This window comes from Sciurus carolinensis, chromosome 11 (genome assembly GCF_902686445.1).
Source record: "Sciurus carolinensis chromosome 11, mSciCar1.2, whole genome shotgun sequence".
NCBI lineage: Eukaryota > Metazoa > Chordata > Mammalia > Rodentia > Sciuridae > Sciurus > Sciurus carolinensis.
Genome location: NC_062223.1, coordinates 45,315,496 through 45,603,853, shown reverse-complemented (window position 1 = coordinate 45,603,853; position 288,358 = coordinate 45,315,496). Strand labels below are relative to the sequence as shown.

Sequence of the window (288,358 nt, the reverse complement as noted above, 5' to 3'; positions counted from 1 at the left end):
GACATGCCTCCCGACCTTCACAAAAAATTAAGAAAAAAATCTAACAGTAATAATTATAACAAGTATATCAGGTTCAATACAAGTATTATTAGTTACTATCTTGAGAAAATCTGTGGGATTGGTGAAGGGAGAGAATCAGTCCTAGCTTTGAAAAGTTTCAATGAAAGAACGGATATTTGAACTAGACCTTAGGTGGGAGTGGAATTTAGGTAACTCGGATGGCTTGAGCAAGAATAGAGCATATTAAGAAGGCATGAGTAATGTTGTTGGCCTGCCTTGTACTAAGGTGTGGTACATGCGTGCATTTGCCCGTGTGAAAGTGTGTCCGTTTTGAATTAGGCGGGGTGGGCGTGAGGTTTGCGAGGCAGATTGGGGTCAGTCACAACAGTTCTTGAATGCCATGCTCAGGACTTTGAACCCTATTCCGGAGGAAATAAGGGAAAGTCACTGAGCACTAGTCAATAGAAAAGTGATATGATCATAGTTGTTCACCAAATAATACATTTTTGGTGGTGTTTTTCCCCCAGGGGTAAAGATTGAAAGTGTGGTTCTGCTGTGAGCTAATCCATTTCCATCAGAAACTTCCTCTTCTCCTGTGCCATTCTGTGTTCACTTGACAATTTTTCATTACATTGATTCTAAGTCAGTTATTCCCAGAGAAAAGACAGAAATTCATCATCTTTCCCTTTATGATTTCCTCCTCTGTCATCAAACACATCAGCAGGCATGAGTTTTATCATAATTCAATTCCCGCCTTCCACCCACCTTAATTACATGCATTTCCACTTGATAATAATTCACTGGAGGATTCAAGAAGATTGGGAAGTTAAACTTCTTTTTGACTTGGCAGATCTTTTGGGAGAGTTCTACAGTGCTGCACAGGACAGGAAGTTGCCTTGCACTGCCTCTCCAGGAGCCTGAGATATGCTTTGTGTCCATAAAGGGTCAGGATTTCTTCACTGGGTGGCATCGTGTAATTCAGCATTGGAGGAGACCTCAGGAACAGCCCTTGGGATACAGTGAAGGTAAGAAGCACCAAGAAGTTTCTTCTCCTTGTCCAAGACAGTAACCTCCATACCAGTCATTGCCAACAAGGAATGAGCAAGTTGGAATTTGCTGGTCATTCAGGATCAGAATCCTATAGTAAACCTTAAGTACCCTCTTTTCCCAGGAATACTCCCCACCACTCTTTAACCAAATGCACCACTGGAACAGCCATCTAATCTGAAGTTACAGATGTTTCCAGGCAAGGTGGGGCACGACTGTTTTCTCAGCTACTTGGGAGGATCACAAGCTCACAGCCAGCGTGGGCAACTTGCAAGCCCATGTCTCAATATAAAAAATCACAAGAGCTAGGCATGTAACTTAGTACTGGGTTCAAGCCTCAGTACCACTAAATAAATAAGTAAATAAATATGAAAGTCAGTGGTCTCTGACTCCTCTAGGCTGAGTTAGAAGCCCACCTCTCTTCTGCGTTCTCATGCTATTTGGGCATTTCCCTATTATCATACAACCCACATACTATTATATCTACCATTTGGGTATTTGATGAACATCATGTTTCATTCAGTCTTCCTAATGACCCTATGAGATAGACAATCTTATTATGCCCATTTTAATGAGCAAGAAGGTGAAGTCAAGGATGGTTAAGTGACTTTTCCAAAGTCACACAGTCAGTAAGCATTGGAAGTAGTTTGATCTCTCCGGGTCTGACTCTCAGCCTTGCTCTTGAGTTCTTTGCCATAATGCTACAGTCACATCTCTGTGTCTACTGCCCTTCTGCTTCTTATCTGACTTCAGCCAGGAATGCACAGGTTCCCCACTGTGTTGGTTTTATCTGTTCTCATATCCCTATTGCCCACATAGCACAGAGTAAACAGCAGGTATTCAACCAGCCAAAGGTAGCTATGTGGATGAACACATGAGAAAATCAAGGAGTAACTTCCTGCCAGGATTTCTTGATTTCTATTAAATCTACATTTTCATCTGGTTAGAGACTTACCACATCTTCAGGGAGGAAAAAAGGGAGTCCTTAGTCCGAATCTCACCTAACTGGGGGTTCAGCCACAGACATCTTTCCTAGAGGTCAGGTGACCAGGTGAAGGGAGAAATTTCAAGAAAATCTTACAAAGAGTAGAAAAAGAAACAATTCTCAAAAATATTTTTCTTTGCATGTTCCTTCAAATAAACACCTGCAGCCAGATATGATGCATGCAGTTTTATTTTTTTTAAGGGACCCATTTCGGAAGCTATGTGGCTTGTCTTTGCACATTCCAGAATAACTCTTTTCTCCTCCACGCTGCACTGCCGCCTGTCCCACCCAACAGGGGTCTCGGACCTGGATCTGGACTGTGGTGGGAACTTCGTTCACATATGCAAATCCCCAGGAAATTCTGGCCAGCACTTCCTTCCTGTTTAGCCTGGACATTCTTTCCAAGTTGCACCCTAATCCAGTGATAGGGATGAGGCATAATTCTCATGTGTATGTCAGGCTGAGGCTCTGGAGACCTCTGGGCTCAGAGGGTGGCTGTCTTCTTGGATCTGAGAAACGTGAAACTGAACAAGTGAATAACCTACCTTCCAAAGAAGACCATAGTAGCTAAGGCCTCTGAGAGTCTCAGAAGTTTAGTCGCCAAAGCAGCTGGCAGTGGTCTCTGCCTCTACGGAATGCCCCCAGAATGCCAAGGGGGTTTCCATGCAGATGAGCATCTCCTTAGTGTACTGATTTGTTGTTTCTTTGCAGTGTCGGGGAATAGATGAGGGTAGTTTCAAAGATGAGAGCAGAATTCCTCTCAGGAAGAAAGTGGTAGTTAGGGCCTGAGGATGAATTCCCCTGGGCACAGCAAGAGTATTTAGGAAGAATGACAAAAAGAGGGCCAAGTCACAAGATCAAGCAATAAACAGGAAGCTGAGACTCAGGAAAAAGATACAAATGGGATAAGGGAAGGAGACTGTGGACCCACAAGAAACAGAACTTCTCAGTAACAGAAACATGAAAAGTGTTTTTAGGAGCAATAACTATTGTTACACTTTTGAGGGTTTGTTGTTGTTGTTGTTGTTGTTTGTTTTGTTTTTTGCTAAGCTATGAAGTTTTTCCCTCTATTTCCTCAGACCTTCAGGGGGCTTTTGCTGCCTTCTGAGTTTGGATCAAAGGACTCTGGGAAAGAAAGAAATAGGGGTGGAGCTCAAGGGGGGTGACGCAGAGCAGCATAGGAGAGGTGGCCATGGAAAGTAGAACAGAGCAGAGATGTAGAATTCAGTGAAGATAGGAATTCGAATGGGAGATGACTGTGGAAAATCTGAGTCACTCTGAGAATCATCCCAAGTATTAGGAAGAATACTGTCTCTTTCCATTAAGTTGGTAAAGGTTCTGGACAAGGAAGTTTCAAAGACCAATCCTAGCAGGCTGTGTAGCTTGGGAATATCCATGTAGTTAATATTTGAATTAAAGATTCATGATATCATTCTTAAAAATCTCCTGGCAGTATTGTTTTAATTTTAAATATAACAGATTATTTGTCTGGAAATATAATAATTTTGGAATTCTTTTAGAATTCCAAAAAATCCAAGGGAGAGAGGATGGAAGTGCATTTGATTCTCTTTCTTCTCCCTAAAACAAGATCCAATATTTTTAAAAGGAGAAATTCTCAACTTAGGAGAATCTTGGTTTGCTTCTGGTTATTTGGAACAGGGGTTGGTGAGCAGTTGAAACACATTCAGTGATTGCCTGCACAGCTCAAATCAAACCTGATTCATTCTACCTCTTCATTTGTGTGCATGTCAGAGGGAACACAGGGCATAACACCAGAACTGAGAAATGGAACAGCCAGTGCTCCTGCCCCAAAGAAGCATGGCCACTGGTCACCACTCTGGGTGGGAGAGGGTCTCTGCATCCTCAGCCCCCTCTGCTGCATGGGCAGGTGCCTGGCTTTGGATGTTTAGTCTGGATGGCTTCATTGCTTCCTCCACAGCCTCGTCTCTCCGCCAGTTTGGGTAGAGATCCACTTTAATGAAGAGAGGCAGGGAAATAAGGAGTTTTAAGATGAAATCAAACACCTGAAAACAAGTCCTAGGGTTCAGATGCTCATGAAACTTGAAGAGCGAAATGAAAAGAGACATGACTTCAGCAGCTGGGTTTTTCTCTTTCCTCCAGGGACACACACACACACACACACACACACACACACACACACAAGTCCCCCACTAGCAGATCTTTGGTGACTGCTATAATTCTGAACTAGTCCTGGTTGAGGCAGTCAGGATACAAGACACAATAAGCATTTCAAAAACCATCTCACATGTGATCATCAATGTGTAATATGAGCGGGGGGTTAGTTAAATAAAATGTGAAAGCCGTATTAATGACCCTTTCGGCTGTCCAACACAACATTTCATTTTCCTTTCCAGGGAGGAAAAGAGTAGGGCCAGAGAATAAATTATAGATGAAACCCCCATCATATGTTTATAAATACACTAACATTAGCATTTTACTTCCTCATAAATCTCCAGCAAACATTCAGGCGCAAGATAGAAAGCCCTGTAAAACAATGATATATTCTCTGCTCGCGGGCATTGACTGTGGCCCATTCACTCCTGGTTCTGTTTTTTAAACATGCTTCCTCTGCTCATGCCCCCTCATTTAAAATCCATTTTAATTTAAAGATGCGCAAGGCAGGGCTCGTGGTACATTTACTCATCCTAGTTATACATCATGGAGCAAGGAAAAGAAAATTGTTTCATCTAGAGATACGGTTCAATGTGGTCACCACTGAACAGTGGAGTAATTACCATATCAGGCCCACTCAAAATGCACTCAGGGTGTTCTGTGACCTATCATTTGCTAATCTGCATAGTGAAGTATAGCTTCATAACTATAAATTGCTGACTTAATTAAAACCAGGACCTTTCTGTCATTTAATTACAGGGAGAAAGGTTATTGCTTAAATGCAATTTTCCAAATGTGATTTCTTAACAGTTATTAACTGCTTCACCATCATTTATTGTTTCAGATTTTTCAATTTGAAAATACTCCCCGTGACAGAAGTAATGACTTCATGAAAAACTCAATCTAGAGGGAGGCCAGCCAACCCATTTGTTTCTCATAAGTGGAGCCGACGGGAAACTGGAAAATGTCACGGGAGGATCCCAGGACGACTCTCACTTTCAGGGACTAATTAAAACCCAGGAGGTTGTATCAGAGATGGTTGTTTGCGGACATTTTAAACGTGATCCCTCCCTTCCAGCCTGGCTGACAGGTGTGTTTGCCTTATAAAATATGGGGGTGAGGCACCCACTAGGCACGAATTTGAATGTATACATGCTCTTTGCAACATAACTCACCTAGAATTTCTTCTCCGATAACATAGAGCCCCTGCAAGTTTGAACATGGAAGAGAGCCACACAATGAAGAGAACAGTCCACGTTTTCTTTAACCTCACATCTTTCTTTAATCCTTGATTGGTTGCATCTTCTCTTCTCTCCATGTTTTAATATGTAACCTGGAGGATACAGAGGTAAATTCAAGTGACCAGTGAAATCGGTCAATATAAGTAACCTAGAAAATTCAGCATTTACCAATGCACTTTTTCAGTGATGGGAGGTTTAGTTATTACCTTAATTCCCCTGGGTGTTCAGTGCAGATGTGTGACACTGATGGACTTGGCCCTTCACTTCTTGTTGTGACTTTATCTCCAGCTAGGGTCAGGAATTTTGCTGATAGAAAAATTTGGTCTTTTACCTGGATCCCAACTGCTTTATGCTAAAAATGAACAAATGTGCTTTTCAGGTCTACAGGGACATGAGTGTCGGCTCCAGACAGGAAGGATCTCTCCTGCTGGCTGAGGCACATACCCTGAAGTTTTACTCTTGCTTTAGGATAGGGTTCAAGTTAAAATTGCCCAGATGAGGAAGTGAAAATTCACCCAACTTGGATATATTTTAGCCATTTCTTTTGATTTTATTCATTGTGGCAGATACATAAAAATGACTAATGGGAACTTCATAAAATCTTAATCAAATTATTAATAAACCCTTTGCTCTCCATCAGTGGTGCGCTTCGCAGTTTTCAAAGTATCTTCACACACTTTACCAATTTCAGTTCAATTAAGCAAATATTTTAGCAATACAAATATTAGAAAGGTAGGGCTCGGTGCTCACAATCAGGAGTGGTCATGCTCCTTAATCCAACTCCACAAGGTAGCAGGGAAGATGTTTTAAATAAGGCTGCCCTGAATCTCCCTCCACTTTATCCTCCCTCCAGTTTCTTCTGTTTTAAAATTTTATTTGCAAGAACCAGAAACACATTCAAACCTGATCAAAGGGAGTAAAAGAGAAGCTTAGTATAAACATTTAGAGCCCTCCTGGAATCCAAGGTCAGAGACCAAACTATAACCAGGCTTTAAATGAACAAGAGATTGGACTAAAGCTGAGATCCAGCGCTGCTTTCTCTCAACAGATCGTATGGTCTCCCTATCTCTCTTCTGTATGGGTTTCTTGCGTTTCTCTTTCTTGGCCATTTCGCCTTTTTTCTCCTTCCATACGTGGTCCAACATGGCAGCCAGCACAACTACTCAGTTGGACACTGCGCCACCAACCACCAACATCCGTGTATCAGCTCACTTCCCAGAAGAGTTAATCTGGTTGTCTGAGTGTTTCCCTGTTTAGGAAGCAGCAAATCATGGGTCGCTGACTAGATGGGCCATTGGACAGGGTAAGCAATAATAGGCACATCTAGGACAGCAAATCAAGAGTTATGATCTTTATGTGAGAAGCAAGAAAACTAATCCTTGCCAGGTTAAACCACCTGCTGAGGTTGGGCATTTATGAGCCAAATCATGCCTACATTCTCCCCCAGCGAGCACCTTTCCCAGGGGCTAGAAATTCTGAACTCTTTTTAAACAAGAGATTATTGTTATTATACATATACATACAATTATATATTTTTATATTTGGTATGTTTCATTTTAGCCATTAACATTAACATTGTCCTCCCCTAAGAATTGACAATATAAGTCTAGTTAAAGGAGAAATTCCACTGGTTTAAAATGAGAGCATAAATTATTTCTCTTTGGTAGTTAATACAATGAAAGCTATTGTTTGTGCCCTATTAGCTCATCTATTGACTATTAATATCACTTAACAGAAATATGGTGCAAGAGAGTAACAATGACCAATACATGTTCAGGATTTTAATTCAGAAGCAGAATGCTACATTTTTTACATATCAATGCACAAAACTAGGATAGCTTTATGTGGCAACCTCATGTTTGGCCTACAGGTCTGGCTCTGTCAGGAACAGGATCCAAGGGATGAGATGGGATAGATGATTGGTTTTGAATCTGGGTGGAGGAAATGATTCAAAATCCCTGCACACTATCCCACATCACCACCAGAAATTAGATGGTCTTGAAAAAACCTAGCCCTTTACTTTATAAAATGGCTGGTTGTCACAACATTGTTCAGGTTTAAATGTGCAATACACAAAGAGACAAAGGAGACAACACCTGGATGTGTGTGCTGCTGGATTTGTTTTTTAAGTAGGTACCCCAGTGTGGTCCACCCTATCATGACTTTATAGCAGCAACCACCACCACAAGACACAAATCCAGCCTTGCACACACAGGTCATTTCTCTTTCTAATCCTGCAATGAAGAAATTGCAAACTTGATGCAGTTGAACAACTGCTCAAACTCATCCTGGACCAGTCCCCTCACTCCCCAACATGCGGTCTGTTTTGGTTCTTTAACATATTTATTATTATTTTTATATACCACAAAATTCATGCATTTAAGGTATACAATTCAATGGCTTTTAGTATATTCAGGATTATGCAACCACAATTTTAGAACATTTTTATGAACCAAAAAGAAAGCCTATAGTTCTTAGCTATATTTAGCCAGCTCCTCTAACCCTACACAAACACCATTCCATTCACTTTTGGTCTCTAAATATTTGCCTATTCTGGATATTTCATATAAATGAAATCATACGTGGACTTTCATAACTGGTTTCTTTCACATGGAACAATGTTCTTAAGGATCATCCATTTTGAAGCAAAAACCAGAACTTTTTTAAGACTGAATAATATGCTACTGTATGAGCATATGACATTCACCAGTTGAGAGATATTTGGCTTGATTTCACTTCTGGTCTATTGCAGATAATGTTGCTATGAATGTTCATACACAAGATTTTATATGAACTTGTGTTTCCAATTGTTTTGAGTATAAACCCAGAAGGGGATTCACAGAATCGTTTATTGGTTTTTCAGATGGAAGAGACGGTTTAGTCCTACATTTTTTTTTAATGCACATGATGAGATTTAAAACATTTGTGTATAAGAATCCATAGATTTGTGGTGAGGCAGAGTTGAAAGATAGGGAACAGCTATCATGCCAAGTTGGCTCTTCTGGCAAAGGGAAGGGAAGGGATTTATTAGGACACTAACTGGAAGTCATGCTCTGTAGTTCTCCCCCTTTGGTGGCCCTTCAAGAACCTTCCTACAATGTGCATCACTGTTTCATGACATTGGTTCAGAGTGGACTGGGACGTTTAGATATATCACAATGTTAGTGATGACCTGAAGCAGCCCGAAGATAACATCTGCAGTCCTCTTTCCTCTTTTGGTCCCCAGTAGTCCCTACCCCATACAACATACCTTCTCTACTCTGGAGCTCCCAACAGCTGATCTTAGAGAAGGAAAGGAAGAGAAGAACAGAAAATGGAGAAGTCAGCAAGGCAGCAAGACTTACATCAGGAAGAATAGGGAGTTTCAGGCTAGAGAGAGGAAAGGGATAGATAAGAAAAGGGGGAAGTTTGAAGGAGAACAAAGAGCCTCTTTGAGCTATGAGTTCCGGGCAGCCCACTCTGAATTGACGACCTCCTCAAGATGACATTGGTGAGCTTCATTTTGGATAAAGATGAATCCTCTTAGCCTCATCTTTTGATTTTCTCCCATCTCCCTTTTTTCACCTTTTTATCTCTTTCACTCAAAAATAATTACAAATCACTAAAACAATATTTCAAAACTGCTATGCTTAGTATAATTGTGATCCAACATTTCCATCTTGTTTTGAAGAACAAACAATTCCCTGCTCACTGACTTTATCATTCGTGTAGGTGGAAACTCTTATATGACCCTGTGTTTTGCTTAAACTGACTTGACCTGGACCTATTCCCCACCCCCAGCCCCGTTTTAGTTTGTTTGGCTTTATTTTCTGATTTCTAAATTGTTTCCATTCAGGAGTGTTCACCAGTTCCTCCTCCTCAACATTTCTGTCCTTGGGATTTAGCTGCAGACTTTGCAAACAAATAAACTTCACAAACTAATAAACTTCATCATAACTAATGTCATCACCACTGTTGTCTCTTGTCACAATCTTAATTCTATGTTCTGATAATAAAACTTCATCAGCATCTGCACCTCCTTTCCCTTCTTTGAAACCCTGTCTTCTGCCGAAGCGGTTAGCAGTGCTCGGTGTGAAAGCCCTTGGCTGTTTAACAGCATCATGAGTGAGCTGAGCTGGGAGGAAAATGAAAATTTTTGTCAATTTTATTACCATCAAAAGGAGATATCTGCTTGCACAAATATTACAGGTTCTTTCAAGATGTAAACCGACTTCATTTCATTAGTGGTTTGCATAGGTAATAATTGAGAACAACTACCCAGCCTCATTAGAATAAATTGCCAATTCATTTCCTGAAAGAAAAATGCCACTTCTCTAGGCTGTGTTTTTAACTCTTTGCCCTGGTAGAAGTTGAAAACAAAAACCTATGAATATTTCAGAACAGGAAATGTTCAAATACTCTTATTGTCTAACATAAATTAGATGACAAGCTTTTGTACCGAGATCCTGATTGAGAGATGCCTTACCACAGGGGAGAGAGAAATGTCCAAGACATCAACGTGGGTCTGAGAAAAGTATTGGAAGCAACTGTGGCTAACTGCACTTGAATTTTAGTTCTAGTTTAGTTTAGTTTACTGTAATTTTAAAAAATCAGAATGTACAAAAATGGGAACAAGGATGTTCATCTTAATGCTATTTATAATGGGTGAAAAAAAGACAATGAAAAAAGTATGTACCCAAACCTAGGGCATTGGACAATGTATCAGAAGGTAGCCATGTGATGGTCTGAAGTAAACATGATTAAAACAACACAGTGTGAAGTAATTTTTAATGTCATGTAACAGTGTTCTTTCCATAAAAAGCAATAAAGGCAAACTATAGAGTGTATACACTATGGTATAATTTATGAAAAGATAAACATCTACACTTGCATTGGAAAAGATAAAAGGAAGTAGATCAAAATGATAACTTGGTAGTGGGGTGATTAGTGATTTCATTCTCATGTTTTCATTTTGAGAAAAATACCAATAATCCAATATTATTCAACCATTAACAACAGTGTTATTGGAAGCATGATGTTCCTACTTAGCTGGATCAGTTCCTCTCTTCTTCTAGTGCAATAGAGAATATCGCTGGGAGATTCGGTGCATTAATGCTTGTCTGTGGGTGTAGGCAAAAGGAGATGCTGAGTGAGTCTGTCTAATGTTATACAAGAAGGTTTTTTTTTTTCTTTCCTGGATTTGGCATCTTACCACCTATGACCTTTGATGTTAAAATGTTCTCAGCAAATTCATTTTTTAAATAAGATCCTCTGAAGACATTTAAAAAAAATAATGACTTAGCAAGGATTAGCTTGGCCTGTGTGTCACAACCCTCCTCTCCCTCCCCAATCTCCACCCTCCCCAGGAATCATAAGATGGTAGTCTTCCTCCTTTTAGGAAGTCCAGTTATGCTAAGGACTAGGGTTTCCAGCAAACTCAATCTTGTTGCTCTTCTGCCCTCAGCACATTGACTACTCCTCAGATTCCCAGTTCCAGGCACTATAGATATTCCAGTCAGTAGGAAGGTGAAAAGAAAGTGGGGCCGAACCCCAAGATCCTGGGCAACACTTCAGCGCCTTGGCCAGAACAGGGTCACTGCAGGAGAGTGTTAAGGCAACCTGGGAAATGTAGTCATTTCGTGGCTCAGCTAAAAGTCAGCGGGTCAACTTTTAAGGAAAAGGAACTAAAGGACACAGGAGGGCAAGCAACAGTCTCTGCCACAAAAATCATCCCAGTGGATATCACAGGGAGACACAAGGCAGAGTTGACAAACCAACTGTAACTATGTCAACACTTTTTGCATCCACTCCATCTAGAAAGCATTGCCTGGTGCTCGCATTTATTTGAAAACAGTCTACAGAATTGTAAGATATGGTCTCTCAGAAAAGAAAAAAAAAATAAATAACACAGCTGCAGCAAATAAAGCAGATGGGAATTAAGAATGCTGGAGAAGCTCCAAAATACACTCCCATTGTCCACTAAGTGCCTACCCTACAAAGAATGTGAGCTCCAAAATAGAAACTTTATGAAACTTTGAAGCATTTGATTAATGTAAACCTTCATGAATAATGCAAGGCTGTGCACCAGCGTTTGATGTGAAGCAGAGAAAGAAAGATTAGTATGTTCATCTTGGCTTTAAAAAAAATTAAGAAAAATTCACAGAGGGAACACGGGCATTTTGGTGCAAGACATGTGACTATTAAAACGTCTGCTACTAATATGCTTTTAGGGGTGGGGGACCTCAGAGTGAGCCCGAAAGGCTTGCCAGGGAGATACCCACTGCAAGGGTGGGTACAGTTTGCCCCAACTTCAGCTTTTTATGCAGTTTAGCCAGACACCAGGAGTTGGGGGGCAGTCATGCCCAGGTGACTGCAAGGAGGTCCCAAAGAGTCCTCTTTCCTCTGTAAATATCTTCCCTGTCTACAAGTTTCTGGAACAAGATCTTCCTCTATCAGATGTTTTTTCTTTGTTTATTAATAAATCATCTTCTATTGAAATGCAAAAGATTGTATAGGCAGATCTTCCAAAATACAACCCCTTGTATTCTGCCTCTAGTGTCTTTTACAAATTCTATTATAAAATACTTCAGATTTAAAATGGCATAAAGAATCTCCATGATAAAATATTTAAAAGCCTAGGTTCCTTAGAACATCTTCCCAAATCAACACCCCTTCCTTTCCCATCTGTGCCCCCAGCAGCAACTACCATCTTGGATAAAATATGTATCATTCCCAAACTTGGGAGGTTGCATGCATTTATGATTTCCCACCTCTCTCCCATGCATCCTGCCCTTCTATAGGTTCAGATCATTGTTTTTCACCAGAGCCACTTGGTCAGCATACATTGAGCACCTACTTGGGGCCAGGCACCACTGTTCTTGCTTCTCCCTCCAACCAACTCATCTCCCACATTACAGTCACAACGTTATATCTGCTCAAGAGCTTCACAAGGCTTCCTGTTGCCTATATGATGATGCCTGAGGTCTTTAGCATGGCATTCAGTGCCATGTGAACACACTGCTAGTGCCCCTCCCAGAACCTTGAAAGTGTTGGGACAAGGATTAAGGTGGCATTAAGGTTACTCCCAGCAAATGGGATTCTGTACATGCATTTGTATAGCTGTGATTCCCCTGATGGGTCTTCTCATTTTAGTAGAAGGAATTTAACAGACTTGAACCTATTCAAATCCCAGCTCTGCCTCTCATCAAACCCTGAGCTAGTTGCTTCACATTTTCAAGTTCCCATATCCTATGGAGATAAGATTATGTATAAAAGAGAATAGCTTATCTAATCACCAAAACCTCTTTTGTTTTTCTTTTATAGTTCTTGAATTATAAATGGAACATTGCTGCCCAGTTAGGGACCTCAGTTCTCAACTTCCTGGCCAGCCTGGGATTTGAGTTTACCCTACTTATAAATTAATATGTTAGCTTGTTACAATTTCCACAGGTGCTGAGAGGAGACATGAGTCTCCTGGGTCAGAGACAAAGAATTTTAGCACTCACGATGCCAGAACAGCATGAGTGTAGGCATATTTGCATCAGTTCCTCTTGGCCCCAGGTTTTGTGAGGAAGGATGTGATGGCCAGAGGGATTGTACATGCAGTGACTTTGCTTTGCAACTGGGGAATACCAGGCTTGGGGAAGTTATCACTTTTATACAAAGCAATACAAGTGTGCTTGCCGTCCATGATGGTGCATGGGTTTGTGGTGGGGGAGAGAAGGAGGGAGATGCTATTTCATTGCCTGGGGTAACTGTCTGCAGAAACACCATATAAAATGGTCTGGGTCAAAGAATGAGGAGGGCCTCCGAATCTCAACATACCCAGCAAGACATATTGGGATGCAGGAGGCCCACAGAATACTCTTATCCCAGCAGCTCTTTGAGAGTAGATGTCACCTTGCTACTTAGACTTCTGTGATAGAAACAAGGGGGAAGAGGGTGCATGCCTTCTGGAGTGATACCTTAGGACCAGGCCCTGCTTCATCCAGTCCCTCCTTCTCCTTCTACTAGTTTGAATAGAAATAAGAGGAGGAATTTGAGGAATGGGATAAAGAAACTGTGGTATATTTATACAATGGAATATTACTCAGCCATAAAGAATAATAAAATTATGGCATCTGCAGGCAAATGGATGAAACTGGAGAATATCATGCTAAGTGAGATAAGCCAATCTCAAAAAACCAATGGACGAATGATCTCGCTGATAAGCGGATGATGACACATAATGGGGGGGGAGGGGGCAAGAATGGAGGAAGGAGGGACTGTATAGAGGGAAAAGAGGGGTGGGAGGGGTGGGGGGGAAGGGAAAACTAACAGAATGAATCAAACAACATTACTCTATGTAAATGTATGATTACACAAATGGTATGCCTTTATTCCATGTACAAAGAGAGAATCAACATGTATCCCGTTTGTTTACAATAAAAATAAATTTAAAAAAAAAGAAGAAGAGGAATTTGAGGAATTTTGGAAGCCAAGTACTGAAGAAGCTGCCATCAGTCTGGGTTCCAGAATGACTGTACAGAAGAAGCTGCCCATTAACTGAGGACGCTCACTTCACATTGTCTTGTGAGAAGGAAACAGACTTTTTATTCTGCAAGCAAGTTAAAGAGTTCATTTCTTACTGTGACCCAGTCCACCCTTTACCGATGCAGTATCTAACTCAGAAGACTATGAGGGTTAGATGAAATTCCAATAGTTAACGTTTATACAGAGCTTGCTACAGGCGAGGTCCTTGCTAAACACCTGTACACACTATTTCATTAAATAAGCCAAATAATCTTCATCACTTCCTTTTATAATTGGATATCAAAGATATGTTTTAAATATACTTAAGGTTCAAGGACTAGAAAGTGGCAGAAACTGACCAAAACCAGGGTTCACTAACTCCAAGTCCATGGTACATGCTTTCCAGGGTTTCGGTTTTAGGTTCTCTCTCTTCTCTCCCACCCCAACTGCCCTTAATCCCTCAACTCTTCTCTCTCTCCCTTCCTTACAATTGAATTCCACTTTCATATAAGAGAGTATACTGTCATGCAAAAAATTACTGCAGTCAGATGATTTGAGCTTTGGTTTCAGCTTCTGCAAGTTGTGGCTGTGTGAGCTTGAGAAATCATTTTCTCTCTCTGAGCTTCAGTTCTCTTGTCGCAATAATAGATATGTCAATAATAATTGTCTTTCTATCTTACATGATGACCATGAGGTTCAATTAAAATAAAGTGCACTAAAGGTCTTTACAAATTGTAAAGCCTTCTAGAAATGGCAGATGTTATTCTCTACCTCCATCCCATATGCCAACAGTTGGTGCAGTCCCTGAACAGCAGCATCAGCATTACTGGGAACTTGTTAGAAATGCAAATTCTTAGGAACAACCAAGGCCTGCTGTATTAGAAAATCTGGGGATAGGGTCCAGAAAGCTGTGTCTCTCAAGCCCTGCAAGTCATTCTGATGCACACGCAAGCTAGAGAACCACTGGCACATATGCTTGCACACATGTGTGCACATGCACACACACACACACGCATGCGTTGAGATTCAGATGAAATTGAGTTAAAAATATTAAATAAAATGAAGACTTGTGCTATGGCTTGGATGTGTACCCCAGGTTTCATGCATTGGAAACTTGGTCCTCAATGCAGCAGTGTTGCAAAGTGGGAGCTTTTAGGATCTCCCAGCAGGACCGATCCCTTTTTTGGGGTGACTCTTCCTCTGGGGGCACCATCTGCCTAATAACTTCTGAGTCCAAATACGAGCCTTCATGAGTATTCTAAACTTCCAGGAATCTAAATACTGACATACCTTAGAAAGTAACCCAAGGCAGAGATTTCAATTTTGCATTTCCATCTCCATTTCCAAGTCACTTCCAGGAAGAAGTCTTTTTTGATCATTTTCAAAAGTTACGGAAAGAGGGAAATGATACTTGGGTGAGAATTCAGTTGAAGAAAACAATCTACTCTGGGAAATGGAACCCACCTAAGTTAAACAGTGCAGGGCTTGCAGAAGATAGACCCATCCCAAGGCTCTGATCCCTAACGTTTTATATCCTTTTTCTGTAGGAGCTGACGATTTCTGCCAGGGGCAGTGCATACCTCTCTCCTCTTGAGAGGGGAATATATGCATGGTGGAGAAGGTACAGCTGGGGATCCTGGGCTGGTCAAACAGGGACACAGCTACTCAACTCCAGTTCATGGTTACTGAGGGGGAATGCAAATCCATGTTTCTAGATCCTCCAATTTAAGAGAGGCTGGAAATATTGCTTTGCTTTATAGACAACCACTGTACACTGAGGTTTGGGACTGTACCAGCTGGTGACCTTGGGAAAGTTTGCTTTTTCGAAGTTTGATGTCCTCAGTGGTCCAGTGAAAGGAAGGAAGGGGAAACACTAGACCTCATGAGGGTTCAGTGATGCTTCCACATGATCATTCAGGAAGGTTCTTCCCCTGGTGAGGTGGAGGCAGTACAGAGCAACTGATCAGTAATCGCCAGCCTTGTTCTTTCCTAGACACTGGAGGGGGCACTAGCATGGGGTCCCATCTTCCTCATTTTTCTCCGTCTGAGTGCAGGAGGCCCTGCCTTCTACCGCAGGGAGAGCAGAGCCTACCTGGAGAGCTCGAGGGCTAAGTGGAGAGTCTCTGGAGCTCCTTCTAGAAGGGGCCACGAGGACAGAGGCTCTGCAAAAAGTTGCCCCCAAACAACTTCTGCTGCAGACCCTTTTCTATAAAAGGGAAATAAGGACATAAGAAAAGAGGAAAAGACGGAAGTAAAACAGGAGGGAAGAAAAGAAGAAAGAAAGGAAGGATAGAGAACAAAAGAAGGGAAAGGAAAGGGAGGGGAAATGAGAATGAAAATTCAAAGCACAGAAACATCATCATCATTCAATATATAGGCAGAGGTCCAAGAATTATGGCGCAGGGATCTAAAAACTGCTAAGCAAAAGTCACGCTACCTATTATAATTAATGACTTGTAGAGATATTTAAGACACGTTGTTAGGTTTTAAAAAGCAATCTTTACAATAATGTGTAGAGCCAACTAGAAAAAAGACTGGAAGGAAAGCCAACAAAATACAAACAATGGTTATCTCTGGGTGACAGGATTGTGGGCAATTTTTATGTTTTGTTTTGCTTACATGAAATTCTTAATGGTCTTCAATAAACCTGCATAATTTTCTTGCAAGACAAAATGAGAATTATTAAAAAGAGTCATTATGATCCTGAAGCTGTGGCAGTAGTCACCGTCCAGAAGAGGCTCAGGTTCCTTTTTCAGTCTTCCAGCAGGTGGCACTAAGGTGATGCTGGCCTCCCTGGCTGTACCTCGCTGGGCAACTAACAGAATCTCAGGATGCTCTCCTGCCCTGGAGCAGCCCTCGCCTTCCCTGGGCGGGAGGGGACAGATGGAAGGAACCACCCAAACTCAGAGGCTGCCCCACTCGTGACTGGCCCCCGGGGTTCAACCCTCCCCACAGCAGGAGAAACAGCAAGGTTTGGAAAATGGAAAAATAGGGGCAAAAGAGAGACCTTTTGTCTACCTCTCTCACTTCCGTCTCTTTCCCTCTCTGGCCCCCACATTCACATTAGCCTCTTTGGTGGGAATTCCTGGATTGGGTTGGATTGAATTTGCAGTTAAGTCATGCTGTACAGGCAAACGAGTTTTTTAGCTCTAGAGGTGAAAAACAAACAAACAAACAAACAAACCAATCTTCTTGTCCACAGTACTCACTGATCAGGGGATTTTTAATGAAGAACAGACCTTGGGCACAAAGACAATGAACATTTTGGTCAACTAACAGCGGTGGAGAGTGGGGCAGGCAGGGAGGAAGTGAGAGAACAGAGCTGCCTGACCTTCACTCCTCCCAGGAACTGGCTGGGCATAGCTGGGTGTGGCCTTGGTCTGGCCAACAAAGGGACAACCCCTCAGAGGAACTGGCACACTGTATCATTTCAACTTGTGTTTTAAGATAACTATTTCAGAGGGAATTCAGGGAGGGAAGAAGGCATCAGAGTCCATTAAATTGGTCCACACTGGGGAGTAGAGAATGTTCTGGGCCCTTGCTGCTATTTCTCATAGTTCTTCAATGTCTTCAATGCCCTTCTCCCTGCTGATGGAGGGGGACAAGGAGAAGGAAGGGTAGAGAGAGAGGGAGAGGGACAAAAAGGAGGAAAAAAGGAAGGAAGGTGAGGAAGACCAGTAGGAAAGAAAAAACCTTCAAAGCTCATCTTGGCAGAGGAAAGCTAGGAGGATATTCCTGCCTGGTGCCAGCAGTTTTTCCTTAGTGATTCTTGTCCCTCTTCACCCTCATTGTGAGCCAAGTACTTTGACAGGACGGGCCTACATGTGGCTCTCAGGTGGCTTCTGGATAAAGTGAATTAAAGCCCTGACATACAGTAGCTTTCAATCCCACACAATCCAGGTGACTAGAAGGAACCACATAAAATGACCAGGAACAGGAACCTGGCAGTAACTGTGTGTGTCTCTCCCTTTACCCAGCAGATGTCCATTCCTACCCCGCCACCCCCCAACACACACACACACACTCCGGGGGCACTACAATATTGGGGAACACAACAATAACAACGACAGCAACCACAACAGCAGCGATGACCACAACTCCATAAGAACGCTCACGGCAACGCCGTACACAGAACAGCTCAGCTTAAAGGCAAAGACCTGTGGAGTCACTGGGCCTGGATTTGAATCCCCACCCTGCCGCCTCCAAGAGTGATAGCTTGACTAAATTGCCCAACCTCTCTGAATCTGTCACGGAACAGTGACAAGGCCCACAAGCCAGTGTTTCAAGGCAGATTCCACAGGATGCTGCACGGAGAGCTCTTAGCACAGCGCCTGGCGCTCCGTCCTCCGTGAGTGCGACAGTTCCTGTTTTCTGCAAGTGTAATGGGGAGGTGCAGTGTGGGAGTGCCAGGCCAGAGCTGGAAGGCTGAAGGGGAATTTCATTGAGAGCAGTCATCTCTCTCCCCGCACCCTCCCTTTCTTTCTTTCTTTCTTTCTTTTTTTTGGGGGGGTACTGGTAATACAACCCTGGGCCTCAAGCATGCTGGGCAAGCACACCACGACTGTGCTACACCCTCAACCCTTATTTTATTTTGCAACAGGGTCTCACTAAGTTGCCCCGCTATCCTCAAACTTGTGACCTTCTTGCTTCAGCCTCCCACGTAGCTGGGATCCCAGGTGTGCACCACCACACCTGGCTCTGTTTTTTGAAGAGGTTCTGTGGGCAACAGCTGTTAGCTGGAAGGGTTGGGTGATCTTCAAACTAGTAAACCACCAGCATGGTGGGAGTTCCAGCCAGTCAGAAAGAAGACTTTCTCTCCTAGTGTAGACAGGCTCCCTGTGACTCCTGGGCTACCAGGCTTCTTTCGTGTTGTCAGGAAATCCAGAGTACCCAAGGAAGGGGCTGGGTAGCAGGGACACAGAGGGCCATTCAGCAGTGGCTATTGACCACTTGCTACAGAAGTGTTTAATAACGTGGTGCACCCCTGCTGGTGGGCCCTGGTTAAATATCTCTAGGTCAAGTCATGGGGTTCAATCCCACCCCCTCAGAGCATCCCTTGGTCTACTGGGCAGACTGGATTGCCATTTCTAAGTATGCCTTCCTTAGCAAAAGAGATCAGTGAGAATGTATGTCTGGGTTCCATAGAAATCCCTCCTAATTCTGGAAAAACTACTCAATGTCAAAAAAGGCACATGGTTGTTCTGGTTTGTGTCGCTGGTAGAGACCAATATTCAGGAGCCCCTCCACTTCTGGCTGCTGACAGTCGGGAGAGAGCTTGTTCCCAGAGAGAAAGAAGAAGAGCACAGCAACACACAGGGGTGTTTGGGGTGGGCATGGTGAGTCTGTTGGGGCAGGGTGCATGTCAGGCTCATTGTGTAGACCCCAGAACAGAGGGTGCCCAATCAGTTCTCAGGGAGGCCCAGGGTGATCATGGAACCCTAGCTTTCAGCAGAAATGAATGACCACGAATCTGGGGACCAGGTTCACAGGGGAGAGGGAGATGAGGGGAAGGAATGAGGACATGGAGACTTTGAAGTCATTCTCCATGGTCTTCAGCATGGGCTTAGAGAGAGGGGAGCCATCAAGAGACCCTGGAAGAATGGTTTGTCCATACATTCTTCAGAGACCCTGGAAGGATAGAGGCAGACATCCTTTGGAACTGATGAGATTGGACAGGGATGTGAAAAAATCACTCTTCCACTGTCAAGGACCTGGCCAGTGTGGCCTCAAAGCCAACAACAGGATGGAGCCCCAACAGCTGGAGGTGCTGTGAGCCACAGCAGTGACAGGGGACACAATAATTAGGCTGAGAGTTCTTATTCAGCAGCGTTTCCAAGACTTTCCCCAGGGTTTGCTAAAATAGACTGTAGGTGCTTGGAGGAGAAAACCAGAGGGCCTGTTCCAGGTGGGGAAGCAAACCAGAGGAACACATGCCACTCAGCGACAATGACACCACCTCCAGAGAGCAACCCGCAGTTCACAAAGCACTTAGTCTTCCCAGCCAAGATTACCATTCTTATTCTGTAAATAAGAAAATTAAGAGCCAGAGAGGTTAAGGGACTTATCCAAGGTCAATCATGGTGGCACCTGAACACACGAGGTCATCATTCCAGGTTTTCCGACTCTCCATTCAATCCCGCTAGTCAGAATGGAGGCAGGTGAGGTGACTGGGGTGCAAAACAGAAGGAGACAGTCACTCCAGTGCAAGTCCCTCCCCCACACGTAGGCCTTGCTGTAAGTGCCAGTCGGGTTCCTCCCCTGCCCTTTTGTGGTCCCCTGAGAAGCACATTGCTTTGCACACTAAGGATCTCTGGCCCTGCTTGCCAATGGAGTCGGCCTGGGGCCTCGCCATGGGCTTCATCCTTCCTGAGAAGCTGCTAGAATCTCAATCTGTTCTAGCAGTTAGGAGAGGGGGAGTGAAGGCGAGTGTTGCCATACGCCGGGCACCACAAACAAACAACAGAAAAGATTCATGTGTTCAATGGAGCTGAATTTTAATTGATACTTTCTCAAACAGTGGTTCTCAACCAACATCCCTCAGCCCCCAAAGATGATGAAGGGGGGTGCGGTTTAACGCCACAATTAGCAGACAACCCCACAACAAATACAGTAAACATTAATCATATTAAATATTGAACGCAGACTTTGGTACGCTTGAAGAGCAATGGGTTTTTAAAATTTTATTTTACAGAAGACAAAGCAACGATTGTGGAGGAATTATTCCGATGTCAGCGCCGAAGGGAAATAATGTAACATTCTGGAATTTATATAAAAATTACAGCTTTGTTGTGTTTCACACTATATATAGTAATTTAATCATTTGCAGCTGATTAATTTCAGTGAAGGAAAATGTAGCATTATGCATCCCTAATGGAGCTCCAAGGTTTGAATTCTAATTGTGAGCTGGGCACAGTTTAAGTCTAAATTAGCAATTAGCTTGGGCAAGGGACATTGAGATTGAACTGGAGTTGTCTGGTGACAAGTACCAAGTCAATAAGAGGGCAGCAATAAAGATCGTCAGAAAAATGCTGGCCCTCTTTGCTAAGTTAATAATTATAATTCCTTACATTAGCAGAATGCTGTTTCACTTTAGAAAACATTTCCTTGTGAATTTTCCTCCTTCGCTTTGGTCTTCATCCACACCTGGACAGTGGGGGCTTGCACTCCATTTAATGGCTAGGAAGCTGAGGGTCAGAGAAATTAAAGGTCACATCAAGGAAGAGCACACTGTGGCAGGATACGAGCCACGTGTTCTGGCTTCCAAATGAGTATTCTTTTTACATCAAGACTGTTTCAGTCAGTTTTTTCACTGCTGTGACTAAATGACCCAACCAGCACAACTGTAGAGGAGGAAAAGTTTATTTAGGGTTCACGGTTTCAGAGGTCTTAGTCCATAGAAGGCTGGGTCCATTCCTCAGGGTTTGAGGTGAGGCAGAACATTACAGTGGAAGAGTGTGGGAGAGGGAAGCAGCTGACATTGGGATCAGGAAGCAGAGAGAGAGAGAGAAAGAGAGAGTTTCCACTCTTCGGATACAAAATATAGACCCCAAGTCACTCCCCCAATTCCAGTCTCCTCCAGTCACACCCTAACACTGCAGTTACCACCAGTTAATCCCTATCAGAGGATTAAATCACTGATTGGGTCAAGACTCTTACAACCCAATCATTTCTTCTCTGAACCTTTCTTGCATTGTTTCACATGTGAGCTTTTGGGGGACACCTCATATCCAAATCACAACAAAGATGCTTTCTGAGGCAAATTGCCCCACCTTGAGATTCTCCAGAGAGAGTACCAAAATAATGGTGATATTAATAAAAGCAAACCTTGACAAAACTCTCAGTACCTATCCATATATGCCAAACACTTAACAGTTATTGGCTCAGTTAAGCCACAAACATAACTACAAGGCAGGTGCCCTCAAATTCCCCTTTGCAGGTGGGCTTCAGTAGGTTAGGTTACTTGTCCAGGAGTACAGTTGGGATTGGAAGCCTCACTTTTCAGTATGACACTTAGTACCTCTCAAAAATGGTCCTCAGATGCCAGGCTCCTTGGTCTTATCCATTTGGAATTTGGTGTGTTGGGTTGCAATGGCTCATTTTGGGTCAGGAACTAAGGGGAGTGTGTGTGCTGGATGTCTGAAGGTCTACCTGCTTCTCCAACCTGCTCTGAACCAGGAAGGAGGAACTGGCCACACCCTGAGGAGTCTGGGGGCAATGGCAAGAGACCGAAGGAGAGAGGCAGGTGGCCAGAGTGTTTATCCTTCTGGTTTCCCCACTGCAGGGCTGGCTGTTCCCTCGCCTGAAGCTCATGGCTCCTGTGAAGTGGCCACACTGCCCACTCAGTCTCCAGCTGAATAACTGTTCCTTTCACTGCCCCTTCAGACCCAGGCTGGGGATGGTGCCCATGGTGGCCAGCCCTGGGGTGTGTGAACAGTCCTTGTTGTTTCCCTCAGTCTGCTCTCCCCTTTGTGGTCAGTCTGTTTGATCAAACTAAAATGAAAACCCTACCATTCAGATCAGAACTAGCAATTTGGAGTGAAATTCCCTAAATCAAGATGCTTTCAGGAAGCAGGGTTTTTTGGATGGTTTATAACAAGGAGTTGTTTGTTTTTAGTAACAGGACTATTTATAGAGGTGTGGATGGGTTAAGAGAACTAACAAGAAATAAAGAGGCACCCAGAGAGTAGAGTGGAAGAAAGGGAAGGCATTACATTCCTAGAGCCAAAGGGACAAGAACAGGAAATCCCATGCTGGCGCAGGGAGCGCCATGCCACTGAGAGCCACTGAGTGGGAACTGAGATGGGGAAGGAAACAGCCACTTCAGGAAATGAGGGCTGACGCAGGGCAGGAGCGGGCACTGACCACTCGCTCCTCCTACCCTGGGAGTGTTGAGGGTGGCGTCCTCCCATGATCCACACCCAACCAGAAACCTGATTGCAAAGGAATGTAGATAGTGCAGGTTTGGGGATCCACCTCCTGGAGCACAAAACAGGGTAGAGAAGACAGAAGGTGGACTTGGTGTGCAAAGGAAGAAGAGTCTACACATTCACCTTGTCTCTTTGCTGAGGCAAGGGGTTAGGACATGTGCACGTACTTAAGTATCTTAGTTTTCCAAGAGAACCTCTTAAGTATACAACTCCAGTGAAACGATTGACACACAAAGATCATCAATAGATGCTAAAATCATTGAGTGGAATAGTCAGTTGGCCAACAGGATATTTAACAGACATCAAAGTATCCTTTCAAAGATTACTTGTTAATTACAAAAGGAAAGGTATCTGTCACACACTTGCTTCACCAAGCAATTAAGTGTGTCATCCCCCCAAATGGCACAAAACTGACACTATGTGTCCCTCATATTCTGTCATCTTCTGACCATAATGTCTTAGCTCAATCTAATCAAGGGGAAATAATCAAAGAAGTCCAGTTCACAGAGCACTCTGCAAGACAGCTGCCCTGGACACTCAAAAAATTTGGTGTCCTCAACAGTAACAACCAAAACCACAGGGCTAAATCGAAAAGAAAGTACTACCTGAATCAACTTGGACAAATCTACAAACACAACTTGAACAAAAGAAGGCAGACTCAGCACAGAGTATATGAAAGTTGATTCTATTTACACAAAGTGTAATTTGGATATTGGAAGTCAGAAGAGTTGTTAACCTCTGAGGGGTGATGTCAAGAATGGTACCCAAGAGAGAATTCTGGGTGTTGATGATGTTCTGTTTCAAACTTGCCCTGAGTTCTGGTTACAAGAGTGTATTTGATTTGTGAAACTTTATTATGGCTAGTGCACTGTGTGTGTGTGTGTGTGTGTGTGTGCATGTGTGTGTGTGTATAAAAATATTAAACAGAGCAAAATGTTAGCAATTGATGAAATGGGATAGATAATGATGAAGCAGGTATTCATTAATCATTATATCATTCTTTTAATTCTTCTCTAGGTTTGAAATTTTCAAAAATAAAAAAAAATGTTTTGAGAAAAAAATGGTTTTAAATTCTTTTTTTTAATGTTCAGTTAAATGGAAATGATCAGTGTACTATTTATCAGCAATGGCCTCCAGAGTGATTTCACATCCTTCAAACACTTATTTAAATATATGCAAACTATTCACACTCAGCTAACATAAAACAAAACTATTTTGCATTCATCATGATCCCTAAGCACAAGCCAAATACCTCATCTGGTGCTCCAACACAAAAATAGCAATCTATTCCCATGTGGAAGGAAAAACTGCTGTGTTGAACATACTAAGCTGTGCCTGGAAGTCACAAGACCATAACTGTGGGACTTTGAATTCTCAAGGGTTATTTTAGCATACGGCAGTCTTGACTGTGCTCACTGACTTCAGAATCCAATCCACGCAAGTTGTGACTCCACCGGCAATGTTGACCAACACTGGAATCTTGATTTTCCTTCAAATATACACTCTTTTTAGACTAGAAACAAGAAAAAATTCAACTCTGTAGCATCTTGTGTTTTCAGAGATAGGCATGTTTAGAAAAATCATGCCCATTGAGGGCAGACAAAAGGGGAAAAAAACTAGGTTTTTTTTTTGTTGTTGTTGTTTTCCTATGTCTGTTAAAAAATGGCACACTAACCAGAGGCTGGCACAGAAAACCTGATGTAAAGATCAAGTACACTCAAAAGCAATAGTTCTTATTCTCAGAGGTGATAGTTGGAAAATCTTTATGCCTCTCCCCTCACCACCCTCATCCCTACTATTGCCAAGACTATAAGATGATATAAGCAGCGTGGCCTCTGGGCAGCACGGATCTGGGAAAGATGTAGAATTGGTCCCCAAGTCTCCAGCCTTCCACTATTGACTCAAGAGATGCCTTTGGTTCAGCTCAACTGCCACAAATCTATGAGCCCCTCTCTAGCACAGTACTAGCACATAGTTGATCCTCAATAAATATTTATTGAAGGTATAAATGAGTGATGGAGAGAGGAATGCAGAAGAACCCGAGTAGAGGATTCTGTGCAACTTGGAGGGATTTTCTACATACTCTTGCTCAGAACCTAGCTCTGGAATCCTCCAGATTCAGTACAGGATCCATCCCAGGACCAGTGTAGGTTTACCCTTGGCACTCTCACCTTCTGTGGCTTTTCAGGCTACTGACATCTGCAGAGGACCATGGTAGGAGAGAAATACCACAGCTCATGGCAATTGCAGAGGATACCATAATTTCTGAGTCTGTGTGGGGCTCCTTGACATGACCAACTCAGCATTTGCAGCGGCTGAGGCTCTGGGGCAGCCAAGAGAGAGAATCAATTGTGATTACCATTACAATGAGAGTGATTTTGTGCTTTAAAAAATCTTGTATTGAGAGCAAATTAAGTGCTAGATGCTGCACTAAGTACTTTAAATATGTTGTTTTATTTAATTCTCGGAACCACTCAAGTAGACATTTCATCCTACAAATGAGATGACTATTATGGTTTGAATCTGAAATGTCTCCCAAAAGCTCATATGTTAAAAGAGTGAGCTACCATGTGCCCAGATATTTTGTTAAATGTTAGTGTGCGTGTTTCTGGAAGGGTATTTCTGGATGAGGTCAACATTTGAGTTGGTGGACTAAGTAAAGGAGATTACTTAGTGGTTGGTCCTCATCCAATTTGTTGAAGTCCTAAATAGAATAAACAGGCAAAAGTAGAAAGAATGTGCTCTCTGTGCCTGTCTTTGAGCTGGGACATTTTTCTTCTCCAGTCTTTGGACTCAGCTTGAATCTAAACTGTCTGCTTTCCTGGGTCTCCAACTTGCTGACTGCAGATCTTGGGACATCTCAGCTTTCAGGACCTCATGATCCAATGATAGATGATAATAGATGATAGATAGATAGATAGATAGATAGATAGATAGATAGATAGATAGATATTCTCTTGGTCCTGTTTCTCTGAGAATCCAGACTAGTAGACTGGATCACACAATCACATGACGGATACTCCTGGTCACCTGTCTGCTGACTATCCTGGGACACCCCACTTTTCCTTACTGGTGGGACTGCCTCCCACTATAGAAGCTTAGAACGCTGAACACTCCCCTTCCCAACTTTCATTATATTCAGGACACAGGGGTTCGACCCAAGCCTTGCCATGTGGACCCCCCTGAGTTTGCTGGGGGTTCCTTGGAGAGTGTTTCTTTCCTAAATCAGCCACCCAGAAGGAAATGCTCCATCACAAAATTATGTGTCCACCTGAAGTCAGAAACCGCAGCAATACCTTGCAACAAGGAGTGAGATGTTGCTTTTGTGTAGAGAAGAGCAGAGTAGAATGAAACCATCTGATTTCATAATATCATAGAGCTCCTGCCATAGAGCTGCTGCCTTAACCAATCCTGAAATCATTTTGCTTCCAGACTCCTTATGTGAGATAAAAGATAACCTTATTGTTTAAGTCTCTTTTTATAGTGGAAATCTGTTCTGTATAACCCAATGCATCCTACTTTATTAGCTGGTTTAATTTTTCCTATAAGAGCTCATCAAAGGGAGGCCTTTATCCATTCAAAGGTGAATTTACAGGTTCATTTCTTCACCTCATTATTTACAAATAGTATAACAAAATGTTTACCTATTTATCTGTAGCTATGTCCACGACTTCTTTCCTCATACGTCCTGGGCATCCATCTGTCTAGTCATCCATCTCTGTATCCATCTATCCATCTGGAGTTCTGTACCAAAGAAAGCCTGAGTTATTGCTGCATACTGTAGTCCCTTATGGAGAATCACAGGGATCATGACCATGTCAAAGCTCCTGAGAAGCTCTATGAAACAAAAGAAACAACATAAAGCAAATTTTTTTTAAAAATTTTCAATGCTTTTCTTAATCACATATTTTACTGGCAACCCATATTTAGAAATGTGCATGTGACTGAGTAGCTATCTCCTAAGATCCCACATGCATTTTAAGAGGGCAGTTTCTTCCTCTGAAGGCAACTCTTGCTCTTCTGAAGCACTGAAGCAAAGCCTCTGGCACACAGGCCACTGGGATTTGCTTAGCAGATCTTTACAGATAGCGTGATGTTAATTTCTACACACAAGATATATTTCTGGGCTTGTCTTATTGTTGATGAAATTCTAGGAACCTTGGGTCTGGCCCATCATCCTGTTTGAGCTAACCATATTTGACACAAACAGCTCCCACTCATGGTGGCCCTGTGCCCTACTTACACCATCCACAGCCCAAGAGGTAATCTCATGCTTGTGTTTTAGCATAAACTTCAAATCACATGCATACTAACACTACTTCATGAGCAAGAAATTACCACGTCTGGTTCATTGACATTTACTTCTAGGAACCATTTCAATCAGATTAATCCGTTTATCTAAATAATCTTCTGCTCACTTCACAGCATCAGAACTCACCAATACATTTTCTATTGATGCTTCCAGCCTTGCTTTTCACAGATCAAAATGCAAGATTCATTATTATCTGGAGTTCTGTAGACTGGGCCTGTAGCAGAGTGTGAGGGAATCTAAATAATAAGGACCTCTATCAAACAGGGTCTGAGAAAGGGAAAAAAGAGTAGGGCAGATGGAGACGCAAATGCCGGTGTTTCATTGACAGGGCTATTGGAGAAAGTCGCTTAGATGTGCAGCCATAATAGGCCTGGTATTAGTCAGGACAGGTAGCTTATGTGGTAGTAACAAACAACTCAGGAGTCTTGGTGGCTGATAACAACCGGAGTTTATTTCTCATTCACATTCCATATCCACTGTGGGTCAGTTGAGGGTCTGCTCCATATCATCTTTGCCAGGAGACCCAGAAGGTGGACAGTCACTATCTGGAACACTGGTCAATATTCATGGCGGAGGTAAAAGTGTAAGAATGGTGAGCCCCCACTGACTCTCAGCTCTTCCACCATGAAGTGACCATGTCACCTTTGCTCACATGTCATTGGCCATGTGTGTGCTCTGCCACCATAGGCTAAGCAGACCTGTTCCCCTAGAATAGGCACCCTTGGAATAGCCATAGGTTCAACCCATGTAGGCAGAGCCTTTACTGCCATGGCGACCCTGCAGTCAAGGGCATGCTCTCTACAGAGAGGCAGATCCCAAAAAGATGGACGATGGGGTGAACCTCAATGTTCTGCCCAGGTGAGAAGGAAGGGAGCAGCCAGACAAACAGCCACATCACAGTAAGACTTGTGTAAAGTAGATCATTCTGCTTAGTCGTCATCTTCTTTAAAGCTCCCTGTTTCACTCTCAGCCCATTTCTCCTCCAACACATTATTCACCTTCTTCATCTTCCTCCTCCAACAAACCTGGAGGCCTGGCCACAGGGGTCAGCAATCCAATGGCTCCACTCCAGTTGGTAAATCTTCACGTTTAGACCCATCTGTGACTCAGCACCATGGTGGAAACACGGAGGAAGTGTATGGATGAAGGGATGATATCCAGTGTCTGGGATCAGCAGGTGTTCATTCCATTTGAGTTTCTCATCTTCAGCACCTTCTCTTATTCTGGTCCCCTCTATATGCTATGATTTGGGTGTGGTTTGCCTCCCAAGGGTTCACAATTTGAACCCTTAAGCAGTGTGGTTAAGAGGTGGTGGGACCTTTATGGGATGGGGCCAAATGGGAGGTCATTAGGTAATGGGGACACTGCCCTCAGAAAGAATTAAGGCAAACATCATGGAACCCTGGTTAGTTCTCATGTTATCGAAGAGCAAGCCTGGCCCCTACCCAGTCTCTCTGACTTCCTGTCTCACTATATGATCTCTCTCTCACACACTCTCCCACCATGATGCCACCCATCATGTGGTGAGGCTAGGGAGGCCCTAACCAGAGCCAGTACCATGCTGTTGGAACTTTAAGCCTTTAAAACTTTGAGCTAAATAAACCTCTTTTTCTTTACAAATTACCCAGCCTTGGGCATTTTGTTACAGAAATGGGAAAATGAACTAATACACATGGCACGCTCTTTCCTTCTTTTTCCTTATCCAAATCTCAACTATTCTTCCAGTGCAACACTCAGATCTCATGTCCTCTAGGACACATTCATACCTCTATAGCCAATGGTAACCTATACCCAAGGCCTGTCTATATCCCTGTTCTATCACATGGAGTCACATTGTTATCTGAGTTCCCAGTATAATGATTCAACTTTTAAATCACCTGTAAGTTTTAGGAGGATGGGGACAGTGCTTCACATGTTCTCTGCTTTCAATGCCAGGCACAGAGCAGGCTCTTGCCAAATAGTTTCTGAAATGACTGGACGCACGGGCTGTGCAGTGTGCGGGGTCTACTTCCATCATAATGGGTGGTGTGTGACCAAGGATCAGACTTTTCTGCATGGACATTTGACCATGCTGAAAACCCAGAAAACTGTCTCCATGCAGTTAATGTTCTACAGGATGAAATGAGACCCCGAGTTCTGGAAAATACGTCACAAATGCTAAGAGAGAGTGTTCCTTAGCTGAAATCAGTGAGAAGGTAAAGGAAAGCAAACCCACTTTACTACAATCATTGTTGTTCAGTTCTTCTGGGTTTCTGGTTTTTTTGCTTGCTTGTATTAACTGGACACTTTTCCACAGGTAAGGATAACTTTCCCTGTTTATTACCTAGCATTTGTGCTCAATTCTGGCATCCTGATGGCAAACTGTCTCCTTTCCCTAAGTTATTGGATGTACCAATAATAATATCACCTATATTTATTATGAGCCAGCTGCTATATCAAGAACTTTACTTGTATGAATCTATTAGAGTTTTCTAAGATCTATATTGAAATAGGTGCTATGAATGTCAACATCTTAGAGATCAGGAAATGAAGTCATATAGTGTTTGGGTAACTTGGCACAGGTTACAGAAACTGGAGGTGGTGGGATCAGGGTTTGAAGCCCAGAAACTCTGCTCTAGTACCCAGATCCTTAACCACTTCACTAAAGAGCACATGAAGCAAGAATGGGAGAACTTCTGAAAGCAATCACACAGGGCATGGCCTTTGGAGCCAGACAGACTTGAGTTCAAGTTCTTGCTTTACTGTCTTCTAGAGGTTTTATCTTAGACAAATCACTCCACCTTTCCAAGTCTTAGATCCTTCATCTATAAAATGAAGAAGGGTTAGAAGAGATTAATGTATAATGTACCTGGCACATAGAAGATGATCAATACGTGTTCAATATAAATTTGTTCTCCCCTTCCCTCCTTTGTAAAAATTGAAATCTCTCCATTGTTCAGGCTGCACTCAATTTGTCTTCTCTTTTCACCCAGTTCTGTGGCTTGCAAACATAGGGCAAGACAAGAAAGCATCAGATGGACAGTTTCCAGGCTGACCAAGCAGTGCATAGACCACCAGCCACCTGAATCCACCATCTGCCTTCATCAGTCCTTGGTTCCTCTAGGAGACACCAGATGCCACTGACTTCAGCCAGAAGGGAAGGTTCATGGCTTGAAGAGAACTAGTTCCTTGTGGGATTATCACTACTCTCCCTTAAGTGCCTTCTTTCCTGTTCCTGTCTCAAGCCCTAAATGAGACATTTCATACATGTTTGCACCATTCCAATTCCACTGACTGAACTGCAAATGGTGAAAGAAACCAGTTTCTTCACCATTATGTCATAAAATGACAGGGACCTGGTCTAACTGTGAAGAGAGGTAATCTGCTTAATAGTTTCGCCTCCAAAAATGTTCAGAGAATTTTAATAGCTTCATGCACATAACCACTTATGAATTTCAAGTCAAGTTGGGTTTTGAGATAACAGGGCTTGGGGCTGCTGGTCCTTCTCCTGGGTGGTTGGTCGATGAGGTGTGGTCTGGTGGTCAAGGTCTGGCCTTGAATCTCACACTTGTGGCCAAGTTTCTTACTGTCTATAGTAGGTCACTCAAATCTATCAGGCCCTCATCCTTGAAATTTGTGAACATTACCTTAGGTAGTCAAGTTCTGCAAATGTGATTCATTTGAGGATTTTAGATGAGGAGATGATCCTGGATTAGCCAGGTGGGCCCACAATGCTACCATAAGTATCTTTATGAAAGAGAAGAGGAGGAGAATTTTATATCCACAGAAGGCAGAAGAAGCAGTGAGGACAGAAGAAGAGAGAGATGTGGGGGTGTAACACTACTGGCTTTGAAGATGGATGAAGGAGTCATGAGCAAAAGCCAGTGACTCCAGAAGTTGGAAGAAGGAAGGAACAGTGTTCTCCTAGAGCTGCTGGAGGTCTACCGCCCTGCTGATGTCTTGATTCCTGCCCAGTGAACGTCTGGTCTCCACAACCATGAGAGAATACATTTCCATTGGCTTAAGCCACCATGCATTAAGCAATTTCTTATAGCAGCTCTAGAAATCTAATACAAATTCCCAGAGTCATGGAGTCCACAGCCACCAGACACAGGATGGGATAGGGATGGGGAACTAACGGGGACAGCTCCAGGGATACTAAAAAATGAGACAAGAATGCTGACCACAAACACCATGCATGGGTCATTTCCTGGGAGTACAGGAAATATTATCTGCATACTCACATATTGTTTCTTGAGTGCAGAACCCCAGGGTGATTCTCCACACAAATCATAGCAATACAGACTTGGCAGTCAAGATCTGACTTGGCCACAGGGTGACCAGGAGCAGGTTATTTAATCCTTCAAAAGATCACCTACCTGGGCCATTAAATGAGTTAAGTGAGATACGAGTAGAAAGCGCTTAGTGCCTTAGTGGGCACAGAGCAGGCACTTAAACAGTGCTGGTTTCCTTATGGTGCTCACAGGTCAGCAGGAGGGGCTTCTCTTGTCATGCTCTCCACTCCCTTCCATGTGGACACCAAAGAGGTGAAAAAATTACAGGAAACATGATTCCCATAGCTGGGCTGCAATTCACTACTATGGTTTCCAGATGTCCACTTGCAGACTAGGAATGACCCGGATGGAATTCCCACCAGGCATCTAACACCTATGGACACATGCATACTAAATGCCAGGCATTGGTCCAAGCACAGCCATGGTGAAATTATTTAAAGTGGGACAATGCTGTGCAAGACTCCAGAAGAGGTTTTTTGGGTGCATATTAGAAAGTCACCTTTTTTGGGCTTCATCACCCAAGGGGACAGAGCCCGTGCAGGAAGCATGGTACAGTAGCGTCAGGCCCCACATGCCCTTCATCTGTGTGTCCTGGTTATGCACAAGTGTCCAGCCAGCATTCCTGAAGTTGCACATTTTTTTAAACATAAATGTGCACAGTTCCAGGACTTTGCTTATATTCTCTATTCTCAGGGATGTGAAAATGGCCTTTCATCATAAAAAGGTCTTTCTTCATCAGAAACACCCTCATACTGGCTCTGGCATCTCCTCATGAACATAAAATGATGGGAATAGTAAGTGGTAGTTGTTTGTTTTTTCTCTTTTGTTAGGAGTTCTCAGCAAAATAAAAAGTTAACAACTTTTTTCTGTTTGGTACATTTTTGTTTGCTTTTTGTTTGTCTATTTGTTTATTTGGTACTGGGGATTTAACCCAGGGGCACATTACCATTGAGTCACAACTCCAGTCCTTTTTATGTTTTATTTTGAGACAGGGTCTTGCTAAGTTGCTAAGGGCCTCACAAAGTTGCTGAGGCTGGCTTTGAACTCATGATCCTACTGGCCTCAGTCTCCCAAATCGCTGGGATTACAGCCATGTGCCACCACATCCCTCTTGTTTTGGATATTTTATGGATCCATAAAATTCAAAACTTGGGAATCATTGACTGACAGGAAGTACTGCATGTTAAGAACAGTTCAAGCAAATGAAAAGTCACCACAACCGACACAAACCTAGGCAAGCAAACATCAGTGTCCCCAGGGCACAGCAATCTGCATGACATTACAACTCGGAACCTGCCAGGTTGCTATGGTATTTCCCCATACCTATATAGTTACCTGGGAAGTTGCTGTCTTTGTGACACATGAGGTCCATGTCACAGGGATGTTCAGAAAAGCAAGTTTTTTGGTGTGTCCTAGAAATGTACATGATAGCTATAAATTGCATGGCTCGAATGAGCTGTGTGCACAGTGAAAATACGCACACAGAAGAACCCTAACGTCTTGCAGGCTTTGGTGATTCAATTTGCTTCATCTGAAGCCCACACAGCTTTGGGGCGGGCAGGGGTTGTCTCCAAAGGAAAATCTGTACTTTCTCTCTTAGTCAGTGTTATGTTTGGATTTTAAATGTCCCTCAGAGGACATGTGCTAAAGGACTGGTCCCCAGTTGATGGTGCTGTTGGGAGGTGACCCAAAAACCCTCTAATACTGGCTCCAGCATCTCTTCATGAAGAGACTCTCACTAAACCCTGTGACACCATGTCCTCCCCCTGTCCCCCCAGCCTCTAAGGGAGTAACAGATTCCTGCAGTTGCCTGTCTCTGGGGAGATTCACCTCCCTGTCTAATCCCTTGACACTAGTGTACCTATATATTTTTTCATTTAGTCTTTCCTTTAAAATCAGAGGTTAGCCTATGTAACTCACAAGCCGAATAGAGGTGCCCCTTGCTGTCCATAGGGAATTGGGACTCCTCTGCCTTGGATACCAAAATCTGTGGATGCTCAAGCCATGCATATCCTCCAGGGTACTTTAAAACAAATCTTAATTATTTACAATACCAATACCATGTAAACACTACATAAATAGTTTGCTATGTTGTCTTGTTTAGGGAATAATGACAAGAAAAAAAAAAAAGTCCACACGTGTTCAGTAGAGCCACAATTTCTTTCCCTGAATATTTTCAATCCATGGTTAGTTGAATCCATGGATGTGAAATCACAGATATGGAAAGAACTGTACCATCTCCAAGTGTCTTTTTGCAAAGAACATTTTACTGGAACATAGTCACACATATGGCTTAGGTACCATCCATGATCACTACTAAGTGACTTGCAAAGCTAAGAATATTTCCTATCTGGACCTTCATAGATACAACTCGTTGACTCCTGGCAAACCATCTGATGGTCCTGCCTGGACCCTGACTGTTATATTCCCTTATAACATCTAAGGGCTGAATGCCAATTTTGTTATAGAATTTGCATATAAATGTTGGGAAGAAACTGAAAACCACACAGAAGATAAACAGGTGTGCCCTGCTTCCTCCTACCCTTGGAGCTGAGGTGTCTTGGGGAAGGAAAAGCACTCCAATTGTGCCGCTCCTGTCTGAGGCTCTTGTAGACATCACACCTGAGTGCGCCCGACTTTATCCCGGCCTGCCAGTGAACGGGAAAATCAATATGTAAAGAACCAAACCGAAATGCCGGGTAAAAAAATGAACATTGCGAGGTTTAGAAAATAAAAATATTTTAAACAGATAAACAGTAAGCAAAGCGTTTTGATTTGTACTGTTTTCCAGTCCATAAAATCCTAATATCCACCAACGTTTCATTAAGAGCTTCCATGCCACTCCGCGAGCCTACTGCGGCTTGAACAGATTGCTGCAGAAATGCTTTCCAAGCTGCAGACCCAATCTTTTGCAATGTTTTACATGGGTGCTAAATGGGGGAGAAGTCTGATCAATCATGAACAGCACGCTAGTTTAGGGGAAAAGTAAATGCTGGAGTTAAATGAACAATATCTATCATTCTGAAATGTGGCTCTTTCAGTCAATCAAAAAAAAAAAAAAGGTAAGCAAAGAACATTTATTGAAGGGAAGAAAAAATAGCAATGAACAAGTGCAACCAGATCCCTCAACTTTCAGAAACAGAGTTTGTTCTGAATAATAACTTTGGTGAAATAAATGTACAAATTATGTCAGAAAAAAATGGTCCATTTGGACTCTAAACCCTTTGCAATCTCCAAAGCAAATAATACTCCAGTTTATGAAATCCCTTACTGATATATCAAAGTCTCTTCATCTATTGTCACATTCATTCCCACAGTGGCCCTGCTGGAAGCTCTCTGAGTGACCAGCCAGAATCAAAGGCACTGTACAGGACTCTTTCCCATGATGACATCCATTCTGTGACTATAAGAAAGAGGAAAAATCCTTGCCCAGGAAATCACAGCCCTGAAGCAGATTCTGGGCTGCAAAGCTGAGAGACCTCAGACAGATTATGAAATCACTGTCTAAGCCTTGATTTCTTTATCTGTAAAATGGGACCAATACCTTCCCCTGCCACCCCAGGTTCTTGTATATTCAATCTTCACATTTGATGACTATCTGCAGGGCACCTTGCACTGTCAGAAGGGGCGCTGGGTGAGGAGGAAGAAACTCAGATGCCCTAAAAAGAAGAGAAGGGCCAGTGACACAGGAGTGACCCATGACCCAGGAAGAGCTTCTTGGAGAAAAGGATCTCTAAACCAAGAATGAGTCAGAGGGGAGAAATGGAATGGAGGATATTCTCAATGGGGATGAGAAGAAAGAACATGAACTTTTAGAGGCACTGAAAGCATTTTCAAACAGCCGAGTCACAAGACTGAAGAAGGGGACAGAGGCGAGAACCCTGGGAAGAAAGGAGAGCCGAACACTGCCCAGTATCCGGTCTCCTGCCTTCACCAAAGAGTTGGACTTCACCTGAAGGATAGTGGGGAGTCCACAAAAGGACTGGGGAGTGGCCTGATTTCATGTTTTATTTTGTTTTTTGTTTTTGTTTTTTTGGTTTCAGGGATTGAACCCAGTGGTGCTTACCACTGAGCCACATCCCCTGTCCTTTTTATTTTTAATTTTAAGACAGGGTCTCACTGAGTTGCCTAGGGTCTCACTAAGTTGCTGAGGCTGACCTCAAACATGCGATCCTCCTGCCTCAGCCTCCTGAGTCACTGGGAACACACTGCCTTCCGTGTGTTTTAGAAAGGCCACCCCATTTCCACCCAAACAGCTGCCAGGTGGAGAAGGACTTAACCAGGATGCTAGAAGCAGGGAGGCCTATACCCAGGGGGGAATGGCAGTGGCTGCATAGGAGAGAGGAGTGGGGGTGACATCAGAGGCATAGCACTAAGAGGACAGATGACAGCTGCAGATTCTGTTCACTGAGGGGGAGCATGCTTGAGGGTGGTGCCTGGGGACACAAGCAAGGGACATGGGCAGATGTTTGGTAAGTGTCTTCTTGGCCAAAGCAGAATCTTTATTCGCCAAGCTTCATTTCCCCCTCCCCCCACATCTCTGTGAACACCCTGCCCCCGCCTCACGTTGCACATCACTACCTGGTAAATCTTCTTAAAACACCAATTTGTCTGTCAGATTTAAATGGCGCATTTAAATGGCTCAGGATTTCCCCAGGCACCACTCAAAGCCCCTGTGCTCAGCCTCCCTAATCCAGCACCCCAGAACAAGCCAGGCTGGCTCTGCTTCATCCACTGTCCAGACAGTGGCCACGTGACCAGCTGGCCTGCAGGCCTTTATCCAGGCTGTGTTCCCTTCCCCAGGCACCCATCTCTCCTTCTTTCTGCCACTGCAAATTTAAATCAGAGAATCACAGTGGAGAGCAAGAAAAAAGAAAACAATTCTCTCTGGGCTCCTATTGCTTTTGCTTATTCAAGACAGGCTTAATTTCTTGAATTTCTTGACATCGGCGCAACTCACAGGGATTGTGACTGAGGAAGTTGCAAGAGAGGAGAAATAGAGTTAAGTTTATCTAGATCACAAATAAATTGGCAAACAAGTGGTGTCTCAACAGACCATTCTAGCACACCCCAGACTCTTAGAGTACTTTTGGTTTCAAAACAGTTTTTTAAAGCATGGGTAGATTGTGACCGTCAGGGAAAAGAAAAAAAAAAAAAGCAGTTTTTTTCCAGACCCTAAGCTATAAAAACTGCTATTCCCATTCTCTCTGCAAACAAGCCCACTTTAGTATATCCTGCTGGGGAATGAAAGCAATTGCTTTTTTTCCTGGGAATTACCAAAGATTTGCTTGAAAGTGCTACCTCACACTCAGTGGGAAATAAGTCTAAATGAGAAGAAAACAATTAGCCCAAATGTGCCAACCTCAACAGTGTTGATTGGTTGGTTGGTTGATTTTGAAAGCCCATTTTTATTTCTAAAATCAACAATTGCAAAAACAAACAAGGAACAACAAGACTCCCAGGAGTTCTAGTTCTTGGATATGAACCCTTAGGTGAGCACAGGCAGCATCATTTGGAGGCTACCATGTTTGTTTTTGAGCCCCACCCAGAGCCCTGGGAAGGGCACCCCACTGGATTAATCTGGTCCCTGAATTGCAATTCATCAAGCCAAGAAAGTTTCAGAGCCACCTGAGACAGTACACAGATCCGTGTCCTGCTGTCTGTCCCATATACTTCCCGCTGGAACATGACAGTCCTCCAGGACCAAGCTGGCTACATGCCCATCCAGCACAGGGCAGCACTTCTCACACATAGTCCAAGAACCCCCGCACCTGTATTAGAATCACCTGGACTCTGCTAAACACACAGATGCCTGGTACCCGCCCCTCACTTCCTGAGTCCAGAGCACTGGAGGTGGGTCCATTCTTCATCACTATCAGGGTGCCCACAGCAACACTTCTTTTCCCTCCCGGTCCCTTGGCATTTTCCTTCCATTGTTCTCAAGGTCTCCACCTTAAGGTCTCTTGTCCTTTGCTTCAATAACACTCTAGCTTATTGATATTCTAACCTTCCTTGCAATCTACTGAGTCCCTCCAGTAAATTCACTTCCCTCTCACCTCAATTACTTTGTCCCATCTCTTTCCATAACTTCCTGCTTTCCAATCCTCCAACCTGCTAACCGTTGACCTAGCTCCTAATTCTCTCAGGATCTGCCAAATGAGAATTGCCTCTACCTCAAGGTATCAACACACACACACACACACACACACACACACACACACACATACACACCCTATCTATACTGGCCCATCTTTCACCTTGACTCTGGATTCCACCCATCCTCCTCCTTAGAACTTTATACTATCAAAAGACCTGTTTCCCTCCAGGCACTTCCTCTCAATTGAATTCTTCCCTGCAGCTCTTTTTTCTTGTAGAAAAATCAGTAGACTAACAAATTCATATGGGAATTTTTCTCCAATACCCCAGAAGAAGACTCACTGCATTAATGAGGACATACTCTATTCTTGGCTTCTGCAGTTGAATATGAACCTAATTTTGCCTATAAATTCTTAATAAAATGAAGACTATGTTTCAATATACTTTTCAACAATTGTCTTAGATATTTTCAAATACACTTGAAAATAGAAAGCAGGGCATGGGGGCACACACCTGTAATTACAGCTCTTTGGGAAGCTAGGGCAGGACAATCTCAAGTTCCAGGCCAGGATCAACATGGTGAGATCCTATCTCAAAATAAAATATTTAAGAAGGAGTTGGGGGTGTAACTCAGTGGTACAGTGCTTGCCTAGCATGGGTGAGGCCCTGGATTCAATCCCCAGTACCACAAAAAGAAAAGAGATAAAATGATTTGATGAACTCCCTATTACTTACTACCCAAACTCAAAAATTATTACCTTTTTATCAATGTATATATTTTAAAGAAAATTCCCTGTATCAGATCATCTTGGTCTCTGACAAAGGCATATTTTTAAAAACTTGAATTCCATGCCATTATTGCTAAATAACTAACCGTGATCCCTCAATAACATCTCATATAACCCCCACATCTTGTTTTCCCAGTGGCCTCTAGGATGTCTTTTTATTGTTGGATTGTTCAAATTGTGATTCAAACAGGCTCTTTATGTGGTAGCTGGTTGTTTTGTCTAGTCATGTCATTTTTATCCTACAACAGTATCCTTACCTTTTTTTTTTTTTTTTTTTTCTTTTTCTTGTCTATTTGTCAAGAAAATATCATTGATTTCTTGGCCATTTGTTGTATAGAGTGTCCCAAATTCTTGATTTGGACAATCACATCTGTCAAGGTTGATAACTTGCATCTCTAGCCCCCAAATTTCTAGTAAATTAGTAATAACAATCAATAAATGGGATAGTATCAAACTAAAAAGTTTCTTCACAGCAAAGGAAACAATAACATGAACAGAGAGCCTACAGAATGGGAGAAAACTTTTGCATAGAGCATTAATCTCTAGGAATTCAAAAAACTTAACACCGAACACAATAACCCAATCAAGAAGAGATACAATTGGTCAAAAAATGTATTTAAAAAAATGCTCAACATCACCAGCAATTAGAGAAATGCAAATTAAAACTACACTGAGATTCCATCTCACTCCAGTCAGAATGACAATTATCAAGAATACAAGTAAAAATAAACATTGGGGAAAAGGTACACTCATACATTGCTGGTGGGACTGCAAAGTGGTGCAACCACTCAGGAAAGCAATATGGAGATCCCTTAGAAAACTTGGAATGGAACCACCATTTGACCCAGCTATCCCACTCCTCAGTTTATACTCAAAGTACTTAAAATCAGCATCCTACAGTGACTCAAGTACATCAATGTTTATAGCAGCTCAATTCACAATAGCTAAGCTATGGAACCAAACTAGGTGCCCTACAACAGATGAATGGATAAAGAAAATGTAGTATATATACACAGTGTAATATTACTCAACCATAAAGAAGAATGAAAGTATGGCATTTGTGGGTAAATGGATGGAACTAGAGACTACTGATACCACCGTTTACCAGTGACAAGTTCTGCTTCCTCTAATGTTGAAGTTTAAACACTAGAGAAGCATGCCAAGGCAAGCATATTAAGCAGGTTTTATTTAAAAGTAGTAACAATGCAGACTTCTCCCAAGGGTGAGAAGGGGACCATGGCTGATGTTCTACAATCCCAAGTAGTGAACTCCAAATAAAGAAAGAAAGACAGTAGAATGAATCAGACATAACTTTCCTATGTTCATATATGAATACATGACCAGTGGAGCTCCACATCATGAACAACCACAAGAACAGGATCTTAATTAAAGTTATACTCCATGCATGCATAATATCTCAAAAACACTCTACCGTCATGTATATCTAAAAAGAACAAGTAAGAAGAAAAAAATGGTTGAACCAGGAATGCTGACCTCCTAGAAGAATCCTGACCTTAACCTTAAAAAAAAAAAAAAAAATGGTGGTAATGTAAGAGATCCCACGGAAACCACACTGACACAGGAAATCACATAAGGGAATTTATTAAGCAAACAGAGTGTCTCCCTGCAGGGTAAGAGAGAAAATGAGAGGAAAAGAGAAAGGAAAGAGAAAGGGTGCGTACTAGAGAGAGTGGAAAACGAGGAGAAAGAAAGCCAGGGGGAGAGAGAGAAGAATGAGAAAAGATGGCGGGGTAGCTACAGTGAAGCAGTGGAATCCCGCAGGGCTAACAGGGGACCAATAACGGACAAGGATACTTGCAAGCTGACTGATGAACCAATAGCTAACTAGGATGTTCACAGATTGACAGTAGTTGGAAGGCGGGGAAAATGGCTGCACCAGAAAGGTCAGGGGAGCAGCTTTATACATTATAGGTAACATCAGAAGCTTGATTTGATTCAAGTTCAGTCTTTTATGAGTATTTCATAGGCTTCAGTTTCAAGCATGTTTAAATGGTAGAGACTACTTTCAGGAAAACTTTCCTGTATCCTCATATTCTTTTCCAGTTACTAACCTTTCTCTTCTCCTTTCAAAGCCCAACTTCTCCATAAAGTGGTTCTTTATTTTCTTAATTATTTCAGCGTCTACCAGTTCTTCAAACCACTCTCATCTAACTTCTGTCCCTGTAACTCCCAGAAATAGCAGTGACCTCCATACCTCTAAATCAAAAAGGCATTTCTTTTTTCAAGTCACATCTTATGCTAGTTATAAAACTTAGTAGCTTAAAACAGGATTTTAAAAATCTTTCCTGATTCTATGGATTGACTGGGATGAGCTGGGAGGTCTCAGTTGAAGTCCCTGGTGGAGCTGGAGCCATCTGAAGGTTTGACTTCCAGGATGCCTGCCTTCTTTCATCTCCTGGCTAGAACCCAGGCAGGAATCATTATAACAAACTGCGGGTGGGCCAAATCTGCCTTCCATCCACCGGGAATTTTTCCATGGCTAGTTTGGGCCTCTTCAGAGCATGTGGTCTATGGGTGAGCAAACTCCTACATGGTCATTGGCGTTCCTCAGAGAAAGTATTTAAGAGACCAGAGTGGATGCTGCAAGGATTCATATGACCTGTAAAGTCAATAGTGTCCTTTCTTCAGTCTATTGATTGAACAGGGCCAGTCCCAACTCCATACGGGAGGGCACTGCATAAGTGTATGAATTACAGGAGGCAGAGTTCATGGGCGCCATCTCGGGAGATTTGCAGTCACATTTCTTCTTTGACTTCCCAACCGTCACCTGTTCCCCTGTGAACTATCTACTTGAAACACTGTTCCTCCCTGTCACAACACCATACTTTTCTGTTTCCTTTCTACCTCTGTCAAAAGCTTCTCAGTGGTCTTTGCAAGAAGCCTGGTCCGGGTCTTTTCTCCCCTAGGTTTCTTCTCTCCCAAAGTTTTTCATTCAGGCCCATAATTTCAATTATTTCCTAAAATGAATGCACCTAAAATAGTATTAACTCTGGCTCAAGCTGCCCTCTGAGCACCCTACCCCACTTTCTCAAAACTTCCCCCTTGAAAATCCCAAGGGAACATCAATTTAGCATGCCTCATTAAACTCAGAATCAGCTTCGGCCCAAACCAGGACCTCTTCCAGAATTGTTCATATCACCTAATGGAACCCTCATTTCTTGCAGTTGCAGAAACAAGTGCAAGAAATGCACTTGTTAACTTCTCTCCCTCCCTTTTTGGATTGATTCATTCTTTCACCAAAATATTACTTTCAAAATATTTCTATCTACTCTTCCCCACCTTCTCTATCCCCACTTTCTATCCAGGCTATCATCTCTCACCTTTCACTCTCTAGGAATCTCCCTAGAAGAAGGTAGGATCTAGATTAACTTAAGTCAGGGAAAAATTCATCCAAAATGCTGGCCCTGAAAAGGAGGCCACTCGGGGTTGGGGAGATAGCTCAGTTGGTAGAGTGCTTGCCTCACATGCACAAGGCCCTGGGTTCAATCCCCAGCACCAAAAAAAAAAAAAAAAAAAAAAAAAAAAAAAAAGGAGGCCACTCTGTACTGGAGTCTTTCATTAACACCTTGAGATATTATTAAAAACAAAAATGTCAACATTGAATTTGAATGATGTTCATTAAAATGGTATTCACTCCACAGGCTCCTATTTTAAGTGTGGGGCCAAGGCAGATATTCCACATTCCCTACCTAAGGGAAACACCTGCTAACTTGTCTCCCTGCATCCACTCTGGCCCTTCTAGAACCTGCTCTCCAGTTAGCAGCAAGAATGATCTTTTGTAAAATGCAACTATAGATCATGTTTTCAGCTTAAAGCTAATAACTTCCCATTGATTTTAGGATTAAGGTTTTCCTTTTTAAACTTTTAACATAGACCTCAACATGAATAGGGGATATGGTGTATCCTTTTCTTTATTGTTACAGCATTTTAATTGTAATAAACAGGAACTTGATCTTGTTTGAACAATAGTGAATTTTTGTATCTCATATAACAGGATATTCTAACGTACCATAGTGCTGTGGTTTAGATAGTATATGTCCCTGAAAAGTTCATGTTTGAGACAATGTAAGAAAGAGATGAAATGATTGAATTAACCTAATCAGTGCATTAATCAAGTTGAATGGATTAATTGGGTAGTAACTATAGGTAGGTAGGGTGTAGCTGGAGGAGGTAGGTCATTGGGGGCATTCCTTTGGGGTATATATTTTGTCCCTGGTAAGCAGAACTTTCTTTCTCTCTCTGCTTCCTAGTGACATATCCTGAGCTACCTCCCTCTGCTGTACCCTTTCACCATGATGTTCTGCTTCACCTAACCCAGAGTAAGGGAGTTAGCCATCTACGGGCTGAGACCTCTGAAATCGTGAGCCCCAAATAAACTTGTCTTGGTCTAAAATTGTTCAGTTCAGGGCTTTGGGTCACAGTAGTGAAAAACTTGACTAAAACACACAGTCTTCAGGGCAGGTTGATTCAGCATGTCAACCTCTATCAAGGAAAAGGTTCTTCCCATATCTCTGCTCTGCCATCCTCAGTGCTGGCCTCGATCTGAGAGGAGAACATAGCTGTAGCAGTTCTAGGTGGCATCGCTCAGAGGAACAAATAGGAGCCATCTTTTCTTGTGACTCATTCTTAGGAATGCAGAAACTTTCCTCCGCGGTTCCCAGGGAAACTAACTTTCACTTTTCATTTGCCAGAATCAGGGCACAGGCTTATAACTAAACAAATTCCTGGGAACAGGATTACTGCCTTAAACTGGGAGTGAAAGCTTTGTTAGGGTGCATATGGATCCCTGAACAAAACAGGCATTCTGTTGGGAAAGAAGAAGGCTGTAAGGGATGCTAGGTAGACATGTCCAGTATCCCTCACCTAGAGCTTCTCTAGTCTGATCTCAGTCCGCGTGGCCCTGGCTCTCTCCATACAACATGAGTCTTCTTTCACGCCCTTGCCTGCACCTGCTTCCTTCCATCACAGTCTTTGCCCTTACCTGCCCAGAGATACTTTCCTCTAGGTAAGTCCAATGCATGCTTCCTGCCCCAGTTGCTGTGTCACTTCTTTCTGGATCCTTCCCTGACCTCCATGACAAGATCAAATCTCCCTATTACAAAAATGTCTTTGTACTGGAGCTCTCCTGGGAGACTTCGCCACTGCTGAGGGTTTGCACTGATCTGTGTGGTTATTTCATGAACATCGTACCCGATTAGACGGAAAGTACTGTGAGGGCAGGGATCACGCCGGTTTTGCTCACCACTGCATCCTCAGTGTTTAGCCTGGTACCTGACACATAATAAACATTCAAAATAAAACTGCAAAAGCCATGAATTGCATGAGTGAAGGAGTCTGGGATTAAAACTAGGTAACCTAACAGGGTGACAGTGGGAAATTTGAGAGCAACAGCCGTCACTAATAATAGTTAAGTCAGGACAACAGGATGAACTAAGATGTTCCCGTGCAAACCAGCACATCCAGCATACATATATAGTCACCCCCTCTTCTTTTGACATTGCCCTGGAGTCTTTCCAATTCTTCTTAGGACTCTCCTGGGATTTACACGATAAACAGATTTCCCCTTGTTTATATCTATAAGGCTTTGGGACATATATCAGTCAACTTTAAGTGCAAACCCCCAGCTTATAGATTGCTACACATCATGAATTTAGATACATCAGCTTTCTTATTTATTGTTAATGAGAACATTAATTGGTATACCTTTCTAGACAGCAATTTGGCAGTCTTACGTTCAGTCTTCAAAAAAGGATATACCTTTGATGGAGCAATTTTAGGTTGAGGAACTATACCATAGAATAGTCAGATAACAACCAAAGATACTTGTGCAAGAATTTACTGATAATAGCTCCCAGTTCTCAACCCCCTCCCCGCCACACCCCATACACACACCCACACCATTTGCCCCATAATTCCACTCTGCTCAATTGGCACATGGCTTGCTTTGGTCAACAGGAAGTGAGCAAATGTGACATAAAGCGGAAGAGATTTGCAAAAATGCTTGTGCATTTCTAAATAGATTAGCCCTTGCTAATCTGAACAGCCATGAGAACAGGTCCAGACGAGTTTCCTTCCTGGAAGATAGCTCATTTTTGAACTGCCCTCTTGCCTATTTGTCCCAGTTGGAGGCATCTTAGAGGGGCTGAGAGACAGCCAGCCCCAGTCATTTAAGAAATGCATTCAGAATGAGGAGTCCTGCCTGGCCAACTGGCAGCTGAGGCAGAAGCACAAACCAGCCCAGCCCAGATCAGTTGAACCCCCAAAATTTCTGAACTAACCAAACGTTTATTTGCATATGCCAGGGAGATTGAGTTTGCTCATTGCAAAGCATTAGTATGCTCATGGATATGTGATACAATTGCAATTTAAATTTCTAGCAATTGAAGAAGGGTGCAATACTATGCAGCCATTAAGCTGATGTAGCTGTATACTGACTTGAAATGTTCACAATAGAGTGATAAATTGCAGGGTGATGGGAAGCTTGTTGCAACACAATGTATGTAATGTGATACCATGTTCATGAAACATACATTTATATATTTGCATATGAATGCATTGGGTCTGACATACAGGATACTGAGAGCAGTTATTTTTAGGGTGGTAGGATTTGGGGTGATTTTCATTTTTTTTGTTTATCTGTGTTTTACAGTTAATCTATAAGAACATGTATCATTTTTCAAGGGGGGAATCTTTCCCATAGAGTCCATTTTGTTTAATTATCCTTTGGCTTATCAGCAACAGCCTTGACCTTGTTTCAAGTACTTTCTGCTGACAGTTATCATCAGGTGTTTCAGCGGCATCCTGTGTGGGAGACTTGGTAGTATCACCTCTTCCAAGATTTATTAAGAATTACTTGTAGTGGAACACATCTGTTTAATCCCACTGAGAGCCTGAGAGGAGAAAGTCTGGGGGCAAAGGTGGTTATATACCATCTGTTGAGTTTAGAAGAACACCATCTTTTCAGTCCACCCTTAAGACCATGGAAGCTTTTAAGCCTAGAGTCTCATCCACAGGGAGACAAGGTTGGGGCATCCCATTGTTCTGGAGGAATAGCAGAGTACTGCTTTATTTTCCTGCCCATAGGCTGTTAGGATCCTTTGGTGAACTAAAGAAAACTCTTCTAATTGCCTACTAACGGGGTGTTAAATTTCATACATTCAGACTAAGAAATTCAATGCCCCAGGGCAGGCAAAGGATATCTAATACCTTAATCCTTCCAAAGGCTAAAAGAATTCTCTCGCTCCCTCCCTCCCTTCCTCTCTTCTTTGTATACTCCCTTCCTTTCTTCCTCCCTCTCTTCCTCCCTCCTGCCCTCCCTGTCTCTTCCCTCTACTCCTCTCTCTCTCTTTGCCTCTCTCTCCCCCTCTTCCTCTCTTTCTCCTTCCCTCTTTATCTGACATTGGCAGCTAGACCTTCATTTAACAGACATCTTAGTTTGAAGCAAATACACCAATGATCCTGCAGTCTCCTTGACAATTCCCAACTTGCACTAAACCCCATATCCATTTTTTCTTCTGCCACGATTGCTGCTGTTGCTAAAACCTCCCTCACAAGCTGATGAAACCACACCTCTGCTGACGGGTTCTACAGCAGTCCTGTGACCCACTCCAGCTGGTGTCGCTAAGAACTGAATTCTTTTACGTATTGCTACGCATCTCCTCATCCTTTTCCCTAATTCAAGTACATCTTAACCTTTTCAACCCTTTTCAAGCCCCAGCACTCCTGCCTTACCCTCCTGCACTCCACGGAGGCGCTGACTCAACTCCTCCTTCACCACAATGGCTCCCTGATGGCCTTGTCTCTGTTCATCACCTGGTGAATCTCCCACCAAAGCTCTTGGTCCCAACACAGCTGATTTTTCCTAGGACAGATGTTCTTCAGGCTAAGGTCCAGGGGATTATGAAGAGTCCAAGGGTGCCTCCAAGTGTTCCATGAATCTTCTAAAATAAACGCAGACTTTTATCTTTATAATTTTTAGTTGAGAATCCTTAGCTTTTGTCTAATTCCAAGGGCTCTGCTGCTCCACCGCTTTGCTTTATCATTGATCCTCTCTTTCTTTCATTTTAAGGCTTCCCCCTTTTTTTATTCATGTACTCTTCCCCATTTACACATAACCTGGCTGTACCAGCATTGAGCACAATCATGAAATATAATTACCAGTTATATTAGTCACTCAAGCTACCATAACAAAATGCCAAAGGTTGGATGACTTAAGCAACAGAAATTTTTTTTTCTCACCATTCTGGAGGCTGGAAGTTTGAGATCAGAGTTGGTTTCTGGTGAGGGCCCTAGTCACAGCTTACAGATGTGTTGACTTCTTGGTATTTCTTCAGGTGCTTGTGTGGCCTTTCCATAGTGCTTGCTTGAGGGGGAACTCTCTCTTCCTTTCTCAAGGATAACAGTCCTATCAGATTAAATCCCCACCTAACCTCATTTAACCATAAAGATTAACCCTAAAGGTTAAATGAGGTATCCTAAGGATCCTATTTCCAAATATGATCACATCAGGAGTTAGAATTTTGACAAACCAGTTGCAGAGGAGGTCCAATTCCACATCACGAGGGATAAAAATTACTTGGTTTAAAATATCAAAGTTTATATCTTTACTACATTGGCAATAATCTCCTGTCTTTTTTTCTCTGGCTGCTTTTAAGATTTTGTTTTTATAACTGAATCTAAGCAGTTTGATTATGGTGTGCCTTAATGGAGTTTTCTTCATGTTTCTTGTGCTTGGAGTTTGATGAGCTTCTTGGATCTGTGGATTATTGTCTTCATCAAGTTTGGACAATGTCTGATCATTGTTTCTTTATATATTTTTTCTGTCTCCCCTTTGTGGACTCTAATTATATATATATTTGTGGTTGCTCCAGAGATCACTGATTCTCTTTCATTTTCTAAATTCATTTTTGTCTGTTTCATTTAGGATGATTTATATTATTTTGCCTTTAAGTTCATTAATAATTTCTTATGCAATATCTAATATTCTACTAAACTTACGTAGAGATAAATTTTAAACTCTTAGACTTTCAATTTGTATCTTTTTTTTTTTGTAACTTCCTTCTTTATCCTGAACTTCCAAAAAACATTGACTATCATTATAATAACCATTTTAATGTTTTTGTCTATCCATTCTAACATCTGTTCTGGGTCAGGTTTTATTGATGATCATTCTCCTCGTTGTGTTTTCTTGCCTTACTGTACCTTTGTATGCTAGAAATTTTTATTTTAATTTTACTTTATAGGGTGCTGCATATTTTTCATATGTCTGAAAGTTTTCTTGAGCTCTCTTATTGGAATGGAGTTAAGTTACTTGATAAGAGCTGGAACTTTCCAGGTCTTTTATGTTTCGTTAGGCATTTCAGGAACAGTGAATTATTCCCCACCACGGAGGCAATACCTCACTGAGTTCTCTACTTGGTGCCCAATTAATTATGATATTTTCTGTCTGACTGGTGGGAATAGTGGTGGTCCCAGTACTAACTATTCCTTCTACCCCTTCAGATGTCTCACTCTTCAGCTTCATATGCATGCACTGATCAATGGTCTACTAAGTACTCAAGGAGGACTCCCTACAGATCTTAGGGGTCTGTCTCTGCAGCTGTCTCCTCTCTGGTCTGCTTGTCTAAGAACTATAACTGACTTGGTCTCTGGATGCTCCCTTCTGACTCTTCAACTCAGGCGGTCTGCTAGGATTTATCTTAGCTCTCCCTCCCTGTACAGTGACCTGGAAACTGTAAAGGCGCTAAATAGGTAATCATTGAACTTGCCTTATTTATTTCCAGTGCCCTTTATTATCTGGAGTCCAGTGTCTTGAAAACTGTTTTCTTTCTTTCTTTTTTTTTTTCATGTATTTTGTCTGGACTTTTTGTTTGTTTGTTTGTTTGTTTACTTCCACTGGGAGGGGAAATCTAATCCCTCCCTTATCCCATCTTGACCAGAAGCAGAACTTGGTAACTATTATAATTTTATTCTTTATTCATGATTTTAGAGGTGGAGGGTTTTGTGACCGGCACGACTGTTTACTCAGTTTCCCAAACCAGGTGGTAAGGGGATTGGAAAAAAGACAGACACAAATAGAGAAAAAGTGGGACCTGGTGGATCAGCCAAACTTCTGATGGAAGAAGACTGACCACAAACAGGCTCAGCACATTTATTATATAGGTTGAAGCATCAAAAGGATTTGTTGTGAGAAAGCTTCTTCAAGACAAACAAAATTAAAGTTGAGGGTAATACAGCTTAATTAGGGCTTATCAGCTTGCAACCATAACTCTCTACTCCCGGGCCACAAGTGTTTGAACCCAACACCATGAACTAATAAATTCCGTGGCTGGCACAGAATCTCCCTTGAGCAGGGCTCTCCATATCAATTGGGTGATCTTCATTTAGCATCTGTGCACTGAGAAATTCCCCAGAGAGGTATCGCCTCTGTCTTTGGGCAGTTCAAAGGAATGATTCATTCTCTGCTCCTGACAGGAGTGAGCACCTACTAGGAGCTAGGCACTGTGCTAGGTATTGCATAAATAGTGGTGAACCAACAGGATATGGTCCCTGGTCTCTGTCTCATGGCAATCAACTTCTGTAAGAAGGCAATGAACGTGCTAGTCCCTGGACTTGTGCACATGGGCATGAGTCAGATGGGATCAGTCGTTTCCAGGAATTCAGAATTAGGAGGGACTGAAGCAAATTTGTTAATACAAATCAGACTCTGAAGTGTTATGTGTGAGACACAAAGGCTTTGGGCAGTTTGAGGAGGAGTAATTGATGCTGATTTGAAGGCATAAGGGAAAATGTCATGGAAAGAGTGACATTTGAATTTGTCCTCAAAGAGTTTATATGATTTTGAATTTGGAAAAGTAGGAGGCAGAGACGCTGAAAGTGCTTTTAAAAATGAAAGCGGTTAACCATGATTCCCTCTGGCAGACATAGCCCTCCAGCTTGTCCTTCTTTGCCAAGAGAACCCTCACCATGTGCTTCAGAAGACGCTGTACATCTTCCAGCCCCAGGGACTGGACCTTCATTGGTCTAAATCAGTCATGGAATTTCCATTTCGATTGCCTGTCTTTGGAACAGGCATAGGCACAAGGCACTGTTCTGACCAATGAGATGTGAAGGGAAGTCTCCTGGGAAAGTTTTCTTCCTGATTCAGGGAGGAAACACTCCCTTCTCTTCCCTCCCCCAACCCCCAGCTGATTAGGGAGAAAGAAAAACAAAACCCCCGAACCAGGCTGGGGTTGTAGCTCAGTGGTACAGTGCATGCCTAGCATGGATGAGGCACTGGGTTGGATCCCCAGCACCACATAAAAAATAAAGAAATTTTTAAAAAACCGGTTAAATTAAAAAAATAAATAAAGGTTAAAAAAAATAAAACCCTGTTTCCTTGATGATGCCCTTGAGCCACTTAAATTAACCAATGTGAAGTTGATCTAACCCAAGACTTCTTGTTACATGAGATGATTACATTTTCTTTTCTTTTCTTTCTTTCTTCCTTTCTTTCTTTCTTTTTTTTTTTTAGTAACTTCTGGTTAGAGTTTTAATGGAGTTACTTGCAGCCTAATGCAGCAGATCAGCCCATTAATTCAGCCCTACTTGGAACTTCCTTTTCCTTTTGGTTTCCTTCCTTTTCCAATTTTGTGTTATATGTCAATCCTCCTGCTTCGAGTTCCTTTGCCTGATCAAGAATGGAGATTAACCTAAGAAATGATTATGTACTTAATTAGTCTCCCCATACAGGCACAAGGGAGAAATGAAAAGCAATTTTTAAAAATGAAAGAAAACAATTGCATAGTGTAATGCCTTGACTATTTTGTATCCTCACCTTTTCTGCTCCTTTGGTTGAGAGGACTTGTTAAACTCTCATGAGAGATGGGAGGGCTGAAAACATGAAGGAAGAGCATAGGTAAACCCAGGGGAAATTACATAAATGCTTCCAGATTCACAGCAGTGCTGGAATTCTCTGCTAATTCCCATGGGAGCCAAGATTACCTCTGGAACAATCTGTTGGAATCCACTAGTATCTGGCAGGAAGCCAACTGTAAAAAGGGCAAAGGATATGCTGTTCTCATTCCTGAGAGTCTGGTTCAATCCCAGCAACACAGACCAGCCTGTGGCAAAAGCTATACATAAGCAAAGTCTGTTACCAGTCTCCATTCACTTCCTAATCCTCTGCTTTTTCTAAACTTGTCTCTTCCTGTGGCTCCTCTGGCTCCTCCCCACTCCCTCAACAATCCAAATCCTGAATGCCAGATAAGCACAGAGGATACTAAGCCACCTACCTCTGACGTTTTCATTTTAGTAGGGAACGCTTGCACACCCAACATAATTCTCCTTTGCTAGAAATCCAAGACTCTAAACTGGCAGTGGGGAACATGGCTGGTCTCAAACAGTACTTTTGATCCCATGCAAAGTCAGCAGAGGTGGGGTAAGGCTCGGAGGCACTGCCAACCAGAAGGGATATACAAGGTCACAAGGGCATTACTTCAAACTCCACTGTTCTCTGCCAGCTCACACAGGATCTTATCATCCTCTTTGTCTAGCTTATCCTACACACTTTCAGTCTCAGTAGAGAAGTCCGTTCCTCAAGAGCCCTTCCCTGATAGATCCCCAAGTCTGGGTCCTATCCCTCTGGAGTAACCTCATGGAACAGAATGTCTTCCTCTCTGAGTACTTGTCATGCTGATTTGCAATCCATGAATGGTCAGGAAACCAATACCTACTTGGCACAATCCTCACATTTAAGCAGGCACTCAATTTTTTTGAATGAATGAATGAATGAATGAATGAATGTATGAACATCTATCTGATCACACACACTGTAGCTATAGCTCTGCAGAGACCATGACTGTCTTGTTCTGCATTGTATCCTCAGCATCCAGTCCAGGCTATAGTGAGGCTACAGTAATTATTGGTTAATTGATAGAAAGAGATCCTCATAAGAAAGGTACTTGCATCTATGCTTCTATTGATAAGTCCTGATATCCTTATTGCAAGACTAGAAGCACTGCCCAGGGACCTTTCTTAGAATAAGAGGAAGGTTGGGAGGTATATGAAACAAGATGGAGGACATTTCAGGGAGTACAGCTCTCCAGGGCTTATTACTCCAACCATGGCTTTAGTTTTTCTAGGGATCCTTAACCTGAGGCTTGTGGATGGGGCTTTGGAAGATTCATTGATTCTCTGACTCTTAAACCACACCCCATGCCAATAACTCTGTGTGTGTGTGTGTGTGTGTGTGTGTGTGTGTTTTGAAAAATGGCCATGAGTTTCAATACGTTTTTAAAAGGCTGATTTAAAAGAATGACTGCTCTAGACCTAACACTGTCCAATGATAGCCAGTAGACATATATAGCTATTTATATTAAAGGTAAATTTTCAATGCCGGGTGCAGTGGCACGGGCCTATAATCCCAGTGGCTACGCAGGCTGAGGCAGGAGGATCACAGGTTCAAAGACAGCCTCCATAACTTAGTGAGACCCTGTCTTAAAGTAAAAAATAAAAAGGGCTGGGGATGTGGCTCAGTGGTTAAGCGCCCCTGAGTTTAATCCCTGGTACCAAAAATAAAAATAAAAATAAATTAATAGTTTAAATTTTGGTGCCTCAGTTACACTAGCTCCATGTCAAGTTCTCAATAGCCACAACCTATAGATCAGCCCAGGCAGAGAATATTCATGGTTGCAGAAAGTTCTATGGAATCAAGTTTCTCAGATTGTTATCTTTGAAGATAGTACAGATAGGAGTTGATTCGTGTAGCCCTTTGTAAAATGAATGGCCACATTTAGAAATGAAAATATAAAACTCTGAAATTCCTATGGCTTTGGGGAGGCGGGATTATCTGCCAGCACCGGGACTCTATTCCCCCAGGCCGCTGGAATGCGCAGGGCTGCTTTCAGATGGGCCCTGGGTCATGTCGAAGTTATCCGGTGACCCTGCTCCAGTCTGCGATCCCCTACTAGGGGGACCACACCCCGGCCTCCCCGCAAACTCTCGTGTAACCAACTCCAAATTTTGCTAAATGTTGTTGAGTTGGGCTTAAGAGCACATCTAGGCGGGGGTGGCGTGGGGGGTGTCTGCGGCTGGGGACGCTCTCAGTTGGAAGTTGGTGGCGGGGCGGGAGCAGCGGGTGCTGCCTTACACTTCCCGGGAACTGGAGGACGAGAGGGAATTTTATCCTGAACATCTGTTGCTTGACAAAGAACTTCCCCGTCTTCCCGCGAGCCCTCCAGTCCCCGGCCCGGTTCGCCTGGGCCCGCCCCTCGCGACGAGAAGGCGGGGAGGGGCCGAGGCGAAACCCGAGCCGGGTGCCCACCACCCCGGCTGGCGACGTGGCTCCGCGGCCCCGGCTTCCCCCCGGCAGCTCAGCGGCCAATGGGCGCGTGAGCCCGGCCGCCCGAAGCCGCCCGCGCGAGGCCGGGGCGCGCCCCTCGGCGGGGCCCGGGGCGGGCTCTGGCTGCGGCGCCGGCCGTCCCTCCCCCCGGCGGCCCCAGCCCCGCCGCCGCGCCGCGAGCCCCTGCTGCCGATCCGCCGCTCGCGTCGCGCGCTCCGTGCCTCCCTCGCGGCCGCCCTCTCCTCGGGACCATGGCGCGCGGTGGCCGCCGCCGCCTCCAGGGGCTCGCCCTGGGGCTGCTGCTGGCGCTAGTGCTGGCGCCGCGGGCGCTGCGGGCCAAGCCCACCGTGCGCAAGGAGCGCGTGGTGCGGCCCGACTCGGAGCTGGGCGAGCGGCCGCCCGAGGACAACCAGAGTTTCCAGTACGACCACGAGGCCTTCCTGGGCAAGGAGGACTCCAAGACCTTCGATCAGCTCACCCCGGACGAGAGCAAGGAGAGGCTGGGGTGAGGCCGCGGCCCGGGCCGCGCTGGGGGCGACACAGGTGCTCACGGCGCCACTGGGCGGGAGCCACGCGGGACCTCAGTGGCAAAGCGAAAGCGAAATAGCGCGCGTGGCTCCGAGCGTCCGGGCCAGCCCGCCTGGCGGCGCGGCGCCGGCAAAGTTGCCTGCAGGCGCCGGGACCCCGCGTGGAGATCGCTGCCACGCCCCGGCCGGGTGGCTTCCCGCGGGGAGTCGAGAACGTGGCAGCTGCCGCGGAGCCAGGACCCAGAGAACCCGCCCCCCTCTTCGGTTGCATCAGAAGGGAGGGGAGAGTGTGTACAAAAGAAGTTTATCTGCAGTGGCCTTTTAATGGCTTGAGTTCTTCCCCACCCTCTCAGGTTCTAACTCTTACACCCCCGCCCCCAGACCGGGAGTGACCGGGGCCTGAGACACTTGCTAAGAAGGTCTCAAGGACGAATCAAATGAATAAACGATGAAGTGGCAGGCTAGATGTGGGGCTTGATTCTTGGCCTGCGACTGTGGCTGGGATGTTATTGCCTGATGCCTAATTGTCCCATAAATCTGGTGTATGGGTGTAAAAATACCGTTGTCAAGAGACGGGGAACTGGGGATAAGAGATGCCGGGGGTGAGGGCATGCACAAGTAGAAACCGGTCCCCTAATTTGTTTCTATCAGATATCCCCAAGGCATCCAGTGCTTTGGCAACTGTTTGTTAGGGACAGAACGCTGGAGAGTGGCCATTGGTGGTGGATCGTGAACTTAGATGTGGAATCAGAAACCAAACATGAGAAACAAAACTTTGATACATCTCAGTGCACCCCTCCCTGGGCCCTGGAGGAGACACTTGGGTATTGTGCAGAATTATCTGGAAATCCTTCCACAGAGGGACAGCAGCCAGCATGGGCCCAGATGGAGGCAGGGTTGGGGAGGGACATAGACTGCCCACTGGGCAGCAGGCTTCCAAAACCCTGCTCCTGGGGGTGGAGGATCTTCATGTTCTGCTGTAATAAAAGGAACACAGCCATCCCTGTGCTCATGGGGCCACCAAAGGCCAATGTGTGTAGTTAGAATATGAGGATAAATGATACCTATTGTGAGGTGCACCATCTGCCTGTTGTGATAAAAAGATCTTTGAACTTCAAAGTCACCTCCAAACAAGTACCTTTTATTTGGCAGAGACGTACTTTCTCTTCTTGTTTAGGACTTAACAATAGGGGCCATTGATTAAATTCAGACTATTGTATTGCTTTGAGGCACTTGGAGACTGATTTATTCTGGGGCCCTGAGTGGCACCCACTCTGCATTGTTGCTGGAGAGGAAGGAGGGGGAGGAATGGGAGTAACTTTGGGTCCTTTGGTCTCATTTATTGCCTTCATTATGTGGTCAGCCTAATGGCTAGAGCAAGTGCTGATGGAGTTGGCAGGGTTTGATCTTTGTGTGAAAACCTTGACTTCTTTCATTTATTCATACCACAAACATTGGAATGGCTATTGTGTACCAGGTGCCACATTTGTTATCTAGCATGAAACCTCATGTTGTAGGCCTCAGTGTGCTTATATTTAAATGTGGAGGACAGGCAGATGCTATACCTAATTGCGATGGTGGCATGTACAAACTCCAGCAGCAAGCCCGTCAAGGAGAAGGCACCCTAAGATTTCAGGTTGGAGAGAGGGACTTGGTGACTTGGAGCTGTCACCTGATCAGAGCCTGTGAGATGACTCAGAAGTTGTCAGGCATTCCTGAAGACAGCTCAGCCCATTTATAAAGGTTTTGAACTCTGCTCCGGCCATGAGGGATGTTAGGTCCCTGAAGGGGCAGAGAAGAAATGAGGTGGGAGTAGGGGAGGGGGACCAAGGGCAGAGCAGGAGGGACTTCAGTGTGATGGAGATAAGTACTATCCTGAATGTGGTTGAGATGTCATAATCACTCAAGCTTGTTAGGAGAAGACTGGCGGTAGGGTGCAGAGCATAACCCAGGCACAGATGGGATGCCAGGGGAAGGGGGAGGCGAGGAAAGCCTGAATCCGGAGTTCCCGTGGCCCAAGAGGATGGATCCTGACACATGTGGCAGCTCTTGCTTTTGACTCAGTGTGGGGGAGAGGAGGGAGAGAAGACCAAGGATGGCATCTGAGTCTCTGACCTGAGCCACCAGATGGGCAGTAGGTGGGATGGGGCTTTTGGAAATTACGGGACCAGTTCCCAGCAAGTCTCGGCTGCTGAGGGTCTACTGGCTGGATCTAGGCAGCTTTGTCCCCACCATCTGACCATCGGTTCTAAAATTCTGACCATTCTATAGCCCCTCGAAACACCTAGGTCAGAGGGTTGCAAAACGGGGACCCATAGACTACATGCAGTTTCAAAATGCCTTATGTAATCCTAGGGGAAAATATAAATCACTTGCTGCTTTAAAAATTTGTATGATTTCCCATACAGACCCCCATTTTCTTTTTTTGAACACCCAATTGGGCAACTTTGTGTGACAGCTGTCAGGGAATCTCCCAGTTGCCATTGGCCCTCCTGGTGGCTTTGCTCATTTCTGTTACTTGCTCAGTGTCTATGGAGTTTCCATCCACCCAGATCTAGATTATTGTCTTTAGTGAGGAAAAGCACACCTCCTCGTCTTTATTCCTCACAACATTCCTTGTGAAGTAAGCGTTCCAGCTTACAGATGGGGAAACTGAGGCTCAGAGCATCAAGTCATTTGCCCAAGGTCTCAAATAATGGCACTGGAGCCAGAATAAGGATCCAGGTGTTCTGCTTAAAGCATTCAGCTTTGTATATATCACATCTGCCTTTCCTAATATCTCATTCTTTTTTAAAATATTTTTTACATATTTATAAAATACCTTTATTTTATTTATTTATTTTTATATGGTGCTGAGGTTCGAACCCAGTGCCTCACATGTGCTAGGCAAGCGCTCTACCACTGAGCCACAACCCCAGCCCAGTATCTCATTCATTTTTAAAAAATTTAAAAATTTTTCAATTTATTTTCATTTTTACAAGTATCTCACTCTTGAGATTTTTTTTTCAAGAGAGAGGTCAAGATCTTATTTAGTCTTCCAACGAACAGTTATTGAGCTCCTACTATGTGTCAGGCTGAGCTATGTCCTGGAGGTTCATTTGCGTAAATTGGATGTACCCATTCCTCAAAGGAAGACTGTATGGTCTAATGTCCTTAGCTCTTTGCTGGCCTGAGATTTTGCTTCTTAGTAGCTTTGAGTAGCCAACGGGCATGTCACCACTGTGTTCCCAGGATTGGAGCAGTGCCTGACACACAATAGCTGGGATTAACACTGCACAGTGTTGAAAAACTTTTGCTGCGTCTGTCTGGAATTTCCTGTGGGGAAGCCTAAAGATGCTTGAGGCTTGAGATCTGTTAAAATTGGGAATGAAGGGGCACCATAAAGGTGCTAATAGCATTCGTACCTTCCCTTTGCTGAGAAAGAGGAGCTTGACCAAGCTCCCTGGGTTCAGGTAGGAGATGTTGACTTTGATTATCACTCCACTGCCCCCCCCCACCCCATTCCTTTACCCTCTCCATAAAGGTATTAGTTATGGGAGATCAAACCATCAAGCTACACTGATGAAGAGCTAAGGAATTCACTTCCCATTTTTAATTAATCTAAGATTAACTGCCAATCAGAACTTCTGTTGGCAAGAAAATTTTACCACTGAAGTTAATAGAATTCTAGCCTCAAAAAAAAAAAAAAGAAAAAGTCATAGTTGGCCAGTATGACCTCATCCCAGGTAAATGAACTGCTAGGGCAAAACTTTTATAGACATTAGAAATAACTTAGGAATGTGTTTGAAGTTCCCTACAGAAATGGTGTTCCTAGCTTGGGACCATCTGGCTTAGAGATGGACACATGGTAAGTTTCCAACCTGAAGTTTGCTTTGGACTAGCCATAAGGATACTTCAATGGAGTCCAGTGGGAATTCACTGGAACCTGGGCCAGCTGTGGAGCTGGAGACCCCATTGGCCTGTGAATCTTCACCCAGAGAGCAGGGGACTTAGGCTTCTGCAGCTGCTCAAGTTTCTGGAATAGGTTCCATGACATGTCTTTCATCTCTGACATTTTATACTTTGTCCAGTAAGATATGATTACCTGTTTTAAATTCCAAGTCTTTGAGTTCAAGGTGGTAGGACATTAAAAAAAAAAAAAAAAAAAAAAAAAAAAAAAAAAAAAAAACAAATTGCTTATCTTATGATTTACATAGAATTTTCAATTTTTTGCCTTGGACCTGGAGCCCCCCCAAAATGAGTCCTTATTCAGATTATACTAAATACTATCTGTGTGATCTTGAAAAAGTCATTGCATTTCTCTGGGCCTCGGTTTTCATTATTCTAAAATGAGGGAGTTGGAATGCTCCAGGAAGGACAGATAGATTTCATCTTCTAGGTCAACTCCAATCAGTTGGCAGTGGTAAGAATAATTCTGAGGTCGTATCTAGGTTTGTCAGGACAGAGGGGCACGATCCATTAGTAATGTCTGTAATGGGCAGCAGTTGAGGTGTGGGAGAAAGGCATATCATTCTTGGAAAGGATACATTTTAAGACTTTTTCCAGCACCACTGGATCACTGATTCTATTTTAGTAATTTATGCACTTTTAGATGGTGCAAGTATTTGATCTTTTGCTGGACCAAGATCACACATGCCTTTATAATAATCTTGTGGTTTTTTTTTTTTTTTTTTCTTTCCTTTTTACTACAGGAAGATTGTTGATCGAATTGATAGTGATGGGGATGGCTTTGTTACCACTGAGGAGCTGAAAATTTGGATCAAACGGGTGCAGAAAAGATACATCTATGATAATGTTGCTAAAGTCTGGAAGGATTATGATAGAGACAAAGATGATAAAATTTCCTGGGAAGAATACAAACAAGCCACCTATGGATACTATCTGGGTAAGGGGAGATAGCACCCAGCTGGGGTCCAGGGAACAACCTTCTTTTGGGAGATTTGCTACTCTGTCATCATGCCCACCCCTTTTGTGAGGTGGCATAGCCTCCCAAACAGAACCTGTTGTGAACAATCCCCTCTGCCTACTGAGAATGGACTGAGTTGCTGACCTTGAAATCCTTCCTGGATTTGTGGGGGAAGGTGTGAGGAACTACTAAATCCACTAGATCGCTGCCCTACTTGAAGTTACATCTCAGAGATGCACACAGAGAAGAAAGCAGAAAGGAAATATATAGTAGAGTTTCAAACCATTGGTAAATTTTAGGTAACAAAAATGGAGTGTTTTGGAGCAGTCAGAGAAGGGGAAATGGTTTTATGGTGGAGGGTGGTTTGGGAACTGGGTCTTGAAGAATGGACTTTTATTTGGAGAGACAGAGACCTGTGGGGAAGGTGGGGGGTAGAGCAGAGATAGTACTGCATTCAGTGACGGGTGGAATTTGGATTTAAGACAAACTAGATTGGGGTAATGAGGCAGGAGTGTGGTGCAGAGGTACAGGGCACAAACCCTCTTGTTGCCTAGTAGAGACGGCAAGGAGACAGGCCTCAAGAGAACCAAAGACACACATGTGCTCAAAATGCAGGAGACAGTGAAAGCCAGGTAGAAGCATTTAGACAAGATAGGGAGTCTGTGTACATTTTAGATCAAAGACTGTACTGATGAAAGCAGAGTTCTGCAAAAAGAAGCACAGTATTGTATAGTCTAAAGCTTATGCTCTTAACCATTTGCACGAATGTCCCTAATAAGCTGTTAGGGCCTTTATGAAGGGATGACTTGAAGGGACAGATACTAGAGGCATTCCGAAATAAAATGTTTTAAAGAACTCAGTAGGTCAGGACCTTTTGTCCAATGTGTAATGTTTGGCATTTCTACATACATCCTACAGGAAACCCTGCAGAGTTCCAAGATAGTTCCGATCACCACACCTTCAAAAAGATGCTGCCACGTGATGAGAGAAGGTTCAAGGCTGCAGACCTCGATGGAGACCTCACAGCCACTCGGGAAGAGTTCACTGCCTTTCTGCACCCTGAGGAGTTTGAGCATATGAAGGAAATTGTGGTCTTGGTGAGATCAATGAAGAGCCTGGGCTAAGAAAAGACCCAGGAAAATGCTGCCCCTCATCTTGTCCCTTCATCCACAGAGAGACATTTGTAGCCTAAAGAGAATTGGAGAAGGAATCTGAAGTTGAATGTGTGGAATGCTTATGTACCCAGGAAGTTAGTGCAAGCTAGCTGCTATAACAAATAGCCGCCAATCAAAATCATTTAACATGATCAAAGCTTTTTTCTTACTTATACCAAGTCCTGTACAGATGGTCCGACTCCTAAGCAGTTCCCCTCTAAATACCATCACGTCAGACTTGTTGCATCTTGGGCTCTGCCCTTGTGACTTCAAGGTCATCCTGATAATGACCAGGTGGCAGACAAAGGAAAGAAAGGGAATAAAGAGAAAGTAAAGTTGGTCTTTACTCTTCTGGCCACATCTCTTCCACTTAGGTTCCAGTGGCCCCTTCTAGATATGAAGAGACTGCGAAATAGAGTGTTGGTTTGTGCCCAGGAAGAGCAGATGGGTTTAGTGAGCAACTAGCTACTCTCCAGCTATTTTTTTTTTAGCTTTGAGGGAATTAGAAAAAAATTCTGAAATGAAATGCACTGGATTGTTAAAACTGTATGGACTTAAGGTAGAATGCTGGCTTAAAATGATGCTATTCTTAAAGATGGGTCTTTGGAGGATGAGTAGACCAGATGCTAGGACTTGAGGGATGAGTATGCTTATAAGGCCTCTCTGAGTCACCACTTTCCACAGTGACTTTTTGGGTCCCAGGTGTCCATTTTCCATAACAATTAAATGAATGTCATCACCTGTTTCCTGGGTAGATGTCCTGAACCAGTCTAGTTGCTTTTTTCAGAAGCAGCTTGGGATTGTTTTAGTTATCCAGGCAGGGAGGGGTCCACTCTTGCCTCATGCTCCAGCTCATGCTCAGGACCTCAGGACTGGGCAATGACTTCAAGAATCATTTCTCTGAACTGTCCAATATCTGTTTAGTGATGACTAATTTGCCACAGGACAGTGAAGATGGAATTATCCACAAGTGTATAGATTGCACGCCTTTAAGATTAGTGCTGTGTGGGGTTGTGGCTCAGTGATTGAGCGCTTGCCTAGCATGTATGAGGCACTGGGTTCGATCCTCAGCACCACATAAAAAACAAATAAAATAAAGGCATTGTATTCATTTACAACTAAAATATATATGTATATGTATATATATATAAAGATTAGTGCTGTGCTCTTGGGTTGGCTATTTTCTTTGACTTTTTTTTTTTTTTTTTTTTTTTTTTTTTTTTTTTTTTTTTTTTTTTTTGGTGGTGCTGGGGATAGAACCCAGGACCTTGTGCTTGCAAGGCAAGCACTCTACCGACTGAGCTATCTCCCCAGCCCTTTCTTTGACTTTTGATATCTTTCGAGTTGCTGTGCCAAAGGATAGTAAACTCATTTAATTACTGACCTGGCAAAATATCTAATTAGGAAGTCAAATATACTCAGTACAGAGTAGAATACATTCAGAAGTCAGATATGCTTTTATTTTTTATTTGTGGGTTCATATTTCTCTGACAACAATTCAGTGTTCCTAGTCCTGGTAGCCCTGGAATCTTTTTGTTATCGGCCAATCCAGTGGTCTCACAGATCCCCCAGGGTTTGATTGGATGGTGGAGATTGCTTGGGCTGGCAGAACTTCCTGATGGGGTGTGGGGAGTAGGGACAGAATCCACTGTCTGTTTTAACAGGTAAACTAATGCCTGGGCAGGTAAGAGAATGAGCCTGAGGTCACCAAGCATTAGGCCATGAAAACTGGGCATTAGAATTCTCAGCTCAGAGCACATGGCCAGCTTACATTCTGTTTTCTCCTTTGCTTCCTAGGAAACTCTGGAGGACATCGACAAGAATGGGGATGGGTTTGTGGACCAGGATGAGTACATTGGTGAGTGCTGGCCTGGAGTTGCTCACTGTCCTCCTAAGGGCACCTTTTCTCCACCCATGGGCCTGGGTATTTTCCCCAGACATCTCTTACAGCAGCAGCTGCAAGTCTGATAGTGTCCTGCTGGGACTTCCCAGTGGGGAGGGCTTTCCACCCCACTTGTCACATCAGCCCCCATGGTGCTATATCAGGGGAGCATTATCGAACCTCATTCAGTGGAGAAGAGATGAAAAGGCTGGTTCTACCATGGGCTGGCTGGTAGTTAGCCCAGTGGCTCTCAGGTACCTTCATCACAATGCCTCATTTTACCATTGGAAGGTGGGATTGGAAAGCCTATAGACTTCCAGTGAGGATGGAGCAGACAGGGTTAGGGGAAGACTCTAGAATCAGACTGTGTCAGCCCAACCTAGAAGCCCTGAGTAGATGCAGCTATGGTCAGTAGAACTGTTTATGAATCTGAGCTCTCTGCAGGAAGGTATCCTTTTCAGAGATCAGATCTTCTACAAAGTGCCCAGCTGTCCAAAGACAGCCATTTTGTGCCTCCCATTTTCCATCCTGTGGTTGTTCCATACCTACCATTGAGATCTAAAGAGGTTCCCTTAAGCAGCGTTGAGAAGTACATTTTCAGGTCACTGTGAGCACTGGCTGGCTAAAGCTCAAGTTTTCACTGGCATCAGAAGCCATCATTGCTGGTTAAGCCCTCCCTGGTAGCTCAATTTCCCCTCCAAGCATAAAGGTCTTGAGCAGGCAGTAAGTAAATGTCCATTTTGCCCCAGAAACTGCTAAGGCACATGGCTCCAACTACATACTGTTGGGAATATCTGTTCCCATCTCAGTCAAGCTCAAAACTGGACAATCAATTGATTTAGGTGTTGACCTATGAAAGAGCAATGGGATAATATAATTTTCATGTGCATATTTAATAGAAGCAGTTAATTATCTTTCTATATAAACCTAGAGCCCAAGTTGCCTTCACTCTCTGGTGGTATGGTTGTATTATTTTGCCACCCCATATAAAAGACGTGTACCTTTGGTAATGATAAGCAAAGTTTCTGCTAATCATTATATGGTTCTGAGAACTGAACACTTGCCTGTCTGTCATTGGTAACAGACAGGTAGCTCTTGCCTCAGTAATTAAAGTGATCTTGGTGGCACTACCCTTGTGGAATAAATGATGCCGACAGCTACCTTGTTGCATAATCAGATGCGCCTTTCACTTGCTGGGTACATGTGAGAGGGAAGTGTTCAGAGCTTTGGAGGTCTCACTGTGACAGCGGTGATAGGATTAGACTGACAGAAAAGGCCGACTGATAAAAAAAGCAAACAATGTAGCGCTTTCGATTAGAAGCGTGTACTCTTCCAGGTCCTCCTGAACTCTGCATTGAAATTGTGCAAGTCAGGGGCAGAACTCTGAGTGGTTTTGCCTGAAAGAAATGTTCCATTCTTTACATCAAGTAGAGAAGGAGATAGGGGCATTGTACATGAAAATTGAATTTCTAGTGACTTGTAGTCAGAAAGACCTGATGTATTAGCTTGTCTAGCAGTTGATTTCTTTTCATTTCTGGGACAGCCTCCTCTTCAGGCAGGGATGAATGGGAAACTAGTGATGGTGTGGTATAATGGAAAGGGCACTGGAATCAAGAGGTGTGGGCTCCTCCACTTAATGGCTCCATGACCCCCAGAGAATCATGTAATCACTCTCAGCCTCAGTTTCCCAGTCTGCAAAATGGGAATCATAGAATCCATCCTTGCAGAATTGATTGAAGTACAAATTAGCTAATATGTGTCACAGCCCTGTAAATATCAAGTGTGGGCTTCCTCTTTTGCCCTCATTCACTCCCTGCTTCTTTTACCACCTGACGGTTTTTCCTATATTGAAATTTTATTACAAAGAGTTTTTCTCTCTGCGTTGAAACTTTATTACAAGGTTTTTCTATATTGAAATTTTATTATAAAGAGTTTTTCCTTATATTGAAACTTTATTACAGAGAACTTTTCTTTACATTGGATTTTCATTACAGAGTTTCTTTTCTGTATTAAAACTTTATTTATCTATTTATTTATTTATTTATTTATGTGTGCTGAGGATTGAACCCAGGGCCTTGTGCTTGTGAGGCAAGCACTCTACCAACTGAGCTATATCCCCAGCCCCTTGTATTGAAACTTTTAAATGACCTGACATTTCTAAACTGTGCTCCCATCAAAGACAAACTGCTCACAGTTCAGACTTTTTTCTAAGAACAAGTGGCAGAACGAGCAAAGTATCAACATTTCATTCTAACTTTTTCTTTTTCCTGCTAGTTTGGAAATGGGGATGATGGTCTGTCTTATGGAATTGTTATAAGGATGGAAATAAAATGATATGTGAAAGCCCTTGGGAAATGACATAAATGACAATAGTCCTAAACACAGAGGCTAGCTAAGTGGGTCGAAAGCAGAGTGCCGGGCTCCTATGTAGCCTCAAGCTCAGACTTGCTGTGGTTTATAGGGAGGCTCTTCCTGTTTTCCTCTGTAAATTGGGAGGATCAACTGCACCTAGTTCATACAGTTGTTAGGGAATCAAATGGGAAAAAAAAAAAAAAAGCGTGGGAACACTTTGTTATCCTGACTGTAGAAAATGCTCCTAAGTGGTCATTATTACTAGTTTTCACCTTTATTGTGCCAATTTGGGTTACAGAGCTTTCACATAAATAGCCCATTTGATCTTCCTAATAACCTTGTGATTTATTAATTAATATCTCCATTTTACAGGCACAGCCACTTCCGATTCTTACAGACAGACAAATTTAAGACCCATTCACTAAACTAAGTAATCTAATTCCATTTACAAAACTAAGTCATGAGTCAAGGTTCACTTCCTGGATCCTAATCTCAGGTCTTCCTATTCCACCATGTGGCCTTAAGAGTGGATAAATCTTGGCATTATTATCACCAAGAAACTGCCCACCAGCTGTTTGAGTTAGGTCTCTTGATGGGGCTGGGGATGCAGCTCAGTGGTGGAGTGCTTGCCTAGTGTGCCTGAGACCCTGGTTCCATCCCCAGCACCACCAAACATAATGACACTAAGAGTTGGGTCTCCTGATTGGTTATCACCCTTCCAGAACCTCAGGGGGTCAAGTGTTTTGACTTCTACCTACCCTCTTGAACAATTTCCCTTCTAGCGGATATGTTTTCTCACGAGGATAATGGCCCTGAGCCAGACTGGGTTTTGTCTGAACGGGAGCAGTTCAATGACTTCCGGGATCTGAACAAGGATGGGAAGCTGGACAAAGATGAGATTCGCCACTGGATCCTCCCTCAAGATTATGACCATGCCCAAGCCGAAGCCAGGCACCTGGTATACGAGTCAGATAAGAACAAGGTAGTTCAAATGTTTGGGGTCATTGATTGATGGGTGACAGTTTACATAAGATTGCTTTGTTTGTGTCTGGTGATAACACTGGCCCTAGTGGCCCTGTTTTGCTGACTTCCTGTTCTTGCCCTACAGTAGAGACCAGGCCATGGTAGCCCACAGTGGGCTCAGTGGGCCCAGACTCTTCTGGATAGCCAGCTGCAAGCACAGACTCATTAAGTCACATCTTTCAGGACTGAAGAAGCAGCAACTCTGTTTGCTATGGGCGGGGCATAGAATTAAAGCAAAACATGCCTGCCCTAAGACAGGCTAATCCATCCATTCATTCAGTCACCAAATGTTTATCAGACTTCTGGAATATGTCAGGCACAAGGAAGCCTGTCCCACCACAGGCCAGACACCTCAGGCAAGCTCCCACTTCTTTTTCTAATTCCAGTACTTTACTATCTATCAATATTAAAATAAATAAATATGATTAATAAAAAGTCCTGCATCATCAAACTCTGCTAGTTGCCCCAAATTTTCAGGTTATTCAGGTTAGTTAGGTTATGCAGCTAGACTATAAAAGGGAAGTGGAATTCTTCAGGGCCTGTTTCCGGCATGTTTGCACTACTTATGGACATAAATGGATTCTAGCTTCTGAAATTACTCAGGGACCTACCTGATGTACTTTCACGCAGCTTTTATAGCAAGAGGATGTTACAGTTTGGAATTTTGAAGTGCAGTAATGGTAGATGAAAGTGGAACCCAGAAGCTTCTGAATTATTCAATGTAGCATTTAAAACATTGCAAATCAATGAAATAACATGGGCCTCATGCTGAACGATCTATTCGCAGTTACAGAGCTCCTCCCTCTCTTCTGTAGGATGAGAAGCTGACTAAAGAGGAAATTCTGGACAACTGGAACATGTTTGTTGGAAGCCAAGCAACCAATTATGGAGAAGATCTCACAAAAAATCATGATGAACTTTGATAGACATATTATAATGTGGCAGATGGTGATAGGTTTTCATTTATTGTCTTGGTTGGTTGCTACAGTGGTCTAATTTACAGTAGTTGTGTCCCCAAAAAAGCAAGTTTATACCTCAGATTGGGGTAAAAATTATTTTTCACTCAGTATTTACTGGAAAATGGTCATCACTATTTTTCAGTAAGATTTCTCTCAAAGCACATTAAAGTCTTGGCAGATAGTTATTATGCATGGGGATACATTGCTGCAACATGAGTTTTACAGTTTTTTCCACTAAATTTAAATGAAAGGGGAATAAAACTTGGAAACCTCTGTTATTCTTACATTGGGAGGGACAGTATATGGAGTGACTGCTACATATTTTAATTATCAATTTTTTAAAATTTGCCACTGGTAAACAGTTGGAGAAGAAAAATTCTAATGCAGTTAAATAGTGGTATTGTCCCAGGTAGCCTTATTCCCGAGCAAGTTTAACGTTTCAGATTCTTTCTTCCTGACTTTTTACTCTGAGCTGTTACTGTAAGTGGTATATAAAACCTCTGTGCATTTTTCTGTACTGACCTGCCAATGTACACAGTAAATCCACTTTTTTTTTTTTAAATTAACTAAGAAGTAATCAAGGAAGATAATGTGAACACGAAAGGAATTTTAGAGGGAGGGAAAAGATGAATGTCAGGCATTTGCAGAACTATAGGAAAATGATAAACACTTTAAATATACTTGAGAAAATTTTCTTGACATTTAAATGAGGTAGGTCTGATCTCTGAAATAGTGAATAGAAATACGATCCATTTCCTCCATGATCCTGAATTGGAATGAGGCCCGTGGGGTCCCAAGGAAGCAAAATGTAGTGGAATTCCTCAGTGAAGGTGAATCTGCCACCCTCGGATCTGCCCCCAGGATTGTTGGCACCCTGGGATTAGGACAGTGACTTTCCCAGCCATTGACTGGATTGGCAGAAATGATGACTACAGGTTGAAATTCCACCTTGTGAGTAGGAAGTGAATGAAATAAAGGATCCCGTGAGGATTTTCTACTGTGTCCTGTGGTGTTTGACTTCATATAGACTATTCATGACATCATTATTCATATAGAATTAAACAGTGCAATGGGAGACCATGAATAAGATTATAAAGTTTCTGGGTTTTTTAAAAATCCAATGACTAGAATGTCCAGAATATATCCATATTTGCTAATTTAATGAATCTATACTTAACATCCTTCTTTCTCTATGCAGTTAGGGTATTTGCAGGTCATATTTCTAAGATGAATTTCAATTGGAAAATCCAGACGTCTTAACAGACCCTAGAGGATCTGGTCCCTACTGTCCTCATCTGCCTTATCTCCTTACCCTCTTCCTTTTATATCCCACCCCATATTCCATATTGCAGCCTCAGACTTTCTGTTTCTCAACACACCAATGTCATTCCCAGGACAGGACCTTTGCACCTGCTGCCCCCTCAGATTCAGATCACCCATTCCCCCACATCCTCAGGTAATGGATGTGACCTCCTCAGTGAGGCCTCCTCAATGACCCCACTACTTAAAGCAGTCCCCACTTGAGTCCCTAGCTCATATCTCTGTCTTATTTTCTTCTGGTTGGCATTAACATTAGTATTTGTTTCCCATGGCCACCATCCAAATCACAGCCACACGAGTGGTTTGCATTGACAAGCTTAACTCTTATGGTTCTGGAGACCAGAGTCTGAAATCCAAGGGTCAGCAGGGCTGCGTTTCTCCAAGGGCCCTGGAGGAGAATCTTTCCATGTTTGTTCCAGTGTCTAGTGACACGAGTTGTTCCTAAACTTGTGGCTCCATCACTCCTATCTCTGCCTCCAACTTCATATGGACTTTCCCTCTTTTCCCCAGATCTCCCCTTGGCATGTCTCTTGCACTTCAATCAGTCTCTTGCACTTCAATCAGATTTAGAGCACATCTGCATAATCCAGATTTAGAGCACATCTGCATAATCCAGGATCTCATCTTGAGATTCTTTTTTTTTTTTTTTTTTTTTTTTTTTTTTGGCGGTGCTGGGGATCGAACCCAGGGCCTTGTGCATGCAAGGCAAGCACTCTACTGACTGAGCTATCTTCCCAGCCCTCATCTTGAGATTCTTAATGACAGTTGCAAAGACCCCTCTTCCAAATAGTCATGTTCACAGGTTCTGGGGGTTAGGAGGTAGGTATCTTTTAAGGGGCCACCATTCTGCCTTCTCTCATCTGGCCTTGCCTTGTTTGTACATTGCCCCTCTCTCCTAAGTAGGAAAGTAAACTGTAAGAACAGCAGTCTGGTCTGTTTTCTTTACGGCTGTTGACAGACCTAGAAGAGTAGAGTTTGGCATACAGTAAGTCGTTTGCCCAACAAATAAAGAGATCGGGAGTTTTAATCAAAAAGAATATTCACCATCAAAGAAAAGAAAAAAAAAAAGTCCAAAAAACTATAAAAATAGCTAATACTGGCTGAATGGCAAGTTAAGCAATTTGCCCAAGATTCTATATGCATTTAATAATGGCAGGGCCAGAACTCAAATCCAGATGTTCCTGGCTCCAAAAATCTCTGCAATTTAGCAGTAGGTTGCACTGCTGCTAATCTCTGATTTTCATGTTTTCTCTTTATTTCTTTGTTTACTCCACAGCATATGCTTATGTGGTCAGGAAATGAAAATAACTCCTCTTAACCTAGAAATAGGCTGATTTTTTTAAGCAACAAAAACCTGTTTTTGAGAAACTAACATTACATAACCTAAACATAAGCATAACATTTTTACAAGGTGCTAATATTTTTCCTGAAAAGGGAATACTGGTTGATTTATTAAGTTTTACATAGTAGGACACTAGATATATTTGGAACATTAAGTTTTTCTTTTCAAGTCAGTGCACATAAGAAGAGTAATCTTCAAAGAGACTTAAGCTTCTGGGGCTAAGTTTAACACTATTTAAAGAAAGAAAACCTTAGCCAGGGGATATAACTGTTAACATGGTGATTTGTAAAACCTTAGATTTCTAATAAGGTCTGACTGTTTCAAGGAAAACATATTTGTTTCTAGGTAACATTTCAAGTCTGATTATGAACAAATGCTACAAAATTGATCTGTAATGGGAAATACTGTAATGTCACAAGGCATTATTTAATGCTTAATGTGACTGAAAGCATTAATTGCTAGGAGCCATATTCTGTCTAAGCAAAACATGAACACACATTTTGTACCTCTCGTCTCTTCCTGTAGGTTTTTGAAGGAATTCGAGTGTAACAAAAATGTAGTTAGAAAATCTGAAGTACCTGAAGATTTTCTTCACCTGCTTGGTTATGGTGGTTGTCCCCTTGTTAGCAAACGCACAAGTCATATCTGCTCAGAAGTACCCGGCAAACAGGAGCCACATGGCTGCTTATTAGCAGCTCAGCTAAAATATCTTGTGAAGAGTAAAGTAGTAATGGCTGACAATTTTTTTTAAAGTCTCTCCAGATTTATTTTTGCCACTTTATAATAAAATCCTGGCTCCCTCCAAGAACATGCATTTGAGATCTGGCTCGCTGTCTCTGTAGTCTTAAAACAAATTTATAGGGCTAGAATTTCCCAGTAAAATCCAATGAGTGCCATAATATTCTCTGCTTTGGCTCACTCTGAAGTATTAAAAATTTGAGCACCAGAAAGATTATGTCATCAGTTCTTAACCTCATGAGATTTACCCAAATGTGGGATTATTTTTAAAGAAAGCATCTCCACTCTCAATTCTGGCAAGTCCTGGAGGGACACACACCCCAGGTGTAATGCATCCCTCCCCTCACCAGGCATTTTTCTTACTTCTGTCATTTTTCTCACATAAAATAGAAAACAGTGTCTGATTCCCCATAGAATTGCATCAAAAAAATAAATATAATAATTGAGTATTTTCCAACCTTGAAGGTGTTTGTGTAGAGGGTGCATATTGTGTTTCTGCTAGGATGAATTCTAATAGCTGTATACCAGGCACAATGCCAGTACTTACAGACATTTCTCATGCAACTCTTGCAACTACCCTGTGAGGTTGGTACTTGAAAGAAAGAGAATGGACTGGGTTATGCTAGGTAACAAACAGCCCTATCATCTCAGGGCTTTGAAGCCATAAAAGCTTAATTTTCTGCTTTGGCAAAGCAGGCTGTGGGCGGGGCAGTTGTTCATGGCAGCAGTAGCAGTAGTGCAAAGAAAGCCAAACACAGGTAAGTAAATGCTGCCACCTGAAAGTGACCCATGTCATTTTTGCCCACTGACATTGGTCAAAGCAAGTTACATGGCCATACCTAATTTGAAGAGAGCAGGGCAGTGCAATCCTACTGTTGACAGCATGGAACAGTGCCTGCGGTCAGACTACAACATTGTTTTCCCCATTTCACAAGTCAGGGAACTGCAGAGGGAAGTGATGTTCATAGCCACACAACTCATAAACAAGGTGACTATATAGTTGGTTGTTCAGACCAGGACACCATTGACAATGAAAGGGGATTGTTTTAATCCATATCTCCCCAGATCCTGGGCCACCTTCCCCGCCCATTTTGGGATTTAGAAAGACCCATTTCATTCTTCTGGCTGTGCCTCTCCCATGGTTGAGAAGGACATGGACAAAGGGGTTTTTCTGACTCAGAGCCAGGGCCACCTTTTCTGGATATGCTTCCAAATCCCCATAAGACCCAGAATTCCATGCCCAAATGACCCCAAACATCTTCAAGTCTTGGTTGGCCTCTTCCCCAAGTATATCTTCCAAAGGGCAGGCAAAGTAGGTGTATGCACATCGAATTAGAAAGAGTAACCAAGAGGCAGCTGTCGGGGAGTGAACTCAGTTTGAGCATGCAAGCTGGAGTGTCCATATACACTGCAATGATTTGAATGCGTCCCCCCCAGCATTCATATGCTGGAATCAAAGTCCCAATGTAGTGGTATTAAAAGGTGGGACCCCGCAGAGGAGATTAAGTCATGAGGATTAGTGCCCTTATAAAGGGCTAGAAAAAACTAGCTAGGCCCCTCTTTTCCCCTGTAGTCTTCCATCATGTGAGGACACAACCACAAAACACCATCTTAGAAGCAAAGAGCGGTCCTTGCCAGACACCAAGCTGCCCCACGTCTTGATCTTGGACTTTCTAGCCTCATAAACAGTGAGAACTTCCTTCTTATATATTACCCAGTCTAAGGTATTTTGTTATAGCAGCAGGAATGGGCTAAATAAAGTATACACCTACATGAAGCCCATTGGGAGAAAGAAAAATGGTGGAGTGACTCATGGATCATTTGCCAGTTTCACTCCACTCTGGGAATCACAAGTATTAGGCTGTGATGCTGGGATAATCAGAACTATTCTGAGAGTACTTAGACACGCAGTTTCCCTGCAGAGAAAGCAGAGCCGGGATACAAATGCAGGTCTCACCAATGGTGGAGCCCATCGTCTTTGTCATTCCACTACATTGCCTCTGATTAACAGCCTCTTGATAAAACTGCCACTACTATCCCAGAGTTTTCAAAGACTGGTGGCATTCAGGTTCGCCGCCATGAGATGCATAGCTGGTGACACAGAAAGATGGATTCAAAGACCCAGCTGGATTCAAGTTCTAGCTCCACCAGGCAGAAGTTTCACGGTCTGGGCAGATCACTTTCCTCCTGAGGAGCCTGTCCTGGTTCCACGGTGGAGATAATAATAATAATGGTTACAATGCCCAATCTCAGAGTAGTTATGTAGATGAGGTGAGAGAATGTATGTGGCAATCATTGAAGATGGAGGTGATGTACCAAGTACCCAAATTTCTTCTCCCTGACCTGCTTGAGCAGGTCAAATGGCAGAGGTCATAGAGATAATGCCTGCAAACATCAGGCTGCTGGTTAATAGTCTTCCAAGCTTTAGGATAACAGTGTGAAGTATTTTTAAAACCTAAACATTGACCTAGTTGAATTTGAATGGTCTTAATGGCAAAGGAATAGCACTTGGATTTGTTTATAACACAATGAGTATATTCCAAAGCTATTCATATGTGGTAGGGATTTGGAACTCAGTTCCACAGCAGGCCAAGAGTCTCCATTTATTTAAAAGCATTCAGGAGTCCAACTGGAAAAGGTCTTTAGGGATCATGTTTTACAAAGGAAGCAACTGAGGTCGAGAGAGAATAAGCCCACAGTTTTTTGGGGGGTCAGGTTGAGGTTGAGGCCAACTTTGAACTGGAGACCCTTCCCCTGCCTCCAACAATTCTCAAAAGCTTCAACATTCTCGTGTGAAAGATGTTAATGATAACACCCGCCATACAGAACAAGATAAGGATCAATTAAGGTCATGACCACAAAGCATTCTGTGGAGGTGACACTCAGTAAGTGGCTACCATTTTTGCTATTATCCCAAAGGATGGTCTTGACATATTTCAGCATCAGAGGTTTATTTTATTCATAGTTACTCTTGGCTTCAAGCCATGACATTAGTGACCGATTGAGTTGATGGATTTAACAGATAAGCATCAAAGGGTTGGGTTTTTTGGTTGTTTTTAAACATAGGAAATGAAGGTGATTTTTCCAGGGCCAAAGTTCACATCCCCACTCCCACCCCAACACATGGGTCACATGATTATTAACTGAAAGAAGCTGAAGACATTTAATGAGTCACATAGATCAATGATCTCAAGCCATGGAAAGTATGCAGCCCAGCTGGTGAGATATTGGTAAAGAAACGTGACGTGCAATGCAGAGACGAGTCGTTGGCTTGCAGAAAGTGAATGGGGTTCCTTTGCGGGAGTGGATCCTCCATGGCCATGGGCTGGCCTGGGCCTGAGGGGTGCTGCAGGCTGGAGAGGCAATATTATGTGGTGATCGAGAGTATGGGCTTCTGAGACCAGTGGCCTCTCTTTGGCTGCTTCTTCTACTCTGCAAACTTCACTTTCCTCTTCTGAAAAGGGGAAGCTAGAACAGCACCTGTCTCCTGAGGTTGGTGGTCATGGTCCAAGGGACAAACTGTGCAAAATACTTGGCCCAGGGTCTGATGCAAGGAGGTGATTCATTGACAGAGCTAGATGACTCTTAAAAATCTTTGAAGAAGTTAACAGCCTTTTCTAAAACACACACAAAAAAAATGTATCTAAGAAATCAAAAGAAATTTCAGAGAGAATAATCTAAACTTTATTTTATGAGCAATTCCATGTATTGTGTACATAATTCACACTGAAGCTGGGCTCATCAGCTTTAGAAGGCCCCTTCGGAAGTTTTCGGGAAGGCCTGCTGGCTTGCTGGTGGTTGGATTCACAAAGACGTGGACTGAAGACCCCGTGGTACAGGCCAAAGCATCAAACTGAGCCAACTTAGGATGGCCGAAGAAAAAGCCATCACAGAGGTCACGGTCATCAACTGAAGGCAACTCCTCAGTGTGCTTAGGTGGAAACAGAGCAAGTCGGTAGTGCACGCTGGAGTGACCCACTTTCTCCACCGCTAAGGCAGCCACTGGGATCTGAGGGAAGCCAATGGGTGAGTGGTAGGTGCACTGATTGGTCACCATGAACCCCACCACGGGGGACGTCAGTAAGCTGGTCTTCAGGCCACAGTACCTAGAAGGTAAAATTACAGTGCATGCTCCAGGTTACCATGACACTGTCCCCCAGCCCAAAGGCAGTGTTCTTCAATGGTCAAGGGCCCTAGCCCCAAAGGGCCTTACTCAAAACCCCACTTCTGAGCCAGGCCTGGTGGCACACACCTGTAATCAAAGTGACTCCAGAGGCTGAGGCAGGAGAATTGCAAGTTTGAGGCCAACCTCAACAAATTAGTGAGGCCCTAAGCAACTTAGCAAGACCCCTTCTCAAAATATAAATAAATAAATAAATAAAATACTGGGGTTCAATCCCCAGTACCTAAACCAATCAATCAATCAAAATAAATCCCAATTCTGCCATTTAGTAGCTGAATTACCTTAGGCTAGATACTAACTTCTCTGTGCATTGATCCTTACAATAAACCTCATAGTCTGTGAGAATTAAAAGGTGAATGTATGCCACTTACTATATCAACATTAAACCCTGACTTTTCTAATATAATTATGTCCATCTTGTCCTTGCTTCATGATGAAAGAGGCAGGAACTTTGGTGCTAAATGAGAGAGGAAACTCATTTATCAGGTACAATAAGTTATTGTGTCTCATCTCTGCTACTAGATTTCCATCTCTTTAAGGAGAGGAACTGTGTCTCATTCATTTCTAAAGTTTGTCGAATAGAAATGAATTGACACTTGTGATCAGACTTGGTGGGCAGTCAGAATAGGACATGGAAAGCATCGTGCTGCGTTCCAGCCCCTTGCCACCGTCCCACCCATTTGTGATTTAAACATTTTCATCACATCATCCCATTGTCTTCTTTTCTTGAAAAAAATGAAGACTGAATGTGAGGATTAACTGTGACGGAACAGCTCCGGGCTGTGTAAAGGTTTGACTACCAAGTTGTTCACTGAGGGCACTCAGTGTCTGTGGCACTGAGTGTCTGTGGTCAGTCACCCTGGGAGTCCATTACTGTTGCCCTTGGTGACATTAGATATGTTCACTTCCTGACCTGGAACAAGCTGTAGAATGAAAAAGGTCAGGTGATGGAACAATAGGTCCTGTACCATGCCACCTCATTTGCTACCTGAGAATATATTACCTTATGGCCATATTGCCTAAAAAATCCTTAAAAAGATAAACTGCAAAATGTTCTCAGGAGTTACCTCACAGTGGAATTTGGGGGAAATGTGTGGTTTTTTTGGTTTGTTTTTGATTTTTTTTTTTTTTACTTATATGCATGTTCTAAACTGAATACTATTTGCCTGCAAAAGAAGAAAAAATGTTTTGAAATGATTGCAAAGTTCCTTTTTTTTTTTTTTTTTTAAATAAAAGCTTCACAAGATGAGACATTTGGATAAATGATGTTCCTTTTGCCCATGAGGATTATGCCTCCGGTCACCTCCTAAAGTCTTCCTCATAAATACCAAGAGGCTGCCTTAGTATATTTGGGATGTAACAAAAATACCATAGACAGGGCAGCTTATCAACAGTAGAAGTTTATTTCTCACAGTTCTAGGAGCTAGGATGGCTCAAGGTCAAGGTGCCAGCAGATTCATGTCTGGTGAGGTTCACTTCCTGGTTCACAGACAGCATGACCATGTCCTCACATGGTGGAAGGGCTGAGGGAGCTCTCTGGGGTCTCTTTTATATGAGCACTGATCCCATTCATGAGGGTCCCGCCCCTGTAACCTAATCAATTCCCACATGCCCCATCTCCAAATCCCCTCCCATTAAAGGTTGGCTTTCAACACATGAATCTGGTGGGATGCAAACATTCAGTGCATAGCAGAGGGAGAGGTGGGGAAAAATGAAGAGCCTTATTTTGCAGTTTGACCCCAAGATCCAGTGAGAATCAAATTCTCCCATTTTCTTTTCCCTAGCCTCTCTGCTGCTATTGCTTTCCTATGCTCTGCCACATTTTTCCTCTTTCTTTTAGAGAGCAGACAGTAAAGAAATAGTGCCTCTTCCCACCAGGAGAGTAATATTTCATGAGCTCCTTGTTTTCTGTGTGAGCTCAGCCACGATGCTTTTAAATAATTGAAATGCAGGAGTGCATTTAAGCCAAGCCATCAACTGAGCACCTGTTATATGTCAGACCTGTGCTGGGTGCTTTACATTTTATATTCGCTTCTCAAAACAACCCTGCAAGGTGTCTAATTTCCCCCCTTTGACAGGGAAGAAAATAAAGCAGAGGGGTTGAACAAGTTTCCCAAGGTTGCATGTAGCAAATGGTGGACTTGAACCCAAACTTTGGGCTCTAGATACAAGGTTCACATTATATGCTCCACCCCAGATTTCTAAATGGTGAAAAAAAAAAAAATCCACGTTTTAGTTCAGCAGATGAACTGGGTTTTCTTTGGGGGTTTCTGTGACTTTGGAAGAGTGCCATTACATTTGGACAATATGCCCCACGTTTGTAAGTATATAACCCAATGTGATGGGGTTGGTGGTAACACAGGGCCCCCTTGAGAGTTTTTTTGAACTATGGCTTTTCTTTTAGATTTTGTTTTATTTTTGTCAAGGTGTGTACATGTGTACATATTTTTAAAAGGAACTATTGCTCAAGTCTTATTACAAAACAAGCAAAAAACTCACAGCATATTTCTGGCTGGTTATATACCATTAGTTATAGATGTTCAAGATGTTCTTTGAATTAATTCATTCACTAAACAACCTCTACTGCTCTTCGTTAGATGCTGAGTGCTATGGTTGGTATAAGTGTCCCCCAAGGCACATGTGTTAAAGGATTGGCCCCTAGGGTGGCTCTATTTGGAGGTGATGTAACTCTTAGGAGGAGGAGTCTACTAGGAAGTCCTTATATCATTGGAGGTATGCCATCAAAAAGAATTGTGGGATCCAGGTCTCTTCCTCTTCCTTTCTGCAACCTGGTTCATGAGGATTTTGCTCCACCACACACTCTCATGATATGCTACTCTTTCAGAGATCCAAAGCAATGGGGACACCAGATCACAGACTGGAACTTTCTAAACTATGAGACAAAGTAAGCTTTTTCTCTTTATAATTTAGTTATCTCTGGTATTTTGTTATAGTAATGTGAAGCTGATTGACACACTAAAGATACATCTTTGAGCAGAAGAGAATTCCTGCCCTCAGAAGTTCTCAGTAAGGGGGAATGTGTGTTAGCTCTTGTCCTCCCCTTGGCCACAAGATGCTTGTTCCTTTATGACTGCAGAATAAGGGAAAGTCAGGTTGCCCCATTCCCCTCTGTCCTTCTTCTCCTCTCCTTTTCTCAACAAATACTTATTGTGTGCTTACTACATTCCAAGTATGTGTTAGACATCAGAGAAAGCAGGGACCAGGCTAGGTGGTGGTGGGCCCTGCCCAGATGTAGCTTTAGTCTAGAGAGAAAGCAATCACCAGAAACAATCCCCATGCAATGTGATGAAGAAAATGCCACGGAAAGCAGAGGGGCTCTGCCAGATCCAAGCAGGGGACTTACTTGGTCTTGGGAATCTGGGAAGACCTTCCAAGCAGTGACAGCTAAAATGAGACAGGAAGAAAATGTAGGAGTTACTCGAGTTAACAATAGGAGGAAAAGTCTTCCAGGAGGAGAAACTGTGTATGAAGGCCCAGAGGCCAGAGAGAGAAGGGCACATCCCAGAGACACGGGAGTCCCCAGTGTCTGGAACACAGACTGCAGAGGAGGCTGGGAGGGGAGGAGGAGCCAGGCTGGGAGCAGCCTTGTTAAAGAACTTGGATTTCATCCTGGGGCAATGGGAAGCCAACAAATGAATTGCAAGGGAGAGGCGAGATGGGGTTGTTTAGTGTAATCCGCGGTTTTAGACGGGACAATGGGTTCCAACAGAAACAACAACGTCTGCAGGGAGAACGACAGGCCACTTCAACCATTCTGGCAAAGGTGCCGTGGACTAGGGTAACAACTGCAGAGATGGAAAAAAACTGGATGGATTCAGGAGAACCTTTTTGCAGAAGGTTCGATGATAAATTGGAGTGGACAGGAAGGAGGCCAGGATGACTCCCAGTCTTAGGCCACGTCCTGATGAGTGCCCTAGTGGCAAAGGAAATGTGGGGTGGAGGCACAGGGTGCAGGTGAGGAAGGTGAGGGAGGAGTTCAGGGTTGAAGAGGGTGAGCTTAGGTGCCTGTGAGGTTCTGTGAAACGTGAACTCAGAATCATTAATACGATTAACAAGGTTCAGCTCTGTCCCGCCAGACCTTCCGTTAAGCACATAACCTGGATTGTCTCCCAGGAGGTATTTGGATACCTGGGTCTAGAGCCAAGAAGACTGCTTTGGGCTAGAGATAGGGGTTGAGAGGCACAATTAGATCTAGAATCAGAATTCCAGCAGGTAACACACAGAACTGGGGCTAGCTCGTGGCGTACACCTGTCACCCCAGCTACGCAGGAGGCTGAGGCAGGAGGATTGTGAATTCAAAGCTAGCCTCAGCAACAGTGAGGTGCTAAGCAACAACTCAGCAAGACCCTGTCTCTCAGTAAAATACAAAATAGGGTTGGGGATGTGGCTCAGTGGCGAGTATCCCTGAGTTCAATCCTGGTACCAAAAAAAAAAAAAAGGAAATGAAAAAGCAAGAACTGGGTGTTAATATGGTCGGATGTGACAAGCCTGTGTGGAACCAGAGACCAAGTGCCCAGTCTGACACCAGACAGAGTCAAACCTCTGAAAAGTACTAGACAGACCATCTCATGCATGGCCTCCCTACGTTTGTCTCTCAGGATCCCAGTTTGTGACCTTTGAGCGAGATGGTAATCAGTCCGTGAGAAAAGGAAATGCTATATAGGACAGAATGTAGAAGGGAATGAACTTGAGCCCAGTGATTCCATCTTCCACCTCGAAAATCACCTTTGAAAAAACCCCCCATTGATGGTCTTCTAGGGTGTAGCAAGTGACAGATAGTATCCGATTCTGGCACTGCTGATCATCACAGGAGATAAATGCCTATTTTCCATGCATTCTTATCCCTGATTTAATAAAGTTAGAATAAAGGAAAGCTAGCATTGGAAGATCAGGATCTCCCAGGTAAACGGATGGATCCCCAACGTCCCCTCGGACTTACTGAGTCAATCTGCCAGGATGGCTCCAAGCATCTTTATTTAACAAGCTTCAGGTGATTCTGATGCACCTGAGCATGACAGTGTTTTCTAGGGCTATCTCCTCAGAAAAGGAAGCCACCCAGGTAGAGGAAACACACTGCTCATAGTCACACAGCTAGAAAGGGCCAGGGTATGTCTGGACTCCGCCCTTCATTCTGGTCCCTTCAGATAAGTCCATTCACCACCTGCCCCAGACTCAGCCCCAGCTCAGGCTTGAAGATCCATGAGTCTCAGACCCAATCACAGCTCAGGGTCCGATGGGCACTGCCTGTGATCCTTACCCTGACTTTGTGGCCAACTCCAACCACTGGGCTGTCTTACCTTCTCCTCTCTCCTCCAAAGGCCTGCCTCCTTCAGGGGATCCATAACCAGGCTAGCCGTGCCTCAGTGCCACCCCAGGCCTCTGGTCTGAGTGAGGACACAACTCTGCCTCCTCTGGAGGCTGGAAGAGAAACCATCTGTCAAGTGGGATGAGGCCAGCGGGCAGATGGCACTATACACCTTTCAGAGGGCTGCAGCTATTTTTGTCACTTGTTATAAATAGCATAGAATGGGTCATAGTTACCTGGAATGCCAGAGCAGGAGTCTGGCAGGAAGTCCATCCCCACTCACTCAACTAAGAATAAACACAGGCTGGTGGTGGGAACCCACGAGCCCTGCTGGGTCCTCAAGGAGCATCACAAGGGCAGCTGAAGAGCACACGAGGCCTTGAGAGCCACACAAGGAAGCCTCTGAGTGTGTTGTTCATAGGATATGTGGTCACAAGGAGAAGTGCATTAGAAATAGAAATCAGCGAGAAAACACCTCAAGAGGGAACATAAAGTCAACAGATGAAGAAGAAACAAACACTTCAGAACTCGTTCTATGTATCTTTGTAGAAGTAATTTATCTTCAACCAAGCTGATTTGGATCTTGTCATTACAAAATGACTTGGGTCTCCAGAGACCAGAAAGACCATATAAGATAAACTGGTTCCTACATCAGCAATAATTGAACAAGGTAACGCACATTGTGTGTGTCCCGACTTATTTCTGGACCCTAGAGATATTTGTAGTTATTGTTGTCTGCTTATTTTTCCAACTTTGCAAACAGCTTTAGCCTCTGTGGGTGGAGACTTATATTTATCTATGGGCCTTTTTTTGAGAAGATTCCTGTGCCAGGGCTGTGGTAACCAGCTGGGGTGCAGACAGCAGGACTGTCGATCAAGGTTCCTTAAGACGATGTCAGGAGCCATGGACACCGGAACCAAGGGAGCAGAACAGGAGGGAAAGCATCAGATGGATGATGTTTGGCGCTTTAGGAACTTCCAGGAAGAGCTGTGGAATGCTTCAAAAGGAAGAGAGACTGGACCCAGTTATTGAGCCCGGAGAAGTTGAAGCCAATGTCATTTCCATAGTGAATATTATAGAATTTAACTGGCGTTTGCTGCATTGTCATAACAGACACTTACTCAGGCTGGCCTGGCCCCTTTGTAGCAATGATTCAAGTGTAACCAGTTGGTGCAGCTAAGATCTTCTCCATAGGACCTGGTAACTCAGTCTAGACTTTTTAAACTTAACCATGAACCATATCCTTGGGTTTGGTGCTGGTGACACCACAGGGAGACTAGGGTCTCTTCTCTGGTGCATCCTACCTTAATCAAAGAGAGCCGATGTTGAATACCTCATTACACACGGAGAGTGAGTACTCGGCAGGATGTTGATAGATGTGGTTGTGTGAGATGCTGTAATAAAGAAGGCTGACCTAGTAAGAGACCAGTGAAGCACAGAGCTTCCAAGGAGCTGAGAGGAGGAGGCAGGTGAGGCCACATGCTGGACCATGGACATAATGATGGATGAGTCAGGGGAGGGAGGCTGGGGCCTATCACGTGTGAATTGGATTTTACCCTAACCAATGGGGAGCCATGCTGCTGGGGCAAGGTGGCGGCCTGGTTGTGGAACAGCACTCTAGGAAATGGACTGGCGAAGTTAACGGTAGATGCAGAGACCTCAGGAGACTGCTAAGATGATGAGACCTGGGCTAGGTGAAGACTAGCCACAGCTGTGGCTTCCAGAGCTATTCACAGAGAAGCTCAAAGGACAGATATCTGGGCCTGGCCTGGCTGACTGGCTTCCACCTCTGACAAAGGATGGTATTTGATAGTAACAGCACCAAAGAGCAGGTGCCTCCATCAGCTTCCCATCTCTGAGGCGGTGGATGAAACCGTGGAGCCTCCACCATGAAGTCACACCACCCCTCTAGATTCTGCCTCAGTCACCCACCATTCTGCATTCTGTTCTTGTCCCGTTTTTGGAGTATCATGTTATATCTAGCATTTCCTAATACTTCCAGAAAAAGAGTATTCCAAACCTCAAGGAAATGAACATGCAGATGAACAAATTTATTTGAAATGTATAAGCTGTTTTGCTTTCAAAAGGTATGGGGGGCATTTAACATGAAAATGGGAAAGAATATTTTCTGACCATCTCACATTTTGAACAATCATGACTTGAAGAATACTGTTTTCTTTGATTAGTTTCATGTTGCTTTCAAGCACATTCTGACTCTGTTTTCAGGACAAATTTTATCATATTTAACAAGAAAAATTTCTCAGAACCAGAGTTTATCAAGAGGTGAGATTGAGTAAATATCTACATAATCCTTTACATCATGCTATGTGTATGTATGTATGTGTGTGCATATATTATATGCACATATATATACATATGTATATGCCTGAAAATATACCAATATAAAAAATATTTCTAAACCAAGTTGCCTATCTCCAAATATAAGAAGTTAATATAATGAGCTAATAATAGTTTACATTAGAAAAATACCCAGGTCCAGTTGGCTGCAGATCATCACTACTGTGATTTTCAACAGTGTGCACGGAGATCTCAAACGCAGAAAATAAAAATAATGAAAATCATCTGCTGTCAGAGTCGAACAATTTCTTTGCCACACTGTTCTCACAGGAAGTTCATTCTGGTAAATCAGTGTCAAAATGACAAGAAAATCCAACGTGTCTCAAGAGGCACAATATATAACAAGCAAAAAAAAAAAAAAAAAAAAAAAAATCCAAATCTGTGTTCAGAAAGTGAACATAAAAGAATCTGATGAAAAATTCAAGGCAAAAAGAATGAAGGATATGACATAAATTCATTAAAACATTTTGGATAGAAATAAGAAGACCGTGACATTATGCTCAATTAGCAAGAAAATACATCTTAAAGGGTAAATGCAGTAGATGAGGATCTGATTTTTCAGACATCAAGAAGTAGAATCAACCATTAAAGACAGCTCGGAGAGTCTGCATTAGACAGAAACTTTGAATCTGCACTAAGGATATCACAACTGTGTGCCTGTTGCCATTCCTTGAAGTGGCTCTCCAAGTGACAGATTTCAAAGAAAGTATCTGTCCCTGAACACTGGTTATTAGGTAGTTCAAGTCCTTAAAATTAAGCAGATCCAGATCTGATCAGCATTCCTAGGACTGTTGAGGAAAATTGAGGCTAGAAGCTGAGTCTGACTGATGCACCCGGCAATCAGTCCTGTGCAAGCCCAGAACAGGGTGAGGAGCATAGTGTAAAACCCTCTTTTAAACCCCCATGTGGCTGAAAATACTTAAAGCACATGGAGAATGATTTGGAATACTACTTGCACCAAAAATAATGTTATTCTGAAGATTTCATATTTAGAGAAGGTAAAAGTGGAAGAGATGGAAGACAGAGTTTAGAGTTTTTCTTTTCCTTTTTGAAAATTTTATCTTTCTTTCTTTCTTTTTATTATCACTGTAGTGTGATGTTGGAAGATGAAAGAACTGGAGGTCTCTGTTCCAGCAAGAGGTGACCAGACAAGGCCGGTGCCCCAGCTCAGAGGGTCCTGGAATCAGATCACACATTTGGGTGATTTTAAAGTTATTTTAAAAAATCATTTACTTCTCTCTGATTTTTTAATAATTAGCTTTATTATAGTTAATGCATGAACACTATAGACACATAGAAGAATAGAGATGAAAAAGGAGAATATTTAAATTCCCCTTTATTCTGTAACTCAGAAATAGCCAGAATGAACAGTTTGATGGACATATTTACAGACAGTTTTCAGAAAGCAGATTTTTTTTGTTCTATTAAACTGAGATTACACTGATTTCCTCAATCAAATATGTATCATGAACTTGTTTCCATATTTAGCCATAATATATCGAATTTATTTCCATAATAAGTGTATTTCTTGTTATGACTGCCAATCCCTTTGTGAATGTAGCATTTAGTTAATCAATCCAAACACAATTTTAAAAATTAACATAATAATTTTTATACATGTGCTATAATAGTCTAGTCAGAGAAGGATCCAGTCTGAATCAGTACAGTAGGGGTAGGGATAGTGAAGGAAAAAGAGATTCAAGAGAAGTCTAAGAGGCATTTGAGTGTGGGGGTTAAGGGGAGGGAGGAACTGACATTGACTCAAGCTTCCAACTTTTCAGGGAAAAAGAAATCACAAATGATATTACTTATCTTAAGCTGGTCTTTATATCACCCTTGTCAAATAAATAGGGTCAAAAACTATTATCCCCATTTTACAGATTTTTAAACTGAGACTCAGAAAGAAAGTGACTGTCAAAGATCACACAACTAGTCAATGGGCAGGGAGATACCAAGTTCTTCCCAACCTCCAGAGCTGTGAAAAATACATTTCTGCTGCTATAAATTGCCCAGTCTAAGCTATATTATTATAGCAGTCCAAATAGAGTAGGGCACTTTTCAAAACTCACTGTTATAAAAATGAAAAGTTAAGTCACAGGCTGGGAGAAAATAGCCAGTCATATCTGATGAAGAACTAGGATCTGCAATATATAAAGTACACTTACAATTCAATAATATGAAGACATATAACACAAGCTAAAAATAGGCAAAGACATGAAGGCATATGTCCACACAAAGGCTTGTTCCTAAATATTCATAGCAGTTTTGTTTGTAATATTTGGAAACAACTCAAATGTGGGTCCAGGCTCATAAATGAACTGTGGTACATCACACAATAGAATAGTACTCATCAATAAAAAGGAATGAACACTGTGGACAATCTAAAAACAACTGTGCCAATAGAAGCAGCAGACCTACGCTCCCCGCAAAAATGTACATACCGTATAACTTCATTTACATAAATTTCTAGGAATGGAGAACTAATTTTTAGTGTGAGAAAGTAGATCAGTGGTTTCCTAGGGGTTGGGGATGGGGAAGGGCAGGAGGGAGGGATTACCAAGGATGCCAGGAAAACTTTGGGGCGATGGTGGTAATGTCCATCAGCTTGATAGTAGCAGGGATTTCATGAACATGTAAACATGTCTAAACTCATCAAACTGTACTTTTGAAATACATGTAGCTTGCAAGTTACACTTCAATAAGGTATTTGAAAGGAAGAACATAATGAAGTGAAATATACCAGGATCTTAGCAAATAGTGAACATACTGATCTCTTATCAAAATTAGTCTCTGTGGGATTATTAATGTTGATTCTTTTCTTCTTTATCCTTTTATGAATTTCCCCAAGTTTTCAAAATGAACATGTTATATGCTATCAAAACCATGAATCTACTTTCGGGGAAAAGAAAGAATTGGGTGAACAGAAACAATTAAAGGAAATAGTCTGTATGTGTGAACCTTAAGACTAGTGGGTGAAAAAAATCAAAGACATGAAGCTTTTAAGATGACAAAATATCCCCCAATTCTTTCAAAAGCCAGGGCAGACCAGAGGGTACTAAGAGAGGATGTGATAAATTCCACAAGTAAAAACATCTAAAGCTAAGGAAATCTATGGAGAAGGTACCATCTTAGTAGAATGAATCATTTAGTTGTACATTCTTGCTCCAATGTCTTTCAAATATATCAGTGAGGCAGATGGAGCAAAAAGAGACAATTACAGGCAGCAAAAGGAGGTGAATTTTTCCATGATATCAGGTCCTACTATTTCTAGAGTTCACTTAGGACTATAAGGATTAAGGAATAATCCAATGCAATTAGCAAGCAACCATACTATATGTCCTTAAAAAGAATACATGCTGCAAAGAACAAGTTAGGTCACAGAAAATGCTATTCTACATCTGACCAAATATGGTCATGGCTCATGAATCTGGATTACACTCTTGGAAACGTTTAAAAATGGGTCTGCACAGAGCTGAGCATTTGCTCTGAATCTTTATTAATGCAAAAAGCAATAATTTCTGAAAAGCTTTCATGGGACATATTTAACCCACTCAGATGATAAAATACTTTTAAACATTCTCAGTACATTAACTATGTGTATATCAAATATTCAGGCTTAGTGAATAATGTTTCATGTTCACTTATTCAACGAAAAAGTCACTGAGTGTCAGCAACTGCTGCTAGGCCCTGGGACATGAAGAGGACAACATGGCCTAATGCCCTAGGATCCCTCATGGGCCTCCTGGTCTAAGGACAGAGGAACCTACAAACAGCTGCAATACCTGGCATCCCTGGCTTGTGGGTATGAAAAGGAAGTCAGAGAGGCCTACAAAGAAGAAGTAACACTTGAGCAGTCTCTTGAAGGCCATGTAGGAGTCTTCTGGCTAGGAAAAGAGGGACATTCTAGAGAATTCAGAGAGGACAACACCAGGCATTGAGGCAGGGGGACGGGGGATTACTTGGCAAATGCCAAGCGCTCCAGTTACCACTGAGAACAGGATCCAACTGGAGGGGACAGGCCCTGGAGATGATGGAGCCTCTTTGTCTCACACTGGGAGAAGCTTAGACTTTATCTTAGGAGGAATCAGAGGTGGGTCAGTTACAACTTGTTGGCTTTAACCAAATGAGTTAGTTTAAAAGAAGAAAAGATGATCTTCAGTCTTCAGAGAGCTCAAGGACTCGATGCAGTCAGATCTGAAAAGGCAACTGGAATTGGGAACTGGGAACTGGAAACTAAAGAAACCTACCTTTTATCCTGGTTTTGATTTATGTCTCCATGTCTGCTTTATATTAGCCAGATTCTTTGGGTCATTAAGGGAAAGAAAGAAAACAAAATAGCTCAGGCTAAAAAAGGAACTTTCTGGTTCTCAAAAGTGGGACCTTCAACACAAGCCAACATGGGGGGTTCTCAAGGACCCATGTGACTAACACATAAGTTAGTCATAAAAGGGAGAATACTATGATTCCACTTACAGTAGCATTTATGGAGAAAGAAGTAGAATGGTGGTTCCCAGTGGTTGGGTTGAGGGATGCAAGGAGAGTTTGTGGTGATGAAAAAATACAGGTAGCAGATGGTGGTGATAGACACCATGTAAATGTGTTTAACGCCACAGGCTGCATACTTACAAATGGTTGAAACTGTAAATTTTATGTTATGTTTATGTTACCATGATAATAATTTTTAAAAAGGTGAGCAGTCCAGAAATAAAAGTTTCAGGCATTGTTAGATGCAGGGATTCAGGGGTCTGCATGAGGATTCTGTCATTCTCTATTTTGCTCTTCTTTCCTTTTTGTTGGCTTCATTTTCCACAAGACTTTCTTCATACGGTGGCAAAGATGGCTGCTCATCTCTATATGTCATCTATAGAACTAATGGTTGTAGTCAAAAAGAGCCTTGGAGCAGTTCCTGCTGAAGTTCTGGGGATGATGACTGGGTGGCCTGGTGCTGGATCATGACCCCCTCCTGAAGCTATCACTGCAACCAGGAAGCAAAGTACTGATTGGCTGAGCCTGGGTCATGTGTCTGACCCTGAACCAATCAGTATAGCCAAGGGAGCAGAACTCTTGGTCCCAAGTCTCTCAAGAGGCGACATGGTGGAGCCAGCCCTACCTGAACTATGGAGAGAAGTGAGAATGAGAAAAGGATGATTTCCCACAGAGATAATGGGCAGTCAAAACACGTCCATTACAGCTTCTTACTTCTTTCTCTACAGATCAGATTTCTGTCTCTTCAGTCAGTATGATAGGGGAAATATTGCTATATCCAGCTTGAGTTACACTTTCTATTATGAGTCTAATTTGAAATCCCTGGGAGACTAAAGAGTGCAATTGATACCATTAACTGCAATAGTGGGTGAGAGTAAGTCTTAGAGCTAATATGGCGGCAACAGGTCCATCTTTTTGAATGTAAGAGTAGGTTCCAGGCACATTAGCAATGGCGTCTTTTACAACAGATAATAGACACATTTACAGTTGAGTAGTGTGAACACATTGTAAAAAACAGTTCTAGCAGTTAAACACTGAATAGTTTGGAGCAGGAGAATTTGGTAGCAGAAAGACTGATTATAGGGCTGTTGCAAAGAGATGATTCTGAAATTTCCAGCTTGGGAGAATGAGAAGATGGTGATGTCATCCACCAAGAATGAGACTGTAGAAGGAATGTCTGGTTTGGGTTGAGGTAGAAAAGAAAGAGTGACAAGTTAGCTCTGTAAGTGTTTCCTTTAAGATGGCTCTGGATACCCAAGTAGAAAAGCCAGGAGCCTGAGGGAGAGGGTGTGGCTGGGGACAGATCTGGCAGTCACTGCTCCACAGATGGATGTTGAGGCCACGAAGCACATGAGACAGCACCCAGAGCACACTGACGATGGGCAGAGAAGACAGCAAGGACAAAGCCTGCTTGAAGGGACAGATGTCCTCAGTGCCCCGCCCTTATCTGCTCGGCACTTTGCTTCCCAATGTGCCAGAGGGTCACACTGAAACTCTCCACGTTTCTCTCTTCTAATGTTTCGGATGGGACTGGGCCCCTAGGGATTCATGCACTGCAAGCTTGGTCTCCACGGCAGTGTTGGGAGGCAGTAAAACCTTCCAAGAGGTGGGATCTAATAGATAGCAACAGGGCCATGGGGGCACTGATATCACAGAAGGATTAATGCAGTTCCAAGGAAGTTCTAGCTCTCGTGAGTGTAGATTAGTACCACAAGAGTGGGTTGTTATCAAAGAGAGCATGTCTGCGTCCTCCTCAGTCTCTTGCTTCCTGTCTCATCATGTAGTCTTTCCTGCAGGCAGCTGGCTGGCTATTTCCCTTATAATTTTTCTGCCATGTTGTGACACAGCCAGGAAGCCTCACCCCTAGGCCAGAAATTCCAGGGTTACCAGCCCTCAGCAATGATGAAAGGAAGTTACAGGGTAATTATTCTAGCTTTCTTGTCCTTGAGTGAGACAAACCCAAGTGTGTTCCACACCATCTCACAGAGGTCCCAGTGGGAATGGACACATGCCTGTAAGTACCTATCCTGAGCCAGGTGACTGGCATGTAGGTATCTCCTTATTCTCAGAATTACCCTATAAGGAAGTGTTACCATTTTTGTAACCATATGCCAACAGCAGTGACCTCGTTGATGTGCTCTGTCCTGGCTTCCTCCACCTCCCTGTCTCACCTCTCCACTCCTTTACTGATGTGTCCTAGGATCACCTTCCAAATAGACCACCTACACTAGACCCTTGTTTCAAGGTCTGCTTCTGGGGGAACCTAATCTAATGAAGGAGCACAAGAAAGGACCCTCAGAGCAAATGAGACCAAGAGGACTGGGAGGTGCAAGGAGCCAGGAAGGAGAGCTTGAGAGGAGGAGGGCCTTCACCGGAAATGATGTGTATGCCCTCGAAAGCAATGACATTCCAAGTCCATACCTATCCAGTTCCCAGAGTTTACATTATCCGAGGGAGGTTCTTCCCCAGATAGTTCATGTCCAGGAAGACTATTCAGAAGAAAACAAGCCACATTTATAATCTCCCAAAGAGGAAAGCCTGAAGACCAAGACCCACATGGCCTGTGACACCTGGAGAAGCAGGGGACTTAGGGCAAAGTGAAGTCTTGAGAAGGTTTGGTTAGGAGCCATTATGGTGTATCCCACGTGGGGAATGTAGTACAGGCAGGCCCCACACTTTTGGCTTTGTGGAGAATTGACTCAGGAGAGCTCTGGCTAACAGCTTTCTATATTCATGCCCCTTGCCTGATAATTCCAGAGTCCCCACTCCCTATGACTCTGGACAGGCCTTGTGATATGCTTTGGCCAGACCCAAATTGCAAGTCTAGGGCTCCAAAGGCCTTGTGATGCGGCTTGCTCTTAGATTCTCTCTCGGCTTTGAGCACAAGCTCAGGCAAACCTGCTGGAGAGTGAGAATCCATGGAACGGAGCCACATCACCCCAGCATCCCAGCCAAAGCCCCAGACACATGAGAGAATCCAGCCAGGATCCACACAGACAACACACTGACCACAGGTGCAGGAGCAAAACCAGCTACAACTAGAACTATCCAGTAAAGATAATAGACTCAGGAGCAAAAAGAAAACATTGTTGTTTTAATTGCATTTGAAGGTGTACAGTTACGCAGCCAGGGCTAACTGACATGTAAATTTCCTGCTTCGTTGATGCTCGGTGAGTTACCAAAGTTGGAAGCATATTCTTTGGCACACTAAATGGCAAAGCAAGTTACACAGGCATGACGATGATAATGTTGAGGGGAGCTACCTTGAGTGGCAGAGAAAGGGAAAAATGAGCATCAGAATGGACACATACCTGTAAGTACTCATCCTGAGCCAGGTGCCTGGCATGTAGGTATCTCCTTATCCTCAGAATTACCCTATAAGGAAGTGTTACCATTTTTGTAACCAGAATGACTCTGGGCACCATGCAACACTCCACTGAACCCATGCTGGATGGCCACCACTGCCATTCCATCTTAGATGACAGTGCTCCTTTGTTGGCTGCACCACAGGTCAGGAAGTACGCTGAGCTTGACAGCGTCCCACTGGCTCAAGAGGTTGCCTAGCAGAGCCGGTGTATCCAGAGGGCTTTCAACTCTTTCAGGTTTATCTTTTATAGACCTTTTTTGTCAGGCAGGCAAGCACCTTCTGCCAGAGAACTGGAGCAGGCTCACAGAGCACATCCTCTTCTCTACATTGATTCTCAGACCAACAGAAATTTCAAGGGGTCTGCTCTGCTCTGCTCCTTTGCCATTTGCCGGCTGTTGGTCTCTCCCACAGTCCTTTGCTCACCCCATCTCCAATTAAATCACCCATCATACTTTTATATGTCCAAACCCCAGCATGGAAACAGTCCCATGTTTCCTCAGGAACAGTGGGACAGTTTGTTCCAGTTCATAAGAGCCAACTGTCACATTTTTCAGAACTTCTGACCAGTGGCTATTAAGGATAATCATTATTAAAAATTGAATTATATAGATTTATAATTAATAAATTACATTAAACAAAGTAATAAATACTCAAAACTCATCATTCCTGATTATTCTACTACCTTTACTGTTACCCATGCTCTTGTGATTTACATGTATTGGTTCTATGCAGTGAGAATACTATATACTGTGAATCTCTTTCCACCCCTGCATTCTGGGATGTCAAGTATTTAGTACTTAGTAGCCATGGTGGCAGTATTTATACCATGGAAATTGGCAAACATGACAAATTTATCATTTTGATTTATTGATTAATTTAGTATTTTACTGATTATGGAGGCAGGGAAGGAGGACCAGCAAACTTCCCCTATAAAAGGTCAGGTAAATATTTTACTCTTTGTAAGCCATATGGTCTCTGTCACAACCATTCAACTCTGCTCTGTAGCACAGAAGTAATCATTTCTAATACTTAAATGAATAGGCATAGCTGTGTCCCAATAAACTTCATTTACAAAAATGGGCAGCAGGCCAGATTTGGCCAAAGAGACATAATTTGTTGAATCCTGGGCTAAAACCTTAAGAGCATGTTAATAATGTAGATTAGATTTCAAAGGACATTATGTATATAGCATGAATAGTACAAAAATAGGGGGAATCGTCTTCTAGTATTCAAAAACTATTATTCTTTTTAGCTCACAACATAATTCTTACTCATTAACATCAACCCATGTTCAATGCTGGAAGTACATTGTATGTCAATTGCAGCTGAAGTTTGGCTAGGGATAGAAGAATTCAGCCAAAAATCAAAAGCATTCTCTGAGAACCAATTGGCTATATAGAATTTACAATAAAGAGGATTGTAGATTTTATTATAATTTGTAAACTGAGTGCCAAGTGTCTTTTGTTATTTATAAAATTTACAATTACCATATGCACGTACATATATGCTAGTTGTTAAAAACATCTGTATGTCACTACCCAGAAGGCACCTGGTCCTGATGCCAAATAGCAGATGCAGATGAATTCGAGAGGAGAGAACTAATACCAAACATCACAATCCAAATGTATCTGAGTTTCCTCTCAGGACTGTCTGGGAAACCCAGGACATCTCCATTTTATAGGTGAGAAACCAGAAGGTTGTCTAGAGTCTCATAAGTAGTTCTGGATAGTACTGCAATCCAGACCTAAGTCTATCTGACTCCAAAGTCCATCCCTTGAGTTTGCTGAGTAGAACCGTGTATTTGATGCAGAACAACATGGGGTGCTGTTAATGAGGCTCACTTTGGAAATGGGGTAGAGGAGACTTGGAGAAATTCCAGACGAATCAACACCCAGGTGAAGGCCAAGCAGGATGGGGAGGCTGTGCTTAGGGCACATGCCCAGGTACAAATTATGAAAGTGGATGAAATCAAACACTTGGACATGTGGAGAGAGATGGGGAACTTCCTGAGTCAAAACTGTGACAGTAAGCACATTCCATATCATCAGTGACAGTTTGTACTGACAAGGAAATTGTGAGTGCAAGCATCTATAATCCAATTAAGTGGTTTTGTGAGAGGAAATGGGGTGTGCTTTTCAAGCAGTAACCAGAGTTTAGCAGGAGGCACTGGCCATGGCCAGGAATGGTACTAGTGGATCATGAGGTACTCTGCATTTGTGCTAATGTCATGGCTTGGGAGGGAGGAAGGAAGGCAGGGGGCCTCAGGACTCATGCCTACTTTCTGGAAGAAAAGAGGAAATGGATTGTCACTTTTGCAGTACTGCTTCTTCCAGGGACATTTTTGTGGCCTTCAATGGACAAATGGGTATGGCTGGGTGTGAGTATCAGTGGGACCTGGGTCATGCCCCAACCAAGCACCTGAATAGGGGAAACAGAATCTCTGTTTTTCTCCAGGTTCTTCCATTTGAAAGTGATAGAAAGTCAGCTCCAGAAACTTAAGCAGCAAAGGACAATTTACTGTTTCATGTAACTGTGAAGTTGATGAGTGGCCTGGGAACTTTAAGAATTGTAGGAAGGTTCTCAGAAACTGGCTCTCTCCTGCTTCCTCTCTCTGCTCCTGCAGACACTTCCACCTGCAGCAGTGGAAGGTATGATGGAGGCAAGTCTTTGTGGCTTCACATTCCCCCTAAAGGCAAGAGCTCCAGTCAATAAATATCAGAATATGGATTCTCATTGGTCTACCTTTAGTAATAATGTGCCCATCCTGGTCCAATCAGGGAGGCCAGGCAGATGGACACCATGACTACCCACGCCCAGGATGGTGCTGAATTGGCAGGTTTGTCAGAAGCACATGGAGGGAAGGGGTACTATTTACCCAATAAGGGGGTGCGGTTTTTACCTAATGGAGGGAAATGCTGGAAAAATAAAAGCTGGAGCCCCTTGATCAGCGGAATTTTCCAGGGGGTTCCCACGCTCAGAACAATTGCTAACAGCAAGGCCATAATTACTAAGGAGCCAAGCCTGAATGTCTTAGCAAGACAGGAGAGATGGAGAACAGCAGTTGTATGATCACCTTTGCATGTGAGCTTCTGTGCTTGTCTGTGCACACACTACCTGCTCTAATTTCTGAAATCGACATCATCCTCATTTTACAGATGAAGAAACAAAGGATCAAGACAGGTAAGCAATTTCCCCAAAGTCATACAGCCTAGCAAGTGTCAAAGCTGGCAATAGGAGGCACAAGTCCATCCTCTGACAGTGAGGAAAGGGTTCATTTCTGATTCTCTTTTATCCAGCTGTGCTGTCCAAGTATTTTATTTTTAATGATCCTTCAATCATATATTCTTTGGGCTCTTTCTGAAACTCAAAATGAAGCAAGAGTCTTCTCTTTCATCTCTGATATTTGAGGGTGGGGTATATTCGTTCAATGTCCCTAAACAGGAACAGAAAAAGGTGAGAGACTGGGGCAGAAGCTGGCATTATCTACACTGCCTAGTCACTGGGTTCTCAACCAAATCAATCAACAATCAGCCTGGGTGTTGAGCTTCCTCTTTTGCACATTTTGTGTAACAAACGCATGGATGTTACAGAATCAGCACATCGAGTGGAAAGCAAGAGAATGAAATCAGTTTCTCCTGCCTCTGAGCCTTCCCAGCTGACCTCTCACCAATAACTTAACCTCCATTAGCCTTGGTTTCCTCATCTGTAAAATGGGAAGGGTAGTGCCTGTTTTTAAAATGTACCATATATCATTATCTCCCAACTATTTGTTCTGCCTACAATTCTCTGTCCACAGCAGACAAAGGACATGTTCCTGACTCAAGGGCAGATGCTCACAAGCTGATTGGAAACTCTGGTGTTGCATAGGGAATTTTAACTAAAAGGAGTGGACGGTTGCCAGGTCAGGGGGTGGGGGTTTAAAACGAAAGTCCCTGGGCAAATGGGGTTTGAGTGGCTATTCAGACCCACTCACAAAACAAACAGAGGAAGCCAGTAAGAAAAAAGGAGAGCTAGGAGGTAAAAGGGGGAAATGAGAAAGAAAAGCAGAATAAGAGCAGCAACCTGGATTCTGTGTGATAGAGACAGAGCAAGAAACCGTCTTCAGACCCTTCTTCCTTAGCTTGAGAAAGAGATCAGTCTTTATATCATCTGCACTGGTCCAAGGAATTTCCATTCCCTGCATCAGAGCAATACAATGCAAACCATGGAGAAGAGAGACGAGACCCCGATAGGAGTTCTTGTTTCTGGCACTTAGTAGGTGCTCAGTAAACATTAGCATAGTTCCTTTCCAGGACCTGACGGACGGAGGGAGGTAAAATACATGCCAAGTAACCCCATTCAGGTTATCTTCTCACTTCCCTTCTATTCCAAAAACCATGGTCAAACTTACTCTGCAAGATATACTGCACAATTAGTGTGCACCTCTTAGCCTTGGCTAATTACCTCTTTTATCAATTAAAAATATTCTCCCATTAAGCCAAGGAGTTAAAAAGGAGAACGGAGTTTCTTCCCTATTTCTAAGGCCTCTGAAAAATCCAGCAAGATAATGTCACTGATTTGGTTAATTTCAGGTGCACATCGGGCTATTCAACCTAGGTGAATTTAATGACTCAGGACAGGTCGGGCAATGAATGTCCCTGTAAATCATTTATAATTGCAAGCATAAAAATTAAAAATCAGTCTGAAGAGCAAGATAACATAATGCTAATGACGGAGAGCAGTAATCTGAAGATAGAGGTTCCCTGCTTTAATCAGGCCCATTTGGATGACAGAGCGCTAAGCCTCTAGGGGATTGTTCTGGAAACAAAAGGCTGGGAACCTACTTCAGTCTTTAATGACTCACTATGATAAAGGGAATCAACTGAATTTTCATATTATAATTATAAAACTTAATAGAGAATTTTTTCCCCTTCATAGTCTTTATTTTTCTCCTAAACCAACATACAATCTATTTTCCTTACAAAGATGATTTTAAAGGCCAGTTATGTTCAGCCATATCATCTTCAAAGTCCGGTTCATAAATTATGTCCAGAGAGAGGAACTGACAGTGCTGGACACAGTTTCTGGAGGCTCAAAGAAATTTCAAGAAGTCTCCACCTTCTTTCCAATGTTTATATGATTCCGTAGCCTCCCAGGCAGAATCAGGACAGGAATGAGAAAGGAAAAGCTCACATAAATCATCCCTGTGGTGTTTGCAAACCACAAAATGACCACCCTCTTTCCCTGGCCTCCTCTGCCTGGTGGACACCTCATCATATGAGGTGACTCAGGTGCAACCTCTTCCCAGGTAAGCCTTCCCTGCTTACCACGGCTCCTCCCGCTTTCCCCAGAACCCCCCGCTCCCTGCACCCCCGCAGCTCAGGACTCTCTTTTGGGTTTCTTCTAAGCATGGTACCAAACGTAATCCTAAACCTTCGACTCCAGGTTGTAATACACAGTCCTAAAATAATGTCATTCTCTCTTAAAAACAATAAATGCTTTGAGGGGTGACTAAGTGGAAACGGTGACCTCCAAACACCTGGTACCTTGTAGGCATTCCATAAATATTTGTTGGCTGATTGAGATCTATTTTAATTCCAGATTAACCTGGGAGAAATGAGCGCAGGAATAGGCAAGAGAATCCCAAGCCTGTAACACTGAAGAATCCCAAGGGAGAAGGGTATGTGTGTTTTTTGTCAGCAGATAATCTTCTTTAAGCAGACACACACACAAACACAATTCTTGATCTTCGTAATAAGAAAAAACCATGGGGTATTTTCTCTGGAGCTTTTTAAATATGTCCAAGAGCCCCTGATAAAATTGCAGTCTTTTTCTGAGCAGCCAGGGTGATATTGTTCCATATAATTTCCTCTCTACGTGAATTGTATATAGTCATATTGTGAGGTGAATGAGTGAGGGAGAAAACCAACTTCAATCAACCTGAGGAACGAGAAAGAAAGGAAGGATTGTTCTCAGCACACCCGATTCAAGGGCAGGGACATGCTGGCATAAGGAAGAAGTAGCACCGGGAAGGTCCAGCTCAGCCTGGAATCATATTCCCTGAACTCTCTCACCCTCTATATTGACTTCAGCAAGCATCAGAATTGCCTGGAAGATGTGATCAAATGCAGGCTGCTGGGCTCCTCCTCAGAGCTTCTGAATCAGTAGGTCTAAGGAGGAACCTGAGAAGTTGTGCTTCTAAACAGTTCCCAGGTAACACTATTGCTGCTATTGATTTGGGCACCCACTTTGAGAACCACTGCTCTGTATCAGTTAGTGTCTTGGACAGAAAGATGGCCACAGAGTCGCCATGTTTGCAGGTCACAGCTATAGCCACCAGAAGACACTCATCTGGTCCTACTTCTGGTGTCCTGGGAGGCAGAACTTATTGGCCCATGTAAGATAAAGACTATACCCTGAGAATACGAATTATTATTGCAATGGACCACATTTCTGTGTCCCTCTGCTCCCAAATTCATATGCTGAGCTCCTACCTAATATGTCATGTGATAGAATTAGAGGCGGGGCCTTTGGGAAATGATTAGGTGTCTGCCATATGAAGATACAAGGAGCCGTTGGCTGTCAGCAACCTGGAAGAGGGCCCTCACCAGAACAGGACCTGGGTCCCTGACTTCCAGCCTCCAGAACCATGAGAATTTAATTTCTCTTCTTTATAAGCAAAAAAAAAAAAAAAAAAAAAAAAAAAACCCAAAAAACAAAACAAAACCACAGCTCTACACTAACTAAACCCATCTGCTCTGGCTGGACACATGCTGCCCCATGCATGTGTAGAGCAGTTCCCACTAAAGAGCTGCTGGGGAACAACCCAGTGTGACTGCCAGGAGACTCAGGGCCAGCAGTCCTGTCACAGCAAAATTTCAGGACTCAGGAAACCCATTTTCACCTGGAATGATACTCAAGAGTTACCCCCCATCTCTGTGAACAACAGTCTGGTCAGATACCTTGGGGCAGGAGGACGGTGGGATCTCCTTCCTGTGAGACGCTCACAAGAGGATGGAAGAGCCTGGTCATCAGCACTGGTTCTTGAATTCAAGCAATTTGGGGTCCTAGGGGACCCTTGACAATTTCTGGGGAGGGTTTTGATTTAATGACCTAGGGTGGAGGGGCTACTGCTTACTATCCTACAATACACAGGACAAGCCCCCTAGCAAAGAATTCTCCTGCCACAATGTCATAGAACTGAGGTTGAGAAATTGTGGTCTAGAGCCTAAAAGATTCTTTAAACACACACACACACACACACACACACACACACACACACACACACACCTCAAAACAAAATCAAAGCAGAAAGAACCTCTTCCCCATAGCAGGAGTGACCCTGCTCCATGTAGCTGGCTGCCAGTACCCCCTGCTAAGCTGGGGTTCTATGGGCTGCTTCCTGGCTGTGTGAACTCTCGGCAAGTCACAACCCCTCCAAGCTTCAGTTTCTACATATGTAAAATGGATAAGAGGGTGCTGAAGGGAATTCCGTGCATTAATAGTGTAGAGGAGTCAGCCCAGGACCTGGTATACAGTAGTCACTCAGTGCATGGCTGCTATAATCAGCACTATAATGATAATGATCATGATTATGTATTTGTGGATGGAAACGTGGAGAAGCTCTGCCATTCCTGTGATTTGGGTTGGATAACTTATGAATTCAGGAATTTTTATAAGAATGGAAAAGAAGAGAAAAAAAATACACAGGGGGCTGGTGGTGGGGGATCCCCCCAGCTTTCCAAAGGGAGACCCTGGAACTCATGCACCGCCTCATTCTGCCTCCATCTCATTGCAAAGTGTTCTTATGTTGGCACTTTTCCTACTGAATTAGGGAAAGTGAATATTAATCTGAGCTGATACTAATCACCCATGACAGAAAATTCCCACTCTGATCAAACGTTCATAACATATTAGGAGCAAAAGGCCCTCTCCTGCCTTATACAGCCCAATCTCCATGCTGCCCATAAGCAAATGGCAATAACAAGCATCTGCCCATCTGCAAAAGGCTCCTTAGCACCAGCCAGTGGCAACACGGAAGTCCAGATTACATTCCAAATGTTAAATGTGCAAGTGGCAAGGCCAGCCTCCATCATGTGGTCAGTGGTAACCTTGGTGTCGCGACATGCCTGGATGCTGGCACAAAGCTCTGTCCACCAAGACTGCGCATCAGGCCTGGGGAAGCATTAAGTCTTGGATTTTTAGAGTTGGAAAGACCCTGTATACCTTCCAGTTCAACTTCTTTCCCAGCTATCAGTTCCTGGAAAGAACTATAGATGCTCCTTCATGTGGGAAGTCATGCTTGTTTAGCAGAATCAGACTAGGTTGAGCCATGGGACGCAGAGGCCTGCCTTCTAGGAACTGCCAGGAAGCATGTGGCGCTGTGTGGGAGTGGTTCCCTGTCTCCTTCTGGAATTTTCCCCCTAAGAGAATGGCTCCCCTAACTCCACCCTATCCTGTCCATCACAGAAGCAGCTCCTCCCAGTCCTTGCCCCCTTTACCTGTATATTATAAATAAAGGAGAGTTGGGCGACTCCAGGTTGTCGTAAGAGGCCAGAGCTGGTATGGTCAGACCTGTCACGCCCCCTCTCCTATAAAAAGAGTATCGGCTCTTGTGTGTTTACTGAGTAGATAAGTTTTTGAGTAATAGAAAAACTGCCACCACCCTCCTCCGGCAGATAACCCTTTCCTCCTCCACATGGAACGTGGCAGAGAGGACCTCCACACCTTGGCTTACGATGGAGTTCATACCAGGAAACCCATTGTAAATTGAAAACATCTCGAAGTTGAAAATGCATGGGATCCACCCACCTACTGAGCAACACAGCATGCTGTGGGTTTCCCTTTGTGACCCCTGCACTGCCCAGCATGGCAGGGGCAGGGAGGATGGTACTGCTTATCACTAGACTAGGCAAAGATCAATGTGTCTATCTTTCACACCATCATTTAATGTCAAAAATTCGGGTCAAACCATTCCAAGTCAGGGACTGTGTATTGATGAATTTAACCAAAATGTGCTAAATCGTCTGTGGGAACTGGATATTCTCCTGAGCAGGGAGGAACGATCTGAGTGTCTTTCACTTATGAAGTAATCATGATTGCCTTTTAGAAGAGTCTGGAGTCAAAATCTAACTGGGTTTTGTAGACCTTTATTTTATTTTGATCCATCTCAGAGTCTCTGTCATTTAATGGATTAGTTCCATTTTTTAGATACTGAATTATGTCTACCTTCTGATTTTGTGTGTTTCTGTTGGCTATTCATTTCATAGCTTATTTCCATTCTTTTTCTGACTTTCTAGGTGGACAAAGTGTTCTGTAATTCTTGTTTATTATGTTGATTTGGAAGCTATATTTCTATTTTTCTAGTGGTTATCCTTAATATTTTAACCTGCTTACTTGTTTTGGTTTGAATATGAGGTGTCCCTCCAAAGCTCCTGCTAATGCAGGAATATTCAGAAGTAAATGATTAGATTATGAGAACTGTAACCCAATCTGTCCACCCTAGTTTGAACAGACTGACTGGGTGGTGACTGTAGGCAGGTGAGGCTTGGCTGGAGGAGGTGAGTCACTGGGGGTGTGCTCTGGAAAGGGTCATCTTCCCTGTGCCTCTCCCCCTCCCTCCCGACCCAGCCAGGAGCTGAGTGACTTTCCTCCACTGGGCCCTTCCACCATGATGTGCTGCTTTACCTCGGGCCCAGAGCAATAAAATTGGCTGGCTATGGACTGAGACCTCTGAAACTATGAGCCCCAAATAAACTTTTCCTTCTTTGAGTTGTTCCTATTGGGTATTTGGTCACAGTGATGTAAAAGATGATTAAAATACTACTGAATTTGTACAACAGTCTCAATTATTCAGTATTTCTCTTTTCCTCCTTAATGTGATATAGGTATGAAAATGACCATAGACCCCGAAGTTCAAAATATTTACTATCTGGCCCTTTAAGAAAAAGTTTGCAGGCCCCTACTCTAAAATAATAATTTTGTGGAGTAGAATATTTTACATTTATAGTCCCTTAACGCTTGGAACATATGACTTCAATGTCTGCTGGCCTTTGTTATTGATATTAAAGTATTATTTGGGGGCTATTACAGGTTTGCTGTGCTGTGTCTAGTTGTGACTATTTCTTCATATTTACTGGTGGGATTTGGCATGCACTTTTAACTTCAGGGGCTCATGTCTTTCTTCAGTTTTTGTCAGATACTGTTTCTCTCCCATTCCCTTTGTTAGAGGCTTTGATCTATCCTCTTTGTCTCAAATTTTTTAAAAAAAATTATTGTTTTGTTAAACTCTTCTGTTAGAGGACCATTCTGAGTTAATGCTGTGCTATCTTCCAACTCACCAATTCTTTCTTCAACTGTGTTAATCTATGGCTTATCCTATTGATATGTACATATTTATATATCTATTTGGTTCAGTGACTACCTTTTTTATTTCCAAGACTTCTATTGGGATATCATCTCATTTGTTGTTCATTTGACCTTTCACACCTTGTGGGACTTCCCTTGGTTGACAGCTTTCCAATTCCTTTCATGAAGACAACCTCCAGGAAGATAATGGCGTCTCAGGGCTCCTGTTCCATGTAGTATTGGGAAAAATCAACCATCCAGTTGTGAGCCACTGGCCAGCTTGGTTCAATTCCTACTCAAAAGGCTCCATGTTCTCCAGCCTCCATAGGCACTGAGGGACATTTGACAATGTCTGGTGACATTTTTGGTGGATACAACTAGAGAGGGGTGAGTAGCTGCTACTTGCATCCAGTGGATAAAGGCAAGGGATGGTGGTCAACATCCTACTACACCCAGGACAATTCCACTACAAGGAATTATCTGCCCAACACATCCATAGTCCTGAGGGTGAGAAACTCCACCCCAGCTCCCAGGAGTGATCAGCACTTTCTAGCTTCTTTTTACAGTGAAGGAAGCTAAAGCCCACCTCCACCCTATTTATGTTGCTCCAGAGAAGTTTTTTTTTACTTCACAGCTATGCTTTTTATACCTTTTTGGTTGTTGTTATATTTTCCATTTTAATATTTTATCTCTCACTACTACATTTTTGGGGCAAAGATATTGGGCCAAAGCATGAAATCACTGAGCCACGTTGATCCAAGCCAACCTCTGGAAGAGGCAAGTCTATACAATTCAATCATTTTTGTCCCTTCTTCTATTTCTTTTTCAGATGAAAATATCGAATGTCTTACAATACGCCCTCACACAACCCAGTAAAATGAGGTAATACTTTCTAGACAGAATTTTCTCAGTGCTATTTTCAGGAAAGCAGCTCAAATAGGCCTTAAGAAGATGATCTAAGAGTCTTGGCAAGAGTTAAAGTCTATCTCAGACGGATGCTGGCACATGTCACTGGAGTACCTCCTGCGTTTGAGGATGCTGGGGACACAGGGCAGAGGTTTATGAGGGTTGGACACAGTTTTCTTCCCCTGTGACCTGTGTCCTTGCTTCTTTGTGTCCTGGTGACCCAGTGAGAACTGCTGTATAAGGGAAGGGGACAGCTGAGAAGTGCCCAAGGTAGGAGCCTCAGTCTCAAAATGATAGGAACAGGATGTAAATTGAAATCCCAGCAGACCCTACGGTTCCCAGACACTGGCTGGAGCACAGCTATGGTCAACATGCGGTGTCTTGCCCTTCCAGACCCCCGGGTCTGAGAGCTGCAGTTGCAAGGCCAGGACGTGGCTACCCACAGCATCCCACATGGGTCCACCTGATCCAGAAACACGCATCTTCTTCAGCGTCCTCCTCTAGGGATGTCCCAGCCAGGTGGAGGTATGGCTCCTCGTGTCTCCTCCCAGGTCCCTGTTTATTATGGGGTAAAGGATGACGCCTGGCCCAACCAACTTCTCTCTCCCAGGAAACTGGATTTGGATCAAGGAGCTATGGTCATTTACTGGCGGGGAGCTTAGCTTGAAGAATCATGTGGAACTGAAGACTGAGGATGCCATTTAGGGGATGCCAGGAGAAGGCCATGTACAAACAGGGCCACCACGAACAGGGCCACCCAACGAGGGGCACATGAGCCCTGGAACTCAGCTTGTCAAGCTGTGTGCTCTGGAGGGAAGCCTTCTTCAATGTGCAAGTAGGTGTGCGTGTGTGGGCGTGTGTGTGTGTGTGTTTCTACCAAAACAAAGATAAAAATGAAGGAAATGAAGCCAGGCCTGGTGGCACATGCCTGAAATCCCAGTGGCTTAGGAGGCTGAGGCAGGAGGAAGTTCAAAGTCAGCCTCAGCAACTTAATGAGGCCCTCAGCAACTCAACGAGAACCCTGTCTCTAAATAAAATATTAAAAAGTTAAAAAGAGCTGGGGATGTGGCTTAGTGGTTAAGTGATAAGATAGAGAAGTTGCATGTGGTCCTGACGGCTGTGGAGCCCTTTGTTACAGTCCCAACACCCAGTTCTACTGCCTACCCTTGGCTTATGGAAGATGCCTTGCTGTCCTTAAATTAAATTCCCCACTGCTTAAATGAGCTTTAATGAGCAGATTTAGGTTTCTTGCCATAAAAAAATCCTGTTGTGAGTAAGCACTACTTGTCTACTATTGTATGCTCAGAGTCTAGCACAGAGTTAGCTCATAGTAGTTGCTCAATAAAAATTAGATGAATTCGTGGATGAGAGTATTGCTATGTAAGTGGTTTAAGGATGTGGCAGCATTTGAGATTCCTCACCAACTCTGTCTGGGATAACAGAAAGATGAAGGTTTCTTTGGTGAAATTGTATTTCTTATCCAAACTCATTGCCAGAATTTTAACATCAAAAAGAAAATACAGTGAAAGTCTCAATATTTAGAGAGCTATGCTACTTCCTTGGTTAAAAATTTTTAAATACTTCTTTTGTGAACTATAACTCTGGATTTAAAAAAACATGATTCTGAAAATATTTTTTACAAAGTTTAATTTTTTTAAAAGGAAAATTTTGAATTTTTGCTGGAATCATAGATATTGAAACTGGGATGGTCTGCAAGAGACCAGTGCATTGAGCACTGTTTGAAGCAGTAGTTCAGAGAGGTTCAATAACTTGTAGGAGGTCACACAGCAAGAATGGAGGAAGGGAGTCTGGATCCCATATCTTTGGCTTCTTAAGACAGTGCTTCTACTATAACAAGCTCCCCCTGGAGAAGAAAGATCTTATCCTTTCTCATTTGTCTGCTACGACAATTTTAAGATACTGTTTACTATGTCCATTGAAACGATTTCCTAGTTACTACCCTCAGTCTTTTAACCCCAGTCACGTGCTTGGACTAATGACTACATTTATGCATTTATAAATTGAACACACATTTAAGAAACAACAACCCATCAAGTGTGCCAGCTTCACTGCGGCTCCATTAAAAAAAAAAAAAAAAAGTTTTAAATGACCAGGGTACCCCGCCCCCAAGTGCAATTTTCTACTGTATTATTGCCTGTGAAATATTACAAGTGCAAAATGTAATTACCTTAATGCTATTTTTGATATCATATCAGCAAATTATGCCGAGTCCCCACTGTGACACTTCTATCAGGGTAAGCATTATCCTGTTGTGAGTGTCGTTCCCCGGGGAAAATGAAGTTGCTCAAACGGTTTTGATGCTCCAGCAATTAGCCACCCTGCGACTGCCGGGAAGGGCTGATTCCAGAGCCACTTACGGAATGTTTAACCTGTAAACATCTAGGGCACTTATCTCCTGTTTGTTTTTTTCCCAATTAAGCCCCAGAGAATCCTCTTTATGCAAGCAAAGAATTATTTTATGTAATAAGAACTTTTCTCCTTCTATTTTCCTTCTTAATCATCAGCAAATCCCCTTCTGCTATTAAAATACACACCATGAAAACAGGAAAAGGAGCTAATAAGTCTATACTGTGCTGAGGACTAATACCCTAATGTCATGCGAAGAACAACACACGCAATGTGATGTGTTGGAGATTAGCCATCTTCACGTTGAGCAAGCAAAAATAATAACTCCCAGCAACCTTTGGAGGCCAATGATTTGTTTTCTAAAGTTCAGAAGCTTTATTAGAAGATTTAAAATGCAAAGAAAACCAACCTCCCACACACTTAAGCTTTGCAAAATACCCATTTACTTTGGGTTTAAAAACACCACGTGCTGAAGGCAGATCCCACTTACAGCCTAGAGGAAGTTATCTGAGAAAAAGACCCCTCGGGGCACTTAAGGTACTGTAGAGCATGCAGAATTTCAAATAACTTTTCTACCAAAACAAAGGATCCCATGTTTATCCCCTCTCACTGAGCTCTGATAAAAAATGATCTGGAAACACTTTGTGATTTAAATACAATAGTAAATTGTCAATAGAGTTTAGCCTTCTGATGGAATTCTGTAAAAATTGAAGTTTGGAGGCTGGAAATTATTGGTAAAGAAGGATTTTTATCAGTTCCCTCCAACAGAGCAGCCCTTTCGGGCTTAGTGGCAAAGATGGAAACGCTAAGGTCAGTTACTAGACCTTGAGTGTCTCTACATCCTTGGTGTCTATTTTAGGTAGAAAACCACCCCTTAGGCTGCCATTCCATCTGGAAAACGTAATTAATAAATCATCAGCTTTGGGCTCTGCACACTGCCTGAGCCAGTGTCCGGGATAGAGAAGGCAATACTGAGGTCTATTTATTATGTATCAGCCTCTAGCTGTGTCTTGCACGCTTTCCTAAGCGCCCCTGGATCTCTAGGAGAACAAGGTGCTTATTGGGAACATTTGGCCCTCTCCTCCTGCTCTTCCTAACCATCCAGTCTCCACGCCTGGATTTATCACACATCTCAACCTTGGTAGCCTGAAGCTGGAAGGTTGCTATAGTTTGGATCTTGAATGTGTCCCAAAGGCCCATGTGTGGAAGGCTTGGTCCCCAACTCGTGGTGCTATTGAGAGATGGTAGAACCTTTAGGCAGTTGGACCTAGTTAGGTCATTGGAGAAATATCCTTGAAGAGGATATTGGGATGCCAGCCTCTTACTCTCTCTTTGCTCCCGGCTGCCATGAGGCAAGCAGCTTCGTCCACTTCATGTTCCCGCTGTGATATACTGTCCCCCTACAGGCCCCCAAACCACAGGGCCAAGGACCCATGTATTGAAACCATGAGCTCAAATAAACCTTTCCTCCTTTTAAGTTGATTTATCTGTGGTATTTGTTACAGTGATGGAAAGCTGACTAAGGGAGGGAGAGACTGACAAACGGAAATGCCTCAAGAAGATCCCGAGGCCTGACCAAAGGCACTCTCCTGTGATGACGACCTCAGGAAAGCCTAGGGAGGAGACCTGGCAGGGTGCTCACTCCAGGCTCAGGTCCTGGGGTAAGCAAGGCACCCTTAAGTCGGAATCAGATTGAACAGAGTTCACTCTGAGGCTCACTGTGGCTGTGAGAACTTTGGGAAATGACTTCACCTCTCTCAACCACAGTTGCACAACAGAATAAGCACTTGACTAGGAGCTATTACTATAATTTAAATGAACATATTAGCTGGAATAGAAGCATCAGTGTCCAACCTCCAGGAAACATCAGCAAATATTTTTATTCAAACCTTTTTTTTTCTTTTTAATGAGGAAAGCGATGCAAAGAGATGTAAATGGCCATGCCAAGGCCAAGATGGCGGCCCCACTCCAAGGTTTAGAGTCTTGACCAAGATCCCAGGGCCCCATCCTCACTCTTCCCACCTTATCTGAGTGTCTCTCTTACCATCCTTTGACCAGAAGAACTGTTTCAATGCTACATTAAACCTAAAAACCTTCCCCTTTTGATTCCAGCCCTTTCTATCTTTGAATTAACCATATTTACTCCCTCGGCATGCAGTCCTGATATTAATATCTGAATCTGACTATTGTGGTTGTACATACATATATTTTTGTACATAATTCTAATCTTCCTCAATAACCGCAGGGCATTCTTGGCTTCTGGGTTTCTGTACCTCCCTGCTTCAGAGCGCCAGGTATTTGGGATTAAATCCAGCCTGAAATGTTATTTGCTCTGTTTAGTGCTTTTATGATGATTCTCTTATTATCTGCATGTGCTTCAGTGCTAATTGTACATTACAATGGTTGTAAGCAGGCAGTCTGAGCAAAACAGGAGAACTGGGGGTTTGGAACGAGATGCGGTTCCATAGGCTCCAGGCAAAGGAAGAGCCAGGGAGCAGATGCCAAAAAGAAAAGAGAAAAGAGGGCAACTTTATCTTGCAGTTTTCTGAAAATAGGACCTTCTAAGGCCCCAAGGGCCACTGTTTTGGGCACTTAGCAAAAGGTTTCACCATGAAAATAAGTGTTGTTCCTACAATCCTATGAGGGTAACCAAAATAAATCCAAACCTTGTGACTCTAGAATCCACATATGACTGCATCCAAGGAATGTTACAAAAAGAAAAATATACATTTTCAATGATAAAACAACAGTTAAAAAACTGATGATATTTGATATACCATTTTCAGTCAGAAGATTAAAATAGACATATAAGAAATTCCCAAACTCAAATTTAAAAGAAACTTTAAAAATCAGGCTTCTGCTATTTATTATGATAATATAAGAATTCACAGGAACGGTTATGTCCCACTCACTACAAAAACATTTGGGGTAGCTCAGAAATCACAATGACCTCAAAATCATAATCTATAGTGAAATATTCTATTGCATTACACATAGTTTGCAAATTTTTCTAAAAAGATCACATATGGCATTAAAATGCATCTACAGAAGTATGGTAAATTGCACATAGGAAACAAATTATGTAGTAGTTCTTGGCATTTTTATTAGCTTAAAAATGATTTTAGCATTGACATTTTGCACAGTGTAATGAAACACAAATTATAATTAGAAAACATCTTGGTGTTAGTTCTCAAATTCATCTTTTGCAATTCCCAGCTTGCTGACAACTGCTCAGTCACTGCAATGAAGGAAAATCAACTATTACCAGCCTTAAATTTAACTTGCCCATCAGTCTCTAGGATTCCGCATCTATGTTTCACAGAGCTTGTCAGGTGGGGAGATGGGGCAGAATTACATGAGGCTACTGCAGCCTCAGCTTCAGGGTGCTTCGTTGACTGGGACCCCTTTCAAGGTCCTGGATCCAATTTCATGTTTGTAATTCTGTATTCCTTTTGTAAATAGGTCCTTCCAGATGCATAAATAGCAACATCCACCAAAATTGCCCTTGGGTAGAACAGATGAGCCTTGGTGAGCATCTGAGCCAAGACATGGTTAACAAAATACCAGCCCTTCCTGGATCCCTTCATGACAATGCCCTCAACCAGGGCACAGCTGCTTGACTGCTACTGTTTGAATCTTAAGTGTCTCCCAGAGGTCCGTGTGTTAAAGTCTTGCTCACTCACCAGCTTGGCACTATTGGAAGGTGCTGAAACCTTTAAGAGGCGGGGCCTGGAGGAGGGTCTTGGGTCATGAAGGGTGTGTCCTTAAAGGGGATTGTGGGACCCAGGCCTCTTCCTCTTTCTCTTTTTTACTTCCTAGCCATGAACTGAGAAGTTAGGCCCCACACTGTCATCGTGATGTACTACCTCACCGCAGGTCCAGAAGCAATGGAGCCAGCTGATCATGGACTGGAACCGCCAAAATCAAGAGCCAAAATAAAACTTTTGTCTTTATAAGTTCATTATGCCAGGTATTACTCACAGTAACAGAAAGCTAATACCTGGCATTATCACACTGGGTGGCGAGCAGCTGACACCTCAAGTGACTGCTGAAGATGATTCTCCTTGGACAATGAGGCAACTTCCATAGTAAAAGACGTTTTGACATAAATTTTCTTTTTTTAAAAAAAGAAGCACATATTAAACCATTTGCCAGCCCCTATTTTCTGTATGCAATGAAAATTCACAGACACCTCTGAAGTGAACCTTAGCATTTCAAAACGATGATTCCTACCAACTTAATAAGGAAAGGCTTAAAAAAAAAAAGGAAATTCCAGTTTACAAAGTGGTTCACTGTTGTTTTTCTTTAAATGTTTGAAAATTTCAGAAAATTCCATTTCTAATTTTACTTTAATTTAAAATCTTAATTTATGTAGTACCTCTCAGTCCAAGATAGTTAATTTTCAAACTCCACAAAAGTAAGTTATACATGTTTTCTTTCTACTTATGAATCAAAAGTGCAGATTTTGCAAAGAAATATTTGTCTAAAGACTGGGTTTTTAGTCATTTGCTAGTTTGAAGCTAATGCAACCCTCAGAATGACTCTACAGAGTAAATACCGTATGGTTTTATTACAATTATGGAAACTGAGTCTCAGAGAGGCAACATAACTAGCCCAAGTCAAGTTATGTAACCATTTAGTAACTGAACAAATATGGAATCCACTCAATTCCATTATACTAGACCACTGAATATTTGCATATGCACAAAACCATTCTCACTTTCAGTATGCATCAGTAGAATCATTAAGAAAAATTTGGAATTCATCACCAATATGTAATTCTCAAGAATTAGCATGTGTAGTTTGATGACTCCAAAACACAGTAGAAGAATATCAAGAATAATAAAAGACAGGAAAATAAAGGCTATAAAGAGAGTCAACATTTTCCAATTCTGGTCACACATGGTATTAGTCATATAAGAAGCAAAAATTGTGAACATTCATAGAGTGCAGAAACACATAATCCCAAGAGAGAGAGAGAGAGAGAGAGAGAGAGAGAGAATATGTTGAAATTCTAAAATCTGATCAAGGTTACCCAGTGTTGCACCCTAGGAAGGGAGCTTCATGCTCAAAATCTAAAAAAGGAACAAGATACTAAGCACCAACTGAGACCACAAAGCCAGGGAAATTCTTGGGAAGAGGGACTGGGTTTATCACATTCTGCTTCTGTTCCACAATTAGTGAAGGTCATAGCTCCAAGAGAAGAGAAGAAAGAATCAGGGTGAGATCAAGACAACGTCAACTCCGGAGTAAGTGAGGGATTTTGAGCCATAAATCAGAAATCAGAAGACAAGGTCATTTATTCCTGAAAATGATGTTGAAATTTCTTAATGGGATTCTGCAAAGATGGAAAAGTGCCCACCCGGTCATGAAACTAGTAAACTGACAGATTGAATGAGAAATGGACAGAGGCTAAAACACCAAATCAAGGAAGACAGACAGTCTTTGGCAAGAGAAGAATGGACCTCTAAAGTGAATTTGGGGCATAGGGTTGATTTTGGGTCTTTGGGCATAGAAAAAAAAATGACAGCAACACTCGATTTGATCTTGAGAATCAATGCCAATTCCTTATTAAACTGTCAATCTTTCTTAGTGTCATCCCTAAAGATCTTGATTTGGTGAATGGCCCAGTGAACCAGAAAGCTACAAGTTTCAACAGCCCTCTTCCAAAAGTCAACACCTAGCTCTCAGTCAGAGATTCTGGAGTTTCTGGTGCCATTAGCACTACCATGAAGTCGATTAAGTCACCAACATCACAGGTTTTCCAAAACTATGACATTGAATTGTTTATTCAGTGAGAAATTTGTAGAAAATGTTTAATCTTGAAAACTATTTTTTAAGTAAATACTTGGTACTGATTTCCTTAGAAGTTCCAAACAACTAAGCCCTATTATCCCCAACCCCAGTCTTACATTTTTCTCGCCAGATAATTGTGGAATTACCATCCTGGCAAGTTGGAAACTTTCAAGACCCTGAAAAAATCAATAACTTTTTTTTAAGTCTTTTCTTCCCCACAGATATCTCCTGGCTCATCCATCCATTTGAGCTTCGTTGGGGTTTTCTTTGGGAGAAGACAGAAAAGGATTCAGATATGATGCCTCCTTTAGGGGCAGAATATGGGAGAATTCCTTGGCTTCACAATTCCCAGGATCATGCAAGGACTTGGGTCTCTCATTTATTGATGAGTTTTAACATGTAGGTAGAGTCAGACAACCTGCCTGTGCTCAGCCGAAATTCCAACAGGACCCCAAGTTCATCAGCTCTCCGTCTTCCTTATTTCAGGTCTAGAGAAGGAAAATACCTTTATATATAGGGTCTCCTCACTCCACCCCAATGGAGTAGAAAGGCAATATTTCTTCAATAAGAACTGAACAGAGGACCAGGCAAGTTAGGGATAATGGATCATCGATGCATATGTATATGCAGATGTATATATCACATGTGTACGTATTCAACGTATGCCAGACACTTTAATATTCTTTGATCCCAGCACCTAGCATACAACCTGGCTCATAGAAGGTGCTCAATATAGGTTTGTTGAATGAATGCTAAAAGGCTCTAGGGCATCACTAATCCATTGAACAATGAGGCCAAGAGAGGTTAAAAGACAATCCCCCTAGCCAGGAAAGGTGGCACATGCCTGTCATCCCAGTCAAACAGGAGGCTCAGACGGGAGGACCACATGTCTGAGTTCAGTCTGAGCAACTTAGTAAAATTCTGTCTCAAAATAGAAAATAAGAAAGGTTGGGGATGTATCTCAGTGGTAGAGCATCCCTGGGTTCAATCCCAAGTATCACCAAAAAATAAATAAAAATAAATTAGTTAATTAAGTAAAATACATTCTTCTAGCTAACAGAATGAAGCTGAATTCATATATCTTTGAGTCTAATGTCGTTCAGACACACCCATGTCCTTAGCCACTGTCTTTTAAAAAAATATTGCTTCAGCCCCTGCTCTGTGTCAGAGTTATCTTTCTGTAACAAAGAACCCTGTCCTTGTGTATGTGTCTGGCAGAGGAGACAGGGCCACTAACAAACACATTAGCAAATAACAGATGAAACAACTGAAGTCGACACGGAGTAGAGAAGACATCCCTCTGTCCATGGAATGGGGATGGGGACACTCTAGAAAATTCCTGACACCAGGCCAATGGAATTCTGGGTTTAGGCAAGTCCTGGAGGTCATTCAGCAAAGCAGCCTGAGCACAGTCAGGCTAGAGAACTTCTTTTTTCACCATACAATCACTTTTTGGTTTCTCCAGTTTGGGCGGTCCTGCCAGACACACTTTAGAGATAGATTGTTTGAAAAATAATTTCCATAAGCATCAGAGTCTCCTCTGCTGAGGTTGTTCATGCACCAAGCACATCCACACACAGAGGGGCAGCCGGCTGTTCTCACTAAGCTCTGCTGCCACAACCTCCTAGGTTCAACCAGCTCTGGACCAGAAAGCCAGGTAGCAACACGCAGATGAGGCTTCACTCAAGGACATCAGCACAGAGTAACACCCACTAGGCCAGCTGGTCTGGGACATCAGCTCTCTCGCAATGCCCACTGGGTCACCCAAAGCTCTTACCCCAGCTACTTCCAGTCTGCCACTGTGAGCAGAAGCCACTCTCTTTCTTCCCAACCCAGAACTGTCCTCAGTCATATCTAGAAGGCTCTTTGTCTAGATTCAAAACTGGGAAGCCTTCCAAAGTCTCCTTTCCTGCCAGAGGCCACCTATTTCCTGGACCTTGCCTCCAGAAGGGTCACCTTCTTCAGAAAAGGCTGCCTTTAACACCCAGGGCTGTGCCTAACTCAGATCCAACCACATCAGGACACCAGTTCTATAGAAAGTCCCCCAACCCCCACCCCCCCACACACATACACTGTGGAAGCACAGGCTGTGGTGTGCTGACAGGGCTCTCAATGGAAACTTCCAGTCATGATTCCTTCACTCAAAACAACATGGGAAACCCTGGGCCAGGCATTGGCATACAAAGCAAATGAAACCACATATGCAGTGTTAAATTTTCGGCATTAGTACCATGTTAATAAAGCTACAAAGAAACAGGTTAAATTATTATGGATAATATATTTTATTTAACCCAATATAGCCAAAGTACTTTCAATTCAACATGTGATTAATATAAACAATTAAGCATGAGATATTTTACTTTTTTTTTTTTTTTGTACTTTCTTGAAAATCCCGTGTGACTTTTACACTGACAGCACATCTCAATTTACACAAACACATTCCCAGTTCTCAATGGCCGGGTGGCCACTGGCGACAGCACTAGACAGTGTAGATCCAAAGGGTTCCAGTCTAGTGGAAGTGGAAGATGCTCCCAGTATCTCTAATTACCTCTCTATGTAAAGTGACATTTACTCAGAATTTGTCCTCTTCCTTTCCCAGGACTTTTTCAAGTGAGTTGCTTTAGGCTACCCTTTAACACACAGGAACTAGCTGCTCTCTGCCAGGCAATGGGACAGACCCAACAGAAAGGAACATGCTTGACCTGTATTGGGCTTGGTCAGCACCCCAGCCTGCCCCACTCAGAAATCATCACCATCTTTGGGGTCCTACTGCTGTGATAAGAGCCTGTTGGTATTCCCAGTCCTGAGCTACCCTTCCCAAAAGCTTTCACAGTTGTCCTCTTGGGCTAAATTCCATCCTGTTATTGATCGCTGACCAATTGATTCTAATGTATAAGACATTTTGACTATTAGTAATCAGGAACCCTTTAGTTACAAGTGACAGAAAAACCAACTCCAACAAACTTCACAGGTAAAGCATATAAATGCTATCTCAGCTTCCATAACTAGACAGTTCTGAGAGTGAGCTCAAGAAAAGTTTCATAATTTCACCAAGCACCCAGTTTCTACTCTGCCTTCCTCTAAGTCAATGTGATCTCTATCAGTTCAAGGAAATCACCTTGAGGTCTCAGGGTGGCTTCTGGCAGCTGAGATCTCTCACCCGTAGAGGAGAAAGAGTCTGTTCCACTAGTGCCCCTCAAACCCTAGGATTCACTCTCTGCCATTGGCTAGAACTGGGTCACATGTCCAACTCTGAGCCAATCACTGCTCATGATTTTACTAGCTTCTCTAACTGACTGAGACCAATCAGAATCCATCCCAGGAGCTGGCAGAGGGGTTAATCCCACCCAACCGGTATGACTATAAAGGGAGAAGGATAAATCCCAAAGGAAAAAATCAGGGTCTTTAAAAAAGCTGGAGGTGGATATTAGAGAGGCCTCTAACAAATGTCCACCACAATCAACATGATGTGTCCAAGCTTGTTTCTTTATCTTGGCTGATGTGTGGGTATTCAACTGGGGAATTGCTGAATTCTCTGGTAGCTTCAACTATGTCACTCAAAATTAATTTCAATCCCTACAGAGAACTGTCACAACCATGGGACTCTTTTGGCTGGAGAAAAATCTCCTGAGCACAATGCTTTTAAGAAAACATGCCTCCCATCCTGGCTAGGATTTCCCCAGACTGCTCTGTTGAAAGCCTGACTCTAACCCAGAGATATTAAGACATGGATTCCTCATAAAAGTTAAAGATTACAGAAATATTTTTATAGACAAAGCTTCAGTGTTATCAGCTGGTACCCAAAGATGAAACAGGGAAAGCCTGGTCAAGCCTGAGGTTGGCGTATCTCTTTCAACATCTGGTGAAATGATTTCAGGAAGCTCATGATGTCAAATTTCTGAGAAGAGTTCTTTAAATAATTTTTTCGTTCACTCCTTCTGGTGACAAGAAGGCACCATGTGCATAAGGGAATCCAAGGCTAAGGAAACAACAGATGCAGTTTGAAAAAGAACAATTCTCTATACTAGGGTGTTCCCTGATAACTTTCTGCTCCAAGAGGGCTTTAACACATCACATTCATTTAGAAGATGAAATGTTCCTCCCAAATTTATAATCTGTGGCAATTAATAATAAGTGACAGCCACTGGGAAGGGACTATGTCTGTTCTGCTCACCACTATGTGCCCAAGTCCTGGAATACAGTAGGTAACTCAGTAGATGTCAGATACAATAAAATTAGATTGAATTCATTTTGTAGAAGCCAACCTATTATAACACACGGGCTCATCTGAAGACTTCCACGTGTGCTACTGTTGATACTGCCAGTTATCAGTGACGAGTTCTGCTTCCTCAAATGTTGAAGTTTGAACATTAGAGAAGCACACCAAGGCAAGCATACAAAGTGGGTTTCATTTAAAGGTAGTAACACAGACTTCTCCTGGGAGGGAGAAGGGGGCCATGGCTGGTATTCTGATATCCCAAGAAGTGAGAGTACCCTGCCCTTTTATAGACTAAAGTTTCCTTTGTTCTCTGCATTCTTCTTCCTTATCTTGTTCATTTCCCCCCATCCTGTATAGTGACTGGGATATGTTGGTGGAATGGTGGGCTAGGGTGAGCAGGTGGGCTGAAGGGCCAAGGTGTAGAGCTAGGCAGGGAGGGAGCTGTAGCCCAGGGGGCGTTGATTAGTCGCTCTGTCTGCTCAGGAGTTGCTTCATGAACAACCTTTTTGGAAGGGGTGGTATCAAAGGACTCTGGAGACATGAACATTCAGCCTCCCAGGGGCAGTTTCCAACTTCCTGGACTCAAATCGGCCTCCATTTTCTCAATCCCACCTGATCATCTATCTATATTAACTGTCTGTCTTTAATTCTGGCTTCACTGGGAGTCTTCTGAATGGTGGGGACTGAGGCAGGAGGTGGTGGTGGTAAGGAAGTAGTTGAGAACAAGATGCTTAAAGATGTCCTAAAAGCAATAACTCCAACGGTTCAACTCCAGGTTGCCCCGTGCTGGGGATCCAGAGATGGAGAAAACTCAAGCGCTCATAATGTTCACAGCAAAGAAACACCTAACCAGCCACGGTGTAATGCGATCTTACACAGGAAGAGCAAATGTTATAAGCAAAAAAATGAAGGGTCAGGGAGGGTTATAGGAAAGAATTTTGCATTGTAACTGGTTCTACCCTAAGTTTCCACAAAAGCATCCAGAGACCCAGAGGAGGGCGAGTAGGAGGCAGGAAAATGAGAGGCATACTCAAGTGCCAATCCCCAGAGCCTTTAAGGGTGGCCCATCTGTCTTCATGGATGGATGAGTCCTCCCTTTGCTGCTCCGAGGATCTTTGTGCATCACAGGCCCACGGATTAAAGATCAAAGTCCCCATCGGGAGACAACACAGTGTCCCAGGAAATGAGAAGTTTAGCAGAAAGGGACTGAAGGTCCTCATTTTGAAAGGAGGTGGTGCGTTGTTTCTGTCATGCTATTTTGCTTCTGGCAAAATTTTTAATAAACAGTGGCTCAGAAGAAGGACCACATCCTCTCTGCTAGACAGATCTGTTTTTGCCACATGGTTTTCAGTGTTCCTAATGAACTGTTAACAAGCTGTCAATTAAGTGCACAAATTAGGAGAGATGACATGGAGCGGGTTCTATAACAGAGAGCACTCCTAGGCTGCAAACCACAGGCCCGGAGAACTGCACAGCCTTGAATTTGGACTTTCCAGTGAGATCTTTGATCTATATGGGGGAAAATGGTGCAATTAGTTCCAGATTTGGGGGTGGGAGGGGGTCATGGAGTTTAAGACATAAACTAAAAGTAAAAAAAAAAAAAAAAAAAAAAAAAATTTCTTATTCTAAGTGCTAGAAATCCTCCATCAAATCAACTTATAAACCTGTTTAACTTAAATGGGTGCTGACAGAAGACTTGATTCTGTGCAACTTTGACTGTCATTTCTTTTCCAGCCAATTGGTTCCACGGGCTTTCTGCTGTTTTTCAGGTCCCTCTTTGGGCTTCGGTGGGGCGGAACTCCACACAAAGGAAGAAATGAACAACAAACTTTAGATGTCGTTTATTTCCTGCTGTCTGCCTGCCACTCCTTCCCAAGAGAGTCCCCAGAAAGTGCCGCTTGAGAGAGAAGCCCTGCACCTCCCTGGCCCATTGGATTATCAGAGCTGAACTGGGCAGGGGACAGCTGAGACCCCCATCAGCAGCGCTGAGAAAAGTGAAGCAGGTTGGCACATTCCTGGTGGTAGTGGGGAGTTCTCTAGGACACACAGGGACATGAAAGGGACATGAAAGGTTTTCTGCAGACCCCAAAGAGAAAGGAAACAAAAATCAGAAGCGCTCTCGGTGAGAATGGGGGGGAGGGCTCCTTGGTCAGAGATGGGATAACAAAAAAGACCAGTTACTGGTTAACTTGAAGAAAGAGCTGGATGCGCCGGGGGGAAGGGCATCACGTTAATACAGCGAATGAGACGGCCCTTTCCATGGGTTTGGGGTCAAAGGAGCCTGTGGGAGTAATTCTGGGAAGGAGGATGCCCAGAGGAACTGTCCCTGAACACACAGAGCTGATGGGCAACAATTGTTCCCATTTTACGCCCCCAAAGTCAATCATTTCCCAGAAAGACCTGGGAATCTCTATGGGCTGGCAGAACCAATTCCTGCCTAGCTCAGATACTCTGCGACTCAGTTTCCCCAAGGACTGAAATAATGGCAATCCCAAAACGAAGGGAGATATTCAGGTGCAGGTCCCTTGGTCACTCCAACGTAGAGAGGCAGTAGGGTGGGTTAGGCGGGCAGTAGACCAGGCCCTGGAGACTGGGGCACCGCTGCCTCCTGCTGTCCTGCCTATTAAATCTCAGTTTCTCCCTCCTCCAGTGAACTTCTATCACTCTCCCCTTCCAGGAATCTTCTCCTTGGGTCACCCAATGTGCCAACACAACCGAGGAACCTCTTCAGTTCTAATCTTAGGGTCTTACCTACCCTGTCTGAGGGAAGGAGTCCTGAATTCAGAATCTGAAGACCCAGGCTCCAAGCCTTACTCTGCCACTTACTTCCTGACAATGAATACGGTGCTCAACCTCTCTGAACTTAGCTTCCTCTTCTGCAAACAGACATGGAGAAAAACCTACGTGAGGTTCAAATGAGATCACAGGAAACCTGTGTAATCTAAGAGGCCAAAGACCTCCCTCATCTCTTTTCTCTTTTATCAGCTTCTCTTCCAAAAGAAACCGTAGGTGGAGCCACAAAATGTGAAACAGAGGAAAGACAGAGAGCTCTGGGGAGAGAAGGGCAGAGGCTCAGGCCCTCGGCCATACTCTCCAGGTTCAAGGTTTCCTACCTCACAGTTGGAAACCACTGTCCCTGAACAATATTCATTATTACTCGTTCCTCATCAAAAGCATTTTGAAAATAAAATCCTATGCTATTGCCAATAACCTGAATGGAAGATGGCCAAACAATGCCCTTCAGATGCTTGTCCTGGGGATGGTTTCCTGCCTAGCATGGAGGTACCTCCCACCTCTTTCTACAGAGACTTGTCACAACAACCTGGCCTCCTTCAACCGTGGCCTTGTGATGACTCCCTTTCATTCATCCTATCACCTGTTCCCTCCTTGTCTGATGTTCATGGCTACGGAGCCTTTAAAGGAGGCATCTTCTGTCCATTTTGTGACTCACCCCTGCCCCCACAGAAACTTAAGAACTAGATAAAAGTACAAGTTTCTTAAAACTCATCTTAGGAGAAAAATGAACTCCAGATTCATGACAAGAACTCCCCCGAATCCCCAGTGATCCCTACCACCAGTGACATTTCTGGTAGTGACCACAGATAATCTGACCAACATCCCTGAGGTCCAGAATGGAGTCTGCTGGACGGAGGAGGGGCTGGCAGGTTTGGGTCCATCTGCCCACAGGGCCTAGGTTGTGTTTTAATTCAAAGTAAGCGTTCCAGCAGGATTTGCCGGCACCTCCCGTTTTGAACTGTCGATTTCATTAAGCAGTTCTTCTCCCAGATCTAAATGCTAACTGTGTGGCACAGGGTGAATCCGTGTTCCCTGCCCCCAGCCCCTACGAGGCCCAGGGGGAAAGTCAGCAGGTACGATTTCAGCTTTCATGCGCCCCTCTGGAGAAAAGTGTGATTTTATGTGTTTTCTCTCCACCCTGCCCGTGATTTTCCCTGGAAGCACAGGCCTCCAGCTCCACCACCATCTCCATGAACACTAACGTTCATGGGATCGTTACCCAGATTAAGGAAGGCAACATGTTTTTTTTCTTTTCCCTGAGAGCCATGAAGGCTGATTTCTGCCACAACCTCCTGCTATAAATACCTTCAGGACTAAATCCAAGGAGACAGAAGAGGGGTATGAAAGTGAACGGGGAACAAAAGAAGAAGGGAAATTAGGAACATCAAGAGAGAGCTCCACATTTTTTAGGGAAAAGGAGAAACAAATTGTTTTCTTTATAAATGATAAAAATAGGCCTACAAGGGGCCTATTTCCTACTTCCATTCCCAAACCACCTCGCCCAGTCATGGGCATTCATGGCTTTCTTGTGCCCTCTAGTGGGCAAAGGTGGTCAGTATTTTTCCTTGAGTGACAGACAGTCTCTTCTGTACTTGTCGGCCTTCTTATTACATCATGAATTTTGATAAGCCCATTAGCCAGCTAGGCAGCCAGGAGGAGGATGTCTTTCTCACTTGATGACTACACAATGAGGAGTAATATATTTTAATTTAAACACCATAAACCTATTGAGTGCTTAATTAACTTTAACCGTCTTTAGGGGAATGAAGCCAATTTGAGGGGGTCAAAAGGAGTTGTTTCAATATCAAACAGTTTTACATAGTCAATCCATTCATTCGGCCTACAGCTACTGATTAACACACAAAATTAACATGTTAGTAAAAATTCATATTCAGGCCTCTGGGGAAATTAAGATGCGCATGCACAGGGCATGATTAGCACAGCTATTGTTTTCTCCCAACAATATAATTTAATGGGTTTTTAGAATTACAGAAAGAGAGACTCGGTGCTGGTTTGAATTGATTATTTACCACAAAGCTTTGAAATATAGAAACGATAGAAAACATCTCAAGCCAAAAGGGCCAGTGTACAGAGGCGGATGAGCTCAGGGTAAGTGTATTTTACTCAGGAGCTTGGCCAGGATGGACTGATAGAGAGGAAGGTTGGGCACCACAACCAGACAGGAGCTGGGGCCAACAGGATCACGGAGAGACTTTCTGGCTGCATGGAAAAGCACAGTTAAGAGCTGCCTTTCCAGGGAGGATGAAGTGATTCCATTTAAGATTTAATCATAACATACATTCAGCCTAATTCCCAGAAGTATCTGAGGCAGATTACATTATTCAAACATATAACAGGAATAAATTTCAAAAGATATAATTTACTTTTAAAAAGGTAAGGAGTCAATGAAAAAGGGAACAGCGAGCAAGAGAGTAACATAGTTACCATATTTGCAAAGCAAATTTAGTACTGAGCCTCCTAGCAGGCAAGGGAAAAAGGCTAAGGACACTGGGCTATTTAGTTCTCATATCTGAAGTCCTTAGGGTAACATAAGTTTGCTAGACAGACATGTTTCCCTCTTTGTGCTAAATTTGAGAACAACTGATTGTGTGGTTACTTAGAAAAAGGTCACTGAGTAAGAGGATTGTCAGTGTGTCTAATTACAGCTTAGCAAAGGGTTCGGAAATGTTCTTCAGAAAGCACTTCTTGTGTTAGTGCTCCATGAAAGGCAAGTGTGAAGTTTTAAGTTGAACTGGCAAAGACATCTCTGCAGGAAGTTAAGATAATGCAGTCTACATGTTTCTGATGACATTTCTTGAACCCCTGTGGTAACCGTAGATTTAACTCAGACAAGCAGGAAGCAAGTAAGATTTTTCTTAGGTAGAATTTACTCAATTTCTATATCTCCTCATAGATGACTCGATTACCTTCAATCTTTGTCCTTCCCCAAACCTTCTAAGCATGGCCAAGAAAGGAATCCTCCTCAAACATTTACTTTCATGGACCTGTTCTTCCTCAAATCCTCCAATGCCTTGGGAAGACCCAAGGTCAAAAGGCATCATTTGCATCCTCATCTCCAAACACCACCCAGAGATCCTCCTGCCCCCCAGGCTGGTCTTCCACAACTCCAGACTTTTGTTTGTTCCCATCCCATGCTGGTTGCCCTTCCTCTCTTCCCACTTCCTCAGATTCTTCCTTCCCCAAGCCTTTCCCCACCTCTCTCCAAGGACCAATTTTCCTATCTCTGTATCCTGTTTGTTGCTCCTGAGAAATGTTTTTCAAATTGCCTGCAGGATGACCTTGCTCCTCCTCAGCATGATAACGCAAACACTTCCCTATGACTCTGGTCCCAGTGTTGCCATAACCTCCCATTTGAATTCTTTTGGCTATAGAATCCCTCCTTTTCCCAGACTCTCCAGCAGTGTCCAGCTCAACACACTGACCATCCGGTCCTTCTGTCCAGTCTCTGATTTCAATCTACACACGCCTGCCAGAGACCAGGGGAGATTCTCTCCTGAGATGCCTGCTCTGACCCTGGCTGGCAGTTTGGCTCCTTCCAGGAGCCCTCTGCTCACCTCTCCTCTAACCAGACAATTTACTGTGGATAGTCAAGTCACCTTCCATCTCCCTGACACACTGGGAGCTCCCTGAGAACAAGTTGAGTGATTTAATGGCTTTTCTTTTTCTTACATCTGTGGCTAGTAGTGCCTGGCACTTCACAGGACTCAGATAATGCCAGTAGAACTAAATCACTTGGTATTCTCAACCCCGTGTGATACCCCCCAACTCCAGGTTCACAGCTCCTGGATGACAGGTTTCAGGGCTGTGCTTCTCTGGGTCCATTTATGCTGTTCCTCGGCTACTTGCTGTTGTAGGACTTTACACTTCCTGTTGGTCTGTCTTCCTGTCTGCCTTTTTCTCTCCCTTACGAAGGATGCCCGATGAAGAACTACAGGAAACCAGGTACATGGAAGTAGGTAAGGAAAAAGAGATGGAGATCACTCAAAGAGCATAAGAGAAACAGTTTGTTCCCTTAGAGACACTTTGATCCTATCAGCTTCCAGTCACCCAGAGCCAGGGAAAATCCAAAGTCAAAAGCGGCTAATACCCAGTCTTTCAGCAAAGAGAACAAACCAGGTCATTTTAGCAGGTTGGGATCAGAAAGAGGAGACCCAGAGTGGTCTGTCTCCACGTGGGAACACTAATCCATGTCTAGGAAGACTTCTTGTTCCTGGTGGTGAGATAAGGATTCCAAGGAATGTGATAATGAAGGAAGAAGATAATAAAGAGAAGGGAAACTGGTCACTTCCCTGGTCTCCAGTCTGTAGGTGGGCATCAAAGCAGAGTGACCTCGGTTGTAAAGTGTAAGTATGAACTCTTAAACCATCTGAAGAAATCCATCTGCAGCCTATCCCAGATACTTCCCTCGCTTCTGGGCACGGGGTGGCCTCCTGTTTTGTCCCCACCTGTCACTGCTGAGCAGTGCATGAGCAACAGATTTCCAAACCTTTTGCATTGAGTTTTTCAGGTTCTTTGGCATCAGTGAAGAGTCCACTGGAGATTTTTCAGTCCTAGGGCTCTGAACAAGAGAGCAGAGGGTCTGGGACCTAATCCAGTGTAAGGATCACTCAGGGCAGGCTGGCAGAGCAGGAGGAGCCTCATGGGGGACTCGGGGGGTAGCACCAGGCTGGGTGAGGTTGGCAGAAGGTCTTCCTCAAAGGGAGATAGTGTGGTAACATCTCCATGACTCTGGCTTGCTTCCTCTCTTCCTGACTTTTGTTCTCCATGAGCCATTTGGTGTCCACTGCTTTTTCACAGGATTCAGAGATGCAAGCATGTCAAGCCGAGTTATGTTCACAGGGAAGTTTTCCCACTGCCGGCTGAGGGGACTGTGAACCAAAAGTTGCTCAAAAGCACAAGCTCAGTCAGTCCTTCTGGCGCCAGTCTCTCTATTGGGCTGATTCTGTTGAGCATGTGGCTTCCCCAAGCCACCTGACAGAGGGGCCAATCCTATCCTTTCGTGTTTTGGGGGTTCACACTAGCCCCTCCTTCCTTCGCCCACCCTCCTTACTGTTTGATTTTTACCAAAGAAAGAATGTGTGCAGAATCCACTGCCATGGGGTAGAACAAGAGGTTTGGGACAAAAGCAATTACAAAACTGCCAGAGTGTTTGCTCTTCATCTGAGATGCAAAGGGAAGATGGCTGCCCTGGGGGATCCAGACTGACCGCCCAGAATACCCCTCAACTCTGCTGGGAAGAAACTTTCTGGGGACACTTTGGTATATTAGCCAAAAGTCTTTAAAATGAGCATTCTTAGGACTTTCAACTTACTTGGAAATTTATGCCAAGTAAATAATCATAGAAGTGTTCAGACCTTTAGCCATAGAGACATTCATCACGGTATTATTTCCTGAAAAGCTGGAACATGCTCAACAACAGACTGATTAGTTAATGAAATTATGGCACCTGCTCAATAAAATATCAGCCATCTAAAGCAGATGAATATGGACAGAGAAAAGATGTTTCTCCTATATTACTGGATCAAATGATCATAGAATACCACAGTATCCCTAGAACAATTTCATTTTCTTCAAAAATGTATGTACATATGTGGATGTCCAAAGGAATTTTTGGAAGGATAGTTAGCAAAATGTTCAGTAGTTATCACTATGTAATGGAATCATGGGGCTTCTTAACTGTAATCGTTCTGCTAATATGCAATTTGAAAATTTCTGACAATAGAATTAATTGTATGGCTTTTGTAAAAGGAAAAAGGCAGTTACTTTTATTTTTTTTAATACCTGCCCATGAAGCTGCCCACTCTATTAACAAATACAATCCCCAGATTTTAGGGAACTATCATCTTACTTGATTTCTTCTCTGAACTAAGATGTTTTGCCCCACATATTTGCCCTCCCTTCTCCCTATATCCCAGTTACACTCAGCTGTTCTGGTAACTGAAATTAGTGAAAGAGGAAGTAATTGTGCACAGTCAGGTCATCTGAGCCTCAAGCTCACTCCACGCTTCTGAATGTCTGGGTGCCCCTGCAAGATTTTCCCCAGAAAAGCCTCCTTGAAACCAGGCACAAGTAAGAGCACTTTGGAGAGATCCTTTGGAAAGAATCCCCGGTGGAATGGCTCTGCTTCAGAGTCAGGGCAGTAAAGGAAACAGCTGGAATATTGGAAGTAGCCAGGGAGTTCGTCAAGCAAGAGAGTCAGGTTAATGCTTCAATCACAAGTCACAGGTTCAAATGAAGATAAGTCAGACAATGAAGCCAAGAACGAACCTGAAAGAATTTGGATTCAAGATAGGAGATGCTGGGTGTCCATCTAGCATTCCTTTAAGCAAGTCTTGGCATTTTCCTCCAGAGTTTAGGCATCTTTGAGATGCATAAGGGGGCCAGACCAGATATGGGAAGAAAAGAGTCACTTCACTACAGAGACCACTGACCTTCTGAGCATAGTACATGTAAAATCATAGACAAGTGTACAAATAAAAATGCCTCAAAGAAGTCAGGGTGGGCAAGACTCCAGTTGTGTCCAGTGTCCACTCTTGCCTTCTTGGTAACAGAACCCAGAGCAATCCCAGGTGACAACAAACTCAACTAGAAGACTGTGTCTTCCAGCCTCCCTTGCAGATAGCGTCACCTAGACACTAAGGGCTGTCCAGTGAGTTCTATGCAAGTGTCATGTGGGCTTCCAGAAAAACTCTTCTAGGGAACTGCCTCCACTGGAGTTTTTGTCCATCTGTCTGTCTCCACTTCCTTCTTCCTGCTGCCATGGTGGTTATAGTCCCAGCACCTCTGCAAAGTCACAGGTGACTTCGTCTGGGTCCCTCTCATCGAAGCTACATCTGCCTGTCTCTGGACTTTTTTATGAAAACCATTGCAGTCTTGTTTAAATCCCTGTTATTTTGGATTTTCTGCTCTATGTGGCCATTCCAACTCCTGAATGCTATAGTGGGTCATCAGTTACTTAGGAAATAAAAATACAGGAGCAAAAGGATGTGAAATTCTAAATCGGTGTGGCAGCAAAAGCCAGCAAGTACTTCAGAGATTCCTTCTGGGCTTTTATGTGCTATTATTTAAAATCATAAATGCTGACATCTGTGCGACTGAAGGAGGAAATGCCATTATTTCCGGCATTAGCAGCACAGAGCTAAAGCAAGTTATTTCACTTAGAAGCCGTTTTAACACAGGTACTATAATTGTCACTTAATGGGTCAGGGAACCAAGAGAGACCTGCTTTTGTGTGTTAGGGCCTCCTCTCTGCAGATCACAAATATTTCCTTTTATGTTTAGGAAATGTAATTATGTCTAATGCAAATTACAAGCCTGAATACTACCCCAAAGCCTATTGCTTTTGTGGCAGTTCAGTTCTTTCATTATTTTACAAGTGCTGCAGGCCCCCAGAGGCAAAGCTTAACTCCCAAGACCCTTGGGAGAATGTTTGATCATGCCCATCTCAGAGCTGCTCAGCTAGTGTTAACTAATGTTGGACAAGACTTCGAAGGCAAATTTTTAACCATGGCCTGCCCCAAACAGAAGCTTCCAGCTGCTTCCCTCTTGATTCTGTCCTACTTATCTTCTATGATGCAGGTCTGGTGTTTCCACCTCCTCTCAAAGTATGTGGCCTGTCTCTGGCTTTTCCATATTACCTAAAATCGACTTCTTTCATAAGAATAGCTGCTGCCTACTGAGTCCTTATTAGGCACCAGGAACTGTGCTAATCAGTGCTTTACGTGGACTATTTCACATAACCCTCACAACAGTCCTGCAGGATAGGTAGATAGATACACAGACTCGTTTCACTGATGAGGATATGGGGCTTAGGGAAGCTAGCACCTCGCAATTAGTGAAAGAGGAAGTAATTGTGCACAGCCAGGTCATCTGAGCCTTAAGGCCAAGTTAGGCTGTTTTATGAACTAGTTCAGCCTCTCATATCGTGTTCTTCCCATCCTCTTCTGTGCTCAGCATCCAGAAATGCATAATAAGTGCAGCTGAATAACCAGTTAGCCCAAATTCAGTTCATTCCTATTCACCTGTATCAACTTGGGTTAAAAAATCACCCATGAAAGTGAGAATTAGTCTCCATACTCAAGAGAAGCAGCTCCAGAGGTGGTTAAACTGGAACCTGTCTCCCCAGAGTGCAACCCACCGCTGAGGAAGAAGTCCATTTGGAATGTACCCTAAATGCCAAGAGACGCATGGTGGAATGAGAGTCACATTTCTTCCTCATGATTCTTCATAGAAAAGTAACACAGGACCAACAGTGGCTTGGGACTGCATGGTCAACAGCAATCTGGAGGCAGCCCAACCCTGGGCTTTGGATTTAGAGGACAGTGGTCCAAACTTAGGACAAGACTTAGTGGGTGTCCTTGAAGAGGTTCTGGAGACTCAAAGTGGAAAGTCAGCTGGGGCTGGGGCCCCACCAATGAGGGATTTCTTCAGCCTTGCAGTGTAGTGTTCCTGCCCTGGGAGGAACGGGCAGAGCTCGGCAGAAGCGAATCACCAGGAGAAGTCAGGCTTGTCGCCAACCCTCCCTCCATCTTTCGGACAGAACTCTCCATGGGGCCTGCTGTACGCGCTCTCTCTCCCTCTCTCCACCTCCCTCTGTGCTTGTGACTGTAATACCCACCAGTGGGGAGATGGCCCTTCCAGCACAGGCACAGGAAGCGGCCGCCATGACAGACGGCGATGCCAAGCGGAGCGTGGTTTCCAGCAGCAGCACCTGGCCTCCTGGCAACTCCTCAGACGGGCTTGGAGTTCTGCCTGTGCTTTTTTGTTCCTGATTTCTGACTTCTCCCTCACCCCACCCTCCACTTTTTTGTTGTTGTTGTTGTTGTTGTTTTTCTAAATAGCAACCTCTTAAAAGCCTCCGCTTGTGGCCTTGTGAGGTGCTGGATGGGGCCCATCCAGAACAGCTGCCTCTTTTTGCCACAAAAGTTATCCCTGACTTCTCAGTCAACCACTGACTGTCATGAAAGGGCAAGTGTGATTCACGTAGTGGGGATGAAATCCCCTTCCTAATAAGGCTGCGTCTGGTTAAGTTTGTGTGTTTGTGGGCAGCTATCTGGCTTGGCGATGGACAGACAGCAGGATTGTCGTTAGTCAAGCAAGTGACCACCATGAGACCCTAAAGATGAATGAGGCAGGCTACGAACACAGGGAACCAGTGAGAGCCAGAGGCCACTGCCTCCTTGATGAGGAGGCCAACTTATAGCCTCCTCTGTATGCCCAGCACCGGAACGGCAGCCTTCAACGGCTGAAATAACAGCCTCCCATTCCCCTCCCTCTCACCTCCCTTCCATGCCACAGCCCTAACACACAGTGTGATCGTGTCCTTCCCACTGCCCGACTCCTCCAATATGGCCCCAGTTCACACTTCCATCTCATCTTCACAAGTGCTTCCTCACCCAGACCTTTCTTCCTATCCCTTTGAGAACCATACCCACGGCACTATTCATGTCTGTGTTGTTGCCCTGGTCTGAAGTCTATTCCCCGCAATCTTGTTTGCTTTACTCTTCAAATTCCAGTTTGTTATCATTGCTTCTGGGAGGGAGACCACCAGGCTATACCCTCGGCCTGCTCCAGGCTGAGTCAATCATTCCCTCCCTTGAGTTCTGGAACCCTTGTTCCTTTTGGGGCCTCCCTGATCTGGACCCCCCACTGCTCCTCATCACTATAGAACCATCTCGAAGTAAACCACTCAATCACTTCACTTTCTACATTCCCACAGCTAAGAGACAAACGTAACCAATTCACCTACTGCATTTCCACAACAGCTTATGTCCTAACTGAGCCATTCTTTATTCTGCCTGTGATTACATTTGGTAGGCCTGCTAGCTGACAAGCTCTCAGGGGCAGGAATTCTGCCTCATCCACCTTTGTGATTCTCCACGTTGCCTTAAGCACAATAGATGTTCAGAGTATTTCCATTAACAGAAAATGAAACAAATGAATCAAAGAAGTTATGAACTCTATTTCAATTGGCATATGGGTTTGAAAGCCACCATGATCAAATCATGGTATGAAGCAGCTCTGGATAAGAAAATGCCTCTTAAGGAATTCACAGTATATGTGAGATAATATACATGAATTTCCAAACACTAAACACAAAGTAATGAAAACACAATGCTCTTCAAGATTGCACATCGAATAAAGCAGAGATCGCACACAACTTATGCAGCACTTAGAGGTATTTTCATGCCGTGACTCTGAATCACATCTGGAATTTAAAACACTTTTTCCTTTGCTTGGTGAAACAGAGACTCTGAAAAGTCTTAAGATTACTGCATGTGACTGTTAGATTGTATCCTCTGAACAGTCAGTGGAGGAGACTCCTGAGGGAGCGTAGCCTAATGGTTATGAGCCAGACCACATGGGTTCAAATCCGGCTCTTGCCTCTTCCTTGTTGTGTGGCTTTGGGCAATTACTTAACCTCTGTTATAGTTTGGATTCTATAGTTTGTTATAGAATGTCTCCCAAAGGCTCATGTGTTGAAGACTTGGGCTCCAGTCCGCAATGTTCAGAGATGGGGCTCTCGCTCGCTCTCTGATTCTCAGCTTTGCTCTGCCACATCCTTCTGCTATGATACTCTGCCTCACCACTGGACCAGAAACAACAGAGCAGCCAACCATGGACTCAAACCTCTGAAATTGTGATTAACAACAACAATAACATTTGTTTCCTTTAAGTTGTTTTTCTCAGGTATTTTATTACAGCAGTAGAAAGGTGACTAACAAAACCTCTCTGGGTCTCTCTCTCTCTCTCTGTTTTTTTTTTTTTTTTTTTTTTTTTTTTTTGCCTCTAATTGGAGAAAATAATACATGCCTATCTGTTGGATCTTTAGAAGAATTAATTGAATTAATACATATAAGGTGCCTAGAACAAAAACTACATCATTATTATTTTTTATCTATACTAACCTTTCAATGTGGGAAGACAGACTGCACAGTTGGCAAGCACTTGTATAATACCTAGGACAGTCATGCACTGCATAATGACTCGTCTATCAATGATGGACTGCATGTATGATGGTGGTCCCATAAGTTATGTCTCCTGCCAACAGAGTAGCCATCCTGGTTTCTGTCAGTACACTCTGTGATAGTCACACAACGACAAAGTTGAAATGTGACTGCGTTGAGATATTTTTCTTTCCTCCAGTTGTTTTTAGGATCTCCCTTTAATTGGGCAGTATTTTAATTTCTAAAGAGTGGCTACCATTCATTAAGATGTACCTGTGAATCGCAGATGCAAAAGGAACACAACCCAGTAGTTAGGAGCTTGCGCTCTAGAGTCAAGCCACCTGGATTCTTTGTCAGTGGGGACTGCGTGACTTAACTCTTCCATATTTCAGTTTCCTCGTTTGCAAAGAGGAAGCAGCAATAGTTTCTCCTTCGCACCACCATCATCAGGATTAATGAGCTGATACCTGTGACAGGCTGAAAACCACAATTGGGATCTTGTCAGTGCTCAGTATGTATTATAATTCTTATGCAATAAATAGGTACTGAGTACCTACTGTGTGTCAGGCTGTGTGCTAGAGCTGGGGAGAGCAGCTAGAGGCAAAGTCCCTGCCCTCTGGAGACCCACGTACTATTATCATCACCATCGACCTCTAAGTTGAAGCTTAGAGTGGTAAATCTGTCCAAAGCTACTTGCTAGTAGATGACCACCTGGGGTTTGAGCCCAGACAGGGCGTAACCAGAAGACTATCTGCCTCCAACACAAGCTCTCAGGGATTAGCTTTCAGTCCTTCAGAATCTGGGAGACACTGCTCAGTGTCTACAGTGTTTGAATCCAGACTCCTTAGGTCGTCATTCCAGACTTGTCAATCATGGTACCCGTCATCATCACTCTCCTTAGGATAGCAAGCAGCACTGGGCTGAGTCACAACAAGACAGAGTCATGAGCAGGACCACAGCTGGACACCTGACCCCAAAGCAGTCCAACTCTAGGTTGATCATGACCTGAAGTAGCCAGCACAAAAACTTTATCCAAGGAGGAAAATGGTAACTAGGTAAGCAAATCAAACAAACTCAAAACCTCTCTTCCAGAATGTTAACAGAGAACTTCAGAGAGAAGTAAACCAATGGGAATCGGGAGCAGGAATAAGAAAACATCCAAAGAGATGCAGAGAACAGGCATGATATCTACGTTATTAGAGGACAGAGGTGAAGATGTCAAACTGGAGGTACTGAAGAAGAGACCTTGGACCCAGGATGATGGTGAATCCCAAGGGAGTCCTGTCCATCTACCGAACACCCATCTTGATAAGAAGCCCCTAATGCTGAGAGAGCTCCTTTGAGCCTCTCTCCCTCTAACTGTGTTGTCATTAAGACTCTCCAACTCCCATTTTCCTGTCCTGCTTTTCTTCTTCTGCTGCTCCATGTATAACACTCCTAGGCCCCAAATAGGCCATGAGCATTCCCAATCACTCTTCTCTTCTCCACTTCCAAATCCTCCAAAGCTCCATAACACATCTGCCTGGTGGAGAGGTCTCACAACATGACTCCAGTGGCCCAAGCCCAGTCAACACTGGCTGACTGGTTAGCCTTCTGACAATGTGAAGTACCACTGAACTAGAGCTGTAGTTCCTAACTTCCAGCCCCAGGGGACAAGAGGCAATGCCTGGAGACATTTTTGCTTGTCACAGCTGGAAGGGATATGTTACTAGCATCTAGTGGGTAGAGGTCAGGGATGTGCTAAGTGTCTTACAATGCAGAGGACAACCACAACAAAGAATTGTGAGGTCCAAAATGTCAATGGTACTGCCATTAAGAGACTCTGGACCAGAGCCATAAGAAAATTTGAAAAAAAATAAGATTTGGGGAAGACAATTACAACAACAATAACACCTTATTAGAAATAGTCCTAGACTGTAGGACTATATTGTCTAGTCTAATGGCTAGACTGTGTTTCTTGAGCACTGCTCATGATTTTAGACATATCACAGTGAAATTCTGTGCTTCCAAGTCCCATAATAGTGCTAATGTAGGTATGAGGCAATCAACATTTGGCCGCAAACAGACTCCAGCCTTCCATTCACCTGTCACTAGCAATCACATGACCCTGCATTTTATGGGTGGAGTCTGTGGTCCCTCCTGATAGCATTATGCCAGAGTTTGTTGGTCCACAGTGGTGACAGAGCAGGTGAGCAGGCTGATGCCATTCTGGCCTGTGTGACGATCTTTTATCCAATCCATGCAGCTTCGTTCCATCCTATTTAGCTTCTGTTTCACTTGAGCAGCGCTTCTCCCTTTGTGTTGGTTAAGGGCATAGGCTCTGGAGGTGGGCAGAGCCAGAATGCACTGGGTTCTGACAGGGTCTTCCCTCAAACATTGTCCTTCAGGGTCTCAAAGGAGAAGTGCTCAGGAAATAACTGTGACATGGAGAAATGCACTCGCTCCCTGTTTCTCCTCATTAAACTTTGTTTATAAACTTCATTTATTAAGGTGGGGCAAACGCACATAGGACATCAGGTGGTCATGAGGGTTAAATGAAATGAGACCATGTACACCAAGCTCCCAGCCATCCATGGCTACTCTCCCTCTGCTTTTACAACTGGAAGGATCTGCCAGCTCTTTCAAAATACTGAAAGGTATACAATTTCCTCCCCTAGTCCTCTCTTCTTCAGAGAAGCACTTTCAAGGCAGAGGAAGTTCTAAGCACTGGGAATGAGGTGGGTTTATTTTTCTGAAACAAATTAAAAATCAAAAGTTCTTAGAAATCAAAAAGATTTCCAAGCCAAATTTATGCTCACAGGTGGGCTTCCCATTTTAAATTTTAATTTGATTATGTACATCTCATACTAGCAATAGGAATAGATGAGGGCCAACCTCCTGTCTTTTTATATTTTCTCAGCATCACCTACCTATTTGCAGGTGCCTGATAAATAGTAAATGAACAAAGGAAAGAAGTGCAGCCTTAGGTTGTAGGCTACTGGGTTTCCTAATGATGAAGACTAGTTATACAAGCAGGAAAGCTCATCTACTTGTACTCTGGTTCACAAATGCACATAAAGGTATCAGGATGAAAGAGCTTAATTGTAGTGTCCATTGTTCAGATAACACCTTGCAGATCCCATGACTTCTGTGAGAATTTACATAAGGGAGCATCCAATAGTGCATACCCAACATGGAGGACAGCACCCGGGAGCAGGAGAGGTAAAGGGGTTGGCTGCAGACCAAGCTGGGTTCAGTTCCTGCCTCCACCACTTACCAGTGGCACAACTTCAAGTCTCAATTTACTCATCTATAATGGCAATGGTGTACTTACTATTATGGCTTGGATTGTATCTCCCCAAATTCATATGTTCATATCCAACCTCCCCGCCCCCCGCAGTATCTCAGTATGTAACCTTATTTGGATATAGAATCTTTACAGAGGTAATCAAATTTAAATGAGATTACGAGATGGGTCCTACTCTATAATGACCAATCTCCTTATAAAAAGGGGAAATTTGGAGACAGTCATGCACAGGGAGAAGGCAATGCAAAAATGAAGGCAGAGATCAGAGTGAACACTGAGGATTGCAAGCAATCTCCGGAAGCTAAGGGAGGGACAAGGAACAGACTCTCCCTCCCATCCCTCAGAAGGAACCACAACCCTGCTGACACCTTGATCTCAGACTTCTAGCCTCCAAAACTGAGAAAAGAAACCTCTGTTGCTCTTAAGTCACTCTGTTTGTGCTATTTTGTTATAGCAGCACTAATAAACTAATACGTCTGCCCTGCTGGGTTACCATGAGGAATAAAGACAAAGTTTGAAAGACATAAAATATACATTGCACAGTCCCCACTAGGTATACAAAGTGTGTAACTGTTATTATCACTTATAGAGCATTATTTGAATATAACATAGGTATCAAACAAACATGTATGCTTAACTCAGGAAATACCATACTGTCATACCGTCTGATTATGAGGTGCCAATCTCCCATTCTTCTAAAGAGAAAATTAGTGGGGGAAATGTTAGGGATCTGAACAAATAGACAAATGTCTACTTTAATTAACCGAGTTACATATACCCGTTACTTGATGTACAAAATCATACAATGATTTAGAAATAATGCTTTTCCTTTTTCATATTTCACAAAGTTAATTTTATTATATTTTTGTCACTACTAGAGTATTTTTGAGTCAGTTTTTCTGAAAACTGCACCTTCATTTTCATCGATTTGAGATGCAGTATTTGTGAATCTGTGTACAAAGTCAACGCAAATTTTATCCCAAGTCACAAGTATTATTTTCACATACCATTAGAGCGTATGTCTTTCATTCATTATAATTTATGTATATATTCCTCATCTTCACTCTATAATCACTAACTGTATTGCTTTGCAAAATGATGTATAGAAGACATTTATAACAAAATCTAACACTTGCCTTTGTGAAGTCATGCTCTAAGAAATACTGTAATTCTTAAATCAGTACTGGGCACCTCTATACGCCTTAAAAACTAAAGTTGATTTAGGTTCTTTTAGGCTTATGTGGTTTTTCCAAACAAAGAAGCTGAAAGTGATTCCCTAAGAAGGGACTTAAATATAAGGCAACTCCTTTTCTCTTTCTTTTGCAAGAAAAGCACATCACTACAGCTCAGATCACAGGCCCCTAATGCACCACTGGTCTTATCGATACAGATGCTTTCCCCTGTTATCCCATTGATTCTCATCCTTCAAGGACAAGTTCAAAGGTCACTTCCTCCCTGAAGCCTCCCACCTCACACAGGTGGTTAGAATGAGGTCCTCATCTCTTAGCCGCCACAGCACACCAGTCTGTGCCTCCTGGCTTCCCTCTGGGCCTCTGTGTTCATTATCCACACATAGCACTTTGTTCTGCATGCAAGTCCTTTATTTCATTAATGAACAATAAAACCAATTTGATACTCTTCCTCTGATTATAAAATTATGCATATTTATTATAAAAAAAACAAATTTGGCGGGAATGTTTTCAGAATGAGTACATCTTCTAAAGCTCTCCCACCATTAAATTTCTGGTATAAAACTTGCAAAATTTTCCCCATGCAAACAAGCATGCTAAAACGCATACATACACATATGTAGGACACCCAGATTTTTAAACAGATACAAATCACATTATCACATGTTGTTTTACCACCTGCTTTTTTCACTTACTAAATCATGCAACTTTCCTTTGTAAAAAAAATATAAATTTAGGGACTGGGGATATAGCTCAGTTGGTAGAGTGCTTGCCTCACATGCACAAGGCCCTGGGTTCAATCCTCAGCACCGCAAAGAAAAAATATATATATACACATAAATTTATATTGCAGTTTTAATGGCTATTATAGTATTAGGATATCAGAATCTATTTAATCATTCTCCTACTGTTGGACCTTTAAGTTATCCCATGTTTTTTATAATCACAAGCATTGAAAAGCCTTGAAATTATAGCTTAGGAAAATAATCATTTCCTTAGAATAAATTCTGAAAAGTATCATGCTAGTTCAAAAGGGTATACTTAATGTCAGTTTTAGTTACTCCCAGTAATGGTGCTGAAGAGTGTATATTTCCCTGGATCCTCACCAGCATTTGTACAGTTGATCTCCTTTTCCTTCACCTTCACCAAAATGCAAGGACAAAAAAAAAGGTAACAGTCTATTGTTTTAATCTCCATTTTTATTATTACTGAGTTTGGATATCTTTCTGGTAAATCCATTGAAGCAGTTGTTTATGGTATAATTCAGTAAAATACAATTATTTATATTATATTGAATATATTTGAATAATATAGAATGTAATTATATTTTGTAATTGTTCATTGTATCCCATTCTAATAAGTATTTATTTAGTTTCTAATAAATATTTTCAGAATAATAATAGCCAACACTGATTATGTATAGGCCCTGTTCTGAGCACACCTTGACGTGGCCCCACCTCCTCTCAGTCATCTGGGTACGCTCATCCCACCTCTGCTCATCTTCTGTACAACCAACCCTCTTCTTCCCCAGACTACCCGGAAACTGAGATTGCATGAAGTCCCTTTCTTACAGGACAGAGGAATTTTTGCCAGCACCAATCTTACAAAACAGTTTAATTTTTGCAAGCACTAATGGTAGTTCTTGACTAACAAGTGATGTAATTTCCAAGCCCCCTTGCCATCTAAAGCTTTAAGTACAGCTGCCATTTTGAAAACTTCAGAGCACATTTCTCAATACTGCTTGAATTTGTATTTTCCTGGATTGCAATCTTAATTAGTCCCAAATACATGAAATTTTCTTTTTTTCTCAACTAGGTTGATTTAACTCTTGGAGGATACTCCCCACAACTATGCTGGGAGGTAGGAATTAAAAGATGAAACTTGCTGGATGTTTCATATGTTATGAAAGCCAGATCTTTCCATAAAAGTTCTGGAAAAATTCCTGAGGTTCTATGGGTAGGTTGAAGAGCAGAGAATATGGGGCAAAGTTCTGAGCTTCTGATCTCATGTCCGCCAGTGCTCCATTTTAATCTGTTTTATGAAGTGCAGTTCCAGGTGAGGATTCATTGGAATAAAAGGGTTTCCATGCATTTAAAAAAAAAACAGGGCTGGGGCTGTGGCTCAGTGGTAGAGTGCTTGCCTACCATGTGTGAAGCACTGGGTTTGATTCTCAGCACCACATAGAAATAAATAAATAAGACAAAAGTCTATGGACAACCAAAAAATACTTTAAAAAATCTGAAAAGATTAGTACAAAACCATATCTGGTTCATACCTACGTCCAACCATTCCACAATTCACTAAATAAGCATGTATCAACAATTTACTACGGACAATGTTCCTGTGCTAGCAGCGGCATCGTGAAAACAAAGCAAACATTAAGACACGACTCTGATGTCATACTTTCCACATTCCTGTAGGAGAGAAGTATAGCACTGACCTGCAATGGTACAAGGAGAGCTTGGTAAAGTCTAGTGTAGAAGCAGGCAAGTATAACCAATTGTGTGAAAGAGGGGAAGGATTTGCTGATGATGCATATTAGAGAGTACTGGAACTTATTTTTAACCATGAGCAAAGGGAAAATATGAATAAATATCATCCACAAAGGCAGAAAAATTATAAAGGGTGACATGTAAAGAGAATGCAAATAGTCCTCTATGTCACAAGCCCAGTGAGAGATGCTGTAGTAGGAAGAGGAATGAGGAAAGAGGAACCCCCACCCCTCACACACACACCCCAACTGGCAGCTAAAGCCCTGTGCTGTTCCTGCTAGGCCAGCTAGAGGGAAAAGTGAGGGAGGTGAAGGAATCCAGCGCAAGGTTTGTAACTTCAGCCTTGCCGAGTCTGAAATGCCTTCTTATAAGCCAGTGTGAACCCTACCTGCTCTGCAGGAGGGGCCAGAAGAGCCCCCAAATGAGATGGGTGACATTGTACAGGTAAAATCAAAACCATGCTTTCCTTTTGTCCCAGAAAATTTTATTTCTGAAGAAGAAACAGCTGATTCCATAAAACCTTACAATAACATAAATGTTCAACAATAAGGTGCTTGGTGAAAATATACTAAGGTACCTTCCTACAATCACACACACACACACGCACACACACACACACACACACACACTAGAGTGATTAAAATTATTGTTGTAGAAAAAATATTTACTACCATTGAAGGATGTTAGTCATGAGGGATCATGGGGTATTGTTAGGTAAAATTATGAGGTAATGTTATAGCATTATTCAATTCTGCAAAAGAAAAAAAATGTATGGAGAAAAATACTCAAGTGTTCATAGAGGTTATATGATAACTGATGATTGTGGAATTGCTGGTAGTTTTGGCTTATCTATATTTTCTAAATTTTCAACAGTAAATATTTATTACTTTTGACATTAAAAAAAACAACAAGAAATAATTTAAATGTTCCTCCCACCCAGTATCAAGGACAAGGAATAGGGACATGGTTGTCTATGGTCCCTGACACTTGATTCTGTGACTCAGTTTATTCCTAGGCACAGAATTAAGACTGGGTATCAGAAATAGAGACTGAATCCTGACACAGCTTCTGCCCACTGGAATATATGCCTCTCAAGCTCTCCATTCTATCACCATAATTACATTTAATGGGGAGAAAATGTATTTGTATTCAATTCATACCTAGTATTGTAGGCTATTATTTAATATTAAGAGTTACGATTTGTTATATACTGTCTGCATGTAGGACTCTACACTAAGTACCTTCAATTATCTCACAAAGGCCTTCAACACCTGTGAAAGCTGGGTATCATTATTTTCATTTTACAGACAAGGAAACAGGCTCAGAGACAGAAGATGCTTGCCTAATTCCTCAAGATTAGGAAATGAAACAGCCAGGTTTCAAGTTCTAGTCTATCTCCTTCCCAAAGACTTCAGTCTTTGTGTCTATATAATTTGGTCCTTCTAAGGAATGGGTTTGTTAATATTTACAAAAAATTCAGATATGTTGAAAGAGGTCTTCCAAATGGCCTGGATCTAGCATGAAAACCTCTGTCTAGGAAGTTGCTAGAGATGAGTTAATAGGTTACAACTGTGAAAATCAAACTATTTTTTTAAAAAAGGTAAGATAACTATTTCACAGTGACTACATATATCAAAACATCATGTTGTACACTGTGAATAAATATAATTTTTACTTGTTAACTAAACCTTGATAAAGTGGGGTAATTAAATTTAAAAACAAAGAGGGGGTTAGGGATATAGCTCAGTTGGTAGAGGGCTTGCCTTGCATGCACAAGGCTCTGGGTTTAATCCCCAGTACCACCAAAAATAAATAAATAAATAAATAGAAACAAAGATAATAAATATAGCACTCAGAACTCATCATTTCCTAAATAATTTACATCATTTAATATGCCCTTAAAACTGTGTGGAGGAAATACTGTCTCATGATGCTTCACATTTCTTCCCACCCCTGCATTCCATGACCTCTCATTGGTAGCTTGAAGCTGGTCATGTTAGGAGTATTTACACCATGGAAATTGGCAAACACTACAAACCAGGACTCAATGTATGTTTTATTGATTATCTAGACTTAAAGTGATGGCAAAATGTTCACCTAGATTAAACCTAAACTGTGCCACCTTTGTAGCTATTAATTTAGTGAACAGCACAAAAAATTGAGGAAATATCCTTCTGATATTAGAGTACTACTATCTGCCCCACTGAGGAAGTATTTCACATCATGGGCAAATAAGTAAAGTTCTTATATGTCCTTGCCGTATCATATTCATATCAGAATGTATTCATTCATCAGTGATGTGAGCAACTTCTTTGTTCAATCAGAGTGTAATCGAGCATTTATTTGTAGTCAGATTTTGGCAAATAATGGTTAAATTGCAAGCATAATGCTGGGAAAACTGGTTATCTATATGTGGAAAAAATCAAACTAGATCCTTGTATCTAACCATGCACAAAAATCAACTCAAAATGGATAAAAGACCTGGTAATTAGAACAAACTGTGCAACTCCTAGAAGAAAACCTAGGGTCAACATATAGGCACAGACAATGATTTTCTCAGTTGGACCCTTAAAGCTCAGGAAATCATGTCAAGAGTTAATAAATGGGGTGGTGTCAAATCAAAAAGCTTCTACACAGCAAAGGAAACAATTAGGAATGTCAATATTCTCCCTACAGAATGGGAGAAAAATCTTTGCTAGCTACTCTTCTGACAGAGGATTAATATATAGACTATATAAAGAACTCAAAAAACTTTATACTGAAAAAGTCAAATAACCCAATTAATGGCCAAATGAATTAAACAGACACTTCTCAACAAATATAGGAAGAAAAAATGGGCAAGGGATGTTGCCCATATATTGGATGTTGGCCAAAAAACATATGAAAATGTTCAACATCATCAGTAATTAGGGAAATCCAAAATCAAAACTACGGTGAGATTTCATCTCATAACAGTCAGAACGGCAGTCATCAAGAAAACAAATAATAAACACTGGAGAGGATGTGGAGAAAAATCAACACTTCTACAGTGTTGGTGGAACAGTAAATTAGTACAATCACTATCCAAATAAGTATAGAGGTTCCTCAAAAGAATGGGCATGGAACCACCATCTGACCCAGCTTTATCACTGATCGGTACTTATCCTAAAGAATTAAAGTCATCATACTACAGTGATACATGCACACCCATGTTTATAGCAGCACAATTCACAATAGCTACAGCGAGGTGTCCATTAATGGATGAATGGATGGATAAAGAAAATGTGGTAAATACACACAATGGAATTTTATTCAGTCATAAAAAAAGAAGAAATTATGAATGGACTAGAGACCATGATGTTAAGTAAAAAAAAGTCAAACTCAGAAAGTCAAGGGACACGTTTTCTCTCCCAGGCAGAAGTTAGAGAGGAAAAAGGTACAGAAAGGTAGGGGTGTATCTCATGGAAATTGAAGGCAGTTCAGTAGAGGAAAAGGAACAAGGGATGGAAGGTTGGGAGGGAGGGGAAAAAGGTCAACATATAGGCACAGGCAATGTGAGGAGTGATGTTGGCTAAATTATATTGTTTGCATGTACAAATATGTAACAACAAATTCCATCATGCCGTACAACTGTAATGCACCAATAACCAATGTGGAAGAAAAAATAAAACACACACAAAAAAATCACAACCATAGGTTGGCTACAGTTTCACAAATTAGGTAAAAATCACTTAAAGCATTCCATGATCACCAATTGACTACATGAGATTTATATTAACATGTATTGCATATTTCCATATTATTTTTAAGTTGTGAGCTACATATCTTTTACATCAGTTAAATTTATAATAATTTTTTTTCCCTGTAGAGTTCACTGCTAAACATATAGAGCCCACTGCTGGAGAGAACCTTGGATAATCTATTTAACTCTTATAGACAAATTCTCACAACTGTATGGACAAGGTCCTCAGTGATCCCAAAGAACCCCAAGACGAGTGACATTTCAGACCTGGTCCCTCCTCAAAAGCACATCTTAATCCCCAACTTCTTAAAGTCATTTGAGCTCTGGGCCTGACTGTCAGAAATCTAAGTACAGATCACTCAATAGGATCAGACCCTTCCCTAGAACATGAGCTAGAAACAAAACAAGCTTTCTGGAACAGAGGCATTCCTGAACACCTTGGAAAATATTAATCACTGCCTCTTCTAGTAATGTGTATTCAGTAATACTTCATCGATATACTTATCAGGCAATACTGTAGGTTACTGATTTACATGCGCATCTCCCCTGTGGACCATGAGCACCACGAAGGCTATCTCTTATTCATCCCTTGTCCAGCCAGAGTTCAGTCACTGTCCCGGAGCTCAAGTATGGATGCCTAAAGAGAGGGAGGTTGTTGACAGGGAGGGAGGAAGGATTTCCTTTACAAATGTGGCCCTGGCAGAATTAACACCTGTTCCACAGTCTCATTTAGGTATGGTTCAAGAGAAATGCTTTTGATTGTGGTACTATATCCAAACAGATGCAATAGCCAGTTGATTCAAGGCCATCCAGACTTTGGGAAATATACTACAAATACATGACACTTCTAGTATATGAGGCACTTGACCATCATAATTAATGAACAATATTCTTGGAGTCTGTACCTACAAATGAGCTTCCTTGACAAACAGAACCCACAAATCCCCAAATATATAGGTCAAAGATTCTTTACAAATATAATCTAGAAACTTAACTGTCCTCAAGTTCTGTACATAGAGGAAAGAGTAGCCTCTCGTTGCTGTGTGGCTATGTGGTAGGAGCAGGTCCCACAGGGATGGTTTCATCCAGTAGGTGTCCCATCTACTCTGCTTCAGAGTATTTGGGAGTTCATACTCAGGGTACTTTGGGGATGGGAGACTGAGACACAGAGAGGGGACCGTTACCCTCCTGCACACAATTGATTCTGAGAGCAACAGCACCAACATACATCCAAGAATTGCTGCAAAACCATCTGCAGCGTAGACAGTTTTCTAAATGTCAAAGGATGCACTTAAGATAATTAAGTCATCATTAATTCAATCAGTGAAATAAACATCAAAATAGGACTAGAATTCTCCTTTGGGTCCATGTGGAAATTGGTGCTGGCCCACCTTGCTGATTTCCATGTTTTCCATTGCTTCTAATTTCTTCTTTCAGTGACTGGAAATCAAATATTATCCTCATGAATTCTCTCTCACTAGGAGCTGGGAATTTTCTGATAGAACAAGCTAATTAAAAACACATTACTGTAGTAAAGGTCGCCTGGCAACTCACCTGGTATCGAGGGGTTAATCTCCCACATTTAATATCCCACCTTAAGCAGGAACAATAAGAGCAAGGGACCGGCTTTTATGACAACCTCCCTAAGATGGTGCGACTTCTTCAGAGCACAACAGTTTAAAAAAAAAAAAAATTAAACAGCCGCACAAATGGAGATGAATGGTACGCAGGCCACTGAGGTAATTAAAAATGTATTTTCCATCTCCTAGTAATTGAATTGTGTACAAGCTGCAAGTTAATGAGGTCATCTACCCTCGAGCGCTGACAGGAAAGCAGGAATAATTATCTTTCAATTTTTTCTTATGTAGCAATTAATTTTAACCATTCGCCTCCACCCCACTTCCGCTCCCCTCATCCCAGTCAGTCAAAGTCATCGCTAAACCGAATTGACAAGCAATTGATACGGTGGCGGCACGGAGCTGCCGAGGCGGGCAAGGTAATCAAGGGGCTGCAGCTGTTGAGGGCTAAGCGCTTCCAGGTGAATGTCGCCTGAGATTTCGCAGGCTGCCACTCGGAGGACGCGGGACACACAGTGGTGGCTGACAGAACATCTGGTGCCAGGTGGGCTGGGAAGGGGCACTGCCGACTTGGGAAGGCAACAGAAGGATGGGCAAGGATTGATGGATGGACAAGACTTTGCAACAAAATGTCACTTACAAAAACTGTTATCCAAAAACGGGGGAGAAATGCTCAGCTGCTTGTTAAACTTGTCTTGAGTTTGGGGCATCATTGAACTTCTTGGAGATTTTCAGCCGGTTGTCTTGGGCGTAGGATCTTGCTGGCTAATGCTTCTAGAACTTACAGGCACCCAGAGGTTCTTTGCTCATTTATCTCAACAAAAGCTCACTGCTGTTTTGTTTTTTGAACAACAACAAAAAAAAAGCAGAACCTCACACATACTAGGCAAGCACTCTATCACTGACCTACATTCCCAGCCCTTTTTGCTCTTTATTTTGTGACAAGTTCTCCCCAAGTTGCTGAGGCTGGCTGGCCTCAAAGCCTGAATCCTCCTGCCTCAGCCTCCGGGGCAGCTGGGAGCACAGACTTGTGCCACCATGCCTGGCCGCACTGCTGTTTGTAACCATCCTCATTCTAGGCCCACTGTTCTAGGCCAAGTAGGGCTGGCGAGTTCTTTATTCCACCTCTGCTGCAGCTGGCCAGCTTGCCCAGAATGCTTCATATTCTGACAGGGAGAGCTTGGAGTCTGTCCATGTGTGATGCTGGCTTGTGATGCTGCTTTACCTCCACTTGCCAATTTCTAAAAGTATAGAAAAACACCACTTTTGATGGGTTTCAACCAATATAAGTAAATGAGAGAGAGAGAAGGAGAGGGAAAGACTGGCCCTACGATGGGTATTTTATTGTGACAACTTGACTGGATTAAGGGATACCCAGATAGCTGGCAAAGCATTATTTCTGTGTATGTCTATAAGGGCATTTCCAGAAGAAACTGGCATTCAAGTCAGTGGACTGAGTAAACAAAACCTGCATCTCTCAGTGTGGGCAGGCACCATGCAATCCATTGAGGGCCCATGTGAACAAAAAGACAGAAAGGGAGACTTCTCTCTGAGAGCTGGGACATCCATATCCTCCTGCCCCTAGACATCAGAACTCTAGGTTCTTAGACTTTCGGACACTGGGACTTATACCACAGGCCACCCCCTGGCTCCAGAAGCTTGGATTCAGCCACTGGCTTCCCTGGTTCTCCTGTCTAAAGATGCACATCTTGGAACTTCTCAGCTCTCAAAATGACCTAAGTAACTCCATGTATATATCTCAGTTCAAAAATTTTTCAAAAGCCACCAGGACAACAGATACATGCTGAAAGGTCTCCAGTGTGGGACCTTTATTCTTTGTTCCTGAGTCTATTGACTCCTCATTCTTATAATGTCTATGCCATTTTTTTTTATCAAGGGGAACACCAAAGGGAGGCACTTTGGATCTGGTCCCCCTGTGATCAATGCAGGGGTGACTCAGGAGGACTCATTGATCTGTGGCAGAACAAAAGAGAAAAGATTCTCCCTCAAGGCTCATGAAGGATGACAAACCCACAAGGGAAGGATGAGATGTTTCTATTCATGCTCTGAAACAAACACAGGGGGAGAGGGAAAGAGGAAGAGCTCCCAGGTCACTTTGCAAGGTGAGCAGCAATCCTCTGAGTCCATGGAGGATTGGTTCCACGACTCCTGGATACCAAAATCCACAGAGGCCCAAGTCCCTAATATAAAATGGCATAGTATTTGCATATAACCTACACACATCCTCCCATATACTTTAAATCATTTCTAGGAGACCATTAACACAATGAAATTGCTACATAAATAGCTGTTATATTGCATAGTTTGGGAAATAATGACAAGGAAAAAAGTCTTTATATGTTGAGCACAATTACTTTCCCAAAGCTATTTTTCTTTCTTTCTATCCTCCCCCCTGCTCTTGGTACCAGGGGTGGAACCCAGGGCATTTTACTTCTGAACCACATCACCAACCCTTTTTATTTATCTATCTATCTATTATTTATTTATTTATTTATTTTTGAGACAGGGCCTCAAAGTTGTAGGGCCTCACTGTGTTGCTGAGGCTGGCTTTGAACTTTTGACCCTCCTGCCTTAGCCTCCTGAGTCAATGGGATTACAGGTGTGCGCCCCCACACCTGGCTTCCCAGATATTTTCTGTCTGTGGTTGTGTTTTTCTATCCGTGGGCTGGTGGTAAACAAAAATACAGAGAGATGTAGATATACAAATCTACAGAGAGAGAATTCTTTTAAGGAATTGGTTCGTGCAATTGAAGAGGCTTGGCAAGTCCGAAATCTGACAGGGGTGTGGGGAGTGGGCAAGATGGAGACTCGGAAAATTCAAGTCCAAAAGCCATCACAGAGCTGATGTTGCCGTCCAAGTCTGAAAGTCGTCTGCTTCAGGAGTCCTCTTGCTCGGTGGCAGTCAACCTTGATCAGCTCAGGCCTTCAACTGATGAGGCCCACCCACACTATGGAGGGCAAACCGCTTTACTCACAGTCCACTGGTTTAAATGTAAATCTCATGCACAACACCCTCATGACAATATTTAGAAGAACGCTTGACCAGAGATCTAGGCACCATGGCCCAGCCAAGATGATACATAAAAAGGATCACCACAAGTAGAGAAGAGCAACAAAGGAGGCGTCTTCTCAGTGCTTCACCTGGGCCGGAACTCGGGAGGAAGTGAGACACCTGCACAGTGCCTGCTCCTCATGTCATTTATCTTGTTCCCCTAGGCTCCTGCTCCTATGAAACTGAAGAAATACACAGATGAAGGGTTCAGGACCTTCACTGGGAAAGAGACCAGACATTCAGTAAAGGACAAGGACGAGGGGGAAATGGTTTAAAGATTGGAGATAGTGGGCTATGTAGTCCCTGGCAGGAATGATTCACCGGAGGAAAGAGGGGTCATTCAGGAGGGACAGACAGGGGCCAAAGGAACCAAGACCTCTGGAACAGCCCCTGGTAGACCCAGAGAACCTCAGGCCTAGAAGGGACTTCCAAGTTCCCCATGTGTTCCTCCCAGCAGATCGTCAAGGGGAATGACACGGGAAAGGCTCCTTTCTAGTGCACAGCACAACCAAGAACCCAGGTCATCTCGGTGACTTGGCATTCATGGGTCACTCACTATGCTCAAGGAATTCTTCCACAGACAAGGAAACTGGGGCTCTGAGTGGTGAGTTGTCCGAAGTGACACAGCTACCAAGGGTCGGACCTGGGATTCAGACTTGATAATGTTTGATAAAGCTCAAGCTCTTATTCTCCACACCAGACAGCCTCAAAGGCCAGAGCCCTCCCAGTCTGCAGGTGAGAGAGACCACCTCTGGAACTCCTCGCCAATTGCTACTTGCCACCTCCTCAGGGAAAACCAAAATGGCCTGACCACTTGGAAGGCAGCCCAGATGGAGATGCATCCGTCCATCTGTGACACAGAGTCACACCACATTGCCAAGTGGGGGATAAGATGAAGAACAAGTCCTCGGGAGAGTCTGTCAAGAACAGCACACACGCGAATGCACACAGGTGTGCGGATACATGCACACATTCATGGAAAAGCTCGTGAACAGACGGCATGGGTTCTCATAGCTCTGCAAGGAGAAGGGGCCACCAGCAGGACACTCCACCATCACCTGCTAAAGACAAGCTGTTCCACCCGCCGTGCTGAGTCCTGGAACCAGTGTGTGATCAGACACAAAGAAGCCGGGCTTCATTCTAGCCAAACTGCTATGCAAAGAAAAGCCTTCCCAGGACAACAGATTTCTCTGAGGAGAATACAAAAGGATGGACAGGTGGTTTCCCATCAAAAAGCGTCACCTACAACTTCCCCTCTACACTCCAAGCTGCCTGGTAAGGTCTGGAGAGGAAAAGACACGCTGGCTTAAAACAGGGATTTTTTTATTTTTGAAATGCTAATGCACCTTTTGAGTTGTGTGGACATTTTGATTCAATAAATAAAGGAAATTTATTGGGAAGAAAATGGATGATGATGTGCAGATACTTCTGATTAAACATAATAATCCTGGGGCAGCTGCAATTGAGCGAGCATTTACTACACTCCCGAACTGTGTTTTACATGCTTTCTCTAACTTGATCTTCGCAACAGATATATGACTGGTATTCTGCTCGTGCCACCATTTTGTAGAGGAGGAAATGGAGGTTCCAGAAGACTGATTCGCTTCCCAAAGGCTGCCTTGATAGTAAGATGGTATCTGGGGCTTCAACCTGAGCCTACCTGTTACTCCTGGCGTGTGCGTGTGCGCACACATGCTCACAGATGAACTAGCATGAGAAGTAACCTAAAAATGAACTCTCCAAGAAGCACGAAGAATCCAAACAGAAATCAAACTCTCCTTCCTGTCTTTCTCCACTCACAGACCCACATGGTTGGGGGTATGAAGTGAGAACCCCCAGTTCCCCTGTGCTCAAAGGGCACAGGTAGGAGACCAGGTCCTTTCCCTTCACTAGACTTTCTGAGTTCTCTGGACATTAGTAGGACATGGGTTCCCTGATGCTCCATCAAAACCCCTCCCTGATGTGCACCCACATCTTCTCCACAGCCCCTTCAGGTCTAAAGTGTTCTTGACCTGGCTTGGACTCTCTCCTCACCCCTTCTATTCCAAGTACCCACTTGCACACTGACCTGACCTCCCTGAGTACTTTTAGAGCGGAGCATTGTCCTTGATGTTCCCACCTCCTGGACTGCCCTTTCTCAGGTATTCATGTGATCCATTTTCTTTCTGGTTCGCTTGGGAGTATAGATGTGATGGCAGGTCATCTGCAACCACGTGGATGAAGGCAACACTCCAAGGATGGCAGAGCTATAGGCAGCAAAGAGCCTGGGCCCTCAAAACTGCTTGCTGAGCTCCTCTGCCAGTCCCAGAGCTGTACTGCTATGTAGGAAAGAAATACATCTCTGTCTTGTTGAAGCCACTGCACTGAAGTCTGCCATTAGAGCAGCCTGGCCAACATCCTAACTAATTCTCTTATTCCACAATCAGTATTTAAACATTTCTGCTCACCTTGAATCTCTGACTTATTCTGCCTACGTTCAGCAGAAGACTTGATCTCCTATATCAGAGAGAAAAAGGGAGCCAGCAAATGGGAACACTCTGAGCTTCCACCGCCTGAACATTTTAGGTGACATCTGCACTGGGCCTGCTCCTTCCTCCCCTGCTGTGACCCCATGCCACTGTCCCTCTTGCTCTCAAGGCCAGGATTTCCATGGAATCTCCTGCCCTTCAAGGAGTCCTCAGTAGCAATCATCCTTTCTCTTTTATAATTCGACTTCTCCCTCTCCCTATCTGTGACTCTGGAAGTATCTTAACATGCTCCCGTCTAATAATTTTTTTAAATTACTAAGACCTCCCTTGATCGCATACCACCCCTTACTCCCAAATTATCTCTTAACTACCTCACAAAATTTCTTTTTTTTTAATATTTTTTTTAGTTGTCAATGGATCTTTTAAAAATTTTATTTATTTATATGTGGTGAACCCAGGGCCTCACACATGCCAGGCAAGCACTCTACCACTGAGCTACAACTCCAGCCCAACAACATTTCTTAAAGTAATTCTTGGAACCTTCTGTCACTCCTTCCTTCCTCCATTTGCATCTGCTCTTCCACCCCTCCTATAACAGCTATGCTCCAACAGGACACTAAGGGGACTAGTTAGTGTCTCCAATCACCTGCACATGGAGAAATTCAGTCCTCATCCTTTGTGGCCTCTTTGCCAAGGTTGCTCTGATTCTCACACCCTCCTTGAGCCCATGTCCCACGACAGCACTCCCTCCTGTCTGCTCCACCTCAGTTACAAGCCCCATCTGGTTGACCTCTCCGAACAGCCCTGTAAAGTGGGACGGTTCCTATTCCCATCCTACAGATAAAGAAATGGAAGCCTCCAGGTGTTGCATAGACTTGTCAGAGTGACCCAGCTCCTTGGCAGAGCTCGGACTGGAACCCAGTCCCCTGACACTACTGTGTCGTTTCTCGATCATTTCCACAGAGTGAAGACTGTCTTGTAAGCAAGCAGCAAACTCTTCAGCAGGAGCAACTTACCCACTCACAGAGTGAGTTTGGTCTTCCTTTACCATGAGAATGGTTTTTTCCAAAATGGCTCCTCAAACTATTCTATTCTAATCTTGTACCTGCCCACCTAACTTTATTATTTCTAAGAAATTTGGGAACCTAACCTAACCATAGACACGGGAGGAGGGAGCATGACCAAGAGTTACATCACAGAGCTAGTCCCTTGAAGAAACCTCTGCCAAGTTATGGCCACTATCCCCAGATGCACATCACCATGATCATGGTCATGGCTGCCATCACACGTAAGCTGTGGCTGCCATTGGTCCACCACACTCATCTGAATGAATGCCACACAGTCCTTATCCCAGGATGTCAGCAGCAGACAATTCTCAGCTGGGACGGTACACTGGCGAAACTGGGTCTCAGACCAGCATCCTAGCTGCAAAGGAAGCTGGAAAAACAAATTACCTTGTTTCCTATTCAGTTTCTATCATGTGTATGATAGCAGGAAGGGGTATCCTGCAGTCAAAGGAAGTGTGTTCAGCTGCTGACAGCCGAAAAGAATGACTTACGTTCCCTAAACAAATGAAATACTTAATCCAGGACCTGATGTATTTTCCTTCACCCTTGAGCCTTAGCTTACCCAGTCTGTGTTGAGCACAGCGCGAGAACTCCATATTGTGAAAACATTCATAGTGATTCTCACCTTCTCCCCCAATCCACTCCCTCCACCAAACTTCCCACCAATAAAGCCTACTTGTCTCCAGTCCCAGTCTCTCAAGAAACCAATAGCTATCTGATAAACCTGCGCTAAACAGATGACTGAAGAGGGGACAGTCAGTGTCTGATTCTTTCCTGAATCTTTTTTCACAGATTCCAGGAGTCACTGAGCTTCTACCCAAAGGAATTTTAAGTAGTGGTATAATTTACCATAGTGATGGTTGGTGATTTGGTCAGCAAGGAGGTCTTTAGGCTGAGACAATTTGCTTTTCAATAAATACCCGGGGACGAACCAATATCACCAACTCCCAAACAACTGAGAGTCTCTAAGTAGAACTCATAGGCTTTCTCACACTTTCTCTGGCTCAGTCTTCCCGCTACAGCCCACCTGATCTTCGGGATTGGTATTATCATCTTCCTTTGATAAATGAGATGCCCTGGAAAGCTTAGCAAACTTCCTAAAAGACTGGTAAACAGCATGAGTAAGATTAGACCTACTTTCCCGACTTCAAACAAAGTGTTCTTTGCTTTCTGTGATTCCTAGTTCCCCATCTTCAGATAGAGAAAAATCCCGGTGGTGTCATTGGGTGAAGGAACAAAGGAACCCAAGAGAAAGACCCTGGGGCAGGGGGGCGCAGGAAAGGCTGGCAGGGGAGCAGAAAAAAAACTGGGATGATCCTCCTCCTGGGACATGTCCTATTTGCTTTGATTTAACTCTGTTTTCAAATGCATTCTGATTCCAAAACATTTACATTCACCAGGAGCACTGAATATAATTATTTCCTTTTTGTATCAAAAATTGCAAAAATTAGGGGATGTCCGACAACCACAGAAGGAATTCAGGAGCTCGGGTGGGGAGCCTACTCCTCACAGTCAGCAGGAGCCAAATTTTTAGCCACCACCGTGGGGAAAGCCTATGACTCTGAGCTCCATGATTAAAGCAACTGCAAATTAGTTTCAGCAAAGGTCTTTCCCCTTAAATTGAAAAGCCCCGTGTAATGGAATTTCATAGACACTGCTCTGAAAATGACTTCATACCTCACTCTGTTCAGAGCTGAGAGGTGGCCACATGCCATGAATCATAAGAGGCTAAGGCTCTCACGGGGCTGCGAAACCATCCTCTGACTTCCACAGCGAGGCACTCACAGTCTCCTCACCCCCAATGCTTCCCCACAGAGCATTGGAGTCGCTGCCACACAATTGGAGTCTTCCCTTCTTCCAGCCCGGGTTATTTACCTGCACACTGTGCTTTGTACCACAGTCGCTCCCAGGGGTTGCCGGCTGCAGATGAACTGCCCGGGTACATGCATTTCCAATAAAAGACTTAGAAAGAAAGGCTGGAAAAGGGCTTCCAGACTGTAGCAAGATTTCCAATAGAAATGACGAAGTTGAGGGCTGGGGTTGTAGCTCAATGGTCGATAGCATGTGTGAGGCACTGGGTTTGATTCACAGCACCGTATATAAACAAATGAACAAAATAAAGGTCTATCAACAACTAAAAAAATATATATATATATGTATATATATGTGTGTATATATGTATATATGTGTGTATATGTATATATATTGTGTGTATATATACATATATAAACATATACATACATATGAAAGAAAGAAATAACCAAGCTGAGCTGACAAAGATATACTGCTTGCCACACCATTTTTGCTGACCTTTCTTGGGATACTCTTAGAGACTGGGGGAATCTCATTCCCAATATTGGCGGCTTTATGATAAAACAGGTTGAAAACCAGTGTCAAGCCTGATCGACTAGTATTTCCAGATAACCCAAATGACTCATTTGTTCATGCCAGAAAAATGTATTAGTACCTACTATGTGCTGGCACTATGCCAGACCCTGGGATACAGCAGGGAGCCAGACTCTCTCACATCTCCTGGTGCTTACGATTGAGTCATGGAGACAGGATGTATTCAGGTAATGCAGGGAGTGCTACTTGTGGGTGATCCTCAAAGAGCCCATGAGAAGGGAATTAGACCTGGTAGTGACTCGAGCTGAGAACTAAGAGGTAAGGAAAAGCCCACCAACTGGAGAGAGAAAGGAACACACTGGAAGCAGAGGGCACAGCATGGGCAAAGCCTTACAGGGACAGTAGAGGGTGAGGACCAGAAACAAGGCTTGGACCCACTGAGCTTAGAGAGCCAGGGAACCCGAGGAAGGGCTAGTGCCTGCAGGGTTTTTCAGGATGTGCAAAGGAGTTTTGTCTTTGTTTTAAATGCAAGTTGCATGCTATGGAAAAGCTGTGATGGGGACGAAGGTGGAAAGGTGGGTATCGCCCGACTGGAAAATATCTCTGGCTGCAACATGGAGGTCATATTGTTGTGGCAGGGCAGATGAGCTGTTTGCCAAAAAACCCATCAAGGAGAGCAGGTGTTTAGGTGTTTAAAGCCTTGACGGCCCTGACAGTAGCCTGACTCACCCAGAATCACAAGGCCAATGGCACGGCCAAATCAGGAATCCAGGGCAGCAGACTCCCACCCCAAAACTTTTCTCCCTATGGTATTACCTAGTAGTAGCACAATTTTTAAGGTGTGATGTTGTCACTTTAAGGTGTGATGTTGATAAACCAAGCAGCACATCCCTAAAACCTTTCTGGGAAATTATCCAGTAGACAACCGCACTGACCACAATCAGCATTAACGTACCAACTCCAGTACGGGGTCATCAGCACCCACCTGGTGACTTCTTCCCCATTTTATCTATATATACTCTGCCTATGACCGTATGTTCCTAAAAACAGTAATAACTTAAACTTTTAACCTCTGGTCACTACCTATGTACTCTATATTGGTGATGAAGAAAAAACTTGAAAGGACCCAACTACCTGAACACATTGCAGGAACAAGGGCTCCCCTTTCATGGCAATTTATTTGTTTAAAGGACCTTGTACTCATTTTGTTAAATTATTTACCATTTGCTAATAATTCAATTAAAATTATTTACCTAAGACCATGCTATTAACTTTAAACTGTTGTCTTTTTTTTCCTAAATAAAACAATCCTGTTGTAAACAGGCTGCACAGATACAGTCTACCAGAGACTCTGCCCCTTCCCCTCTGCCCCACCCGCCAGAGCAGCCCCCATGCCCACCGTCCCTCCGATTCCCTTAAAAATTCATAATCGTGCCGCCAGAAGGGGGCGCACACAAGCTCAACAGCAGTTGCTCACATCGGCATGGATTAGGTCATTTAAGTAGCTGGAGATCAGGGCTGTGCCCAAATAGAAGGCAAGACAGATGAGCTTTGAATGGAGACAAAGTCAGGTAAAGAGACAAAACGTCAGGCCCAGGTGGGGAACAGGGGTGGCAGGGGTGGCAGCAAGTAGAAGCAAGGGCATGAAGAATTGATAGGGAGGAACCACGTCCCTGGTTGTAGCCTACCTTGATTTATCCTTGGATAAGATCAGCTGCATGTTCAACAAACCCTGTTTCCTTTTCTCCTGGGGATGCATTTGGACCACATTTTCAGTTATCTTTTCAGTTATAGGAGGCAGTTAGAAGAGGCCGTGTGACTTCTGCCTGGCAGGGCTCGGGTGTCCCACTTCTAGTTCTGCCCCCACAAAACCTCCTACAGAATCCTCCTTGCTGTCTCTTCCCATCTCCATGATGAATGAAGAAGGCTTCATTGACTAAGAGCAGTGGTTCTTGACCAAGGGCAATTTTGTCTCCTCCCCTGGGGAACATCTGGTAATATCTGGAGACATTTTTGTTGTACCAACTGGGAGGGTGCACCATTGGCATCCACCCATTAGCTACCGATGTAACTGAACATTCTACAAAGCATAGAACAACTCTCCCCTCCCCCCGCTGCAAGGAATTATACAGCCCAAAACGTGCTGCCACTGAGAAATGTAAACCTGACATAACAGAGCTACAAGGTGGGTTCTTGAAGGACTGCATGGAGCAGTTTCACCCACAATACACTGCTGCATTAGCCAATGATTTCAACAAGAAATAACCTTTAATGTATTAAGTCACTGGAATTCTTTATAGCAGCTTGCAGTATTTACTTTAAAAAAGATCAACTGGTGTGGAGGACTAGCAACATAGTCATATCACTTGACAGATACTGTGGAGATTTCCAGAACGAAGAAGTGAAAGGCAACGGATGCCTGGTTCTACACATGAATCATGAGGCCCCATGGGAAATGGGGGTGAATAAGGTCAAGAATGCAGTGGGGTGCTGTGCCTTCTTACTGACCAGCAGAGGCACATTTGGGGAGAACCTCTCAGCAACTAAGCCCCAGGACACAGCAGGCACCTCATGCCTGTCCAGGAAAAACAGAACAGCCCAAGAACCAGCGCTAACCTCGTTTCCCTCTTTCCCTCACCCTTTTTGTGTGGCGGGGACTGGCTGACAATAATCAGCAAGGTCCTTTTAGTGTATGATCTGATCTTGCTGTGACTAATAAGATGATTGGTTGTATATCTCCTCTTTATGGTTGTTCATTATATCACCCTAACATAAAGTAATTTAATTTCAGTGGGATAATTAGGGTATCTCTAATCTAACTGATAGTCTGAATGAAATGAGATTCTCAGAGGGAGATTTGTGTATCAGGAGACCGGTGACCTCTGGCCCCAATTTTCACACAATGTATTAATCTGACAGCCCAACTTCCCAGGCATACTGTACCGGTATATTTTTGAGCCTGTGGGTTATAGAACACACCCGCAAATGGGATTACTTTATTTATAATGAGATTTCCTTGGGCTGGAGAATACAGATCATAATATTTTAACTGAGGCCTTCAGCCTGGCAGAGTACCTATATGTTAACTCAAGCCCTGAGATGCAATGTGCCAGTGAGCGAGTGTGGCTGTCTGGGGTCTTGGAGATGCAGCTCAGCGGGAGAAATTAAGATGGAGCCCCGTGAGATGCCAGCCTGACCGGAACCGATCAAGGCCACCCCAGCAGGGAAAACCTGGCACTGGCTGAGAGCCACAGGAAGATTGCCTGGTTCTTGCCTACTCCCTGGGGAAGGCTAGAGAAAGAATCTGCTCATCAACTCCGGGATGGGAGACAGGAAAGAGATGGCTGAAAAGAAGAATCATGAAGTGTGCAGGGGTCAGCACCAGCATCCTGAGCAAGCAGGGGTGCGTAAGACCTGCACCTGCTCCTCCAATCCCAAACATCCCTGCCACTGGCCAGCCCAGCTTACCTCTGTCCACCATGCTAGCCCCAAATCTCGCCATTAGAATCACTCCTCTATTTTAGTCATTGGAGGCAGAATGCTGGTTCTTATGAAAACCTATTGAAAACTCACCCCATGATTCATTCATTCATTGAGCGTCTGTAGGCACCAGCTATTGGTCAGGCCCAAAACAAAGCCTTTTTCCAGGTTCCTTACATTCTCTGGCTTACTACTCAAGACTGCTTGGTGAATTTCCTCTAAATTCCTTTTAGAATTTAAAGTAAGAAAAAAAAATCTATTTCTTTTGAAGAAACAGTATGCTTTCTTTCATCAGCTCTTGAGAATTGTGTGATTCATCTTGCTCCCCTTATTTTCTTGGGTGCCAGAAAGCGCAGAGATTAATGTCATGCTCAGTTGCAGTAGAAGCATTAAGGTAGTGTTTTGTGTCTTTTCCCTGATTTTTGATTTTCTTATTTTTCTACTTCTAATGAAAAAGATTATTTAAGTACCTTACATTTGGTAACTCATTTCAAGGTTAGTTTGGAAAGAGTACATTGAATTTTTAAAAAAATAAACAAGATAGAAATATTGACTTATAAAAGATAGAAATATTGACATAAAATATTGACTAAAATCTTTTAGGAGTTTATTAAGTGCTTATTAATAACTAACATCTGCTGAGCACATGACACAGACCATTTTAGAAAATGGGTACCTCACAATAGCCTCTCCACTTTAAAAATAAGGATATGAGACCAAAGAGATGCTAAGGAGTAGAATACTGTAAGGAACAGAATCAGGACTAAAACCTGAGTCGTCTGGCACCAAGGGCTGTCCTCTTTACTGCTTTTCACATATGTGACATGCTGGGCTAGACACCAAAACTAATATGTGATGTACCTCCAACACTCCTTTGGGGCTGCCTTACATCCTCTGAGCCCCACGGTTACACTCCAGCTACTGGTAGCTGCGATCAGCCTGCTCAGGCTGAGCCAAAAGCACCTCGCCTCCACAGCATGGAGAATCCTTTGCCTCCTGCCCCGGGTGTCTCTCCCCACAACCTCATTGGACTTGCAGGAATTTGCTCCTTGATTCTTTCACATTCACCCACTTGAAAGAGACAGGTACTAACACCCCCCAGGCAAGCCTTGGCCCATGCATGATGGATTTTATAGATAAATGCTCCCCATTTCTAAGCTGTGGGCAAAAAATTCTGAGACCCATTATACACAGCTCCTCAGGAAAATCCAGGAATTTATTCCTCTTGCCCACACTGGGGGTCAGCTCAGTAACAGTCATCTGGCTCTCTTCCCCCTCAGTCACTTCTCCTAGGTCCCCATTCTCTCTCTAAAGCTGAGTACCTGCATGCAAGAACTTATCTCAGCTCGGGTTTCATGGGGATCAGGGACAGGACACTGCAGCTCCTACCTTGCAAAGTCCAGATTAGGATGACATGTCATTACAAGAGGGAAAATTCATAAGCTGTTTAAGAATTATACATATGAATTTATGATTCAGGAGCCAGAAGACTGATTCAAATTGTACAAATACAAGAGCACAGATCAAGTGGAATAAATAGGGAACCACATTAAAAAGTGGATTAGAACACAGTCACACTTCCTCATCGGAGTTACCTCCCACGACAACAGCACAGCTGACTAGTTATGACAGAGACCTGTGAACACTGAGCCTAAAGTAATTACTATCTACCTGTTGACTGAAAAAGTCTGTGGACCCCCAATTTAGAAAATCCAGGGTCCTATGAAAATGCATTTCCCCAATGGGGGAAATGTAGTCCTCAGCTCACCAGGCCAAGTGATGGGGAAGGAAAGGAAGGGCTCTGCCTTTGAGAAGGTCTTGGAGAACTCCCAGGGAAGAGGAAGCTTGAAGAGCTTCCCCAGGAGGCCCCCAGGCAGAGTATACCAGGCACCTGTGGAGCAAGGAGGTGTGACCCACACATCTCCCCTGAGGAAACACTCGGCAATGGCTGGCTCACCTGCACATCCCTAAACTTCCAAACACATCTATCTAGTTTTCAAAGAACTGTAAGGCCCCTGGGTTCAATCCCCAGCACTGAAAAAAAAAAAAAAAAAAAAAAAAAAAAGAACTGTAAGGCACTCAAATGTGTTGAGCTGAAACACATTTTAGAATCTCATGGGGCTGCCGCAAGCATTGGTTATTACTGCACTGTATGTGGATCAACAACAATTAAGCCAAGAACTGGCTACTTACCCTCCTTCCAAAATACCAGATTGGGGGTGGTGTAGTGAAGAGACCTCTAGAGAGCTTTCTGATTGACTGATGTAAGACAAAGTCATTTTTCCATTGTTCATATGAATGGAACCAAACTCCTACACAAGGCCAGGCTACCATTTCTGAATATGCAGGCAAGCGCCTATCCTCTGCAAGTTTTGGCTTCAAGTGGAACAAACTGGGTGCCTCCCAAAGGTATGCTGGCTTCTCCAATGCAGTTTGCTCGTTTCTGCATGTGATACTACGTATGACTTTAGAGCATGATGCTAAAGCGTAGAATTCAGCATCAGGTCTTGCTCCCCTCTCTTGTTCTCCCAAGACTTGCTAACCACTGTAGGAGGCGGGGAATATAATCCAGTAGCTGACACAGGAATACATTAATTATGTAGTAGTCCATTTTTCATTACTAGAATGACCTGAGGTTGTATAACTTTATAAGAAAAACAATGTCATTTAGCTCAAAGTTCTGGAGGTTCAAGGGCATGACACCAAGACATCATCTTGGCTCTGGAGAGGACCTCAGAGTACATGGCACCATAACAGCTGGAGCATGTGCAAGACTAGGCGTCCCCAGACTAGGAGCCAGAGAACAACTCGGGCTCCTCTTATCATAATTCATTCTAACTCAGGGTCTCATAAGAACTACCTTCAATCTGTGTTTAGGGCTCTATTCTCAATGACTTAATGCCCTCCCACTAGACACCACCCTTTAAAGGTCCCATCACTTCTACATCACCAAAGCACCACACCAAGGACCAACACATGAACTTCTGGGGGACAAATCACATTCCAAACCACAGCCATTACATAAGAATATTCTTATATAATCCCAGTTAGACCTCACGAGCAAAGACTCTTAGTGACTCTTTTTATAAATTCACTCTTCTAAACAAATGAAGAAACTGAGGCAGAGAAACAATAAGTGCCTTGGGTCACACAGCTGTACAGAGGAAGAAAGGGATAGAGCAGAGGGTACAGGAGACATGTCTCTCTGGTTCCAGATCCTGCTCCTTGTTAACCAGGGCTGCTCCCTGAGGTAAAATAAAACAGACTTGCTTATAGTTATTTGCTCTTTGCCATCAAGTGAAAATAAAATGTAGACCTAATCCTTGCTTTTCACTTGAAAAAAAATTACAAAACAAGCAGATCTTAATTAAATTAGTCATAGGCTACTTACTCGCCTCCTTCCAAAATATCAGATTGGAGGATGGGAAGGGATACTGCAAAGACAGAGATAGAATGCAGTGTAGATAGGACGCAGGATATGTGCTCTCGACCCCAGTCCCACCCTTCCATGCTCGGCTTTGACTTTAGGACCCCACAAACTCCTGTGCTAGCCGGCTTCTGATTTGGTTCTAGCCTTGGGAGGCACTAGGGGAAGCTCAGAAGGCAGGAGGAGGGGAAGAAAGGACCTGTTCTCTTCTAGCTCCGGCAGCAGTCAGTGTCAACCTGTTATCCCAGCAGCCGGTAACCCCTCCTGCCTCCAGCGCCAGCACTGAGCATCATCTCCTCACTCTCAGCACCGTCTGCCTCCAGGGTTCCAGCACCCAGTCAGTTTCCCATTCTCCAGGGTCCTGGGCTCTGGTCATCTTACTTCCTCTGTGCTATTTCCCAGACTTAAATATAAGAACACTTTCTGAAATGCTCATCTTTGCTCTGTGAGTCCTTCCAAACCCTGCATCACCAAAGCCCTGTGTTAAATTCCCTCTGTTTGAAAGACCTAAAGTGGTTTCCAACTTCCTGACTGGACCCCAGTGGACATGCCCCACAGATCCACACCCGTAATTGTTAGAAAAGATACTTCCAGGACTTTCACTGATTCCTCCTCAGCATCCTGATTGTGCTACCTTGGGCACACTTGCCTGGTTCAATCCTGTCTGATAATAACGTCTATCATTTACTGATCATTTCTGTGGTTTGCAAACATTACCCATAACTATTATGCCTAACATAGGGGGTTATACAATATTTAAAAATATTAATTGACAATATTAAGGCCAAGGTCATACAACTATTCAAGGGAAGAAGACTGGATTGGAACCAAGGCCTCCCTGGCCCTTGTCAACACTCTTCCCTCTACTCTCCTGCATCCTCTCTCCTCTCTTATCTCTCTGTGCAAAGACCTTTGGGGGCTCTTTGAGCTGTGATTTATGCCTCCCTTCTTGTCTCCTTGCCTTCTATTCCTTTCTTTCTATTACCTGAGATAAGATGTTTACCTTTAAAAATGGCCTCCTACCACCTGCCCTCAAAGTTCTGACCACTTGGTTCCTAAAGATGGGAGTTCTTTTCTGCTGTCTCAGACCTTGCTAGGTGTAGCCTTAGGAAGTCCAGTAACTCAGCCCTCTCCAAGGGTCTGACTGCCTACTTGGCTTGGTCCTCCCACCTCCCCGCTGCCTTCTCCCACCTGTAGAGTCTTCTACTATTTGCATAACAAAGAGAGCTGGCCATGGGGGTGCAGCTCCTGAGAGGTAAAATTGGAGAGGATATTAAAAGCTTAATAGACATCCTGAGGAAATCTGCCCTAAGGAGTATTTAGGAATGAACTAGTTTTCACATCAATGGCTGAAGTGCCAACAGTCATACAATACTATAGGATAGTCCAAGACAGAGCTTCTTCTCCAAAGCCTCAAGATTTCCCTGACAGTACTTATTTATACACTTGGCTGAATTGGTGAATCTTTTTTTTTTTTTTTTTTTTTTTTTTCTGGTGCTGGGCTTGGAATACACCAGCCAAGAGCTCTAACCTTGACTTATACCCCCAGCCCTGGTGAACTGCTTTGAATAAACAGTGCAAAGATAAATTTCAGTCCCAAAAGGTCAGAACTTAAACATAACTCGAAAAACAAACTGATAATGCCAAGTTGCTGGCATCCAGATACCCATTTTCTTTCTTTCGATTTGGCTATCAAGGCAAAGGTGGAAATGGAGAAAACCAACACTGAGTTTTTTGGTTTTTGTTTTTAAGGAAGAACGGTTAACATTTACTAAGTATGTACAATCTGTCAAGCATTGTGCTCAGGGCTCCACACGGCTTACCTCATTTAATGCCCATAACAATCCCCAGAGGTAGTTTCTAGTACAGTTACGGCCTCCATGTTACAGATGAGGCAACTGAGTCTCAAATGGATTAAGGACCCTGTCCCCCAGGCTTTGCTGGAGGAGGCAGGTGTCACCTGCCAGCTCATCCACAGGGCCGCACCCTTAACCAGCACGCCACCTGTCTCCCCTCTCTGGCCAGTCCCCAGTTCCCGCCTGGCACGTCTCTCCTCAGCAGTTTGGCCCTGAATACACTTCAGGATAACTTCCTTCGTTGTGATAAGCAGGGCCCACGATCTCTGACAGCTGTTCCCCGCTCTTCATCATCATCTGAAACAATCAGTAAGCATTAGAGAGTACTTTTCCCTTTACAAAGGTGATAATTAGATAACAAGCTGAGATTAAAGTAATTACAGTTAGACAGCTGGCGAGGCAGCACAGTCATGTTGAAATATTGTTGGTACTTCAGCATCTGGTTCTAATAACAGCATAGGCTAAAGGATTTTACATTAATTACAGAACATAATTTAATATAAACATATTTAATTACAATTGATGAGCGATAAACTATTCAAGAATGACTTAACCCCTTCCGTGTGTCAAAGTGATGGGAACTTTGGGCAGCCTGTGGCCTGTTCGGCTGTCTTGCTCGCCCTCCCCAGCTGGTCTTCTGCAACTCCCTGGCCCACTCTCCTGGAGAAACCCGCTCAAAGAAGGAATGTGCAAGGCGAGGATGTTGCTGGTTAGCCCATGGGTATTTGGCTCAGGCACAGCCCTGACCACCCTTGGAAAACCAGGAGAAAAGGAGGCTGCGGTGCAGTCCAGGCTGGGATGCCGCACTACGGCCTGACCAGCTGCTCTCCTCTGGATGCAGGAGGCAAGCTCACCCTCCTGGCCTGATCGTCCCCCTTTCTCTCTCTTCCATGGCTTTCCTTCCGACAGTCCACGAGCAGCCTACTAAACAATTCTCAGGTCTCATTTAAAGGTAAATCCATCTTCTTTACAAAATCATGACCAATAAGTCCCTGGGCACAACCATCAGGGTATTTTCACCATTTGAGAGTCAATGCGTCATAATACCTAGACGTCTACCAGAGACAGGACATTTTTCTGGCAAGAATTCTCCCTTATGAGCGGCCAACCTCCATCCCTGCCCCCAAAACTGGCAGAAGTAGACCTTGGATAAAGTGGTTTATAACAAATTGGGACCACACAGAAATAATCTCCACTAGATAAAGGAGTCAAGCCTCATCAACAGGGTCTTTCCAGACCCTCCTTCTTAAATGGGAGATGTTCAAAAGCCACAAAAACCAAACACCAATTGTCTTACGGTGACTCAAGAGTCCACCCAAAGAAGGTCCAAGGCTCACTGTTCCCAGGACTGCATAGCACTATACGAGTTGGAAAATTCACCATCAAATTTCCCTATTTGACAAATGATGGGCAATTAAACTTCAAATACTGTTTTTACCTTTTGCTGTGGATTTGAAACTATAAAGCACACATTCTCCTAAAAGCTAAAATGAGTGCTGCAAATGACAGTTTATGATTCACAAGTAAGCAAGCGTGATCCGCTTTCTAGAGGAATTACTGACAGATGCACAGAAAGGCAAATAAATGTGGAGATTCAGGACCAAACAGCACACAAGAAACAGGTGCTCTCCAAGTGGAAGTGGTAACAAAAAATACCCTTTTGAAAAAAGAAGCAGTGTTGGCTGGGAATGTAGCTCAGGGGTAGAAAGCTTGCCTAGCAACTGTGAGGCCCTGGTTTCCACCCCCAGCACTGGAAAAGAAGAAATTTAAGCAAATCTGCAATCTGAGTGAGAACACCAAGGTATTTTTTGATAGATTAAGCACTCCTTTGGAAGTGAGGGAGGGACCAAAATGAAAATAATCAAAAAGATGTTCACACAAAAACTTGTACACAAAATGTTCACAACGGTATTACTTATAACAACCAAAAGAGTTAACAGTTCAAATGTCTATCAACTGATTAATAAATAAACAAAAGGTGGCATATCCACACAACGGAATATTATTCAGCCACATAAAGGCACGGAGTACTAATACATGCTGTAACAGATGAACCTTGAAAACATCATGCTAAGTAAAAAAATCATACACCAAAGACTACATACTGTGTGATTCCATTTATATGGAATGTCTATAATAGGCAAATCCATAGAGATAGAAAGTAGATTAGTGTGGTTGTCAAGGGGTGGGAAGAGAGGGGACTTGAGAGTGACTGCTAATAGATAACGGAGCTACCTGTTGGAAATGATGAAAATATTCTGGAACTTGATGGTGGCGATGATTGGGCAACGTTGTGAATTTACTAAAAACCATTGAATTGTATACTTTAAAATGATTAAAATATTGAATTAAATTTTATCTTAAAAATGTTTTTAAAGACTACCAATCTAGGTAAGGAGTTTAATCCTACCAGGGAATCCCAGGTGCCTGTGTGAAGTATTTCCTCAGAGTTTCCTCACACAAGAGGGGAGGGAGCTGGGGAATTTATACACCAACTCCCATCAGCCAATGGTTGAAGGCTGATTCTGCAAAAGGGACTTTGGTGGCCAGAGTCACCAGAATGGAAGGAAAAGCAAGGAAATGTTGCTACTGGCAGTTGCCAGCCAGATCAGGAACACTTGACAGTCTCTGCTTCTCTCTCACAGAGTAGCCTTGGGATTAAATAGCAAAGAGTATAAAACGCTTCACAGGGCTGGACACAGATTCTTGATAAATGTGAGTTATTTTTATGGAAGACTCAATATGGGTTCAACAATTTGATCAAAACCACACAGTTAACGCAAGGTTGGTATTTACACAGGTCTCTGTAGGACACAGTCTTCCATATGGAGAATTAAATTAACCAAATGTATACTCACCAACGATGCAAACACACCAATCAGAAAGCAATTGTCATCAGCATTCAGAAGACATAATGTGCATCTTTACATCTTCCCTCTCTCCCTGTTATGTGCCCTCTGTGGGGGAAGCAGCTGTTTTGCTCACAAAAAGGCCTTGAGGGTTGATGTTAATATCTGCTCAAGTTACCCAGCCTGTGAACATTATGTGGTTTTGTGTCCGTGCTTATCTGAGATTCAGAGCCTGCACATTTGCTGACAACTCAGTGCAAAGAACCAAGATATGCGAACACCTGAGACTTCAGGAGACACGTGGCGACACATTCCTCACTCACATGGAGGTCCTTCTGTTCTCCCCTGGAATAACCTGAGCTTCAGGTCTCTCTATAAGAGGTGGGCAAGTAGAGAAAAATGGGGGGTGGGGAGCTCTCTTCCCAGGATGCTGTACTTGAACTCCCAGCCAAGTATGTGTGAAAGAGTCAAAGTGAAGCTCTGGAGCTACAGAACCCAGGCTTACCTGATCAGGTAGTGGTTGATAATGGTGTCGAAGTAGCTATAGTACACGACATTGTTCACGTGCCCATACTGGTCATTGTCCTGCCATCTTGTCTGGATGGGCAAGAAGTACCCGTAGGCCTTGTGCTGCCGATGACAATCCTCATGTCCCTGGTTCTTTGATGAAGTAGCCAAGGTACAGGCATTCCTAGGAAACAGCCTGGAAACCCAAGACGTCATAGTGCTGCCTCGGAGAGGACCTTCAACGAAAAAGCAACAACAGATAAGAATACTCTTCAGAAAACTGGATTTTAGTTTTGCAAAGGCAACTACATTGAATTTTGGTCATTGGTTTCAAAAGAACATTAGGAAATAAATCATCCTTATCATCCAGGTCCTTGTCACAAACCCTATGTACTTTTTACTAAAACTGTTTCAGCACACACTGACAGAAACAGGTAAAGCTTTTGTCAGAATTTTACCAGAAGGTATTTATAGTATGTTTATATGGTGGTCTTTTGTTCCACAAAGTATTTTCAATGTGGTGAAATATGATGAAATCTACAAGTCCCTAAGAGTATAAAAATACAGCTCAGAGCATCAGTATAAAATAAGATGTTTACCAGAAAACATTATCAACAGGACCTGCCAATTTAAGTTCTTTAAAAAGCATATTAATTTTTTAAAAAATCATGTCTTACAGAAAATAATTTAAATATGCATTTACAAAAGGAAGAAAATCCAACAACCCCCAAATACCCACCATTAACAAGTCCATGTGCATTATTCTAGTTTTATATACCTAGGTGTGCATTTTTAATGGGTTCTAATGGGATCCAACTGTATGTGTTGTTTTACAATCTCCTGCTCTAAATAGTAGATCACTAATGTACTTAAATAGTCTTCATCTTCTGTAACATTAAATTCCATTCTAGTCAATGCATTGATGCACCAGAATTTCTTAAATCCCCTATTGTTTAGATTTAGGATTTTTATTCCAATTTTGGTCATGGGGAAAAAAATCTTTACAAGTAAACCTTCACATGTATTCATGATTATTTTCTTAGGATAAATTCCTAGATGCAAAAATTGCTGGGTCAAAGGGCAAATGAAGTGTTAAGGTTTTTGATATAAATTAATGCCTTCCAGAAAGGTGGTACCAATTTATCCCCTCCCTAGCAGAGTATGAGCAAGCCAATTTCCCTGTCAATTTTAAAATGCTTTGTCAATTTGACTGTGTTCCCTCATTTCCATACAAATTTAATGAAATGTGCTAAGTGGAAAGATAACTGCTGCTACTAGCAATGATGGAATAACTAGTATCCGAATAACCCCTCTGTTTGAGAACAACTATAAAAGCTAGATTAAACATAAAAGAAGAGCTGTCAGAAGGTATTGAGAAATAATGAAGGCAGCAGGAATTTACAGGCTGCATCCCTGGGGACAGGGTGACACACAGTGTGGCATTTGCCACTGCTGCTTCTCATTGGGGCATTTGCCAATTGCCATGTAGGGAATAAAGGCTGAAGAGAGAGCAGCCACCCAGAGCTTGTGTGGTCTTGCTGCCTGGAAGAGCAGACAAATTTGAAAGGTCAATCCCATCCTGGAGAAGAGTGGGTTTTCAGAGAAGCAAGTCTGAACCGCAATCCCTCTCAGACACTCAAGGCTCTCGGTAGCTCTGGACAAGACAGAGAAACCAGCAAAAAGTATCTGTCATGAGGCTGAAGGTTTGTGGAGAAAACAGAAGTTTCATAGTGCTGAGGATACAGAAATTAGCTTGCAGAGCTTCTGAGAAGGACAAAAACCTCAGCAAAACTAGTAATAAACTGAAAAGACATTCCTCCGAATGGGGGAAATACTTACAAATCCCATATATAATAGAAATCTAGTATCCAGAATATATAAAGAACTTTTACAACTCAACAATAAAAAGACAAATTATCTGATTAAAAATTGGGTAAAGGACTACTGTGTTCTCTTTCATCTGCTACCCCAAAAAAGGCTACTTCTTCAGAGTAAGTATGAACCTCAAATTGACCTATATCAGCTTTGGTCAGGGTTAAAGGTTATCTCCCCATGTCACCTGTCATCCGGCAGAAATCCAAATTCTTTCTGGCAGAACATAATAACTCCAGAATCTCTGCAACTTTTTTTATACAGAGTCTGGCATTCAATCAAAAACTACAAGGCCTACCAGGAAAGAGGTATACATGACAAAAATTCAAAGGAATTTTAAAAATACACTAAAAACTGCCCCACAGACTCAGATTTTAAGATAACTATGATTAACATGTATCAGATATTAAGAGTAATATCCTTCCTACCACATGAAGTATTCTAAAATTGAGGGGTGGGGGGCATCAAAACTCTAACTGAAAAGTAAGTAAAAGTCACAAGCAGAAAGTGCACAAAGGAAGATTTTAACATGCTTTTTAAACATGTTGAACATCTTTCATAATAAAAGAAATGCAAATTCTAAATACATGGAGATACCATTTCTCAATTATCAGATTTGGTACCATTACAAAGCTTGAAAGTATCTTCTTTTGATAAGGCCTCGAGGAAAGAGACCCTCTCATACAATGTGTGTATGAAGGTCCCCACCTTTAAGGAGGTTAATGTGACAATGTCTAATAAAGCCATCGTGAGTTTTAGCCCTCAACTTGCAAGAAGTATAGACCTGAAGATGAACCTTCAACAATACAAAAGTACCTATGGACAAGATACACCACTGTTAGTAATGGGGAAATATTGGGGAACCATCCATAAGAGATTTGGTTTAATAAATGATAGTCATTCATATAATGACTATCATGAAGCAGAAAACAGACTAAAGATGCAATATGGAGTGATTTGCAGGAAAATGAAAGTGCAAAAGAATAAATATATAGTAATGCTACTTTGTGTAAAAAAGAAGAGGAAATAAGATGTATCACATAAATGTATTTTCTGTACTTAGATTTACAAAATAACAACTCAGGAAGGTAGAAAGTAGTGAGCATGTATTAACAAGGTGAATGGATGAGGAGAGGAGAGAATTACTATTCTGAATACACCTTTTAATCTCATTTTGAGTTTGGGAACCATGAATATTTTGGAAGATGATGATGATGATGATGTTAAATCTATGATGGAGGGTGGAGAAAACCTAAAATGGAATATAAACAGAAGCAAATGAACTTTACTAGATTTCAAATGAATAACACAGTCACACTAATGGGGAAAAAATAACTATTTTTGACCATACACTTTTGGTCTAAAGACACAAAGATCCACTAACAAATTGAGCATTATTTTTTTTAATGTTTTTATGTTTTGTTTTGTTTTGTTTTAATAGTGATATGGTTGGCAATTCTGAGTCTGCTTCCTGTTAATTGAAGCCCAGACAAATGAGTAAATCAAAGAAGGATATTAAAAACCAGGTTTCTCAACTGCACAAAGAATTTGAAAATACTGTAGAGAGAGAAGCAAGACTAAAATGAATCATCTGGTGTTAGATTGGATATAGGAGAATTGATATGAACTCACAGATTCAAGAGAGAGATTTTAGTTATAGGGATTCCCTAGCCTGGTTGAGCCTTGACCCAAAGGCACTCCAGTAGCACTTAATGTCAAGATTTTAATTTCTAAATACCATTCTCCATGGAAAGGAACCAGGACTCTTTGAAGAAATAACTACTTCAGGTATGGAGGCAGAGAAAGTAAAAGATGATCTTGCAACATACTGTCATGAAATGCTCGAAGATTGTGGGGTATGCCAAAAGCCCACCAAAGGGGTTCCCATTGGCTCAATCTGGAAGAGTTGAACATCAAATTCAAAGGAAAAGACTTTAAAAGCAACAACAGTAAGTGGAATTATCCAGTGGAAACAACAGAAGACAACACTCAAGAATGACATTTTTCAAGTACTCAAATCACTGCAGAGCTAGAATTCTATACCCAAGGAAACTAATCCTCAAAAATGAAAAGAAACCAGTTATTTTCAGATGAAGAAAACAGAAAATTCATCCCAAGCAGATCTACACTAAAAGAAATGCTGAAGGGAGGCTCCTTAAGCAGGAGAAAAAACATCCTCAATGAAAGAATAATAATGCAGAACATAAAAGCAATGGAAAGGGTAGAAAAGTGAATAAATTTAAATTAATATTGACTATTTAAAACAGTAACAAAAATGTCTTGTGGGCTTTAGAGATATAGAATTAAAATGTCCCACATTAGTAGCAGAAGAGATAGGAAGGTAAATTTGCTCCAGAGCTGTGAGGTTTGAGCATTTTTTGGCAAGTGGTAACACTGCCAAATTCAACACTGACTAGAATAGATTAAGGATGCATGGCATAACCTCCAGGATAGTAACAAAAATAGAAAAAAAAGTTTAATTAACATTTTCAACCCTAAAAAAAGCAATATATGAGGTGAAAGAAAAAGCATAATGAGACAAAAAACAACAGTAAGATAAGGTGAAAACAGTAATAATTACATTAGTAATAACTAAATACTCCAGATAAAGGGCAAAGACCGGCAAAATGAATTTTTTAAAAAATCCAAGTACATGTTACTTATAAGAGATACATCTTAAATATAAAGATGCAGAAAAATTGGGAGTAAAGGGCTGGAAGACATATTAATAAGAACAGAAGACTGGTATAGATATGCTAATGGCAGAAAAAATAGATCTTGGACACTATTACATTTAAAAGAGGGGCTTTTAATAAAAGAGTATAAAGATCATAATTATAAAAGTTCATATCAACATGAAGATCTCATAACATAGTTTCAAATACAGGAAACAAAAATTAACTAAGCCAAAAGCATACTGGACAAATTCCAAACCATACTGTGCAGCTTTAATACACCTCTCTCAGGTGAAAAAACAAGCAGAAAATAAATTAGCTAAAATACAGAAAATTAGAGCAACATGATTAACTTAACACAGCACCCAACAATTGTATTTTCAAGCATATTTGGAGCAGTTACCAAAATAAAACATGTTCTGGGTCATAAAGCAAGTCTCAACAAGTCCCAAAGAATTAAAACCAGACAAGCATGTTCCCTGACCACACTGGAATTAATTTAAAAATCAATAACAATAACAACAAAGAACTTTTAAAAAATCCCCAAATGTCTGAAAATCAATCAATATAGTTGCAAATAACCTATGAGTCACATAAGAACTCATATTAGAAATAAGAAAATGTTTTCAACAGAATGATAATGAAAATATTAATATAAACTTGTGGGACACAGCTAATCTATGTGTAGATTAAAATGTAACAATTAAGAGACTAAGGATGGAAATCAATAATCTAAGGATTCATCTCAAGAAGTTTCAAAGAAAAGAGCAAATTAAACTTGAAAAGTGTAAGCGGTCAACACAAAGATAAGGACAAAAATCAATGAAATGGAAAAAAACATAATAGAGCAGAGGTAGTCAAATTTTCTGTGAAGGACAGATGGTGACCATTTTAGAACATTTTGGGTAGTAACATCTGTACCGACTTTTCCACTCTGCCAGCGTAACACAAAAGCAGGCATCAGGAGTACATAAGCAAATGGATATGCCTATGTTTCAATAAAACTGTATTTACAAACACAGACTGTGGTTTAGATTTGACCCATTAGTCACATTTTGTCAATCTCTGTAAAAGAGGAATTACAAAAAGTATTTTTTTTTTTAAAGTGGGTTGTTTGGTGGCAAGGGATGATTAAAATTGATTAAAACCCTGGTAAAATTATAAAGAAAAAAACAGAAGGCAAAAACTGAACATAAGCAAAAAAAGAGACACATCACTATAGATCTTAAAGGCATTAAAAAGTTGAGGTAGTGTGAATAACTTGAGGTCAATAAATTTAATAATTCAAATGAGAGGGACAAATTCATTCTTAGAAATACTAACATCAAAACTGACACAAGAAGAAATAGAAAATCCAAACCTTTATATGTCCTTTAAATATATGAGTCAGTAATTAAAATCCTACCCACAAAGAAAACTTCCAGCCCTAATGGAACTCATCAGTAAATTCTTACAACATTTCAGGAATTAAAATCAATGCTGTACAAATTATTCCAAAAGCAGATAAAATAAAATCACTTCTGAAATCATATTTTGAGGCCTTGATACAAAACTTCATAATAAAGGAAAATTGTTACAAGAAAGAAAAAGTACATGTCAATCTGGCTCATGAATATAGATTAAAAAGTTTGGCAAAGTCAAAAATATTATAAGATCAAATCTTGTGATATGTAAAACAAATAAATCTTAAGTTACTATATCACAGTAATAAAAGACTGGTTTAATATTTGAAAATCAATAAAATTCATCCCCATTGACTACATAAATAACAAAAGCTATATAGTTATTAAATAGATGTAAGGGGGAAAAGTAATGAAATTCAATGCTCACTCATGATTTTTAAATATCTTAAACTATGAATAGAAGGGAATATCTTTAATGAAAAATGTCTGTTTTGAGATCAACAGTAAATACAGTAAGGGTAAACTATTGAAACGTTTCCCTCTGAGATTGGGAGATAAGGATGTCTGCAATCACTACTTATAGTGGATATTACACAGGTGATGCAAAGAAAATTAAAATTTTTTTGAAAGAAAAACTGTCATGGTTCACAAGGGATATGATTTTAACATAAAATATTCAAAATAAACTAACAAGAATTAAAAAGTGAATTTATCAAAGTCATCGGATGTAGATAGCATAGTTAAAAATAAACTGTACTTCTTTATACCACACCAAACAATTAGAAAGTGAAAATTTTAAAACAATACCATTTTCATTAATATAATGTAAACTACCCAAGAATATATAGCATCAAAAGCATCCCCTAGGAAAAGGCCTAACAAAAATGTGCAAGAGTCATATATTGAAAACAGTATAACACTGCTGAGAGAAATTAAGGAACATCTACATAAATGGAGGGATATACCACTTTCATGGACTGGAAGACCAAGTATTGTCAAAGTGTCAATTTTCCCAATTGCTCTACAGGTTCAATGTAATCCTAATCAAAATCCCAGCCCACCTGCCTTTGAAAATTAATAAACTGATCCTAAATTTTACATGGAAAGACAAAAGACTTAGAACAGCCAAAGCAGACATTAACTTACATTACCAAATATCAAGATTTATTATAGAAAGTAGTTAAAATAGAGGTATTGGCACATGATAAATAAATATATCCATGGAACAGAACAGAGAGTCTAAAAAAGAGGTTCCCTCACTCACATGAGACTATATAATTTATAAAACAAGTGCCAATGAAGGAAAAGATGCTTTTAATATAATTAATATTTCAAATGAAACTTTATCCTATCTCAAAATATGCCAAGGAAGTCCACATGAATAATAGGACTAACAATTAATAACAGGAAAAAAAAATTAAGCTTCTAGAAAGTAACACAGGATATATTTGTAACACTGGGGTGAGCAAAGTAATCTCTTAAAGCAGGAGATTAAGGTGTGGGGGGGATGTTCCTCCAAAGATACAAAGTTTCAGTTAGGAAGAATGAATTCAACAGCCCTATTGTACAACATGGAGATTATCATTAATTATAATGTGCTGTGTTCTCGGAAACAGCTCAGTGTGGATTTTAAGTGTTCTCATCACACAGAAAAAATGACAAGTATGTAAGAAGATGCATGTTAATTAGCCATTCCACAATGCACATATATTCCAAAACCTCATGTCCTACATGACAAGTGTATACGATGTTTGTCAATTTAAAAAGATCACTCAAATATCATTTACCATAAAAGATTAATAAATCTAATTTCTTTAAAATTAAGAACCTATGCTTTTCAAAAGACATGATAAGATATATATTATATATATGTAAAATGTTGAGATTTCCTACAAATAAGTGAGAAGAAAAAGACAATCCAATTCCAAAACAAAGACTTGCATAGAACTTAATGAAAGGGGATATCCATGGCCACTAAGCATAATAAGTGTTACTGAACAGCATTAATCATCAAAAAAATTCAAACTAAAACCACAGGGTTTTCCTTAAACTCTTCGGAATGACTATGATTTTCTTGTGTTAGTGAGACTGTAGAATAACTAAAACTTTATTATTTTGGTGGTGGCAGCATAAATTGCTACATACAATTTAGAAATCTATTTTTCAGTATCTACTGAAATTGTACAAATGCATATCCTATGATCCAGCAATTCTACTCCTGGGTATAAAACCAATAGAAATGCATACATATGTACACCAAAAGACACATACAAACCACATAGTAGCATTGTCCATATTTGCCCCAAATTGGAAACAAAACACTCATCAATAGTCAAACCAATAAACAAATGATAGCAGATTCTTACAATAGAATACTATACAGCAATGAAAAATAAGGACTTTCTGCTACACAGAATCAAACTAATAAATCTCACAGACATAATTTTGAGGTAAAGCAAACAAACAATGTACAATTTCATTTATATAAAGTTCCAAAACATCAGAAGTAATCTACAGTGAGGGACTCAGAATAGGATTACTTTTGAGTGGTAGATAAGGACTAAGGGACATAAAGAAGCTTTCTATGGTGCTATTGATGTTCTAAACCTTTGTCCAGGGGTGATGACATTGGTATGTGACTTCATAGAATTTATGAATCTTCATCAAGTTTCTTAAATTTATGAGTGTGTTATACTTTAATAAATTGCCTCCCATAAAATATGCAATGTGGACAGAAGTTATACGATTATACTAAGGGTTCAGAGCAGGTTTTCATTTTTCTATACAAAGAATATACCTCTTAGTCCGTTCATCTTGATGCAAACTCAGAAGACTTGAGAAAAGCAAGGTTCTTCTGTGTGGGTCAAATTTCTGTTATGATAACAAACACCTGAGAAAATCAACTTATAAAATAGTTTATTTGGGCTCAGTTTTAGGGGTTTTAGATCCTTGTCCATTGGTCCAGAAAGAGTCCAACTATCTTCAAGGGCACAATCCCATGATTTTAGGCCTGTCACGAGACCCTACCTCCAAAAGTCTCTACCACCTCCCACTAGCACCACACTGAGGACCAAACCTCTGGTACTAGGCCTCTGGAAGGCACCTGCACCTCTCCTATTCACATAAAGCCTTGTTACCATGGTCGCTTTATGGATGTGCACACAGGTACACAGGTCTATGTAGACACCTGCATGCATACAGCCTTCACATAACAGAAGAAAAGGTGATGACTTAACAGTCCTTGGTGACCTTACCATGACCACTCATCCCCACGACATTTAAAATGAGAAGGGTCTTAAACTTTTGCATTTTCACCATAAACCTTCCTAAGGAATCGGCCTTTGCCATCTGTACCTTCTGGTAACACACAGGCTAACCCGGGTCCACAGGAACACGACAGAAATCTCCAAACAAAAGAAAGCTCTGCATGGTATTGAGTCCCCTGTGGCATTTTGACTGACTGCTTTAAGACACTGGAGAGGAGTCATTCTTAGGAACAATCTTAAAGAACTGTATTATTAAGTAACAAAGAACAGTGGCAAGATGCAGAGACAATCAGGGGTGACGAGCTTCCCTGCCATTCAGATGTTACAAATAATATGAAAGCCATTCCACACCCTTTAGGAATGTGCCCCTATACCCCAAAGAAAGTCGCTGTGAACAGGCCCTTTCCCAAAGTCTAGGTGTGTGGGGGAGGGGCGGGTGGCGGATCCTGCCATGCAGAGACATTATCAGGGAACTGTGAAGATATTAGCTATTTGACTCAATTTATTCCAAGCTGAAACATAATAGTACATTATAAAATCTGTTTTGATTTTACTTAATCTAATGAAAAAAATGTTCATCTTTTTGATAAGTGCTCATTAGCCATTTTTTTTCTGACATAAACAGACAAGAAAGATGTTCTCGTGCTGCATTTAAAACCCAACTCAGCTAATTACAGTGCAATGACTCAAAGAACAAAATCAGCGTACTGAAGTTTCTCACTTGAGTTGTCTTTATAGTTGAATTAAAAATCTTTAAAAAAAAAAAAAATTAGAAGGGTCCCAGCAGTGTGTTTTACATTTAGGTGAAATGATGTTTAAGTAAACAAAGGCTGAAGTCTAGCACGCGATAAAGTTTTCGAATGTTCTGGTCAATTGCTTTCTAAGAGCAGTTGCTGAATTTGCCAACAGAGGTTAGTGCTTACTGCTTGGCAGGGAGGGGTGCTCTCTTGTCTGGCAGCAGTGATGAGTTTGTATAATAAATTCACCCTACTTCACCCAGTCCCCTGTGAGAGCAAAAGTCTACATGTAGATAATACCTGGTCAGGGTTGGAGCCAGACGGGGACCAGGAAATTGTGTGAAGCTAAATGGCCCGAATCGTCTCACCTGTAGTCCTGCTCATGACTTTTAGGAATAGCAGATGGTTTTGAATTTGGGCTATAACACTATCCTCCCTGAGTCTGAAAGAATTCATGCCATTTCCCAAAAGTATTAGATTTCAACTCCAAGAAAATTTTTTAACTTGCATAATCTGACTTTGGGGGTATTTTAAATGTGGTTATGATCCAAAAGGATCATTTTGCGATTTTTAAAAATTTTTTTATTTTATTATAAAATACATTTAACTGAAACTAGAAAGTCTGAAAATTATTTTAGAAGACTCATAAATTATGCTTATTATACTCAAACTGCTATCACAGAGAGGAAAAGGCAAAATGAATTAAATATATCACTTTTTCCTACTCTAAGAAGTCAGTATCTAAATGAGCACTTGTAGATTTTTTTTTTTTTAGGTTCTGTTGAATGAGCAATAAAATAACAGAACAGTCTACTACTGGGTCAATGCGATGGACAGTTGGCTGAGTCTCCTTCACAAATGACTTTGCTAGCATTTAACAGTCGACAGACAACAGGTACTAAGAAAAAATACACATCTCGAGTCTTGCAGGGATTCAGATGGTGCTAGTGTGTGTTAAGAAAATATCTATTCTTTATTAACAGAGTTGAAAGCACAGTACAGCTGAACCCTGAAGTAACCATGCAAGGCTTGCTGGTTAAGAATTCAGGCTAGCACAGTGGTGCACGCCTGTAATCCCAGCAGCTCAGGAGGCTGAGGCAGGAGGATCATGAGTTCAAAACCAGTCTCAGCAAAAGCAAGGTGCTAAGCAACTCAGTGAGACCCTGTCTCTAAATAAAATACAAAATGTGGCTGGGGATGTGACTCAGTGGTCGAGTGCCCCTGAGTTCAATCCCCAGTTACCCCTCCTCCCCAAATAAAATAACTGAGGCTGGAGGAGACAGAGGTTCACATCCAACCCTGCCACCTTCTCTTCAAGGGAAGGAGAACAAGATTCCTCACTTCTCCAGACTTAGCACGGGCCTGTCATGTTATCAGGATTCAAAAACATGGCTGGCGAGGAGGAACCACCAGTAGAATAGGAGCCTTGAGGACTTTTCTGCTGTCTTCCATTCCATGCTGTGTGACATTGCCAACACTCCAGGGCTCTCTGGAGTTAAAAGGCGAACCTTTTCTCTGTACCATACTAAGTGATCAGTTTCGGACATCAGATCCCCAACTCTGACCTTCTTATCATTTTGATCTTTATTAAATATCACCCCCAAATATCAGTATGTACAAGAAATGGTGCATGGTAGGTTCAGTCATCACGGGTCACCGGAAAACTACATCTTTTCTGAAATTCTACTGCTGGGCTTTATGCTTGCATTTATTCATTTTGTCCCAGCACTTGAGATATCCTATTGATACTGCCGTTGACCGAGATGAGTTCTGCGCCCTCTAATGCTGAAGACTGAACACTAGAGAAGCACGCCAAGGCAAGCAGATTAAGCAGGTTTTATTTAAAGGTAATTATACAGACTTCTCCCAGGAGGGAAAAGAGGCTTAGGCTGATGTTCTAAAGTCCCAGGAAGTGAGCACACCCTACATCTTTTATAGGTTAAGGTCTCTTTTTTTCTCCAGTTCTCTCCCCCCGTATCTCTCCTTCCTGCCTACGTGACTAGGCCTGGTTTTGCATTAAGTGAGAAGCCATGGGCAGGGGGAGGGCCAGGGTGACTCAGCCAGGCAAGGGCCCAGGGGGCATTAATTAGCAGCTCCTTCCCTGCAGTCCTTGATAAGGGCAGGCAAATCTGGTAATCAATGGGCTCTGGAGATCCTTGACATTCCATTCTCCCAGGGGCAGTCTCCAACTTCCAGAGGCAGATGGCTTTCATGGCCTCCATTTCCTGGATTTGACATGATCCCCTATTCCTACACTAACTGCCTGTCCCCAATTCTGGCTTCATATTTGCCCAATGTCCTACTTACAGGACAGCATATATGTATCCCAGTGTTCCATTTATAGGATGATCTATTTTCATTCTTAATGAAAATGAAAGACAGGTAAGCTCTAGATTGTGGTTTCTAACTGTAAGGAAAAATGCAGCTCAGCTCGGGACCCGCAGCGATTCTAGCCGCTGCTGCGCACTCCCGTCTCAGTTGCGGCTCAACAATAGCTCCCAGAAAAATGCACCACGGACACGAGGCCTCACGCAAGAGACTTTATTATGCGGACGACTAGCACGTCCACTTCAGGGTGAAAAGAAAGGAAAAAAGAAAGATGGCGTGTGAGCTTCTCCCAGATATTGGAATCTCCTGGGCTGGAAGGAACCAGTGGCAGAGGAGAATACTTGCAAGCTGACTGGTGAACCAATAGCTAGCTAGCATGTTTGGACGTAATGTGGGAAGCAGGAAATGACTGTAGCATAGGCCGGAAATTCCTGTAACGTAAGAGGTGGGCGGAGCACAGATTGACAAGTGGTTGGGAGGCGGGGTATCGGCTTTATATTACACTAACCTACTTTAGCATACATGTGATTTTCCTTGAAATACAGAATTGAACACTTGGGACTTAATGTGTTTTGCTGTTGTTGTTGCTCTTTTTGGTTACCTATAATATTAGGATACATTTTGACATGATCACAAAAGCATGGAATATAACTGGCTGTAACTCAGTCCCCAGCATCCCCGCCCTTCTCCCTTGCCCTCTTCCCCTCCTTCACTCTATTGATATTTCTGTAAGTTATTTATAGTTTTGTTTTTTTTTTAATTAGTGTCTCATGGATATACTTGATGTTGGGATTCACTGTGCTGGGTTTTAATACTGCTTTTAATAAAGGAGACATATTAGTTGGCATACTAATTGATTGGAAGGGACCGTGTTTGTTTTACTCTGGTTTTGACCATCGCAGCTGAAACCATGGGTGTTCCCCAATCCTACGCATGCTTACAGAAGCTCCCCAAACACCTTATCCCTATCCATTAATACAAAAACCTAATGGTCACTCATTATTGAATACTTACAAAGTTCCAGAACTGCATGAAACTCTTTCATAGATTGTTTCACTTAACCCTCAAACAACTCTAGACAGTGAGCGCTGGCATCCCAATATTCCGAAGTATCAGAGAGGCTGAGCAGCTGGTAGTGTGCCGGGGTTTGAAAGATGGTCTCCCATCCAAAATCCACCTTGACACTTAATCCCATTGTGGTGATATTTAGAGTCGGGACCTTTGGGAAAGTGATTAAGCCATTGGTGAATTCCTGCCTTTTAAAAGGACTGGAGGAAATTGGCTCAGGTCCTTTTTACCTTTCTCTCCCTTCCGCCATGTGAGGACACAAGAGTTCAAGGTACCATCTTTGAAGTGGAGACTGGGGTCCTTACCAGCTCTTAATATTTTATCCCCTCCTCCATGTGCACGTAATCTTCCTGTCCTCTAAACTGGTGATCTCCAAAGTGTGGGATGTGTATCAAAGGGAGATCCAGAATGATCCAGTCCATGAGAAGCATGGAAGGTAGAAGGGAAATTCTAGATCTTCTATTCGAATTGATTTTTTAACAACAAAATGAAGAAAGAAGTTAAGTATTAACAGAATATAATATATGGCTTGACGCTGACACACTCAAAGAGAAACCTTGAATGTCCTAAGGGAAGGGGAATTCCATTCTAGGCAGATGCAGCCCCCCTGGACAGGGCCCTGGATAAGTAGATTCATACATGGTATATTATGAACTCCTAAGTACAAATAGCTTTAAAATGATGCCTTCCAAAAGAGGTGGGGGGTGAATTGAATACAAAAACACAAGTGGAAGCACATCAGCAAGGGAACAGCAGAGTTTATTTCTCTCCCCTTCCTATTACACTTTCTTTGTCTGCCACCATATGGGGTAAAAGTGATGGAGTAATCATGTCTGTTAAAAAACTGGACAAAAGAATTTAAGTACAGACATGAAGCCACATCAGTAATGATGAATGTTTCTTAACATGGACGCTGTGTCTGATTCAATTTCAGAATTTCAGTGAACTTGATAATAAGTACTTACAAGTCTCTCATGTAGCACGTTGCCTACCCAACATCTATTCTCACATTCTTTCTTACTAAAAGAATCCTGATTTTTGAAAGGGATGACTTGATTCTCCAGACTGGCATGGACAGCCATGTAACCCCAGATTTGGCAATAGGAAGCAAACAAAGTCTGTGGGGATATCAGGAAAAGTTTTTGATTCATGAACATAGGCCTCCCTCCTCCCTCCTTCGCAGGTCTGACTTAGGAGGCGCGACTCCTCCCTCTTCCCTTCTGTCTGGAATTCTCCTGTGAGACCAAGAGCAGCCATATCGTAGCCATGAAGGAACAAGCATGAAGACAAAGACACCAGAGAGGAAAGAGAAGGGGTCTGGAACCATCCCTGGGTGGTGAGCAAAAATAGACTCTGATTCAGTTAAGCCACTGAAACCAAGTGTCCACTACATGCAGCCACATGCAATCTTCTTTAGAGGTTTAAAACTTAACATCAAAAGACCAAAGGCCACACATCAACGGAAACACATGCTCTTCCTGCTGTTTTCTGAATGGCTGAGATTATACACAGAAACAACCTGGCAATAATTAAAGTGCATTTCCTAGCCTGTAAATATAGCTAGGAAATATTCTGGCCATTTATTCAAAATTCCACAAACAAGAGTGCATTTTTTTCCACATTTACATCTAGATTTTTAATGGAAAGACTACATGAACTAGGTTGTCCCTTACACTTTATAATGAGCCATAGACAAAAATAGTCATCTCAAAAGAATCCGCGAATTAATGAACTCTGACAGGAGTACAATGGTACAACCCATTACCTTCTTTCGTTTTTATTTAAAAATCCCTTTATTATAAATATGCCACATGCATTTGATAAAATAATGGAGCACTACAGAAGAGCATGGGAGGAAAATTTCACCTCTTCCAAAGTTATTTATATAAATAGTTGCTGCATTCAGAGACGGGGCTACTTGAATGGTCAAGGAACCCCCAGACTCAATGAGGTCTCTCTATCCATCCTCTCTCAAATCATTCAGCACTCTTTTGCAATTATATATTTGTCAGTGTGATTTTTTAAATTAATTAATTTATTTATTTAGATTCATCATACACAAATGGGGTACAACTGTGGTTTCTCTGGTGGTAATGAAGTAGAGTCACACCATTTGTGTAATCATACATGGACATAGGGTAATGATGTTTGTCTCATTCTGTTATTTTTCCTTCCCCCGACCCCTCTTTTTCCTCTATACAATCCATCCTTTCCCCATTCTTGCTTCCTTCCCACCCCCCATTGTGATGGTTTAATTCATATCCATCTCCTTCTCTAGACAGGGGCTCTTTGAGGGCAGAGACCCATTGTTAGTGTTTTATTACAGGCCCTGATCCTATTAAGCACTCACCAAATAAATATCCATTGAATGGATGAATGAGTGAAAACTGATGGGTATTAGAAATAATGAAGTTCTGATTTCAAGACGATAGGGTGCACGATGTAAACATATGACTTTCTTTGTCCAATTAAATATTATAAATTGGAGTAATGAAGTTCTGCAGAACTGAACCCAAATGCCTCTTTGCAACTCACTGACCTCTGTTGAGAACTGAGAAGGATGCAGTTGTCAGAGACAAAAAGGGTCACACCCATTATTCAAGTCAAGACTTCCTTGTTCCCTGAGTCATCCGCCCTGATGGACAGGGACTTACAGACTGGGAAAAAAAAGATATCTAACTTGTGTTCCGTCCTATTCAAAGGAAGAAGTGTTTCATCAGGCTCCTCCTTCTCTCCCAAAGTTTCCTTCTTTATCAACAGAAGGTTCTGACACCTGAGAGATTTCTGCTGTTAAGAAGCCTGGCTCAGGGTGAAAAGGGCATCCCTAAGCCAACCCCCTCTCCTGATGCAGAAGCAGGTGATTTGCTTCCACAAAGTAAACTTTTATCTGTAACACTACAGATCCCACACTTGACCTTGACACCCTGAACATGACCCTGGAGTGTTGGTGATCAGAGATGGGCAGCCAATGCTTCACAGGTTCCCTGGGAAGAACCAAACAAGGGTTGCCCAGGACACAGGGTGAAGGCTGGGCTGCTGGGTTCTGATCCAGCCATGTTGGGTTCTTCCTCCTCCTCTCCTCCTGAGGCTGGAGACAGAGAACATGACGAAGGAAAAGCCAACCGCTTAGTGTAAAGACTGTACAGGAGTCACCCACTGAGTTGTTTATTGATTTGCGGACGCCTCCACCCTGTGAAAACCCCCTCTGCTCTGGTTTGAATGTTTGTCCACTCCACAATCACTGAAATTTAATTTCCACCAAAACTCTATTGAGAAGTGAGGCAGTTCTTAAAATCTATTTTAATTGGCACATAGTAAGCTTACATATTTATGGGGTACAGCGTGGCATTTTAATACACATATACAATTTGCAAGGATCAGAACAGGGTAACTGGCATATGTGTCCCTTCAGACGTTTATCACCTCTTTCTGTGGGGAATATTCAAGATCCTCTCTACTACTATTTTGGCATATTCAACTAATTCTTGTCAACCATTGTTATTCTACTGGGCAATAGAGCATTAGAAGTTTTTCCTCCTATCCAATTGTATCCCTGTATTGAACAACCATCCTCTCTCCATCTCCCCACGCCCTTCCTGAGCTCTGAAAACCACTATTGTAGTCTCTACTTCTATGAGATCAACTTTTTAGCTTCCATATAACACATGAGAACTCCAGTGTTTGTCTTTCTGTGCCTGACTTATTTCACTTCACATAATGTCCTTCCGTTTCAACCATGTTGCTACAAATGAAGAATTTCCTTCTTTTTATGGCTGAATAATATTCCATTGGTACACACACATACACACACACACACACACACACACACACACACACACATATATATATAACAAATTTTCTTTATCCATCCATCCACTGATGGATACCTAAGTTGATTCCATATCTTTGCTATTGTGAATAGTGCTGCAATAAATATGCAAATACAGATGTCTCCTCAAGATACTGATTTCAATTCCTTTGGATATATAATCAGTGTAGGATTGCTACATCCTGTGATTGTTCTACTTCTAGTTTTTTGTTTTCCAAATGGTTGCACAAATTACAACTCTGAAGAGGTGATTAGGCCAGGAGGTCTCTGCCCTGAATGGTGGTTTAGTACCTTTTAAAAATGGCTTTTTTAGGAATGGGTTCTCTCTCTGTGCTCTTTTGCTCTCGGGTCACGTGAAGAACACTGTCCCTCCCCTCTGGTGGATGCAGTGTCTAAGGCACCATCTCGGAAGCAGAGACTGGGCCCTTAATAGACATCGACCCTAACAGTGCCTTGGTCTTGAATTTCCCAGCCTCTAGAACTGTGAGAAATCCATTCCTGTTCTTTATAAATCACCCAGAAACCACCTGGTCAAGAATACAATGGAGTCAACTAGCATAGGAAGAGGAAAAACCTCGGAAGATTGGTGTAAACAACAAAAAATGAAGAGGCTACAGTACAGGCAGAGAAAAGGTAGGAGGGAAAAGGAGGGAGAGTCCTCAGCTTCCTTGTGCCTGAATTCAGGGGCAAAACACCAGCTGCACTAATGGAGGCTGGGAAATTTCCAATGAGAATCAGGAGTTGAAGCTGAAGACAAGGTCAGTATGACACACGGTGTGGTAGGTGCAATTATTAAAAAAAAAAAATAAGTCTTCAGATGCATGAAAAGAAGTAGAACTGTTTTCAACAAATAAGGCAACAAAGGGTCCTTAGCCTCTCGGTAGGGATAGCACTACCTTCTTAAGAGGGACTATCTTAAATTCCAGAGGAAAACTACCAGCATGACAAAGGCTTAGAACCCAGAGTCCCTGGAACAATCGAGGCTCATTCCAGGACCAGCAGGGACGACTGGGGACTTGCAGAAAGCCCAACCCTTCTGACCATCTCAGCTCACTGCCTCACACCTTGGTGTGAATCTGACAGGCACTAGCTTCTCTGCCATGAAAACACCCTTTGTTAATGCAGTTCACTCCCAGGGCAAGCGGATCTAATAGTGTGTGTGTGGGTGGGGAGGGAGTCTATATAAATATATAAGCAATCATTTTCTCCTGCCTCATTCTAGAAAGGATTCAAGTAGCTTACAGTGCTGTCTACAAACAATGCGGGACAGCACACAGTGAAGAACAGAGAAGAAAGATAATGTCCTCTTCTTCTACCTCTTCTCTCCCCGCTGCACTCTATTTTTGCCTGGGGGTCCCAAGTCACAAATGCCATCTGGTTTGACCCAACACCTGCTCCAAACGAGCGGTTTCCGCACAGGCAGCCTGAACGAAACCTGTGTATTCTGCTGCATCTCCTCTGACACAACAGACAGGAACTGGAAACAGCAGAAACAAGACAGGGCCACCTCCCCCAAAGACCTGACCAACTACCGCCCTGCATTCTTCCAACAGTTAGTGGAAAGTTAAACTGGCAACGCTGACTCAGTGCAAACGCAGAGGAGAGAGAAGCACTGTTTCTGATCATAGGCTCCCCTATGATCTGTCTTTTCATTTTGGTTCTTAACAATGCTTCTTAGGTGTACTTTTATTTGAAGAGACCACAGGTTCCTTTTGGATCTAAGTAAATTTAAATCGCAAAGGAGTGGGTAATGGAGCAGCAGCGTAGTTTGATGCAAGGGTTTTAGAGCCATCTGCCAGGTTTCAAAGCCGGGCCTGGTTGTTAGGTATGACTTAGATTTGATTTGTTTAGACTGTTTAGGTTAGGCTTTGGGCAAACTACTCGACATCTCTTAAAATCAATTTCTTCCTCTTTAAAATGAGAATATTGATATGTTGTGAATGTCACGAAGTACCTCATGCTCAGTTCAGGAGCCAGGATGAAGTAAGTGCTCAGGCAATGGTGATTAGTGATTCCCACAAATAGATGTGTTCAAGCGATATTGTGTAGAAAAGGGAATAAGGCCGCAGCGAGCCCAAATGTGATTCCATTATCATCACTTCTAGAAATGAACTCTGATATTCCTTTAGATTAAAACTTATAGACTCCTAAAGCTCAAGAAGTAAAATCAAGAATCAATGCTTGGGATGGAATCAAACTAAAAAGCTTCATCATAGCAAAGGAAACAATCAAGAATGTGAAGACAGAGCCTACAATATGGGAGAAAATCTTTGCCACCTGCACCTCAGATAGAGCATTCATCTCCAGGATATATAAAGAACTCAAAAACTTAACACCAATAAAATAAAATAACCCAATCAATTAATGGGCAAAGGAACTGAACAGGCACTTCACAGAAGAAATATGATTGGTCAAACAAATGTATGAAAAATTTTCAATATCTCTAGCAGTTAGAGAAATGCAAATTAAAACTACACTGAGCATCCATCTCGCTCCAGTCAGAATGGCAATTATCAAGAATACAAGCAACAATAAATGGCAAGGATGTGGGGGAAAAGGCACACTCATACATTGCTGGTGGAGTTGCAAATTATTGCAACCACTCTGAAAAGTAGTATGGAGATTCCTCAGAAAACTTGGAATGGAACCATCATTTGACCCATTCATCCCACTCCTCGGTTTATACACAAAGAACTTAAATCTGCATACTGCAGTGATGCAGCCCCATAATTATTTATAGAAGCTCAGTTCACAATAGCTAAAGTACGGAACCAATCTAGATGCCCTTCAATAGATGAACAAATAAAGAAAGTGTGGTATATATACACAATGGAATATTACTCAGGTATAAAGAAGAATGAAATTATGGCATTTGCCAGTAAATGGTTGGAACTGGAGACTGTTATGTTAAATAAAATAAGCCAATTCCAAAAAACCAAAGGCCAAATGTTATCTCTGATATGCAGATGCTAACTCACAATAAGGGGGGGGGGACGGGGGGGGTAGGGAAGAACAGAAGTACTTTGAATTAGACAAAGGGAATGAAGGGAAGGGAATGGGAATAGGAAAGATAGTAGAATAAGTCGGACATTACTATCCTATGTGCATACATGATTACATGACTGATGTAACTCTATATCATGTATGACACTCATACACTCTATGTATGAGTGTGCCTTTTCCCCCACATCCTTGCCATTTATTGTTGCCTGTATTCTTGATAATTGCCATTCTGACTGGAGTGAGATGAAATCTCAGTGTAGTTTTAATTTGCACATATACATGTATGTATAATGTGTCAAAATACATGCTACTGTCATGTGTAACTAATAAGAATTTTAAAACGATTTTAAAAACTTGTACTCATTAACATAGGTTTACATTTCCAGTATCTAAAAGCTCACAAGATTAAAAATTGCAAAAATGTGGGAGTATTCTTGTTGTAAGTACACAAGGGGTATGACCCTCCCATCATGCTGGGGTTAAGTAGCTGATATGTTCCCTTCCGACTGGAAGACTCTTAAATTGCATTAAAATCTAATAGAGTAAGAACAGAAGAACCAAGTCAGCCCTGGGAGACCTCGGTCAGCTGACCCCAGTAGACTAGATGAGAAGAACCGAAGGCCACCTTCTGAAACACTGCAAAGACCAGGGATTCCAAGACCAGGGAAGACTCAGATGGATATGGGCCAAAACACAGAGGGCTGGATTATTTTGCTTGGCTCCAGGAAAACAAATCTAATCAACAATCAATCAATGTTTGTTGTATCCAGGACTGTGAAAAGCTCTAAGGTATAATACGGAAACAGGTACCAGACTTGGTCCCAGAAATGAGAATGGAACATCTGAAACAGACTGTCAGATTGTTTAGGTGGGCAATGGCCACAGACTTCCTTTCCATCTCAGGAGCTTAGCTATGACATGTCAGTATTTTCTGTCACAAGCCCATAGGCCTGGGTATTATTCAGTATCCCTTCTAGACAATAAGGTGCGTGCTTTGAGGAGCCACGGTGTTTAATTCTGGAGACAGTTGCTGCATAAGGCTGGTCATGGTACTCCCAAACGTGGTTCCTTTGCAAAATGCTCATCAGAAAAGTGAGAATAAGAAGTAACAGAGGAGCCCTTACACTGAATAGTTTAAAAATTTGCACTTGAGCTCTTGAAAGAAAAGTGTATCAAAGCCAATGAGTAAAAACAACATCTAAAAAACATCTGTCATTATCAGGTAATTTCAAAATAAACTGTTATTTTGTGTGAAAGCTACTTTTCTATTCCTTACGGAAAAGCGTTAACTCGTGTTCCCAATCAACAGCTTTTTGATGCATTTAGTCCTAAATTGTCATGCTGCCTACAAAATCTGCAATAAAACAATTTGAAGCCCTAGAGTAAACAAAATGTGTTTAGCAGAATGGCAGACTCCGGAAGCTGATCAGAAACAAGCACACACTGTCTGTCAGGGCGCTTCCTGGCTTTTTCTCTGTTTTATTCATTTATACTAATGTGTGGACAAGAAAGTTGAAAACATTTTGCCTCAAATAAAACCCTGAGATTTATATGTAATTTCTAAGCTTATCCTTGGGAAAGAAGCCACAATCTGTTTTCAGACAAGAGTGAAACACTTGCAATTCCCTTTGAAAAACAACGTCCAATCTTCCCTTAAATTGAGATGCCAGAGCAACTAGATTGCAATTTAAATCAGAGGACAAAATTAGCCCAGGTACACCGGGTGGAAGGAGAGGCAAAGCCGACACTGTGGTAAATAGCCTATGAATTCAAAATGCAGTCTTCCCTCCGCCCCTAGCAGATTTGACTTCCAACAAATTAGAGAAATAAATTGTCGTTCACCTACAATCTACTGGTAAACAAACATTTTTCACCTGCCACTTCTTGACCATCTCTTGAGCTGAGCCTTTTAAGTTCCATAAAGGATTGAGGAGTAACGATAACTCCTAGAGTTCACAATGATCTTTGGCAAGGCTGTAATGGAAACCAAATATCTGCACCAAATTCCAAACATTTTCCATAGTAATAGAAGCCTTCATATTATTAATATTAGCATGGCCTTGGAGAGGTGGGGTAGAAACTCAGGGAGGGGAAGCAATGGACAACAGAAGCTGAAATATTTCATCTCCTGGTAAATCCAGAGATTTGGGTTTCAAGTTGGATCCAAGAAAGCCCAAATAAGGACCAACATCAAGGCAGGACTTGGCTAAACACCTTTGTGTTCAGCAGAAATGAACTGAGCATTCTTGATGGACAGAGGCTTGACAGCTAAGATATCTTGGTGCTTCAGTGAATGGATTTATGGGTTGGGTCTTCTTACAAGCTGGATTAAAGGTTCGACTTCCTATTTCTGTAAGACTCAGTATACCCTGGTATAATCACAGTCCCAGATGTGTCCACTCTTCTCTACGGGTTCTATAACCAACTGAGATGAGATTTCTGCTGGCAGAGAATGGTGGGTTTTATGGGAAGGGAGGGAATCCAATCTGATTGGAAGCATTTCTATTCCATAGAGATGCTTTTATCTCTGCAAATATGTCCACTGGCAGGTTGGCTGGAACCAGACCTATCTCTCCAAGGCAAGGGTATTTCAGGACTCAGCCCAAGGTGGAATCTATTTAGTCCAAAACTTTGCCAACAATAGAACACACAATCAGCCTAGCAGGGTTTCTGTGGCTCCCTTGTGAAATCCACTGGTCCCAGGTGAGGGGTATAGCCCAGAGATGAGAGATCCTTCTACAAAATAATTTCTGCAAAGGTTCAGGTGGGGAGAAGGGATGAGTGGAGATTTAAGTTAATCTACCATCCTAGGATTAAATTCTATTCAAGGGGGCTTTGGTCAAAAACTATACCAAATGCTAGGAAGCAATAACAAACCGAAAGAAAGTGGTCTTTCAATGCAGAAAGGTTTCAAATTTGCCATCTTTTCTGGTGAGAAAAAATGTGGGGGGGGAGGAAATGTGGTGGGTTTCTACAAAACAGAGCAGATCACACATGTGCCGATCTAACATTGTCAATGACATCTTGTCCCAGATGGCAAGTGAAGGAGACACTGGGATTTAAGGCACCTAGACACTTGCCAACAGAATATGAAGATGTTGGGGAGGGAGACAAACAAACAAGAATCCTTAACTCATAGGGTTTAAAAGTCACAGAGGTCTGAAAGCAACCTAAGGACCGATTTTAAGAATAATAAACACAGAAACCTCAGAGTAATATGAACTTCCAAGCGCAGAGAACGGGGACGCTGACTAAATTCAAATCTGTCTAGAGACTTTATTCCAGGGCAGCAGGGCTGAGCTGCTGCAGTGTACACAAGAGGGGTGTAAAGTCAATGGGATTACATTTTCCTAATTATTTTCTGCTTGAGCTTTACAGCACATACACAAAATGAGATCAGCCGGGACTTGCCTCTCTAACAAATCACTCAGATTTAAACATTGCTCACATAAACAAAGGGGGGTGGGACGGGGGAGAGAGGCACAAGGCTGGGAAAAGACAGAGAAGGGCTTCTTCAATCACAGTTGCAAGGAACAAAAACCTGGAGGGGGAAAAGAGTTGTTGGACCGCCACCAAATCTCCCCCACTGGAGACAAGAGCCCATCTGCTGAGCTCGGCAACTTCGCTTTAACTACCATTCAGCTCGCGTCTCTGCAGAGATCTGTCTGCAGAGCTGGCAGATGGACCCCTGCTTCCCCGAGTCGCTGTGTTATTTGTTTAATAAATTTAATTAATATCCATACTGCATTGGATTGCTCCCAGAAAAGGGGCCAAAGTGCTCCCTTTCCCCAATAGCTACATGATGAGTGATTTCCCAGAAAAGAGCAGATAACGGTGCCCCAGGGCCACTGAAAAATTAAAAGTACTGTGTGCTTACATTACTTTGTATGGATTAATTTTTTGCACTGTACTAATATATACTTTTGATGAATATTCTAGCTTTATGAGATTATGCAATCCCAAAATGGCAGAGTTTCCCTTCTTTCGGATCAGTTAGATTTGTTGGAATGTTTTTAACAGAAGCCAGGAGAACCAGATATTCAACACTTTTATCTATTTTCCCAAAATGGAGGACCAGGAAGAGTAAGAAAGTTCCTTTTGGCAAACAGCTAGTATTGTGACCATTTTTAACTAATTGAAGACCTTCCTGGTCCTCCTGAATTTGTATTCTTTTCCAAGTTGAAAATACAACTGTTGCAAACAGGAAGACTGTAAAGGATCTTGGGAAAACTCAAGGCAACAGCACGTTCCTTTTAAGTGGGGTCTTTGCAATCAACAAGTAGTAACAAGAATTAAAGCAGTGTTTCACTAGCCTTGATCCAATGTCATCCTGTCCTTCTAGGCAGCAGATTCCATCTTAAACTAGATTTCCCACAGGATACTCCAAGAAAGACTGGTCCCTTGAGGATGTAAAAGGTATTCTATGGAAAAAGGATTCTGTATGGGAAATATTTCATCCAAGGAGACTAAAGAGATTTCTTTACTGCAGGATTTCTCATTGGCTTTGATATGTTGTCAGGTCCTGTGAATATTCTATAGCGGGGGGAATGACTTCAATAGAAAGGCAGCGTTTCCCCAGCCCAGGCCTGTTTGGTTTACTGCTATACCCCAGGACCTACCACAGGCCTGACAGATAGTACGTATCCATTAATACTTGTTGAATGAATGAACGAATGAATGAACGAATGAGCAAAGAAGTGAACCCTCAGAGGCTTTGCTTGGGGACAATCGTTGGGCACTTGAACCTGACCACTGGTGAGATTTATATATATATATACACAACCCAAGGCACAAAATCACTTCTACATTAAGGAAGAATTGAAGGTAGTTGAGTCAAATACTGAATTTGGAGTGCTTCACTTTCAAGGGTTTATTTCCTTACTACAGGTTGATTCTGTCTTTAAACTCTTCCCCACTGCTAAGTGGCCTGAACCATCTCCACCCTCTCCATTCCTCTTTGTGTTATGAAACCTTGATTTTGTAGAATTTTTACCCATTTCAGATCCTTGACAATACCCTAATTTATTTGTCTTTTATGTTTAATCCCTTCCTAGAAACTGAGCAGTGAATTTAATTCCATCACAAGCACTGAGCCTGTGAGATTTTTTTTTAAAAAACTTACTCCTTTCAATTGACTTTTTTTTTTTTTTAACTTCAAAAGCTTACAAAGGCAGGATTATTTTGAGGGTTATTTTTAATAATCTCAATGTTAAACTTGTTAAACTGAAATTAAATTTTATTTAAACTAATGGGAAAGTAGTTCATTTTAATGTGGTCAGTCGGCCCTTATGCATTTCGTCCTGAACGAACTTCCACTTCTTGCTGTCCTTACCTGATTTTCCCACCATACTCCATCCTATTGATGACAACTTCACTTGTCTTTCTCTCATAATTTCAGACAATTACAGATCTTCCTGCTTGTTTGGTACTTGGAGAATATACAAAAAGGCACTCAGTCTTACATAGCCAGGATAACTACACATCAAAAAATCTTCCCTTTAGTTCATTTGGCTACTAATACTTTCTAAACTTAAAGAAAAAAGTGTACTTCTACCTGGTAAGTTCAAACTATGAATTGAAGGGTTATAGTGAAAAGATCTCAGAAGACTTTGCTAACATGAAAACTTTCAGGAATAAAAGGAGAATTTAAGAGAAGGTTTAAGCAAGCAGTGCATTTCAAAAATTCCCAGCATCAAAATGTTTCTTTTGAAGTGGGAGAAATAGGTAAAATTAATAAATAGAACTCAGAAAATATTATTGGATAGATTTTGGAAGGGGGAGGAAAAAGGAAGAGGCAAGAAACAAGTGTTTATTGCATATTTACTATGTGTAAGCACAGTATTAGGCAAATGTAATAATAATAATTATAACAGCAAATATTCATTTATACAGAAAATATTATATACTTATATGGATATGTATTCTTCCCAGTAAGTATAGTATTATAATTTTAAATTTGAGGAAACTAGGGCTCCTTGGGTCAAGCAATGTGCCAAGGGTCATGAGACCAGTGAGTAGAATCAAAGGAGCCCCTGATAGGGATTAACGGGGTGGTAACTGCAGGCAGGTAGAGGTGTGGCTGGAGGAGCTGGGTTGATGGGGGCCTGCCTTTGGGGTATATATTTTATCCTCCTTGAGAAGAGCTCTCTTCCCACTTCCTGTCCCATATTCCCAGCTGCTTTACCCCGCCATACACATCCGCCATGATGTTCTGCCTCACCTTGGGCCCAAGGAATGGAGTAGGCTATGGACTGAGATCTCCAAAACCATTCTGGTTGGGGCCCTCTTCAAAGACAAGCTGGTGCGGTGGCTAGTTTCTGTGCACACATGCGCGACTGTCAACAAGAAGATGCGGCAGTATCTGTGCGAGTGTTCATGACTCATAAGTATGTGTTTCCCAGAGAAAGGAGAGGTGACTGGCATACTCGGTGCACATGCGCAACCTTGCAGGACTCCCCCTACCCCCTTCCAGTGCACGTCTTCACTTCCTTATAATTTTATAGTATAGAACACCTATGTGTTTTTCCATATAGGGGAGACAAAGGGGCTAATATGTAAGCGGGGGTGGGGAGAGGGGGACACTACTGCTATATAAGGCTAAGCCCTGCTGCTTTCAGGACAGCCTTTGGATGAAACTCCCCTGGGTCTGTACTTGCACAAAATAAACACTGCTTTCTGTTAAATCCCAGGGCCCTATCTATCTCTCTGTGTGCAAACCCCACACCACCATGAGCCCCCAAATAAACCTCTCCTCTAAAATTGTTCTTGTTAGCTCTTTTTGTCACAGCAGTGAAAAAGCTGACTAAAACAGTAATTGGTACTGAGAAGTGGGGTTATTTCTGTGACTAACCTGACCATGTGGTTCAGAAACTTTTAGAGCTTTTTGGAATTTGTGGGAGGAATTTTAAGGAAGTTTAGCAGTGCAAGCTGGGAAAGCCTCAGAATTTTGGGAGTGGACCTTAATGGGCAATTCTGGTGGGAGTTCAGAAGACCAGAATGCTGCTAGCACTGTAGGCAATAAAGACTTGGTTCATGAGGTTTTAGAGGAAAAAGAGGACTCTATTGGAAATTGGACTAATGATCATTCATGTTATGTTCTGGTTAAGAAGTTGTCTGCATTTTGCCCCATGTCCTGAGACTTTCTGTGAGGTTGAATTTAGAGGTGATGAACTTCTTAATCTGACGGAAGAAATTTCTAGGCAGCATAGTATTCAGGCAGTGGTGTGGATATTGCTAGCAGCTTTTAACCAAGTTTATTGTGATAATCAGGAGCAGAAAACAAAGCAGAAAGATTTGAAAAACTTGCAGTTTGGCCAGGAAATTGTGAATAAAATTGGGGCTAAGGAATTTGTGGTTGTTAAAGATATTATTGTCACTAAAGAAACACCAAAGACTTTGTCCATAGACATTAGGAAAGATGACTTGAGAGCATCTTAGGAATTGGCAACCATCTCAGGCTCAAGGGTATAAAAGAGTAAACAGTGGGGCAACCTGCTTGCACAAGGGGACCTAGGAAGTTTTTTTCAACATGCTCGGCCACCCAGGTACTCAGAGGTTGCTGCAGCCATGGAGGCTTGGCTACTGTTCAAGATCTTGGCAAACCTTAGTGGCAACCACATGGTACTGGTTCTGCAGGAATGTAGGATGCTGGAGTTAGGGGGTCATGGAGGCTTCCACCAAGATTTCAAAGGAAGGCTTGAGAGGCCAGACAAAGTGCAACTGAGATTAAATGCCAGAAATGTGGGATGTCTGCTGAGGAAAGCTTCAGCAATCAAGCCCAAACAAAACAAAAGAAAGGCCATGTGGGCTGCAACCAGCAAACTCATAGGGGCAGAGCTACACAAGTCCTCTGGAGAGACCATCAGGATGCCATGTGCTCCAGATGCTGGATGTGAAGCTGCAGGACTCATCTACCCTGCTGAACTTCAGTCTTGCTTTGGTCCCATCCCTTCTTTCTATGCTCCTATTTCTTCACATAGAAATGTTTACTACATGCCTTTATATATTGAATGTTTGTAACCTGCTTTTGATTTTTACAGACCCTCACACTGAAAGCTTGCCTTGAGATTCAAAGGAAACTTTAGACTTGGATTTCAACATTTTGGCAATGCTAGAAATGTTAAGACTATGGGGACTCTTGAAAATGAGCTAAATGCATTTTGCATTGCGAGATGGGTATGAGCTTTTGGGGGCCAGAGGCAGAATGTTATGTTTTAGATACTAGTTGTCCCCCAAAAGCTCATGTGTGATGCAAGAAAGTTTAGAGGTGAAATGATTAGGTTATGAGAGCCTTAATCTAATCAGTGCATTAATCCCCTGGTAAGGACTAACTGGGTGACAACTGAAGGTAGCTGGAGAAGCTGGGTTGATGGAGATGTGATGTGAGGTATATACTTTGTCCTTGTTGAGTGGAGCTCTCTGTCTGCTTCCGGTGCCACGTCCCCAGCTGCTTTCCTCTACTTCACCCTTCCACCATGATGCACTGCCTCACCTTGGGCCCAAGAAATGGAGTTGGCTATCTATGGACTGAGACCTCTGAAACTGAGCAAAATAAACTTTTCACCTCTAAAATTGTTCTTCTCAGGTCTTTTGGTCACAGTAACAAAAAGCTGACTAAACCACTGTCCAAATTGGCTAAGCTGTCTTCCTCTACCAGATTTTCCATCCCTCATTTCAATGTGATTTTCTTTTACAGGTATTAATTTCAATATCCCCTCTAATGCGAGGTGCTGTAATTATTGAGGTTCCCTGCCACCTCTTTCTCATTTTGTAAGTAATAATTAATGCAAGCAACTGTGTTTAACAATAAACTCAATTGAAAGACAAACACGTACCTCTCAGCAGTTGTCTGCCTTCTCACCCAAAGACCTCATTTCTTTTAAGGCAACCTGAAAATGTCCCAGAAAAATTCAACAAAAGTTCTGATTGTCTATCACCTATAAATATTAAAAAGGATGTACTGGGAGCCTCCCAAGTGCTAACTCTTGCTCTCCTACTACATGCTGGATAGGAAATGTTCTGTTATCACTACTTTATACAGATGATAGTTAGTTATCCTTTGTAGTATAACAAATGAACCCCAAAACTTTGCAGTTTAAACAAGCTTTTTTTTCCCACTGCTTCCATGGATAAAAAATCTGGGCACAGCTTAGTTGGGCATCTCTGGCTTAAGGTTTCTCATGAAGTTGCAGCCAAACTCAGCTGGGGCTGCAGCCTTATCTGAATACTCAACTGGGTGGATGGGGATCCACTTCCAAGTTCACTCACATGGCTGTTGGCAAGATCTAGTTTCTCAAAAGCTGTTTGATTAAGGCTACTGTTCCTTGCTGGCCATTAGCCAGGGTCCTCCCTCAATCCCTTGCCACATAAGCATCTCCACAGGGCAGCTCACTGTGTACAGCTGGCTTCCCTCAGAGAGAAAGGGAGATCCCAAGATCAAATCTCAGAAATGAAATCTATCACATTTGCCATATTGTATTTTTTAGAAGTAAGTCATAGGGCTCAGCCTTATGCTGACAGGGAAGGAATCACTCAAGATGTGAACACCAGAAGGCACAATCCATGGAGTCCATCTTAAAAGAGGCCTACCATAGGAAAGAAACAGTGTGGAATTTTGTGCTTCTGCAGACACATACACACACACATACACACACACACACACACACAAACAAATGAATATTTACAGAATAACTCTTATTTCTCAATGTTTCTGTCTTAAAGTTAAATGAACACATTCAGAAAAATGCTCATGTAAAGCAAATATTTTCATTCATTCAACAAGTATTTACACAGTGCATAATAGAACTACACAACACTATTCTGGAATATTTTTATTTTAAAAAAAGAAATAACTAAAATTGTGTAGGAAAAATTCCATCAAGACTATACCAAGCTCCTCTCCCCTAAAAGTAGAGCCACAAGGAGGATAAAGATTAAGAAGATCATTGTTCTTTATAATTAAAACAACCTCAGCACTTATTGTTAGAGACTATTTTAAGAGCATTTTCTCAGACTAGAACAGTGATGAGCAAATCCACTTGCCCACAGATAGAAGACACATTTTCTAATATTAGGTTTAATGAAAATGGGCTCTTTCAGTTTTCATTTGCATTCCTTGTCTGTCTTGTATTTCAATTGGTCAGAACTGGGGAGAGGGAGAAGGCCCCTCAACCAGGGGCCATCAAGGACAGAAATGGCACAAACTAGATGCCTTTCTCCTGATGCTCAGAAAATACATCAGCCCTCCTGATTTTGAAAGTGAAAGTGAAAATTAATCATTCTTAATTGATAGAACACAAAAAGAAACTGGAAAAATTCAGAGTTATCTGAATTTATCTTGAATTGATTAGAGTTTTTCTTCCTCCATGGCCATCAGTCAATCAAAATGAAGGTTCCTAAGCTGAGTGTGCTTCAGTTATAAAGAAATAACTAACATTCCATTTTTGCAAATTAAAGTTTTATAAGGATTTATACTCATTACACAAGCAAATATATACCCCTTAAGTGCCAAGAAGGGAAAAGTAATAGAGGGAGAGGGAAAATGATAGAGAATTGCTTAGTTGAAGACCATCTCTCTAAAGAGGTGATAAGTAAGCTGGGACATGCTAGAAGAGAAAGTTCCAGACATGTAAAAAGTAGGTGAAGGCATGTTCCAGGCAGAGGGAACAGGGTGTTTTCCTGATAAGAGGAAGGTCTTGGCATCTTGGAATCTAAGAGCATACAGGTGGGGTGGAGAGAGGAATAAAATGAGATCATATTGGCTACTTCATGGAAATGGAGAGGGTAGGACTGGAAGTAGGGAAATTGGTTATGAGGTTGCTGTGGTACTTCAGATAAAAGATTATGATTAGGTATGAAATTAGGTAATGAGTATGATTCTTGTTAATGGAGACAGAAGTTAGAGGCAAGAAATACTTAGCAAGTGGAAATGATAGGTGAGATTCCATGGTAAGAAAGAGAAAGAAAGGGAAGGAGGGAAGGAGGAGTAAAGGGGGGAGAGAGACAGACAGACATGACTTTCATGTGGATGACTTCTATGTGTCTGCATTAACAACCTGGTGATCAGTGGACTTCAACTTGACCCATCTATTGACTTTGAGAAAGCAGCTTCCCTGCTGCCTTGAGAAAAATTCTGCAGGACTTAATTTCTACTTCTTTTCATTCTGTCAGCCACCATTGGAATCCCCCATTGAGAAATCATAGAGGAAACAGACTATAGTAAAATGTCCCCAGAAAGAGATCCGAGAAACTAGAGTTTGTGTAGAATCAAGGAAATGTCTTTATTGGTCATCCACTCCAACCACTTTGAAAGATAAAGTGTGACTCAGAAGTATGATGTCATGACCAAAGTCAAACAGCTAGTTAATGGTAGAACGGAGGCTAGAATCCAGCTCTTTTGATTAAACAAAATATGAATGGAGCCCCACAGTATTCCTACTTTCCTTACCTCCTTCCTCCAATGGTTGGTAAAAGAGGTGTGACCTTTGAATGAAATTGAAGGGTAAAACTTGGCACAAATTTTTGAAAAGAGCCTGCTAAACATAGAGCATAGGATATTAAACTGTATAGCTCTTAAATATTACTTAGGAAAAGAAAGGAAAGGAAAAGAAAGAAAACAAATTTTTAGCCTCAAATTATGTTGTTGAAAATAAACAAATTTGGACCCTATATGAACCTTAATTCAAAATTCAAATAAAACCATTATTTTGGTTCACAGGGATGCATGCCTTGCTTTGCTATAAATGACAATGAAATCCATGTGAAAGCTTAAATATTTCAATTTTCTAATTCTAAGGATCTCATTATATAAACTTTTCTACTAGTCCAATTCTAGTTCTTTTTCAATATGAAGAAAGGCAACAGATTGTGAATTCAGAAAGAGGTAACAAATGAAAAGAAGGGAAATACAAAATATCATTATTTTAGCTCTAGTATTCCCATCCTGAATGATATTTCAACACCAGAGGTTTCCTGCTCCCCTATCTACTGACATTTACTTTTAACTTCCCTTTACAAACCCATTCTGATACAAATTCAGAGAAAAATCTATGTAAAATATTTCTTTCAAATTGTGACTCATCTCACAGTAACTTGTTTGACTAAATTCCAGTTCTCAGGAAGAGGCAACTTTGAAGTCTTCATGCAGACTTCTATCTCCAAGCTTTTTAAAAAAAATATGCTTATGTCAACAGACCCAATTTTACATGAGATACAAATAGCTTTCATACACATTTACACCCACCAACAGAGAAAACAATCTTGCCTTAAAGCTACCCACTTTTCCTAAAATTATGGGTAGCCTATGCAAGTTGAAAGTGTCTGCCTGAAAGCTTTAAAGCCAGAATTAATTTGTTTGTTTTAAGATATCCACCAAATTTCTTTTCTCTTAACAGGAAAGTTAGTTCCTAAGGCCTGGGTACCTTGCAAATGTGAAGTCTAAAAAGATCAATTGCTTCTGTATTTCATACTCTTGTACTCAAAATGGCTAGCTCGATTTAGATAACACTTTCCTGCAAACACTCATTATAGCTCTCATTGTAAAACACAATATGACCGCTCAGAAAGTTATGAGTCATGGAAAAGAAGTTATAGAGGCTTCTCTAAACGAAATAAAAGCATTTATTGCCAAACTCAGAAGATAAAAGTCGAATCAGTCTTCCTGTGAGGCAGTGAATCGGTTCCATAACCTCTCACAAGATTCTTCTCAAATAATTTGCAAAAGGAACTAGTATAGCTTCACCAAAGAAGTTGAAAATCTTCCCACTGTGTTTCTGTAATTCATGATGAATTTATGAGAATTGCTAATTTCTTGTCAACAGAAAGATCCAATTTGACTCTCCTCCTCTTCAGTTTCGTATTTAAGTGACATCTTTCAGCTTAAATAATAAACCTGAATCAAATTAAGGAACCAGGTGGCCCCTGGAATTTGATTATATCATAGACAAAGGGAGCTGTCACATATCCAACCCCACCACCTTCCCAAACTAGCTCGGGACCTACAGGTGTGACTCAGTCTACCACCAAGGAATTGGTGAACCTCCAGTCCCATCAGGCTGGGTGGAAAAGGGAGAGGGAAAAGATAAGTCTGCTATTTCATTCATGTCTCTCTCCAGTATGTTTAGTTTTTTTTGTGAAGAAGCTAAAGGGGTTTTAAAAATAGGTTCAATAGTGGTCTGTTACTCACCATGACCCATAAGAAAGTAAGAGTCCATGATCATTTTTAAAAATAATCATCAGAGTCACTGAGTACAACTAGATGAGTGTCCCCTTTCACATACACACATGTTTTTGCCCCTGTTAACCACTCAAGAACCAACAGGCACTGTTTTACCCCACCCACCTGTTCTTCCTTCCACTGCACCATGGCCCCCTTGGCTCCCAGACCAGAACTGGTGTCTGCACTGATAGGATGTACTAGGAGATGTCATTCTAAAAACAGGCATGGAGCCAACCCCAGACTGCCCCTTTGGCTCCTCAGAGCCACAGGTCGATGTGACCAGGACTATGCAACCTTTTTAGCTTCCACCACGCTTATTAACTCACACTCATCACCTGGACACTGGGCCACACAGGTCAAAAAGGAAGAGCAGAGGTTGTCAGGCCTGTAAGGGGTGCTGGGGAGAAGCTAGTTTTATCTGAAAAATCATATCTAACATTGGCAAATCAGAATCCAGAAACCTCAGACCCAGTTGGAGCCCATACCCAGAGGTATCTGTTAGCTAGCTTTCTGTTACTATAACAAATACCTGTGATAACCAGCATATACAGAGAAAAGATTTGTCTGGGGTCAGAGTTTTAGAGGTACCACTCTAGGACCTATAGACTCCATTGCTTTGGGGCCTGGAGTAAGGCAGCACATGGCAGGGAGCATGCAGTTGAGCAAAATTGCTGGAGGGTGAGAGGATCATGACCCAGAAGCAAAAGATAGGAAGAGGAGGGACCAGGGTCCCCCATACCTTTGGAGGACACAACTCCACCAACCCAAAACTTTCCACTAGGCCTCCCCTCCATCACCTCCCAATAGTACCAAGTTGGAGTCCAAGTCTTTAAGACACGGGCCTTTGTGGGACATTCCAGATCCAAACTATTGCAGTATACTTTCTCAGGAAATCCCTTAGACCAAAACAATATTAGGAACAGACGGATTGGTTAAAAAATTTAAAATAAAAAAAAGACTAGACTTTCTAATGCCTGAGCCTGCTGCAGCCTCCCAAGCTCTAAAGAAGATTTTGTAGTGAAGCCCCCTCCTCCACCAAAAGTTTCTCCAGAGACTCTCACCAATAATTGTTCTTGTTAGTAGAATATAGAATATCAGCAAAGATTTCTACAAAAGAGCTCATTATGGTTAGAACCTCCTATTTCCTGTTGCTCTGTCTTGGAAAAGCTAAGTTTAACAGTGGTCTTGATGATGCTACTCCTGCTTTTGTGGTAAAACATGTAAAACCTCTGACTATTCTAAAAAATGAGACAAAAATCACTTTCTAAGAACTCAAAGAAAAAAATTACTTTTATATACACTCCTGCAAAAATGTAAACCTCCAACCCAGCAAAAATGGATATGAAGTTCAAAGAATTTCTAGACTCCTGGTCCAGAGGAGGAAATTTCAGGCATGAGCCACACTCTGGAGCAGCTGGCTGCAGCCAATAAACCCGCTTCCTGCAGGTGTCCAGCCTCATCGGTCCTATATCAATTTGTTATTCCTTTTTTATTAAGATTTACATATATGTCCCACACTGAAACACCTGTAGAGTTTTCAAAGGATCCTTAGCAAATGGTAACTTTATTAGATATCACAGGGTTGTCCAGATGTCATTGGTAACTACACAACCTAGGATTTTGCATATATGTATTTTTTTCCCTTTAACAAGTTTTGCTTTCAGTTTTGAAAATCTGAGGCCCAGATCTGTATTCCTCTTTAATAAAATTGACAGAATTGATAAATTTGTATAGAAAAGGATCGCTAAATATTATACTAGACTGGAAAACAAAAGTGCTGGGGAATCCTAGTTGGTTCATTAACACAGCCTGCCAAGCCCAGGGTAGATTTCTTAGCCTGATTGGCACCTTTCAGTTTAGAAGCACATCTGTTTCACTTCCAAGAAGCTTCATGCAGACTATAACTACCAAGTCATGCCATGATTTATTACAAATTGAAAACAGACTCCTATACCCAAGTACTGCATTTCTCCAAGTAGTTTGTACTAACTGTGAGTAGATATCTTGACATTCAAAAATGTGGGTGCAAACTGAGAGAAATCTTATGAACCTAAAGATTCCTTAAACCACTAGGCCAAAGTAAACAGACCAAATGTGCTAATCACCAGACAAAGGCAGAAGGGCGAGACCTTTGCTCAGAGCTTTATGAAGATATTCTGAAGCTCACTTTACTGCAAGTAGGACTTTCAAGATATGAATTTCACCAAAGCACAAACTGAATAGAATCATATCGGTATAATCCGCACATATTTCTGCCAGCTGGGATCCTGGATGTGGAGATGTGACCGACTCTCCATGGGCCTGAAAGCACCAGTCTGCTTCACATGGGTCGCTGCACAGTCATGTGCACGGGAGGCACTATGTGGTCACTACCCTAACACATAGATCCAAACCACCTACGTTGAGGGAAAAGGCTACAGCTCCCATTTCCAATCTCCCGAGCCACCCCATCCCTCTGCAATGGAGTATCAATAGAGAGACTAAATGAATTGTTTACTTAATTGTGCTGTGCAAGCTGAATAATTGCACGCCTTCCAGGAAGGCTTTGTAACCAATGAGATGATATGGAATGTGCCAAAACCCTTACCTTGAAGCCAACATCCTTTTTTTTCTACAGACTCTCTCCTATCACAAATAATGGCAGCCATGGTTATTATTTCTAGAGGAGGCAAAACCATGGCAGAAAAAAAAATTCATGTCTTTCAAAACAAAAAAAATCTCCATGAAGCTGCATCTATTAAAAACTGCTGTCTCTGTATTTACCAATGTGGAAATGTTAGAGTCACAAATGCTGATTTTACTCATTGCACACTGAAACAGCCCACATGAGGCAAAAGGACCTTAGGATGAGCAAAGTTGGTCCATCACATAGGAAGATCACATTTTAAGAGAAAGAAGATGTGATGGAAATAAAATGGGTCAGGAGCTATTTTCAAAATATCAAGTAGTGTGCAACAAGACTAGAAATATGGAAATGGAATATTATTTACTTGTCAAAGAGTCTTTAGGATGATAAAAATCAATGAATACCAAGGCAGAAAATACTGAAATAAGACATGATGCCTGAAAAATAAAAATATAAAAAATAAATAAAAATCCCTTAAAGGTAGCAACAACCAATTTGTTTTTTTTTTTCTTTTTGGGTACCGGGATTGAACTCAGAAGCACTTGACCACTGCACTGCCCTATTTTTTTTGTATTTTATTTAGAAACAGGGTCTCACTGAGTTGCTTAGTGCCTCACTTTTGCTGAGGCTGGCTTTGAACTCTCGATCCTTCTGCCTCAGCCTCCCAAGCTGCTGAGATTATAGGTATGAGCTACTGCACCTGGCTAACAACTAAAATTTTAAGAAAATCCCATACATCAAAAAAAACAAAGTTAAATGAGTTGGTTTTATAAGCTTTCCCCAAAGCTGTTTATAAAACTTACTTGAAACATTAAAAAAAAAAAAAATTGAAAGTTCTTGAATCAAACGACTTGTTTCTGGTGAAGGAACTGTTTGTAGCACTTCCTACTTATTTTGTTGTTTTGATGTGATTATTTTTGGAGAAGTCATACATTCAAAGACATGGTTCAAAACCAAAAAACTGCTCTTCCATCCAGGTCTCCAGCCACTCATTGACCTTCCCAGAGGCAAACACTGTTACTACACTTGGTCCTCACTTTACGAGGGCTCACCATATGGTGGCTCGACTTAGGACCCTTTGACTTTATGACAGCATGAAAGAAACAAGCATTCAGTAGAAACTGGACTTTGAATGTCGATCTTTTCCCAGGATGGCAACATGCAGGATGACACCGGGAAGCAGCCGTTAAGTCACAGCTCCCAGTCAGTCGGGCCATCAGGAAGGGAAATCACCAACACTCTGCAGAGGACTGCCAGCACTTTGGGATATTGTTTTGTGTTTTCGGCTACAAAATGCTCATCTTTGGGTATACATGAGATAGTCAGCACTTTATCATAAATTGGGTTTTGTATTCGAGGATTTGTCCAACTATAGGCTAATTCAAGTGCTGTGAACATGTTGAAAGTGGCCAGGTTGTGCTATGATAGACAGTAGGTCAGCTGAACTAAGTTCATTTTCAACTTGCAATGAGTTTATCAGGAAATAACCCTATCATAAGTCCAGCAACATCCATGGATTCTTATGACTTCTTCCAGATCACTAATTTTAAACTGGATTTATTTGTAATAATTTTCCTTCATATGTTCTTCCCCATTATGCTGATGCTTTTATTTCTTGTAACAGATTTTCATTAATAATAATCAAGGTGTTTTCTCCCGGCTGTGTCTATATTCACACAGAGTTTGAGCTTCTCCAACTGCCTGTGTCTTCTCAGATGCCATAATCCCCCATGAAACAGTCCAATCCACAAGTCTTGCTAACAGGATTAAGACTCTGGGGGAGCCTTCCTCCTCAGGAACTGACAAGAATGAGAAGATGCTATTTTTATGCAAATATCCTTCAAAAACTCCGGTGGTTAAAAACAAATAGAAAACACAATGTAGCTGCCACCAAGTTGAAGTTTCAAGACTGTTGGATTCTTGACAGGACAGTGTCCCTCTGCTTCCAGAGCCAGCTGGCTTAGAATTGGGGCATCAATCTCTGATCTTTCAGGGTGAGATTTTCCCAGAGCAATATGTGCCTGAAATGTATCCTTGGATGTATCTGACAGTGAAAAAGAGATGTTTGGTGGGTTGGAGGGAAAATAAGGAGGGCACTATACAACGGTGAGGAGGCTCTCCAGAGTCCTCACTGTCCCAACAACCAAAAAAGAAATAAATATGCACATTTCAAGCACACCAAATCCATATTTTTCCTTCCCAAATCCAGCTAGTTATGTGGTGCTTTTTCACAAAGATCCAGACTTTATCCCTGGTTTTACCATGACCACAATTGGCCTTTTGCCTAATCACCTATGACTTGGTTTCCTGGTCTATAAAAGGAGGAGTTTAGCCTTTGTGGCTTTATGGAGACATCTGGGCCACCTTGCTCCATACTTCTTTATATAGGGCAGAAACACATGGGCAAAATGATACCTTCCACATTGTGTTGGAAATTTAGGGGAGCAAAGCTTATGGTTTTTGCAAAGGCCTAATGCAGACCAAAATAATTAAACCCCAAACACAGACCTGGGTTAAGAACTCTCTGGGAGGAAAAAAAAGTGAGGGAAATAGAAGGCCCATTATACAATGAGCTACTAATCTCATTATAAATCAGAAATTGTAGGAAACGGAAGCCCTAAAATGTAATTCAGTATTAGGGTGCACTCATGTAAGTGTCTAGAGGAAAACAAAGCAAGTGCTAGATCAGTGCTAGTCCCAGGTTAAAAGGGACATTTAACCAGAGGAAAGAACTGAGGGGAGGCAAATACAGTGATGGAGATCCCCATTCTGGGAAGGATGAAGGAAGGAACTGGGGTTAGGTAGCTGGAATCAAAAAAGACAGAGTGATACCTGGTATCTCAAATATCTGAAGCACTACTGTGTAAAAGAGAGATTTGCTTTAGTATCTAAGCAGAATTAGGACCAGTGACCAAAGTAAAAATAAAATGTATTTCAACTCAATAAAAGGGAAAACCTTCTGAGAATTACAACTTTCCAAATTTGAAATGCGCTGGCTTGTGAGGTAACAAGTTACCTGACATTGGTGAATTTGTTTTAAAAGAGGGACTATAATGGAATTCAAGGACTATTCTGAAACTCAGACTAGGAAATGAAAACACTGTTGTATCTTGAAATCATTGAAAATTGCAGTGATTTTGACTCTAAAGTGACCATCAGTGAAGGAGACTAAGACAGTTCTGCATCGGGTAGGAGACTGAGCCAGGGGGCCCTCTGATTCCAATGTTCCATTCATACTATATTCTCCTGGTAGGCAGGAAGCCATTTTTAAGTGGTTAGTATGCAATGACCCAGTTGCTGAACAAATGCTTTCTCAGGAAAATGGTGATGCTTATAATGGCCGGAACTCCTACAACTGCAAGTGGAAAAAACAGAATAGTTTGAAGAAAACAATGGTAAAGGAAATCTGACTCAGGCATGGATGCTCAAATGATATGGTCAGAAATCTTCCTGCATCCCTTCGTTCAGTTTCTTTGAGCTGTCTTCAGTCCTAGGTAACTCTCACTATGTGGAAGCCAAGATCACCTTTGTCAGCTTCCTGCTTTATTCTCTTGCTTTAAATGGACGGATAACTCTTTTTTCTCAAAAAGTCTTGTAATTGACTTGAACTAGCCACCTGAGACACAAGTAGACTGCTTATCCTATTACTGAGGATCTTGAATGGCTAGGCTTGGGTGATATGAACTGAGAATGGTGTATGGGGTAAGTTCTACAAGGAAAAGAGGGCTTCTGTTACCAGAAATAAGTTAGGGCCACGAAGATAAAAATAATAAATGTCCATTATGGTGCCAACAATGGATGTGGTAGATTTCTTAATGGCAACTTTAATGGAATTATGAGCCTACTCTAAATCTCGACATAGGAAATGGAAACACCATTATCAAAATCCATGAGGAAATGAAGTAAATTTGATTCTAGGCCTTAATCTAAAATTCTAACACTAAAGAAAATAATACTTCTAACTTGTCAGTCTGTTCACCAATGCCTCCCCCAGCCCTTAAGATGTCTCTGTTCAGACAGTCTCATCAGACGAATAGAAAATGAAAGAAAAAGCATAAAATATTTATTGATGTGAATGAAGGCCCAGCATGTAAAGAAAAATTCTTCATTAATAGCTGGAAAAATCTTTCTCTATATTTAATATTTAGGTGACATATTTCTATTTCAGGAGAAGTAAACATTACAGTCATGAATAACAAACAGAAACACAAACTCCATTTATTTGTAAAATAAACTCATTTTCTTTTCATATCAATGCAAAAAACGACCCAATGCCATACATTCCATTTGCCATGACTCTAAGACAGCAAAGCTATACAATTTCTAGATCATTAACTTGTCTTCCTATTTTTCCATGTCTTACAGTTTGGCTAGGTAAGCGCTTGCTTGTTCATTCACTTTGATAATGTTACCTTTTATATGTTTGGTATTTCGTTTGCTCAATTACTCCATGCAAAACTATAGAAGCCAGCGGATGCGGGTGTGGGAGAGAAAAAGACCCGCCCCACAGCTTTCTCTACATGAGTGAGAACTCAAGGCTACACTTCCAATGGTTTTGAACAAAAGGGGGCTTTATCTTTTGCTAGTCTCAAGTTTGAAAAAGGCATCCATACCCCCTCATTTGACATCGCTGGAGCCAGAGTGAATGCCACACGGCTCAGCACAGCACAATGGTACAGCAGAGCAGCATGTCAGCTCTGTAAGTAGTGGGTGGCAAGACAGAGAAAAGGAAAGTGTACCTGCAGTCGTGTGGGAATCACAGAGGGAAGTGAAGAGGAGAAATCACAGGGCTTTAGGTGACTTGCATAAAATCAGATAATCAAAATCCTGCCAATAAATGTCAAAATCACACCTGAGGAATGCAATCCAGTGTTGTTTCATTGATTCAAGAGAGATGCCCTGAAGTTAAAGCAGCCATGTATCATTCTCTGAATCTTCCATGTTTGTCACATTGCTTAGCTTATCCATAGAGGGACTTTTGGCCAGTTTATTTGATTCAGACAGTTGCATGAGACTGAAGTCGTTATGAAAAAGAATATTTACTCAGGTTCTGGAACAAGCTGTAGAGTTCACGCTAAATAACTTCATCTATGTGACTTAGAATATGAAGTCATCAGTAGGTGCTTACATGGACTAGAAAGAGTACACAAACTTAATATATCAACTGTACATGTAAACCTGCTGGCAGGATGCAGGAATGAACAGCAACAAGAGATACAAAAGAATAAAGCAACTTGGGACAGGTGCATGCTTACATGATTGTGTTTTACTACCTTTTGTAGATCAACTACATTTTGTCAATGAGTTAACAAATGAACACACATAATAATAAATATGAGAAGACTGTCATGACTGATCAAACATGGACAAATAATGTAATATACCCAGCATGGAAGACCTCATCAAATTCTTTCTATAACTCTGATGAGGTAGGCACAAATAATAGTCCCATTGAATAGAGTGGGAAAATAGATCTCAGAGAATTTTGCAAAACATATCTAAGGCCACACAGCTAACAAAAACAGTCAGGATTTTAACTCAGTCAGTCTGATTCCCAATTATGGGCTCTTAACTACCAATTTTTTTTCTTAAGTATTTTCCATGTATATGTGCCTTTAATTTATTTCTTATAGCAATTCTATAAAGTAGAAAATGAAGATGGTGAATCATTTGTTCTTGACTATCTTGGTAGAGCCAAGGTTGGAACTCACATGTGTCAAACTCCAGAACCCACTATCACAGATGACACAGCACAGGCTGCTTCTCACCCACCAAACTCTATTCTCCACCCCTTCCTGGAAGAAGGCTACCTGGCTAAAAACTATACTTTTCCGCTCCTTTGCAATTAGATATAGTCATCTGATTAGGTTCTCACCAAAGGAATAAGAGTGGAAGCATGTGCCACTCCTGAGCCCAGACTTCCTCTCTTGCTCTTTCCCATGAACTAGAACTTGAATGGCAAAGATCCAGCCTGAATCAGACACTGACTATAGCCTAAGGGCTGGCAGATTTAATAAAGCAGAGGATCCAGAGTTCCCAAAGATTTCATGGCGCAAAGCTGCATCATAAATCTGGAACACACACATTAGAACTGTTATGTGAGAGAAAAATAAATTTCTCCATTATTTAAGTCATTGTGCTTTTAGGGTAGTTTTGTTACAGAAGCTTGGATGACTTCTAACTAAAACAGCCAACAAGAACTGTCTCAAAAGTAAGGAAGAGAGACTTGGAAAAGGAAGGAATGCATAGGTGTGAAGGCATCTGGAAATCAATCACGCTAATATTTTAATCACTGTATCCTTTCTGTGAAATCATCATTGTAATACATTCTTCATTCCTAAAGATGATAAAGTGTTCTGTAGAAAAGTCACCTGCAAAACATCATCTAACAAACAAAACAAAATAAACAACTAGCTGGGATATGGCAGATGACAGGTACTGGGAAAAGAGGCATAACTTTCAATTCTTGTTTTTACTTTGCAAAAAATTTATATTTACTAAGTATCTATTCAAAATGGAGTGTCTAAATTGCCTGTGGTAGACTTCACTAGAACAACCAAGCTAGAATTCATTAGAACACACCCAAACAAAATCCCCTTTAAAACAGGATTACTGAATAAAGCCCAAATCATAATATTGCAACATACTAAATCAGTAGGTCAGGATATCCCTTCAATTATCTTCAGTTAATCCCTACACTGTATGTTGTCTCTCCTGGATGTGCTGTTCTGGGTCATGCAATGCTAATCTCCTTTATCGCATCTGTGAAAGATACCAGGAAAGACTAGGGACAGATCTGCAATTATGTACTCACTCCTGTGTCTGTTTACCCAAAGAAACCATGAGATCTTCCCATTGAATGTGAGAAACTTTGAGTTTGAATTCGTTAATGTAAAGAAAATGCATTCCTATAGCAAGCAATTTTTCTATATTTCAATATCCACTGAAGTACTCAGAACTTTCAACACTTTAACTCCACATCTGGGTGCTACTCCAGTGAAACAATAAAAAGCATTGTGTTTGTAAAGATATCTATTGAAGCATAAACAAGGGAAAAGCTATAAACAAATTAGAAAAAAGCAGAAAAAATAGTTAAATAAGTGATGGTCCATTCCTCGGGGAAATACAAGTTTGATAATTAAAAATAAATTTTAAAAACATCCAAAAAGCCATGTACAAACAGAGAAACAACATGTATCCCATTTGTTTACAATTTTTAAAAAAAGGAAAAAAAAGCACTAAGAAATAAGTGAAATTTCTCCTGATATCTTTCAAAGCAATGACAAGGTAGATTTGCATTGCACCGCCTAGAATAACAGGTCCAAGAGATACCATGTACAGTGCTAAGGAGTAAATGAACAGGTTCTGCAAGTTAAATGGCTCTGGAGAAACAAACAGACCCATCTACACTGGGAACTTCTGCAGGTTAACTGATCAGGTTTATTTGTTGGGTTAATGGCTGTGTGTGTTCACAGCCACCTTAATGGCATTGTTTTGAAAGAGATGGGTCCGTTCTCCAGAAAATAAGGTTGAGCAGAATAACACTTGCCATGTATAGATCATTATTTGAATCCTGATGTGTATGAATCCAGATTTTTAACAAAGACATCGTAAGGCAATCTGAGAAATTTGAAGATAATTGGATTTTATGAAATATCAAGGAATTACTGCTACTTTTGTTAGATATCATAATGACACTAAGGTAACATAAGAAAGTATTCATAGTTTCTAGAATGCAAATGAAGCAGGAGTGAAATGACATAGGATTGGTATTTGCTTCAAATACCTCATTCACAATAACAGCTATTAACAACAACACAAATGCACACAAGAGTGCAGCCATCTGCCTGAATAGTTTCCATTTGGGTCCAACACTCGACTTTGTTATAGGACCTAAGGCAAGTTACTGAACTTAGTCATATGTCAGGTTCCTCTGTTTACTGAGGGCAATGATCACAGCTGTGTTCCTGGGTTATCATCAGAGTTAAATGATAGGAACTCTGCATAGTACTCAGCACAACACTGTAGCTATGATTATTAACCAGCATACTGCACTCACCCAGGACCCAAAATCCCATTCACCAAAAACATCCCTCTAAGTCTCTTCTCTCTTTCTCTCCAGTTCTTAGTTCCTTTCCATCTCCTCCCTCGCTAGCCCCCTTTTCTTTTAGGATCTAGAACCTAGTGTTTTCAAGGCTAACAAGGAAGCACCATTTCATGAATCAAGAGGCCTATCCTGATAATACCAACTAAACACAGAATCACATGAAGTTCTAAGAGTTCTATCCCAAAAGGTCGAGTGGCTGTGACTGTTCCTTTCAGTGGATTCAGACTTAGGGCACATTTTAAAAAATATATATAAATGTTAAGGAACCAGGTCTCAGGTTAGTAATAAGAAAACAGTCTCTTCAAATTTCATCTGTGGTTTCTTTCCACGGGAGACTAAATGCGCCGTACTCTTCTGCTCTGTTTGTTTTGTTAAGGCCAGAGGTGAAGCCAAAGTCCTGGAAGGAGACAACTGTGGATATCCGTACTGGCAATTAATGAGAAGGAGACATTTCCAGATAAGAAACCAGTCAGGTTTCTTAGCCTTAGAAAGTCTAGGAAACTCCCATCTCTATTCAGGATTCTCTTGATGTGTCTGGATCTACCTCCTGCCCTGGGTTGGAGAAAGACTGCTGCAGGACATAGCCACCAGCTGAAGGCCATGTGGGATCCAGGAAGTCAGGTGGCTCAATTCAGGTTTCCCAATATGGCTGCAGACCATAGTCCTTTGGAGCAGCTTTTTAATATATAGATTCCCATGAACCAGTCTGAGGTCACTGAATTGCAATTTTGAGGAATGGCCATAGATTTTTTTTTTTTTTTTTTAATCAGGTTTGTACTTCCTGGGTGGTTCCTGTGCAACTAGCCCACATTCATGGGACAGACCAGTTTTCAAAAACTACTCTCTCTCTCTCTCTCTTTTTTTTTTTTTTTTTTTTTTTGTTGTTGTTGTTGTTGCTGCTGCTGCTGCTAAATCTGTTCCCAATATTTCTTTGGCCTTGGAGAATTGACCATAGAGTTGTGTATCTCCTCTTGCAGTGGAATAGTAAAAGCACACAGCACTCCTCAGGACAGAAGGGGTGACAGCCCAGAGATGATTGAAGCAAGCCTAAGAGGAAAGTGAATTTCAAGGACCAAGACTCAAGACTGTGAGGCCAACCTAGCTTCAACCAGAGAAGCTCTATGTTGTCTGTTATGTAGATTGTGTTTTCACCATATTTTTTCCTTCAGCTACTTTTTTTTTTGGGGGGGGGGTGCTGGGGATCGAACCCAGGGCCTTGTGCTTACAAGGCAAGCACTCTACCAAATGAGCTATCTCCTCAGTCCCCCTTCAGCTACATTTTAAGCAACTAGAATTTTGTGGGCTACCCTGAAAAATCTAATTATTATTTGCAACATGAATCCTATAGAAAAATACCAATCCTAATTCAAGATGACAAAAATATATCTCCCTCTGCTCCAGCAATTTCCCACTAGTTGAATAGCAAGGTGGGATTTGTTATGAGTACTCTCTACTCCATCCCCAAGACTAACACAGCTCCTAGCTTGGAATAAAGAAATCTCTCCCTGTAACCACAAAGGGATCCCTAGTTCTGCTTCTCCTGAACCACCCCACCAGCGCCACAGTGGCTGGAGATCAGTCAGTGGAAAGAGACCACAAAGGTACCCAGGGTGCACTGACTTTCTGGGGCTTAGGAAATTCATCCCATCAGAACCCTGGTTATGCCAGCAAGTGGCCAAATAAATATTCTACATGTGAAGAGCAGCTGTTGTTAGAGTATGTTAGAGTACATGCTTTGAATTGCTTTGAGAAGTTAGCTACGGATCATCATAGATAAGCCTAGGTAGCATTAATAATAATAACTGGGGAGTCAGCTAGCCTGGCTACCTCCCCCCTTTGCTGATTAACTCAGAGTAAAGGGATCCGCATGTTGACCTTGTCCTCAGACTCATGACTACAAAATCCCAATCAGATGTGGTCAGAAACCACCACCACATGAATTAAGACCTTGAAATAAACATAGATCCATTTAGTAAAGATAAATGTTAAAAATAAAATTTTTTGAAGTGGTGCTAACAAATGACTTCAAATCAATGAAAAAAAATTTTAGTTCATAATAGATATGTCTTACCCAAACCCATCCTAAGCACAAATGACCTGTATTACATTACCTGTGTTGAGAAGGAATAAGTTCATTTGACTTAATTTTCTAAATCAGCTGCATCAACAGTTCTAGTCTTAATTAATGCCCTGTAACTTTCTAATTTTGGTTTAAAAGACTTGAAAGAGCCTCCATTTCAGAAGACTGAATTGGGCTTGCCAAACTGTGCTTATTGATAGAGGGAAATAAGACTCATCTATGTCTTTGTAAGTTCAGGAACAAAGTTTAGAACCAAAGAGGTGTGGGGAGCCCCGCTAATGATAAGGAACAATGTCTTGAACATCCTAGTTAATCAAAGGCTTGCCTCATGATGGCATTTGTAACACTAAAAGCTTTTAATTGTTCATTTACTCAACAAATAATTATGACAGCCAAGTGCCAGGCACTGTTTCTGTCTTCATTTCTAATGGCCCCACCCCCCAAAATCCTCCCTCTCAACATGCTGAGCTGTTTACAGCAGAGCCAAAACATGCAATGCTCGTTCCAGCCTCCAGGCCTCTGCACATGCTGTTCCCTCTGCCTGGAATGTCCTTCCCCACCCTCCACAGAGAGCACTCCGGTGCTGTTGGGTACACATCCACGCGCCATTCCATTCGCTCGCCCAACTCCTAGCATAAACATCTTATTCTCATTTCTTTAGCTCAAAGGCCATTTCTTCCATGAAACCCTTCCCAACCTCTATGGTAATGTTGCCCTACGCCTGTATCACTGCCTGATGGGACCTGAATACACATGTCAAAGGGAATAAATCACGAAAAGACAGTGTTGAAAGATAAAAGCAAGTTGGAGAGCATATCTATAGTAAGTGCAAACTACAAAAACTCCAAACAATATTATTATAATACTAAATATTATTCATAGATACCTAGAGATCCAGTAAAAAGATAAGATCACACATCTGAATGTGACACAGATGGGACACACCAAGGGGAAAGAAGCGAGAGGGAGAGACAGGGCATTGGCTCTTTTCTATCTTCTTTCTTTAAAAAGGGAACAAAGGAAACTTGAAGCAAATATGTGAAATCTGGACTGTGGGCACATGATTTTCCAGAAATGTGTTTTCATTTCTAAATGTTTTAAATGGTCTACAAATTAGATTTCATGTTTCAAATGAACTTTAAAAATAAAAACAAGCAGTAGAAAATTAATGTTTCCAGGTATAGTTTAAGAAAATGTATATCCAGACCTTTTATAGAAAATGTACTTAGTATCTTCAATGATTCCTCTAAATTGAATGAGTGGGCAAGTGGGTAGATAGAGGGGCAAAGAGAAAGAGGGAAGGATGTTGGGTGGATGGATGGATGGACAGATGAATAGGCAGCTGGATAGATCAACACTCAAATATATAGAAACTGACAGAAGAAATAAAGTGGCTTACAGAGGTCAAAGGTTAATAAAGTAATGTGAAATGAAGTGTTCAGGCTTTGCAGTCTAAAATCCCAGCTCCACCACTTGTTAGGGTGTTACTTTGGGCAGGACCACTGTGTGAACTGCACAACGCTAGGGGGCGCCATCGAGACAACAGTATGAGTAGCATGCCCTGCAGCTGTGTAATGCCACAGCTCTGATGAACAAATGTCTTAATTTCTCCGAGTTCCCATTTTACCTGTAAAATGAAGACAATCCTACCTGCCTCGCCAGGTCTTCCAGAAGACTAAATGGGACAATGCATATGAAGTGCTCACCACAGAACCCAACGCAAGGTAACAAGTGAGAATATGGTCATTGGAAATGGGCACTAAGTCTAACATCAATGTGTAATGGTAGCACTCAGGGTTGTCTCCTTACTGTTGTTTAACTAGAACTTTTAAAAACCACCCACTTGCAGGAAAAGAGCAGCTTATGCATGTTACATACACCTCATCAGTTTGACTGATCCTGAAGGCTGGAAGTTTTCCAGAGTGTGTTAAAGAACTGACTTTCTGACCCATAGGCTTGGGGTTCACTGTGGTACCCCAGCGGGGGTCCTCCGCTGCCACCACAGCAGACCAGTCTTTCCATGCCCTTAAATGCAGGTCTCCTCTATCCTCTGCTGAGCTAGAACAGCTTCTTCACCTAGTAGTCTGAGGGAAGAACCCAAAAGGAGTGAAATGGAAACCACAGCACCTCTTGAGGTCCAGGCTGGGGCTTGTTCAACATGATTTCCTGCACATTCTGCTCATCAAAGCAAGACACCAGGCCACCCGATTCAGGGGGAGGGTAGCAGACTCCACCTCTTGATGGAAGAGCAGCAAAGACTGGTTGCACAGGATCTGGAAGCTGTCTAAGAAAATGATCTGCATGGGGCCCCTTGAAGCCAGAGGCACACTGTGTAGGGCTTCTGTACATTTAGTTCTAAAAAAAGAGTCAATAATTTAAAAGAAAATGGTTGGGAACTACTACATTAAAATCAAAAGACCAGAAAATACTGTAAAAATAGGAGTGGGAAGCTCCCCCACCCCGAAGAAAAGTCATCCTGGTGGGATCAACAGGGTCCAAGGAAGCAAAGTGACATTTCCCCTCCACTGAGCAGACAAGGAAAGGCCCATGGATGTGACCCATGAGGACGGAGAACGGGATGGGGCAGGGGCTGGTCTTCACAGGAGTAGGTTCCTGAGACTTATCCCTACAGGGCAGAAGTGGTCAGAGATTGTGATGCTTATGTCAAGACAGGTCAGGCTGTCCAACGAGAGGGACAGAGAGAGAGCACACAGGGAGATGCTGAGCCCACTGGAGTGGCCAAGCAAGGCACAGAAAACTGGCCAGTGTGCAGACACAGGGAAACCCATCACCAACGGACAAGAGACTGAAAAGTGACCCTCCTGATGCTTCCTTTGCTTTCCTGGGAAGAAAGAAGGAAAAATAAGAAAGGTTTTATCAAGATAGCAAAGCCGTATTAATAGAAGAACCAGGCACTAAGTAAAGAAGAAGGGGAACTATCATACCAAATCAAAGGAAGAGGACAAAGGAGAAAAGGGAAAAGAGTAAGGCTGAGATCTAGGCAATAACGAAGCCATTTTTCTTCCAGAAACACTTTCCAGCTCCCTCTGTGAGGGCAGGTGGACACATAGAGACACTCTTGTTTACGTGGGTTCATAATTGGTTTCGTTTTATTCCATAGTAAAATGGGTTAATAATGCATCCATATTGTGACAACACTCTCTAGCAAATGTCCTAATTAGGAACCCTAACTAGCTTTCTATGATTTCAAAACCGTCCAAATCTGGGTAGACCCCAAAGACCATCTGGAACCTGGACTTATGCCCGGGCAGCAATGGATTGTCCTTCATTAGACCTCTCTGTGCCCCACCTATTTGAGACAGAGGAAGGTTGATGGAGAGTTCCATGCTGCATACCCAGGAAAACATCATTCCACGTTCAGACATTTGGCTTCCTGATTTTACCTTTCCTTGCAATTGACCATATTCTTAAAAGTTCAAAAAAAAAATTTTTTTTCCTGGCGGTTTGGTTATTTAAAATCAACTGGGACATGCAGTTATTTAAATATGCGTTGATGTCTGCATACATATGCAGAACACTCATCCAAGAAAGAGCAGAAAGTACTGCTATTCTTTATTTTATCTTTAAACTATTTTAGTTTGAAGGAGAAGAAGCTTTTAAAAATGAAGAATAACTTCCAAATCCAGAGGGAGGAATTGCCAATAAAGTAAAGCCACTCACACTGATTTATCATTGTATTTCTGCAACCATTGCTTGCTTCAGTAGCTTGTCACTGTAGTGGGGAGGGGGGAGTCATCTGGATCTCATGTGGCACATTAAAGAGAAGAAAGAAAAGAAACCTGACTTGTATCTTAAAATTCAATCATAAAGCTCCCCCAAGTGGATATGGTTTAAACTACATCAAGAAACCCGTCACCATCTCTATGACTGCGATCAGAACTGAAGCCTCAAGTATGCTTTTGAGGGGCACCAGTGACCTGGCTTATTCATCATTCTGTACATAATTTAATAAGATCAGCATCTTGGGAAAAGAATTCTATAAATGTTAAAATGGAATCTGCAAAAACACTCTCCTGACTTCCTGGGAACTTAACTGGGCCTAGAAGCTGCCTGTGGCTATGCTAGATCTTACATGGACTAAAAGGATCCAGGGATACAGTGATTTGCTGTTGCTGGGGGTGGGGGGAATCCCCCTGCGGCCCCTCTGGAAAAGCTCCCTGGTCCATTTAATTGTGTTCCTTATTCCACTATCTGGGCTGATTATACTGAATTACTTGGCACCCCTGTTAAGCCTGTCACTTAGATTCTAGAACAAATTAAGTTTGTTGAAGCCTTTGCTCTTTCTCTCTATTAAAATATTCATATCTACTCTAACAACCTGATAAAAACTGGCTAAAAGCCTTGCTGGTATCCCCAACAGGGAGTGCCATTTTTAATGAACCCGCAAGCATCATAAATAAAAAATAGCTGGTCTTAATAAAGAATTGATAGAGCAGCTCTGGCCCCAGAGAGGCGTCAATGGGGAAGGTACACACAGTCTGGGGAGACCCCTTTCAGCAAAGGAGTTTCTGAAGGCCCCCAACCAACCAACCCAATTCCAAACAAAGACAGAATCAGAATTGATGAAGTTGCTAAAGAGTTTCCAGAAAGTAGTTGAACCTAGTGGGTCCTCATCAGGGTAGATGGTAAAGTAGCAAGGAGGGTCTTCCCAGGTGGACGAGATGGGGACAGAAGGCACTGGTGAGCGCGGGTCAGAGCAGCAGCTAACACTTCTGGGGCACTTACCAGGCATTATCCTCCAACAACCCTAACTCACGGGTAGCATCATCTCCTTTTCATAAATTAAGGCAAATGGAGTCCATATAAGCAGCTAGAAGTCTTAAGCCAGTGGAAGAGTCTGAATCCCAACCCGGGTCCAACCCTAAACCTGAGTCCTAACCACTAAGGTTTTATAAAAGCTTTAGAAAGACTGCTTAAAAACCTTCGCTTTTTATTATCATTGTTGCTATTATTGGTAAAGGTAGGACATAAAGTCAGCTGCGGGGGCTCTGCAGAGACACCATTCTCCAAATCAGACCCTCTAACTAAGGCTCCAGTTTACCCTGACTGCACTCACCCCCTCCTTCCTACCAGGCCAGCAGAGACTCCACTTCTTGGTCCCAACAGGGAGCTCTGGACCTAGACTCATAACTCCAGAATATAAATTAAATACATATTCATGAAGCCTTGGGATTCAAGGCAGAACTGCAGTTTGGACCTGCCATTGGGGTGCTGTGTGATACCAGACAATGTGTCTTACCTCTCTGAGTCTGGAAACTCATCCATTCAATAGGGATGACAGACAGCCTTGTTCCAAAAAGAAGTCAAGACAGCTAATAATGCCCATTTCACTGAGTGGCACTGGGACCACTCACAGATCCTTCTTCACCTTCTCAGTCTTCCCACTACCCTTCCCACAGTGCTCCTGTGCCAGGGACACCGTCCATTCTCCCAAGTGCTGCCCTGCTTACTCTCCCCACAGCGTCTGTGACCTTGTACTTGAGGTGGGAATGGGAGGGAGGAGGGGGAAGGAAATTGAGAAGAGAGAATGGAAAGGATCTTAGCTTCCCTCTCACTCTTCAAGCACATTCACAGGGAAATGCTTAATTAACAAAAAGGCCATGTAATAGAGGCACCCTCTGCAGGGGGAGCTTACCTCGCTTAACTTTAAACCTCTTTCCCAAGTGGTAGGGGCGAAGGACCGAGGTGGGCCAGTGGGTGACATCTAACAGCTAGCAGAGGTGTTTGAACTGTCCCATGTCCTCAAATACACACAGTTCCAATAAGCAAACATTCATCTTTATAACTGTTTTGGTTTCCTGATTTGTTTAATTGCCAGTTTTTAAAAATTACTATTTTCTAGAATGCTAGCATGGAAGACTCCACAGCCAGACTAGTGCATCCAAAGCCTGTTAACCTCTCTGTGATTCTAATCTGTAAAGCAGGCACAGTGATAAATCATACCCTGTAAGATAGCTGTGAGGATTAAATGCAATAAGCTATGTAAAAGGATCAGTGTATAATAAGTGCTCTATAATATTTCATTTTAACTATTGGAGAAAAAAATGGCCTTGTGGAACAGGGCTACCAGTCAGAATCCCACTGTTGCTAGGAGAGCATCTACCCTAAGAGGCAAATCACTGGCTAACACGATGAATTTGAGACAGCCTGCATTATTAGGAAAAATGAATTGCCATTCAACTCTTAAGCAGCTAGATATGTTGAGAAAAGAATGCTCTTTTAAATCACTGCAAAAAGGTTGGGTCAACTATTAGAGATGGTGTGGCAACATGCATTATCCTCTTCTTCATCCAAAAGTCTGGTGAAGCCAGTGTTCTCAAATAAAGATAAAAATGTATGTTCCTCATAGCATCATGTCAAAAGTTTCTTAGGTTCAGGATGTGAGGGAGAAATGCAAATCAAAACCACCCTAAGATTCCATCTCACCCCAATTAGAATGGCAAGTATCAAGAATACAAGCAACAACAGGTGTTGGCGAGGATGTGGGGAGAAAGGTACACTCATACATTGCTGGTGGGGCTGCAAATTAGTGCAGCCACTCTGGAAAGCAGTGTGGAGACTCCTTAGAAAACTTGGAATGGAACCACCATTTGACCCAGCTATCCCACTCCTTGGCCTATACCCAAAGGACTTAAAATCAGCATACTACAGAGATACAGCCACATCAATGTTCACAGCTGCTCAGTTCACAATAGCCAGATTGTGGAACCAACCTAGATGTCCTTCAATTGATGAATGGATAAAGAAACTGTGGTATATATATATACAATGGAATATTACTCAGCCATAAAGAATGATAAAATTATGGCATTTGCAGTCAAATGGATGGAATTGGAGAATATCATGTTAAGTTAGATAAGCCAATCTCAAAAAAACAAGGACAAATGATGTCGCTAATAAGTGGATGATGACACATAATGGGGGGTGGGAGGGGTTAGTGTTAGGGTTAGAGTTAGGGTTAGGGAGGGGGGCAAGAATGGAAGAAGGAAGGACTGTAGAGGGAAAAGAGGGGTGGGAGGGGTGGGGGGGAAGGGAAAAAATAACAGAATGAATCAAATAGCATTACCCTATGTAAATTTATGATTACACAAATGGTATGCCTTTACGCCATGTATGAACAGAGAAACAACATGTATCCCATTTGTTTACAATAAAATTTTAAAAAATGAAAAAAAATTAATAAAAAAAATAATAAGAGAAGTAATTAACAAGAGGGTTTTTTAGATGTTGACAGATCTTTATTTTATTCATTTTATTTATAGGTAGTAGGTGACAACATGGAAAAATTAGAGCCCTTTGATACTGCTGGTGGGAATTTGAAAGAGTGCAGCCATTTTGGAAAACTGTCTAGGAGTTTCTCAAAAGGTAGGTTATGACATTACCATATGGCCGACCACAATTCCACTCCCAGGTATGTACCAAGAGAAATGAAAACATATAGCTGCACAAAGATCCATACATAACTGTTTACAGCAACATTATTCAGAATAGTCAAAAACTGGAAACAATCCAAATGGCCATTAGCAGATAAATAAAATGTGGGCTATCCACAGAGTGGAATAGTATTTAACCTTAAAAAGGAGTGAAACACAGAAAGGTGCGACAATGTGGAGAACCCTTGGCATTATGCTGAGTGACAGAAGCAGTCCAAATGATGGTGCACTATACAGTCCCAGTTATAGGAAATGCCTAGAAGAGGCAAATGTATAAGGATAGAAAGAAGATCAGTGGCTGCCTAGGGCTAGGATGTTAGCTAAAGGGTATAAGGTTTCTTCTGGGGTCATGAAATGTTCTAAAACTGACTACAGAGATGGTTGCACATATTTGTGAATCTGCTAAAAACCACTGAATTGTGCACTTTAAGAGGGTGAACTGCATGGTATGCAAGTCATATTTTAATAAAGCCATTACCCCCTAAAATGGAAGAAAGCACTCTGAATAGCAAGGGAGTTCTTACTAGTAGGAGGAGGAAGTAGCTTTGTCAGGAAGCACATGTGGGAGGGCAGAATCCTCAAGGGGAAGAGGATGGCAAAGTCAGACTGGAGGCCACCAAAGGCAGGGTTTGACATGCAGCCACTCACTTTGCACAGACTGGAAACTCCAGGCCTTACACGAGGCCTGGGCTCCCTCTCACACACACATCCCCGCAGTTAACAGTCGAAGAACATATAATGCAGATTATCCCCGATGTCACCTCAGGCGCTAGGAAAATTCCGGAATGAGAAAGACAGAGCCAGTCATCAGAAACTGACTCCATCAAAATCATACAACTCAGGCTGACTGAGCAGGGATTTCCCAGCCTGGGACTCGCCCAGGGAGTTTGACTATCTTCTAGGTCTTCAGTGGAGACTGCTGGGCCTACAAGCCTGTTATTCTGATCCTATATGTCTGGGAGGTACCCAGAATTACCATACTTTTAAAACGTCTCCTTCTGTTTTCTAAAAAATTTTTATATATATTTTCCATTGTTGATGAACCTTTATTGTATTCATTTATTCATCTGTGGTGCTGAGAATCAAACCCAGGGCCTCACACATGCTAGGCAAGGGCTCCACCACTGAGCCACAACCCCAGCCCCTCTCCTTCAGTTTTTAACCATAAACCAGGAATACGAACTTCTGGTCTGGATGACTACTCACCTTAAAATAATTTTTGAAGAAAATAAGAATAAAACACATTTCCAATGATAAAAAAAAAACTTATTGCTTTCATGCACAGAGACTACACAGAAAGTGCTTTAAAATGTCTTTTTATGAATCTTGCTATTGCCACAAAACTAATTTTTAAAAGGATAAATACATTCATGTCTCCATGTCTCAATTTGAGTCTGGTGTTCCTCTTGACTCTTCTAATTTATGCCTAAATTAATGCTTATATAGCATAGAATTTAAATGCTTAAGGACTCTTGAATATTACTGATTTCAACTCCTTCATCGCAGATGAGAGAAAATGTCACCACAGAGATGAAGTCACTTGCTCAGGATTAGAAACAAAGTAAGTCCTTTCACCACTACATCACATGACATTGTGCAAGAACAGCTCCCGTCAGAGGTCTCTGGTTACAGTAAAATCAACCTCTGCAAATAAGGAGCGGCATTTAAGCCATGATTCAAGCTATGGAATTTTAGGCCCATTCTTACAAGAAGGAAACTGCAGGTCACAAGGCCAGAATCTATGAAGTACAGGTAACCATGTCCCATAAGTGATCTAACAGACCACGATAAAAGATATGGACTTGAACAGGAGCCCTCTGAGAGAGATGATTATTTTGGGGGCTACAAGGGGAATACGAGGGATTAAACTCAGGGATGCTTAACCACTGAGCCCCTTTTTATTTTTTTTATTTTGAGACAGGTTCTTGCTAAGCTGCTGAGGCTGGCTTTGTATTTGTAAAACTTCCTGCCTCAGCTTCCCAAGCTGCTGGGATTACAGGTGGGCACCACCACACCTGGCAAGAGGTGATTATTAATAATCCCAAGCCCCTAAGCCTACTGTTAATTATGCATAAGGTGGGTAGGGGACATTACTATAGCTTTTTCTGCCCCGGCCAAGATATACTCACACTCACTTTCAAGCTAATGTTAAGCACCTTTCCAACATAGCAAGGAGCTAACCTCTGAGCACAACTGAAATGAGACATTAGATTTTAGATTCTCAAGGATTGGGGCTGGGGATATAGCTCAGTTGGTAGAGTGCTTGCCTCCCAAGCGCGAGGCCCCGGGTTCAATTCCCAGCACCGCAAGGAAAAAAAAAAAAAAAAAAAAAAGATTCTTGAGGACTGTCCCAGATATCAGTAAGAAACCCTATGAAAGCCCTGCCACTTTCCCCCAGGCTGTACCTACAGCAACTCCCCAGCCTGACTAAACCCCAGATCTAGGAAGTCAAATGTGTCCCAACAGGCTCATGTTAGGTAGGACACAGGTGGCTGGTCATTTTTGGATTTACAGAAATAAGAATGGTTCACTTGGAGAAAGAGAGTGGAGTTTACATGAAAATGTCTCTCAAAGACATTCTTGGTAGAGATGCCATGATGCAGTAGACACAGCCATGTTTCAATCAAAAGAATTGGTATCTGTGTGCCAGTTCTAGGCCTTATTCACTCCAAGAACTTGGCGAAATTGGTTAAGTGCTCTGATTCTCCTAGCTGAGAACACATTCGTACAAAATATAAATTTTGCTGAACTCCATAGGCAGGTAACTTGCTATCATTACCACATCATTTAGGGTGGTCTGGATGGAGATGTCCAAAAACACGTCCCTTGGATAATATCAATAGCTACTGCTCACTGCATGCTTACCAAGAGTTTTGCCAAGTTCATTAAATCTACTCTTCCCTGGAATCCTTTCGAGAAGGTATATTATTACTGCATTTACAGAGGAGGAAAGACAGGGACAGATATTCAGCCACCTGCAAAGGGGACTAGACCTAGTAAGCAATAAGGTTACAGTTTGAACTTGGCAGTCAACAAGTCCACCCGACAAGCAGTCTTCCTTTATTTTTAACTCCTCAAATGAAAGGTATCAAATCAAAGACTTAAATTATGAGTTGTTACAGACCCTTCATGTTTCAGAGTATTTGGTGGGTAGTGGTAGAAGCTCTTTTTTCTTTTTTTTTTTTCAACTGTAGTTTTAAATAGCTGTATGAACCACTGCAAGATACTGTGTTCTCAGGGTCTCCTTATCTTCTCTCCATAATGTATCTAACTCTTTCTAGAAAGCCTGTGCCCACCCCTGGCTTCCTGGCTCAGCACGGTCTCGCTTGCTCCAATGTTGCACTTCCATCAGATGGGCAATGGCTTATCCAGATCTGCTCGATGGAAAGGAACAGGCTGCTCGTGTCTGAAATAATCAGAAAGAACAAGCGGTTTATCTCTAGAACAATACCTCACGCCATCTGTGAAAAAATTTTTTCGAGAGGAAACATGCCTATGTTTTCCAATCTGTGGAAATACCTTCTGAGATACCTGCTTCCTCATCCAAGGAGAAAAGCTCAAAGGGAGCTTCACACGGTTCTACTGCAAATCAACATCAGAGGTCGCAATGCAATTGGCTGCTAGGCACAGTCATCTACCATTCCACATTCCCAGAGCCCAGGGGACAAGAGTGTTTATAATTATAGACCTTCAATGCCCTGCCAGTCACCAGATTCAGAAAGACACTCTCAAGGGAAAACCCCTGAAGTCTACTGAGCCATTGGAGATCTAGAAGCCGACCTGTTAAGCATACCCCAAAGCCTCTGTCTTTCCCACAATTCACCTAACCTCAAAGCTTTCTGGCCTCTCTCCCGTGGACAGTGGCTTGTTATAAGTCAACTTCAGCAAGGCCTCTGAGGCCCCTCAGGAATCAGTGTCACTCACCCATCTTCCTCCTCTTCCCCTGACCCTGCACTGCAGCCTGATGGTCCTGGTGCCTGGGACAGATAGGCAGCACAATGACTATTTGCTGAGTCAGCAAATGCTTGCTTTGCCCTAAACGAACCACATCCTTTTGCATCGCCAGGTCTTGCTTCAAACTACTCTCCCTGATTGAATCGCCTTTCCCATTTCTCTGGCTAACTACCTCCCTTTTGTTAAGAATCAGCTTTAGAGTCCTCCTTACTTGGGAAATTATCTTTGACCCTCTCCCCGAGCTGGGTTAGGGACAGTGCTTTCCAATAAGACCCTGAATGTGAAAGAAAAGAAATAGCACTTGGTTTTGCTTTAGCAAACACATCCAAGTTTATATCCTAAATAAGTGCTGTCCCTTTTAAAGAAATCACTTTGCCCATTTTAAGAGATCAGCTCTGGTTGTGGTGTTAGTAACCTTCTGAGGAGACGCAGAAATGTGTACAATTTCCCAGAACATCATACTGCTAAAGAAGGCATTGTTTTTTCTGTCTTCCAGAATTCTGAGTCCAAAAGTCAGGGCTGGAAGGCAGGTTGGTGATCATCTCAATCTCATTTTACACATGTGGAAACTGAGGTCCAGGGAAAGGTCACGTTATCCCAGAGACCAAACAAGGTTGGGGGCAGAGTTCAGGGGAGAACTTGGCTCATCTGCAAACTCACTCAAAACTAATCTCTCATCTCACACCCAGAAGAAAAAAATCCAGTAAATTCCTCCCAAAGCTTGCTTTGACTTGCATTCAACATTTTGTTTTGTTTTTTGCTTCACAAGCTGAAGAATAATATTATGTGAAAATATAAAGAAAAGGTGAAATATCCTAAGAGCTCCAGATGGTTTTGTCATATGTTAAGTCCAGACATGGGGTCACCCCTAGTTAGCAAGGATAATCTTTTATTTTTTTTTCCCCCGACAGGGCCTCACTAAGTTGCTGAGACTGGCCTCAAATTTGTAATCTGCCTGCTTTAGCCTCCCGAGTTGCTGGGATTTACAGGCATGTGTCACCATGCCCAGTGTTTAGCAAAGATAATCTTAAGGTTCTGAGGGAACTAGTCTATAGCTCAGTGTTCTCGAAACATCATTCATGTGCATATCATTGTCTCCTTTTTGAACATATCTGAATACTACCTTTACCGTTATATAATTTTTTCTTTAACTCACTTTTCCTTAACTCACTTTTTAGTTTATCAACCTAAGTAAAACAAGTCATGGGCTTGGTATGTCTTTATATTCTTTCCCTAAAATGAATACATAACTTTTTTAGGACATGCATATACCACTTAAAAATCACTATGCATACACACTAGAGTGCATACAACATGATAAGAAAGTGGGATTTTATTCCAGAGCATAGAGTTGATTCTCTCCAAAGTCAAATGATGGACTGGTCTTCTCTCCCTTTTCTATTCAGTGCATTCATAATGCACCAATGTTATCTGAAAAGTCCATCAGAAATAGCACATGCAGATCTCAAACTAAAACTTATCTTTATACTAACAGCCTTTCTTATCAGCTGCTAGATCACTATGCCCTCCACACATTTGATCTGTGACTTTGTTTGAAATAATCCTTTACCCTAATGTTCTTCACTGACTATTAATAAATTACAAGCAAACAGCAAAAATAATTACCCTTTCACCTAGGAAAACACTGGTGACTACATCTTAATGGTCTGCCAGTGACATACAGCTTTACCCAGCATAATGGATGCAAATGTGTAACAGGATACGGGTAAGTTATTTTCACACAAGCTGTCACTTGTCACACAAATTACATGGGCTTCTATTAGCTACTTAATTCACAGGTTAAGGAAAAAAAATTTCCACTCATAATACCTGCCTCATGGATCTCCCAGGAAAGGCAGAACCAACCCACAAAATGACCAAAGAATAAAGGCTTCGGGATGGCACATTTTCCATAGGTATGAAAATTCTGCTGTGAATGGTGTAATAATGTTGGTCAAAATCGTCCAAGAATTTTAAAAGCTTCAGAAGGGGAGAGGGAGACCTGAGATCACGAGAGAAGTCCCAATCTGGATGGCATGTTGTTGCAGGAACACCGTGAGTCAGTTGAGTGGTTTACAGGTCTGCCAACCCCTGGCAAGGTGAGGCTGGCGGGGTACTGCTGGCGCCACACAAAGGCGATGCTAAGGTCGGCTGCTTTACATCATCCATCCAGGCTGGACAGAGCGGTGCCTGCCATGCACATTCCTGAGGAGCAGTGATGGGGGACCCAAGGCTGAGGAGCCTACATTTCAGAGGGCCTTAGGGGCTGAGGCTGCAGCTGTTTGGCCAACTTCCACCCAGGACTCTGTTGCTGTTTTAGGAAACTAGCGCATGCTTTTGCAAACTGACCTGATTTTATTCACAGCTTTTACATCTTATAATTGGTGTATTTCATTACCCCTTCTTGTAGTAGTAGTAATTATAATAACAATAATAATAACCAATATTAATTCAGTATCTATTATGTACCTAGTCCTGGTTCTAAGCAGTTTGTATGTATTAACACATATAAGAAAAATCAGAGAAAGTCCCCCTTGGAAGAATCCTTAGCTACTTGTGGAAAAATCTTGGACCTACAATGAGTACTTTGTCCCCTATTAGCTGTGATACCCTGAGTAAGTTCTGACTCCTCTAGGACTGTTTTCTTATTTGTTAAGGTGGCAAGGTAGATAATAAATGATGAATCGGTTTCTATATGAGTGTCAACTCTGAGCCAGCAAACTCTCAGGCACTGTGTTGAACAGGATTCTGAGCCAGCACTGGCAAGTGTCACAATCAACTAGCGATATCTGCCACAATGTAGGAAGGAGCAAAGGCAGGCATGTCACCTGTTTGCCATCTTCAGACTACAGCATCTCTAAGTCCTCTTCCTGCTCAAATTATTTGAATGAGTGGCTGTAACCCAACTGTCTCACTGAATGCAATCTCTATAAATTAAAGAGCAGGGAAGAATGAGGATGAGTTTGGAACTTCAGAGACCTTGTTTCTGACATTGAGTATGTGACCTTTAACAAGTAATTTAACCTCCTTAAGCTTCAGTTCCATTATCTATAAAATAAGGATGAAAATATTAAACATGCATAGCAATCTTGTCTGTGTGTCTGTATATGTTGCTGGGGTTCAAACCAGGGCCTTGCTTACACTAGGCAAGCACTCTACCACTGAGCTACATTCCAGCTCTTAAAGATTAAATAAGTATGTAAAGCATCTACTATAGTAATTGCATACTGTTGATATTCAATTAAAGAAGCTACTATTGGCATTTTCAGCGTCAACATTATTCTTTCAACCTCAAACTGGATTAACTACATTTTCTGGCTCATGATTCATATCTTACATATATGCTTACAATGAAAACTTATTACCGCAATTTTTCTTAAGAAATAAACTTGAACTTTCTCAGAGAAATATTGTTAAACACTTATTACAGAAAATTACAAAAATATTCACAAATAGGGACTATTATAATAAACTCCCATGGACCCATCACCAAGCTTCAAGAATTACCCATTCATGGCTAGTCTCTTCATCCATTGACTCACCCACACAATCTTCTTCAAGTCAATCTGAATATTTTTAAAAGCAGATCCTAGATGCTGTATCACTTCATCTGTTAATTCTTCAGTATTCATCTCTAATTCTTATATTATTTCATAATTTTAAATGTATTTGTTTTTAATCAGATGAAACAGCAACTGTAAAGCAGGATTAGGAAATTGTTTCCTCACTTCCCTTAATAACATTCCAGAAAAGTCACTAACAAGCATACATATTTAAAAAAAAATAACAAGGGACTAGCTCAGACAGGCACGTGGGGACTACGGTATGCATGATTTATTATCGCTACACCAAGTGAGTTATTTCATTCTTTCAGATATTTATGACACTGTTAAAACACTGAATACATCAACATCAAAATTAATCATGAATAATATTTAATTAGTGCTTGACAAGGATCAATTTGGCAACTCTTTTTGTTCTTTCTCCTTCTCCCGAATAGAAAAATAGTCATAAACTAAAGTGTTTTATTTTTTCCATCTGCTTCTGGTAAAGCGCATCCCTGAATTGCTAACTTAGTTGAGATCTCCTGAACTTTCATATACCCAGGTAATTAGACTCAGATGCTGTCCGGACTTCGATTATAAATCAAGTCTGTGTATGTAAGCAGAAATCAGACTGCTCACACCGAGAGCGGGTGTCGCTGTTTCTCACGGACCTGCCCATGCAGAGGACAAGCCCTCGCTTCTAAGCTGAGCAGAATGCAGCTCTCATGTCACCCCCTTGCCCTGGACTCCTGGCTCCCACCTCTCCAACCACCAGGAAACACTGATTATCAGTTTAATTCATTATGTACAAAAGAAAAAAAAAGTCCTCTTGGGTATTCAGGTCAAAATTCTGCCCAGACGCATGCCAGGGGCAAAGCCTAAGACTAGGACACGTGGACGGCACTCAGTGCTGGCATCTGTCTGGCCATCTCGATGACATCCAAAGCACTGCACGTCCCGAAAGCTCTTCGTGGCACTGGGCACCACTTCCCTATCAGGGCGTTTTGTTCCGTAGAGGAAAGATTGGGAGAACTTTCTATTCATTATTTTGTAACGATGGAAATAGCATTGATTTAATTTTAATGAAACAGCAATATTTGTTTCAATTAACTTGATATTTTATATGGTGGAGCCAAAGGCTTCTGGGTGTTTGATGTTTGAAAGGAAGGGTTAAATGGTTATTTTTAACTTGGAGGGAGGGTATTCAACTAAGGGGTCTCCTTTTCTTTTCATCTAACTTATATCAAGCAAAGCTAGGGCTGAATGGTCTAGTGCAGCCACAACCCATCATTCCGGGGAGCTGGGGAAGGGGCTAAATAAGCTAGCTTTTGTTGAGGTGCCCCATGTGCCAAGCCTGGAGCAGCCTGTACCTCAGACAAGCCTTGTAGCAACCCTGAGGTGGAGCTCAGGTGGGTAGGTGAGTTTCCAGAGTCACTGAACTAAGACATAAGAGGAAGAGTCCCAACTCAGGCCATTCTGACCCCACAGTCCAAGTTTGTAGGACAGAGGCGAATGCTCGACAATGGATCTTCCTTCCTCATAACTAAGACTCATTGAACACGATGTGCTAAGAACCTTCTATGCATCGCCTCCATGAATCCTCACTTTATATTACTTCTATTTCCATTTTCAAGTTGAAAAAGGAAGAACAAACAACAAGGCTTAGACAGGGCAAGTGACTTGCCTGCAGTCACACAGGGAAGCCACCCGACTGCAGGTCTGACTCTCAGCCATGCTGCTACACCTGGCCGTAGCCAAACTGGGCCCACCCTCACCGTCTCACCACAGGTATGATACTCCAAAGTTCTTAGGCCCCATAAATTTGTCACTTCTGCCAACTTTCTGGGCAGGAGCTGGATGAATTTTGCCCCACGTAAGGGCACAAATAATTTAGAATTCTAAGCCCTTCAACAAAGAACACTCAACACACAAAGAACTCGTAAGGACAAAAAAGAGTAATGGGTATAGCAATAGTTGAATGATTTTTCAGAAGGAGAAGGAATGGTACCATGGGAACTAGCCAGAGCTTATCAGCTAAGCTCTTAGAAGATAATATTGAAATAAAAATTCTATCTGCTTTTACCCTCCCTGGGCTCAATGCTGAAATTTCCCTCCCTCACAAGGTCAGTAGATCTTGTTTCTGCTTCACTGACTCATGCAACCTGATCGCTTCTGGAAACAAACCAATGATTACAAGATCATCAAAGTATGTGATTTTAATTAAAGGAGGGTCCTATGTGGAGGGGGATGGGCAGTTAGCCTTCGAGTGCCCAACCCAAGTACCCAGTGAGAATCTGTCACCAGGGTCTCTGCCCTGCAATACCTTCTTCCACTTCTGCCTCCACATCTCAGCCCCTGACTGGGCCCAATTCTGCCTTGAACCCACATCAAACTGGGTCAGCCCACCTAGAACCTCACGTGTGAGGTTTTCCAGATGCACCTCTGGAAGTGAAAAGTCAGTGCTTTAAAGCAGGGCTCACCGCCAAAGCTAAGAGAAAGACTTGAAATATATAGGGCTTTGAAAAAGAAAAGAAAAAAAAGGATGAAAGCCCAGACTGCCAAAAAGAAAATAAATTGGCATTGTTGTAAAATTGTGTTGCACAGCGAGAATACAAATATTATTCATGTTAAAGAGAGGGTTGACCTGAGATGTGATTTACAGGCACTTCAAATGCAGTACAGGAAGTAAATGGAAAAATTAGGGTGCAAGGTCACCGAGTAGGCAAGAGTCAACTTAAGGGTAAAGTTAAAAACTTGAGGAAGGGAACACACAGTTCAACTCGCCATATTAAATTAAGATCTGTCTTCACTTTGAAGAAATGGAAAAAGTCAAATATTAAGGTGGGCATGTTACAAAAGGCGTTTTCAACTCAACATCCTAAAGGCATTTTCTTCTCAAAATAGGATACTTGTTATGGAGTGGAAAATGGCAGTGCGAAAGGGATGTTTTCTAAAGAAAATAGGAGGTTTACCGTAAGCCGCGAGTCCACTGTGTTATCCCTCAGTAATATGAACACACTTCAGTGACAAGTCAGAGGACTTTGGAGGCACTGTCCTGAGCAAGAACAAGGAATCCAAAATGAGTTGTTTTCAGGGATGTGCTGCTGCGTTTTTTTGTTTTGTTTTTTAATAGTCTAAATTGGTTTGGACTGTGCCCAAGCTTATCCGCAGCCAGGAAGAGGCAAAAGAAGCAGAAGGGGTGTTGAAGTGTGGGGATCAGGGACTCAGCTCTCTCCAGTCATCCTGCTCTTTGACCATTCTGTTTAAATCCAAATAGTTTGTAACGAAAAGCTGACTTCTTTTTTCTTCCCGCTCCAGATAATGTTGTGGATGTTTCTCAAAGAGCCACTAGAGGGCAGAGATTTTGGACATTTTGAAATTAATAACAGTTAAATCAGCCCCAGCTTCCTGGTCATTACCAGGAGTGATCACAATAAAAGCTGCCATGGAACTTCTAGGCAGCCTGTGTCTGTCTGTGTCCCTTATGCCAAGTCTACATAGAGCAAAACAGCCCAGGCCTCTGTAAGGGTCTGTACTCCTTTTCAAAGAAGGAAACCAGGCTATAGCATCCAGGGTCACAGTCCCACTTGATAAAGGGCAGCCCAGAAGATGTGCTCCATGCTGAAGGGGACAACGCAGAGTGAGGCTCTGAGACACCCACCTGCCCCAGCCGCCCTGCCTGCCACCAGCCCAGGGAGGGGCATCCCCCAGGCACAGGTGCCATGGCCAGAGGCTGTTTTCCCCACAGTGCCTCCCACCTGCCCCACACCCCAGATGTTCACTCTACTGGGATTTCATCTGGATGCACAAACTCTGGGTAAGAAAAGAGAGAAAATCGGGAGCATCAACTCTGCCTAAGCATCCCTCCTTCTCGGCCTTCATTTGCAACTCTTACTGAGCGGATGGGCTGGAGCTGGGGGGACAGGGATGGGCAGCCAGAGTCAATGATGGAGGCAGCATCTTTAGGGCTGCAAAGAAAAGGGGCCAGGACAATCCGGAGTGGGCTACACGGAATTGTCCTGGGATGCCACCCTGGCTCCCAAAAACAATCACTTGGTCTCTCAGAGGTGTTCTCATGCCAGACGATAAGGGAGTATGCTCTTGAGGTTCTCAGTCCTTCCCATTGCCCCTGTCCTCCAGCCTGGGGATCTGAACACAAGTATGAGTCATCGTCATCCTCCTCTGGCTGTAAGGGTCCTCGTTAACCCAAGTCTTCCAGGGTGTCTATCAGTGAGAAATCTGATCTCAGCCAAGGGTGTGAAAAGGGGCAACAGGAATTTTCTCTTTCAAACTTGGAACTTAGAATTCTAAGTCATTTATAACTTTCACATGGGAGGCCTCTGCTGAACTGCTCTAAGCCTTGGTTTTCTGAACCTCCTAAAAGGTGAGAATAGGACTGATTATGGTATACAACCACCAAGAGGATGGAATGAGCTAATGAAGCAACCCTGGCAAATTCTGAGTGCCAGTTACAGATGCTTCTCAGCTTGCATTGAGGTTGCTCCTGATAATCCCACTGTCCTTTAGCATGCCCAATCCATGGAATGTCCCAGTTTAGCCTAGCCTACCTTGAATGTGCTCAGAACACCTACAGTTGGTCAAAACATTGAACACAAAGCCTATTTTACAATCAGTGTTGAAGATCTCATGCAATCTATTGAATACTGCACAGCACACTATGGACTGTCAGTCATTCACCTTCGTGATTGCGTGGCTCCTTAGGAGCTGCAGCTCACTGTCTCTGCACAGCATCATGATGGCGATCTTACCACAAATAAATAGCCCAGGAAAAATCCAAATTCAAAATCTGAAATACAGTTTCTAAAACTGAATGTAGGTCAACTTCTGACCATCCTACAGTTGAAAGGTCTGGGGCTGCCTATGCTTTTCAGTCAGTCTCTTATCTGCAAACCTCCAGGGAAAAGAGCCCACCGTCTCCTGAAATGACCTGATTTCCCACCCAAGACTGGGATAAAAAAGGCATGTGGCCTCCAGCAAGCAAGTCTATTCTGCCTGTCACCTCAAAATGACTCCAAACTCCTCTTGTGACCTCATAAAAAGATGCTTAGCTTCTTCGACTGTCAAATAAGAAAGCAGACAACAAAATCCCCAAATTCCCTTAGGGATCACAGGGCCATCATGATTCAGAAGTATGTCTCGGATCACACTGGCCTCTTGAGCAGCTATGCCTCAGAGCAGGGCTGGTTCATCTTAATCTTAAACCCCAGATCTGTTTCACAAGAGCTGCTTCCAAAGCAGGCCTTCCAAACCCTATCGGAATGTCTGCCCTTCAGGGAGAGCTTCATACGCTCCTTCCTCGAGGTACCAGTGCAGTGTTTCTGCTGACTCAGAGCATCCCCAATCTCCATTTTGTCATCAATGGAGACTGCTCCCCTCCCAGCTTAAGTTATCTCTACACTGCAGGGGAAAGAGAAGTGTCCTGGCTTTTAACATTCAATTTCTTTTCATGGCCAAATCACAAAAAAGGGGAGGATTTATCCATCAAAGCTAAGAACCAAGGATCAAGGGATAGAGAGCACTGATGGGCAGGAGACAGGACAGTCCAGGTTCTCCATTTACCATGTGGTCTTGGCCATGGGACCTAACCTCTCTCGGCCTCAGTTGCTTCTCCTGTAAAATGATGATAATAATAATACCCAACTTATCATAATAAATACAGCAGTTTCCCTGGAGTTCTCTCTACAGGCCAGGCACTGTGCCAACGGCCTGGCATGTATGACCTCATTCATCTTCACGACATCCTCCCGAAGGATTCTCTGCCGTCATCTTTGGCAGATAAGGAAACTGAGGCCTAGACAAGTTCAAGTGCTCTTCCTGATCCATACAATAGGCCAGTTATGGAGCTGGGGTCAGAAGCCCTCTCTCACCTGGCAGCATCGCTATGGAGATGAATGACATCATGTGGATACATAGTAGCATAGGACCTGGCATATGTGGTAAGTCATTGTTGTTATTATTAGTGTTAATGTACAGTTTGGTCAATTCAGGGCCTCTCTCCTTCCCATCGTTCATCTCTGGCCACAAGCTCAGAGCAAAGCCCCAGCATGGTGAGGCACAGAAGGACAAACACAGACTTGGGGTCAAGCAGCTCCTAGCTGTGTGACCTTGGAAACGTTAATGTCAGCATTAGTTTCCTCCTTTATAGCCTAGGGGTAATACAAGTACTTCTAAAATTAGTGTGAAGAATAAGTATGAAATCAGGCATTTGCATAAGTATCTAGTGTAATATAAACAACAACCATTACCCTTATGAAAGCAGGTATGTGGGCTACATATCGTCTCACTGAAGAAAAGATTCTCCCAAGGCAAGAGCAGGCATTTGGGCTAACCTAGGGCTTCAGAGTTAACAGTAGGTGTCTATGAGTAATCAGGGTGGGCGCTTCTGCTTTGCAGACACCGTCTACTCCACCACCAGCCCATGCACATGCGTGCACGCACGCACACACACACGCACATACACACACACCCCTCAGGGCTTTTCCTCAGAGTAGAACGAGTCTCAAAATCCCTTCATCCCTGGTTCTGACGTTTTCTACTTACGTGGCCCCAGGCAAACCAGAGAGACTAAGAAAAACCACCTCAACAGGGAGGTTGTGACGTTCAAAATAGAAAATACATGTAGAAAACCATGTAAAAGTTCAAAAGCACAATTACAGTGATCCTTTCAAAGCCCCCGGTGAAAGGATAGAACATAGGTATTCCATAAGTGACAGCTTGGGGAGGGCACAGAGATAAACATCTCTTATAACTATCTGTCACTCATCATAGTCTCACTGAAATCTGAGTTTAATGACTAATGATCATATCCCGTCAGAGCCCCAAATTACATACCATTGCCTCCAGCAGGTATTAACACCAAACCTAGTCTACCCCTGACTGGGGTGGTGGCGTTTTGCTTGTTTTAGACACATTCTGGATTAGTATCTGACGAGATGGAATGAGTCCTGGCAGTTCCCTGTGTAGCAGCTCACAGGATCATTTCTGGAATCTGAGGAGCTCAGTCCATGCAGATGACCTCAGAAGGCCAGGTCACCCTGTGGCAGAGAAGACTGAGGAGTGTATTGCCCAGGTTTCTAGAACTGGATAGATAAAACATCAATGCTCCAATCTGATGACTAAAGTGGAGTAAAGAGGGTCTTCAGAAAGACCCTCAGGAGTACTGGGTTCCTTTGAAAGTTCCTCCCAGGCTGTTCACATGATAAGCCAGGCAGTGGTTTGTGTAAGAGCCTTGCCTTTCAGAAGTTTCCACAGCAGATGGACAGATGGAGGCACACGGCTTTAGAGGAAAGCCCGCTCACATCCGTCTGCGCTCATTATTGGCCCTCTTCTCCGAAATGCTATATGTTATCTTGAGCCTGTTTGTTTTTATCTGTCAGAGTGGTTTATTGTTAAGGAAATACGGTGTCAGCTGTCTCTTCCCCACCATCAAAGCTGCCACATTAAAGTTAATAGTGTTTGACTTGCAGAGATCTCTTACCGAGGTAACCCAAGAAGGCCCCTGCTGGCTGTTATTTTTCCTGCAGTTGAGGCTCCAAATGGATGCAATAACTTCATCAATCTTTTCAGGAAGAACAGAAGGGAGGCCGGGGGAACCTGTATGACTATCTAGTAGATGCTCAATAAAGGCCCCTTGCCTACGTGATGATAACTCAACCCTTCCATTTGGAATAGGCTGCTGAATTAAGTGACCTGAATCCTTAACCTGAACTCAAGGTACTGTGACCTGTGGCTTGTCACTTCCCAAGTCTCAACTACAGTTTACTTATCCCAGAAATAAGGGAAATGTCTTTGGAGGACACCCCTTCCACAAGTAGTCTTACAACGAAGCCTGATATGTAAAAGAAGATAAAAGCAAACTTCTTCGGGCTAAAGCAAGAGAGAGGAGAAGTCCTGCCTTCTCAGAATCTCCACCTTCCTCCGTAGGCTCACCACCTAAACCCCATTTTTCTCCCTCCCTAGGGGTCCTAAGCAAACTCTGTGGGCAGCCACCCCACCCTTGACGTCCTAAAATAGCATTTTGAAATCTACTACCCAAAGGAATTATCTCAGAGTTTTTTCTGCTCAGAGTCTTTTCTGCTCAGAGTCTGGATTCTATATTAAGTAACCTGGAGTCAAACCACACGTGGACAGATTTCAATCCGCATCATAATTTCATAGAAGAATCTCTGCTCAGTGCCATGCAAACTTGAAACAGGACTTTGTTTTATTTTCTGAGTCTTTATCCTCTAATCACTGCTTTCAACTGTGAGCTGGCAAACATCTCTTCCTGACTCAGTAGTGCCCCTCGGGCTGCCACCACTTATTGCAAGTTAGTTCAACATGTACCAATCTCAACTTGAATTTTAAGTTCCATCATCTCCCTCCCATGCAGAGCATGCTGGAGCTGGAAGTGCAACTCTTTGGGACACATCCTTACACAGTGGACCATCTCCTGTGAGAGTCTCAAAGCCAGCAGCCCTGCACAGTCTGCCATGGTACACCCCCACATCCCCTCCACATCAGCCAGCACGTGTGAGGGCTGCCCCATGGCTGCGCCCTCTCTGCACGCTGCCATCCCTCTCCAGTTCTCTTCTCTGTTCCAGTAGGCCAAGGTCAGATTTGCATGCCCGCTGACCAAGCAGACATAGAGCAGAGGAACCAAAAAACCAGATTTCCTTCCTTGCATGTAAGAAGCAATTCCTCCCTTCATTTAATTTGCTGGGAGAATTACCCCACATACACACGCAAACTCATTCCCTCTGAGAAAGGAGAAAATCATGAACACTCTTCCCCTAAAAGGCAGCAGCCAAGAGGACTCTCCCCTCTTTCCTGTTTGAGTTTACTCTCTACTTTTGTAAATAACCTGTAGGATGAGAGGAGTCTGAGTCCAAAACTAGAGGGGTGGAACAGTGGAGAAGGAAAGAGAGGAGATTCAACTGTCATTGGCTTTCGTCAAAGGTTGCATTTACAGCTGAGGATGTGGTGGTCAAAACCAGTAGCATGGGGAAAAAAATCCCACCAAACATTCTGTATTAGATGCAAAACTAGGATGTCTATTGAAATATATTGTATTTATACACATGGTTCAAGCTTGGATGGATATCAGCATAGCACACCTGTGTGAAACTCTAAAGAATCCCAAAGCACATGTTTATTTTTATTTTTTGGCCCAAGTCTCTGAAGGAGAAAAATTATCTAGAGCAAAGAACTATTCATTCATTCACTCATTCAGACATTCACTGCTGTCCATGTAGCCTTTTCTTAGGTGCTAAATACTTGAGGGGGACAATAGTGAACAGTTCCTGATCATTATTTCAAAACCACAGAAATTCAATTGACACAAAGTCTTCACATCAAGAAACTTCTGTACACAATACCTCATCAGGATTTTCAAAACAGCCTCATAAGTTGGTTAGAGTACATATAATCACTGTTTAAGATTGAGAAAAGTCAACTGACTTGCCTAGTCTCTAGACCAGTTGAGGCAGGCCGATGATTAGACTTTAGATCATCTGATTCCTCGTGCCGAGTTCTTTTTCTTTAAACAAACTATTACCAAATGAATCTGCAACTTTCTTAGAACTGCCTTTATATCCCAGATTGTCCAGGATCCTTTCAATTTCAGTGTTCTGTTCTCTTATTTTCCAAAGTTTGCTTATCAGATCACTTATAATAGTTTTAAAAATAGTCACTTGTGTTAGTTTTAGGTTCAAAAAAGATGAGTATGGAAGACTGTCTTTATTATTTCAAAGTGAATTAAAGTCAGATGTAGACTTTTACATCAAGACTATGCAGCAGCCTCAATTTTTCAATCAAACCATCCTTTGGTGTAGAAAATTATTTCACTACCCACATCATTTAAGCTATTCTGAAAACTACACTGAAGTTCTTTTTATTAATCTTTTCCCTGCTTCAAATCCTTCCATCAGACATTTCTGTCAGGCTTCCTGAAGGGCCCCATATGCACACTTCCAGCTCAGAAATGTGTTCTTTTTTGGTTCATTGGAATTCTTCAGAATACTTGGCACTGAAACATATTGGCTTTAATTAAAAGGCTATGATTTCTGTGAATTCCCATTAAGCCAGTGAAAGAAATCTGTATTAAAAAAAAATACAGTTAACACATTAAGATATAGTTGTACTGAAAAATGGTTCATGTTTTAAAAAACTACTTAAGCAGATGAAAATAAGCTGCCTGTTATAAAAATCTGCTCATATTTAGTAAAATCCTTCTCTTCTAAATAGAGGGGTTAGTTTAGTACATATGTGCTTAATTAGCCATGAAAACTCAACTAGACATGAACCATGCAATCCAACCATCCGCCTGTTGATGTTAAAACATAGATCCTATTAACAGGAATGCAATTTAAACGGGTTAAAAAGTGATAAAGTACATAACTCTAATCTGATAGAGTTTGAAATATGATACTGCTGTATACTAATGACAAATCAGTTTTGAATTATGATTCCAGTAAAGCTTGAAATAGCTCAAGCATGTTAATTAGTGATCCACAAACTCAAGAAACTACATTATATGTTATAGTCAGTCACATCTCTTCACCCATGAGCAGGAGCATACTCTCTAACATTCAGAGAAAAAAAGCCATGCAAAATCTCTTGAATTCTAGGTCCTAGATGCCCTAGAAATACCTGACATAACTTTCCCCAACTTGGTTATCTTTAAAGTGCATTATAATTCAATGTAGTTTTGAAGAAGGTCCATAAAAATCTAGTTACTAAGAAATGCACAAAGAGATCTCATGAAATCACTTCTCTTTACATCAATGGTCCTCAAATGTAGACATGTCCCCATGTGGGCAAGGTAAAGCCAGAGATCACAAAGAACTGGGAGGAAGATGCCATCATTACTAGCTTGATTAGCAAAAAATGCAAGCTTATGTACTTAGCTTTTTATTTTAGGCAAGGTAAAGCCAGAGATCACAAAGAACTGGGAGGAAGATGCCATCATTACTAGCTTGATTAGCAAAAAATGCAAGCTTATGTACTTAGCTTTTTATTTTATTAAAAAATAACACCTATCCATTCTTGGAATAGACTTGTGCCCATCAAGAAGATGCTGACGAACTGCAGACCTTGCTTTGACGATCACTGATCTCGGCACTTACTATATTAAAGGCAGGAATTCTTTCAGAGGCATTTATAAATCAGATTTTAAAATTCACTAGTTTGGAAGGTACACTACATTCCAATCATCTCAATGAGCTCTGTCATAATTTTAAATAGCCACAAAACAGCATGCTGCTACTTCCTTCATCAGGCAGTGCCAGTTATCTTCCACCCTTGCAATCAGTTCTTCAGGTCTAGTTCAAATTCTGTGCCCCTATTCAGCAAAGCTTCTGGTTTTATATTCATTGGGGGGGGAAGGTAAAGAAAAGAAAAGAAACATATTGTAAACCCATTCTCCAAATATCATGTCACCCTGCAAACTTAAGAGAATAGCTAGGATTAGTGTGCCCCACCATAGGATCTCGTCTTTTGCAAAATGACCAGATCAGTGACTGAACAGTGTGGTCCAGCTGGTATCCTTAAAGTAACTATTTTCTTGAAGGTGGGGGAAGTAGCATATGAACATTGGGGAAATCATCTATTTAACTCACATAAAGCAAGCCCATTAGGTAGACAGACCTCCATTCAAAGTTCACCAAATGTTACTGTGACTGTACAAGAACAATAAAACTAAGAAAAGCCAGAAAGAGATCCTGTCACTGCTGGCTGCCTCACCAAGTCCATAAGCTACCCATATTCTGACTGCACCTATTCAGAGCTGCATTATATCCTGCTGGGACCATTGCAATAGCCTCCTAGTTGGTCTCTCTGCCCTGAGGCTCTCTTCTTTCACACTATAAAGAATTTGTCTTCTAAAAACGCAGCCAATCAAATTACTTCCCATCAAAAAGCTAGAATCATTGGTTCGTATGACCTGTCAACAGAATGGAGGTCACTGAATTCTTTAGCCTGAGATTTAAGGCCCAAGCCTAACTTTTGGTGTTGCTTCCATTTCACCCCAAGTAAGGTCCACTCTTTTCTGTAGATTCCCCTCTACTTTTGCCCTTACAGGCAGTTCCCCACCTGGAGGACCATCCCTTCCATTCCATCTCCTCATCAGCCCTCTAGGCCAAAATCTACCTATATTTAAAGTCCCTGGTGAGAGAAAATCCATGTTGTCCATGAAAAAATGCAAGGAGCAGTTGCTGGTTCATCAGCAACAAAAGTTGTCTGTTATCCCTGTTGCTGCCACTGCTGTGTGTCATTTAAGTCTTTATAATCTTCAGGACTAAGCTCTAGGCCTATGGGATTTTAATTCTAGCTCCCTGGTGACACTGATTACTTCCAATTTTACTTCAAAGTTATTTGATTGTATGTTTCATCTGCCCTTATAGACTTCAAGCTCCTAGAAAAGATATTTTATTGTTCACCTTTATTTCCTACGTGTCAAGGCCTACACAAATAGCTGAAGGAAAACGTTATATGCTGCATCAAACCACAAGAGGGCACAGTTGAGCTACTCTTAGTGGAATCAGCCTACAATTCAGGTTTCAGATCTGAGAGGCTTCTGGCCCTGGAAAGTGTATTTGTAAATTTGTTTAAAGTAAATATGTATGCATTATATATGGTCACAAGGGTATTCGTGTTAACATGAAAATATGGCTCTAAAATAGTGAATTCTTAAAAGTAGTAAAATAAAGCATATGGTTCAATTTTGATAAAACATCTATTCTTAAATACAGAAAAAAGTCTAGAAAGATAAGCATAAAAATGTTATCAACTGTTATCTCTTGGAAAAGGCATATGTTATCTCTTGGGATGGAATATGGATGATTTTCCTTCAATTTTGCATCTTTCTGGATTTTATATAACCAAAACATGTTAATTTTATAATCAGAAAAATAAAGCTATATACTTTTTTAAAATCTCAAAGTATTTACTTGATTCTTTTTTGCATCTGATTTCAAATCCTATGTCTTATATATTTAAAAGTAAATACGATATTATGGGTATTTTCTAACCTATTAAAACAGAGATTCCCAAACTCTCTTAGTACATAGTGTTTTGAGTATCTCAACAATTTTTTGGTACCCCTGGAATAAAAGAAATGTCTAACAGTTACATTTATTAAGTAGTGAATTTAAAAAAAAACTGAAGTCTTTGTGTTCTAATAATTCAGTAACCCACTTGAAAAATTAATAAATATAAGGTTTTTTTTAAAAAATATATTTTATTCCACTCTTAACTAATCACAATTACTTAGTGGAATGTATGCACTTATTGGACACCGTGGAATCAGTTTAGAGACATCTCCTCTCATTTCCTGTTCCATGTTGATTTTTTTATAGTGGCAACCACTGATAAACCAGTCTCACAAAGATATGACACCATTGAAGTGAAGGTAGCACATCAACCCAATGGTGACACTATGAATTATCTCAAGCTAGTAGCTCACGGGTAACCCACATGAAGATGTCAAGTACAACTGTGATTTCCCAAAATACTTCAAGACACTCCTGCGACTACTGAAACTCCTGGAACTCCCCGAGGTGCCTCCGTGCAGAGTTTGGGAATATGTAGATTCAAAGATAAAGCTGGTTCCCTGTGAGGCTGGCAAAAGGGAAATAAAATTTATCAAGTGGCTCCTGCTCAGCTAGCCTTGAAATTATTCCACACCTACTAGCTCAGTCAAAACTATTTTGTTCTCATGAACCAAATTCTTCTCCGAAAGAGAAAAGAAGGAGGGGTGGGAAGTGAGCTGAGATAAGGACTCTTTGATGGTTTTCACACTTCCTTCTGTTCCCCCAAAACCCCTTTTAATCTGTTCTTTCCAACTCAAAACAAAGAACCAATAGCAGCCCCTAACCTAGCACGTCCTGGGAAACAGCCAAATTCCTTCTTTGTGGAATCCAGAACTGGTTTTCCAACCAACCTACTGACTCTTCAACCTCTGGACTCAAATGTGAGAAGCTTTGCCAAGACCTAGGAAGCACAGAGGATCCCCAAACTGAACTGCTAACCCTTAGGACAGCCCCTTCCTCTTCCAGAATTGAAGGAATCACTAGTTAGTTTCTCCAACAAGACTCCCAAATATATAACTACTGCTACCCAAGTTCACTTAAAATTGGAATTAGAAATGCTAGCTTTTTGTGTTTTATTTTTTTCTCTGAAATCCAATAGGCCCAGTTTTAAACTGCTTTAGCAAAAAGGTGATTTTCTATTATCAACTCAAATGTAATTAAAACAAATACAAAAGAACTCTCCAACTTGTGTGAAAGAAAGCTCCAAGCAGGGGCTACTTAATGAACTTAATTAAGATCTCAAGGAGGTAGAAGCAACCCAAGTAACCATGGACAGAAGAATGGGTAAAGAACCTGTGGTATATCCATACAATGGAATACAATTCAGCCTTAAAAAGGAAAATTCTGACACGTTACAACATGGCTGATCTTGAAGACATTATGCTAAGTGAAGTAAGTCAGGCACAATAGGAAATGTATTGTATGACTCTATATGTAAGAGATACCTAGAGGAATCAGATTCATACAGAGAAAGAATGGTGGTAGCCAGGCACCAGAAGGAGGAGGTGATGGGAGTTCAAAGGGTTTGGAGTTTCAGTTTTGCAAAATGAAAGGAGTCTTAGAGTTGGACCTGGTGATGGGAACACATCAACATGAACACAGTCAATGCCACTGCGTGCGCACCTAAAAATGGCTTAAATGGCGAGTTCTATGTATATTTTGCCATGTTTTTTTAAAAGATCACAAGGTTCCTTTCTGATAAGAGCAGGCATTGATGTAACTGGACATATCATCAAATGTCATGTGGAGAGCTTGCATAGGCCTACAGATGAGTCCATTTGGATAATCTAGAGTTTAAACATACACCGTGTTTCAAAACAGAAGGACCCTGATCTAAAGGAAGCAGTGTCCAAACAAGAGCAGCCCTGGAGCACCAGTAACAGAAACAGGGCCTCCACCTCTTCCAGGCTTTGGAAGGAGGGGCAAAGTATCCTCAGTCACACCCCAACCTCAGGCCCAAGTATGCATTCTTCCTTTCAACCTTGATAAGTCCCCATAAATCCAAGGCACCATGAAATGGGGCCTAGAGCAGCAGCTGGAAGACATGGGCAGATGCAAACTCATCTGGTCCCAAAACCCAGTGTCCTGGGTTCTCAGGTCTTCCCGTGAGATGTTTCCTGACTACACTTGTAGAATTGATGTTGCTGAAGATGACAACCTGCAAAGGCAAAAAACTCAGCGTTCTCTTTACTTGTAGGCCTGGTCTGTGGAGATATTTCTAAACTAGGTCCTGGGAAATGCCTGGGGAGAAAGAAAGAGGGACTTCTGTGGTCACCCTGGGAAGTGCTATATGGTGCAGTCTCACCAAAGGCTCAGAAAAGTCCTGCAGTACAAAAATTGGAATCCCAACTTTCTCAGCTTCACACCCATTGGTCTTTCTGTTTTTATATGCTTAGTTCCTCTTCCTCTTGATGTCTATTTTTTTTCAGTAGCACCCAATCTTGAAATATGAGAGTTTTTTTTTTGTTTTGTTTTGTTTTGTTTTTCCCTCTCTCAACACATTCTGTTGGTTAGCAAGACTTCCTCTCCCATCCACCCCCTTTCTCCCGTCTCCTCTGCCATCACGCTAGTTGTGGTTCTCAGGAGTCTCCCTTAGGTTGCCTCAGTGACCCCCTCATTGGCTCCCTCTCTCAGGTCTCTTCCTTTTCTAATACTATTGGAACCACCCTCTGAAGATTGCTTCTGTAGCACAGAGCTGGCTCACCACCACTACACTCAGTCTCCTCGAGTGGCTCCCTAATGCCTGGGAAGGAAGGCCAGACTTCACCTGCCATGCAAGATTCCTCATATTCTCCCTCCAACCCGTCCTCCCAGCTTCATTTGCCAGCACGGAGAACCTAATGCTCTAGCCAGCTCAGCTATTTTCTACTCTCCAAACAGGCCTCAAGGCCCCTGACCTTCATGTACTTGCTCATCCTCAGTCAAGTTTGAACTCTGCTCTTTCCCCTTCTTCTTTACCCACCTTCTAAGTTTGCCTCAAAGGCTGATTTTTTTTTTTTTTTAATACCAGGGATTGAACCCAGCGGGGCTTAAGCACTAGCCACATCCCCAGCCCTTTTCTGTATTTTATTTAGAGACAGGGTCTCACTGAGTTGCTTAGCCACTGGGATTACAGGCATGCGCCACTACACTGGGCTCAAACGCTAACTCTTGAAGTCATTGATCTTTTCTTTGAACTCAGAGCACTTCAATAGTAGGAATCTCATAATTCTTCATAAAATCAGCTTTGATTAGTATCAAGGGTTTCAATACAGTTTATTAAGGTTGTTATTAAAGGATTACCACCTTGAATATCAAACTGTCTTACTCATCTCTAGTTTATGTGAGGACCTAACACGATGCTTTATACATAAGAATCATTCCATATATATCTGTTTGACTAATGAATAACATTTAGCCCTGTGCATACACCATCAAATTCCCAAACTTCAGTTATAATCTAGAGACAGTGATAGTCAATTTTCTCTTTCTTGTACCCCGGATCCTTTTTTCTAATGATTTTGTCTTATATACAGACTATAATACACATAGTTGGCACCTCATTTTATATACATTTATTTTAAATTAAACTGTATAGCATTTCTTATTATTAAGTGAACTGCTCAGAATAGTAGGCTGTTTTGATAAATAAAAAATATAGAGGGCTAGGAGTGGAAATTTGCAGACAGCCACTCCTACATTGTAATATGTATTATTTCTGACAAATTCTCACGCAATGGAGAAAACTCCTAATTCACAGAGAGTTGTCAATAGTTTGCATTTTATGTGAGCGGGCATTGGCAAAGTAATGAATTTCTTTTTTTTTAAGTTCAGATACAGCATGTTATACCGGTGACACATAAGAATTGCCATATGTAGCAATTAGGAACACAGGTTCTGATTTAAATCCTGGCTCCACTATTTGATAGCACAGAACTTCAGCAAGTTATTCAGCCTCAGTTTCTTCATCTGTGAGGAAGTAATAATGGTGCTTCCCTGATAAGGTAGAAGAACAAGATTGGTGACACAAGTGGACACCTCAGTGGTCTTCATTCTACCAAATTGCTGTCTATAGCACATAGGAGAGAACATTCATTCATTACTATCCATGCAGGCTCTGACCACAGAGCCTTTGAGACCTTTGGAGCCCTGTGTGGCCTTGAAGAAAGGCAAGCAAGACACTTCACTCCAGGATTGTTCTGAAGTTCTCAACTACCATCAAACCCCAAGGAACCATGGGAAAATTCAAAACTCTTCTGTCCCCAGCCCTTTCCTCATGGAGGCTTCCTCAGAGACGTGGCTCTAAGGAACCGTGTAGGAATCACAGGAATCCATGGCCTTTGCCTGCAAGCTGTCCAGATGGCAGCCTGGTGGCCCAGCCCACAAGGAAAGCCCTCAACTTTAGCAGCCTGTCACTTACATAATTATTCTCTGCACTTGGAGGCCAACATAAACAGAGCATCTTTCTCAAGCAGCTCCCACAATGCACGAACCTTAGAACCTCACACATGCAGCCAAGCACTGGAAGGTGCTAAAGGGTCAGAGGGTTTGTGTGACCAGCAGTCCTGTTCCCCAGGGAGAGTCCCAGTTGCTTTCTAGTCCAAAATCCCCATCCAGCAGATTCTGCCTGAGCTCCAGCTGACTCCAGGTCCTAATTCCTGGGACTGGCCTGAGACACTGCGGGTAGGACCCTAACATGAGACAGCAGATCAGAGAGCAATCACTCTGGAGAAAGGCAGTGGGTGGGAGATGGGGGTCTAAAGATGGTTCCCCAGGGTTCACATTTGATGTTGTGAACTTTTTTTTTCCAGTGTTTACTAAAATGCTAGTTCTGGTAGACACTGGCAGTGTGGAAGAGGTTGGTATAGTTCTAGGAAAAAATATCAAGCAAAACAGCAAGACCCTTATTCTCCTGGAGCTTATGTTTTAGAGGGGATGGGAGAATGGCAATAATTGAACCAAGAGCATCTCCAGTCACAGCTAGTGCTTTGAAGAAAATAAAATACTGTCATTGCATAGGTGTCAGGGAAGTTGACATTTGAGCTGAGATCTGAATAAGAAGGAGGTTGCCATTCAAAGGCAAGGGGAAAGCATTCTAGAAACAGGGAACAGAAGTGAAAGACCCTGAGATCTCAGCTTAAATGCTTATTAAAGGTTTAGAAAAGTGTTCTCAAAATTCTAGTTCATGTTAAGGATAAGAGTAATTGTTTTAAGATTGTAAACATCAAAGGGCTACATCGGAAAGAAATTTCCCCTTGGCTTTAGACAAAGATGCAATAAGAATGTGTGCGAATATATGATATTTATATGTCTCATAAGGATCTTTTTAAAAAGCCTTTCATGTCTTTTATCCTTTAAACTTTTATAATATAGGTTGAAAGCCTGATACAATCTTAAACTTCCAGTTCATGTATTGAGATCTTTTCCTTAGAACTAATGAAGACTTCCCTTCTGTTGGGGTGTAATTTACCTCCCTTGTTCCAGAATGAGAATGCTGTGTACTTCTAATTGCAACTATGTAAAAATATGTGTGCACATGGATTAAGGAGGTGGGAGGATAGGAAGGAGCCGCAGTTGTTTTTCAATATTCCTTTTTTGTGATTAAAACTGGGAAGAAAAGAATACATTGTGCACAACTGTGCAGTCTCCTTGTCCTCGATGTTAATAAATGTGTTTTTAACTGCTGTTTATATCCCATGTAACATCACTACAACCTACATCCTCTCCAGGCTACAATTAAAGTTGAAAAGTGCACGAGGCTTTACAAGCCTTTGTACAGGGAGTGCGTCTGCGCACGTACGGTCCATGTGCACCCTTCTTTCTATGAACAAGGATCTTGGGGATCCTTCAGGCCCCGGGCCATATTTCTCCCCGGGCTCTTATTAAAACCAGGTGCGAGGAAGGCGGGCCTTTCCCGGACAGAAAAGCCTCCTGTTGACCCAAAGCTCCCCCTTCCGGTGTGTTTTCTAGAGGCAAAGCGGGCGGCTGCCCCAGCCCAGGCTGTGCAAGGGCAAGGCCCACAAGGGCGGCAAGTGAGGCTGGGAGTGAGCAGCTGGGGACAAGGGACATTGCCGCCCTCCGCCAGGCTGGAGTGGTGTCCGCGCACACTGCAGGTCCCCCCACCCCCAGACCATAGCTCTTTCCAGATTGGAAGAGAAGGCGGGCAGGGGAAGCCGCAAGGTCGCCGCTGGTCTGAACTTGAAACCCAGGGAATCAGACACCCGGGGGGTGGGGGTCCCAGCAGGAACCCCCGGATTTCTGGCACCTGCCCTGGGACCAGTGCCAGGTTCCAGAAAACCCCCAGCCTGGTAGCGCTTACCCTCAGCGGCCGGTGTCGCTCGCGCCTCCGGGGACAGGGCTGGCACAGTGGGGTCAGGTCGTGAGTGACGTGGCGGCCCCGGCAGCTGAGGGCTCTGCGCTGCCGCCGCGGCTCCCCGCCTGTGGCGCGCCCCTGAACTGGATCTCCGGGGCTGGGAGGGGGCGAGGGGGCGCTTGGCGCCGAGCCCGGTGAGCTTGCGACCTTTGATCCCAGAGATCAGCACTCCCCTATGCAACCCGTGGCCCGAAAGGGCAGAAGTGGAAGGTGATTGGGCCACTTTGCAGCAAGGACGGCGCCCCCTTAATTCATGAGAGCTGAAAGAGCACCTCCCTCCCGATGGGCTGAACCCGAACTCTAGGTTGAGGCCTCTTCCTACGTGTTTGGGTCAAAGATTTGTGGATTTGTGTCTAATTAGACTCCAGAAGTAGGGGAAAGGGCCTCAGAAGGAGGAGTGTTAGGAGGCAGAAAGTCAGGGTGTCAAGACTCAAGAGAAACAGGGATCCCACAAGAATTTGCTTCCAAATGCTAAGTGGGCATTTCCTGAGAGCAAAGCCAGCCTGTTTTGTCATTTTCCCTAATTACAAATTTTAAAAGCCCATCCCCAGAATCTTCATAGCCTTCCAGCCTGACAGCCCCTGACTTCTGAAGGGGTTACATGAAATTTACCCCCAGGAAAGAGATCAGAAAGGAGGTTAGAGAACCTTACCATCCCAATAGTCTGCCTGACAAATTCTGATCAATAATTACTCCAGTGTGGGTCACAGAGCCCATATTCTGGGTTTGGTGCCTTGCTTGATAATTAAAAGCTGTTCTCAGGCCAGAGATGGTGGCTCCTGCCTGGAATCCCAGTCACTGGGGAGACTGAGGCAGGAAGACTGCAGGTTTGAGGCCAGCGTGGAAACTTAGGGAGACCCTGTCTCAAAAAACAAACAAACCACCAATAAAAAGAATCTCAGCCTTATCCCTGCTACCCAGGGACAGGTAACCAGGAAATTCTAGAGAAATTACCAGGGAATTCAAGGAACCCTGGTAATTTCTGGTAGAACACAGTCTGAGCTAATTTCCCAAGTTGTGGTCCACAGCCTCTGACTTCAGATTTCCTGGGAGTCCTTGGTATAGGTTCAGAATTTAAGGCCTGTACTATAGAAGAGAAGTTAGACTAAGTGGAATGAGACCCAGAAATCTGCATTTTAACAAACTTGCCTTGTGAGATTTCTGCTCACTATAATGTTTCAGAACTATTAGACCTGACCCTTTATTTGACTTTGCTGAAATAATGTGTTTGGTTTTTTTTTTTTTTTTTTTTCTCATCTGGAACCTTCCCTTAACTTTCAGAACTGATAGGACGTCCAGTCTTAAAAAAAACAAAAACAAAAAAAACTATGCTATGAAGTTTGGCTTCCAAATGATTGTGCCTTATTTCAGAGTGTCATGAATTTTTTAAAAGAAATTATGCTGAAACATTACTTCCTACCATATAGTACTCTATGCACATCCTGATTGTAAATTGGGCAGGTTATGCTGTGTGCTTTCTACTAATCTTGGGCTATTTGTCATTCTGAACCAGATATCTCCTGCCCTGTAGATTTTTCTTCCACTACTTCCTTCAGGCCTTGATCAGCACAGCTTTTCTTGGGTAAAATGCAAGCTGAATCTGCACATGGTGGCTTCCAAACTGAAATGCACCACAGAAGAGTCTGTGGTGTTTTTAAACTGATTTCCAAAACCACACAGAATTACAAGACTCCCAAAAGTGTGTTTGCAAAACCTGTATTTTACAGAGCATCTCACAGGATTAATGGACTATCACAAGCAGTATCATTAGAAGTTAACACTGAATTGTAATTGAGGAAATCAGGATATAACAGAAATTTTGCAACAAAGATGTCCAGTGCACTGTTGCTTATAAAGAATTTGGAAATAACCCAGATCTACCCAGCTGTAAAAATTTGATTAAAGAAATTGTGATATATTTATAAGAAGAGCTATAAGACAACTATTAACTACATTTCAGATTTTTTTTTAATATAGGGGAATGAACCCAGGGTGCTTATCTGCTGAGCTACATCCCCAGTTCTTTTTATTTTTTTATTTTTGAATCAGGGTCTAACAGTTGCTTAGGGCCTTGCTATGTTGCTAAGACTGGCTTTGAACTTGCGATCCTCCTGCCTCAGCCTCTGGAGTCACTGGAATTACAGGTATGCACCACCATTCCCTGCCAGACTCTTTTTAATTAACATGAAAAAATGCATTTGATGAGTAAAGTAGAATGTGGACAATTGCTCCCTCTTTATTTATTTATTTTAAATCCTACAATGGGGATAGTTCCACTGGAAAGAATCTCAATTAGCACAGCAGAACTGGAAAACAAGTCAACAGCTTCAGCTGGATGACTATGAGCAAGCATTTAAATGTCTTCTCCAAATCATTACAGCTGGGTGACTTCCTCACCCCACCAAGACACTCCAGGTTTAGTCTCAGGAGAAGTTTAGTGCATTAAAACCAGGAGAATGAAAAGGCAATTTACATGCTGCCCAAGCCCTCTTCCCTGGCAGACTGGCAGCCTGACACACATCTCCAGAGAAGAGATTGCAAGATTCTTCCCTGGTGAATCTGACCACCAAGGAAAGGTGTAGACATGAGGGGCTCTTGTCACCCTGTGCCTAAACCAATAATTGACAAGTCCTATCCAGGTACACAGTACTTCCAATCAGCTTTTTTCCCTCCTGCCCCAGTGGGCAGGTAGCCAAGAATCACCAGATGTTAGAAGAAAGATTCTAATATTAAAGATAGATGTAAGAGTAAACAGGAAAAAAAAAAAAGTAATATGGAGGAAACAAGGAAGAAAGGAAAGAAAAAGTTTTGTCTTGTTTTTTCCCCCATTGGAATTCTCAGAGATAGAAGAACAGGCTGTTGTTTAGGGTTTTTGTTTTTGTTTTTGTTTTTGTTTTTAAGAGGGAAATGAGAACAAGGCAGATCTCTTGGGCATTAAGTATATGACAAAATGACCAAAGGATAAAACATGTAGATAAAAATATATGAAAATAAAGAGCACCATGAGTCATGATGATGTATGCCTGTAATCCCAGCTACTCCAAAAGAAAAAAAGGGAAGGGACAGGAAGGGACACAGCAGCACTACAAGTTGAAAGGTGATGGAGTGGGGACTTAGGGAAGCCTTGAACTACGTGCCATGCACTGTCTGAAGTCCTTTTCAATTTGTCCGCACAACAACCAGTGAAATAGGTACTACTATTATCTCCACTTCACAGAAGACAAATCTTGAGTTCCAGAGGAGCAAAGCATCTTGCCCAATATGACACACATAGTAAATGGCAGAGCTGAGCCTTGAACCTACAGAGTCCAGGATCCCTACGGGGACATCATGCTGGAACAGCACCTTCAAAACTAAAATGCATCCAACTCAATTATGTACCTAGGCAAATTATTCCTAACTGAGAAGGTATTTTTACAATTAATTTTTTTTATTTTTATTTATTTATTGGAGGTACTAGGAATTGAACCCAGGGCCTTGTGCCTGCAAGGCAAGCACTCTACCAACTGAGCTATATCCCAGGCCCAAGAAGGTATTTTTAGATATGCTTGTTCTCAAAAAATACACAATAGCCCTCTATCTGTATCTGCTTTCCATGGTTTCAGGTGCCCATGATCAACCAGGGTTCAAAACTATTATGTGGAAAATTCTAGAAACAAGCTATTCATAAGTTTTAAATTGCACACCACCCTGGAGAGCTTGATGAGATCTCATCCCAAGCTGCTCTGTCCCACCTGGGAAGTGAATCATCCTTTTTCCTGTGTGTCCATCTGCAGTCCACCGGTTAGTAACCTAGTAGCTGTCTTGGTTGTGGGGTCGACTGTCACAGTATCACAGTGCTTGTGTTCAAATAACATGTATGTTACTTATAATGGCCCAAATTGCCAAGAGTAGTGACACAAAGGATGAGTAGGTCAACAAACACAAAGGACAGATTAACTCTGGTACTATGTGACAACACTGTGGGACATATAAGAAAAAACATTGTATTGTGTACATAGGGCTCAGTACCATCCATGGTTTCAGGCATCCACTGGGGGGTCTTGTAACTTGTCCCCTGTTCCCAGTGTACTTGTCACATACCCTTTCTTTAAAAGGCATAAAGGACAAATAGTCATATTAATGTGAGCACTAAATATTGATCCAATCAAATTTATGATTAAAGAAGATGAGGTCTGAGCAGTGAGTACTAGGGTGAACAGGTCAGGACAAAACTGAAATGTTATGTTCCTTAATGGAAATTAGTACATAAAACCTAAGAGGAAAATCAAGAAGTGGCTTAGATGTACATGTTAAATACCAAAAATAACCAGAAGACTTAAAAGCAGTTGCCTCCAAGAAGCAGGAAATTGAGTAGGCGGCCCCCAAACAGCTATTTTTTGTGATAAACCCTGCAGAACTATTTGGTTCTTTAAACCCTGTGGGGTTGTATAAGTTTGGTAAAAATCAAAACAATTTTTTTGAAAAAAAAGACCAACACAACCTTAAAGTTCCTCTAGCTAGTCCAGAAAATCTGCTTCAACTTCCTTCTTTCCTCAAATCCAACCTGCTTTTTTCCTCCAGCATGGTTTTCTGCATGACACTATTATTCTCTGCCATCATAAAAACATTTTCATAAAATAGGCTTTTGTGACCTAGCCAGGGAACTTAACTGTGGCTTCCATCAATTATCCAGAGAAACACATTTCAAATTCTAATCAATTTTCCCTCAAACTTTTAAAATTCTCCTGGTTATTAATTGGGGACTAAATGATCCATTCCCTCAGGGCTTTACTACTGAAAAGATATTTGAAAAATAAGAGACTATTGTGATTGCAGTCAATGCTGTGCAGTTTGCCACAGTCACTGAATGATGTAGCTACTGGAAAAAGGAGGGGTCATTAGGGAAGACTCCATCACAAGGCTCAATTTAAGTTGAACCTGGGAAGATGGATTGTCACTTGCATAAATGGTATCAGTCAAGATTCTTCCATGCAAGTGACATATACTCAAACTAGCTAAGCCAGAAACAGAATTTATTGACTCACCTAACTCAGACATCCCAAGGGACTGGGTTCAGGCAAAGATTGATCCTGTCCTCAAAATGTTGCTAAATTCTCTCCCATCTCCATTGTTCTCTTCTATAGCTCCAGTTCTTTCTTCCAGCTTTACAACGTGGAGCAGTGATGAGGTGGGTGGAAAACTATATATTTAAATCCCAGGGGAAGATCCTGACTGGTCCCTCCATGGGTTCAGGTGAATGGGTACTATAATTGGCCAGGCCTGAGCCAGCTTCCAGAAAAGGGAAGATTGAGGATAAACTGCTGGACTACAAAAAAATAATACCTATTACAGCCCACTATAATTGTACATACCAAATATCCTCTAGTGGAGATTTATTAGAGCCTGGGCCAATTGGCAATGTAAGTGAAATGTCTCATAAATGCTAAAGCACCATGAAATGTTGGTTGTGAGTCAGTACTAAAATGTAAGTTTGCACAGACCCTGCCCAGCCAAACTGCAATTACTCCTGGATCCTTTGCTCTCCGAGTGGCTTAAGTTTTTCTTTCCTAGCAGATTCATTTGTCACATTTTCCCTCCTATTGGCCTCTTTCTTCTAACCAAGTCTGCTTCCAACTGCAATGAAAAATTTGCTCATGTCATTTTTCAGAGGAAGTCAGAGGGACAAAAAATAATGTCCAAAGTTGGAATAGTTTGAAACTCAAAACATAATGGATATATGTGTGTGTAATCAGATTGTTCTCAGCATCCTTCACTCTACCGTTCCCCTAATCTATTGAGTCACTTTCTTGGCCTCATTGCTCCCGTCTCCAAATAAGCCAAAAGTATTTTGCTGATGCTAGCTGCAATTTATTGAGTGATAGGATATTTGTAATACACCCGGAGACTGAGTTTAGAGCCCTGTGGATTAGGCAATTAATTGGTAGGGAAATATTTTTGCCATCTAGAAAAAACAAACCTCAGATTAATTAACAGCCTCCATTGGAATTTCCAATTTTCATAAGCCTACTTTAGACATCTGATGTTTAATTAAGTGTGAGGTGTTCAGTTAGTGCTGACAATGTCAAGTAGGCTAATTCCTAAATTTGTTTCTGATAAACCTCTCATTGATGTCAACACATGAACACTTACTGGTACATTAAGCATTGTATTGAAAGATAATATGGAAGAAGTCTACTTACTTGTGAGTCTGAGGTTTGCTTAAAGACGTTAAGTCAGACCCTGTTGATTCTCTCTAATAAACATGATCAAAATCTTAGAACGTGGCTTCCAATTCTTTAGCACAGAATTAGCAAACCATGACATTTTTGGACGATTACCCAAGATCATTCTCAATCTACTCTTTCCTTGCTAGCTTCCCATTACAGATACCAAAAAACTCCAGGTGTCACTTTCCCAGCCTCCTCTGCAGCTCACAATGGCCATATGATCCAGTTCAGGCCAATGGATGAGAGACAGAGATGGTTGGGCATTTGGGGGAAAGATTTTCCTACCCTAATTAGAGAAAAGATGCATGGGAAGAAAGCCCTTTTATTTCTAGCCTCCCGGCCTCCTTCCTGTTTGGGTCACATTTGAGAATGTGATGACAAAACAGAAAAAGTTAAGGTCACTGGAGATATCATTGAGCCATTAAACCAGCTGGAATGGTCTGCCTTCACATTTCATGTTCAGTGAGGGTAATAAATTCCTGTATTTCAACCACTGGGCATTCTGTCACTTTTAACCAACAGTAAGTCTTATTATCTGTAAATAATTCAGAGATATGAATTACTTACCCAGTAACCATTCTGTGCCCTCCCCTTCTTAACCACCCAGATTTTCATTTAGGTTTCATCTCGCCCAATGTATTCTATGTAGCCAATGAAAACAGATTCTGCCTGTATTTCCAGGGATGATCACTGGTTGGCATATGTCAGTCAATAAATTCTAACCCCAAGGGCCTTGAATGGGCATTGATTTAAGAGTTAGCTGTGACTGGAAGTTGTCCAGCCAGAGTCAATCTTTGACTTCTTGCTGGGATGCTGGAAAAGAAATACTCTCTCACCTTTTTGACTATGCAAATGCAAAGCCTAGAACTGCAGCCAATTTGCTACCACAGGCAAGTCAGTCTCCGGATGAAGCTGACACCACAGAAGACCAAAGAGAAAGAAAGAAACCAAGTCCATGATAATGCAGTTGAAGTGCTGGATCACCCTAGTTTTGGCCTTGCTGTTACATGAACTCAGAAATCTCTTTTTTTAAAGCCAGTTTGAGTGGGATTTTCTGTTCTTTGCAACTTCAGGAGACAATCTGATTCGATATGCTTCCTATCTAGACTGCTAAGCAATAGGCAAAGAGTTAAACTGAATGGGAATCTTTAAGAGGCAAAAGCAAAAATACTCCCCTATATCTCAGCCACATTAGGTAGGTGTGCAGTTATGCATCCTTTCCTTAACCCAAAGGTGAAGAAAAGAGTGATGTCAAACTGTTACATGTAATGTGCCCCACCCTTACTCACTTAGACTTTAGGAAGATACTTGACCTGTTTGAACCTTGGTTTATGTACAAGTAAAATGGAGCAAATAATAGTATCTGTCTCATAGGGAAGCTCTGAGATCAAATGAGATAATGCCTGTAAAGTGTCTCTATCAAGTCCTGTTGGTGTAAACATTCAGTAAATGTTGGTTGTTATATGATTTCCAGGAATCCCTCATCAACCAGGGATTGTGCTAGTGAGGCCCAATGTCTCCTGTCAGATCTTCCAGATGACTTTGGATGAGGTACCATCTTGTTGTTGAAGAGCTCACTCCTCTTCTTTTGATGAAGAGAGTAAAGTAAGATCCCTCCAGATTCCCAAAAAGACCCTGCAACTCCTTAACTCACACACAGATCTCTTACTTCTGCCCTGCTTTTCAGAAGGGCCTGGAGTATTTACTATGTGGCAGATTCTCACCCTCTGTGAAAAGGGGTGAAGAATCTCCTTACCCTGGGAATCCAGAACCAGCCCTGCTTAGGACAGCACACCAGTCTCACTGGCAGGAGGAGAAAGCCTACCCTGGAGGGTGTTTGTTCTTGGCAATTGCCCACCCTGCCCCTTCATCCCCTGGGAATGACCAGAATGGATTAGAAAACCCAGGGGGCAGGGGAGAAGCCAGGAGGCTGAGAAGCAGCCTCTGTAATCAAGGTTCATGCAGCAGAAGCTGCAGTGGTTTCGTCCCTGGTCAAGGGTGACATAAAAAAGAGAAATATCCAGTAATCTCCCTTCCCCATGACTGTAAAAGACTTAGAAGCAGAAAGCTTGGGTTCCAGAACATTCTGATTTGATGGGACCTTAAAATGCTTCCTTGAGTCAAGTCAGGCAGAAAAAATTCTTAAGGTAACCAAGTGCAGCAAATAACCAAGTATAAGGAATTTATTCTAATTGCCAAAAAGGAATATAGCCAAGACTCCAAAGGAAAGGGGGGAAAAAGTGGAAAAGAAAGCAGAAACATTATGATAAGAAGAGAAGGGATGTTCATTTTCAAGCAGGAGATAAGATATGGATTAAAGTTCATCCGCAGAATAGTGTAGCAAGAAACTTTATAGCCAAACTGACTCCCAACCGGAAAGGTCCCTGTTGCTCGGATCTCTTTGAATTATAGGGAAAACTAATTGGATCTTCATGTTTACCACAAGGGAGACCAAGTGCTACTCAGGATGTAAATCCTGGAGGTACTTTAAAAGGACAACGGTGACCTTTACAAGCCTCTAAACTTATAGATCTGTAAGGAGAAAAAAATTGATTTCCTGACCTTTGACTTGTTCCTCGTCATTTTTTTTTTCTCTTCCACACAGGGCCCCCAACCCATCACTCTCTTCCTAGTGTTATTTTTCTGAATGTTCCTTCTGTCCCTGGTCAGACCCAGGGGAAAGGAATAAGTCCATTGTCCAGTCCAGCCTGGTGAGAAACCCATGACCCTTCCTCTGTAGAAGCTGGCTCACCTCCTCTGCGGCCCCATGCTTGACCAAACTACTATGCCATGCTCAGCCATCCCACTATGTGCTGGGTATTGTGGTGAGAAACCTACAGACATCATTTTAATTCATTCATCCTCACAGTGGCCCTGTGAGGCTGGGACTCCACTTATCTACACACGTCTCTTAGTTCACCAATCAGGAAACTCCCATTTTTCTGTCCATTTCCTTTCCCTTTTGACCAGCTTTCTTCAGCCCACCTTCCCTGTTAGCAGAGACAGGAGATAAATGGAGGACAGGATCGTTGAACGCAGGGTTCAAGAGCTGGTGGGATAGTTATCGTAATAATAAGGAAACTGAGACCTAGGGAAGGGACCTTGTCACATGTGCAAGGTCCCCTGGGTCCCCAGAGGCAGAACCCAGTGCTCCCATATTGCCCCTGTATCATTTTTTCCACTCACCCAAGCCTGCCCAAGGAGGCCACAGTGAACCACCATCTTTCAGGGTGAGGGAATTCCCTGGTTTGGCATCTTTCATGTCAGAATCCATGGAAAAAAGAAAGGTCATTATGGTAACAGAAAAGAAGTGGGGTGTGAGGGTGACAGAGGAACCACACACCCCAAAGAAACCAGACCACGTTAAGTGGTGGACTTGTGGAGCAAGGTGTGAACAATGCTGCGTGATTGCTCAACTCGAATCTACCCCTAATCCTTACACAGGTGCCTGTTCTCAAAGTAGGCAAGGGATTCGGCAGTGTGATTTTGAATCTTGGGGGCCTGGATGTGGCCCCAAATCATTATTCACAAGGTTAACAGTCACATCTCCTGCTTTTAGTCATTTGTTTGCCAAGATCAACATTTTTGTCATATTTATGAACCCATCTGCACTATTATTTGCTTAATGGCCTAGATCCATTTTTTAAAACTAAATAGATCTACTCTAGGGGAAACTCTATCAGTACTGTAAATTGAAAGTCTGTATCATTTTCCATAAATAGAGATAAAATAATAAAAACAATGAAAACAGAATGATGGTGTTAGACTCTGGCTGTCTGGTTGATTGTCAAAGGCTCTGAGCTTGAGCTTTGCTCTCTTTTGGTTAAAAAAAGAGAGATTACCAAGTGTTATGTGTTAAAAGACAGGGCCAAATGGAGATTATCTGCTCGCACTAAACCAGGAGGATTGACAGAAGTTAAAGAGGCACATCACCTAAATCATGCTGAAAACCAAGACTTCAGGCAATTCTGTGGGCCTCCTTCATGTTTCTTTAAAAACTAACAGTTCCACACAAGAAGGTGCAACCTATTAATCCATATCTGTGAAGTTGGGTGAGTTGCTTCTCTGGGACTATTTCACTCATCTGAAAAATGGGAGAGAGTTAGAACAGATAATGTCTTGTGGTCCCTTCCAGTTTGAGGTTTCTTACACCAAAGAAAACACATCAGGGCTGGGGTTGTGGCTCAATGGTAAAGCACTTGCCTAGCATGTGTGAGGCACTGGGTTCGATTCTCAGCACTATATAAAAAAATAAATAAATAAAGGCATTGTATCCATCTACAACTAAAAATACTTTTAAAAAAGAAAACACATATCAGATATGGGACTCAAGACTGATCAGATGCCATAGAAGTCAAATTGTAACTTGAAAGGTAATTGAGAAGGTGCAGCAGCCCTGAATACTGAAGAAAGGATGGGCTATAAAAGATGAAAGTCACTCTTTTCTCAACCTCACAGAGGGCCACTTATATAACATGTTCATCCCAAGAATATTCAGATGGCAAAAATGTAAAACTCTGACCCCATCATAGCCAATAGTCAGGTTTCAGAGTTGAATTATCTAATGTGCAATGAGAAAGTTAGACTTCATTTTCTTAAAAAAAAATTGTATCTACTTAGATATGAAGCATCATGGTAGACTGTTTTGTTGTTGTTGTTGTTTGGAGACTTAGGAGGAACTTATATTTGAAGTCTGAATTTCTGTCTTTAACTAAGGGTGTGACTCGGGCAAGTAGGTCCCGTCTTAAAAGAGGGTTTAATAATGGTATCCACATCTAAAAGTTGTGACTGGGTGAGAAAGCATATGCAAAATGACTGTATTTGCAAACAGTCAATGTGTAAAAATATTAGGTATTAGAATCCTGCACATCTGGGCCCTTCTGCTTGCTTGTGCCAGTCCAGGCTCTTTCTGCTCTGCCATGGCTCACTCGAGTCCTTCCTTCTTGTCTTCAGAACTACCTTTCTCACGCTCCTCTGGTCTCCAGATCCTTTTCCAGATAGTTGGCACTCGGTAAATCTGTTGAATTGTGTGGAGGCCCCACTGAAAAAGGTGGAAGCCATCTTTTGCTGAAAACAGGAGAGACTTTATAGGAATATGTTTACATTGCCTTCAGACTGGCTGCTAAAAACCTGACCCCAAGGTTTGTTATGTATGAGGAATGTTTGCGAAGCATATGCAATCTTTATAGGACTTAGTTGAAACAATTCCTGGTTTGCTAAATTAAGATGGGGAAAGAACATAATCTCCCACTTCTGTTTCATTTCATCCGGGGATAAGGCAGAAGAGAGGATGCAAGTTTCCTAGCTGTCCTGGTTTTCTTCTTGGATTCGTCTATGTGTGTTTACCAAATAGACACAGTGGGCTCCTTAGTAACACACACATGATTAGCCTCTGCTGATATCTCAAAGATATATGAATGACTGAACTGCTGATGAGAAAGATCCATGAAGAGTTTTTTAATTGGTTTAGTGAGATTATTTCCAGTCAACGATTCCCTAGCTTAGTGGTAGAAGATAGATCTGTTTTCCATAAAAGTTAAATGCCAGACTTTTGAATCATTCTGAATAAAAACCATTCCCTTAAAGAGCCACTTGCTATCATTTGTTTTATAGCAAAAAAGAAAGGTTGGAATAGAAACTATTATCACGGAATGGCATGCCGAAGAGGCACCAGCAGTGATAAGAACACACACGGCTCTTATTCCAGTACTAAATTTCCATCTACTGCTTCAGGATGCTCTGTGCTTATTGGAAACAAATAAACAAACATAAGCCGACTTGTCCTCATTGTTTCCATCAGCTCAAAAAAATTTCAACCTCGAACTTGTGGACCACTTTATAATTTGAAAATGCTATCTTGTCTCATTTCTGCATGCTCTTCAGAATGCCCCAGGGAGGCAAATAGATTAAGAGAAGGAAAGATCATGAACAACTCAAATGTCCATCAACTGGTAGATGGATACCTAAAACGTGGTATATCCATAGGACAGAATATTACTGGGACAGTTTTAAAAGGAATGAAGCACTGATAAGTGCTGCCACACAGATCAACCTTGACACTAGTACATTAAAGAAGCCAGTCGTGAAGTACCACTTGTGATCCCATATAGGATTCCATTTATATGAAATGTCCAGAATGGGCAGATCTACAGAGACAGGAAGTAGATTGGCAGCCACGTAGGGCTGAGGGGATATGGTGAGAGGGAGGTTGGAGATAGCTCAAGTGTGGGGTTTCTTTATTTGATCTATGGACATGTTCTGAAATTGTGGTGATAACTGGAAAAAATCTGTGAATATACTAAAAGCCATTACTTATAAACAAGAAATGGGCAGATCATGTGGTTGCTTAAATCTCAATGAAGCTGTGTAAGAAAGAGCGTTAACACTGAGGTATAACTTCCGTATTAGATGTAAATTTCAGTCTCCGGTCTGCCACTGGATAACTGCATCCCCTTAGCCAAATGACTGACACTTTCTGAATCCCAGCTGCCCTCTCCGAAACCAGAGGGGATGACGCCTCCTTTGCAGGGCTGGTGGAGGACCCAGGGCCATACTCCCTGCAATAACCCTGCATGTAGTTAACACCTGACAGATGGCAGCTGTGTTGTGATTGTTCTGGTGACGCACTCATGTAGGCTCAGGGAGAGGAAAAGCCTTGGGGATGGGTGGGAAATTGGCCCCACTATCCTCTGACCACGGTTTTCTTCATATATGGCAGAACAGAAAATGAGAAAAAGCTTTGGTTTGGAAGCAGAACAGGGCTTTCATCTTAGAACAGCCTCTTGAGTACCTATCACAAACTAGGTCTGTGCCAGGCAAGGAGGACACAACAAAGACCTGGTGACTGAGGTCCAGTCCCAAAGGAGTTCACAGATTAGCAACCAGGAACACTAATTCAACGGTCAAGATGACCAGGATTAAACTCTGGGCACTACTGAATCTGCTTAAGAGTCCTGAGTAAGTTATTTGACTTCTCTAAGATTCATTATCTGTTGAGGAATCAAATACAGTCATGTGCAGAACAAAGTTCTAGTTAAGAACAGATTGTATACATGACAGCATACGCCATAGAGCCTATGTGTATAGTAAGCTGTCCCATCTAGGTTTGTGCACATACAGTCTGCATTATTTGTACATCAGTCACGTTAAAACAGTTCCAAGAATGTATCCCAGTCACTTTGTGACATGTGACCTGTAAAATTAATGTGACTTTTTTTTTTGGGGGGGGGACCGGTACTGGAGATTAAATCTAGGGTGCTTAACTACCGAGCCACATCCCCAGACCTTTTTATTTTTATTTTGAAACAGGGTCTCACTAAGTTGCATAGTGCCTCACTAAGTTATTGAGGCTGGCTTTGAACTTGAGATCCTCCTGCCTCAGCCTCTTGCACTGCTGGGATTATAGGCCTGCACCACTGCACCCTACTGGTATAACAACTTAATCAAATAACCTATACGTAAAGTACTAAATCCATACAATTGACATCCAGTAAACACTACAGAAACAACTCATTTAATAATCTAGCAATTGAAAATAAAATACTAATTTATATCATCAACATATTAATAGTGGCTACTGAAACAATTAGTAGTAATAAACATTACTTATTGTATTTATTATTACCATCTATAGGAGTGTTGTATCCCTAATGCAGGACAATCCACAGTAAGTTAGTCAACTTACTCATCTTTATTTATAAACTGGATATGTTGATGGTTTTCTAGATTTTTATGCAAGCTGGTGATAAGAGCTGTATGTAAAAAGCATTTTGATATGGGGTTATTATTTTTATTCCATGAAAGCAGCTCCACTCAGAACCTTTAGTGAACCAAAGTATCACTTTGTTTTGCCTCAAACAGCAAGCGGTTCTAAATTACAACCCTGGGAAATAAAGATGATAGTAAATTATCGGGGCCATCCCCTGGCCTGGGGGACTCAGGGTTAGGGTTCAGGTAGTAAGTCCTCGTGTAAGTGGACGTTCAGCCTGGCTGCAGATTGATGAGTGCTGAGAGGAGCTGGTTATTTGATCCCCAGGAAATGTTTCTGGGCTCGGGTCACTGTTGCCAGCTTTTGAATCAATAAGGCAGCACCTCTCAGACCAGAAAGTTCAGTTCTATTTATCAAGGGAGAGAAGCAACATGTCTTATGAAAGCAGGGCACCCGCTGCTCCTACCGTCCTCCAGTGTAAAGGGAGGGACCAAGGCGAACCGCTCCAGGCTCCAGGGGCTTCCAGGGATGCCAAGGGTCTTCCTCCTCCAGGCCTTCCTCCTCCTTCAAGAGCTCCACCACTCAAACTCTCCAGGGAGATGAGCTGCAGGCACTAGCTTATTCCATAAACCTTAAACACATGCCGGCACCAAGCACTGTCCTAGGCACAGGGACTATTCATCCAGGCATCTGTTCAACAAATAAATATGGAACACTTACTCTTGCCAGACCCTTGGATAAATGCAACCAAAATGAAAGAGACCAGTGTTCCAGTCTGGAATAAACTCAGCAATTGTAGCATGATAAACAGTATAAAGGGAAGAAAGCCCAGAGAAGTCTGTCATCCAAGTCTGGACCAATCTATGGTGGCTTCCCGGAGGAGGCAAGACTTCAACCAGGAATTTAGAAATGAGAAGAAGTCAGCCATGTGTGAAGGGAGGAGGGGTCTTCAAGCTGAGGGAGCAGTAGGCGAAATCCATGATTGTTTTAGTCAATCTATGATTGTTGCTGCTGTCCCGACCAGCACAACTGCAGAGGGGGAAAAGTTTTTTTAAGGACTCAGTCCATGGATAGCAGGCTCCATTCCTCAGGGCTCAGATTGAAGCTGAATATTATGGTGGAATATGTGGCAGAGGGTAGCAGCTCACATGGTGATCAGGAAGGGGAGAGGGGGAGAGGGGGAGAAGGAGAGAGGGGGAGAGGGGGAGAGGGGGAGAAGGGGAGAGACTCTGTTTTCCAGGTACAAAATAAATACCCCACAGCCACGTCCCCAATGAACCACTTCCTCCAGCCATACCTCACCTGCCTCCAGTTACCACTCAGTTAATCCCATCAGGGACTAATTCACTGAGTAGGTTATGGCTATAACCCAATCATTTCTCCTCCAAACCTTCTTGCATTATCTCCCACCTGAGCTTTTGGGGGATACCACATCTAAACCATAACAATGATATTTTTGCAAAATGAAAAATAGTTCTATTTGACTGGAGTAAAATGTATACGATGGGAATTGGCAAGAAAACATGGTTAAAAAGGTTGACTGGAACCTTGTATCACTCACATGCTTAAACTACCCTGCGATGTTCCCAAAGTACCTCCAAGAATACTGGTGTATGGTTGGGGGGAAAAGAAGACTTGTTGGCAATAGGACCTGTACCATGCCAAGTGTTCTAGGATTTTAGAGTCAAGAAATGGCAGAGGCTCAGTCCTGGATCCCTGCTACTGGGTAACCCATTTCTCCTTCCAAAGGCCTGACTTGGCTAGTTTTGGTCCTCTAAATCCAGAACAGAAATGCACAGTAAATAATGAGAAAGAAACAATCATCTCCAAACAGCTTCTCTCAGTAACTGGACAACCCCAATGTGAAATTCCCACACCCTTTCCACCCCCTCCCTCCTCTCATGTCCAGCAAGTGGACTTGGCTTGGAAGACACCACGAAGCCCCCTGAGGGGAAGACCCCTAGAAGCAGGTTGACCCCGTACCAAGAAAATGAATCAAACTTTTACTTTTTTGTTATGGCCTCATATCTTTGGAGTAACTTTCCCCATTTGCATGTTATTTGGCATCCGATGCTTTCCCTGGGTTCTCATCTAAGCTACTCCCTTGAGTCGTTTCCAGTAAACTATTACTGAGATTTTTGAACAAGAGAGTACTTGTCATTCACTGGGTCTGGGGCAGAGGGGAGGATACTCAGCATGCCAAGCAACATGGCATCCGAGGAGGGGTCCAAGATAGAGGCCCCTGCTCTCCCTTAGGAAGTGAGAAAGACCAGGGAAGAGGAGAAAGACACAGAGGAGCTGGCTTACAAGACTCTCCTGGGGAGACACGTACATATTTATATCTCTCTCCTTGACTTAGTGGTGCAGAACAATGTTTCTCAAATTCCTTCCACTGAACCACCTGGGGAGCTTATTCAAAAGCACCATCTGATTTGGTGCACCTGAGATGAGACTTGACGTCTGCATGTCTAAGATGTTCACAGGTGTTACTGTGTTTGTATCTATTGCGGCCTACCAAACTACTCCCAAACTTAGTAGTATAAACCAACAAATATGTATTAACGGACACAGTGTCTGAAGCAGCTTAGCTGGAAGATTCTGGCCCCGGCTTTCTCATGAATTGACAGAAGTTGTCAGTCAGGCTCTGGTCTCTGAATAGGCTGGACTATTCAGTGACCTATTGGCTCACTTAGGCCACCAAGGGCAGGAGGCTTCAGTGACTCACCCTTTGGGCCTCTGCAGGGGGCTTGGTAGGACATGGGTTTCCCTAAGATGAGAGCCATTGTCTTTTTTACACAGAGTGCCAGAAGTGACATGCCATCACTTCTGCTGGATTCTATTGGTACGAAGGGAGGCATCAACTCCAACCCACGGAAGGAGAGAGAAATTAGGCTCCACCCCTTGAAAGGAGGAAAATGAACAAATCTGTGGAAGTATTTTTAAAATCATCACAGAGCCAGGTGCTATGGTGCACACCTGTAATCCCAGCAACTCGGGAGGCTGAGACAGGAGGATCCCAAGTTCAAAGCCACGTAGCAAGACCCTGTCTCAAAACAAAAATAAAAGGGGTTGGGGATATAACTCAGTGGTAGAGTGACTCCGAGTTTAATCCCCAGTACCAAGAAACAAAATCAAAAAGCCATCGCACATGCCATCACTCATGGTCCTCAGCTCACTGACACTTGGTGCAAATACACTTAACCTCTCAGAACTGTACCTAAGAACAGGAGGAACAATGAACCTGTTGTTAGTGTTGTGGCCTTATGAGATGCTACACAGACTCCAATCAGCACAGTCCCTCACATACAGAACTACTCGATTTATTGTAACCATCATTATCATTATCAGTAATGGTATCACTTGAGAGGCTGGCCTGCTTCTCAGTGGCAGGCTCAGGGGGTTCCAGGATCTGCCCTTTTGCTACTTAGACCAAGTCCTGCTCAGTGCAGGCTGCCTTCTGTTCCCTAAATCAGTAAAGTATGTTCTGAATTGCACCAGAATCCAGAGACACCCTACCTTTCCACTGCTCTCCAGTCTCCCATGCAAGAGCTGGGCAGGTGGGTGCAGGTGAGAGGAGCAGTGGCTAAACACCGTGGAACCAATGTTCCAGGGGGGCAGAGACAGATTCAAAGTTATTGAAGGGTCATCTTGGAACGAGGTCCATGAATTAGAATCTCTGGAGATGGAGTCTAATTAGTTGCATTTATAACACACCCTCTACGATAATTCTTATGCACACTAGAGTTTGGGAAGCATTGCAGGCAGATGCGAGAGATTTATTTATTCACCTACCTCCCCCTCCCACCCCCAAAAGAATGGGAAGGCTTGACTCTGAGTTCCTGAGAACAATAATGAGCTGTCCTCCTGGGGCCCTGTCTGAGTCCGGAGCTGGCCTGGCCCTGGGGTTGACCCGGTGCAGAACTTCTGTCCTGGTGACTAATGAGCCAGCACGGCCCAGCCTGGCTGCGGTTTGTCTACAGGCCCCATGACAGGCCCATCCACCCAGATAACCACAATCTTGCTTTGTGGGATCAAATACTGGCTCAGGATTTATGAGTCCAAGAAACGACATGGCTGTGCTGGGGCAAGGGGGGGCTCTTCTCCCCAGAGCCTTGGCTGCCTTACCTAGCTTCAGGCTGCAGGACAGGCCAAGAGGACAGGCTGCTGCCTATTTGGGGTAGGAACAGGGTCAGGGTACCGACGAACAGCGTAGCAGCTGCTTCATGTCTCCACTCAACTTCTTCCACTGTGTCAGAGGGTAAAATCACTGCATGGTACATGCTGGTGCATTCTGTCATCCTAAAACTCAGGACGAAGTTAAAAATAAAAAAAATTTTAAAAAATGGCATTCTTACATTCTGTAATCAAGGAATGGAAAAGATGTTTGTCATTGTTATCCCCTTAACAACTGGAGTTAATGACTTGCTTAGGGCTGAGATGCTGCAGGCCTGAGTTGTAACTTCCAAATAGGCATCTTCCTGGGTCTGTCCTTCCTTTAGGATCTTGAGCCTGCAGCTCATGGTAAGCTGTAGCCTTGAGAAATCAGAAAGCATGGGCAAACTCCAACCCAAGTTTCCAGGTGTTCAGGACAGCGTGCCCTTGTTATTTAACTGATTTTAATTAAGTGTTGGCCATGCACCTTTTAGATTACTGAGAATATAGCAACAGCCAGGACCAATGATGAAGCTTACATTCCAAGAGGTGCTTGTGGAGACAAATAATAAACACAACAACACAAATCAAGATAATGTGTAGTTGTGTTGAGGTAGGGTTGGAGAATTGCTAGCAGCATTTTTTAAAAAAATCATTAAACTTTGCTATGGTTGGAGGAAGCAAAAAATAAGGAACTGATTAGCAATGCAGACTTTAAGATCTTTTTATCCCTTTTCTCCTTCTAAAATGGTTACCTGACAAAGGACTATCTTTTGCTCTATTTTCACTTTCTACTTTGATGGAACAGCATGCAGTCTTACAGCCCGGGGACCCCAGGAATAGCATGGTTGTTACTACAGAGATTTGTCCAGGTCAGATTTTATTGCTTTTGGCCCAAGGCTGCTGCAAAATTTACAGAGCAAAGAGAGGTACAATGTGGTCTACTGAGCAAGTTACTGAGAGTGAGTTTCTACGCTTGAAGATACTTAGCATTTAAAGGCAATTTCATAAAAGTCATCATTACGCTAATATATCACCATGGTAATTCAACAAGGATGTCTAAAAGTTTGCACTGTGATTTCAGAGCAGTAAGTACAGAAAAAAAAAAAAAAACCTTGCATACAAGGTTAGGGTGTTTTTGCTTATACATTTTGGGGGCGATGGAGTCCTCTGAGACCTGCAGAATGCTGTGAACCCTGGGAAACACACACATGTGCATTCACATAAAATTTCTGGGTCCATGAACTCCTGAAGTCCATCCATAGGTCCCCCTGGGAATCCACGGACCCCAGTTTCCTGCTCTAAAATTTATATTCATGAAAGTTATCCAAGATAGTTTTAAGGGGAAAAAATAAATTGCAGATAGTATACAGAGCATGATTCCATTTTTCTTTTAAATGTTATGTATATGTATATATAAATGAACATTTGGTATTGGAGGGGAGTAAGATCATGTGAAAGGATTACTTTTACCTTCTATTTTGTATACTTCACTTAGAACTATTTTATGTAGCAAATATTACTTTTATAATAATACTTCTCTTAAAAATTAAAATTTTAGCTAAGTAGGGTGATGCTTGCCTATAATACCAGCAACTCCAAAGCCTGAGGTAGGATTGCAAATTCAAGGGCAGCATGGGCGAATTAGTGAAACCCTGTCTCAAAGCTAAAAAGGGCTGGGAGTGTGGCTCAGTGGTAGAGTACTTACATGGCATACATGAGGACCTGGGTTCAATCCCCAGCATCACAAAAAATTTTTTAAATAAGCCTTCAAAAAATTATGATAATGTGTGGATTAGAGGGTGGATTTATCATTTCTGGGCAACTACTCAACTTCAAGGAGGATGTGGTGTGGATCAGAAACTGAGGGGCAGAATAGGAGATCATGTAGAAAACCTATCTCAGGGTGCTTTAGATGTTTGTAGGGTTGCTGGATTGAGAAGAATTCAATTGAATAGTTGTGAAATACTTTGGAAATATATTTCTGACAGAATTTGTCTAAAATGAGAAAAGAAGGCAAAGGCTTCAAAGAATGGTCTCTGTGAATAACTTTACATTAAATTGGAATCCCTGGAGGTGATAACTTTCAAATAGCTATTTTCCTGGATCTATCCCTCCTTTAGAAACCTTGGCCCATAGCTCATGGTAAGCCACAGCTTTTGGAAATCAAAACATAAAGCAAACATCTCTGTTCTTAGTGGTTGGTGCCAGAAGTAAACCCAGATGAGTTTCTGAAACAGGATGTAGTAGTGATCAGCCCATCCCCTACAGTTCTATACCTGGATATGGCTCACAGGGAAGTCTTGTATTTGGAGATTTTCAACCATGTACACATGAATGCTAGTAGAAAGGTGTATAAATCAAGTATATCATATTTCAAAGCTTGACCCCCTACCCACCTGACCCAGAGCTACTCCCCACTAAGATGGTAACTAGACCTTGTAAAATTACTAAATAAGGCACTTTGCATTCAGAAGTAATTTATCACTTCAGAGGTGAATTTTTGCAAAAAACTGTACAGCTCATTACATCACAGAGTGTACTAAAGAGGGATCAGCTGTGCAAGGAAGAAAGCAACCATCTCTCCTCTGAATTAAGTCCTGGCCTGTCTCTGCTTCTTTCTTCCCACCATGAAGCTCGGAGCTGTTGAGAGGCAGGCTAAGCCAGCTATTGCTTTGTTTCCCTCTGAACTTGGGAAATGGAGGTCAGTTACATGTACAGTAGTCATCCACCTCTGTGCACTTGGCCTGTCTTACTGAGCTTGAATTGGACAGGGGTTAATCGCCACACTCCAAAATGGCTACTCTGGGGGAGGCAAGACAATGATGTAATAAAGTTAATTACTACCAATGTGACCGTGGTGATGTAGGCAGAACTGTCCAAGACAAGGTTATCCCTTCAAAGATCTACCTGTCCCCTGTGAGTTAGGGTGATGCTTCTGTGGCACCACCAGGGAGTAAAAGACATCAATGGGCTTAGGATCATTTGGATCTTTCCTAGCTTTCATTCCTAGTTCCTCCTTGGGATCAAGGCTGTTAGAGGGTATGGGGACAACTCATGGGAGCCAGGGTCCTCATGATTTAATTATTGGCAGCTGTAAGTGCCACTTCTTTACATAGACATACTGAACTCATGACATTTTGATTTTATGATGGTACAAAAGGACTCAGTAGAAACCATTCTTTGAATTTGGAATTTGAACCTTTTCCAGGCTGGTGATGCTGGGCTCTTGTCACATGATCATGAGGGGCAACAACAGACCCTCTACTGTATGTTGTGTTGTTAAGCCACGAGGTTCAGCACATTAGTATATTAAATGCATTTTTGACTTACAATATTTTCAACTTATGATGGGTTTTTCAGGATGTAATCCCATCCTAAGTCAAGAAGCATCTATATGCATAAAGTCCTTTCCAGCCTATAGGGTGCAGCACATGTGTCATGAATAACTTACCTAACTTGCTCCTCAGGAGACATTAGTGTGGTCTTGATGAGCATCTCCACTTGATAGATTAGGAAACTAAGGCTTAAGGAGGATAAGGGGTTTTTCCCAAGTCCACTACCCACACGGTGGAAGAGAAGGTACTTGAGATCAGGTCTTCTGACCCACATTCAGTGCTCTTTCTTCTCCACTAGCTCGGAAGAGGCAAGTGACACAAGCAAAGCATGGTCTGACATCAAACCAGAAAGCGTCCCCGGGCATGATTCTGTGTTTATCTTGCACAGAGCCAGGAAAGCACTCCTTTACCCCAAAACAAAGATGCCAGCAGCCAGCTAACATTCTCCTGGTGCTTACTCTGTGCCAGGCGCTGCTCTGGATGCTTCACAACTTTATGCTTCCTGATCCTCACAACAACCACCCTAAATAAAAACTACCATTTTTGTCTTCTCATTATGTATGAGGAAGTTGGGCTCAGCAACTTCTAGTAACTTATCCCAATCACAGACAAAAAGCGGAAGTGCCAGGATTTCATCCCGGCTGTGGGACTGCGGATGCAGAGGTCCTGACTCTTAACCACCACACACCTCCTTCTCCCAGTGGGCTTGTTCGTCATTCATTTATCAGCCAACCCCGCTGCAGGTCCCAAGGCCCTCAGGAGCTTGGCTTGGTAGCAGGTTACTTGATTGAGTCAAGCCGAATACTTCCACCTCATCCATTAACACGCCTTCAGCAATGGTGCATTAGGGGCCTAAGAGCCCTTAAACCAGCCTCACAAAATCCCCTCTTTCTGCAAAATTGCTCTTTCAGATGGCGGTCAAACTCCACGAGGACACAGAGACAGATTCCTCAAACCGAGTCTCACTCGGCAGCATAATTAATAAATGTCCTGAAGAGGGTCAGGGGAAAAGATTTGCTGCCGTTTCGTTGGGCATCTGGGGAGTGAAACACAAGCATTTCAAATACATTTTTTATTTCCACTTATTGCCTTTGTCAAGAACCTCCATATTCCTTAGGCCAGATGGATTAGTCGGGTTTTTTTTCTTTTTTAAATAGTTCTGTTCCAGTGACATAAGACTCCCCCTTCCACCTCTACTAAATTAAAAGGAAAATCACATACAGAGGAAAAGAAGAGGCAAAAATCTAGACCTTTCTCTTGACAAACGCCAGGGAAGAAAATCTTTTTGTCCAATATAAATCTCGTTATCATGTTTCAGCAATTTTCCCCCTAAAGGAACTCAGCACAAAGTTAATACACTTTGGTGGAGCAAAACAAACTTGCAGTGGTTTGCCCCCACAAAAATGTGCTGATAATGAAGGCAGGATTTCAGATTTTGGAGGTGGTTAGTGCCAAAAAAGAGAAAGCAAGCCCCCATTGCCTGTGACCTGGAAGTCTCAACATTTCAAGCACCAGAGTTCAGCTTCGGGTTTTGGCCTTCCTCGTGGTGACTCTGGTTGATAGCCGGTGTCTCTGCGGATACAATTTGAGCTAATTCCCAGGATAATGACCCAGCCTCCCATGATTTACTAACCTCACCGCTCTGCAGTCGCTCTGTCAGGGCCGGTTAATCCTTTAATGGTCCCTGCAGTGTGTCCAGGGCTGCTCCAAAAATTCCACAGCCCTCCCTGGAACACTGAGGGGCATTGAATGCCCCTCTCCCCTCCCCCCTCTCCCCATCCCCCACCCCTTATCTTATCAAGTAGCTAATTCCCGCAAATTATTGTGTGGTTCAGACAGAAAAAAATGAAATTGCTCTCAAATCATAAATTTGTCACTTTCTGGACAACTGCTAAGTCAAGAAAATCTGGACCAAGTGGGACTTAGTCACTGTTCTGAACAATTAAGACCCATAAGTGCAGTTGGCTCTCCCTCAAAGCAATATTTATCAATAGGAGGGAAGAAAACAGTTTACGTAGAGATTTAACATGCTATCCACTCTTAAGTGGAGCGTAATCCTTCATCAAGGAGAATGTGGTCCCCAATGTACTCTCCCCGGCAGAATGTCTTTGTGGCCCATAGCACCCCATTCACTGTGGCCATCATCTTTGGGCTCAGCAGTTGCCTTAAAACAGGAAAATCCCAGGATTCCTAAATCCAGTCCTACTCAGAGCTGAGAGTATCTACTGAGGCTGCAGAAGGTGCATGGGGTCCCAAGAGTGCTGAGACTGGAAGAGGACAGAGGACTTCATTCCTCCCTTTAAGATTATATATCCAGAATCCACCTACCTCTCACCACCTCCACCACTATCAGCCTGATCAAGCCATCACTACACCTTCTCAATACACTCCTTTTGATTTCTTCTATTGAGGTAAAATTTACGTAACACAGAATTAGACATTTAAAAGTGGCCTTTAGTGCATTTATAATGTGCAACCATTCCTTCCATCTAAACATTTCCATCACCCCAAAAAGAAATCTGTACCCAGCAAGCAGTCATTTCTCAGCTTCCCCTTCTCCCATCCCTTGGCAACCACTAATCTGCTTTCTCTCTCTGGGTTTTTTGATTCTGGGTGTTTCCTTTAAATGAAATCGTATGGCATGTGACCTTCATGTCCAACTTATTTCACTTGGTGTATTTTTGAATTTCACCCAGAATAGCATATGATTCCTATATATGGCTGAATAATATTCTACTGTGTCACTATTCCACATTTTGGAATGGATATTTGATTGTTTCCAACTTTTGGCAATAGTGCACCGTGCTACTGTGAACATTTTTATTTCAGTACCTGCTTTCAGTTCTTTTAGATATATAACTAAGAGGGGGATTGCTGGACCTTGATCTTTTTAATGTTTAACTTCAACATTGTTATTCTTCTGCTCAAAATTCTCCAGTGGTTTCCCATCCAGAGTTAAAATAAAATACCTTATAACTCCCTACAAGATCAATCTCTCATGATCTGGTTTCTGAAACCTCTTGAACTTCTCCATTATCATTCACTTGGCTTCAACCAACAGGCCTCCTAACTGGTCCTGAGGCATGCGGAGATGCCACCCTCAGACCTCGGCACTTGGCTCCTCTGCCTGAATGCTCTTCCGTCCTCCCTTACTTCCTTCTGGTCTCTGCCCAAACTACAATTCCATTTAAAACAGAACATCACCCCATCATCCCACCTCGTTGTTCTTCACCTGACCTGATTAAATATTCATTTTATTTCATTGTTTTTGCTTTTGTCTATTTCTCCCAATAGAATATAATCTAATGAAAGATTTTTTTTCTATTTTGTTCATTAACATTTCCAATACCCAAAACAGAACATGTACAAAGTAATAACAACTAACACATAAGTACCTGACCCAACAGGAGTGCTTTTTATGCCAAGTTATCACCTCTGTTATCTCCTACTATGGCAAAGGATGTTCGTTTAATTGTATGTATACATAGGCTTAAATAAAACAATTTAACAAAAAGTAAATTAGATAGCAACCCAAACAGAACTATTCTACATATATTAACTTGAATAATCTTTATAGGAAGGCTTGACTTAAATATATAACACATAAACTTTTTGTAGAGAGGTTCGGTGACTTGCCCAATATTTCTCTCTTTTAGATTATATATTAAGTGAGCAAATGACAGAGCAAGGATTTAAACCTAGTACAGTACTCTCTGGCAAGCACTGTGTTATTCAACCTTGCTGGCTGAGTGCATTGAACAAATGAATGGACATACAAAAATATTAGACCATGAGATCTGAATTTCATTCCAAAAACCAAAGATATTCGACTTAAAGCGCTTGCAGTGGTTGGATTACTAAAACATGATTTCTTCACTTCAACAGCTAAGCAAGAGCTTTGAATTGTGGGCAGATTTACTGATGTTGTAGCAGAGCTGACTTTTGCAGGTATGAGAAGGCAACAAGCTCAGAGAGCAAGCCCAGGGATCACTCCCCCATTCCACCAGTACATGTGGGGGCTTCCATTTCAACCCACATGCTCAAGAGCATAAGGAATAGCACTTTATTTTCCTAGAATGAAACTTAATTCCTGTGTCAAATTCCCATGTCACTGAGGCTGAATCTCAGTCAAAGGTTCCAGTCAGTTTCAGGACAGTCACATATTGACAGAGCCTAGAAAGTGGTCCTTCCAGTGATCAGGTATTCACTGAGATACTTGTTAACCCTGGGCCATGCTGGGCATTAGTGGGGTCACCTACAACATCACCTAAGACATCACTCAGCCATCCCCTTCTGAGTCTTGCTGTCCCCGCCCTATTTTCTTTTCACACCTTCTTCTGCCTGAAGGAATCTTCTTCTGGTCTTCAGGAGAAATCCCTTCCTCTTTTAAATCTCAGGTGACTTCTCAGAGGCATTTCCTCTATGATTTATTTATTTTCATTTTTATTTATTTTCTTTTATTTTTTTGCTCAGTGGCAAATGCAAACACAGTCACACATCGCCTAACAACAGGGATATTTTCTGAGAAATGTGTGTCGGCAATTTCACCATTGTGTGACCGTCGCAGAAAGCACTCACGCGAGCCTAGACCGTCTAGCTCAATCATCCAAATGAGATGCAGAGAATACAAGATGCATGAGGCCCTGACAACATAACACACCATGCTGTTTACAGTAAGCACTTTTTTATATATAAGAAGGACTATCTTCTAAAATAATGTAAAATGTATAGTAAATACATAAACCAGCAACATAGTCATTTATTATCAAGTATTATGGTCTGTACTTTTATATGACTGGCAGTGCAGTGGACTTGTGATGACCAGCGTCACTACAAATTTAGGACTAAGGTGCTATGTATCCCATATCATTAGGATGGCTATGACATAACTAGGCAATAGGAATATTTTTAGGTTCATTTGTAATCTCAGGACACCAATGTCATATATGCAGCCTATCATTGATCACAATGTGTTATGTGATACATGACCATACAAAAATGCATAAATAAAGAGGGAACTGCTGGTCATTTCTTACCATTTCTCTCCTCTGAAGGAAGAAATCAAGGGACTCAGTGCTAGAGTAAGAATGTGGAGAAGAGAGTACTAGGAGAAAAACAGGTTCGTATTTCAAGAATAGTATCTTACTACATATTATTGAGCACATACTACAAGCCGGTCACCGTCCTGGTGCTAAGGATATAGAAAAGAGCAAAATTGACAAAGAGGATGTATTTGTTTCCTGTTGCTGCTATAACAAATTACCACGTGGTTTAAAACAACAAAAATGCGTTGTGTTATAATTTGGGAGATGAGCAGTCCAATAAATTCCAGTCCAGTGAAAAAATATACCGTCTTCTTATTAGATTCGGACTCTTGCTTCCCTCTTTTCCTCATAAGGACCCTCATTACATTTAGAATTCACCTCCCATTTTAAAATCTACCTAGCTTAATCACAGCAGCAAAGTCCCTTCTGCCTTGTAAGGTAGCATACTCCCAGGTTCTAGGGGTCAGGACTGGATGTCTCTGGGGGTTCATCATTCTCCCTGCTGTGGGGAGCTGGTCGAGAGCTGCAGCAGTGTTTTCACAGGAGAAATGCGGGTTGCAAGGGAGGTCACAGGAATATCAGATTTGGGGATCAGGAAAGGCTTCTCTGTTCAGGCTGAGATCTAGAAGATGAAAAAGGAGAATTTGGGAGAGGTGAGGAAGAGGAGGCTATAGAGGAAGGGATTCAGGTGAAACCTAGAACAAAGACTGAATGGTGACTGAGAATGAGAGACATCTTTGGAGTCGTGAGTACTTGAGCAAGGCCGCAGGTAGAGGCTGGGTGTCAAAGGCCTGGTGAACCCCAGGAAACTTAGGCCTTGTGTTCAGGGGAAAATGAGTGGGGAGGTGAGATGACTTGTATTTTAGAAAAATCACTCTTCTTTGCTGGATCAGACAGATTGGAGGGGGCAAGACCATTGATGGAGAGAGCAGCTACAAGTGATGACAATAATTCAGAGATAGACGAGGGGGTCGGGCTGCAGACAAGTGGAAGTGGGGGAGAAGGATCTGGGTTAGGGCTGTCAGGGTGTCAGTGACTGATTGAACAGTGAGTGGGAAGATATGGAAATAGGTAGAGTCCAGGGTGAGTCTCAGGATTGAAACCTGGAAGTCAATGGAGAAGACAATAGGCTCCACTTTGAACATGTTGGTACCTACGAGAGAGACAAGTGGATAGGCCTGGGAAGTTGTTGGCTAGGTCAGCCATGTCTGAGGATAAAATTCATGGGAAATATGTTGCCCAGTGGCTGGGACGTAGTAAAGAGCTTAATAAATATGAGGTCTTATTATTCTTTATTAGTTTTTTATTCAGGTCTGTACTGTGCTTCATTCAATCATCCTGAGGGTCATTTGAGAAAAAAATTTAAAAAGGCAAATAATTGAGTGAGAGCAAGAATAAGAGTGGCTCCATAGTGTGCATGTGTTCACCTTCTCACTGAGTCCTCTGGTAACAGGGAAGGAGGGGACGGTTTGCCTGCTGAACTGGGGGCATCAACTAGAATTAACCAAATTGAGTGGGGTCAGGCAGAAGCACCCTGAGTACACTTGCTTCTACAAACCAGGAGGAATCAGATGGTCCTGGGAAAGAAGTCTCCAAACCTCCCTGTAAAGTCAGGAGGGAAACTTGGGTTGATTTCTGGGATCACCTCCAGGCTAGTTTATTTTTCATGTTTTTATTAGTGCATTATAGTTATAAATAATAGTGGGATTCATTTTGACATAATCACACATGCATGGAATTTCTATTTGCTCCATTTCAGTCCCCAGTACTTTCTCCTTCTCTCCCCTCCTCCCTTCTCTTGTCCCCCTTATGCCACGCCACTGGTCTTTCTTCTATTTAATTACCTTTTTTTTAATTGGCTTTTGCTGATACATGGATAGAACCAGAGAACACCATGCTAAATGAAAGAAGCCAGACTCAGGAAGTCCTTATAGATCTATACAAAGGTGGAATTCACTGCAGTACATTCATGTATGTACATAGTATAATTCAGTCAATTTCATTTCACAGTTCCTCCCTTTTCCCATCCCTCCTCCTTCCTCTTTAATCTCCTTCCTTTACTCCATTTATTTCCATTCTGTTTTCACAGAATCCCCCCCCCCTCCACACACACACTTTATCACCCTTTGTTTTTCTGCTAGCTTCCACATATGGTAGAAAACATTCAACCCTGGACTTTCTGAGTCTGGCTTATTTCACTTAGCCTGATTTCTCCAGTTCCACCCATTTACTAGCAAATGTCATGATTTCACTCTTATTTATGCATGAGTAAAACGCCATTGTGTATACATACCGTATTTTCTTTATCCTTTCATCTGTTGATGGGCACCTGCGCTGATTCCATAACTTAGTTATTGTGAATTGTGCTGCTATAATCATTGATGTGCCTGTATCACTGTAACATACTAATTTTAGTTCTTCTGGATAAAAACCAAGGAGTGGAATAGTTGGGTAATATGGTGGTTCCTTTCCTTTTGAGGAATATCCATACTGTTTTCCAAAGTGGTTGTGCTAATTTGCAGTACACCAACAATGTAGAAGATGAAAGACCTCAAGTGTTCTTGGACAGGCAGAATAAAGATTGTCAAAATGGCCATATTACCAAGTGTTATAGGGATTCAATGCAATTCTCATCAAAATACCAATGACATTCTTAACGGAGTTAGAAAAACCAGTCCTAAAACTCATTTGGAAGAATAAAGACCCAGAGTAGCCAAAGTGAGACTGAGCAAGAAGAGCAATGTGGAAGTCATTACAATACCTGATCTCAAATTACACTGCAGAGCTACAGTAACCAAAACAGCATGTTCTACTGGCATCAAAACAGACATGAAGAGCAATGAAATAGAAGACACAGAGACAGACCCACATAGTTACAGTCATCTGCTACTCTACAAAGTGCCAGAAACATATTGAAGAAAAGATCGCCTTTCTAATGTATGGTGGTGGGAAAACTGAATATGTGTATGTAGAAAAATAGAGCTAGATCTTTATCTTTCACTCTGTACAAAAGTCAACTAAAGTGAATCAATGGCGTAGGAATTAGACTAGAAACTTTTCAACTGTTAGAAGCAAAGGTAGGTTCAAAACTCCAAAACATGGTGAGGATGTGGGGGAAAAGGTACACTTGTACATTGCTGGTGGGACTGCAAATTGGTGCAATCACTATGGAAAGCAATATGGAGATTCCTCAAAACCTTGGAATGGAATCATCATTTGACCCAGTTATCCCACTCCTCAGCTTATACCCAAAGGACTTAAAATCAGTATACTACAGTGATGCAGCCACATCAATATTTATAGTAGCTCAATTCACAATAGCTAAGCTATGGAACAAACCTAGGTACCCTTCAACAGATGAATGGATAAGGAAAATGTGATACATATGCACAATGGAATATTACTCAGTCATAAAGAAGAATGAAATTGTGGCATATGCCAATAAATGAATGGAACTGGAGATTATTATACTCAGGGAAATAAGTCAATCCCCAAAAAACCAAAGGCTGAATGTTCTCTCTGGATATATGGATGTTGACTTACAGTAGGTTGGAAGGAGTAGAGAGTCACTGAATTGGACATGGGGGAGTGGGAGGAAAGGAGATATGGGAAAGGAAAAGATAGTAGAATGAATTGGACATAACTTTCCTATGTTCATATATGAACACACAACCAGTGAAACTCCACATCATGTACAACCACAAGAATGGGAAGTTATAATCCATGTATGTATAATATGTCAAAATACATTCTACTGTCATGTATAACTAAAAGAACAAATTAAAAATTTTTAAAAATCTTCAACACATGGTGCAGGCACCAACTTTCTTAACAAGACCCATAAAACTCAAGAAATAAAACCAAGACTCAATAAGCAGGACAGCATCAAATTAAAAGTCTTCTGCAAAGCAAAGGAAATAATTAAGAGCAGGAAGTAAGAGCCTATAGAATGGAAGAAAATTTTTACCAGTTACTCCTCTGAGAGGGGATTAATATCCAGAATGTATGAAGAACTCAAAAAACTTAACACTAGAAATAAACACACACACAATCAATACATGGGCAAAGGACTAAACAGACATTTCTCCAAAGAAGAAACACAAATGGCCAACGAATACATAAAAAGATGTTTAACATCCCTGGTAAATCAGGGAATTACAGACTGGTTCGTTTTTAAAGGGAGGCTGGGAGGTGTGATGGGTAAGGGAAGTCCTTTCTCAACGTCAGCTATCCTTTGACTATTCTCTTCGTTCTGATTTCTATCCCAGTATTATCATCAAAGAGAGTTCTTTGTCTACACAGCTGGGAACATAGGCATTTAGAAGAAGGGAGGGGGGAATTTCTCCTAGTTTGATATTAGTACTTGCCCCTCAGAGAAGAATTAATTTTCCTGGGCAAAAGTGCCATTTGGTAGAAAGGAAAGTTTTATGATTTATGAAGCACCAGAGACAATTTATTTCCTTTAAATATTATCATTATGAAGAACAGAAACTTCATAAGAGAAAAATGGAATTCAAGGAACATTAACTTCTAAATATTACGGATTTCAAATCCCCATCCAGTCTTCACTGACAATAGATAACTTTGGAAGTTGTCAGCATGTGGTCAGACAGTGCAATGAGAACCCTCCAGAATCCAGTTGGTGTTGCATTGGTTTAATATTGTTAATGTGTTGTGGGACTTCAAGACTAGAAAACATGAAAAGAATGTAGGATACCATGAAATTTAAAGGTCCTTCAAAGGAGACCAGAGACATTTAATTGTCTTTGAAAACAACACAGGACTGGGGTTGTGGCTCAGTGATAGAGTGCTCACCTACCACATGTTGGCTACTGGATTCGATCCTCCAGCACCACATAAATAAATAAATAAAAAACAAACAAATAAAGGTATTGCGTCCATCTACAACAACAACAAAAAATTAAATTAAATAGTTTTTAAAAATCTGCAAAATCTATTGAAGTGAAGTAGCAGATTGGGAGGTTGTAAAGACTTGGCTGTAAGACCACCCCCATTTCTAGGGGTTGAGATATAGAACCATAAATAGAACTCAGCGGGTCCCCTCAGTCTCAGGGACAGCTTTGTACCAACACTCAGAACTAACCACCCAAAGGTAGGCCCAAAAGCGCCTGGGATACTGAAACTGCTTTCTCAGAGAGTAAAAGTGTCCTTGAATCTGGAACCTGGAGGACTTTTTAACATAGAAGTATAGAAACAGCAAGAAAATTAGACAGAAATGTTAACATTTTTGTGTCATAATATGTGTAGCTATTAGGTATTTTAAGTGTAATGCTTAAAGAATTTAGTTTATTAGAGTTGATAGGTCAGTTTCACAATTCTATTTTAAAATATAATGATAATGTATAATATTTAAATTGATTAAATTTACATGAGTCGCTCCTCAGAGAAGAATTAATTTTCCTGGGCAAAGAACTTGAGAACCACCTTTTTCGTTACCTTAATTTACTATATTTAAAAGAGTTGATTAGGTTATTTGTTGCATCAGATAAAGTATTAAATATGTTAAATGTATAAATGCATTTTTAAATGTTAGGAAGAAAATCAATTTTTAAAATGAAATCAAACATTAATCAAAGAGTTATACATTGTTCTAGTCTAGTAAATAAAATAGTAAGAGTTAGAAACAGAACTTAGAAGCTCACAGAAGCTTAGATTTTTGTAACTTTACTAAATTAAACGTGTGTTTTTAAAAGAACAAAGTAAACTTTGGGGAAAACATGCCCTTGAAGTTACAAAAGCTAGGTCTGGGGATGCGGCTCAGTGGTAGAATGCTTGCCGAGCATGCCTGAATCCCTGGGTTCTATCTTCAGCAATGCAAAAAGAAGGAGGAAAAGATATAAAAGATAATAACAGATTTATTTATTAGTGTGAATGAACATATTTCTCCATCACTATATGCAGTTTTAGCTTTTTTCATTTTCCATTATTTTATGCATGTGTGTGTGTGTATATATATCTGTTGTATCTGTTAAAATGGAAACTATAAACTATTAGAACATGAAATTCATATATGTATATGTGTATATAGTATTTCAGACACAATATACAAACACTATTCATTCTGATGAATTTTCTTATATCTTAGGCTATGGGATTCATTTTCCCTAAGTCATTCTTGGGCACTTTCCTTAGATCAACTAGCTGTATACTTATGCAACCTACAAATAAGTGATACTCTAGATACAATTTCCCATTTATCTCCTTTGATGAAATGTTTGTTCAAAACTTTGGAATTTTTGTATTTTGTATTATGCTTTTATCTCTGGTTTCTCTCTCTCTCTCTCTGTCTCTCTCTCTCTCTCTCTCTCTCTCTCTCTCTCTCTCCCTCTCTCTCTCTCTCTCTCCCTCTCTCTCTCTCTCATAAGGCATAAGACTTTATTGATAAATGCTTACAGGGAAGGTCCAATGGCAAAAGGGTGAGCAGACAGCACATCTGTCCCTCAGTGCCTCCTCTCCCTTTTGGTGTTTTGTCCAGTGGAGGCTGGCTGACTGAGTGACATGATTCCTTTCCACAGTACCCTCAGTTCCATGCCTGTTCCCACTGAGAGAGGGGTTTTACATGTTAGACTGCAGAAGCAATGACATTATCAACATTAGCTTGCTTAGTTTGCTTGTAGGATGAGCATCCCAAGGAACAACCATCCTGGGTACATGAAGGAAACTAGTTTTCTACAGGAACACTAACCTTCCCTGGTTCCCAGTGTACATAAAAGAAAGCCAGAGTCCTTCAAGATAACATGGATCTGGACTTTCAGATTTGCCCTCATTGTTCCCTTAACTTGGCTAGGTTTTTGAGTAACAAAAGGGGGCATTCATGGAAAGGGTGTTTTACTGTTCTCCTTCAGTTTAAGGATGATACAACACAAAGTTGTATCCATCCCTATTCTTAGAGTTTGAAGTACACAGCATCTATTTACAACAGCAGGTATCCTCCTCTGTCCTGTCTCTCCATAATTCCTATCACTGAAGGCTGATACCAAGCTCTTTCCTTCCGTTCTATTTTATCTGATGTCATTTTGGCAGACTGACTATTGACTCCCAAATATATCCACAACCTAATATTTGGAACTTGTGAATCTGTCACCTTACAAGTAAAAGGGGCTCTGCAGGTATTATTCAAAGATCTTGAGATGGGAGCTTATCCCTGATTATCTTGGTGAATCCAATGTCATCACAAGAGTCTTTAGAAGCAGAAGGTGAGAGAGTCTGTATGCTATTATCCAGTGATAGAAAAGAAAGATAGAGAAAATAAACCCTAGCATATTTCTTTTGCATTTTGTCCTTACTGTAACATTAAAAAAAAAAAAGATTTAAATATCCTTGAAGTTTCTATACAAGGCAAAACCCAAATGAATGACTCTTTGTCACAAATGAATTCCATATCATCTGCAAATTTGAATTGTTCTTTAATCTGGTACAAACAGAAATATGCATGTCTCCTTGAATTAACCATATTCTCAGGGCCCCCATGAATTAATCTTCAGTACCAAAAATTGCTGAGCAATGTCAACCATGTGTCTGTTTTAGGTAAGATTTTTCTCTCTTCTGCACTTTGGTTTTATAGGTTCCATCCATGGTCAGCTGATTTCATAGCTTTAGGTCCAAGGTGAGGCAAAACATCATGGTGGAAGGGTATAGTGGAGGACTGCTGCTCACCTCAAGGTGGCCATGGTGTAGACAAAACTTATCTCTTGTTTCTATTTTCCTTGAGTAGTTTTTGCCAGCATTTTTAATCCCTGTTAAATAGCAATGGGGACAACTAACAACCTCATTGCCTCCATTTGGAAGAATTGCTTTGGTTCTTCTACATTATTGAATGCTATTGGCTTTTTCATTTGACTCTTAAAAACTTTTTATTATAGAAATTGTCAACATTTATAAAGGTAGAGAGAACAGTGCATTAAACCCCATGTACTTAACACGTAGGCTTAATAATTTTTTAACATTTCTTCATCCTTATTCTATTTATTAATTGGACTCCAAATTTTTTTCCCACCTCCTCCTCCTTCGTTTTTTTGGCTTGGGTTGGTGATGAGACAGATTATTATTTTTTAACTGAGGAAAAGTTCAATGAAATGTATAGATTTTAAGTGTCTAGTTTTGACTTTTGAGAAATATATACACCCAAGTAAACAATACCCTAGTCAAGACACAGGTCAATTCTGTTCCCTTGGAAAATTTTCCTGTATCCCCTTCCAATCCATCCCGTCTCCACAGCAACCACTCTATTTATTTCTATCACCATAGAAATTATGCCTTTTCTTGAACTTCACATAAAAGGCATCACATTCTCCTTTTTATACATTCTCCTGGTGATAGACATTTGAGGTTTTCCCATTTTTAACTCTTATCAATATAAAGCATATTTTTTGTATACAATCTTATTATGAATGTAGATTTTCATTTATCTTGATAAGATAATAATGAGTGGAATTACTGGGTCCTGGGGTGCATAGATCTTTATCTTTATAAGAAACTGTCAGTTTTCCAAAAGCGACTTTCCCATGGTACCCTCCCATCAGCAGTGTATGAGAACTCCAGGTGCTTCACATCCTTGCTGGTATTTGGGATCATCAGTCCTTTCCATTATAGTCATTCTGATAAATATGAAATGCTATGTCATTGTTGTTTTCATTTGCCAGTTGAAATGGTCTAAATGTTTGCAACCCGCACCTCCAAATTCATATGTTGAAAGCCTCACCTTCAAAATGATGGTATTGGGAGGTAGGACCCTTGGAGACAGAGTTCTCAGGAATGGGATTTGTGCCCTTATACAAGAGGCCCAAGGGAGCTCATGCATCATTTCAGCCATGTGAAAACAGCAGCCCATGAACCAGTGAGCAGGCTCTTACCAGGCACCAAAGCTGCCTGCCTCTCGACCTTGGACTTCCAAGCCTCTAGAACTGTGAGGAATAAACTTGTAGTGCATACAAATCACCCAATATGTTGTTTTGTTATAGCAGCCTGAAGAGACTAAGACACAAGTATAACTGTGTGTGTCAAGAAATTCTATCAAAATTTGAAGAGTTTGATCAAGGAAAATGAAAAGATTGGTTTGTTGAAGGTGTTTTATGTGTATAAAGATCATTATTTTTTCCTGCTAAATAGGAAACTATTAACACTTCTACAAATTGCACCTTATAGTTCCAGAATAAACCCACATTCTCATAATGGATATGTGTTTACTATGTTGTTTTTCTTCAATTTATGTAATCAGTTATGTGGTTTTTATTTCTTTTCCCATGTATGAATGGTTTAAATTAGATGGTGGTGGGAGAAGCATGGTGAATGTAGTACTGGATCCCCGTCAGAGGTAAGAGTTAAAACCAAATTTGATTCCCATGGTAACTTCAATTGACAGGTCATTCCCCACTCCCAAACATTTTGGAAGAATTTATGTAATAAAAGGATCACTTATGATTTCAGAGCAGCAATCAGTCAACCATTCAGCAGTCTTATGACCTGGCAAATTATTTCCTCTCTCTCGGGGCTTCAGTAGTTCCCACAGCACTGAGCAAATGAAAGGACACAGAGGACAGATAACTGATGAATCTGACTTCATATCAAAATTTCCATGAACTGAACCAAGCAACTGTGGGTACACACCAGGCTTAGTATCTCCTGACTAATAGAATCATTGGGCATTTGTCTTTTCACATTATGTGAGTTTCCCACAACTGGATGGCTTAAAACAATAGAAATGTATTCTCTTCCAGTTCCAGAGGCCAGATGTTCCCAAATCAACACATTGGCAGGATTAGATCTTTCTAGAGGGCTCAGAGAAAGAATCTGTTTATGCCCCTCTTCTAGCTTCTGGCAGTTGCCAGCAATCCTTGGCATCCCTCCGCTTGAAGATGTATCCCTCTGATTCCTGCGTCCATCTTCCTACGGCATTCTCTGCGTCTTTATGCCTGTGTCTATTCTCCTCTTGTAAGGATACCGGACTTGTTGTTATGGACCCTCCCTGCTCCAGTATGACCTCATTCTTAACTAATTGCATCTGCAATGACCTAATTCCCAAATAAAGCCACACTTAAGGTTCTGGGAAGGACACAAAATTTTTTTGTGGGGAGACACTATCCAAACCAGTACATGCATCTATATGTGCACTTATCTTTGGAAACTTAATTTCAGGTTCTAGAACATCTACCTCACTTGTTTGCAGACAGTTGATGCACTCAGAAGACCTGAATTCTAGTCCTTGTCCTACCTTGGATAGTCTATTTCACCTTCCTGGGTGTCATCTGAAGACTGAAAGTGGGACAGGTAGCCTTAAAGGACTCTTTGAATTTAGCTATTCTTAATATTTTGGGATCCAGTGAAACGTCTTTCATGCAGGGAAATGTGGGAATGAAATAATCAGGAAACAAGGGCAGGGACTGGGGAGAGGGTACCAATGGACACAAGTGGATGAGGGGTAGGACATTACTATGCTGTCAGAACAGCCCAGGCTGCAGCTCCCCAGAAAGCATTCCTAAAAGTGCTACTTGTTCATTGTCACGAGACAGAGAATCATACAAATGCATGTGGGATTGCTTTCATCTGTGGCTCTTTCAGGACATTCAGACTGTTCTCCAGAGCCAGTTTCTCATTGAACAGTGGGATTTACTGCCACATAAGTTAAAGATCCTAGTACACATTTTGAGAAATGTGGATTGATAGCCCTACAGAAATCAGGAGAGCAGATTCCATTTGCTAGGATATTATCAGGCATTGTGCTAAGGGCCCTGCATGGCCTCTTTCATGTAATTCTCCAAATAACTCTGTGAAGTCACCTGTTAGTTAATGACCTTATCGCCTCTCTGCTCCAAGTTCACCCTTCAGTACCTGCTTTGCCATAATAGACTGGATTCTAGGCTAATTTCTCCTTTATGGTGAGCACAATGCTAAACTTTTGTCAGTAGAGTGCGCTGGAGTGATGTCCTGGAGGAAGACACCTCTTCCAGGTTCTCCGTCAGCTGTTTTCTTGCCCCTGCTGCCTTAAACCTCCTCTTCAGCATGCCCGTGGATGTCAGGTTGCACTCTGCCCTCCCACCCGGGCTCACAGGGTGCCCAGTCCCCAGGCAACCTCACAGCTGTTCCTGGAGCCCTGGGACCACCTTGCTGTGGCCTCCCTGCTCACTCCAGGCCTTCCTGACAGGCCCCCTAACCCACCCACCAGCTTCAACTTGCCTGTCCCCTGGAGGAATGTTTCCCATGGCCCTCCTAAAACCAGCACCATGATCCTAGGCCAGTGTCACCCTGCCAGGAAGCAGCCTGAACATCCTGACCCTCAGCCCACTCACCTTGCCCCCCGCCCCCCAATCCCCATGCCTGGCAACTGTGAACCAGCTCTGGCCCTGCAACCCAGCAAACGTCTCTACCCTCTGTTGGGCTGCAGTCATGCCTTCCATGGCCTCCACATTCCAAGTTTGTCCTTCCCTGGGCCCTGAATTCCCCTTTAGAGTTCTTTTCACATCTTCATAGATACCTAATACAGTTTAATACATCTTTAGATTGCACTATCCCTGCTCAAATCCTGATTGGATCCAGGCCAATACAGGAAGGTACTACTATTATTTCTATTTTCATATGAGATTTTAAGAAGCCAGGTGACTTACTGGGGATCTCATGAGTGTGGCAGAACTGGACACAAACCAGGGCAGCCGGGCTCTGAAGCTGTTCCTTTCCACCACTTGGTTATATTAACTAAAAGTTACTGTAGAGATACCATATAAGACAGAGGGGTTGGAGAACCTTCTCCTGCCCCTCCTTTCTCAGGCTTATATATGTCCTGGATGTTTCTGATTAAAACATGGGTTTAAAAAAAAAATGCACACAGGAGGCCAGCTCCCAAAGGAAGATTTGTAGTGGTCAAGAATGTCAATAGTCATCTCAAAACAAAGGCCAAAATAAATATACAGGAAAAGAAGAAGGGAGAAAAACACCCCACATATTTAAAAATTGTTTTTATATACTTTACATATGGTCAATATTCTGTTCCAAATACATTTATTTTGGAGCTATTTGATTTTTGCCAATTTCCCCAGCTTTGTCTTATCTGCTAAAATGCCTCTTTTTTTGTTATAGAGAGAGCTGAAATCCCAGCTTTGGGTCTTGCCTGTTCTTGTATTTGGCTCAAGGCATCCAGATTTCTGGATGATGTATGTCCCATCAGCTCTAAGGGGCTCCGGTCCCCTTGGAGTTGCAATTGAGGCAGCATGTAACAGCTTCCATATTCCTGGAAATGAAGCCCCAGCCTCCTCTTACAGTTTATCCCCAGGGAAAAGCAGCAATGTGAGTCCTAATTAGCCTCAAAACAGCAAGCACCAATATTAATGATCTTCCTGAAGGACTGTTCTGGTTTTCCAGATTTCATAGGAGAGGAAAGAATCTAATATGAGGATTCACCATATCCTGCTGATTAGAACCAGTAAACTCTGAGCTAGGAGACCTGGATTTGAGTCCTGGCTTTACCACTAATTGTGTGGTCCTTGTGTCTCTGTGAACAAGAGGACTGGACACTGAGTTCAATTCTAGTTCTGCAGTCCTTTGACTCTCAGGATCCTCTATTTAGTTACAGCTAGGGAATCAGTAGTGGGTCCATCATTGAGAGCACACATTGTGCCAAGCAAATTGCTCGACACCTTCAATGTATTATCTCATCTGATTCTTACTACAAACCTGTGAGGTAAGCACTAATCTTATCCATATTTTACATATTCAGACAGCTTAGAGGATAGTGATAATAAAGCCAGACTGTGAGTCGCCTCCACTGATGGGTTACTGACTAATTGCCCTAGCCTGAAAAAAATGCTCCAAAGGGATCTAATAAGAGAAAGGTAGGTATGTGCTATGATTTTATTGTCCCCACCAAAATTCATGCTGAAATTTAACCCCATTGGGAAATTGATATATGGTAGAAGCTTATTTTGACTGTATTGGGAAGTGGGACCTCTGGGAGAAAATCAAGGTTAAATGAGGACTTAAGTGTGGGTCGCTAATGAATGGCACTGTGGCATGGTAAGAGGAGGAAGAGGGACCTGAGCTGGGCTGTTGTCTTACCAAGTAATATCCTGTGCCACCTCAAGACTCTGCAGAGTCCCCATTAGCAAAAAGGACCTCACCAGATGCCGTCACCTGATGTGGAACTTCCCAACCTTCAGAACTGTGGACCAAATAAACCTTTGTTCTTTATAAATTCATCAGTCTTTGACAATCAGTTATAGCAGCAGAAAACAGACTAAAGCAGTAAATCCAAGATTGATTTTTTTTTTCAAGTCAGCATCTGCCGCTGCTAGTGGTAAGCAAAGATGAGAAATCGGTGGAAGTAGTCAAGGGTTGGATAGAACTGAAGGGAAGGAAAGGATGTTAACCAGCAGAGTCACACGCTTTGTACACACAGACCTCTTAAATCCTTCCAGGGGTGATCCTCACCGTATAAAATGAGCTTATTATTCCCATTACACAGACAAATGAAAGGAGATGCTGAGATAAGAGACTTGTCCACTCACCACCACTGGTCAGCAGCCAAGCTGAGATTTGCACATTGCCTCCTCCCTTCACACTGCATTAGGACAACTGACTGCGTGTGGCCAGAGATTTCAGGGTCTGGGCGGCCACATACATTTATTAAGGCCGACGGGTTGAAGAACCTTTTCTTTAGAGATGTTATGGTTTGGATATGCAGTGTCCCCCAAAAGCTCCTACTAATGTAAGAATATTCAGAGGTGAACTGATTAAATTATGAGAGCTGTAACCTAATCAGTCTATCCTGGTTTAAATGGACTAACTGGGTAGTAACTAGGTAGGTTGGGTGTGGCTGCAGGAGGTGGGTCACGGGGTGTGCCCTGGAAGAAATGCATCTTCCATGTGGCGGCTTCCCTCCCACCTCTCTCTGCTTCCTGGCCTCACCATGACCTGAGCGTCTTTCCTCTGCTGGGCCCTTCCCCCACGATGTGCTGCCTCATCTTGGGCCCAGTGCAATGGAGTCAACCATCTATGGAGTGAGACCTCTGAGATCTTGAGTCCTAAATAAACTCTTCCTCCTCTAAGTTGTTCTTGTCAGATGTTTTGGTCACAGTGACACAAAAGCTGACTAAATGGAAGGACTAGCTTCTGTCCTGGGGGAGCTCTTCCTGCACAAGGACTATCCCCTACCCACCCTCTGGAAAAGAAGAACTTGAAGCCTGATCTCAACAGGAACTGACTAGTAGGTTGGGGTCCAAGGAGGATTCAGAGCAGCCTATTAGAGGAAGCACAGAAGACGCTGTGAAGTAGGAGCTAGACCTGCATCAGCCAAGCCATCTTCAAAGATGGAAAGAATTGAGTGCTTTTTCTATTTCTCGTTTTGACTCCATTTTTGAAGACTACATGCTTAAGAAGAAACACATAGCTGAACCTTCCTAACAGAAGGAAATAATTACTTGAAGTACAAAGAGGCTTTGGGGCAGTAACAACACACCCACCATCCCCAGGGTCGCCTCTCCTGCTATGCTGGTGAACTGGCTCTCTGGAATCAAAAGCAATCCTGCCTTGTAGCACTTGCCAATTTCCATGGTGTAAACTCTTCCACTTCAGGCTACTAACAGTTTAAACTGGCTCTCAGGAGCCAACTGTTAAATATTCACAAGTTCGTGAGTCAGTTGTTAATGTTGATAACTTGACTACTATTACAAACCAGTGGAAGCTGGCTCCATATAGCACCAAGGAGCCAGTACTGAGGGTAGATCATTGTCTTTTTGGACAATGGCCCAGTGTTCCTCCCCCAGCACAACTCCTGGCAGACCACAACAATATTCTCTGTACTTGTAATTTCTGTAGATCCTTATACCTGGAATGTTCTTCCCCTCCTTTTCCTTCTGAAAAACTCCTATACATCCTTCAAAACCCAGGATGGAAACATACTCTGTTACAGCTTCCCTAGCCTCTTTAGGCAAGCCTCATTCTTGATCCTTTGCGCATGCCTGTATTGTCTATTTAAGTTTCTGATTCTCCCACTAGACTGTGAAACCCTCAGGAAGAGGGAAATCCCTGATTCATCTCTTGAATGAGGAGCCAGACTCTTAGGAAGTTCACAATAAATGTCTGTTAAATGAATAAAATTAGAGACTTACCTCTGATCTCAAGTTAGGAAGTGAAGGCCATGGTTCCCTAACCTTGTTTAAATAAGGTCGATAGAAGCAATTCCAATGGCAGTACTTGGGCAACAGTGGCTAATGGGGTGTCTGCTATCCGACCATGATAGTTGACAACAGCAGGGGTCCGAGCTCCTCCTGGCCATTCACAGCTCTGGAAGGATGTCCTGGGAACACTTGGGGCACTACCATTGGTACTAGCCTTCCTGGCAACCCAGAAAGGAGAGGGGCAGGGTCTAAGGCCAGAATCTGATCCAGCTCCTAAGTTCCCAGGACACCTGTGCGCGCTTCACAGGGGAGCACGGGAGCGAGTCCTCCGGGGTGTCCCCTCAAGTCCTGCCATCAGAACCTGAGCGTCAGCAGAAAGGCTGGACCAATTGCCTCCAAGAGACAAATGGTGAGATGGAAGGAAAAGGAGGGAAAGTGAGACAGGAGCGAGAACAAGTGACTGCAGAGAGCAGTGACGCTCTCTCCATAAACAGGTGATAAAAGCTGATCACAGAAATGACCAAATTCAGAAAATAAAAACACCACTCTGTAGATTTATAGATGAGCTAATATGGAGCTAAATGGGCAATAATGGGGGCTGATAAGATGCAACAGGGCCTCAGCCACATAAACACCCCAGCCACTTCCAGGCTTCCGTGTATATTATAATGACACTGGTTGGTTGACACTACACCACTATCCTGACCCCAGGCACCCAGAGCAGTGCCTGATGCACCGGGAGCGGAGGGGGCTTGTGCAGGGTCAAGGCAGACAGGCAGCTTTTTCAGAAAGACAAGTTATCCTTGACTGGATGCAGATGGCCCAGTAAAAAATGGAATCTGCCAGCAGACGCTGCCTTTATCAGCTGCAGAAGTTCAGCAGGGACGAGACTTCCCCATCCCTGGCCCGCAGAGCGAGCCTCTGGTTTCAGCACCGTATCACAGACTGTCCTAATGAATGCTTCTGGGGTTGGAACCTACACATATCTTCTGGGAGCACGCCCTGGGAGTTTGGGGCATGGTACAGGGAGTGCCTGGGGTTTGCGTGCTGCCCTATGGGGTCGGCAGGGAACGCAGGCAGTAGGGAAAGGAGGGTCAGCCCCACCAGGGCTACGTGCCTTCCTTCACAGGACCATCTTGCCAAATCCTGGGACACCCTCTTGGCTTCCAGCTGGGAGGTGCCCAGGAAAGGCCAAGGTTTCTCATAGCATGCCAAGCCAGATAACCAGTGGGTGTCCATGGTGTCAAATACAGCAGTCACAAGAGTGTTTCTGTTTACTAGTTTTCTTCTACCTGCCAAGCACCATTCCAGGCACCTGGCCTCATTTAACCCACACAACTGCCCAATAAGATCAGTGCTACAACTCTGCCTTATAGATGAGCAAACTGAGTATTATGTAAAACTGTCTGGAGTCATGATGCTGGTGTGTTTTCTGTTGCTGTAACAAAATACCTGAGACTGGATACTGCATAAAGAAATAAGTTCATTTGGTTCTTGGTTCTAGAGGCTGGGAGGTCCAAGATCATGGCTCTGGTATTTGCTTGGCATCTGTTGAGGGTCTTTCTGCTACATCATAACATAACAGAGGGTATCACATGGTAATTTGGATCTCTCCTCTTCTTGTTATAAAGTCACTAATGCCATCATGGGGGATTCTCCCTCCTGACCTCATCTAATCCTAATTATGTCACAAAGGCCCTACCTCCAAATACCATTAACATGAATTTGGAGATTTGGTTTCCAAAACATGAACTTTGGGGGATACTATAATTTGGATCTTGAGTGTCTCCCAAAGACTCATGTGTGGAAGGCTTGGTCCCTAGCCAGCAGCACTATCAGGAGCTAGTGGAACCCTTAGGAGGCGGGATCTCGTGGGAGGAAGTTAGGTCATTAAGAGGATACCCTTGGAGGGGATAAGAGACCCCAGCCCCTTCCTATTTCTCTCTGCTTCCTGGCCTTCATGAAATGAACAGTCCTTCTCTATCACTGGCTCCCACCATGATATTCTGTGCTGCCAAAGCAATGGGGCCAAGTAACCATGAACTGAAACCTCTGATACGATGAGCTAAAATAAACCTTCTTTTGTTTATTATCTCAGGTATTTTGTCATAGTGACAGAAAGCTGACTAACACAGGGGAACATATTTGAGCCATAGCAATTGGTAGGTGACAGATCCAGCTTCATCTATCTCCAGAGCCTATAAACTTCAAAGGACAAATATGGAGGAAAAATAGGCAAAGTTAAATTAAATATCTGGAGATTTACATTAGATGGTGTATTGGGTCTGTTTTCTGCTGCTATGACAGAATACATGAGACTGGATAATTTATAAAGAATATAAATTTATTGGGTGCTGGAAGTCCAAGATCAAGGGACACATTGGTGAGGGCCTGCTTGCTGTATCACAACAGGGTGGAAGGCATCATGAGGCAAGAAAGAGCAAGAGAGTGAATTCAGTCTTGCCTTGTTATAGTCAGCATTAAACCATTCAGAGACCCCACCATCTAATCACCTCTCAGAGGTACCACTTCTTAACACTGTTACATTGGGGGTTAAGTTTCCAACATATGCTTCTGGGGGACACATTCAAACCATGGCAGATGGTCAGATAAATTAGACACTTCTCAGTTTTAGATATGATGCAGCAACATTGTGGAGATCACTATAAACTGAAAGATGACTCTACTATTGTGGATTATTTTCTAAATCACTATACACTCATTTTGGAACCCAGTACAGAAGTTTTTAATCACCACTGCTTTGGATAATTCTGCTAGAACCAGCAATTTAAGAAGGAACCTGTCTCCCAGACTCCGAATCAGGCCATGAACTCATCCTAATTCCTTTATACCATCCCTCTTGCCAACTCAGTGCAGGTGCAAAGGTGTGTCTGTGCCAAGTCTTTCTTCATCACTTCCTATCTGCAAACTTGATAGCAGCAGAAGGCATATTGATGGGTTCCAGGAAGACCTTTACATGAAGGATTCTATAGGACATTCAGGGCCTGAGCCTAACATCTGATGAGGGTGGATCCTAGTTGGTCCCACCTGACAGCACTGCTCACCTCTATTTTCTGCAGTGAAGGCAAAGAGAACATTCACTGGTAGGAGCAGCCCAGGGCCAGCACAGCCCAGGGCCAGGGGCCAGGTTCTACCTCAGTCCTTTCAGAGCAGTTGAGCCCTGCTCTGCACACGTGCCTGTGACCCAGAATAGGTGAGTTGAGCTCATGTAGCTCAATGGCTGTGTCATCCTGGCTGAATCTCTGAGACTATTTCTTGGGAATGAATGACAGAGACTTGCAGGGACCTTCGTGCTTCCTGGAGGACATGCCACCCCACTGACTCAACAACTCTCATCCTTGGCTGCCCCTGGCAGAGGTGTGAGCAGAGGGACTGGTCAGGAGTTGGATCAGCAAACAAACCTTTTGTGTCTTGTTACTATTTGTTGGACATTACTAGACACTGTGGGGTTTTGTTTTGGTTTCTTCCAAAGTTCTCCTCAGCTGCTTCTCCCAGGGCCTGATAATCCCTGCTAAAAATGGTGGCAGTTTGTTTCCAGGTGACAACCTCAGAATCTCTCTCAGAACACACTTTGCATTGTCCTCCCAGTGAATTCACAGGCATGTGTATCAGCAGGAAGTTCATGAGACCTAAACTGCTTCAACCCTGGTTTGGGGACAAAGGCAGATGCTGATCCCTTTAGCCCCTTTTGCTTTCTTCTTCCTCACCAGTCCCCCAGGTCACCATAAGCCCTGACCTGGATCACTTGGCTTCTCCTCCCATGCTAGGGCAGAGGTTTCCTGGGGTCAAGGCTGGAAGACATGTTAAGCCCACATGGAGTGCTAAAGGCCACTGACGTGGGTGATTATATTTTTAGGGTACAGAAGACATCTCTGAAGACTACCTGGCCTTCTTTGGATGGCCAAAAATGGAGGCTGTCTGCTGAGAAGAGGGACAATCCTATCCACGAGGGGCACATCCACCCACCAGCGCCAGGAACGGCTTCCTCCTGGGCCAGCTCCTTCTGACGCAGAGCTCCTTGGGAAAGCAGGATGCTGCTTTTAAAAAGGAATCATTGACCTTGAACTTTTCAAATGTGTTTCTCAATTTTCCCCTTTTATCACTGTCCGGCTCACATTATGCTATGTCATCTCTGAATTCCGGTATTTAATATAAAATACGGAATGAAAACATATTTTGCGAACAGGCTGTACAACTGGATGTGGGGGAGGGAACATTTTGCCCGTGGTGCCTATCCTGTCTCTGGGCACTTAGCAGATGTCCCTAGTTTTCTAGTAGTGAGTGGCCAGGTCTGGCTGTGGCATTCTGGGTGGTCCCACTCCTAGGGTTTGGGGGCCAACAAGCCCTGGGATGGGGATAGTGTGGTACAGTACAGGGGTTCAGAGCGTGGGCTCTGAGTCAGAGTTGGGTTAAAATCTCAGCTGTGCCATTACACCAGCTGTATGGCCCTGGGCAAGGTGCTTCTGAGAGTCTCAGTTTCTTCACCTGTAAAATGGGCTTTGCTCAGTGAGAGAATGCACGTACAATGGCACAGGTCTGCACGCATAGGCTTAATAAATGCCTTTTATCACTTGAGCATCTCCCACTTGGGGAAGTCCCACTGGGCGGGTGTGAACAGCGCCGGTGCAGGTTCACACGGGGGTCAGGCCCTGACAGACAGAAGCCCCCTCTTCCTGTCAGACCTCCCTGACATCCGCACTTCATTCCTCATCTCGCTGGTCTTTGTTCCCCGACTTGCCTTCCTCTCTCCACCCCTCCTTCTTTCTGGTGGAGTCCAACCGCCCTTTCCGTGGGCCTCGGAGTCCCCCGTGTCAGGCCATCCTTCTCACCCACTGTCAGCATGGCCCGTGCTCCTGGGACCTTGGGAGGGGGGCAGCCACTCGTTCCGACCAGTGACCCGCCTCCATTCATCTCAGCCCCATCCCCCACACCATCCTTCAAGCCTCCCCTGCTGCAGAAAACTCGCTCTCTCTTCAGCTCACTTTGGCTAGTTCAGTCTGCTTTAGCTGCTCACATCTGCCATCTCTGCTGGAGGCTTCCGCTGTAAGTGCTGTGGACTGAACGTGCAGGTGTGGTCCCTCCATACTCCATCTTACCTGGTAAAGTCTCCCCTGCTTGTAGAAGTCACTGACACAGGATGGGCTGTGTCTGAAAACTACTCTCCTCACAAATGGCTTCACCAGGGTAGTACAGAGTTTCATTGACCAAATTCCACAGGGATGTCCTGACCCATAACCACCGTGGGGCCACCTTCACGGCCATTCTCAAGGGCTAGCAGTGTTCCGCACCAACCCAGAGTTGTCAAGTGCAAATCTCATTTGTCACCTTTTAGTCACCTTTTAACAAGTATTTATTGAGCCCATCCTGTAGCTCCTTGCTACATAAGTGCTGTCCACAGCCCAGAATGGTGGGAATGTCGTGGAAGAGGGTTAGTAAGCAGATACTCAGGCCCTGCCTCAGAACTTCTGAATCAGAGTCTGCACCTTAGCAAACTCCCCAGGTGAGATCTACAGACATTGAAGTTGAGAAACGCTGAAGTAAATAACCCAGGAAAGGGAAAAGATCTCCTACCTAGAAGCTTCCATGCTGGTTAGGAAGATGTAACATATCGTCAAAGGAACAAAATATAAGTCTACATCAAGCAAGTTTGGGCAGGAAACTTGGATAAAGAAGAACAAGACCAAGACCTGCCTCAGTGTCTTACTTCCCTTGAGCCTCAATGTCCTTATCTATAAAGTGGGCATAACATTCACCCCATCTACTTTAAACCTAAGATTTAAAAAGATGGGCAAACACTACACAGACATAAGGCACTGTTATTAATCATATACATTCCAAATGCTTGAGAAATTCAGATGAGAGGATAACTGGAAGTCTAAACGGGAAGAGCCAGCAGAGGGAACTGGAGAGGTTGGAAGTATATAACCAGACACTGGAGTAAATCAAGAAGGAAAAACACACATTCTGACCGCCCCCCAGTGCACCCTCCAACTGAGGTCACAGCAGGTTCCCACTGACCAATGCCCACCCACTGACTCCTGACAGTCTGTGCAAGGTCCACCCCGTGGGTCACAGAAACACATTCAGTGTTCATAGGGTGCTTTACAAATAACACAGAGCAAGCAGAGCTAGTCTCTGTGTGAGGCAGGCCAGGTGCCCAATTGCTATAAATTTCCACTCTGGTTTGGGGGCCGGGGGCAGACTCTTTGTCATTTTGCAGAGCTACCCTGTGAAGATGATCCTAGACATTGCAAGCAGGGAGAGGGAGGAAAAAGAAGTGAGCAGGTAAATCAATGGCTAATAATTTCCCTAGATAATTCTTACACAAGCCTTTGCTATGAACTAGATGTTTTCATACTTTTTCACTGAATCCTTACGGTGACCCTACCAATCAGGGGCTCCTGTCCCTACTTCATGAATGAGGAACTTCATGAATGAGGGGACTTGGGATTTGAACCTAGCTTGCTCTCCTTTCCAAAGCCCATGACCTTCACTGCAAGGGTAGTCGGAATCTCTGGTCTTCCCTGAGTAGTGAAAGCAATGTGGCTGTGCTTTTGTTGTGAAATCTCTCTGACTCGCTGACGTTTGCCGTGCTTCTCCTGAGCTTCTCCAGAGAAATGCTGTCTTCTGGCGGGAAAAGATAAAAATGGTTGATATACATGAGTCACCACACTCACTATAATTAACAGTGATGCAAGAGCGAGATGTACAATGAGAGAAGACTCTAGACCGGGCTTTCAGGTGGCCCAAACGTTGAACTGCATTTCAATGCTGAAAGGAGTATCCGTGGCTGAGCTCCTGTCTGCTCAAGACACATTTTAAATGAAGAAACGAAACTTGGAATACACGTAAGCTCTAAGATAATAGAGTTGAGAGGGGCCCACC

General features: G+C 42.3%; 2 protein-coding genes across 2 annotated transcripts; one reads left to right on the top strand and one right to left on the bottom strand.

The window, feature by feature from the left end:
* The first annotated feature begins 52,587 nt into the window (after positions 1-52,587).
* On the top strand, positions 52,588-66,434 carry Rcn1 (reticulocalbin 1). Its single transcript, XM_047519446.1, has 6 exons — positions 52,588-53,139; positions 57,853-58,046; positions 58,986-59,164; positions 61,019-61,079; positions 64,238-64,437; positions 65,294-66,434. Exons 1-6 carry the CDS (start codon positions 52,886-52,888, stop codon positions 65,399-65,401), a joined length of 996 nt encoding a protein of 331 aa, XP_047375402.1. The 5' UTR covers positions 52,588-52,885; the 3' UTR covers positions 65,402-66,434.
* Positions 66,435-71,788: 5,354 nt separating this feature from the next.
* On the bottom strand, positions 71,789-240,058 carry LOC124960106 (uncharacterized). Its single transcript, XM_047518665.1, has 3 exons — positions 239,822-240,058; positions 159,271-159,508; positions 71,789-72,943 (listed from the first exon to the last, which is right to left on the bottom strand). Exons 2-3 carry the CDS (start codon positions 159,486-159,488, stop codon positions 72,559-72,561), a joined length of 603 nt encoding a protein of 200 aa, XP_047374621.1. The 5' UTR covers positions 159,489-159,508; positions 239,822-240,058; the 3' UTR covers positions 71,789-72,558.
* Positions 240,059-288,358: the final 48,300 nt, after the last annotated feature.

Coding starts and splice junctions, on each gene's coding strand:
- LOC124960106 (XM_047518665.1), bottom strand. CDS start 159,488: ATGACGTCTTGGGTTTCCAGGCTGTTTCCTAGGAATGCCTGTACCTTG. Junction 72,944..159,270: donor ATCAACCACTACCTGATCAG/GTAAGCCTGGGT, acceptor TTTACCTTCTAG/GTACTGTGGCCTGAAGACCA.
- Rcn1 (XM_047519446.1), top strand. CDS start 52,886: ATGGCGCGCGGTGGCCGCCGCCGCCTCCAGGGGCTCGCCCTGGGGCTG. Junction 58,047..58,985: donor CACCTATGGATACTATCTGG/GTAAGGGGAGAT, acceptor TACATCCTACAG/GAAACCCTGCAGAGTTCCAA. Junction 59,165..61,018: donor TGAAGGAAATTGTGGTCTTG/GTGAGATCAATG, acceptor TTTGCTTCCTAG/GAAACTCTGGAGGACATCGA.